Source organism: Leucopleurus acutus, assembly GCF_964270905.1.
Source record: "Leucopleurus acutus genome assembly, chromosome: 3".
Classification (NCBI taxonomy): domain Eukaryota; kingdom Metazoa; phylum Chordata; class Mammalia; order Artiodactyla; family Delphinidae; genus Leucopleurus; species Leucopleurus acutus.
Window position 1 is genome coordinate 113,308,136 of NC_139145.1, and position 249,406 is coordinate 113,557,541.

Below are 249,406 nucleotides of genomic sequence, written 5' to 3' on the forward strand. Positions count from 1 at the left end.
ATATTTCAAATCATAATCATGATACATAACTTATATACTACTTTTAATCTTAGAGGTGAATTTAAATGTAGAATTCAAATGGTAATTTAGAAATATTTTCCCTATACATTTCCTTCTTTAAAACAGGCTCTAAACTAAGCCTTTTATCATACCATATTTCTCTACCATAATTTGCTTGCCATGTGAAAATCTGTCATTGTCACTCAATAATTAAAGTATAAAATAAGATACAATCTATAAAAGAGGGATGTTTCAGAAAAGACTAGAACAACAGATATGGGGCTTAATCTAAAACAGATCTGATAATGTATGATAATCTTTTGAATATAAAACAGATTTCTGACTATATTGGTAAGATGCTTGCTTTTTTCCTTCAGTAATGATAATGAGCTGGTACTCATTTATTAATTCTCTTCTAGCCATTCTTTTTGTGACAAACAAAGTATTTTGAGACAATTGATTAAATTGGAAATGCAGACTTCAACAACATTACAAAGAAAAATTTAAGTCTAATATAGACAAAATTATGTGTCCGATACCACATGGCTGCATATATGCAAAGACTAGTCAAAGTAAGTGAAAAAATTGTATATTTTTATTCTATTACTAAGGGCTGGGAAGCAAATAATCAAACAAACAAACACTTTGTTAGGGATTTCAAATCTTGTAAACAGAGAAAAAGCTTGACTCTAATCCTGGAGTTTTGTTTTGACTGGCTCCTCTTCTGCCTGACCCTTTAAATGCTGGTGTCTATCAGGACTTTGTCTTTTTCAATCTTTTTCAAATGCTAGAGCACCCATCCGGGCTTCAGTACTCTGATGTTTCTTTCCCAAATCTTCTTCTCCAGCTACTAAGCCCCACGACAAAATGTACAAGTACCTATTGGAAACTGCCACCTAGATGTCATGTAGGCAACACTGTGCCCATTTTCAAGACTGAATTTAATATGTCCTGTCCATGGTCAATTATTAAAATCACTCCCTTGCATATCTCTCAACTCTCTTACCTGCTCTTGCTGCACTGAACTTACTTGGCTGATACAACTATAATTAAATCTTTGTTTACTCCAATCCTTTCCCAAGCAGCTAAACAGCGCTGGAGAAAAAATGCAACCATATTGACCTTTCCATTTATGATCACTTTAAATTCATGATGACTTAGCTCAAAATGATCCTAAATGCCACTACCCACCAATCATACTATATTTTCATAGTTAATTCACTCCTTTACTCTTCTACGTGACAATTCATACCTTCTCCTCACTTCTCAAATCTACTCCCTCACAATCCTTCCTGGCTGATGTCCATGCTTCATTTCACTAAAAAAACTAAAACAATCAAAAGATAGTTTCCTCTAGCTCCCACCACATCAACCTGCATTTGTCTGTATCTATATATTCTTTTTTTCCTCATTATTATTAATGAATTGTCAGCGCTTCTATTCCACTGGTGCTCTAGATTCCAATCCTTCTCTACTCAAACAAGTAGACTGTTCAACAATTTACTATAATTTTTCTGATATCATCAATTTTGCCATAAAGATGGTAAAATTTCTTTCTAAAAACAAAATCTCAACCCTGCTTAATCCTCCAATTTCTACCCCACTTTTTCTGCTCCCTTTACAAGTATGTAAATTTCCCTAAAGAGTTAGCTACACTGCCTAAATCCTCCCCTCCTTTTCTCTCTTTAGCTCACACCAATGACACTTTTTTTTTTTTTTAATAGGGAAAAAGTGGATTTATTTAGAAAGAAACACACTGCACAGAGTGTGGGCCATCTCAGAAAGCGAGACCGGCCTTGGGAGAAACACACTCCACAGAGTATGGGCCATCTCAGAAGGTGAGAAAGGCCCCAATGACGCTTTTTATCCACTGCTCCTGTCAAGGGTCCAGTAGCCTCCACATGGACAGATGCTTCAATGGTCAGCTTTTAGTTCTCATCTTGTACTTGATCTATCAAAAAATGTGACGCACATAATCACTCCCTCCTCCTCAAAATGTTTTTCCCCGTTGGATTCCGAGACACCACATTCTATTGGCTTTCCTCCTTTCTCAATGATTCTTCCTTTTTTGATTACTATATATTAGTTCCTTCTCATACCTAATCTATTTTTATTTCATCTCTGTATTGACATTTTTCAAAGGGAAAAATGAAAAGCATAAAACTTAAAAGCAGTGCAACAGTGGTTAATATTGTGCCACATTTGCTTGTGTATATGTGTATGTTTTGAACTGACCCTTTTGTTAAGCTGCAGACAGAGTGAAACTTCATTTCTTTATCCTTTGGCATATATCTAAGAATAAGGCTATTCTCCTTTGTAATACCAACAGCATCAAGAAATTAATGTAACTCAAATGCCTTTTATAATTTTTCCACCCTCTCTACAATCAGATTGTAATCCAGGTTCATCCACTGTATTTGATTGTTCCATCTCTTTAATCTGGAAATGTCCCCTCCACTTTTTTTTTTTTAAGATATTGACTTTTTGAGAGACTAGGCCAATTGTTTCACAGAATATCTACATTCTGAATTTGTCTTTCTCTCTTCACTGTCATTTAAAACACTCTTGCATCTTCTGTATTTCCTGTACACCTCTTAACACTGGAGTATCTAAGGGTTTAGTCTTTGGACTAAACCTTTTCTATCTATATTCCCTTGGTTTTCTCAAAAAGTTTCCTAGCATTAAATACCATCTACCTGCTGACAACTCCCAAATATAAAGCTCTAACTGTGACCTCACTCCTGAACTCTAGAGTTGTATATCCAACTCTACTCAGTATCTCTACTTGAATATTTTGTGGGTATCTCAACCTTAAAATGTTCAAAATCAGTAATGTTCCTCCCTTGTCTTCCGCATCACACCTAATGGCAACTCCACCTTTGCAGTTGCTCAGGCCAAAATCTTAGAAGCCATTCTTGGCTCCTCGTTTTCTCTTAGGTCACATCTAATCTATGGCAAATCAAAATGTAAGTGGAATCTGACCACTTCTCATCCACTTCCACTGCAACCACCTTTATCCAAGCTACATGACTTCTCTTAGATTACTACAACACCTTTCTAAACAGTCTCCTTGCTTCTGCCTTTGGCTCCCCCTTCAGTCTATTCTTATCCACCAACCAGGATGAGCATGTTATAAACTAAATCAGACCATGCAATTTCTCTACTGAAATCCCTCCAGTGGTTTCCCATTTTACCCAGAGGAAAAGAGAAAGTCATCAAAATTAACCACAAGACCCTACATGACATGGACTTCCTTAACTTTCTGACATCATTGACTTCTACACTCTCTTCCAGTCACACTGGCCTCTTTGCTGTTCCTTGAACATGTTAGGCAAACCTCCACCTCAGGGTCTTTGCAGTTGTTTTTCCTTCTGTTTGGAAAGCTCTTCTCCCATATAGACACATAACTCACACCTTCCTCTCCGTTGGGTCTTTATTTCAAAGGTCACCTTTTCGGTGAGACTGTCTTACCACGCTAGGTATTAAACGGCAATACAGGTATTAAAATTGCAACAACTACACACACCAGAATATCCTTTCTTGCTTTTGCTTTATTTTTCCCTACTTACCACCATCTAACATACTGTACATTTGTTTACTGTCTATCTCTCCATACTACAAGATAAGCTCCATAAAGACACTTTTGTTAACTGCTATATCCCCAGTGCATAGAAACTAGCTTGGTATAGAGTAGGCACTCAATGATTTACTGATGAAATAAAATGAGGAAAAAATAGTAAGAAAGGAGATAGAAAAATTGTCCTTTGTATTTCCTTTTTCAAAAAATGTATGTATTTAAGTATACAGGTATGTATTTTTAATTTTAATTTTAACAGATAAACTAGCAGTAATGACATGTGATTGGGCATCCAGAAAATAAAGAGAATTATAAAACAGATACCTTTTAAGGTTCCTAGAATCTCCAGTAGCTATGAGTCTGTAAGATATTTAGAATTTAAAATTTTCTTTTCTTTTTTGTTGTTTTGCTAAGTTACAAAGTGATTAAATTCTGACTGTATGTTTTTCTAGACTCCTGAACCACCTGATCCTTTTTTTTCCTATTGTGTCAGTTCCTCATTCCTAGGTACATTTCTAGAAAGCTGGCTTCATTTTAAGAATTTTCAGCAGCAAGGTTTAAGGAGAAAGCTGCGAGTGAAGTAGGTTCTTTTTAATGGTAATTTTAAATGGCCATATAAAATTTCTGCACCATTCATACCAGGTACTCAAGCATCCTTTCACAGGCACTTAATTCTTTGTCTTCAAGTAAAGGGAATTTTTTAATAGTATCTCAAAGTTCAGAAAACATCCTTACAAATGCTTCTAATGGCTGCCAGAATTCTTCTGCACAGAACCTAGTTCATTACCATGACTACACTCTTGGCTATGCTCCCTACAGTCAAATTTCTGAAAATATCTGGTATGAAACAACAATGCACTATATGATGAAACAGTAGGTGAAGATGTCACCTAACTCATGTAGCATCATAACAAGTGCGTCCAAAAGTTCAAAACCTCTTAGCCAGATTCATTTGGTACAGCAAGCTAGTTTCTGTTAATACTAAACTAACATACAAACCTGCACATCTACCATTTTGTTTCAGTCCAACAAAGCAGATGATTTTCAAAGTATTTCTCTAGATGCTCTAATCCTAAACTCTACATGGCAGAAAAATATCTTTCTTCTATGAACTTCCCCCAATATCTAATTTACATGACACAACAGATGATGCCAATACAGTCTAACAACTAAGAATGTGGTTTTAGTCACCTGAATTTGAATCCCAGTTCTCTGGCTATCTAACTGTATCGTTACGGGCAAGTTTCAAGTTCACAAATTCCCGAAGTTTGAAAGGGGTTATTGTGAGGATTAAATGAGATAATACATGGGATTCACTCGGCATACTGCAGGACACTAGGTAAACATTCACGAAACATTAGCTATTATCATTGCAACATCTTAAAAAATCTTAACTCTAGAATAACCTTTATATTCTCTTATGTCCCATGTCTCATACAGTCTTAAATCTTTCCTCATCTTTATACAGATGAAAGCTCCTTCCTTTTTATCTTTGTTGCCTAGACTTACATTCAGGTCCTGGTCATTTTTAACCTGGATTATTATAACTTCATTCTTCTTGAACTACTTTTCTTCAGCACTTTTCTTACTCCTTTTGTTAACCTAATTCAGTAATTTCTAAGTCACCTTGACGATCTCTGACTCATATCCATAATCTTACTTTCTGCTTCAAAATTATTTACCTATAGCAAGTATTTTTCAAGTACCACTACCTGGCATTGGGCTACGTAATGGAGACACAACCATAAACAAAATAGGCAGTCTGATAGAAACTTTACTTGGAGAAATGTAAAGAACACTTCTTCCTTCAGGTCCTATGTTTCAAATCATCTTATATGAGTCAAGTTTCTTTAAAACTCCTGTATGATAGCAGATAATATCAACATTTCAGTAAAGTATCATAGTTAAGAGAGTGAATTTTGCAGTCAAAACTATCTGAAGTATTCCCCTTACTACCTGTGTGATCTTTGGGCCAGTTTCCTCACCTCTCTATATGCCTCACTGGTAAAATGGGCATAAAATAATACCAACTCATTTGGCTATTATGTAAACTAATGAGATAATACATATAATCTGCTTAGAACAGTTCTTCCCACCAAGTAATAGCAATTTATTAGGCTTACTATTATTGTTCCCCTCTCCAAACCTCTTCAAACTGGCACCCTATGGTCACTGTACCCTCCTCCTCTAACTGTACAACTTTTAAGTTCTCTCATTCATTCTCTCCTTCAAGCTTTTCCAAATTGATCAGAAGAGCTGCAAACAACCCCTAATCCCACTCTATCTGGACTAAAAACTCCTGTAAGAACTTTCAGTTATGGCCAGCCTGACTACACACTTTACTGTTTCATGTTTATGTATCACCCTCACCAAAAAAAAAAAAAAAAAAAAAGGAAAAGGAGTAGTCCTTGATTTGTATATCATACAAACACAACTATTTATTCAGATATCAAGTATTAAGTAGAACTTTTTCCAAGTTGTTTTAGCTGTGTTTTTTATTACAAATTTTAAGTTCCGGGAAAACAGATGTTCCATACTATACAGCACCTACACAGGACCAACACAAACATTTATTCAGGCCCTACAGTGGAAAGAGGTGGCTAAATATAAAATGGGATCACTACTGAAATCAACTAAAACTGGGCTTATTGAACTATAATTTTTTTTATTAGCTAGAAACAGGAAAGCTAGTTAGTTTCTAATTAATTATTAGATATTAAAGTTTATAAACTACACATTTTTGGAGTAGTTTACAACACTGAAATTGATAAATACAGTTTATGACCCAATTTGTAGCATTCACTTATTTACAAACGAATAAACACAATTTGAAATTTCACTTACTCAAATTCTGTAGCATAATATTTAAGAAAGCCCAGTAAGAGGTCCCCAAGATTTGATTCATTCTTTGAGAGGTAAGGAGGAACATTACACGGAGCTTGATGTACAAGGTGCAGCTGTATAGCAGGACTAAAAGATTCCTATCAAAAAGAAAAAGGGAAAAATGTGAGGCCATTTAAAAACACACCAAAAAACTTTATAAATCCTAACATAAGGCTGTCTGAAGAAGAGAGAATTTTCTTTATGTTGGCAATTTGGAAATCTGAAGATTTTCTTCCAGTAAAGGTTTCACCAATGTTTGGAGTAGGCCAGAAAGGACCTGAAAAACTAAGATATTCTAACCCTGACTGAGGTATATCACTCAGTTAACCAAATGAATTCCTATGGTAGCAAAAGATTTTCTAATTCATAAATAAAACCTTACTGTACATACCAAGATTCCATCCAATAATATTTAGATTTCTTTATAAATGTATATCCTTCTTAATTATTTCTATAAAGAGCAGTTGTACTTTCTGAAGTGTATCAAGGACAAGATGAGAGCTTTCTCCAACTGTCACTTAAAATTTCTCTCAAAGGTCATATAAGTAATTTTAATACATAAACAGTACTTATGCTGATTTTAAGATTTTTTGAAATTTTATTTCATTTTGTGTTTTGTATCTTAGAGGGAACAGAAATAATAATGTTCAACATGAATTGAACTTGCAAAGACAAAGAAGGCAGGGAAAAGAAGAAAGATAGGAAACATACCAGCAAGCAATATTCAGCAATTTACTTTTAGCACAATATGCATAAAGGAGGATATCATCTGCTTGCAATCCAGGCCCAAACAAGATACTTATTAGAAAGAATACTAATGAGTACTTATTATTTTTGCCTATGGTATGCCATTCATTTTCATATCTGATCTTTCCTCTATTATTTCCTCTATTATTGCAAGTTATGGCTCTAAAATAAACTAAATGAACTATAGAAATTCTCAAATAATACATATCCATTACATTAGAAAATACTTTCTCATGTAATTTTCACAGTGCCCTCAAGAAAGGTTTTCTATATTCCCCTTTGCCATCAGAAAAGAAAGATTTAAAAAACAAACAAAAAAACCCAATTGGTTAAGACAGCAGAATGACAACTACACTTAAGGTTCTCAACTACCCAACAGATCAACTTTGGGTTTATAGATATTAATTCAATTAGTAATATCTGAATAACTCCAATATTTAAAAAAATAGAGGGTCCCCAAATAACTAAGTGGTAATACCGAGAAATAGGGTAGTGCATCTATTTAATGATAGTCCTCAAAAACATCAGTAAAAACAAAGAGCAAGAAAATAAAAATATATTCTCTCCCTGCCCCATTACCTATAATTCTATCAACAATTTTTAACTACCAAGAAGTGATTATCTTTCTGTCAGAAGAAAAATTCTACTCCAACCACAACTCACAAAGTTGGCATTCCTAAATGTGGGGCTTCCCTTACACTTCTAACAGATTTATTATTACGTTATATGTCTCTAGGACTAGGGGGACTAGGAGAGAAGCACTAATTTGTAATAAAGAGTAAAAGCAGAAGGAAGAGCAGGTTTCTTACTTGTCTTGCTCTTACTTGTTAAGTGTAAAATTGGACTTAGGATAACATTATTTAAAACTGTAAAACTGGCTCCAGCTCTGACATCGCCTGTGATCCTTGAGGAGTGACGATACCATGGAACCGGAGCCATGACTGAGGCTGATGTAAATCTGAAAGCCTACCCTCTTGCAGATGCCGACCTCACCAAGAAACTATTGGACCTCGTTCAGCAGTCATGTAACTACAAGCAGCTTCACAAAGGAGCCAATGAGGCCACCAAAACCCTCAAGAGAGGCATCTCTGAGTTCATCGTGATGGCTGCAGACACTGAGCCCCTGGAGATCATCCTGCACCTCCCACTGCTGTGTGAGGACAAGAATGTGCCCTACGTGTTTGTGCGCTCCAAGCAGGCCCTGGGGCAAGCCTGTGGGGTCTCCAGGCTGTCATCGCCTGTTCTGTCACCATCAAAGAAGGCTCACAACTGAAGCAGCAGATCCAGTCCATCCAGCAGTCCACTGAAAGGTTCTTAGTCTAAACAGGTGGCCTCTGCCACACTCCCTGCTGACTCCTACTGCAGGGGTTATGTATCATTTGTCTGTTAGCATATAGTATTTTGAGCTACCTTCTATTGTTATAAAATATTATAGTGCTCAAAAAAAAAACTATAAAATTTAATATTCTCTAGGGAATTAAACAAAAAAGGTATAAGTTCAAATGACAGGGAAAAGAAAAGTGGGTCACTGTTTAATAGTTTCTGCTCTGAAAGCTTCTTATTTTGATTTCTAGCACCCAGCACAATAAGCATTCAAGTTATGAAATGATGCTGAGACAGAGCAGCCATTTTCTTACCTGAAGTTTAAAACTGTTTGAACCCCCTTTAAAATTTTTATTTTGTTCAATAATTTAAAGAAACATATCAGTAATTGTGAGATTAAAACTATAGAGTTGTGAGACCTACTATATTAAAATGCTGAAGGACCCTGAACCAACAGTTTGGCCAGTGTTCTCTTAGCTTCACTGTTCTTTTTCAAGGTCATATATAAAAAGGGCCATGTCATACCTATTGAGGGAGAACTGAAGGAGAAATCCAAGCAAACAAACAAACAAAAATAGGATCCAACTAAAAGAAGCTACAAGTAAATAGGGATTCTATTTAACCTTAAGTAATCCCCATTTTTGGTAATCATTCATATTACAGAAAGATTTTCTGCTTTAAGAAAAATTTCATTGAAGAATTTTTTTAAAAGGAGCTCCCCAACTGCATTTATGTATTGAAGAACAATATATGTTACTTCAGATAGGATGAGGGCACGTAAGCAGCAATCCAAAAGCCAAAGAAATAAAAGCAGCCTTTAAAATTACAATCTAAATCCAGAGAAAAACAATTTAACCAATACAATATAACATCTATTTCTTAAAGCATTTTTTCCTTTGGATTACTGATATTTACTGTTTTTTTTTTAACTTAGGGAAGATATATCTATTATTTTTTAAGGTTATATCTTATTTTGGGCTTCTGATATCCAGATATGTAATAACTAAATCCTGAAAACATTTTCCAAATGATATTTAAATGCTGAAGACACATATCTTCCATTTTCTCTTCACAATGCCAAGTTAAGAAAAATTTAAATAAGTAATCTCTTGAAAAACATTTGAAAAGTCTCACTGTTTTTGCCCATATAATTGCCTAGCAAAACACCTTTTGCCAGATTCCATGATCTTTGGAGGCTGTATCATCATGTCTTACTTTACCTTCAAAGTTTGAAAATTTGGATAATTAAACACTTTCTGGACTAAATTAGACTGGCTGAACTTTTACTTGGTAACTGTTATTTAAAATGATGTATAGCTTAAATGAAAGATGACTGTTTTCCATTTCTAGGCAAAGAAATTTAAGTTGCACAATTTTCTAACAATATGAATTTTTAAAGCCTAGAAACGTTGAGGAAGATCTCAAAGAAAAGGATAACTGATATGGAGCATTTAAGTGGAGTTTTACCTATATAGAGAAAGAACTAAATGATACATTGAAGTTCTACCAAGACTTCTTAATTTTATGCAAATCACCACTAATCTAGTGATGTACATTAAAGACTGATCATTAAATTGCCTTTAAACTATATCTGATATGAATGAGATCTTTAAAGTTTTGAAAGGAATATAAGTATTTAACACAAAGTAGAAGTACTATTATGAAGTGGTTAAGAGCATGAGCTCTGGAGTCAGACCTAGGTTTGCAACCTTGTTCTTCTACAGCTATGAGAACTTAACCAAGTTATCTAGCTTTCCAAAGGTTAAGCTCCTTCATCCATAATATAAAGAAAGTAACAGTATTCATAGGGTTGTTATACAAATTAAATGATACACTGTATGGAAAGCATAGTAGCAATATTATCTATTTATTAATTATTCAGTATATGCGAGGCATGATGATTATTTTAACTATACATTTACAACACAGTATGTGGTTACCTCCTGCAACTTTCAATGCATTATTGTGGAATTATCTTTGGCTTCTGAGAATAGGAAGATACCACTAGGGAAGGAAACAAATATAAGTTGTCTTGATAAATCTACCTAGCATAAATCTAGGTGAATCTCATAATATGCTTGCATTAAAATAAAGATCCCTTCATACGCCTAATCTGAGTTTATATATTTAAACCTTCTCAACTTCATTTCTTTAACTCAACAGTAAACACTCTGTCCTCTATCATTTATGTTGCTTTTTCAGTCAATAGTTAAGTAATAATAATCAATAATGCTATATATCATGATATAGTTGATAAAGATGTTTATAATCTTTCATCTTTTCCTTTCATAATTTAATAACAACTGAATTGCAAGACCATACCAATTTTTTAATTGAAAGTTTGTTACTGTAAAGTTTTAAATCATTCTCAAACTTTTTTATCAAGCTGAAATTTTGTCATATCAGCTTTTCTTAAAGGTATATAAATATATCTGTATAGGAACAATCAGATATATACAAATAAAGTGTAGTAAGCAATGCAAATTAGATGAAATGGTATCTTAGTGACTACTACTATCATTTTGCCTTTCCATAGGCAGCACAGTCTAATGGAAAAAATACCAGTTGCTGCATCCATAAGTTGTGACTAAACAGCCTGGATCAATCATGTAATCTTTCTAACATTCAACTGTGAAACAAGGGGAGTACTTTAGAAGTTTATTTGCTTAGGATTGAAGATACTGTATACAAAATTTATATGTGCTGATATAAAATAGATACTAAATAAATGATAGTTACTGTTAGTAATAAGAAACAAGCTAATTTGCTTGTTCCATCAGATGGCCCACTGAAAAAAGCGCTCCACTGATCAGTTTACAGGTTTCATACAAAACAAAAAAACCTGCTAAGAAGGGGTATTAAGTCCTTATCCATGTAAGTATCCATCTTATAGTAAAGATAATGTGGTTTAAATATTTATGACAATGTAAGCACACATGAAAGCAAATTAAGATATTCTTAAGTCTAGTGGGGCCTGCTATTAGTACTTTTTAAAGCCTTGGGGCTGGGCAGGTATTAAATCTATTTCCTGGTTACAGGTGTAGAAATAAGATTATTAGCAAAACAGGGTGGAGAATATAGGCTTAGAGGTAGTACATGTGAACAGAAATCAGGACCCTGTCATGGGAGAAAGGTAGGTGATTAGAAAAATGAAACACAGAAGTAAAAATGAGGTTCTTCAAACTAGAATATACTAGTAAAAATCTATCTTATAAAAGTAATACCTCTGTCTCCCAGCATAGTGCTATTAAACTGAAATTTCATCAGTATTTTACATTAGTAAAGAGAGTTCCAAGTAGTACATGGTTTTAAGTGAGATCTCTGTAGAAGCATCTTTTCAATACACAATAATAGATTCTTTAAAGGGTAAGTTTAACTTAGATCCTTTGTATGTTGAAATATATATGCAGCTCTTTCTACACTGAAACCTAGGTCTTAAAGAAAAATAAAGTTGAGACAATGCAATGAAATAGTAAACACTCAGTCATTATCTTTGACCATTCAGTATGAGCTAAAGAATAAAAACTGTAGAGGGAGGAAAACATTCAAGAATAGGCCCAAAAGTTCATGTTATTTTCATTTCTATACCTTCTGATGCTTTCATTACCATAATCCTTAAAAAAGCATAAATACTTATACATAGCTATACTGTAAACTCATTATAATAGTTCTTCACAGCAGCAATTTGTTTTTAAAAGGAGGAAGATAAGATAGCCAGATTCCAAAAGGTTCTTGTGTTAAACAGTCTCTTCTAGTAGATGACACCACAAACTGGGAGGCCCCCACTACAGCAAGACTCTATTTACAGTGAACCCTTTATTATCCAGTACCTCATATGTGTGCATTATAAGAATAACTGATGTTCAAAAACAAGAACATCAGTTCTCAATCATCAAAGATTAAATTACATTTAATTTAGGTTCCAGGTCAATATATTTATTATATTTTGTCTGATACATATAAAATAAATAAGTTCTTTGAAAACTGATCACTCAAGATGGATGTTATGTTTTCCTTTGTAATATGATTATTTAGTAAGTTTAGAAAACACCTCTTCTTATAAGTTTATGAACTAACAGGTAAAAAATTATGTGGTTTCAGAAGGTTGGTCAAACATTCTAAACAAGCTGCCTAAATATTATTTCCAAAAAAAACCAGGAACAAGAATGACTATGGAAGAAAACAGAAATGGTAAGACTATAAACAAAGAAACAGCAAATCCTGGAGAAAAGAACACAAAAACTAGAAAAGAAACAAAAATACTCATATAGATTATGAATAAGTACATTACCTAGGTTTCTCTAAACTCAAACTGAGTACATACTAAACTTTTTCTAGTAGGCACACTTCATTTCTTGAGTGTTTCCAATTAACTTCACCAGGATTCTTAATAGTGTACACACAAGGACAGTGTACTAATGTTACCTCTTAGAATATTACTTGGTAAGATCAAATGAAAGATAAAAAGATTACCCAATTGTTCATCATCTTAATTTTTTTCCCTGATTTCAAATTATACATATGTTAGGCTATAAAACTTCTGAGTTACTAACTAAAGATATGTTCTAAACATGAAAAAAAGTAGCAAGAAAAAACTGGTAGCATGAAAAAAACTGGTATGAGTCCAAATGGGCCTTCACCAACTAAGTATATTTAATTCCCATTAGTGATAATCATGAGCATCACACAAAAAGTTCCACCATTAACATGAATGACAAGATTGTCTGCCAATAACCAAATAAAATAGCAGAGTCTTCTGAAAAATTATATGAAACATTTTTGCATTCTAGTGGCCAATGCCTCAGTCTATGTAGAAAATGTTATCATATATTTAGAAGGTAATTAATACTACTTTTATATTCACGTTAATACTGCACATAATAGTTCCACATATACTTGTCATAACATGTATTGTAATAATTTATAAGGAACACTTACTGGGTAAATTTTTTGGATGGATGGAAGGATGGGTTCAGGTAGGGCTATAAAAAGAAAAAGTTTAAAGCTTCCGTGATTCACGTAATTCATTTTACAAAGCAATAATTTGTCAGCTACACCCCAGGTATGAGACTATATGGGTTTATGCTAAAATTCAACAGCTTTCATATACTTTGTGAAATTAATTCTGATCCCTAAAAATTTAAATTCAAAATACATCTAAGTAGACAATTTAAGGTCTGTTAATAAATTACATATATTTCTATGTAAACCAATGTTCCTTACATGGTTTTAGAATAATAGGTCATCAATAAATGGACACACATCATTTGGTCCAACATCAGACACACACACAAAATAAGCAAGACAATTGTTGTGCTACAGATATTAAAGACATTGTTAAGATGGATGTAGCTATCAAAACAAAAAAATTTTAAGTACAATCCAATGGCACTACATCATAAGAATAACAGCTCTATCATAATTGTCCCTTTATTATTTAATTTCTTCTAACAATAATACCAAAATTGAGATAGTTTTGGGAAATTGATCTATTGGGAAAAAAACTGAAAAGATCTTCAACTTCATTAATACATTTTTAAAAAGAAAACCTCAGCAAAGGTTAGAAATCTAAATCAGGAGATTTGTACCAATCTGCTATATAATAAATAAAATTTCATACAAAAGAATCATTATCGTCATATGTCTCTGCATTTTTTAACTGCCATTCTGCACCCTTCAACAGCTTTACCCAAATCCAACCTCATTAAATGTGCTGACTGTAATCTCACATCATTAGAATGTAGATGGAATAACATGAAAGGCAGAGTGTTTAATATTCACAATATAAGAAGTAACTGTAAAATATAGTATCTTGAATATGGTAAGATACAAATAATACATTTTCAAGATTTCTTTAAGATTAAAGACCAAATATAGTACTGCATGATAAACTATGTATTTAAGAATTAGAAATAATTACATATACAGTTGACGCTTGAACAATACAGGGGTTAAGGGTGCCAACCCCTGTGCAGTCCAAAATCTGCATATAACTTTATAGTTGGCCCTCCATATCTGAGGTTTCAAATCTACAGATTCAACCAGCTGCAGATCATGTAGTAAGTACTGCAATACATATATACCGAAAAAAATCTGTAAATAAGTAGACCCACACAGTTCAAACCTGGGTTGTTCAAGGGTCAACTGTAATTAAATAAATTCAGTAACAAAGAATCATTACTTGACTTTTAATTTGCTATTTAGCAAAAAAATTTTTTAATGACTCCTGGAATACATTAATGAACACATAATCAACCATTACGACCAATTTACATGGTTTCCAACTATGATTATAAATGTATAAATTTCTACCACATAGTACAAAGTAGGATGCTTTATTTAAATATCTCTTCATCATGCTTTATTCCCAAGTTGAAAACTGGAAACTGTAATAAAATAAAATTCCATGATAGTATGGAACGTTCACAGTGTATGACTAAGAATATTAGGGGAAAAAACTCACTCATTACTTACCAGAATCACTCTCAGGAAGTAAGGATACATATTTTTTTCCCCAAAGACATTCAAATGCTAAAATTCTAGAAGACCCTACAAATAAACTCAAGCCCCAGTCACTTAATTCTAAAAGTCTCTATATTTGTATAACATTTTTAATGGCTTTTTAATAATTTTCATTATAATATAGAAGTCAAATTGGAAACTCTTATTAGAAATTAGTTTAAGTTTTAAATCTAAAAACCTGAGTTCTATTCCCATGTAACACTGCTAGTAAAATAAAATTATAACTTAAAAAAGGATGAAGAAAAGACTGTAGAAAATTAGGAAAAAAATAGTATCTCGTTCTAGTTATCTCATAACTAGAATGCTAGGAGAGAAAAATAAACACAAACCACTGGAATAGGGTCTTTCAGTAGATAAAGAGCTTTTAGAACTAAGCAATTTGGAAGCTTCTGGGGGCAAAGTTATCATTCAAAAAATCCCCTGCCTTACAACCTTAAAGATTTAAAAACACTCGTCATTAGAGAAGCAGTTAGTGTACCCTGGCAATTATTTATCAATGTTATCCTGATAGTAACCTCAAAACATTTAGTAGTTTTTCAAATGTTTACTTTATTCCAAACCAACATACACTCTGAAAGAATCTCTCTGTAACAACATCTATTTTAATTTCAAAATTCTGGACTTCAACCTTTTACTTTTCTCTCTCAAAAGCAAAATAAGACAAAAGTTTATTATTGCAGGATATGATCAATAGATAATGCCTTGAATATATTTAATCTATAAGATTTTACTTTGCCTGTAGTTTGGATGAGAGCTTTCTGGTCAGGCCTTCACAAATTTATACACATAAAAGTTACATACTAATTTATCAAAAGTTAAACTAAAAAAAAAAAAGCAGGCCTTCAACAACACTAAACAACCACTAATTTTGAAAACACAAGAACAATTTTAAAATGCCTAAGAGATATTTCTATACCTGGTAATACGGTAAACATTCCATGAATATTCATTCATATTGTTGTTTCTAACCAACTGACACTTTTGCCTTTATTATTAACTCATAATCTTATATTGCTATTAAATTCTCTTCTCAATAGGTTTTTCCCTTCATGCTTTCATCAGTCACTTTTTCAAGCATATGTAGTTTGTAACTGTTGAAATTCATTCTAGGAAATGCTTTAATCTTTTCAACCTTTCTACATAGAAAGGACCTGTCTCCCTTCTCTCTTCATGGCAGAAAAGATATTAAAGCATTTAAACAAAACTTAAAGGTCATCTAATCCAACCATTAGTGTTACAGATGAATATTAAAGCCAGAGAGGTAGAATAACTTGGCCAAAATCACACAAACTAGTTCACTGTGGCAGAGCTGGAACTGCTCAATACACCTTGCAGACTCTTGTATGACAAGAAAAGCAATTATTAATACTTATTTCAATCTCTGTAATTTCTTCTGTGGAGGAGTAGGTTAAATCTGCCAAAGTACAGAACTACACAGTAGGTCTGGTTAGCTGATGTCTTTTAACAAACACCTAGAAATGGTTGATGAGAGTGCCATTAATTACTAACCATCTTAGTAAACAGGACCACTTTATCAAGAATAAAATGTTTAACAAAATCTAAACCAAATTTTAACATGATTTCATTACACTGGTAAAATACTAACATTTGAATTTTTAACTTGCTTACAAAACCACCAAGGGGCATCTGTGATTAAAGTACATTTTTCTAAAAAAGCAATCAAATTAAAATTTCTAATGTAACCCAAAAGAATGGAGGGATAGGGCACATATTATGAATGTTCACGCATGTTATATGCTTTAGTCAAATCTAATGTTTAAATCTCAACTAAAACTAAAAAATGAATAGACACTAGGTGGTAGTACATGAATGTTATTCTTCTTCATATATTCTATATGTATTTTACAAGAACTATTTCTAATCTATTCAATTTTTAATAAAAGTGAACTGCAATCCATAAGATTGGACAGAGTTCACTAAAAAAGCATCAAAAGTAATATATGTTTCAGATTGAACTATAAAATTGGACAAAAATGATCAGTGATATATAAAGAAGTATCTAAAGCAGCCAACATCATGTTTCAAACCCTTTTGGAAGGGCAAATCAATCATCAAATTAGTATATATCCAAGACTGTTCAGCAACAAAAATACATGTATTATAATTAGCCTGAAATTCTTTAACAACAAAGAGGAAGATTAAACCTTTCTGATGATTACTGATTCACAAAATTTTGGTCCATTTAAACTATTTTAAGTCTCTCTCATTACCTAAAAAAAATTCACCTGATTCCACTGTTCAAATAAAAATATACTCTCTTATGTAATATATTATAAAATATCTACAAATACAGTAATATATAAAGAAAATGAATCCTACTGTCCATAAGTAATAACACCTGATAAATTTTTGGCACATACCTTTTCTGTATTTGTATACATATGAATATATATACACTCAAGTATAGCTACTGTCTTTTAAATAAAATTGGTATTATGTTGTATATGACATTGTTATCATAAATATTTTCTTATATCAATAAATATCTTTAAAACATGGTTTTTAGTATCTGTATAAATTTCATATTAGGATATATCATAATTAATTTGACCATTCCTCCTACTCTGAAAAACTTAGATTATTTTTAATCTTTCATTATTTCAACAAACACCATGAAAAACAGCCTTATATAAATTCATATGTACATCGCTGATTATTTACCTTAGGATAAGTTCCTAGAAATGGAATCACTGAGTCAAAGAGTATAAACAAATATTACAACAATTGTTTTCTCAACTGTGCAATATTAACCCACAACTTCCTGGTAAATGGTCTTACATTAATATCAAGTCTTTCACCCAATCTCCATGCCAGTTCACAGGAAATAAAAGCTTCTTTAAACCAACAAGAAAATCATTTAATTCCTGTCTCAAGTGAAAAATAAAAAACATGATGAATGGTGCCTGAGCAAGATAATGGGTCCACAATACAGTGGTGAAAGTTCTTTGAATACAAGAGCGAATACAGGAAACTGTCAAAAAATAAAAACACAGTGAAACTTCTTTATAATGTTTTCCAGGGATAACATTACTAAAACATCTCTTCAAAGCAACAAAATAGGAAATGTGGTTGTATGTGCCTTAGAAAAAACTTTTTAAAACAATGATATTTGAATATAAGGTCAACAGGGAAGACACCATAATGAAGTTTAACTGCATTTCCGTTTTAAAAATTGGGAAAAACTCCACAATACTTACTTTGTAAATAGTGCAAAACCATCAATACAAGACTATAGCTGCTTAAAGTACCACGACTGGCATCATTTATCTCATGGTGACTCGCCCACTTCTTAATCACCAGTACTAACGGACGAACTCGATTTTCAACTGAAAGTAAAATTAAAACTTAAAAATGGTAAGAAGATTTTACAGTTTCTTTGAAAGTTTACATTATTTCCGAACTCCATGCCAATAGAAAGAGCAATGCCTCCAGTTATTAAACACTGTTCACCATAAATGTGTCTTACTTCTAAAATGTACTTGTTACCTTTTTTTTTTTTGTTACCTTTTAAAAATGACCAATTATTAAAATTCATTTTATTGACCTATTACTCTGGTAGTATGTGATTTTAGTGTAGCAACATATTATGTATATGAGAAAATGAGACACACTGTACATAAACACAAAGAGGTATCAGTATTTACTACACACATCTTTATGAAGGAATAAAGAATGAAGGATAAATACAGAAAGTATTAATTGTTTGGAAATAAACACAAAACTTACGGTATGCATACGTTCTGAGAAGGAATGTGTTTCTTATTCCAACAATATTGTTTACATTCAAGTCGAACTCCACACAACTATTTTAAAAAATGAAAAAAACTTCAGCTCAAATACAAAATAAACTAACTCCCTAGTAACTAAATTCATATCCATCCATCCATCCAATGATACAAAATAGCATGGGCCCAAAGACCTTAAAATGAGACACTACAGAAATAAGAATGAAAACATACTTTTAGTATGATCGGGGGTCTATTAAAGATATAAAATAAGATTACTGTTGAAAGATCCATAATGTACCACTAAGGCTTCAATTATTCTTAACAAAAAAAAAAAAAAACTTTTAATTTTGTAATCTTTTCCAGATAAACAAAATTATATGGCCAAACACATTTCTGGGCAAGTTATCCCACTAAGTTATTTATTCTCAATCAATTTTGAATGACAGCATCATCTGCTTTAAAATAGGAATGAAAAGCAAAATAAAGTACATGTGAAAAAATAAAAGTTCTGTCTACACTTTATATTCCCTCCAAAAGGGTTGCTAAATTATAGTATCATGACAAACTTGGCTACTGACATCTAGGAAGAACTATAACAACCAAACACATAACAGAAGGGACACTTCTTTGAAATCAAAGATATCATGCAGTTCACAATTTAGAAAATATGGCAATAATGGTGGGATACATAAAGAATGTCTAAACTCAAAATAACAAGGACTAACTAATGCATAAGTAACAGGACCATATACTATCAGGTCCAACTGCTGAACAATGAGTCTTTCTGTGAAAAGTGTCTAAAATAAAAACGAAAGTCCTTTCTATAGCTTTTAACTGTAAAATTTGAAATTTACCTTTTCAGATTTTCTAGTTACGGGAAAAGAAATCCTATAATCTTTCAATTATCCATACACATTAATAAAAATTGATGGTGAAATTAACACCTCAGATATATTTGGCTTTGGGAAGCTTATGGTAACAGTAAAGTTACATTCTTTGTGTTTGTACAAATCTAACACTGAAACCAGTTTGCACTCCCTGTATATAACTCAATAAAGAGGAAAAAAACACTTAGATGGAAACTAGTGTGCAAATAAAAACTTCCAAAAATATGAATTCAGAGCTTTAAAAATATCCACAGTACTTGCTTCAAATTCTACTTCTGGAAATACTGAAGTAACCCTTAATAAGGAAAGAATTTTATGCACAAAATGCTTATTTAAACAGGGAGTGGTTAAGTTAAAGTCAATAAATTCACACAATGAAATACTGTAAAGCAACTGAAAATGAAGCCAGAAGATATTCAATGATAAAAGCAAGTATTCATGATATACTGTTAAGTAACAAAGTATGATTTCAATTTTAATTTTAAAAGCTTTTATGCAGGGCTTCCCTGGTGGCGCAGTAGTTAAGAGTCCGCCTGCCGATGCAGGGCACACAGGTTCCTGCCCCGGTCCGGGAAGATCCCACATGTCGCGGGGCGGCTGGGCCCGTGAGCCATGGCCACTGAGCCTGCGCGTCCGGAGCCTGTGCTCCGCAACGGGAGGCCACAACAGTGAGAGGCCCGCGTACCACAAAAAAAAAAAAAAACCTTTTATGCACTCATACGCATAGAAGAGGGTCTGAAAGGCTTATACCAAAACGTTAACATCAGTTATCTTTGGATGTTAGAAGTGCAGTTGTTTTTTTCCTTAATGGTGTGTATAGAGAAGAATTATAAAATGGTGCTTATATAGAACACTTAACAATGAAAAAACCTTGTATAATAATCTTAAATAGAAAAAGAATTGTTTATATAACTACATTTTTCAAAACAATTATAATTAGCTAATAGTTTTACTTACATTTACTTTATGTTTTATCTCTCTATATCTTCGTGCTTTAAAAAAAAAAACTTCACCATTAAAAATAGAAAACTCCATCGTTACTTGATAGAAATTCAGTAAATATTTATAGATTAGATGGATGTTTGGATGAATGAGGGGGAAAGTTTGAGCCAGCACTTATCTAAAGATTTGTTTAAAATATATATATTCAGTCAATTCTGATTATTCACAGTAGTTATGTTCTATATAGTCGCTGCAAACACTAAATTAGCGAACAGTGAACCATTGCTCCTAGAGGAAACAAAGGATTAGGTTTCTAGGAGCCTCCAGTCACATTTTCATCAGCGGATCAATATGTCTCCAGTCACATTTCATTGGGTTGGCCAAAAAGTTTGTTCGGGCTTTTCTATCACATCGTATGGAAAAACCCGGACGAATATTTTTGGCAACATTATATTTTATTTTATTTTTTCGTGGCCGCACTGTATGGGATGTGAGATCTTACTTCCCTGACCAGGGATCAAACCTGTGCCCCCTGCAGTGGAAGCGCACAGTCTTAACCACTGGACTGCCAGGGAAGTCCCTCCAGTCACATTTTCCTCAACTGATCAATATATAACTTTGTTTTATGTATGTTTCAACTTAAAGACACCTCATTTAATATACTGTTCATTCAATAACAGTGAAGTCATTGCAAAGAGCACTGTACTCTACTGGTGCTTGAATGAAGCACATCTAACACACATATTTCCTCCATATGGCACATCACAGCTTTGTGCAAAAGGACCCTAGACAGTACCTCAGCATTATGTTCGGGACTCACTTTAAGCAGCAAAATCAAGCACAAAAGCACAAAAATGTGAAAAACAGCACTAACTAGACTGTGAAAAGGACATGTGTTTATAGTATGAGAGCTGAAACAAGAAAACAGAGTGTCACATTGTTAAACTCAGTTGGGAACACCTACATCAGGTGACTCAAAATTTTCCCCACTCTGTGCATGTCTATGAATAATCATAAAAGTGTTGCAAATGTTAATTTGGGGGGTTACAAAATATATTTTATCAAGTATGCAAATTCATAAATATGGAATCCATGAATAATGATCAACTGTGTATATACTTATATAATTTCAGTATTACTTTTATAAACTGGGCTATAAAATGTGATTTATCACAATCCTATATATTTTTTAGAAAATAAATTTTTTAACCAATAAAACAAACACCTATTTACATTTTATAAAATGTAAATAGATAGATATTATATAAAAGATTCTAATTCCAATGCCTATAAGAAATCCAGAACCCAAACTAGAATACATAGATAGATATAATTATATTAGTAACAACCCCCTTTGATATAAATATACATCAAATTTCATCAATTAAGATATGTTCTCAAGAGCACATTACATTTCCAAAAGGCAAGAGGATCATTTAAAACTCTAAAATATAAATACGTATATATTCTTTCAATTGGATAGTCCCAAATACTCAAAACGTCAACCAGAATAACTAAGTACAGTTAAGTATGAACAACTGCTCAGACTATTTTAAAAAATCATTTCAAAAACCAAATCATCTCTAAATGGAGATAAGCTATTACGTGATAGCATACACTTCTTAATTATCTACCTCAGAAGAATACCTAAAAATTATCTAAGGCAACTTAAAAAAAAGAACTCAATAATCACTGACCTGACTTTATCCCTGAACTTCACAATTGGCACTTTTGCTCGAATCAGCTGAGGTCTCTCAATGTAACCAGCTGAAGGATAAAAGATAATATGGATATCTGTAAATGTTTCTCAAATTCATAGTGTTCCAATGCACATTTTTTAAAAGTAATATTTTACTTAGCTAAAACAATTTGAGAAAATATAGTCTTTGAGACAGAAAGCAAAGACAAAAGGACGTTATCAAATTCTTCTAAGTTTGGAACTTCCAGTACCATGTACAGGACTTTATATATTAATACGTTATTTTCAGAAATGTGGTCTAATATGTAATAACATCTATAAAGAATTTCATCAGAGCATTATAAGAGAAGTATCTATGCCAGCAGCAGGGGGACAGCTAAATTCTGGTACAGCACACGGCAAGATATTATGGCAGCCATAGAAATCACATTTACAAAGAATCTTAAATGTGGAAATGTTGGCAACATGATACAGGGGGCAGTGATACATTCAAATAAGTATGATCTGTAAGAGGAAAAACACATATATACATATTTTTTTATTCCACCAAACTTAAAAAAATGTTTTTTTGTGAGTTGAAATACATGTTCATTGTAGAAAATTAGGAAAACACAGAAATGTATATAAAAAAGAAACTGCGAACTTTTCCCAAAAGAGCAATTTCCTAATGTTTCAACTAAAGAAAAACGTAATAACATATTGTAACACTAAAAATTTTCTGTTATAATGCTTCTAACACAAAAATCATAAAATACATCAAGCTTGAAATAGAATTATGTGCAGGAATTCAGTGAAGTTTAATAAAAAATAAGATTAAGAGTTAAAGGTTTTGAGTTCCAAGTACAGGTTCAGACACCAACAAACTATACTCCTCGGGCAAGTTACTAAGCCCACTGATGACCAGTTTCCTTAATTATTAAAAACACTAATTAAAAAGAAAATTTTCATTTGAATTATATGATCTCTTAGCTCCCTTTCACTTTTAATATTTTATGATTTTAATAATAGTTATTAAAAATTCATTTATGGTACAAATTACTCCTTTATTTTACAGATGTGAAATTCAAGTCCACTGAAATAAATCTCTTGATTTGTTTCTTTCCTACGACTGATATGTTATTCAAGGGCAATAACTCGTTAAGTGACTTTGTATTTTCCAGCTCAAAGCCTGACACATAAGGAGTATTTGTTAAATAAACAGACAAACTATCTTTCCAACATCACAGTTAGTGTGACTTCAAATGTCCACAATATTCTGTGTAAGTTTAAATAAATTATTTGAGATGGCTTAACATGAGGATTAAAATCTGCTTCGTCAGCTTATTCAAAGAATAAAATCTTACAATAAAATGGCCTAAGTCAATAATTTTGTTTTCTGTTGGAGTAATATATCTGGGCTTCATGTTCAGTGATAATGTTTTTAAAACAAGTAAAGATATACGTCATTGCAAAACAGATGAAATTCTCTCTTCCTCACATGAATACCTATAAGACTTCACCTGTATACTTCTTTTGGCTTGTCAGATACTCTGCATTACAGCTATTTACATTCATGCTTTAGCTTCCCTAATGGTCTACGACCTTTTGAGAAAGAGCTGAAGCTTACATATCTTTGAATTCCCCACTACCTTCAGTGGGACAGCTTACAAGTAAACTCAATAAAGATTTGCTGAATTATACATTTCTGTGTTGAATGGTTTACTCTTCTTTTTAATCAAAAGTTAAAAGGAATTTATTTGGGAAAAAGGATCTACATTATACCTAACCTAACCAGAAAATAAAAAATCCTTACCAGAAAATATAGTGCGAGACATTTTAAATACATAGTTGTCAAATGACATATGAACGTGAAGCATGTCAGACTTACAAAGTCTAGTACAGAAGTGTTTATGGACTAAGGTGAGGATATGCCGTGCTTCAGTCTTCTGATTTACCTGAAAAAAACACTGAAAAGTTAAAAATAAAGTGTTTTTTCATTATCTTTCTAAACTTAGTGTTTTATTTTCTTAATGTACCTCAACAAAAAGAAAACATAAAGTATACTTTTCATTGGAGTTGTTTTTCAATACACAGTAAATTACATTGTTTAAAAGTCAACCTTTATGCTATCTTTTACATCAATATTTCTAAATCAATTTCTGACTTTAAACTTAAAAGCACAATTTTAAAAGAAATACTGAAACAGCCATATGTCATTTTTTCACTTTAGTATATAAATGTAAAAAAACAATCTTCTCCAAGAAAAATAAACAGAATTTTAACTTTCTATAACATGTTTTATTTCCCTATCTAGACTGTGAGTTGCTTAAAAATAAGATTCAAATCTATGGTGTTTCAGTATGAGTTGTAACAACATGATTCAGACATGTGAATAAGACTAGAGGATTAGTGTGATGTACCTAAGTATAACCTAATTGTATGGGAGAAAGTTTTAATTAAAACTCTAGTATTCTCCACTATGTTTATTATTTCTGAGGGGTTTTTTTTTTTTTTCTTTTTCAGTTTTCCTTTATATGATTTCAAAGCCTAGAAAAATATCAAGAGTTTCTTTCCTGGAATAAATCTCTTTCTGATTTGCAGTAACTAGAAGTCAATTCTGTTAGTGGACTAACAGGAATAGTAAAAATATATATTACCATTCAACAGAGGTTTTTGTATTTTTTAAGAGGTGGAATATAAGGCATATTAAAATTATACTGAAATTAACTTAATCTTTGGTGATCCAGAAGAGACTTCAGGGCTTCCCTGGTGGTACAGTGGTTAAGAATCTGCCTGCCAATGCAGGGGACACGGGTTCGAGCCCTGGTCCGGGAAGATCCCACATGCCGCAGAGCAACTAAGCCCGTGCACCACAACTACTGAGCCTGCGCTCTAGAGCCTGCGAGGCACAACTACTGAGCCCATGTGCCACCAACTACTGAAGCCTGCGTGCCTAGAGCCCGTGCTCCACAACAAGAGAAGCCACCACAATGAGAAGCCCGCTCACTGCAACAAAGAGTAGCCGCTGTTCGTGGCAACAAAGACCCAATGCAGCCAAAAATAAATAAATAAATTTATTAAAAAAAAAAAAAGAAGAGACTTCATTCAGCATATTAAAGAGGCTGCTCAGGTCAGCTTAATGAACAACAATTATTGTGGAATTAAGGATACACAAGAGTATCAGTTAACAGGGAATTCAAATAAACATAATACTAAATAGCAAAATTTGGTTGCTAAATAAGAAGAAACAAAGTCAAAATATCAGAGACAATTACGTTAAATCACAGTAGTCTTACTTTAAATTTCAGTGAAATCTCTCTTTTTGAATTCCCAAAATAAGTACTCCAAATCCCATAGTACTTTCAAAGGGAAAACAATAAAGATTAAAAATAGAATCACTGAGAATAGAAATGGAAGGAAATATATCAAGATAAAGAAAAACTCTTCCTCTTTGCTGCATCCTGGTAACATACCCAACCTAATAACATTTCAAAATAGAGGCAGAGCTCTTTAAAAACACATAGTGCAACCACCTCACTTTAATAGTTTAGACATAAATTAATGCTAGAATTTCTGTTACGTTTATTGTGTACATGCCTGGAAAAAAAAAAAAGCAGCAGCATTTCCTGGCTTTCCTTGAATTCTTATAAACAGAGAATTCAAAGAAGCAATTAAACAAAACAGGTTTTTTTCCTCAATGACTCTTACATGAAATTTCTTAAATGACTTAACATGAGAAACACACTTGGAATAAATGTTTCATTACTTACTGGTTCCTCTTTAACAACTAGACATAAATCACCATCACTGCTCCGAGTACCAAATCCATTTAAAGAGGACCCAACTAAAAAAAGTCTGCTTTCTAGAGAAACAGAAGAGAATTATAAGGTATTATTTAAAATTTAAAATTGGGATGCATGTACTCAAAGGGCATGCAAAACAAGGAAACATACGTGGAAATATCAGCTGAATTTCTCTCTGCAGCTCTGTTCGACAGAGTTCTTTCTTCTTTAAATCACTTACTTGCTGCTGACATGCTTCAAATAACTCCAGTATCTGCTGACTCAACTTGGATGCACCACAAAAAAAGAAGTAAAAATTTTGTTCAGAAATGTAAAAGTTATTACTGTATTGAGAAATATAAAATTACTGATAGTATTTTTTAAATATATATTATCTCCTTAACACTTTCTAATACAAAACTACCTTTATTCAAGTAACAATAATTACTTAGTAACTGAAATAGTTACCAACTTTTACATAGTAAAGTATCACTGACAAGTCACAGAGAATTCATAATGAGTGTAATTCACAGGTCATCAAACTACAACCTTCAGTTACTGCCTGTTTTTGTATGGGACATGAGCTAAGAATGGTTTTTACATTTTAAAAGGGTTATAAAAACAAACAAAAATATGCAATAGAAACCATATGTGAGTGGCAAAGTCTAAAATATTTACTATCTGGCCTTTTAAAGAAGAAGTTTACGCAACCCCTGGTATTCATACCACAAATACCAAATACAACAGACTTTAGAAGAAAAGTCCCTGGTTGTCTATGCTCATGCAAACCACCCTCTTCCCTATTCTTACAACACCGCCCTGAACCCTGCCTTCTTGTGGCCATCCATGGACAGATCTCCCTGTTTATCTACCTATCTGGTTCACACTTTCCCCTCCAACTGATCTCTTGCCATCACCACAGGTGACACCCTTACCTAAAATGGGCTAAGTATCATAACATACTCCCAGCATCTCTGAACTTCTTTTACTTTAATATTTTTTATCAGTGTTACACTCCCAGAGCCATATCATGGTCTTTACAGTAAAACAGAACTTCTTTACCTCTGAAATTTTAAATTCCAATATACTATCTTGGCTTCAATCTCCTGTCCAATTTTCACTTTCTTACCCTCCTCATACCTTCTCTAGAACCACACAGACCTGGATTCTCTTGAATCCTCCCTTTTCTCCCAACCCAACAGCTCCTGAAATAGCATGATTTCCTTCTCTACGCAATCTATACCCCACAATGCATCCCTTGAACCACTCGTTTTTATCATGCCTTAACAACATTACACCCTTGTCATGCTCTAACAAAATCCTAATTTTAGGTTCACTACAAACAACTACCTTCTCTGCTCTTATATCTGAGTTGCTAACTTAAAAAAAAATCACAAAATTGGCATCTTTCAAATTTATAGTTTAAGAACAAACCTAAGATTGACCCTTAGCATCTCTCAGCAATTACTTCCATGTCTCTGGTTAGATATTGCTTCCTTTTTTCACCATCAGCATTCCAAAATGTTTACACCTTTCCTCAAGTTCCCTACACTTATCTCACTTTCTTTAGCAGATAACTTCACATTAAAGTTTACTAAGAAAACTGAGGATACCGAATGTGACATTCCTCAGCTTCCTAACTACAAACTTGCAAACTACTATCTGTATGAAATCTCATCTCCTTACCTCTCCTGTCAAACTGTCCTCTTCCTCGGTTCAAAGTTAATCCCTCTATCAATACTTCTGTATCCATCCCTTCTGGTAGCCTCTAGGGCACAAATATTCCATCAGTTTTTTGGTCTGTCTTTTGCATTTTCAACCTCTCCCTCTCTAGGCCATTCCCCAAGTCCATGACCAGGCACAAGTCTCACCCATCATTTAAAACAGTTTCTTTTATGATGTTTAGAATACTCATTTTAAGAAGGCAGAGGCAGTCTGGGCAACTTGGCAGTGAAAGAGACAATTATTTAATATCCCTGAGTAGCCATCACCCCCCAAAAAGACAAAGCAACTAGGAAAATAAAACAAACAGATCAAACCAAACCAGAACAAAATAAAAATGGCCAACGAATACAGCACAATTGACTATAAATTACTCATGAACCCTAAAATACTGGCAGTTAGGACCCAACACCAATAGCAGCAAGACCCACATGGTATCAGAACATAACAGAAAGAAGACGAAAGGGATCTGGGACAGCCCCAAAGCCAGAACATCCAGAAATCAAACTGCCTAGAGGTACTACTTCCCACCCCCTTCCTTAAATTGGCAGGTCCAACTTGGTGTGGAATAGCAACCGAAACTGGGAAGGAGCTTCACAAGCTACAACTCATAAGTAAATGCAAGAGGATCACACAAAGATCAGAAATCTCAAAACTAAGTGAAACTCCCTTCTAAAACACAGCAACACACCAAGGAGAAATTGCCAGTAAGAGAAATCTAAACTAAGTAGCACAGAGCCATTAGGTGTAAAGGAAAGAATGTCTAAAACTAGAATGATTCTGACTTCCAGAGGACATCTGACAATGTCTGGAAACAGTTTTGGTTATCATATTTGCGGGAATGGGTACGACAGGGTGGTCACTGGCAAGCAGCAGGTAGAGGCCAGGATGCCACTAAACATCCTACAATGCACAGGACAATTCCCCACAGCAAAGATTATCTAACCAAAAACGTTAATATTGTAGAAAGTGAAAAACCCAATCTAGATAAAAGCAGGGAAGGAGAAGAGAAAAGGTCTCAGAAAGTATATTTTTGAATACTACATAGCAACAGAAGAGGATTCCTACAGCCACAAACCTAGCAAAGCTAGCTTATCCAACTCTCCTCATCTAAAAGTAGTATAGGAAAAGTCGCCTCACTTAAACAGAAAGGAACTGGAATCTCAAAAAGAGAGGTGAGAATGGGAGGACAGAAAAATAATATTTGAAGAAATAATGTCTAAAAAGGATTCTAGTCAATTCACATACAAAGTTTTTATTTAAAAAATGAGAAGAGTAACATTCCTACAGATAACGAAGCATACCAGAAAGATATGCCCACAAAACTAATGAACATTTTAATATAATATGTAGAACCAAGGCTTTTTCTCTCATGTTTTAATTTCCTAAAAAGATAACTGACTATAAAGTATACATACCAGCAAAAAATAATTGGGAATTTACATTTTTTAAATTATCAAAAGCAGTTAAAAATATGAAATACTTGGAAATATATTAAACAAAAGATATACAAAACCTGTACACTGAAAATTATAAATATTGATGAGAGAAATTAAACACCTAAATAAATGGAGAGATAGAAGGAAAAAGTTGAAGGATTTACCATACCTAACTTCTAGACTTAACCATACAACTACAGTAATCAAAACAGTATAGCCCTGGGAAAAGGAGACACAAAAAAAATAACAAAACAGAATACTGAAATATTTATGAATGAAATGATGACACCTGGAATTTGCTTCAAACTAATAAGGGAGGGAGGTATAGACAAAATAAGATTGGTCAAATGTCAGTAATTGTTAAAGCTTGGTGTTACGAGGATTTATAATGCTATATTCTATTTCTGTATATATTTGATACTTTCCATAATAAAAAGCTTTACTTTTAAGAAGCTTTTTTAAAAAGGCATCCATCTTTACAAAAAGACTTGAAAAAGGCTTCCAGTTAGAGTGGTTAATATAAAATTTTAAATGGCGCTTGAATAATTAAGTTTTATCCACTCAGAGCAAGGTATTAGTGTTAATTAGTATTAATCCACTTAGTATTTGGCCCTGTAGGCCAAATACTGCCTCTGGCCTGTTCTGTAGGGCCAGCAAACTAAAAATGATCCATACATTTTTAAAGCATTGTTTAAAAAAGAAAGAAAAGAAAAGAAAATGTGACAGGGGGCCATGTAGCTCATATACCTAAAATATTTACTAACTGGCCCTTCATAGAAAAAGTTTTGCCAACCCCATGATCTAGAGAATCCGTTAGGCAGATCAAAACTACTACAAGTCAGAGTAGGTACTCAACATTTGTTGAATAACAAAAAGAAATAAATTTCTTGGGAATTCCCTGGTGGTGCAGTGATTAAGACTTGGCGCTTTCACTGCGGTTGCCCAGGTTCAATCCCTGGTCTGGGAACTAAGATACTGCAAGCCACACAGTGTGGCCAAAAAAAAAAAAAAAAAAAAGCAAGAAAGAAATTTCTTTACAACAATGCCCAAATGAAATGTTATTATACTTAAAAAATTTTTTTGTCTGAATGATCATGTTCATGTAGAAACATTCACATATGAAAAAATGTATGACTAGGTAGAAAATACGAAATTCCATATATTTGCTCCTCTTCTTTTTTCTACATTTCTTCTCTCTCAAGTACTACTATAATGGAGACCTAGTAGATTGTTATACAAATGAATTTTCCTCCCTATCCAGCCGCCTTATTATCCTACACCAGACATATAGAGTCCAAATAAGACAAAAAAGAAATGCACATATATGCTGAAACAAGACTTCTCTTGCTTAAATTTAGAGAAATATTTCAGAAGATGGCTCAATGGTCTTATAATTCTGGAAAAATAGAGGAATGTATGATATGAAATCTCCTTGGCCGAATATCAAGCATCAAATATTTAGATCATATATGTAATAAGCTGACTATGCATAACGGCATTTCAAGACTTTGTTTTTGTTTCATTCGAAAGTAAAGTCTTCCTAATCATTAGTTTAATTAAAAAAACTATTGCAACAAGTATCTGTAAAATACATTATTCTTAAAGTTGTTTAAATCTCTACACTACTACCAGTTTAGGCTGCCTGCCAAGATCTATTACTTTAATTTAAAATTAATTATAAAAGATATCTATTTCTCACTGTATATAAAAATTATATCTTCTCAAAATTGTATAAAAAATAAGATTTACATAATAGTTTAAAATATTTAATATTTGTTCCAAATATCAATGTTCCTTTTTCCTAAAAAATATTATAACCTGTCCTCAAACTCAGGCTCAAACCAAATTACCAATAAAGTTATCATTGTCTGAGATCAACACAAGATCAACAACAACTTAAAGACAAGTTAAGTATGGATTTAGATTCAGAAAAGTTTTTAAATGTGTCAGTAAAGAAAGTTTAAGGTATAACTTTTGCATGGTATTCTCAGTAGATTCTCCATTTGTCCCTGTTAGCTGGGTCCCCATGTAAAAGAAAGTGAAAAAAACCTTTCAGCTGGGAGTATCAAGACCTGATCACTTACTATAATACGTGAAAATTGGTAACAGGGTTTGGGCTAAATATAAGTGCTATCTACAAACAACAAACACAAATTAGCAATGAGCTTTCAAGACAGGAGAAATAAAATTAAATATCGTACAGAAAATAGGTCATTAGTTCACAAACACTTCAACAAAAACTAGCAATTCCTCAGGGTCTCTCATTGCCACAATCTTTGTTACACATGTTAACTGTAGAAAAAGCTAGTACCAATTACTGAGTAAAATAAAGCTAGTTATGAAATAAAAGTTTAAATTCATTCTTGATACTGAATTCCCTTTCTCTTCAAATTAAATAAAATAGAATCAGGAAAATGTCATGCTGAAAACAACCCACTCTTTATTAATGTGTTAAATTACTATGGTTTTTTTTGTGTGTGGCCACAATGTAGAGCCTTCATTGGCTTACAAGATAATAAGCCAATTAAGATAAGCTTTCATTGGCTTATCTTAATCAAGATATATTAATCTCTTGATTAATTTATCAACTGGTACACTGATTAGGCAGTTTGAATTACTGATTTTTTTCCCTGAGCCCTGACTGCTTTTAGGCACATACTATTATCTGAACTTAGCCAAGAAAGAACTGCCTAATAAAAGGAGGATGAAAAACAAACAAACAAAACAAGCTTTCATTTGAGGATCTCTTGTGCTGAGTCCTGGTCTAGATTTTCTACAGAATTTACATCTCAGTGGCTTTAAAACATTTTTGACAGACACATACATTATAAAGATAGAGCCCCAAGAATAAATTTAACCAAGGAGGTAAAAGATCTGTACACTGAAAACTATAAAACACTGGTGAGAGAAATTAAAGACTACAAATAAATGAAAAGATATCCCATTCATGGATCCAAAGAATCAAAATTGTTAAAATGTTCACAGTACCCAAAGCTATCTACAGATTCAATGCAATGCCTATCAAAATTCCAGTGGCATTTCACACAGAAATAGAAAAAGCAATCCTAAAATTCACATGGAACCACCAATGACCCAGAATAGCTACAGCAGTTTTAAGCAAGAAGAACAAAGCTGGACGCATGACACTTTCTGATTTCAAATTCTATTACAAAGCTATAGTAATCAAAACAGTATAGTACTGGCATAAAAATGGACACACAAACCAATGAACATAATAGAGAGCCCAGGAAAAAACCCATGCACATATGGTTAACTAAAAGGTGTCAAGACTATACAATAGAAAAAGCACAGTCTTCAACAGTGTTGGGAAACCTGGATATCCCCATGCAAAAGAATGAAAATGGGCCCTTACCTTACACCATACACAAAAATCAACTCAAAACGGATTAATGATTTAATTGTAAGACCTGAAACTGTAAAACTCATATAAGAAAACATAAGGGGAAAGCTCCATGACCTTGGTCTTGACAATGATTTTTCAGATTTGACACCAAAAGCATAGGCAACAAAAGCGAAAATCAACAAGCAGAGCTACGTCAAATAAAAGTTTCTGTACAGCAAAAAAAATCAACAATATGAAAAAGCAGCATAAAGAATGGGAGAAAATATTTGCAAACCATATATCTGAGAAGGGGTTAATATCCAAAATATATAAGAAACTCATACAACTCAGTAGCAAAAATACAAATGACCCAATTTAAAAATGGACAAAGGACCTAAAGAGACATTTTTCCAAAGAAGACATACAAATGGCCAACAGGTACATGAAAAGATGTTCAGTATTACTTAGCATCAGGAAAATGATAATCAAAACCACAATGAGGCGCTTCCCTGGTGGCGCTGTAGTTGAGAATCTGCCTGCCAATGCAGGGGACACAGGTTCGAGCCCTGGTCTCGGAAGATCCCACATGCCGTGGCGCAACTAGGCCTGTGAGCCACAACTACTGAGCCTGCACGTCTGGAGCCCGTGCTCCGCAACAACAGAGGCCACGATAGTGAGAGGCCCACGCACCGCGATGAAGAGCGGCCCCCACTTGCCACAACTAGAGAAAGCCCTCGCACAGAAACGAAGACCCAACAAGCCAAAAATAAATTAATTAATTAATAAATTTTAAAAAAAACCACAATGAGATATCGCCTCACACTTGTTAAGATGGCTATTACCAAAAAGTCAAAAGATAAGTGTTGGTGAGGATGTGGAGAAAAGGGAACCCTTACACAGTATTCATAGGAAGTACAACCATATTGGAAAACAGCAAGGAGATTCCTCAAAAAATTAAAAATAGAACTACCATATGTTCTAGCTATCCCACTTCTGGGTATATATCTAAAGGAAAAAAGTCTCTATCTCAACAAGGAATCTGCACTCCCATGTTCATTGCAGCATTATTCACAGTAGCCAAGATATGGAGAAAACCTAAGTGTGTCCACTGATGGATGAATGGATAAAGAAAATTGTTTGTGTGTGTGTGTGTGTGCGCGCGCGTGTATACATACACAATGGAATATTATTCGGCCTTAAAAAGGAAGGAAATTCTGCTATTTGCAACATGGATGAACCTGGAAGACATTATGCTAAATGAAATAAGCTAGACACAGAAAGACAAATACTGCATGACCTCACTTACATGTGGACTCTAAAAAAGTCAAATTCACAGTAGCAGAGAGTGGAATGGCAGTTATTAGGGGCTGAGGAGTAGGATGAGGAAAATGGGGAAATACTGCTCAAAGGACACAAACTTACAGTTATAAGATGAATAACTTCTGGAGACATAATGTACAATTAAAGTGAATACGTTCAGTTAATAATAATGTACTGTACACTTGAAATTTGCTGAGAGTAGATTTCAAGTGTTCTCATCACAAAAAAATATAACTGTGAGGTGATGAATATCACCTTAATTATCTTGATTATGGTAATCATTTCACAACATATACATACATCAAAACATCATGTATACTTTATATACAATTTTTATTTGTTACTCGTATCTCAGTAAAGCTGGAAAAAAACTGATAGGAGATATGGGCATATACACTTGTTCTGTTTCTAAATAAGGTGGAATATTGAAAATTTTAAAGATAGACCCTCTGAAAAATCTGCAAGATAACTGTCCCCAAATTGTTCCTCCTAGGGTGTCAAGAGGTTCCATAAAATTTGCTCCTTTCCAAAACTGAACATTACACAAGAAATCTTGAACAATTCATTCATAATCATCTTTTTACTTTATACTCAGTACCAAGAAAACCTCAACCTATCCTCATCTCAACTCAAAATTCAAAATCAATTACTTCAATTCACTTAATACCTTCAAACTACCCAGAATTTTCAAAAATCAGTTATTATAGATGGAATTCAGGAGTTCAGATAATTGATTCCTCTACAAGCCTCTTTTTTGTTCAGGCAACCATATCTTCACCTAAAAACTAGAATGAAATAAAAGTTAAAATCCAGAAAAGTACCTCAGATTTTTTTTACTGAGAAGAGTTCTGTTTGCTAATACAGCAACTTGAAAAACAGAGAAAAGACTTTAAAATGGAGGAAAAATTTAAACTCAGAACGTACTCATTTTCAAAAATTTAATTTTTTAGGTTTAATTCTCTAACTAATTAAAACTTCTACTAACAAAATATTTCCCTGGAACTTACTAAAGCAGCTGACTGATTTATTATTATTAATAGTAAATTCATTATTACCAATGTTAAGTGAGCTCTTTACACTACCCAGCAAATACTGTTTCAAACCTTCTCCACTATTCTTAAACCTCAGACATCCCATTTCATCTTCTCTACTCTCAACAGATAACCTTGCATAGTAATTCAGAGAGAAAACATGAAGAAGCCACTCAACTATGGAAACTCCGTTAACTTCTCCATACCATATGTACAAATCTACCTATCTTCCTTTTACCTACACCTATCCTCTCCTCTCCTCCTATATCCTCCACTTCCAAAAAGCTTTTCTCTTACCTAAAGCCAATCACTCCACCTATAGGCAGGACCCATGCCCTTTCCACCTTCTAAGGAATCTTTCCCATAAACATTTATATGTGCTTAAAGTTTCTTCCACCTCAAAAACAAAACAAAAAAACTCCTTTGTTCCAACTTCCCATCTTTGGCTCCTCCTCTTCACAGCCAAACTTCCCAAAACAATTGTAAATAAGCTTAGTTTCCGTATCTGTTTTCCTACCCTTTCCTCAACCTATTTCAATCAGTCTTGGATCCAGGCTCACCACTCTCCCTAGAAAATCATACCCATCCTCTTGGCTTCAATTATCATCTACATGCCAATGATCACCAAATGTACACTTCTGGTCAATACCTTTCCTCTTAATTCCAGATCTATATGTATTAAACTATCAACTCTAAATATCTAATTTGATGTTTCAAATGCACATTTAAGACAACATGTCCACAGAACTCATGACATCCCTGCTCACCCTTCAATTCCTATTAAATACACATACTCCTAAAGCTTGCTCCTCTTGCATTTTGTTCTGTCTCAGTGAATGGTACCACCATGCATCCAGTTATAGAAGCCAGAAATCTGGGAGTAATCTTCAATATTTTCTTCTCTACCTAAACCAGCGGTTCTCAACTAGAGGCAATTCTGCCCCCCAGGGGACATCTGGCAATATCTATAGATATTTTTAGTTGTCATAACTGGCGATAAGTGGCATCTAGTGAATTGAAGCCAGGAATGTGGCTAAACATCCCATGATGCAGATGCTTAGATGACCTAATCTCTAATCCATCATCAAATCCTATCAATTTCACTTCCCCCAACAAAGCTTAAATCCAGTTTTTCTTCATCTTAACTACCAGCACTTCCTAATTCAAGGCACCATTACCTTTCACAACCATAAATTCCCTACATACACACTTGTTCAACTGCTTAAAATGAAGTCAGAATAATTTCAACTCATCTCTTTCCTGCTTAAAAAACTCCTAAACCAATCAAACTCTAGCCACCTTGGCCTCCTTTCAGTTCTTTGCATACTCCATGCTCCCTTCTACAATTTTTCGGACCCTCAAATACACTGTTCCCTCTCTCTAAAGCATTCTCTCCACCCCCACTACTCTTTCACTAGTTAACTCCTACTCACCCGTCAGATCTCAGCTCAAACATTACCTCCTCTAGACCATCACTGAAATTTCAAATAAACTCTCTTACCACTCTGCAATTTTCCTTTATAGCACTTATATATAAATAAAACTGTGATTTGCATGATTATTTTTTAATGGCTCTCCCTCTCACTATACTGTATGTACATGTTAAAGAGACCACGTAAGTTTACCAAAATGTTTTGGCACAATGTTGTAGCATATAGCTGTCACTCACAAATATTTGCTGGATACTAAAAAAATACAGAATCTAATCTACTTCAGGAGTTTCAATTGTCACTTCTATTTCAGGTGACTTCAGGATTCATATCTCTGGCCCCAGCCTTGCTTCTGAAATATATATGGCCAGTTCAGCTACAACATGTTTTTCTACAATACTGATTAGCTTACAGATGATTGGTAAATAAGGGAACAGTATCAATTTAATGTATTAATTGGGTTGACTTGTATGTGGAGCTGAAATTGTGGAATTATAACCTTACAAGAAAAAAAAAAAAAGCCCTCAGCTTGGCTGCTCACAGGCAGGAGTCCTTATAGATCTAAGACAACTAAAAATAAGCATCCATATCCAGGGTTCCCACTTGACAGGCAAACCCCCAGACTCACAGCTCTCTGCTGGTGTATTTCCTTCTGAGTCTATCTTAACAGCAGACTCACTGACACAGAGCGCCACTTTTAACTGCCTTGTCTCAGTGCCCTCCACAAGCCAGCACATCTCAACTCTGTAATGTGTATTTTTAATATCCCATGCAGCAGCATCCAACCATGCTAAGCCACCTACCTGGTCTGTCCAAGTCATTTCCTAAGATATCAATTATTATTCTTGATAGCGTTCTGGTTACAAAACTGTTTAGGTTTTGAGTAGTGTCCTCCAGCCCTATTTTCCCATAGCCCTATATTCTTAGTGTGCAATCTGCAGAACATGAGGTCTTTCAAGAGCACAAACGTTACAGCAGATTTCCCCATAGTTCAAAAAAACTCTTGACTACTTCCTCAGTCAGCTTATACACCCAAAATCTGAGTTCCTTATCTTTGTTAACAGTCCAGAATCAAATCATTAAAGTTATTGATATCTCTCTCTCTCCCTCTCTCCCCTATATTCAATCATTCCACACATCTATCAATTTTCCGTATGCATGGTCTCTCACATCTTTTCCACAATCATCCACTGTAACTGAAAGCTTCAGCACCTCTCATCTGAAAGAATTTGATAATTAATAGCCTTCAAGGTAATCATCCAACTTCCAGGCTCTCCTATTCCAAACCAAACTCCACTATACTCTAAGAACTATCTTCCCAAAAATGCAAATCTAATTGGGATAGTCCTCTATTCAAAAACCTTCAATGGCATTCTACTGTGCATTCAAAGCCTCAAACTACTGCTCCACTTTTATTTCTCACTGAACCTCCCACTCATTTTACAATCCAGCAGAGATAAACAGAGGTAAACCATACAAACTACTGAGCTCACTGCTGGCAAAGAAAGACACTCAGTAAGCATTAGCTATTACTGCCACAGATTACCAGCTATTATAGTCAGTTCTAAGAATGTCATCTCCCTACTCTTGATTTTAAGCATCTTAAGTTCCTTCTGTTTATATTATTAGAGATGAGGGTCAAATCTTGGTTCTGTCACTTACTAGCTGTGACCTTGAGCAAGTTATTTAGCTTTCTGAGTCTCAGTAAAATTAGGATAATATCCATGTCATGGGGTTGTTGAAAAGACTAAATAATATAGCATATGTAGAATGCCTAGAAGAGAAGAGACATCAATAAATGTTAGTTTTCTTAAAAAGTGTTCACTTAAAGAATGGACACAGAACTAACTACTTGCCTTCTTTCTCCCACAACTAGGCAAGTACAGAGTAGCACTCAAAGAAATTGGTTTAACAACAGAATATTATCTTTATCCCTTGAGATAAGTGCTTATGCCAAAAACATAAGATTTAGGACAATCTTTTTTTGTGCTACCAAGCAAAGAAAAAGTTACTGATATGGAACCATACTTTACTAGATGATTTATACTGACTAATGTGAATCATGTTATTACATTTACTGAGACTCAGTATATCCCTGATCCATATGCAGAACTAGTAGTTATTTAGTTAGTTCTAAGAATTAACTATTACAAACATACAAATAAATAAATGCAAAAATAGAGAACTTCAATACTCATGCATAATATATTCCATAAAAAATGGGCCTACCTGCATGTATATATCAAAAACCCACACGTAGTAAAAGGTGGTTATATCGTCATTCAAAGAATTGGTCTCATGTGATTTATACCACAGGCTTTCACAATATAGTATTACATGAGTTTCTTTAAAATGAGAAAGCAAAGAAAGGACAAACAGTTGAGGGGGGTTGGGGGGGTACCAAAACATCCCAAGTTAATCACTCTGCTTTTTCCTTCCTCCCACTGGTATCGACTAAATGCTTTTCCTACTTCACAGTAAGAAAAGAATGACAGCCTTTTTCTTAAACAGTGCTGGGACAATTGGACCAAGAGCAAAAAATTAAGTTAGATCCCCTACTTCACATCATATATAAAGATGAACTCAAAATGGATCGAAGACCTAAATCTAAGAACACTATAAAACTCTTAGAATAACATGGAGGCATTAATTTTTGTGACCCTGGATTAGGCAATGGTTTCTTAGATATGCCACCAGAAGCTCAAGCAACCAAAGAAAAACAAATTGGACTTCGTCAAAATGAAAAAAGCTTTTGCGCTTCAAAGGAGACCATCAAGAAAGTAAAAAGAGACACCACAGAATGGAAGAATATATTTGCAAATCATCTATCTGATAAAAGTCTAGTATTCAGAACATATAAACAACTCTTACAACTCAACAAGAATAACAAAAACAATTTAAAAATGGACAAAGGATCTGAATAGACAATTCTCCAAAGAAGATACACATTCCAACACACAAATGAAAAGATGATCAACATCATTAGTCATTAGGGAAATGCAAACCAAAATCAAAATGAGATACCATTTCGCACCCACTAGGTTATAACCCACCTGGTTATAATCAAGAAGACAAACAATAAAAAGTGTTGGCAAAGATGTGAAGAAACTGGAACACTCACACACTGCTGGTAGAAATGTAAAATGGTGCAGCCACTTTAGAAAATATGTTGGCAATTCCTCAAAAAGTTATACACAGAGCTACTGCATAACTCTGCAATTTCACCCCTAGGTATAGACCCAAGAGAAATGAAAACATGTCCACACAAAAACTTGTACACAGATATAGCAGAATAGTCAAAAAGTGGAAACAGCCCAAAAATCCATCAACTGAGGCATGCACAAATAAAATATGGTTTATCTATACAATGGAATATTACTCAGCTATAAAAAGGAATAAAGAACTGAGAAATGCTACGACATGGATGAATCTTGAAAACATGTTAAGTGAAAGAATCAAGACCACATATTGTATGACTCCATTTATATGAAATGTTCAAAACAGACAAATCCATACTGATAAAAAATCGATTAGTGGTTGCCAGAGGCTGGGGGAGAGGGGCAGAGATGGGAAAGGAACTGCTACTGGGTACAAGGTGTCTTTTGGGGGTGATAAAAGGTACTGGAATTAGACAGTGGTAATGGTTGCACAACCTTGTGAATATAATAAAAACCACTGAATCATGCACTTTAAAAGAGTGAATTTTACGTGGACTTACTTCCCTGGTGGCACAGTGGTTAAGAATCCTCCTGCCAATGCAGGGGACATGGGTTCAAGCCCTGGTCTGGGAAGATCCCACATGCCACGGAGCAACTAAGCCCATGTGCCACAACTACTGAAGCCTGCGCGCCTAGAGCCCATGCTCCACAACAAGAGAAGGCACTGCAATGAGAAGTCCGCACACCACAATGAAGAGTAGCCCCACTTGCCCAACTAGAGAAAGCCCGTGTGCAGCAACGAAGACCCAACGCAGCCAAAAAAAACAAAAAAGAATTTTATGATACAATTACATCTCAATTAAAGAAAAAAAGGAATGATAGGAGAATAAAAAGCAGCACAACTAAGGAATGCAGCAAGTGTTCCTTTTTAACCCAACATTTTCTGTACACTTACTATGTTCCAGACCTACGCTGGTTGCTAGGAACCCAAAATAAAGTCACTACACTCTTTTCAGGCTCCTTCTCCTTAGCCTACAAATGTCATATTTCTCCAGAGTAGTGCAGCTTTGAAAATGCAAAAACAACAAATATAAGCCACCGACAATTCAAGAGAATGCAGATATTTACATTATAAACTCTTCTAAATTACCCAGAATTTTTTTTTTAGGTTTCACTAAATATGGGGAGAGAGAAGAGATATGCTTGTAATACTGGTATTAAATAACTCATTGTTCCCCAATGCTGATAATGTCATTTCCCAAGAATTATTATTTTAAGAGCTTCATTTCATTTATTCGAAATTTTTTTTACAAATAATGTTTTTGATAAATCTTTCCTGATCATATCCCTTTGGAAGTATTACTTTCTCACTGACTCCTGGGTTCTCTATTTTTGACATTAAAAACCTCATGATAAAAACAAATATCCCAAAAGATGCTTTTTAATACTTTACTACAATATCCATATGAAAGCTTGTTTTTCTGTAATAAGAATAGGTAACAACAGAATTCTCTAAACTAAGAAATCAAACGTTTTAGGCTCTAATCCCAGATTTTTATGAATCACAGAAAATCTGATATACTTATATGAAAGCTGCATTTCCATGGAAGAACAGCTCACAAAAATCAAAGAATCAAATTTAGACAGAAAGCTCTGAATAGTACTTTAAATAGTACAAAAAAGGGCATGTTCTACTTAATCCAAGACATTAGATATTTTTGATACTTTCAATACACTATTTATATTAACTTCCCAAAAGATAAAACTAAAATCTACATTAAAATTACCTTATCTTTGGCCTCAGGCAGTGTGATTTCTCTAGGTTCTAAAAATGGTATTTCTCGAAAAGGCGGAACACCTCTGACTATATCTGGTACATAGTGTGTATGAAACAATGGCGGCATTGAGTATCTTCTTTCACCTGATAAAGGCACTATGTGGTTAACTATAGTTGGCTCTTGGTGAGGTGAATGGAAACGTTGTCGTTTACCATCAAGAGGAAGATTCTTTTCATCGTTTAATCTCCTGAAAACAAACAATATACCTTAGTGATTAAAGATATAATTTTCTGATTACAAATAGAAAACACTAAAAATATATAAATAGATGACAATACTGACTTTTTCAGCGAGGCCACATTAGCTCTAAATGAATCTTAAAATATTCATTTTCGGCATAAGAGATGCCTTAGAGAACGCTTTAGGAAAAATGTGTAATAATGATGCATATTTTTTAAAAAAACAAACCACATATATACATTAGGGTTGGTCTCCTGCATTTGAACTACCACAATACTTCTTATCAGCAGCAAAAACTTGGCAGAAGAATTTCTATTTATAGAATCATTAACAATAAAAGATCCAAACTCTAACATAGGGAGGAAGAGATTAACTGAACTGAGTGCTATATATAAAAAAGGGCTCTTTAAGACCACCTATGTTCTGGTTTATCAGTAGGAAAGACCAAATTAAGAGACAGTTACTTTTTAAAAAAGCTTTATATAAAGACGTTGGACAACTAAAGAAATCTGAAAATGAACTGCATTTCGGATAACAGTATTGTACTAATGTTAAATTTCTTGGGCATGATCAATATATTTTTGGTTATACAAGAGAATATCCTTGTTCTTAGGAGGAATGCACTGATGTGTTGCGGGGTAAAGTGCAACGATGTCAACAACCTTCTTTCATATCACTCAGAAAAAAGTAGGGATAGGGAAGGAAAAAGGCAGAATAAAACAAATCTCGCAGAACCAATCAATCTAGGAAAACCACATACAGGTGTTCATTGAACTATTCAAATTTTTCTGGAGGCTTAAAAATATTCAAAACAAAAAGGGGGGCTTCCCTGGTGGCGCAGTGGTTGAGAGTCCGCCTGTCGATGCAGGGGACACGGGTTCGTGCCCCGGTCCGGGAAGATCCCACATGCCATGGAGCGCCTGGGCCCGTGAACCATGGCCGCTGAGCCTGCGCGTCCGGAGCCTGTGCTCCGCAACGGGAGAGGCCACAACAGTGAGAGGCCCACGTACCACAAAAAAAAACAAACAAAAAAAAAAAAAAAAAAAAACAGAAAGGGAAAAATAATTTAAAAGTAATTATTTGTGGGAAAAGAAAGGTATTTACTTTCTTAAGTTGTTTACACCATAGGAAATTATCCAATTCCTTTTGCACTCTAAAATTTTATGAGTCATAGCCACCTGAAGGTTTTTATTTTAATACTCTTGGGATTATGTCAATTACTCTCTCCTTGACAGACCCACAAAATAACTGGTACTCCTACCTACAGGTAAAGATGCTAAAAACATAAGTGTATATTTAATTTTTTTTTATTTTTTAATAATTTATTTATTCATTTAATTTTGGCTGTGTTGAGTCTTTGTTGCTGCGTGCGGGCTTTCTCTAATTGCGGTGAGTGGGTTCTTCATTGTGGTGCACAGGCTTCTCATTGTGGTAGCTTCTCTTGTTGCACAGCACGGGCTCTAGGCACGTGGGTTTCAGTAGTTGTGGCACGTGAGCTCAGTAGTTGTGGCTCACGGGCTCTAGAGCGCAGGCTCAGTAGTTGTGGTGCACAGGTTTAGTTGCTCCACAGCATGTGGGATCTTCCCCGACCAGGGCTCGAACCCATGTCCCCTACACTGGCAGGCGAATTCTTAACCACTGAGCCACGAGAGAAGCCCCTTTAACATTTTTTAAACATAAAATTTAGAGCTTTATATGCTGAATACCTTCTATTGAGAATGTCAATTTTAGTTTTAAAATTACATATGTATAATTATGAACTAGTGGAATTTATTTTCATTCATGATTCACAAATGGGCTATCAAGGCAATTTCTAAAAAATGAAAATTTGAATAAAGTCAATAATTTAAGCATCATTATATAGTTTTCCACAATGGCAGCTTTGAAGAACAATTCACAGTGCTTCTAAGTATGGGATGTAGAGCCAAACCACCTGGTTTCAAATCCCAGTTATGCTACTCCTACCTGAATAACCAGATCATTACTGCTGTGTGCTTCAGCTTTCTCCTCAAAAGAAGAGGCGTAACGGTACTTACCTCATAAAGTGTTGTGAAACTTAGTCAAACCATTATCTGCAAAGTCCTTAGAGCAATGCCTACTACACATAGTGAGTGATCAATAATTCTTAGCTACTGTTATTTCTAGTTGGACATAAAAGTTATGGAATGTTTATAGACTATAAATATTAATATCTTGCAAATATTGCCAAATATTATTTTAATAATCACCCCTAAAGTTCTATCATAATTACCCCATGATACATCAATTTCTTTTAATCAAATTGGTTAAAATGAATTGATTCCTGACTTCTCTATAGAAAGCTTTATGTCATGTAGAAATTTTCACTATAATAACGTTTATCGTGGAAACTTACCTGTGTAAGACAAATCAAATAGTAAACTTTACTAGAAAGAAGGTGTTACAGGCTGAATTATGTCCTCTCAAAATTCATATGTTTAAGTCTTAACCCCTAGTACTTCAAAATGTGACTGTATTTGGACACAGGTCCTTTAAAGAAATAACTGAGTTAAAATGGGGTCATTAGAGTGAGCCCTAATCCAATATAACTAGTGTCCTCAGAAGAACAGATTAGGACACCGAAAACACAGATAGAGGGATGACCATCTGAGGACAGAGAAAGAAGGCAGCCATCTATAAGCTAAAGAGGGAGGCCTCAGAGGAAACCAAACCTGCCAAAACCTTGATCTTGGACTTCTAGCCCCCAGAATTTTGAGAAAATTAATTTCTGTTGTTTAAGCCACCAAGTCTATTGTACTTTGTTATGGCGGCCCTAACAAACAGATACAGAAACCCATCTTATTTAGTTAAAAATCTCAATTAAAAGTAGTTATCTGAAGACAGTTATCCCTAAAATTTTTTAAATACTTTGAAGTTTTAAAATTCTGTTACAGGACTGATCACACAGGTCCCAGAAAACAAAATGTAGGGCATAGTGTCCATTCAACTTAATACAAGATATAGTGTTAAACAGTTCCCCAAAATGCAATTTTTTCTTTTAAAATAAGTAAGAAATACTTACTTCCTTCCTCGAAATAATGGGGAAGTTGAGGTCTGTACTGGACTGACATTTCCATATGTCAACTGCTGTAATGATACAGCTCTAGACAAGCTACCAAAGACAAAGAAAGAACAGTAGTAGTATACATTTTTTCCTTAAAAACAAAAAACTAATTTCAGAAAAACTAAACAGTTCACTGATCACAAGAAAACAAGACATGATGACATTTTCGCTAGCTCCAAATGTTTCATATAAAAAGGATTTGTGTCAAGTAGAAAATGAAACTTACAAATGACATGGGCCAAAATAACACCGTACTTACTCTGTATTCTGAAAGTTGAACTGTGCATCTATAAGCTGCTGGTGTGAATAAAGACTTGGTGACAGGGTGAAGAAGTTATTATGTTGTTGATGGTTTGGAGTGAAAGGCGGGCGACCCAAAATTGAGTTTGGGAACATGCTCTTGTTCACTAAGAGTAAACATGTATTCTTCTACCTACAATAGTTTTAAAGATAATTTATTATAGCTTAAAGACATTGAACTCTTTGATAACTAGCATCTGCTAATTAATAAACAATTAGTTACCAAGTTACGAATTTCATTTGCAAAGTTATTTTTTTAAAGTTCAAACAGATCTCTTAAGTCACACCATAAGTAACAAAAAAACTTACTAATAATAAATTTTAAATTTAGATTAACCACATTATTCAAATGATAGTAAAATCTGTGCATTTCTAATTTTGTGATGAATTTTCCCTAATAAATTTATCCTAATATCAACAAATCTTTTAGAATCAAGTTAACACCACTATACTCTGATAATAAAAAGAAACCACCCAAGTAAGACATTTAATGAAATCCTACAATTTCTTACATTTATTCCCAATCTAATTTATTCAAAGGTATAAGCTGTCATATGACAACCTGATTCCCAGGATTTAGATCGTACAGATCTGATCAAACAAGGGATGGAATTTGTATCACCTAATAACTATTTATAAAATGCTGAGATTCCCCTCAAAGTCTAAACAACTTATAAAAAGAACTTCCAATAAAAGACAGTTTGCTCCACACGAATGGGGAAAACCTAGGTACAAAGCAATCAGAATCGTTCACTACCCCAAGCAGAAGACTAGATATTTATTATTCGCAATGACTGACCCCAAGAGGCTATAGACTTACAAAGAGTAGGGTAAGAAAACAAACTGAAAACAAGTATTAAGTCTACAAAGTAAAAATAGGATCCCCAGCCTGCATTCCCAATTCAGGCAATTAGAAAACTTATCTATGGAATAATGGAACAAGAAACCATATAATACAGTAACCAAAGAACCTGTAACATAGGAACAGTCGCTCACCAAGAAAAAGTTAAGCTCACTCGCAACCTACAATGAAGCCTACTATTGAACTGCCTACTCATGCACATAAGCTTCCAATTTAGATTTCTAGTTAGAAAACAGACATCCATGGATCATCAAAAGTTAAAAAAAAAGGCCAAGGAATAAACAGAAACAATACCTGCAACAAATGAAAAATGAGGAAAAAAAACCCTCCATAATTAATGAAATAACATTGAATATGTAAATAAGAATGTGTTTTTTAAAAAGCAGAAAGGGCTCTTGGAAAATTAAAAGCAGAAATATCCAGCAGAAAGCTAAAAATAACATTGAGGAATGAACAAAAAGGAAAAATTGGTGAGGGCAGACAGGAGGCAGGACAGTAAGAGAAAAAAATATAATAAAACCAAACTATGTGGTCCAACATCCAATACAACAGAAGTTCCAGGAAGAACAGAGAAAACACAGAAAAGGAAATTACCAAGTAAATAAAACAAGAAAATGTCCAAGACTGAAGAACACCAAGCCTTAGATTGAAAGGACCCAATGAGTATAAAGCACAACTGAATATATATATATACATATATATATATACACATACACACACACACACATATAAAGGTATATTACAGTGACATTTCAGAATATCAGGTAAAAGAAGCTTATAAACATTACAGAGAAAGAAAATGTTATAAACAAAGGGATGGTATGGATAAACAACAAGGTCCTACCATATAGCACAGAGAACTATATTCAATATCCTGAGATAAACCATAATGGAAAAGAATATAAAAAAGAATGTATAATTGTATCACTTTGCTATACAGCAGAAATTAACACAACACTGTAAATCAACTACACTTCAATTAAAAAAAAAAAACACCAAGGGATGGTAATCAAAATGGCTTTGGCCCTCTCAGTAGCAACAGTGGAAACAAAACAAGGAAGTGAATGCCTTCAAGGCTCCGAAGGAAATGCTTTCAAGCTATAATTTTATACCCAGCTATACTATCAGTGCAAAAGGAAAATAAAAACATTTTTAGACATGTAAAGTATCAAAAAAAGAAAAATGAAAAGAAAATCTGGGATCTAGGAAAAGGGAGCTCTGACACAGGGCAGAGACAAATTCCCCAGGATGATGGTGAAGGGAAGCTGAACAGCTTAAGTTAGAACACACAGAGGTCTTCAAGAAGATATCCAAGGAGGAAAAAGATTAACTGGTAGATTACCGTTATATATTTGACCACAGAGAGGAGTTCGGCTAACAGAGCAGAAATTATAGGAACAGAAATGCAGCAAGTTAATAATAAATTACTAAACTACGGACAAAACACACTCAAAAGGTCATATAAAAAAGGAAATATAATCAGTCACCTACTTGGTTCTTACAATAACAAGAACATTGAACATACTGATTTAAACAGAAATTGTAATATATTTATTATATATTTACTACACTGTATTTATTTACAGATTACATATGCTACATAAAATATACTATATGCTACATATATTTACATGTTTATACACACATAAATCTCACAATTTATGATGAGAGAGGGTACATAAAAGTGGTAAATCCTCATTTTCAGTAGATCAGTAGATGTCAATCCAAAAACCAAGCTGTATAAAAATTTCTACTTTTTTTTTTTTTTAGAACAACAGAGGAAAATAACATATAAGCTGCTAAAAGAAATGGTAATTGCCTCTGGGACTAAGACAAGATGGCTGGAAAAATTAGAATAGGAGACAACAAGAGAGAAAAGAGAAAGATCTGGGAAGAGACAAATAAGTCACTCACAGAAACTTTATTCCTTTTCAATTCTGTAAGATTAAAATTTCCTAGACTGGCCAAAGAGTGAGATTCACCAGTCCAAGGTTCATAACAGATTATGGACAATAGTCTTGGGCCACCATCAGATCCCATCCCAAGTGCCTGACTCTAATTTGGACCAGAGACAAGGTGTTACCTCCAGAAAACAAGAGTTTGTCAGCTTTCTTCAGCAGGCCTTTATCCCTTGTTATAGGAAATTGATTAAAACAAAAAATCAATCCTATCAAATCTGCTAAACTGTACTCTCTGATGTTCACTGATCAGAGGAAATATCTTGAACCAAGCAGGATTCCAGAGAATTCTTTATTAAAAGTACACTCAATAATTGTAGAATGCCAGATCTAAGGCTGTCAACTAATGCCTTCTTCTCCCTTTGCCTGGGCTTACACTCCTTCTTGGCTTCCTTGACTCTGCTACTCTGACTCAACTCCCCATAAAACAATTACTATTTCAAAGAATTCATGAGAAAATGACATTAAATACAATTCATTATAATGAATTTTGCTTGATATTTAATTTTGTTGTAACACAGATACTATAGATCTGATCAAACAAGAGAAGAAATTTGTATTCAGAAAAACTAGAATTAAAACACTCTATATTCAGATTTATTTAAATCAATTCGTAGTTAAAATTCTAGACATTTTGTTTATACCTATAAATAATATACTTGTGTTTTTCTTCAGGCTTGAGACCCAAAATGACATAATAGCCCAGACCTCACCTAATTTCTATTGCATTACACGGTCAGATTCAAACTTAAGAATAAGTCAAAAGATGTCTTGTAGCCCAGAAGTACTCCTCAAACGACCATGACCACGGCTTAAAAGCTGAGAATGATTCCATACTCAAAAGTGTACTTTAGGGCAGTTATCTAAATCAGCCTATCCCTAATTACCAGATAAGCATCAAAGGTTTTCCAGCGCCTCCAAAACAAAGTTATCTGTCGGGTTCTCCTCAGGATGAATTTTTGGCCCTCAAGTCTGGCTCTTAACCAGGCCAGCCTTCAAAGTGGGGAGGATCATTCCTAGGGAATGTAATCAATGACATTCAATGCTCTCCAACACAAGTATTCTGCATGACCATCTAGAGATAAGGAAGTAAACCAAAAGCCCATGAATTTCAATTCCTCTTTCTAATATTTCTCCTAATACATTCCAACACTAATTTTGATGAAGATAAAAATGACACCAAAATAATAACCTATTATAATAAAACAATATAAGGGATCATTTTTTAAACAGAATAGAGTTTCTGAGAATAAAATCCAGCAAAACTATTACCATACCAGATTTAAGGGGACCTCTACAAAATTTTAAATCTTTTTCTTTATATTCTGAATGAAAGCCTTCTTCACCAAGTAGACAATGATCCATAAAAAAAAATTACTCCACATTAACTATGGTAGCAGGTGTAAGAAATTTTATGATAAATAAAATCCAGATATTGGTGGTATCCTATTTTTCTTAGTTTGAAAATTATCAATTTCTCAATCTGTGCTTGACTATAAAAAAGAATAATCTAGGTAAATTTTGAACTGCTTTAAAACTGTTGCATTGGTTCTTGCCTTAAGGAGAGAATCTTAAGGATTACTTCTTGACTAAGGTTGCCCATTTGGAAGTTACACAGATTTATTTGTAAATAGTCATATATGAGACAAGGTAGTAAAGGAGTAGTTCACAAAGTAATTCCTAGTGATATAGCATTTGGTCCTATAACTTACAACCCGGAATTTCTGTCCTAAACTTGACCTCTCCTCCAAGGAATTAGAGAACACTCAAGGTTACATAATTCCTTCATCAAGATTCTCTGGAAAGTGGAATCTACCTAGTATAAAAACCAGAAATGTAGTAGCAAATCTAGTTATCTGTCCACTTTGTCCAAATGCCTTTGATCCCCTAAACTCACTTTTTTTCTCCATAATGCAACAAGTCCAACTCCTAAATCCTGCTCACCCTCTGTCAAACCACCCACAGGTTTTGATAACGACAGTCCTTTTTTTAAATTAATTTTTATTGGAGTATAGTTGCTTTTACAATGTTGTGTTAGTTTCTACTGTACAGCAAAGTCAACCAGCTATACATATATCCCCTCTGATCAAGAATTAGATCCCATCCAAGTATTAAAAAATAATCTAGCCACATGATTCCAAATGGACATTTCTTAAATACCTATTTCACACACAGCTTGTTACACTTCCTGATCAGACAGAATTGAGACTATTCACACCAACAGAGTACTGCTACTATTATTTGGCTATTCATCAGTACATATTAAGAGCCTTCTAGCTGTTAATGCCATGTTTAAAGCCTTGTGGTAATAAAGCATACAATATGAGGGTATTTACAAAAGTAGTATGTCGCCTGTAATTCAAATACGCAGACTTAGTGTTCGGTTCTGATCTTTCCCCACAAAACCATACACCACACGTTTGTTAGGTTGCCAATGTAGCTTGAGTTTTAGTTTCATTTTCTTTTTTGTTCACCCTATTGGTATACCAATACAAATAAACGACTGCTATTTTAAACAAAGAGCTGAGAGAGGATCAAACAAGGCAGGGAACTTGGATAGTAGAGGATTTATGAGACACATAAGCCCCCCGTGTTCTGACCTAGAAAGAGAGATGGAGAACCTATCTACAAAGGCTGAACGGTGCAAAAACAAAAGGGATAGACAACAATCTGACAGTCCTAACCTGTGCCGTTTCCTGTAAAGTTAAAAACTGAGACAATTTCACAACCATTTAGTGAAAAGTCTTAAATTTTAAATTATTAATCCTGATATTTACCTTAGTTCTTCACCACCCTTTGAAACCCCATGCAGTGTCCCAAGACAGTCTTCCTTGTTTGGTCCTAGACTGAGGACGGGGCGCGAGAAAGACAAACGAATGGGAAACGTTTAAGAGTTCCTAAGATTCTTCAGAAAGTACCGCAGCCTGGGGGCCGCCCATACGTCTGGGATATCAGAGAGATTATGCCGGAACCTCCCACGCAAAACACTACAGTTTCCGAAAAAGTTCCCGGCGCCCCGCCCCCCACCCGGGCCTACACCGTTGCTTTCCTCTCCGAAACCCCCTAACTCACAAGTGTCCTCGGGGAAGGCTAAGCAGGAGAATCTACCGGCACCGCCAGCCCAGGAGCTCCAGAGCCGGAGCAGGGACGGCCCGGCGCGCTCGGTCCTAGCTTTCTCCAGAGCCAAAGGTGGTAGTGCCCGCGCGGAATGGGTAGGCCCGGCTCCGGATTGCGATCTAATTCCCGGGCTCGGCGGCCGGGGAGGTACGACACAAGAAAAGGCAGGGGCAGCAAGGGTGAGGGAACTCGAGGGAGGTGGCAAGAGACGGAAGACCAAAATGTAGCCGGAAAAAAGCGGCGTAGAAAGCCCTGTCGGAAACACCCGGAAGACCGACGTGACCCCGGATGGAAACGGCGAGTAGGGGGACGGAGCTCATACTTCCGGCATCCGCCTCACTCTCTCCTGCGAGGTCTTCGCTCGACTGCGCAAGCGCACGGCTCCTGGGGGCCCGGCTGGGAGGGCGTGGGACGTTCGGCAGCTGCGAGAGCAAGCGCGAGCGCGTAGGGGAAGGGCTGGGACTGCCTAGAGAAAGGCGGAGCGGCAGACGGAGGAGGGTGGTTGGCGGAGAGCTGCCCTGGACCCGCTCCTCAAGCTCAAATTCTGATAAACATTTTTTTTTACTGATCCTTCCTGTCTCTCAGCCGGGTGACTCCTCCCCAGAGAAGATTTTCGTGGCCAACTTTTCCCTCACTCTTCTACACTGATCAGTATTAAGCTTTGTTTTTTCCCGTTAATGAACTGAGAGCTGCTTGGGGACCCTTATTTATCTATAAAGCCCAGACTCAACTCCCTGCCTTAGTAGCTAACATTCACTAATAAAACAAATATTTAATATTTCTTCTTGAGTGAGCTTTAATAGTTGTGAAAATATAAGTTGTTGAAATTTATTCGTGTAAATCTGTTAACAATATTCCTTTATTGTCCTTTTTACTCCTGAAATTGGTAACTTGTGTCTTTTTTCTTTTTTCCTGATCGACCCGGCAAGAGGCAATATTAATCTCACTGATTTCAAATCTCAAAGTCAACTTTTGGTTTCATAGATTTTCTTTATTTTTCTTTTCTCTTTCATTGGTTTCTACTGTTATGTTTATTTCCTTTATTCTTTTTTTTTGAAGTTTTTAAAATTAATTTTCCAGTTTCTTGGAAACTGAGGTCTTTGATTTGAGATGTTTCTTCCTTTGTAATATAGGCATTTAGTAGTATGAGTTTCCTTCAAAGTACCGTGTTAGCTGTATCCCACACATTTTAATATATTGTGTTTTCATTTTACTTCATTTCAAAATACTTTCTAATTTCCCTATATGGGTTTTTTTCTTTGATCCTCGGATTATTTATGTTATTTAGTCTCCAAGTATCAGACTTTCCGGATACCTTTCTGTTTTTGATTTCTAATTCAATCCCATTATCATCAAAGAACATACTTCATATAATTCGAATCATTTTAAATTTATTGAGATTTGTTCTGTGGCCCAGAATATGGTTGGTCTGTCTTGGTAAGTGTTCAGTGTACATTTAAAATAAATGTGTATTCTGTAGCTGTTGGGTGAAATGCTCCACAAATGTGAATCAGGTCAAGTTGCCTGATATTACTGTTCAAATCTAAATCCTGGGGGGGATTTAGAACATACTTACTGATTTTCTGTCTACTTATTTTATTAATTATTAAGGGAAGAGCACTGAAATCCCTCACTATAATTATGGATTTTTCTAGTTTTCCTTGCTGTTCTATCAGTTTTTGCTTTATGTGTTGTGAAGCTCTGCTGTTAGTTGCATAAACATTTAGAATTGTTCTATTATTTAGGTGAATTTATCTTTAATGAAATGAATATGAAAATTATTATGTCATTATGAAATGATTCACTTTATAAATGACCCTCTTTTTTTCCTGGTAATATTCTTTGCTCTAACTGTACTCTGTCTGATGGTAATACAATCACTACAGCTTTCTTTTTTATAGCGTTAACATGTTTTTTTGTTTTGTTTTGTTTTTGTTTTGTTTTTGCTGTACGCAGGCCTCTCACCGCTGTGGCCTCTCCCGTTGGGGAGCACAGGCTCCGGACGCACAGGCCCAGCGGCCATGGCTCACGGGCCCAGCCGCTCCGCGGCATGTGGGATCTTCCCGGACCAGGGCACGAACCCGCGTCCCCTGCATTGTCAAGCGGACTCTCAACCACTGCGCCACCAGGGAAGCCCAACATGGTTTATTTTTAAGGGAAAAAGTTATTCCAGTTCTACAAAAATCTTCCAGGAATTTGAAGGGTAAATACTTCCCAGATCATTCTATAAAGACAGCATTACTCTGGTACCCAAACTCAAGATGTTCCAAGAAAAGAAAACAATGGGCCAATAGCCTCATAAACATAGATGCAAAAATTCTTAATAAAATTCTACCTATTTTTGTTCCACAATATATAAAAAAAATTATACATTATGACAAATGAGGGCTTATCCCAGGAATGCTAGGCTGAATTAACATTGGAAAATCAAACAACATAATTCACCATTAGCTAAGACTAAGAAAGAAAAATTGTATGATCATTTCAATAGGTGCAACAAAAGCATTGGAAAAATTCAATACCCATTCCTAGGAATATAAGAGAAAACATACAACTTGATAGAAAACGTCAATAAAAAGCAGCACACTTAATGGGAAAGAACTGAATATTTTCTTCCTAAGATCAGGAATAAGGCAAGAATTTCTGCACTCACCACCTCTTCAACATTGTACTGGGGGAGTTCTAGCCTGCACAATAAGGCAAGAAAAAGAAATAAAAGGCATTCAAATTGGAAAGGAAGAAGTAAAACTGGCTTTATTTACAGGTGACATGATATATGGTCAAAATTCTATAGAACCTAAAAAAAGCCACTGGAACTCAAATGAGATCATCAAGACTACATTATACAAAAATCAATATACAAAAGTGAATTGATTTGTATTATACTAGCAACAAACAATCTGAAATTGAAATTAAAAATACCAAATGCTTAGAGATGAGTTGATAAATAAATATACATTTATTTATTTATACATATTGTACACTGAAAACTACAAAATACACTGAGAGAAATTTAAGAAGACACAGATAAACAGAAAGATATATATCATGGATTAGAAGACTCAATACAGTAAAAGTGTCAATTTCCAAATCAAAATCCCAGCAGGCTTTCTTAAGTAATTGACAAAGTGATTCTAAAATTTATATGGAAATACAAAGGACATAGAATAACAGAAACAACTTTAAAAGAGAAGAACAAAGTTGGAAATTTTACACTACACTACCTGATTTCAATGTTTATTATAAAGCTACATTAACCCAGATAGTATAGAACTGATATAAAGAGAGACAAACAGATCAATGAAACTGAATAGTGAGGTTTTTAGAAGTCACATATATCTCTATGGCCAAATGATCTTCAACAAAGACCAAGGGCAATTCAATGGGGAAAAGAAAGATTTTTCAGCTAATAATGCTGGAATATTTGGATATCCATATGTAAAAATCAATCAATCAATCTATCTATCTCATACTGTATGTGAAAACACAAAACGGATCATATATCTAGCTGTAAAACTTTAAACTTCTGGAAGAAAACAAGAAAAAATTATTTGCAACCCTAGGCTAGGCAAAGATTTCTTAGGTATGGTATTAAAGCACTATCCTTAAAAGAAAAAAAGTGATAAACTGGACTTTATCAAAATTAAGTACTTCTTTTCAAGACACTGTTAAGAAAATGAAAAGACTAGGCAGAAACAGAAGATGCATCCAACCCCCAGCTTTGGGGCAGAGTCAGGGAAGAAGGGACTTGGGGTGTTTTGATGATGTGGTTTTTGCGATTGTTAATTTTATATTTGGTATGTGATTGGCAACATGAGCTCTTCTGTGATGTGGAGTCATCTACAACTTCTAGGCTTGGATGTAGCAATGTGGAATAGAATGGGTACAAATAAGGACTACTATTGTATTTTGTACCTATTATATGCCATCTCATCTGGGGCATCTTGGGGATGGAGTAGTAAACAAAATTAACCCAGTCTGTTCTCTCCTGTAGTTTACAGTTCAGAGAGAATAAACTTTACAAATTTAGAAAACAAAAATCTAATTTTATTTTTTTTTAAACTGGTGCTTCTGAAAGGAATGCCCTTTATACATATATATATATATATATATATATATATATATATATTTATTTATTTATTTATTTATTTATTTGGTTGTGCCAGGTCTTAGTTGCAGCAGGCAGGTTCCTCAGTTGTGGGAGGCAGTCTCCTAGTTGCGACTCGTGGGCTTCTTAGTTGTGGCATGCGAACTCTTAGTTGCAGCAGGCATGTGGGATCTAGTTCCCTAAGCAGGGATTGAACCCGGGCCCCGTGCATTGATAGCACAGAGGCTTAACCACTGCACCACCAGGGAAGTCCCCAAAGATCTAATTTTAATGGTAGTAACCAAGAAAAGGAAAAGCAAATAACCGGGGTATCTAACCGACCATGAAGAGCACGATGGCTAAGTATGTGCGCTACTCAGATCTCCTGTGTGCAGAGCATAGTTGACTGACAACCCCAGCTGCTGCCTCGCTGGATCTACCATCACATTTGGAACCGAGGTCATGTCCGTGCTGAACTGCGGCCAGCCAGTGACTGACCACTGCAGAGATGCTAGAGCCAACCTTCCTGCAGGACAAAGGACCCTTCTAATAGACACTTCTGACTTGGGAACTCCCCATTTGCCTAGCCAAAACGTTCTTAGAAGAGTGCTGCAGTCTTTTTCTACCCAATTCTCCTTCCTTCTCCTTCTTCAATAGATGTCAGACGTGCATTGGAACCTGAGGCTTTCCCTGCTTACCCTTGCTTGCACATTTTTATCTTCCACAGGGATATCTTTTGATAAATCTCTTGCATGTCTAATCCTGTCTTGGCATCTGCTTCTTGGAGGACTCGAACTAACACAGAAGCTTTCCCTGTGAAAGTGCCATTTAAGCCAAGACCTAAGGGAGTAGAAGTTAGATGAAAATTTGAAGGAAGAAAGAGAACAGCCCTGAGTTAGACAGGAGCTTGGCACAGTGCCTGTCACATGGTTAGTACTCAGTAAACATCACTTGACTAAATGGAATACAAGTGCTTTATGTAGGGCAAGTAATTATTCCTCATAAACAGTTTTACAAACGGAGTTCTATTATTATCCCTATTATGACAAATGACAAAACTGAGGATAAGAACTGTAAAGTACCTTGCACAAGGTCAGGCAGCCGTTGAAAAGGACAAACTAGGATACAAACTTAGGTTTGTTTGTTTCCAAGCCTGTTATTTTTAACTGGTTAAATATCAAGTTATACTGGCTCACCTCAGAGGATTTGAAAGTGGACTTTGAAAAGAAAATATGTATAATATAATCTTTTTAAATTCGTAATCCATCTAAAGACCACTGCCTCTTCTAAAAACAGGGCAAGAGACATCCTGAATGGAAAAAGATATTCCATGCAAATGGAAATCAAAAGAAAGCTGGAGTAACAATTCTCATATCGGACAAAATAGACTTTAAAATAAAGACTATTACAAGAGACAAAGAAGGACACTACATAATGATCAAGGGATCAATCAAAGAAAAAGATATAACAATTGTAAATATTTATGCACCCAACTTAGGAGCACCTCAATACAAAAGGTGCTGTATATGCTAACAGACATAAAAGGGGAAATCAACAGTAACCCAGTAATAGTAGGGAACTTCAACACCCCACTTTCACCAATGGACAGATCACCCAAAATGAAAATAAATAAAGAAACACAAGCTTTAAATGATACATTAAACAACATAGACTTAATTGATATTTTTATGATATTCCACCCAAAAACAAGAGAATACACATTCTTCTCAAGTGCTCATGGAACATTCTCCAGGATAGATCATATCTTGGGTCACAAATCAAGCCGTGGTGAATTTAAGAAAATTGAAATCATATCAACTAACTTTTCCAACCACAACGCTATGAGACTAGATATCAATTACAGGAAAATATCTGTAAGAAATACAAACACATGGAGGCTAAACAACACACTACTTAATAACCAAGAGATCACTGAAGAAATCACAGAGGAAATCAAAAACTACCTAGAAACAAATGACAATGAAAACATGATGACCCAAAACCTATGGGATGCAGCAAATGCAGTTCTAAGAGGGAAGTTTATAGCAATACTAACCTACCTTAAGAAACAAGAAACATCTCAAATAAACAACCTAACCTTACACCTAAAGCAATTAGAGAAAGAAGAACAAAAACCCCCAAAGTTAGCAGAAAGAAAGAAATCATAAAGATAAGATCAGAAATAAATGAAAAAGAAATGAAGGAAATGATAGCAAAGATCAATAAACTAAAAGCTGGTTCTTTCAAAAGATAAACAAAATTATTAAACCATTAGCCTGACTTATCAAGAAAAAAAGGGAGAAGACTCAAATCAATAGAATTAGAAATGAAAGAAGAGGGGCTTCCCTGGTGGCGCAGTAGTTGAGAGTCCACCTGCCGATGCAGGGGACACGGGTTGGTGCCCCCGTCCGGGAAGATCCCACATGTCGCGGAGCGGCTAGGCCCATGAGCCATGGCCGCTGAGCCTGCACATCCGGAGCCTGTACTCCTCAATGGGAGAGGCCACAACAGTGAGAGGCCCGCGTACCGCAAAAAAAAAAAAAAAAAAGAAATGAAAGAGGAGAAGTAACAACTGACACTGCAGAAATACAAAGGATCATGAGAGATTACTAAAAGCAACTCTATGCCAATAAAATGGACAACCTGGAAGAAGTGGACAAATTCTTAGAAATGCACAACCTTCGGAGACTGAACCAGGAAGAAATAGAAAATATAAACAGACCAATCACAAGCACTGAAATGGAAACTGTCATTAAAAATCTTCCAACAAACAAAAGCCCAGGACCAGATGGCTTCACAGCCATCGAATTCTATCAGCGAATATCAGCGAATTCTATCAAACATTTAGAGAAGAGCTAACACCTATCCTTCTCAAACTCTTCCAAAATATAGCAGAGGGAGGAACACTCCCAAATTCATTCTACGAGGCCACCATCACCCTGATACCAAAACCAGACAAAGATGTCACAAAGAAAGAAAACCACAGGCCAATATCACTGATGAACATACATACAAAAATCCTCAACAAAATACTAGCAAACAGAATCCAACAGCACATTAAAAGGATCATGCACCATGATCAAGTGGGTTTGTCCCAGGAATGCAAGTATTCTTCAATATACACAAATCAATCAATGTGATACACCATATTAACAAATTGAAGGAGAGAAACCATATGATCATCTCAATAGATGCAGAGAAAGCTTTCGACAAAATTCAACACCCATTTATGACAAAAATCCCCAAGAAAGTAGGCATAGAGGGAACTTTCTTCAACATAATAAAGGCCATATATGACAAACCCACAGCAAACATCATCCTCAATGGTGAAAAACTGAAAACATTTCCTCTAAGATCAGGTACAAGACAAGGTTGCCCACTCTCACCACTCTTATTCAACATAGCTTTGGAAGTTTTAGCCACAGCAATCAGAGAAGAAAAAGAAATAAAAGGAATCCAAATTGGAAAAGAAGAAGTAAAGCTGTCACTGTTTGCATATGACATGATACTATACATAGAGAATCCTAAAAATGCTACCAGAAAACTACTAGAGCTAATCAATGAATTTGATAAAGTAGCAGGATACAAAATTAATGCACAGAAATCTCTTGCATTCCTATACACTAATGATGAAAAATCTGAAAGTGAAATCAAGAAAACACTCCCATTTACCGCTGCAACAAAATGAATAAAATATCTAGGAATAAACCTACCTAAGGATACAAAAGACCTGTATGCAGAAAATTGTAAGACACTAATGAAAGAAATTAAAGATGATACAAATAGATGGAGAGATATAGCATGTTCTTGAATTGGAAGAATCAATATTGTGAAAATGACTCTACTACCCAAAGCAATCTACAGATTCAATGCAATCCCTATCAAACTACCACCAGCATTTTTCACAGAACTAGAACAAAAAATGTCACAATTTGTATGGAAACACAAAAGACCCCGAATAGCCAAAGGAATCTTGAGAAAGAAAAATGGAGCTGGAGGAATCAGGCTCCTGGACTTCAGACTATACTAAAAAGCTACAGTAATCAAGACAGTATGGTACTGGCACAGAAACAGAAATATAGATCAATTGAACAGGATAGAAAGCTCAGAGATAAACCCATGCACATATGGTCACCTTACCTTTGATAAAGGAGGCAAGAATATACAGTGGAGAAAAGATAGCCTCTTCAGTAAGTGGTGTTGGGAAAACTGGACAGGTACATATAAAAGAATGAAATTAGAACACTCCTTAACAGCATACACAAAAATAAACTCAAAATGGATTAAAGACCTAAATGTAAGGCCAGACACCATCAAACTCTTAGAGGAAAACATAGGCAGAAGACTCTGTGACATAAATCACAGCAAGATGCTTTTTGACCCACCTCCTAGAGAAACAGAAATAAAAACAAAAATAAACAAATGGGACCTAATGAAACTTAAAAGCTTTTACCCAGCAAAGGAAACCATAAACAAGACCAAAAGACAACCCTCAGAATGGGAGAAAATATTTGCAAATGAAGCAACTGACAAAGGGTTAATCTCCAAAATTTACTAGCAGCTCATGCAGCTCAATATGAAAAAAACAAACAACCCAATCCAAAAATGGGCAGAAGACCTAAATATACATTTCTCCAAAGAAGATATACAGATTGCCAACAAACACATGAAAGAATGCTCAACATCATTGATCATTAGAGAAATGCAAATCAAAACTACAATGAGATATCATCTCACACCGGTCAGAATGGCCATTATCAAAAAATCTACAAACAATAAATGCTGGAGAGGGTGTGGAGAAAAGGGAACCCTCTTGCACTGTTGGTGGGAACGTAAATTGATACAGCCACTATGGAGAACAGTATGGAGGTTCCTTAAAAAACTAAAAATAGAACTATCATACGACCCAGCAATCCCACTACTGGGCATATACCCTGAGAAAACCATAATTCAAAAAGAGTCATGTACCAAAATGTTCATTGCAGCTCTATTTACAATAGCCAGGACATGGAAGCAACCGAAGTGTCCATCAACAGATGAATGGATAAAGAAGATGTGGCACATATCTACAATGGAATATTACTCAGCCATAAAAAGGAGCGAAACTGAGTTATTGTGTGAGATGGATGGACCTAGAAACTGTCCTACAGACTGAAGTAAGTCAGAAAGAGAAAAACAAATACCGTATGCTAACACATATATATATGAAATCTAAAAAAAAAAAAAAGGTCATGAAGAACCTAGGGGGCAGATGGGAATAAAGATGCAGACCTGCTAGAGAATGGACTTGAGGATACAAGGAGGGGGAAGGTAAGCTGGGACAAAGTGAGAGAGTGGCATGGACATGTATACACTACCAAACATAAAATAGATAGCTAGTGGCAAGCAGCCTCATAGCACAGGGAGATCAGCTAGGTGCTTTGTGACCACCTAGAGGGGTGGGATAGGGAGGTGGGAGGGAGGGAGTTGCAAGAGGGAAGAAAGAGATATGGGGACATATGTATACGTATAACTGATTCACTTTGTTATAAAGCAGAAACTAACACACCATTGTAAAGCAATTATACTCCAATAAAGATGTTAAAAAAAAAGTAAAGAGAGACATCCTGAATTACCCTGGTGATGTGTATGAAAGTCATGAGGTAACTGGTTTGGATTTCACTAATGGAGTCCATGTTGCAAGCAGGGTTCAATAGTCAGAGATACAGAAGTTTGAAAGAAATCCTAGGCATTCCTCTTAAAGTAATGCTACTTGGAGATACACAGATGTCTTTCTAATTAGGAAGGAGTGACTGAAACGAGAGGTACAGGATAGAGTTAGATGATTGTCATAGTTTTAAAACTCTTCAAACTTATCAACTTCTCACTATCCAGTGTGATCCTCTACATGTCATGGGGACACTTTCAAAGTGCATTATTTTGGGTGCAACCTGAGAACAAATACTGACTGTTGAATTTAACAGTATTCTTGGGAATTCAGAATACACTATTCCATCATTCTATCTCTAATGAATTTATTGTAGAACAATCTCAGCAAATGATTATAGGGTATTAGAACTAAAATGAAGTTTAGCAATTATCCCTGCTCCTCATTTTATATGTAAGAAAACAATGGATGTATTAAAGATAGAAAAGGAAATAAATTAATATGTACTAAATCATTTAAAGTATATCAGCATATAATTTCAACTTAGATATTGTCCGAGAATAGACAGAACAATCAAAGAAGGCAGTTGCAAATTCTACATGAATACACTGTGAATGTAGTTCGCTACTCGTTCACCTGGATCGAGCCCTTGGAAATTTCAAGTTGAAATTACTGCCATGGGTTCTCATGCCTTCAGAAATTACTATAGTAAAATATAAATTTGAGTAGCAATTTGCTCAGAGTGTTAAAAGCCTGATTTAGTGGGGAGAGGAGTTAATGAAATTTATTGCTTTCTATGATTATAAAAGTAATAAAGCCTTATTGGGAAATTTTTAGAAAATACAGAAATGTATCAAGAAGGAAGTAAAAAATTAAAATTGGTGGGATACAATATAACTAAAATCTGTAATCTGAAAGCTGGCTTTTAAAAGGTTAATTTTATGAAGACAAAAATAAGAATTAAATGCCAATCAAAATCTCAATTTTCATTATCGTGAATGTTTGTTTAACAGATGTGATTCAATATGGCCCAGATTAATGTCACAGTCTTTAACTTTTATTACTTTGGAAACTCAAGAACTGAACAAACTAAAATAATATTCTAAGAGATTCAAAGTAAAAGAAATTCTGTGAATGGAAGAATAATTTACTAGGCAATGAGGATCTAAAAAATCGATCTTAGTGGTAAGTTCCAAACAACTTGTTAGAATAACTGCAATTAAATGAGCTAATTAGAACCCCCAAACCCTTATTTTTTTCATTGATTCAACAGTAATTTTTAAATGCCATCTGATTTTTCTAACCCCGAGTCCTGAAATTATATGGATATATATAGATTTTTCAACGTTACGTAAAGGTTAACAAATTCTAGGGACATGTAAAGGAATAAAATCAGTATCACAAACACTTCTTTACATAGTTCATCACTAAGGATTTGTTTCACGTTTACTCTCTTGATCTTGTTTCTTTCCTTCCTGGGAAGGTTTCACTCACTAACTCATTTGTTCATTCATTTAATCAGTCATTCAGTCAATCAACAAATATTTATTGAGCACCCATTATCTTCTGGATAAATAGTTACAATAAGAATGTCACTATTTGGGAGGTGGAGGGTAGTAGTAATGAAAAGCTGAATAGAACAAACAGCTAATTAGAGAAGGAGCCAAACTTCAAGACCAAACATGCAGTATGTGAACAAGATTAAACCACAACAAGAGCTAGAGAAGTGTTATTGAGAAACAGGGTTTAATTCAAACGAATCTTTCCTCAAAAGGAAAAGTAAAGACAAGGGCTGGAAGAAAAGTGAGCTTACTGTCCAAAAAGGTAATTCTCATAAGTATCAGAATGTAATACTTCAGTTTCTAAATTTTTCTATTTGCATTCCACCTAGCTTTATACCACACTCTCTTCTCTTGCAATTTCTTCTTAAGGAGCTCCAGTCAGAGAAGAATTTTTCAGGGAAATGTTAACCAGATGGCTTTTTCTAATCTTCCTTGGGAAAAAAAATCAAAGTAGGGTTTGCAAGTAACACCGCCACCTACAAGTACTTTGAAAAGAAAAATGACTGAAATCCCAGTCATCTGGGTAGATGTCCAAGCTGCCAGAAGTCTAAGAATAAAGCTTTGGAGTGGGGCTTCTGGTTTACAGAAAATAGAATTGTGATTAAAATAAAATAAGAAAAGAAAAATAACTTAAAAGTCTTGGCATCTTTCAAAAACAAAAAGTCTGTTTGCCTATGTTTTTTGCCTCCATATTAGCTACATCTTTCAAGTCACATGAGATCTTTGGCCAAGTAACTTTAAACATCTCCACATCTCAGTTTCCTTATCTGCCTGGGGATATTATAAGAGCAACTGCGTCTTGGTTGTGAGGATTAGATTCTTAGTGATTATTAAGAATTGTTAAATTTCAACTCAGATACTTGTCCATTTCATCTTTTCCTGAGTATCATCATGGTAGGCTTAACTACTACTAATGGCCGGGACTCCTTCCCTCCCACCACCACCTGCCCCAAAACAAAGTTACCAGACCCTTTGTTTTTAGGTGAAACTGAGAATATGCATAGGATTGCTGAGTAAGAAGTACTTTCTGAGTCACCCTGCAACTTGAACACCTGGTTGCTACCGTAAGGAAAGAACCCTAAGCTGAACTTCAGCATTAATAAAATAAAGTAGGTCTATAAAAAATATCTAATAAATTGAAATTTTACATTTTAGTTTTAGCAGTCACTGAATTCAGCAGGTAGCTCCAAATTCCAAACACATAACAGGTATGTGTCTTGACATTAAAATTATACTTACGAACTTTAGAAGACAGCTTCTTTCAGGTATTGCAGTATCAAAATCAGGGGAGCTTGATTCCCGCAGACCACGACTTGATGTTTTTGAGGGATGCGTAGGTGGAAGTGAGGGAAAGGGGATAAAAAGGATGCTGAATACACCAAATTGTACCAACACACTACCCAGATGGTACCACTCTGATAAATAATCGATATTATTCATTAAATCAATCTGAATATCATCCAGCTCTTTACGTAGCATCTAGAAAGTAGATGTATTTAAAAAGATAGATAAGAAATATAAGTGATGAAAGGAAGGAAAAGATACCTTCCAACTGAGGTTAAATTTAACTCAAAAATGAAAAATATGAAGATAAAAATACAAAGATATGTTCAGCCATCTGTAGAATGACTTCCCTGGCAAAATTTTTGAAATATGCCAATACCAAGTGTTGATAAGGATGTCAAACAATGAGAAATCTTAAATACTTCTGGTATTTAAAACCACTTTGTTTAAAACCACTTTGGAAAACACTGGCATTTCAAATAACTTTGAATAAGTATATATTTTGAAATCCAGCAATTCCTCCCCTAAGTATATACTCTAAAGAAATTCTTACCCAGGTGACATGTACAATTATGTTAATACCAGCATTGTTTCAAATAGAAAAAACAAAAAAAAGCCTGGTAACTCAAATATCTGTTGACAAGAAACTGAGTGAATAAGTTGTAGTTTATTCATAAAGTGAATACAGCAGTGAAAATAAATTGCAGCTACATATGTCAACATGGATGAACTTCACAAATCTGAATGCTGAAGAAAAATAAAAAAAGCAAGTTGCAAGGGAAAAGAACTATATGATTCCATTTATACAAAGTTCAAAAACGCGCAAAACTAAACAATTTGTTATTTAGTGATACATTCATATGTGGTAAAACTATAAAGAAAAGCAAGGGAATGATAAATACAAAATTGAGGGTACCAGATATCCATGGGGAAAGGGAGGAAAGAAGAGGGATGAAATAGTTGAAGGACAGTGCACAGGACATAGAGTGGTAATATTCTATTTCTTAAACTAGGTGGCGGGTACCTGGGTGTTCACTTATTGTTATTAATAATAATACTTTATGTATTTGTTATATGTAATGACAAAATAAAATTCTTAAGTCAGAAATTATACAGCGTAAGAGATATTCGATTAATGTGAGATTTAAGTTTTACAAACATCCAAAATCCAGCCAAAGTAATCCGAACATAACTTCAGGGAGGTCTGATTGGATTGAAATATTACGAATATAACCAATTGTTCAGTAGACCTTTGGTCTTGTAATGGTTTGTAATTCTTCTGTGGTAAGAACTTGAATTCTATATACATAAATTCTAGTTTCACAGAATTTCTGGTTACTGAATGAGTCTACCTAGGATGCCTTGGAATACACCTAAAAAATTAACTTTATTGTTCTCTTCTTACCTTTATATTCATGGGGACATGTGAACTAATTTTTTTAAATTATTTTTTCTTTGTGGAAATGACCTCCACAAAAAAAGCCAACTTTTAGTGCTGGTTTGGAACTGTAGAAAAAGAGAAACAGCTTAATTAAAAAGTGGTTCCTGGGACTTCCCTGGCAGTTCAGTGGTTAGTACTCTGCACTTCCACTGCAGCGGACACGGGTTCGATTTCTGGTCAGGGAACTAAGATCCCGCATGCCGCGACATGGCCAAAAACTAAGAAGTTGTTCCTAACTAGAAGGTTTATCTTAAAAAAAAGGATATGCTATTGAGAAATTTGTAATTTGAAGATTTCTGAAGGTGCCAAGATACGTACCCCAAGAATGAAGAGGGAAGAAATTATAGAAAGGAGATTATTGCATGACTCTATTTACACAGCAGTAATGCTCTTGACATATCAACTCAAACTCCCAGCAAGATCACTAATCTCAAGAATGTATTTATTAGGCCATCAGACAATGATATTAGCCAACTAATTTTCCTTGCTGTGATTTCGTACTCTTTGTGTTTATAATTCGACTTCCTGTATTGCTTCCCTACAAAGAGAGGATGGACATATCTACCAGCACTGTGCTGGATATTTTCCATTTGGCCTGCATATCTAGCCCACCCATCCCATCCTACTTTCTGCCTGAAAGACTGACCTATATGGACTCTACCACCGGGTTTCCTTGCCCACCAAGCTTCCTGTTGAGTTGGATCAACCCAGAGCCTCAGGAGATCAGAGGGAGGGAGAAAAGACAGGTTGGGTTTTTATTCCGCAGGCTTCTTCCTGTCGTGTCATTGTAGGCTGGCCATGTTCATAACTGAAGGTTTCCAGTAGCTTTTTTCACACAGCCATCTCTGTCTTCGGGTTCCAATCATTCCTTCTTTCCCTCACTTCTTCAGGCTGTCAAAAAAGTCTGACCCCGTGACCCTGCTTTTGCTCTCAGAATGCCTGGAAGAGTAATCATATATAGTCTACCCCCAGAAACAACAATCCTCCAACTAACCAGTCATGAGCACAGTGTCATGGTGTGAGGATGGAGTGAAACATTTTTTATTTTTTCCATTAAATTATCTCCATGCAGAGACAGCATCAGATGTGTGCCAGGGTCCCTTTTTGCTCTCATCTCATCTTGTCTTCCCTTTTTTCCCCTCTGCCCTATCCCCAGGATCCTCTCCATCATTCAATGCTCTGTGGTCAAGTCCATGGAAATTCCTGTCTCTAGTACAGTTCTAGAAGGGCAATTGTGAGACCCCTCAAACCTTCATTTTAATTGACTAAGGCCTTTTAGGGTCTTTAGAGTATAGCACCTACAAAATAAACCACAAACACATTTTAAAAACAAGACTTTTTTTTCCTGCAAATATTGCTCTCCTCTTATAGTACAACGTGGGTATATTATTTCACTAAAGACCTTCTGCTCACCTGTATGAGAAAGCGAAAGATTCGGGGGAGAGGGCAGGGAAGATGAAGAAAGAATGGAGTGGTAGCTGGAGATGCAAGTCATGTCCAGAGAACATTTCAGGAAATGAAAATAGCATGTTGAAGGCCACAAAGCTGGGAAGTTGGAACATTTGTGGAACTAAAATAAGGCCACTGTAACTGAAGCTTTGTTAGCAAGAGAGAGAACGGTTTGTGAGATAGAGCTGCGAATCAGAGAAAGCAGAGCATCATGGGTCACATTAAGGAGCTTGACCTTTATCCTAAGTAAAGAAAGGGTGGATGGGGCTTCCCTGGTGGCGCAGTGGTTGAGAGTCCGCCTGCCGCTGCAGGGAACACGGGTTCGTGCCCTGGTCCAGGAAGATCCCACATGCCGCGGAGCGGCTGGGCCCGTGAGCCATGGCCGCTGTGCCTGCGCCTCCGGAGCCTGTGCTCCGCAACGGGAGAGGCCACAACAGTGAGAGGCCCGCGTACCGCAAAAAAAAAAAAAAAAGAAAGAAAAAGAAAGGGTGGGTGGTTTGGGGGAAACCTGAGGGAAGGCAAGTGAAGTAAATATTGTAAAAGTTTGGTTAAGAAAGATTGAGAAGCTGACCCATGTGATCTATTGTATATCACTCTATTTCTTGGCTTTCTTGCACTTAAAATTATTTTTAATTGAAGTATAGTTGATTTACAATGTTGTGTTAGTTTCAGGTGTACAGCAAAGTGATTCAGTGGTGTATATATACTTATATATGTATATATACATATATATGTATATACACACATATACAAACATATATATATTTTCCAGATTCTTCTCCCTTATAGGTTATTACAAAATACCGAGTATAGTTTGCTGTGCTATACAGTAGGTTCTTTTCTTCTTTTTTTTTTTTTTTGACTGCATTGGGTCTTCATTGCTGTGCACGGGCTTTCTCTAGTTGTGGGGAGCGGGGGCTACTCTTTGTTGTGGTGCGCGGGCTTCTCATTGCAGTGGCTTCTCTTGTTCCAGATCACAGGCTCTAGGCACACGGGCTTCAGTAGTTGTGGCATGCGGACTCAGTAGTTGTGGCACACGGGCTTAGTTGCTCCGTGGTATGTGGGATCTTCCCGGACCAGGGCTCGAACCCCTGTCCCCTGCATTAGCAGGTGGATTCTTAACCACTGCGCCACCAGGGAAGCCCAGTAGTTTCTTGTTGTGTATCTATTTTATATGTAGTAGTGTGTATATGTTAATCCCAAACTCCTAATTTATCCCTCCCCCACTTTCACCTTAGGTAACCATAAGTTTGTTTTCTCTGTCTGTAGATCTATTTCTTTTTTGTATTTAAGTTCATTTGTATCATTTTTTCTTTTTTAGATTCCACATATAAGCGATATCGTATGATTTTTTCCTTCTCTGTCTGGTTTACTTCATTTAATATGATAATGTCTAGGTCCATCCATGTTGCTGCAAATGGCATGATTTCATTCTTTTTTATGGCTGAGTAGTATTCCATTGTGTGTATGTACCACGTCTTCTTTATCCATCCCTCTGTCAATGGACATTTAGGTTGATTCTAAGTCTTAGTTATTGTAAATAGACTTGCACTTAAATTTCTAAAAATTTAAATTATCCAAATAATACATAAATATGTTCTTTTTAAAATAAATTTACTTATTTTGTTTGTTTATTTTTGGCTGCATTTGGTCTTTGTTGCTGCACACAGGCTTTCTCTAGTTGCAGCGAGCAGGGGCTACTCTTCATTGTGGTGTGCAGTCTTCTCATTGCATTGACTTCTCTTGTTGCAGAGTAGGGGCTCTAGGCACACGGGCTTCAGTAGTTGTGGCATGTGGGCTCAGTAGTTGTGGCTCGCAGGCTCTAGAGAGCAGGCTCAGTAGTTGTGGCACATAGGCTTATTTGTTCCACAGTATGTGAGATCTTCCCAGACCGAGACTCGAACCCCTGTCCCTTGCATTGGCAGTCAGATTCTTAACCACTGCGCCACCAGGGAAGCCCCATAAATATGTTCTTAAAGTAAAAATTTTCAACAATAGAAACTGAAAAGTTCCCCTGACTTATCATCCTTAATAACTCTTGAAACTTCCTCTCAGTTAACTATTATGTACTAGGAATGTTTACATCTACAACTAACAAGAAAACCTGGCTATCAACGACCTAAGCTAATTGGAGTTTGTTTGATAGGCAGCTGGTAGCATTGGTTCAGTGATGTCAAGATGGCTGCCATAGATCCAAGCATGGTATCTATCATTCACGAATCAGTGTGTGGCTATAGATAATTAATTTTCACCATTGTGTGGAATTTCATTGTACAAATATACTACACTGTATCCATTCTCCTGTTAACGAACACTTGGGTTATTTCCAGTTTAGGGGGTTTTGTTTCATTTGTATTTTCTGGTTTTGCTATTAAAAACATGTGCTATTAATTGTCTTATACAAGTCTTCTGGTGTACAAATTTCTGTAGGCTATACCTAGGAGTAGAACTTCTGAGTAACAGAGTTTTCACATTTCAATTTTATTTTATTATGCCCTTTATATAAATGGTATCATGTAGTACATATTGTTCTGTATCTTTAATTTATTGCATAAGCTCAAAGATTTTGTCTATTTTTCTCACTACTCTATCCCCAGCACCATTCATTCATTTAATAAATATTTATTAAATACCTACTCTGTACCAGGCTCAAGTTGGAAACATTTACTTGAGTTTTCCTCTGAAGTCCCTTCCCTCCCTATCTTCCATAAAGGCCCCCAATTCTGATCCTTCAGTTTACAAGTTTACAAGCCGGTATTATCACAAGAATAGGGCCACTGCTAGTCCACAGGGTGCTTTTATGCTAGTTGAAAAAAGGCATATCCCTCCCACGGCACCCAATCACATGCCAGGTTTACCCACAGCCAGCACAGCGTGATGTTTGGTGAGCAGAGCTCAGCCTGAATTTCAGCCCCCTCACTCCCTCAGCAGATGCTCTTATGCAGGTACAACCTGTTCAACTGTACAGAGCAGCCCTGCCCCAGAAAGCTAGCTAATAGATGCAAACTTCTCTCTAACTGCCTCTCAACCTGGCTATACTCAAAGATGTTCTTCCTTTACCTCTGTTATTCTCTCCTTTACCTATTGTACTAAACAGACTGGAGGAAGAGTCCATAATATTTGCCATGAAGAAAATATTTGCCATGAAGAAAAGCAGCACCAATCAGTTCTTTTAAATATAAGTTCTGTGGCTCCAAAAGCATTCTTTGTCAGTAAAACCAACCCAGATACCCAAGCCATATGATTTGGCTTGGCTTGGATGAAGAACTGGTATATGAGCCAGAAATTATCTCTGTGGGCTAGGAATTAAATATACCAGGTTCCTCTGAAGTGGCTTCACCCAATTTCTGTCTAGTGGCCCCATTTCTGTGGATACAAAGTGACAGCAGACAAGCCAATCAAATCCTGTCTTTGAGAACTACACATGATAGATGAATAAAGAAAGGACAGATTATTCCAGTTTAATGAGCCCAAGCAATAATGAGAAATTTATGAATTTTAGTGATACTCAGAGTTGCAGTAGGATGAAGGGAAATTTGGAGCCTGAGGCAACTTCCCTTGTATAAAACTTTCGACAGAGAATGAAATCTGTGTGACTCTTCCTAACACTAATTGGTCATTTCCCCCACAGTTAAGTATAAAATGTCTTATATCATTTTCTAAGTTCTGCTTTTCTCTCCAACCAGATGCTAACTTCCCCAAGACGACTTCCTTGTGAGTTCTTTAACCCCTGGCAGAGTGTGGAACATGCACATAAGAAGAATTCAATAAATATTTGAGAGGCTGAATTACTTTTTAAAAAATTGTTAATAATTCAACCTAAAAACATTTAAGTATCAAATAACATATAACCATTATAAAAAATGTAAACAGTGTAAGTTGGAGTTCATGTACTTTTTTTCTCCTGCATTCTCAACTATCTCTGCTTATCACTGTTAAGTTTTTTATGTGTGTTCCCAGACCTTTTTACATGCACAGACATATTAATTTGTAAGGTTTTTCCTTACATAAAAATGGAATCATATATTGTTCTGCAACTTGCTTTTTTAAATTAAACAGTTTTTTGGTCTGTTCTTCATGTCACTGTGTAGTGTGTACCTCATTGTTTTGGATGACTGCTTCCATGGTGTCCCTTTCATAGGATGGATATGTTAATTTTTTTAATAACCATCTATAACTGAATATTTAGGTAGTCTCCAAGCCCTCACTACTATGAATAATGCTACAATGAACACCCTTGTACATATATTCTTGCACACTTTGGTGGTATTTTTGTAGGCTATAGACCCAGATGTGGAATTACAGGGGAAACTTATAGTGATGTTTTGAAAAGGACATTTAGGTAAGAGAGTCTAAATTCTAGGCTTGACTCTGCCACTTCTAATCTGTGTTACTCTGAGCAAGTCATTTCAACTCCCTGAGATTCTTTTATTTGATCTTTAAGAGAAGGAAAAACCTCAGTATGTTTCATAGGATTGTTGTGAAAATCAAATGACCAAACTAAAGCATCATGGTTGACTAATATTAGATTAGGAGTATTTCTTCAGCGTTTTTGTAATCTGCTGAATCTCATTAGATGACTTGCCAATTTCTAGTAGTCGGCTGAAATGTTCCTCTTTTGAATACAGTATAGGGAACCAAGTAGAAGAGTATTATTGAAATCAAGTAGACAAATCATTGCATCCTGTGGAAATAGGTCTTGTTCTTTGAAAAGATGAATTCAGATCTCAGTTTTGATCATCCTTAGAAAAGCATGAAAGTGACCCAAAGTAAACTCCAAAAACAGAAATACAAAGAAAATGTCTTCTCTAGAATCCTATAAGGCAGCGGTCGCCAGCCTTTTTGGCACGAGGGACCGGTTTCATGGAAGACAGTTTTTCCACGGGGTGGGGAGGGAATGGTTCAGGCAGGAATGTGAGTGATGGGAAGCCATGGGGAGCAGTAAATGAAGCTTTGCTTGCTGGCCTGCCACTCACCTTCTGCTGTGCGCTCTGGTTCCTAACAGGGGGTTGGGGACCGCTGCTACAAGGTCATAGGCAGAGAAGTCTTTGTAATCAAAAAATTCCATTATAAAATACCTTTACTGGCTAAAAAGTACTTGTGCCACTCATTTTGTTATCAAAAACCTGAGCTTCAGTTCTGGTTTTACCATTAAGTTGTCTGTGAGTAAGAACCTACATTTTCCTCACTTGCAAAATGAAGGAGTTGAATTAGATCATCTTTAAGTTCCCTTTTACTGAAACAATAGTAAAAATTATAATAGTTACATGTATAAAGTGTTTACTGTATTAGAACCAGCACTGTTCTAATTGCTTTATATATGTTGATTCATTTAATCTTCACAGCAAACCTATGAGGCAGGTACTACTATTATCATTTCCATTTTACAGATGTGGAAACTGAGGGACAGAGAGGTTAGGTGACTTGCCTAAGGTTACACAGCTAGTGAGGGACAGAGGCAGGGCTTTGGGTCTAGGTTGTCAGACTCCAGAGTTCATGCCCTGACCCTTTCATCCTGTGATTCTCTGATCTCCTCAAACTCTTGAATTCTTTGCTTTGTGTTGATATTTGAAAGAAACTTCTAGGAGTTTCTTTCCACTTTGTTTTGTTTCAAAGCTTTATTGACATAAATTTATTTGGAGGTCCTTTTTCCTTTTTTGAGAAAAAATTAAAAATGAATAACTTATATTAGTTTTCTACTGCTACATAACAAATTACCCCAAGATTTTGCAGCTTAAACAATAAACATTTATTATCTCACCTAATTTCTGCTTAGCTGTGTGATTCTGGGTCAGGGTCTCCCATGAGCTCATAGTCATGTCATTGGCAAGGGCTGCAGTCACGTGAAGGGGCTGACAATCTGCTTCCAAGTATACTCATGGCTGTTGGTAGGAGATTTCAGTTTCTCTCCACGTGGGCCTCTTCATCAGGCTGTTCATACAACTTGGTAGCTGGTTCCTTAGAGTGAGAAATCTGAGAGAGACAGAGACAGAGACAGACAGAGACAGAGAACCCAAGGCAGAAGCTGAAGTCTTCTGTCCCGGCCACTCTCCTAATCTTGGAGGTGACATTCCATCACTTCTGCCATATCTATTTGCTGGAAGCAAGTCACCAAGTCCAACCCAAACTCAAGGGGAGGGAAAGTAAGCTTCATCTCTTAAGGGGAAGAATATCAAAATATGTATAAATATATCTTTAAAACCACACTGAGTACAACAAAAACATACGAACAGTGGTATACTCACTGTCCCAAACTGGGAATTATTACCTTATCATATTTTCCTCAAAACATTTTCAAAAAGAAAAAAAAACATTAGAAATAAAATCTTCTTTGTTCCCATACCCAGACCCAATCCTTTTCCTGTTCTCCAGATTCTAATCTCCAACAATTCTAAGATTATATGGTGTATCGTTCCAGTCTTTTTATTCTTTTATATACATATAGGTCATGCTCCAAGAGGTCAGGGACCTTGTCCCACTAGCACCTGACATAGAATAGGCACTCAGGGCATATTTGTTGACTAAATCAATGATTTCTAGCCTACAGCCTCAGTCTTCTACTCTCCACTCCTATACCTTATGGATATTTCGAAATGAAAAGCCTGTCACACTCCTCCCCAGCTTGAAAAATGCCATTGGCTCCTCCATCTGTGGAATAAAGTCCGCTCTTCTTAACATGCATTAAAAGTTTCTGTGAAAACAACTCTCCCCTCCCCACCAAAGCAAAACAAACACCACTTCTTCTAATAGAGGAAGCAGAAGAAGAAAAACACAAATCAGCTAATTCTATTATAAGCTGACAGCCCTGGTAAAAGAAGTCCTGGAGGAAGAGTTCAGAATCCATAGAGAAAGGAGGCTATGTAGTTATTGATAGATTTCATCTTCATTGTTGTATTTTTTTTCCTCATGCTCTTTCTCTTTCATGAGAAGTTTTACCTACTGTTAAAAGGGAAGGGAATCTAACATTTCATCGAGCACTTAATGATATGCCAGGCATTTGGCTAAATGCTATATTTACTTTATCCCATCTAATATAATTTTCTTCAAAAACCTAGAGTAGGTGTCACCTCTTCTTTCAAAAATAAAATGACTGAGTTCAAAAATGTCAAATACACCAAGGAAAATAAAATGTGCTGGTGATTTCTACATTACAAGAAAGTACAAAAGATTTGTACAATACATATGCTTCTTATTAGCTAATATTAGGTCGTGGGCCATCTGTGGTCACACATCTCATGTGTGATACTCTTGATGTGCCAGTCTTCCTCATAAACTCCTCTCCCATCTCTCTCCCTCTTCCTTCCCTCTTTCTTCTCTTCCTCTGGGCTTGCCTCTCTTTCCCTTGCTCTCTCTTAATCCCATTACTTTCTGGTTTTTTTGTTTTTCGTTTTTCTCTCTGCCTACCTCTTAAGCCCATCAACAGCTTCATTGTTGCCTTCTAGGCCAAAAAGTTTCCTGAAGGCTTGTCTAAGCTGAAGTGAAAGTAAACAGAAAGAAAGGCTTCCTTTAATTCCTGAGCTAGAATTGCAACAAAGTATAATGATGTTTCAGTACAATATGTGACCCAAACAGATAAAGTTATATACTCTAGCCAGGCTTTCAGCTTCCTATATGCAAGGGACAGTTGCCCACTGAGCTCTCGATGAGGTTCTCAATCATTACTGGTAATACAAAGGTTCTCATGTTTCCATTTTGAAAAAAAAGAACCTGTAACCAGGAGATGTTAGCATTTTATCAATATGTAGAAGTTGTAGAGGGAAGTTTCCCTGAGGCTTGAAAAGTAAGAATGGAAGCAGAAGAAAAATTTTCTATAAAGGACAGACAGGATGTGGAAAACTGAAAATAGCATCATGTGGAAAATTCAAGATGAGTCTGGTGGTCCTCAAATTCCACCCATTCATCAGGTCCTGAGAGTGCGGAGGCTGCTTTGGAAAACCAAAACTAGATTATTAATAATGCAGGAGGTTTTATACTCCGTTCTAGTGTTTAAGTCGAGGTTGCCCTCCATTTTGATGCTTTCTGATTCTCCACTTTTAGGCAAACGAGAAGAAACCAAGAGGATCATTCCTTTGGCTCGATTTCAAGAAAAAGGTATTCATTTACTTGCAAAACTTTTCAAGTGCTCTCTAAATATCAGACTCCATATTTAAACAAACCAAATTTTAGTGAGCAAGCAGATGCTATAAATCATCAAAACAGCTCCCTCTTCCCCCACCTCCCGGGCAAACAAACAGTCATTAAAAGAAAATTAGCGTTGAAGAACGGAGCTAGTGGGTAGGTGGTTTATAGCTTGTGGGTTGATGATCTGACAATATTTTAGCAGAGAACTTCGCTGACTGGCAAAAAGCAGTGAGTTGCTAAACACTGAGAGATTGTTATGAAGACTTAAGGGCGAAGATATTGTTTCCTGGAAAAGAGGGCAGTGTTTGAAGACTATTGCCCTGCCCCTTTCATGATTTGCATCTCATGTGGAGGTGTCTTTCCTTAATAAAAAGCAATTAGATTCCGACCAGGTACCACCCCCTCCTCTTCAACAGACTCTTACCACCCTGAATTAATAACATACCTTGTTGACTCGTTAAGTTTTGGTGTCATTTTGATACATATATTATTACAGCAATACATAAAAGCCACAATATTCAATCTGCTTAAACGATGTTAAGGCTATACTTTGGAGATGAGAAACTTTGAATTATCCAGTTGATTCAGGAAATGAGTTTACTGGCCTACTGTACATTCATTTGAAGAATGAAAGAGAGAGAGAATCCCCTGAGGCTTAAATCTGAAGGGAACTCAGCTTTTCACTGTACTTTTGGAAGTAAAATAGTAATGGTGCTCATAAGGGAGTTTTATAAATTGGCATGCCCCAAATTTCTTTTTTAGCTATGTGAACGTAACTGCGTAAGTGAACGAGCTGGACTGCATCAGGGACTAAAGAAAGCCACTTTGCTCTTTTTCTCCACTGCTCTTTCAAACCTTCTCTGTCAAATTATTCTTCTCCAACCTTGGATGAAATCTGAGGCAGAGATCCTAGTTTTTCTGGTCATGGTCGTGTATTAAAAACTCAGTATCATCTAATATTAAAATGTTATGGCCTCATTTGGTTCAAAGTTTCTATTTATGCCCCCTATCCCCCATTCCCTCCATCCTTAGGCCTGAATCAAGCTTGCAAGCCCCAAATGGGAAAGGTCAGGGTGGGTTTGTGTGGAACGGGGGCAGGGTGGAGGGGGGAGGGGTGTTCTTTCTTCCTAGACCCACTGACTTCTACACTTTCTAGGCTGCTCTTTGTGGCTTTTCTATGGTCTGATCAATGGAGGAGGTGGATTCATGGACAAAGGCAATGTTCTCTGCCTGGTGCAGTGGACTTTCTGAGTTCTCACTACTGAGGACCTCCAACCTCCAGTTTCCTTTCACAGAAAATGATTTCAGACTGACGATTGCTTTCTCCACCACTTCTCACTCCAATCACCACATCTCAGCTTGAAGCCTTAGATGGCTCACAACCACCCTTTAGAAAGACTGTTTTTATGGAGTCTCTCTTTTTTTTTTGAACTTTATTTTATTCATTTTTTTATACAGCAGGTTCTTATTAGTTATCTATTTTATACATATTAGTATATGTATGTCAATCCCAGTCTCCCAGTTCATCCCACCCCCCCACCCCCCACTTTCCCTCCTTGGTGTCCATACTTTTGTTCTCTGGCGGAGTTTCTTTTAAGATGACCCAAATCCAGTTCTTTTTAATGTAATCCATGTGCAGCCCACAGGAAACCTGTAGATTAGCCTCCTCAGATCCTTATTTCTAATTGCATTAATCAGGGTTCTCCAGAGAAACAGAAATAGTATGCGATAGAGATAGAGATAGATGCAGATAAAGAAAATTTTTTACATTTTATAAAAACTTTATTATAGATGTTTAAAAACATACATGAAAGAAGAGGGAATAATAAAAATGAACTGATGTATACATCTCCCAGTTTCCACAATCACCAACAAACTGTTAGTTCTGTCTTATCTATGCCCACAGCCACCAGCATCCCTGGCCTTTTACTCCAGAACTATTTTGAAGCAAATCCCAGGTATTATATCATTTATCTGTAAATATTTGATTATATATCTCAAGAAGATACAGATTTTTTATAAAAAACACAATCACAATTATTACACTTAAAAATTAACAAAAAAGTTCTTGGGCTTCCCTGGTGATACAGTGGCCGAGAATCTGCCTGCCAATGCAGGGGACATGGGTTCGAGCTCTGGTCTGGGAAGATCCCACACGCCAAGGAGCAACTAAGCCCGTGCACCACAACTACTGAGCCTGTGCTCTAGAGCCCGCGAGCCACAGCTACTGAGCCCTAATACTGCAACTACTGAAGCCCGTGCACCTAGAGCCCGTGCTCCACAACAAGAGAAGCCACCGCAATGAGAGGCCCACGCACCACAACGAAGAGTAGCCCCCGCTCTCCGCAACTATAGAAAGCCCATGCGCAGCAACAAAGACCCAACGCAGCCAAAAATAAATGAATAAAATAAACAAATTTTTTTAAAAAGTTCTTAATACCACCAAATGCTGAGTCAGTATTCACATTTTCTCAATTTTCATGTAAATTTTAAAATATCGTATTTGTTTATCTATTTATTTATTTGGCTGCATTGGGTCTTAGTTGCTGCGCATGGGCTTTCTATAGTTGCGGAGAGCGGGGGCTACTCTTTGTTGCGGTGCGCGGGCCTCTCATTGCGGTGGCTTCTCTTGTTGTGGAGCACGGGCTCTAGGTGCACGGGCTTCAGTAGTTGCAGCATGTGGGCTTCAGTAGTTGCACAATTTGGGAGGCTACTTTAAGAAAATGAATATAAAAAATTAGGCCTTTAAGTTTTACAAAATCATGGGACCGTGTAAGCACATTGCCAGGGCCCTTTCTGGGAGTGAAGGGCTTCACATAAATCTGACTCAAGACTCAGTCTATTTATGAAAGTGTTAAATCTTTAAGGACTATTCTAGATTGTACAATGGTGAATTGGGTTCTACAATCAGATCGGCAGACCTATATTAGATCAATTCAGCTATCTACCAGATACTTCCTGTGTCTTTTGGGAAAAGTTATTTAAATTCTCTAAGCCTCGATTTCCTATATTAGTAAACCCACTTCATACGATAGCTGCAAAGATGAAAATATGTAAGTGTGTAAAACATTTTAGCATAGCTCATAATTAGTGCTTAATAAGTGTTAGCTATTATTAGCTATTAGTATTAAAATCTGAAGTATCTGAACTCTGCCCTGTATTTGCCTTTTCAAAACTCACAGATCCTTAGTTCCTCACAACAAAATTCAAGGGATCATCTGTAAGGAAATAAAATCCAGAATATCCAAGTCTGAAGTTTCCTGGTGAAAAAGAGCAGCTGGACCCCTACTCTCCCCCGTAAAGTTCCCCTCCCGGTGGATCATCTTGCCACATTCCTACCTGGATGATAAGGAGCTGCTCCTCTTTGAACACACCGAGACCAGGCTGGGTTGTGAAAAAAGAATCGACTAAAATCTAGGGGATAGTTTAAAAAAAGAATAAATAAAAATAAAGTATATCCAAGGTGGACTCTGCTTTCTCACAGCTATCTCCCCATTCCACATGAGGCCTTAGAAAAAGAAATTTTGCTTGAATTCCTCCTAGCTTCCAATCTTCCTCATCATGGTAAATACCATACACGAGTACCCACCACATAGGTGTACAATCCCAGAAACAGAACTAACATACAGTTAGGCAGGTTGGGCACTGCACAAAGATATCACATCTTAGAAGGCACCATTCGCATTGTAGACATCACAGATTCTATGTTTACCAAAATAATTTTCTGGTGAATGGCAGCTAAGTATCTTGTTACATAGTCAGTACATTGTGATACTTTTTATAATCATTGAAACTAGAATGCCTTGAGGAAGACTTGGGGAGGGGGTGCCTTTTCCACTTTGTACACATGTATGATGTGGGTGTGGAGGCCTTGACTGGGCATCTAGAATATTTAAAGTCTAGAAAGAGGAAGAGAGATCCAGCTCCCTGGCTGTTACCCCAAACCTAGAGCCTGCTCTCTCACTTCCCATTTCCTGTCTAGGGTCTTACCTCTTCCTCTAGCAATTGACATAGAGAATTGCTCCACCCTTCAGCCAAGAGGTCTTTACTTTTGCAGAGCTTAATGATATAACTAGATTCATATAACACAATAATCTACAACAATAAATACACACATGGTAATAGAAAGTGATTTCCTTATAAAGTTTCTAAGATACACACATGCAGAGTTGTTTATTTTAAGGCCATGTTAATTTGAGGAAGAACAAATTTCTGTTACCCAAATGGCTGAGGATGTATTAAATTGAATAATAGATTATATCTGCTGTTTGCTTTGACAACTTAAGCTTTTATAATATCACATCTAAAACATGAGGAAAATATTACTAGGTTGATTTGGTTTTCAATGTAACACTCACTAGATATGATGTCATTATTCCTGAAACATCAATGAAAAGAGAACGTTTGGTTTTTCAAATGTGTTGGCCCAGTATAAATACAGCTATTTCCAACAACATCAGACCTAGCCATTTTTAGCCTTCCCACCCTTAGTATAAGTGTATTTCTTAAAACATGGTCCTTATTGCAATATTTTGTACTATGTTTAATTCTCAATATGTTCTGAGATTTAAACTAAAACCAAGCTTTAATTCTAAATAAAAAAGAAAACAGTTTTTAAGGTGTATCTTTGTAACTGCAATATAGAATTTCCAAGTTAATTAAAAAATTTTAGCTTGTTACTGTTTAAACTTTCTTAGTGTAAAATATATCATACCTTCACAATAGTGTATATGTGTATATGTGCTGTTTAAAGAAGAATAATAAAAGAAGAGCTATGTACCTACTACCCGTCTTAAGAAATAGAACATAACCAGTACCTTAGAAGTTTCCTTTCTACCTCTCCCTGGTGATGCTCCTTTCCCTGTCCACCATAATTAACCATATGTTGAAACTTTGTTAATCACTCCATGCTTCTATTAGTTGTTTTATCATATACGTATATCCTTAAGCAATATATTGTCTAATTTTGCCTTCTTTTACAGTTGATGTAAATGAAATCATACATATATAGGCTTGTATGATTTGCTTTTCTGTTCAAAATATTTTTGAGTTTTATCATCTATTGATACACAAAGCTGTATTTCATTCAGTTTTGCTACTCTGGTATTCCTTTGTTATGAGTGGACCACAATTTAGTTATCAGTTCTACTACTGATGGGTGTTTGGGCTGTTTCCCTTTTTTTTTTCTTTTTTTTTTTTGTCTTTTTATGAACAATGCTGCTGTGAGTTTTTTAAATTCACATCTCCCATGTACATGTGCACACGTTTCTTTAGAATATAAACCTAGAAGTGGAGAGTTTTAGTATTCATCAAAATAGATTAAGAAATAAATGTCAAACCACAGTATTCACAGAACATATGTTTGATGACAGTGATGATGATGATGATGATAATCTCCTTGCTGAAGAGTGACAAAATCGGAGAGCTCATGCTTTGCTTACTAGCTCTGGCTTCAGAACATTACTAAATATCACCAATCTCACAGAAAGAAATTCCAAGAAACTTAACTCAAGTCCCCAGGTTTTTCCTGATAGGAGACAAGAGCTAAGAGTATGGAAGTCTTAATGAAGGGGGTTATCAATTGATGGTAAAGGTTTGCCAAGTGATTCAGAACGAAGAACTGACTGCTATGGGGAGAAATATGGGCTGGATAGCAACAAGAAAGCTTGACTTCTAAGCCGCTTCTATCTATAGATGGCTGTGTGGTTTTTGAGCAAATCAGGTAATATCACTGATTCTCCGTTTTCATGTCCATAAAATATGAAGTTTAGATTCAATGACCTTTGGGTCACTTCCTGCTCTAATTCTGATTCAGTGATTTTAAGTTCTTTTGGAAACGACAGCTTTGCTCGCCCCCTAGTGGTGTCCTCTTGCCTTGCAACTGGAGAAACCGGTTTAAAATGGTGGTTATTGTCTCTCAAAAACTTCCTTGTACAGTGTATTTTAGGCATTATAATTAAAAGGCATGAAAATGAAAGGAAGCTTTTTGTGAAGTTATTAAATTTTTTGAAAACACACATTTAAATAAAAGGTTTTTTCATTGACAAGAATTAATATTTGGTTTTAACAATAATGTCCTTGAGCTGCACACTTATAATTTTTGTATTTATTTTAATAACTTTAAATACAAAATGAGAAAAAAAAGTTCTGCCTTCTTCGCCCAAGATGTAAAAAGAAATTAATTAATACATTTCCCTTCTACTAAATTAATGCCATTAATCATTATTTAAGTACTGTAGGTAAAAGATTGGAGAGTTCCTGAGGATTAAAGAAAATAAATTACATAGTACCCTGCCCATAGTAGGCATTCAATACAGGTTGAATGAGTGTGAATCTTCATCTGAAAAAAACCAACAACACTATTTTTTCAGCTGGAGCCTGAGTTGTCTAGTGGATTGAAAGTAAAAGAGAATGGCATTGATCTACTTTGTAAAGCTCTTGGGAACAGACTTGCTTAACCACTTTAAGAATGAGTTTCTCTATGTGCAAGGAGGGAATAAAATTCCTGATGCTTGTTGAAATGACAGGGACATCATAAAGATTAGTGAGTCGAATGTTGGTAAAGAATATCATATTCCTTATAGAGCAGTGTTATGTAAAGACTCAGGTCGGTATCATCAGAAACTGGCTACAAGGGCACTATGTACCTGTCATTTTTGAAATAGAGTATAAAATCCCAACATGAGAAATAGCCCTGCTCACAAAACTATAAAATGTCATTTTTCTTCAAAGAGAGGAAAATTAGAAAAACAAAGACTCTTACCTTTGAATTTAAACACCAAATCGATACATAAAAGAAAAGAATCAGGTTCTGAGTCCTGAATGTTTTTTGTTCTTTCAGCATTTTAATGAATAAATGAAAAATAAGTTTAATTATATAAAAATACTTTGACAGAAGTTTAGCTTTGTCTTTCTGTTGTTGTCTTTTCAACAGTGGCGCTGCCTTGGGAAATCTTTTCCTATGCTCTCTTATCTGTTCACCTGACTCATAGAGACAGCCCAATTGAGGGGGGAAAAATGAGCTTCAAATCAGGGAAACTAAGTTGTAGCTCTGGCTCTGCCTCTTAAAGTATAAGTGACCTTGGGCAAGCCCCTTGAGCTCTCTGAGATTTACTCTGTTCTATAAAATGGAGGTTTTGATAATAGCAGTAGCTCTGTCCCAGTGCCGTTCTGATGATTAATTAAGAGTGTGTAAATTCTCTTTAGCAACTGCAAAATTATTTCCAAATGTTAATGACTGTTTTTCATATCTTTATTTATTATTATTATTTTTGTCTATACAAACTTACCCATCTTGTCTTTATCAAGTCTTGATGATTTTACCCTCAAAACTCCAGCTTTTCCTCTATATTCCCACCTCTTCCGCCCTGGATTCCACTAGGACCTTTCTATTCACGGGCCCACCTCTCCCTAAACCCTGCCCCGGACTCTCCCCCAGCTCCAGTCAAACCAATCCACCACCAGGGTGAAATTTCTCACCTGAAAATATGGGCATACCGGGCTTCCCTGGTGGCGCAGCGGTTGAAGTCCGCCTGCCGATGCAGGGGACACGGGTTCGTGTCCCGGTCCGGGAAGATCTCACATGCCGCAGAGCGGCTGGGCCCGTGAGCCATGGCTGCTGAGCCTGCGCGTCCGGAGCCTATAGGCACACCCTTCCAGTGATCGGTATTCTTTCTAGCTCCTAATGCCCTGCAGAACAAAATCTCAGTTCCTTCACCATCTAGCCCTGCCTACCTGTTCCCTGCATCTTCTGCTCGTCCTTTCTTGTACTTCACAGACTCATAATTCCATAATTGGCTCTTTTTCCTGTCTGCATGCATTTGCACATTTATTTCTCCTGCCTAAAACGTCCTCCTCCTCCCACTCAGCAACTCTAGTACAATTTTTCTGTGGTATCTTCTCACTAATTGCTGGCAAAATTCTACTTACTCTTCACACCTTAGTTCAAACTCTCTCCCTTTCACATGCTCCCTTTGCACTATGTTGAGATCTTCAGAGTTTTTTTTTTTTTTTTTTTTGCGGTACGCAGGCCTCTCACTGCTGTGGCCTCTCCCGTTGCAGAACACAAGCTCCAGACGCGCAGGCTCAGCGGCCATGGTTCACGGGCCCAGCCGCTCCGCGGCATGTGGGATCTTCCCGGACTGGGGCACGAACCCTTGTCCCCTGCATCAGCAGGTGGACTCTCAACCACTGTGCCACCAGGGACGCCCTCTTCAGAGTTTTAACTGGATTGCTGTCCCTCTTTCAGAATGTGGATTCTTAACAAGGGTGGATCATGTCTTTTCATGTTGCACAAGGCCTGCACCTAGCAAACATTTAACTTTTTCTGTTGCATGAATGTCTATTTTCTAGTATGCTTAGCCCTGCACTGATTTCATTTTATACATCTTATTTTTCTATTTTTACAAGTTTAAATCATTTCTGTATACCAGTTTGGCCTCCTACCTTCACTCTCATGTAAGTATCAAAAGTTGTAACAACCTTATCTTGGGACAGCATTGCTGTATCAAATACAACATTCTTGCTTAAGTTAGGGTATTTATAATTAGAAGGAACAGAGAATTACTCAAGCTAACTCAAGGGAATGGGTGAGGGTGGGGTTGTTTTTAAGACTCTGCAGGGATATTGTGGGGATCCTAGGGGAGGCCTCAAGGGAAATGTGGTGAGTACAGAGCAGTTTCTCCCTCTCTTGTCACATCTTCACATCATTCTATGTATGTTCTCTAGGCCTTCTTTCCCAGCTCCATCTGTTTTCAATTTCCTAATAGCTTGCCCCTGAATTTTGGCTACAGTTCAAGTCCCCTACATCCTTTCACCCTTTGCCCCACACTTCCTCTGTTTTCTCAAATTTCACATCCACAAGAGAGAACTCGAATCCACACAGCTCATCTTCTTCGGCCAAGCCACATTCATTCATTCATTCATTCATTAAATATTTATGGAACACCTGATATATGCAAGGCACTCTTTTAGGTGCTGGGGTAAAGGTAGTGGAAGAGACAAATAAAAATGTCTGCTGCCACAGAGTTTACATTCTACCGGCCACAGACAAGACCCTAAACTAGCTATCCCTAGACCAGATGCCACTTTTCAGCACCATCATGTGTGGTTGGCAGTGGAGAGAGGCAGGGTCATGTGGTAGAAAATGTGGTCACCTGGTCACCCAAAATTGAGCAGGACAGAGTTCCTAAAATGAGGTGTGTGCAGGCACAGAGACTTTGGTGCAATTTTAGTTTGAATCTTCTCTTTATTACTCATATTCCCTTACTTTATTTTCCTTCACATCTTAAATATCTCATATATGGTTTTAAAAGCATTCTTTTGATCTTCTTTGATCCATTCAAGGCCACCATGATATCTGAATACATTCTTACATATCCTAAGTATGTGTAATACTGGAAGGGTTTGTAATGTTTTTTAACGCCTGAAGAGTATAGCCCGAGAGAGGATGGGTAACTTTTTACTCTTGATTTAACTGTATCAGCTCACTTTGCAATTACTAGATGTTGTTATTCCCATTTATATCTATAGTTGGGGAAAAAAGAAACGACTTTAGAAGCCTTTAGGACCAAGCCCTGAACTCCATTAAAGTGCATCTTTCTTTGTGAGTCTACCTGTCTCTCTGGGATCACTATGTGCATGTGCACAGGTGTGTTTGCACAAAAGTTTATGTGGCATAATATTCTCGCTGCCTCTTGATAGCACCATCTCTATCTCTTTGCTGTTCATCTCTTTCTCTCTCTCTCTCACCTCTTTATCTTGTTCTCCTCCCTCTTCCCACGGACCCCAAGTCTGTTGTTTCTCTCAACTTATGTAAAACAGAACTAAAAGCAATGTTTTCTGCCTGTGCCATCACTTCATTGGGCTGGGAATGGAGATGAGTACCTCAGGACTGGATTACCACTTGGTAGCAGCCATCAACAGGTGAGAAGTAATGACCCAGCCAAGGGCCTAAATTGGAAGACTTTTTACAGGAGTGAATAACTGCCACTAAGAGACGCCTTTTCACTCAAAACTTAGTTACTGAAATGCATGATGCATTATGTAAAATTCATAATGACGATAGACAAGAATTTGTGTAAAAATGTCAAGGAAACCTAACATCCTTCTACAGGCAAGAACCTTTCTTATTAACCTTTAACATAATTATAGCTAAGTACCCTGCTCTACAGTCCACTGCTTAAACTAACCGAGGTTCACTTAGGCCCATGCAGATTAAATTTGCCATAAATCTTCTAGAATCAGAAGTCTGCAGGGATGTCCTGGTTCCAGAACTATACACTGCAGAGCTACTTTTCATAAACAAATTATCATAGGCAGTTTCCACCTTGCTTTTAAACCCTAAGTGGATCCGTAACTATTTGCTTACAATGTATAGAAAGAAAACATTCATTTAATTTCTCTTATTCTCCCTGTTTCTGTCTTTTTTTTTTTTTTGCGGTACGCGGGCCTCTCACTGCTGTGGCCTCTCCCGCTGCGGAGCACAGGCTCCGGACGCGCAGGCTCAGCGGCCATGGCTCACGGGCCCAGCCGCTCCGCGGCATGTGCGATCTTCGCGGACCGGGGCACGAACCCGTGTCCCCTGCATCGGCAGGCAGGCGGACTCTCAACCACTGCGCTATCAGGGAAGCGCCCCTGTTTCTGTCTTTAACCTCATCTTTTGAGCCTCATAGCAAGGGAGAGAGAGGGAGGGAGGGAAGGAGAGGGAGAGAGAGAGAGAGAAACAATGTTTAGCATAATCCAGACCTGAACGAAAATCCTAGGATTCCCTTTGTCAACAGCCAATTCTACAACTATTGACTAACTTCATCCGATTTCTCTCAGCCTCGTAATTGATTTTTTTACCTTCACTTGCCATCTATGTATTATTAACTTGTTTCAAACAGCTTTAGTACAATTCCAAATTCTCTTTTAAAACTAGCTTCTTATAGAAACTCACTCTTAAAGTGGTATCAGACCTTCCCTCTCTTATTCTAAAACAGTTTTCAATATGTTAAAATAACCAGAGTTTTTAAACAATTAATTTGATTTTTCAACAAACATTTAGTGAGCCCCTACTGGGCTGGGTACTGGGAATACAGCTGAATAAAACAGACAACAATCCTTTCCCTCTTGGAGTTTACCTCCTACTGATGATAGGGGAGAAAAACAAAGTAGCTAACAATTATGTACTATCTTAAAACGTGAAGCGCGGTAGAAAAAATAAAGGAAGGTAGGGGGGTAGGGAGTGGGAGTTGCAATAGTAAATAAAATGGCCAGGTAGGCTGAGTCTTTTGAAACAGTTTCATGTTTTCTCTTCTTAACTTTAAAAGCAAAGATATATCCATTTATAATCCTCCCACTATAAAAAGGTGAAATACTATTTTTAATTGCTTCTGAACTTATACACCCTTAAGTATTTTTATGTGGCTCTATCATCTGCCAGGAAAAAAAAAAAATCCTAAACCAGAGTTCATGGTTTGCTGGTTGTGTGCAGCTGCTTTAATTGATCGCTTTATAGCAGCATTCCACTTTCTGAAGTGAGTAGAAATCTTGGACATCAGAAGACCTGTCTCTAAGAGTTGAAGATCCTGTGAATAGAGAGTGCAGTACTCTAGAATATCTGGAACCAAAAGCCTCTGGCGAAGCCACCTGATTTTAGTTATTTCAGACTAACGCAGAAGAAGCTTATATGCATACACTTCAAATAACAGTACTAACCAACTATAAATATTTGGGGATTAGTATGGCATGCAATTGTCATTGTTTTCCCACCAGTGAAAATGGGTTTAGATTCTCTGTCTTGCTTTGCCTGGACTCTCTTGAGCATCATTCTCACTGGCCAAATAGTCACACAGCATCAGTGCAGCTTCCAGTCAGCCAAACCGGTGGGTCTTAACCTTGGCTGCGACTGGAATCGTCTTTTAAAATTACTGATGCATGGGCCCCTGATTCCAATTAAATCAGGATCTCTGGTGGGTAAATATATGTATTTAACTCCAATTATACAAGAGATTCTAATGCATAGTCTGGGCCAAGAACCTGTGTACCTAGCCTATCAGTCCCTAGCAGCCTCCTACCCAGCACCTCTGAGGGTCTCCTAAGGTCATTAGCGATTTATTACCTCCATAGAGACCTCAGCTCTCACCCTCACTTGCTTTTTCTTTCCACTACTTTCCTCCCTTTCCTTTACTTCTTGTCCCCATTATTTCTGCTTCTGCCTCAGGCCTGCCAACAGTACCTGGTAAGGTTGTTTGGCCCTACTGGTGGCCAAAGGTGAGCTAGGTTTTCAGCTCTCTGATGCAAAACACACTGATCTAATTACCTGTAGATTGCCCACTCATCACTTCTGCAGCTGCTTCTGTGGTTCTCCAGGGCCTCTCCACCCCCTGCCAGCCTGGCTGCCCTCCATGTCTGGTGCTCCGCTCAGGGCTGGCCCCCAAGGTGGAAAACTTTGGCGCTCAGGGTTCCCGTTGAATATGTACTATCACAGTGTCTTAGTATGCTCTCAGTGTGACATAGAAGGCAGTTCATCACCTGGGCCGTGGCCTTTTTCCCACCTCACTCCCCTCCACCACCACCAGCACCTCTCCCACCCCTGCCCCACACACTTCCCCTTATATTATCACGTTTCCCTAGATATACCTGTTTGTTTGTTTGCTTGTTTAAGCTACAAACTCCCTTCCTCATTCTTCAGGCTCCTAACTCAATTGTTGCTTCCCTGAGAAGCCTTGTCTAACCACCTTGATTATAGTGTTGTTCACACTGTATCATGACGGCTTATGTGTTTATGCTCCTGGCTGCCCCTCTAGACTTGAGGCAGAGGCTGGATCTTTATCTTCCATATTTTAAAATACCGACTAGCTTCTTGGGAAATGTTGAGTGGAAGAAAGACTGAATAGACTTATAGACTGTGGAGGGCAAACTATAGCGAGCCTGTGGACCACATCTGGCCCATCGCCTGTTTTTGTAATTGTAGTTTTATTGAAAAACAGCCACATCTTTTGGTGTATGTATTGTATAAATATACCCATTTGTATGTACGTATAAAGTTTTATTGAAACATAACCAAGCTCATACGTATTGTCTGTGGTTGCTTTAGTGCTGCAAGGGTGGACTTGAGCAGTTGCAAAAGAGACCATATGGTCCCCAGAGCCTAAAATATTTACTATCGGGACTTCCACCAAAAAAAAAAGTTTGCTGACTCCTGATCTAAAAAACACCTGAGAGATCTCCTATTGCAGTGTGCCAAGTAAAAAGATAATGCAAACCATATAGGTAATTTAAAATTTCCAAGTAGCTACATTTAAAAAAGGAAAAGAAACAGATAAAAATAATTTTAGTAATATGTTTTATTTAACCCCAAATACCAAAAATGTTATCATTTCAACATGTAATTAATATCAAAATGATATAATGAGATATTTTACATTTTTATAGTACTAAGTCTTTGAAATCATAAAGATATTTTATACTTACAGACCATCTTAATTTGAACTTACGCTCAATAGCCACATCTATAGCTAATGACCAAATTATTGGACAATTCTAGGCCAAATCATCAGTTTATAATTGAAGAAATTGGTCCAGAGAGGTTAAGAGTTTAAAGTCACATAGTGGAAGAATCAGGCACTAAACCTAGCTCTCGTTATTCCTAGGCAAGTGGTCCTTCCACAGCATACTGCCTTTGGTCTTATTGTTTGTTTACTAGAAGAGCTATGATAAGGAGACTTGGTTTCTAATTCTGTACAAGCATCAATAAGTTGTGTGACTTTGGGATAGTTCTTAGCTTCCAGGATTTTCATTTCCTCATCTCTAAAAGCATTAGGACTGAGTGATCTTTAAGTTCTCATGTTATGTGACAATCAGACATGTTGGTTTGAAAACCAGAATACACCACAGTCATTTTGCCCAAGAATTCTGTTCCTAAGAAGCTGTGTGTAGATATGAATTCAAGACCATGTAGGTTGTCACCATAACTTAAAGCTTTTAGGGGCCAGAATTTTAGATAATTCATCCATTCAAATTTACATGTCAGTAATCAGGAACAAGCCTAAAGCCTGATACCTTTGTCACAGAAGCTCTCACAGCATCAGTGTTATGTTCTCAAGAGATTTTGGAGATGATCCAAGAAGGCCACTGCCGAGCAGTGAAAAAGCAAAGAAGGGACTGGTGTTAGGGCCCATTCAGGGCAGCAGAAGGGTTTCCTTTCTCTGCTAACCAGCATCAGGGTCTGTTACAAAGGACAGGAGGGTAGGACAGTGAGGAAATTGATCTGGCATAATACCTATGGGAAATTAGGGGATAGAGAACCGTGACCATGATTAGATAATGAAATTTGAGTTTGCAATACCAAATTTTATAACAGAATCAGTAGTATTAAATTTGTAATCCAAATCACAGAAGAAACATAACAGTGTAGGAGAAAGGTTCAGAAATGGAAGTGGACAGGCACCAAAGAGAGCTGCATCTTATTTAGAAGTTTGCCTAAGACCAATTGTGTTTGCTTTTAAATTTATTCATATCTTGCCCCTCCTCCACGACAGAAAAACCTTTCTTTCCTTCCAGAGTCTGGAGAAGATTGCAGTAGAGGGCAAAAGCTATGTGCTTTGGAGTTGGTATGAACCCCAGATCCTCCTTTTAAAAATGATATGGCCTTGGCACAAGTTTGTGGCTTAGTTTCCTTCTCTGTAAAATAGGCATGATAATAGTACTTACCACATTGGACTGAATATTAAATGAAGCAATATGGAAAAAGTTTTTAGCACAATAAATATCACGTATTAAGTACTCAATTAATCTTAGCTAGTATTCTCATTCTGAAAACAGGATTCAAGAAGCAGGAGAGGAGCTACTAGTGTGCTTATACCTGCAAGTGACTGTCGGTGATTCACAGATGCTCTACCACGTTTATGGGAATATTGGTGGTATATATTAAATTGTGTGCATGGAAAGCAGTGGAATCTGACTGTGTCACTGAATCCTCCATTATTAATGCTTCAAGATCAGCGACTGGGCAGCTGGACGTGATGGTGTGGAGTTCCCCAGTGAATCTCACTGGGCATTTTGCTTTTATTATTTGCTAGGTAAGTTCTTCAGAATTCTAAAGCTGAGTTTTGCTTCTTTATAACAGTGTTTCATTTTCATAAGCTTGTGCACTGCTAGCTGACTTTAGTTTGCTTTGGTTAATCTGCCTTCTTTCTGGGAAAAACAACATGAGAGTAGCTTCAAGTTTGCATCCTGTGTTGGGAAACTTGCCCTCCAGGACCAAGAGACTTTATAAAACAGTCCTTCAGCAGTTGTTCAGCCAGTGAAGAAGAGGTGGGTTCCCTTCCCTGCTGACTCATTGATCACGTTTCCTGCAGAATGGATTCAACTCAGCATATTTGGAATTACTGGCCAGAGACAAAGGTGACAGCCCTGGGTGTTCTTTCCTGGGACATTTATCAAGGAAAACTCAGCCCCTTAGATAGAATAGCAGGTTGGTTGTGAACCAATCATCAGCTACAGTAATTATCAACCCTATTTTACGAAACTGAAGGACAGTGAGGTTGAGTAATTTGCCCAAGATCACACAGCAAGTAAGAAGCAGAGCCTGAGATCAACCCTAGGCAGTCTGGCACCAGAGTCTGTGCCTTTATTTCCCTCTTCCCCCATCTACAAGTTAGGAGGTGCCTTTTTATTTTCGACCAGTTTTTTCAATGGAACTGCAAAAATGTAGATTTTTAAAATTTTTTATTTATTTTACGTATTGTTTTTTTGGTTGCGTTGGGTCTTCGTTGCTACACACAGGCTTTCTCTAGTTGTGGTGAGTGCGGGCTACTCTTCGTTGTGGTGTGTGGGCTTCTCATCGTGGTGGCTTCTCTTGTTGTGTCACATGGGTTTCATAGTTGTGGCTCACGGGCTCTAGAGCACAGGCTCAGTTGTTGTGGTGCACGGGCTAGGTTGCTCCTCGGCATGGGGGATCTTCTGGGATCTTCCCGGACCAGGGCTTGAACCCGTGTCCCCTGCATTGGCAGGCGGATTCTTAACCACTGCGCCACCAGGGAAGTCCACATATGTAGATTTAAAAGTCTATTTTTTTAATCGAAATGATTTACAATAATTGATTTTGATACTAAGGCAATTTGCACTCTTTTAAGAACTTTTAATTTATTATTAGTTCCTTGCAAAAATTATTATAGAATTATAATATGTTTTATTTTGCGGCTAAACAATGAGACCGATGATAGGAAGTATACTCCTTCCACCCTTTATCTTCATGTTGTCTTCCTATACATCCCTCAAAACCCAGGAGTTCATTACTTCCTCCTCTGCTACTCCTACAACTATACACATATCTATAATTGCACTCATCACATTGCATTGTAATTATTTGTGTATCTCATTTATGGCCCCTGCTCAACTGTACAGGATCTATATTTTTCTTCATGTCTGAATTTGTGTAATAAAGTCAACAAAGAACAAATGTTCATTGAACTGTATCTGAGGAAAATGTTTTTATTCAAATAGATTTCTTTTATGTGAAATGTCTTTTTCAGCTGATCAGGCAGATTTAATATAAGAGAAAGTTCTGGAGTTACATGATCACTGATACTCTTTTTTTCAATTTTTAAAATAAATTTATTGATTTATTTTATTTATTTTTGTCTGTGTTGGGTCGTCATTGCTGCACACGGGCTTTCTCTAGTTGCAGTGAGCAGGAGCTACTCTTCGTTGCAGTGCGCTGTCTTCTCATTGCGGTGCTTCTTTTGTTGCGGAGCTTGGGCTCTAGGCGTGTGGGCTTCAGTAGTTGCAGCACATGGGCTCAGTAGTTGTGGCACGTGGGCTTAGTTGCTCTGTGGGATGTGGGATCCTCCCGGACCAGGGATCGAACCCGTGTACCCTGCACTGGCAGACAGACTCCTAACCACTGTGCCACCAGGGAAGTCCATCACTGATACTCTTATAAAAAATTCTCTTATTTGAAATACTGAGTGTGAAAAAATATGGAATAACTTATCTGCATTCATTCTAGAGAACTGTAGTCTTCCCATCATGGAATATTTGTAATCCATTCTTCCAACATTAATAACTGTGTAGCTATTCATGTTTATCTACCATTTATTCTAAAATCTTTTGGACTCAAAGTTTTTAAGAGTTACATGAAATCATTGTGATCTGATTTTTTTCTTACTATTTCCCTATTGTGTCTTATGTATTATAATTAGAAAATGTATCCTTGCTTTTTAATTTTGTTTTCTACACGCTGTCACTTCTCGTTATTATTCTATGAAGGAAATGTCATTGTACACAGGATAAAATGTTTAGCAAATATACAAACACCAGATTTTAGCTGAAGAAACAAAGAGCACAGAGCTCAATTATACATGTAGAAGCAAATACATTTATGTTACAGCTTAAATTTTCACTGTTTTTTTACAAGAATAAAAGCAAAGTAATTATGTTGCATAATCTTTGATTAAAGTTAGTTGAAAACCAATATAGCTCTAACATGTTATGTGGTAACTCACCTAGCAGTGAATCTTTTCAGCTTTTCAAACCCCTCCAATTTATGTAATTCCTGCTGTTAAACATATTAGTTTAGCTTGAATTAAAGCAAAATTTAAGCTTATGCTATCTACTGACTGGTTTCTTAAGTTTATTATATTTTAAATTAAAATTTGGAATTTATTTATGCCATTTTAAGATAATTAACTGTGATTTCATATGTTTAAATTATAAACATACTGGTGTTTATAATATTTTTATTACAAGCCGTACGGATCTTGGACCTCAGATTTCCTAAGGGGCTTTTAGGAACTTGTGGTAAATATTTATTAGAGGATATGAGCTTTCTTTTCTTATTTTAATCTTCCTTTTTAATTTCATTTAATTTTATTCTTTTGGCCATGCCATGTGGCTTGTGGGATTTTAGTTCCCAACCAGAGATTGAACCCGGGCTCTTGGCAGTGAGAGTGCTGAGTCCTAACCACTGGACCACCAGGGAATTCCCAATCTTTATTTTTTTTAGAAAGAAAATAGATATTAGTTAATTCATCTATATTTATTCTATATTTTCATACGATAATGCAGAGGGGACAGTGTGAATTTATGGAACTTAACTTCCAAATTCCAAAAGGCTTTTTATATTGTGAATGTTTGCCTATAATGAAAGTCTGTTGAACAAGCTGAAGCAATTAGAGAATCGCAGGATACCAAAAGAACAATTTCCTCTCTTATACTACACTTACAACTGGTCTTGAAGATTTCTAAGAGTCAATCTAGAACCAAACTCTTTTTGCAAACATAGTACTGAATGACTTTTTCCTTCATGTGCACCGTTTGATTTGTAAAAGGAAGACGTAATTTTTGTGAAATCATCTTGCTTTTAAAAAATATGTTTGGGGCTTCCCTGGTGGCGCAGTAGTTGAGAGTCCGCCTGCTGATGCAGGGGACACGGGTTCGTGCCCCGGTCTGGGAAGATCCCACATGCTGCGGAGCGGCTGGGCCCGTGAGCCATGGCCGCTGAGCCTGCGCGTCCGGAGCCTGTGCTCCGCAACAGGAGAGGCCACAACAGTGAGAGGCCCACGTACTGCAAATAAATAAATAAAATAAAAAAACAATAAAAAATATGTTTGTTTTTAAGTTTGTGGCTTGCCCAATTTTAAAACCATGATGGGAAAAAATTTTAATGGCCTACAACCTCACCAGCTTCACGTATTGAGATTTTATTATTTTGTGTGTCTGCATAAGATTTGTTTTGCATATTGCTAACTAGCCTGTAACATGTGAATTTTAATAACATCATAGTTTTCTCTATATTCAGCCAGTAACTAGGCATTTTAACTAGTATGGGGATGGACAAATGAAGGAAAAGTAATCATTAATCTCTGAAATGGCTGAATCTTTTAAATATCTCCCTTCACGAACAGTTTACACTCTTGCTGCTTTGCTCCTGATGGCAAAAAGCAATGCTAACTTTGGTCATTACTAGTATTTCCTTTTGTGTAAGTCCAAGTTGACTTTGTTCAACTTATATTCAAGCCATTTTTGTTGATTTCTCTCTGGGGCTTAGAGTGCATTCAACAGACATGTGGACCTTTGATTTATTGGTCACAAATAAAAACTAAAAATCTTCCAAGAGGATAAAACTCATCTTTGTTTCAGCTTATGTTAGCAGGAAAAGTTGTTTTAGCCCCACAGAGACTCTGAACCTTATTTTGAACTTATTGCCTGGTGCCTTTGAGCAGTGGGATCAATATTTTGAGGCATTTGTTCCAAGCCCCACAGTTCCAAATCAGTCTCAGCAAGTTGAACTAAACTTTATTTGACTTTAGCAATTCAAACCTCCAATATTTCTTTCAATACATGATTGAAAGTCAATCATATCTGCTCATAAATGTGTTTAGGTTTTGTTTAAGCACAGGTGTTTTATTCATTTTTAAAAGCCTTGAATTTTTAGGCTTATGAAAAGAGGATAAGCTCATTATTAAAAAAAAGTCCAAAAAAAAAAAAAAAGTCCAAACATTACAAAATTATTGTAGAAAGTCAAGCTCTTGTGATATGGTGAGCCATTATTAACAGAGGAGTAGCAGTATTCCACAAGAATGTTTTCCTGTTTACTAGCATGTATTACTGTCCTGAGAGACCTTTTTTCAATAATTCCTTGACAATTATATAGCTCTTGAAACATACTAATCATACAATACATACTATTTTGCACATCGTATTTCTCGTTAATATCTCTTGGATATCTTTACATGTTAGTACTTACAAAGTCTACTTCATTCTTTTCTTTGGCTAAATGTCATCCCATTATACAAATGTACCATAGTTCATTTTCATAATTATGGGCACATGGGTTGTTTCCAGGTTGGTTTTATTCATTTGTTTGTTTGTTTGGTTGGTTTGGTTTGGTTTGCCATACCAATGTTGCAGTGAATATCCTTTTAAACATATCTGTGTACAGTTGGAACACTATTTTAAAGCATTAAAAAAAGGTAATGGCATAATACTGTTTTCATGTATGTATTTAATTCTTGTTAGCACTCCAGATTATTGTTACCAGCATACCAAACTTGTAATAAATAACATTTCAAAAATTTAACTCGGTGGCTCAGTTTACAAAGCACCTTCATATAATTATCTCATTAATAATATATTAATATAATTATCTGACTTCACATCAGTGTGATGTGTGCAGTGCAGGTTTATAGGAAAAGATGGTGCTGACTTGGAATTTTTCACGGCCTAAAATAGTTATATAGAGTGTAAGTCGTCTGTTCTGCTAACTCAAGGAGTCAAGGCCACTGTCATGATAAGAGCTTTATATCATACTGGTACCTTAATGTGAAAAAACACTTATGTGACACTTCAATAACTGGTGTTGCTAATTTACTATCCAGTTTTCAGGCAATTTTTTTTAATTGTCATATCCAGAGATCAGACTCACCAGGCATTTATTAGCTAAATGCTCCAATAATTGCTACTCCAGAACCAGGTATTTAAAAGACATTTATGCAGCAGTAGTTAATGATGGAGGAATCTCAGTGCCACTTTACCTCATTTGGAATTGGGAGACCTGAGAGTAATGGGAGAAAACAAAAGTCTGTAGAATGTAGCACGAAGAGGACAGTGCTTGCTAAAACCTTAGAAATTACTCTCTCCATCGATTATCATTTCTGTATTTTTATGACCCTTCCTTTACCCAGTGCCTATCATGGTAGGCTAGTAATAAATGGTGAACCTTCTCTGATTTCCCACACTCCTGGTAGGAAGCAGGCTCCTGTGCAGGGAAAGGAAATCTTTGTTATGTTGCCTCCAGTTTTGGGAAAGGAAGCAGTCTTGAATGACTATTGTTGCAGTAGCTGCAAATTTATGTTGCCTCATTAGTGGATCTATCCCCACCCTGAGTTTAGCTGAGAATGCACTTCTGAACTTCCTCTCTTCCTACATCTATTGTAACATGCACAGGACCACAAAATCAGCTTCCAGATCTGGAATCTTATGAGATGGTATCCACTTCAAGCCCTGCTTGTTGAATATGATAACATTTCGAACCAACCATGATTCTACAGAGTGGCTACTGGGATTAATATATACATACTACTATATATAAAATAGATCATCAACAAGGACCTACTATATAGCACAGGGAACTCTACTCAATATTCTGTAATAACCTATATGGGAAAAGAATCTGAAAGAGAATGGATATATGTATAGCTGAATCACTTGGCTGTACACCTGAAACTAACACAACATTGTAAATCAACTATATTCAATAAAAATTTTTTAAAAATCACATTGCTGATAATACTTAGAAATTCTGGTGCTCTCTTCTCATCAGCACCATTACAGGAAGTTGATCTGTCCCTATTTCATCTGTCCAATATTACTTTATACTTTTCAAAGTATACTTGACTGTCAAGTCAAGCTGGTTTTTTCATTGTCCCATGTGTAATACCTAGTTCATTTCCATCTTTCTGTCCAACCTTATATTTTTTCTCTCTCCTACAAGTCCTTTTTCTCTCTTGCCTAATTGAATTCTAATTGAATTTGAAAACAAATCCCCATGTCCTGATAAAGCCTTTCCTGTTATGACAGCCTTTCCTGATGTTTATACACAGGCAGAGAAACTCAACACCTTTCTGCACATTCTGTCTTTCCCTTCCCAACCTGTGGCTGAAATATCAAGTTTGTACTCTTGACATTCAAACTCTTAAAATAGTAACCTGTTTACTGGATTGCAATAATCGTATTAGGCACCAGAGTACAGTGTATGCCTTTCCCATTCTCCCACCTCTGGGCCTTCTCTCTGAACCTAGTAGGGAGATATACTGATGAGCAAGGTTGGGTTTTAGTGCATACCTCTGGACCTATCAGAGGACTCCCATTGAAGTTCAGAGTCAGCTGCAGTTGATCAGTTTCTTACTCACATAGTGTATGGGAATGGTGGAGAGTTTCAAACTGATCAATGGCAAATGCCCTACCATTCTTCTTACTTGACTAACAATTTCCTCTTATGTACACAAGAATGACCTTTTGGCCCTCATGGTGTTTTTACAGCAGGTACCTTTGGACACATTTCACTTACTCAGGATATTTCAGGCATGAGTATTCCATAGCTGGTTAAAATTTCACTAATACTTTCTCATTCAGAATAATATATTTTATGTGTAATAAATAAAAAATGTTTCCAATTCAGAAAATTTAAAAATACAAGAAGTATGGCATATCTGGAGGGTGAGCATTTCCTATGATAATTTTATCTCCTGTCTCCTGACTAGTCTTATGAACTACTTAATTTAAGATTTAAAATCCTGGACTTCCCTGGTGGCGCAGTGATTAAGAATCTGCCTGCCAATGCAGGGGACATGGGTTTGAGCCCTGGTCTGGGAGGATCCCACATGCCATAGAGCAACTAAGCCTGTGCACCACAACTACTGAGCCTGCGCTCTAGAACCTGCAAACCACAACTACTGAAGCCCATGCGCCTAGAGCCCATGCTCTGCAACAAGAGAAGCCACCACAATGAGAAGCCCGCATAGCACAATGAAGAGTAGCCCCTGCTCACCGTAACTAGAGAAAGCCTGCGTGCGGCAACGAAGACCCAATGCAGCCATAAATAAATTTATTTATTTATTTTAAAAAAGATTTAAAGTCCTGGGAATTCCCTGGCGGTCCAGCGTTTAGGTCATAACACTTTCACTGCCATGGGCCCAGGTTCAATTCCTGGTCAGGGAACTAAGATCCCGCAAGCTGCATGGCATGGCCAAAAAATAAAATAAAATTTAAAGTGCTGTGTTACATGTTCATTTTTTAATATATTGACCATGGACTTTCTAATTAGATTATAAACTTCTCAAGGACAAGAATCATGTCACCAATGACTTTGGTACCTCTCACAGCATTTAGTATAATCCTGAGCATTTCAAGATGTTCAATATGTATTCATTGACTGAAGTCAATGTCATCTTTAGATTGAAGTGCTTAAGTTCCAATTCAATGGCTTTTAGGTAAGAGATGGTGAATCAGTTGGGGTCCTAAGGAAGAAACAAAATTCACCCTAGGTGGTTCAAATGAAGAGACTTTAATGAAAAGACTACTCAAAGATATACAGACAAGGATAAGATAAAGTATGGTGAGGCACCCAGCAGCCAGCTACAGAGAGAGAACCAATTCCCCCCTGGGGATGAAGAAACGAAGAAAGGAAATAGAGTTAGCAGAACCCAGTGAGAGCTGGAGCTGGAAAAAAAGAGTGATCTGACAGAAAATGTGGTTGAAGATTGATGACCAAGAGCTGGGATGCCAAAGCAGGGGGGAACAAAAAATACCCCACTTTCCACCCTCAGATCTCCTATGTGTTCCAGCTCACAAAGAGTCATGGAGATATAGTCAGCAAATTTCAGTCTTCTGAGGCACGGAGCAGGGCAGAGAAGGGTGGAGGAAGATTGGTGTGGCTAGGACTTGGGCAGGACTGGGGATGGGGTAGGAGGGAAGGCATGCAAAGTAACCCCCATAGAAGGTTTCTATTATAAACGGAAACAAGAAAAAGGCTGAATTTTTTTTTGCTGCATTGGGTCTTTGTTGCAGTGCACGGGCTTCTCATTGCAGTGGCTTCTCATTGCAGTGGCTTCTCTCGTTGTGGAGCACCGGCCCTAGAGCTCACGGGCTTCAGTGGTTGTGGCTTGCAGGCTCTAGAGCGCAGGCTCAGTATTGTGCCGCATGGGCTTAGTTCCTCTGCAGCATGTGGGATATTCCCGGACCAGGGCTCGAACCCGTGTACCCTGCACTGGCAGGCGGATTCTTAACCACTGCACCACGAGGGAAGTCCCAAGGCTGAATTATTATGTAAAGAATAAGAGAAGCCTAGAAATCTAAAAATTATCTGGGGAAAAACTAAGTCTGACTTAGCCAAATCTAAGCCCTGACTGTTAATTTTCTTCACTAGATCACTCCGAATACAATCTGAATAAGGGAATAAGCACTCTGTTACATTCAAACTTTCAATTATTGCAGTTTCAAGTCAAGCAATGAACATGTATATCCATGACTCATAGTAATGAATAAAATTCATTTGCAGATATACGTGCCATCACATTCAAAGTGGGGGCTGTACTGCTCAATGGGCGCCTCAGTGGGGGTTTGGGGGCAGGCAGGGCTGTGAAGTAAAATAATAGAACACACATGTTCCTCCTGTGTGGAGGAATTGTTATGAATAATATCAGACTGTTCTCTTTCCACTTAAAAGAGAACGTTTTCACATTTTTTCCTTTTATTTGGTGCCTATCTATTGACCACATAGGGTTAGTGAATATTTACATAAATAGAAGGACAGAACGTTAAAGGTCTTGTAATCTGCTAACACTTTTAACACATAAAGAAACAGGTTCCCACAAGTCACCTGCCCTGCCCTGTGGCAGAACCAGCCCAGAATGCAGATTGTCAACATCCTAATCTGGCCACTCACAGTTCTAGAAATGCTTGATTTAGCTCCAATTAAATGGCAAAAGAGTATAGGCGTTGAGGGCAAAGGTTTGGAATTAGGCAGATTTGTGTTCAACTCCAGCTGGACTTCAGGCAAGCAACAAATAAATTCCTGCTGCGCTTCTGGTTCCTCTTCCATAAAGCGGGGTGAATACCCACTCCATTAAAGTTATTGTGGGCCTAAAAAAATATAAAATGTTCAGCACAGTGCTTGGCAGGTAGTAGATGTCCAATAAATAAAAACTATCGTATAGTAGTTTTCTTTGAAAATCAACTGATAATTTAGTAATAGATGATGGTCAATAAGAATTTGAGAAGCATTTTGTAGGAAACCCTAAACCAAGAAAAGAACCTTTAAGTCAATCAGAAGAGGTAAAGCAGAGAATGAGGGGAATTACTTAACTGGAATGGAAAGGAATACAACAGACAGTCCTAACAGTAAATGAATTGGTTTTCTTTTTTCTCCTCCGTCTTTACTAAGGAAACACGACCCTGAGTCCCACTTTTAAATTATGTTTTTTTGATTAATAGGCTTTATTTTTTTTAACGTAGTTTATCTTTTGATTCACAGAGATTAATACTATTGGACCCATGGAAAAGCGGAAAATAATTGAAAAGCATAAAGCACTATACAGATACAAGGTCATATTATTCTTAAGAATAAATACTGAGAAGTGCCTGGTTACTAGTTAACACACCAGAAAGAGATGAATCAACAGAACTTGATCTACATAGGTTTTTAAAGAACATCAAGTGTTAAATGGTGCAACGGCTGGCAAACTTTCCCGGGGACTGATGGATTGCTTATCTGAATTCTATCTAAATGAAGAATTGCAGGCATAGCTGTGGAAACTTACAGACAGTGAGTATTGCACCATACTGGATAAACAAGCTGAATCTGTAATTAACTGGTAGGACCATTGAAAAATGTATAAAACAACCTACTGGGGAAAAGGCATCATAGCTTATAAGGGAAATTCACACAGAAATATTATGAGGTCTTTAGCGAAATAAAGACTGTTGTGCCAAAGGGAAAACTAGTGGGCAAAACTTATAAGACTTTCCCCAAATCCTTAAATGCAAAGACATTTCCTACTATTTAATAAGAAATTTTGATGAGGTCATCAGTGGATTGGCAGTACTTTAAAAATAAAATAAGGATAGGGACCTGGCTTAAAATGAGGAAACAGAGTATATGAACATGTCTTAATGTAGAGAAGCATACACAGCAGGATTTCAGAGATACCTCTGTGTTGAGGCCAACCTATTTAAAATTTGTGTAGGTAATCTGGAAGACAATATCAGATTCATAGATGATAATAAGCTCCTCCAAGTAGAAAGTACCTATGAGAGCAATGGGAGAAATGATAGGAAAAAATCTGAGAGTTTGGGTAAGTAGGCAGAAAGGTAGCGGCTCTCATTCCTGGACACTTCATGCTCAGGAGTGTTGACCCCCTTTTTAGATGAGAGGGTCCCAGAGAGATGCTGTTAGTTAAGGGAATGCCATGGACTGGAGGAATGCTCCATGTAGCTGAAGCCTCAGTGGTCACTCCAGAGTAGGTGCTGGGTGAAGGATAGAGGTAGACCACTTTCTTTCTGGCTCCAAATTGGGGGATGTTCTGTCATTCCAGAGAAGTCTTCTTGTAGGAGTGGGAAGGGCAGAAGAACAATGAAGAAAGATTTTCCCCTTAAGGAAAAATGTTTTCTGGACATTTAGCTAAAAACTGTAATAGGTACCCTAATGTACTCTTTTTATTTTTATGTTTTTGGCCGCACTGCTTGGCATGTGAGATCTTAGTTCCCCAACCAGGGATCGAACCCATCCCCCTCCTGCAGCGGAAGCACAGTCTCAACCACTGGACCGCCAGGGAAGTCCCTACACTAATGTACTCTTAAGGGCTCAGTTAACTCATGCGGTAAGCTTTGAGGTCAACTTTGACTGAGATGTCCAAAGGCCTTTGAAGTTTGACATGAGCCTTTGTGCAAGGAAAGGCATTCTCCTTTTTTTTCTTTTGCGGTGCGCGGGCCTCTCCCTGCTGTGGCCTCTCCCGTTGCAGAGCACAGGCTCCGGACGCGCAGACTCAGCGGCCATGGCTCACGGGCCCAGCCGCTCCGCGGCATGCGGGATCTTCCCGGACCGGGGCACGAACCCGCGTCCCCTGCATCGGCAGGCGGACTCCCAACTACTGCACCACCAGGGAAGCCCAGGAAAGGCATTCTTTAAAGGCTGGGAGTTTACTCTGTTACCTATGTGGTAAATCCAGGGTCAATGATAATCTGCGGACCAGTTCATGGATGGAAGAGACTACAATGTAGTAGTTCAGAAGGATTCAGAGATCACTGGGCAAAGTAGAAAAGATTTTGTATTTTTATGCTAGATTTTCTGTATTTGGTTTCCTTTTACACTTGATAAGATCACAGAGTTGGTATGGTCTGCCTCTGTGTAAAACTCTCAAAGGTTTTGTATGCTTTAAAGGAAAGGAATGCATTTTAGAAACAACTTTGAAGTCAGCTTCTCCAATTCTTACATAGTCTAATGTTGCTTTTCCATGTATATAGTTCCTCTTATACAGCTGATTACAGGAGTAGGAAGAATGCCATTAATTTTCATGCCAGTAAAAGAAATAAAAAACTGACAGCTTCCTTTCATACATAAAAGTTGCATTTACTAAGCATTTGCAATGCACCAGTGTTTTATTTTTCATTTAATTATTATAGCAAACCCTTCAGGTATTTTTTTTTTTTTTTTGCGGTTCGCGGGCCTCTCATTGTTGTGGCCTCTCCCGTTGCGGAGCACAGGCTCCGGACGCGCGGGCTCAGCGGCCATGGCTCACGGGCCCAGCCGCTCCGCGGCATGTGGGATCTTCCCGGACCGGGGCACGAACCTGTGTCCCCTGCATCGGCAGGAGGACTCTCAACCACTGTGCCACCAGGGAAGTCCATGGTATTATTATTATACACATTTTAGGGACTGGAAAGTTGAGGCTCAGAGATATTCAATAATTTATCCAGGCTACCTGGCAAGGCCAAGAAGACTCAAAGTTAAAGTCTGTCTGATTCCAAACTCCATATTCTTAATATCCATATGTATAAACTTGCTGATGTTCTTTAAGTCCATGTTTGATTATAATTTGTATTAACACAACAAAAGGAAGTTTAATTAAAATACTTTATCATCTTTAATCTATAATATTTTAATCTCTACTTTTAAAATCTTTTCATTTTATTCTACATGCAGCTTACCCTGTTAGTAAAGAATCCACCATTACAGATTATAAAAAATATTTTTCAACAAGGGATATGCCACTGAATGTCATGACTATTCATGTGCTGGCTCTAGTGCTTTCAGACAAATTTGTTTTGTCGTGACCACTCTATTGCATTGAGTAGATTGTAAATCTTGTTAAAACCAATAAAAATGTAATTTCAGAATGTTTTAAAAGCAATCTCTCATGTCACTGGATTCTCAAATGCTTTCTGTTTCTACTTTCTTTTACATATAGTGCAAAAAAGATTCTGATAAAAATAATTTTATAGTTAAGTATAATATTTTTCTAATTATAAAAAATAATACATGATGACTTGACAGAATTTAGAATATGTATAAAGGTATAAAGAAAAAAGTATCCAGAATTCCATTACCCACAGATAAAACATTATACACATCTAATGTTCTTCCTTTAAATGTATATGAGAACAAAATGTTAACTGTGGATTATTTTGGAAGGTGGTTGAAGAATTTCAAGTAATTTAAAATTATGTATATGTACATTTTAAAAATACTTCTATTTTATATATGTATATATTCATCTAAGTTATTCATTGAAGTTTTCAAATATTCTATAAAGTTAATTCCATTTCTCTATATGGTGACTATGAGATGTTATGACTATAAGCAAAAATTTGGTCAATTTGTCTAGATGAGAATTGAAAAAAATTAATGTGATTTATACATAATAGGAAATTTTAATTTTTGCACCTTTTAATTTTCCTGTTTACAAAGATAATATGTGGTCCTTGTACACAAATCAAATAACACATAGAAGTATTAAAAATAATTAACATTTGTTGAGTGCTTTCTATGTGCCAGGCACTGTTCTAAGGGTTTTCTTTATATTAACTCATTTAATCCTCACAATAATTCTATGAAGTAGGGACTATTATTCATTGTTTTTATTTTACAAATGAGAAAACTTAGGCATTGAGAAGCTAAGTAAATTGCGTGAAGTCTTGGTTTAGTAGGAAAACAATCATGCCAAACAGCCTGGTTTTTATTCATTCACTGAGTTGTTTTAATGAGAAACAAAGATGATGAATTAGAAGCTTGTCATGGACATATTATAGTTTCATTCTGGGAAATAAAATGATCAAGTTCCACGTGATGTTCTTATAGATGAAGAAGGTAAAGGGAGGGTGGATGCACACCTAGGAGAATCCGGAGCTGGCTGAGCCCTGGGTCTCAGGACAGGTAGTGGGTCACTGTCAAGAACATGTAGATGCTAAATGACAGAGTTGAGATTCAAACCCAGGCAGGATGTCCCCAAAGCCCACACTGAAACGCTCCCTAAATTGCCTCTATAATGTATAAAAAAGAAAGGCATTAAGAAGAAATCCAAAAACTCTGATTCCATGACTCAGGGACAACAACTGCCATCATTTTGGTAAACGTATTTCCAGACCCTTTTCGATGCAAAGCTTACCTGCAGCTGATCTAAGTTTGGCAGACTGTTCTGTGATCCTCTTGGAACATGAGACTGTGGGAAGCTTGTGAGGAACTGCTGCTGCAAAGCCATTTCTCACTTGTCTCCACATCTTTCTGGGAGGGTATCATGAGACCATTTCTCATCATCTCTTAGGTTCTGAACAGGTATGAGGTTTTCTGCCTTCCCCTCTGCAATGCAATTATGATGCTAACCACCCAGAATCAGGTCAGACTTCACAGGTTAAGAGCACAGTTCCTGGGCTTCCCTGGTGGGGCAGTGGTTGAGAGTCCGCCTGCCGATGCAGGGGACACGGGTTCGTGCCCCGGTCCGGGAAGATCCCACATGCCGCGGAGCGGCTGGGCCCGTGAGCCGTGGCCGCTGAGCCTGCGTGTCTGGAGCCTGTGCTCCGCAACGGGAGAGGCCACAACAGTGAGAGGCCCGCATACTGCAAAAAAAAAAAAAAAAAAAAAAAGCACAGTTCCTTGCTATACACCTGAAACGAACACAACATTTTAAATCAACTATACTTCAATATAAACAAACAAATAAATAAAAAACCCAGTCCCCACAAGGCTGTGCTCACTTAAGACACTAGCCATTAGCTCAGGGATTCTCAGGCCGCCCACGCTTCTGACCAACTAGCTACAAATTCAGGTGCTTCCACTATCCCCTCAAGTTTGATAATTCACTAGAACAACTCATGGAACTCAGGAAAGCACTAGACTTATGATTATGGTTTTATTATAAAGGATAAATCAGGACCAGAAAACTGAAGAGACACATAGGGCAAGTTCTGGAGGGTCCCAAATATGAAGCTTCCATATCTTTAGGCTGTGTAACCCTCCCACACATCCTGTGTGGTTACCAATCAGGGAAGCTTACCTGAGCCTCTGTGTCTAGAGTTTTTATTGGGGTTTCTTTATGTAGGCAGGATTAATTGACTCATTGACAAAATGATTGAATTGATCTCTAGTCCCTCTCTCCTTCCCAGAGATTGGGGCTGATATCACCTGGCTCAAAGCCCCAGCTCTCTAATTATATGGTTGTTTTTTCTGGCATGTCCAGTTCCTGTCCCAAGTCATTGCATTAGCAAAAAATTCAGGTATGGCCCAAGGTACCCACCATAAATACTGAAGACACTCTTATGCCTTGGGAAATTCCAAGGATTTAGAGGTTATCTCCTAGAAACCAGAAATAAAAATGTCAGCCAAATCCTTTATTATATAACACCCCCCACCCCACTTAGCACACCACTGCAGGCTATAAAACTACTTAGCTGCAGTGTGGAATCAGTTCCTCAGCAACAGTGTGTCTCACTGCAACTCATGTTGCATTGTCACCCAGGTCCTTTTGTTTCTGTGTTGTCTTGTGGGACAAGGGACATGAGGAGCTGGCACTTCTGCTGTCTTTGCTTTTGCTATTTATGTAAGTAATAAACTATCTGAATTTTAAAAGGGCTTGTTGTTTCTTTACAAGTCACATGTGTTAGCCTTGCTTGACCTATCACGTACAGAAATAAGAAAATCCCAAGAGGACAAGTATGGGGTATTAAGGTGTTTAATTTGTTTTAGCCATTTTGATTTTTAAGAACACTCAGTGGGGCTGTTCAGTAGGCTAGATGTGAGATCAGAGCATGGAGGGTAGCAAAGAAGGTAAGTTGTGCAGTGGCAATGACTGACATCAGAGGAGAGGGTAAGTTTTCTGAAGGAGACAGTGTAGAGAAGCTAATGGTGAAGGATGACTTTGATGTGAGCTCAGACTTGAAGAGTCATAAAATCTTTGAATAAAAAATGACTTTAAAGGTCTTATATCCAACCTCTTACCTGGTAAGAGTAACATCATCCCAACAATTCGTCATAAAGCCAGTTTATGCTGTAATAGACATAGTGAGGAAACAATAAGCCAATTATTCTCAGGGTAATCAATTCTATTGATAGAGATCTGATCATTTTTGCATTCTTTCTCATACTGAGCTAACAGTTACCTTTTAATAAATTTTACCATTGACCCTTTACTACCTCATGTAGCACATATTCACACAGCTATTAACTGTTGTTTGGGACAGACATGCTATGAAGTCAATCATCATGTCTCCCCTTGGTTTTGTCTTCAGCAAATTAAACATCTGCCTTCACCCACACCTCACATGGCCTTGTCTTGGTTCTCACCACCTTTGTTATCTTGCTATCTCATTAGCATCTTTCCTAAAATAAAATATCCAGATATTGTTGCATCAGTGAAGAGTATAATGAAATCACTATTTCCAATAAAGTATCTTATTTCAATTTCTTCTCTTTCTATAAATATATTTTTGCACTTACACAGTCTTCTTCAAAAAAGGATATGAGGGAGACAGGAACATAAAATGTATATTAATGTGTTATTCTGTCCTCCTACTGTTAAGTTTTAACATATTTGTGTGTTTTAAATAATATTTTTAAATAATTTGGTTTGGTTTTATATTATGAAGATAATGTGTTAATGATAAAAAAAAAATTCAAACAATACAAATAGTAATAGGGAAAAGTTTTAAAAAATCCCCCTAACTCTCAAACTTATAATCCCACTCCTTAAAGCACAATTTAGTTTACTGTATTCATCCAGAATTTTTTTATATTGGGCATCTTTCCTTATCAGCACTATGGGTCTATCTCATTCTTTTTAATAGCTGCATAGTATTTTATTATATGGTTATACCATTTTTATTTATCAGTCCCCTTTGACGGACATAGGTGTTGTTTGCTCTCCTTTTTTTATTTTATAGCAATACAATAAATTTTTGCATGTGTTTCTTTGAATGCATGAGAAAGTATATCTGTAGGATAATTTCTTTAAAGTATTTAGAACCGCTATGTCAAAATTTATGTATGCCTTCAAGGGTACACCAATTTACACTCCTGCTAACAGTCTGTGGTAGTACAGTGGACCCCTGAACAACATGGGTTTAAACTGCACCGTCCACTTACATGTGGATTTTGTAATAGTACGTGATTGGTAGCTGGTTAAATGGGAGAGGTGGGGATGGTGACTGTAAAGTTATACTCAGATTTTCGGATTTTCCACTGGGTGGAGGGACGGTGCCCTAATCCCCGTGTTGCTCAGGGCTTAACTGTACTTGTTTTTCCATGTGCCAAACTCTAAATAATTGTTAATCTAACAGCTGACAAGTAGAATATGATTTGGGCTGGATTCCTTCTGTTCGCCCCACCAGATACACCCTGCACTCTTCTCCCTGCTCTTTGCCCCAGGAAGACAACGTGTATAGACTACATCACTGGACTCCTGTGCCCTCTAGCTTCCTATATGTGAAGTTTAGGAAGGGGGCCACCAGTAGGAGGTGGGGAGGGGGTAAGGGGAGAGGTATTTATTGGTGAAGTTGAGATGTTTATTTCCTGGGCTCCCTCCTTGTGGGGTCTCTGTGGGCTGGCTGTGACCCTTAGCCAAGGACTCAGGTCCTGTCCACACAATCTTCTCTGTTTCATTTCTAGCCACTGCTTTCTATTCTTGTCCTTTCAGGTGTAGAAGGGTGGTCTGCCCTGCTAAGCCAGATATTGCCCCCTCTCTTATGGTTTTCCTACACCCTGTCCCACCTTTGTAAGTAGTATCTTTAATAAGCATGTCTTGAAGTACCCAATTTGAATATTCTGTTTCCTGCCAGTTCTCATTCCTGAAAGCTCCACTTAGAGAGATTCCCCAGGATGTTCAGGAGGTATCTCTCAAGAGATGCAATGTGAACATAGACCTGAATGATAAGGAGGAGTGTGACTATCTTAGGCATATGTGTTCCAGGTGGCAACGGCCCTGAGTCTGGAGCAAGCTTGTCATAGTTGAAGAGCAGCAGGAATAGCAGAGCGGCTTTGGGCCAAGTGGCAAATATATGGTTTGCTTGTCCAAGAGCCATTGCCTCTTCTTCCTTGCTGAGAGAGCTCTAATTTTGTTCAGACACAATAGGAAGATTCAAAGGATGAACCGTCATTTGTCTAAGAGAATCATGAAAATTCTGTTCCAAAGCGTCAGTGATTGATTTAGGGATGGGCATGTAACCCAGTTCTGGCCAATGAGACATGAGAGGGAATTTTCTGGGGTCCTCTTGAGAATTTTTCTCTCTGGTACAAACAGGCATAAAGGAGAAAATTCCTGCCTCTTTCTCTCCTTTTCTGCTTTGGATGCTTTTTGTGAGAATATGATGCCTGGAAACGCAATAGTCTTTTAACAACCATGAGACAAAGGACCAGGTTTAAAAACCAACATATGAAGATAGAAGAGCGAAAGGTTGGAAAGAACCTGGACCCTAAGATACACTGGACCTTCCAAACCAACTTTAGGACCACCTAACTGCAGACTTCTTGTTAAGTAAATAAGCAAATAAAAGCCAGTCTTAGCTTACGTCACCATTAGGTGGGGTTTCTGATTCTTTGCAGTTGACACACCAGCTCACACAGTAGCAGCGGAGGTGGTGAGGAACTGTAACCAAGGTAAGAGAGGTGGGCAGCGGTCTGTCATGCAGTGTCTCTTAGGCCAAGGCGTGGAATTTGGATTTTATTCCAAGGGTAAGAGATTTTTGCAGATGACCCAGTCAATACAGGCATATTATACAGATCTATCTAGCTATCTGTCTATATCAATATACATATTTATCATGTATATGATAAGAATATTATTTATTATTAAAATAATAGATACTGACTAAAGATATATTTACCATTTCCATTTTAAATTTTAGAGAAATTACTATTTACAACCAGGTAAAAAGAAATAAAAAGTCTCACGAGTAACATAAGCTAACTTGGCTGAAACTCCCAAATGTTGAGAATCTTTATTCATGTCTGACCTCTTATGCTCGGGAGACCCTTCAACACAGTTTCTAGGTATTGCTTCTGCCTGCTTTAGCCATGTCAGTCTTTACCAATTATGTTCTGCTTCAGAGAGCTTGCAATTGTCACCTCAACCCCTTATCTCTCTTTGAAAGAGCCCCCAGTTTTTGCCTCAGCCTTGTGTCTTTGAAAAGAAGGCAGCTTCCTTTAAGCATGGCTGTCCTAAATACCTTGGATGGTGTTTTTCTCCTAGCTGGCAGCAAAAACATCACAAAATAAGGTAGATCATTTAAAACATTTTCCTCATGGTTGTCCTGTTCCCCCATTCAGCAGAAAGATTATTGGTTACCATGGCAATCAGCTTCCACAGCCTTCCATTCTAAGGAACTGCACAGGTAGAGCGCAAGCTTTACTTTGCGTTCTTTACCCTAGGTCTCTGCAGATTTGCATATTTTTCCAGCCTGTACTCTGAATTTTTTGTACTCTGTAACCGCTGTTTAGAACAATCAATCAACTAACCAAACAAACAACTTGGAGTTAAGCCAGATAATTTTTTCAAAGGCACCATATCCCCTTCTCTTCTGAATCTTTTAAAAATTTACATAAACCGTTGTACAATGATTTTCTCACAGCACCAATTGAAAACTTTCTGGTATGTTCTTTCACAAGTCTGGGATTCTAGTTGTATCTCTTTAACCATGTTTAGAAAACAAATAATGAATTTACAGTAAAAATCAGAGCAGGAGATAGTTCTATGAGATCACTGCCCATGGGCTTTATATCATATCTTTCCTAAGGATAATTCTCTGACTTCCCTTCCTCTACCACTCCCAAGCCCTCTGATAAAACAGGGCAGATACTCAGAAGGGTAAAAGTTGTCCTCAAGCCATTGCCTTGGAGGTGCCAAATGCTTAGACTTTCACCCCTGAGACTGTTAACTACCCTGTTTCGATTCAGTACCTTACTGATAATAGTAAAAGATGGTTTTAAACAGGCCAAACAAATTACTGGCACCCAGTACCTGCTACATTTATGGAGGAGATGGAATAACTTTGGAGCATCAACTGGATAAATTCTATTTCCCTACAACTTTTCAAAAAGCCTTTTCTTATTACCTTTAATCTTTGCTGATTATTTAGTTTCTTCATAACTATGTCACAGAAGTGAGGAATCTAGAGATTTCTGTGATATGGAGAGATATCTTTTAATCTATTGTTTCTACCTATGACTTTATTTGAAGCAATAGTGGTATTTTGGTAATGAAAAAGAGAGAACGTGGAAGGGGAGTTGCTATTATCTAATGTTAAGCAATTAAAAATAAAATCTGGCTTTAACCCTCTTTCATGGAAGGTTTTTCTATCAGCTAGATATCTTTTCATTGAAAAAGACATATCTCATGACCTATCTATGAACATCCCATTGAACAGCACCATCCCCTATTGAGGGCATGGAAGTAAACTCTGTAACTAAAACAGATGCCTCCACCCACAGATTCTAAAATCAGTGGGTATTCATAAACGTTGCCACAAATTTTCAGAGCATAGTGGGAAAAAGGAACTGTTAAAAATTTGAAACTCTACTAAAGTACTTTCTGCCTCTTCCGGTAAAAGAAAATATATTGCTTTCTAGGAAGCTCACTACTTTAAAAAACAAAACAATCAGGATGGGAAATTCATGACTAGCATTTGGGTTACATCAGCTCAGTTTTAGGAGAGAAAATATTTACTTTTAGATGGAAAGCCATATAGAATGGTTCTCTGACTCCTCTCAAAATGGTACTGGAATTGTTTCAAGGGAGGAGAAAGACAATTTATTATTATATTTTCTGAGCAGACATACCATGATACATAAAATGTTACAAAGTTTTACTTATTCCTTTGGGTACATGAACGCATGTATTACCTTATATGCTAATCCCACATAAGTTAGAAAGAAAAATTGACCAATTATTGGTAGAATTTTCTAGATTAAGTGCAGAGGTTAAAATAAAAAATAATCACACAAACTTCGAGTAATTATATCACAGTGCACCCTGAGATTTATATAGAAAAAAAAAAGTTGTTCTCAATTTTCAGTTGACCAAAAGAGCAGTTGAGGAGGGACCATGTAGGTTTGAAAAGCAGAAACGCTAATGACGGGTCAACATTGTAAAAGCAGGGAGGCAGATAACATACTCTTTTGACAGCTGAGTAAAGATGAGGGGAAAAAAGATTGTAAACCAGAGGAAGTCATGATAAAAGGGTAGAATGAAGTGTTTGAAAATGGTAAATTGAGACCTTTAATTAACATCAATGGCAAGAGCACAAAAGAGAGAAAAGTGATTTAGTTTAGATAGGAAATGGCTTGTAGAGAAATTTGAGTAGAGTAATAATTTGTATTTTAATTTGCAAGGGCCAGGAGTTGACTTTATTTGAAGAATGATAGCTCTATTGCTTTAATATTTTATACACACTTAAGAAGCTCCATTTGTTTGATATATAAATTAGTACAATTTCTATTAATATGATATATATATATATTAGACAAATTGGCAAGCAGGGGTTTGCTTTTGATCAACTTTTGTTATAACCTTAATAAAAACTAGTTTCGATATTTCAAACTATAAGCAAGATCATGATTTTATAATGTGAACGTAACAGAAAGCCTGATTTAGTTGCAACTTGGTCCTAATTCTTTTGGCTGTTGTTCTTTAGTCCTGGGCTCCTAACTTGATCAAGAAAGCGTAAATGCAGAAAGAAGTAAAAACCAATGTTCCTTAATTAGGAATCATGTGAGTAGTTTAATATTCAAAACATTAAAAATACATATGATATAAATTCCGTAGAGTTTTAGCTCCTTGTATTTAAACTGCACTGATATCCATTTACAGCTCTCCTAACAATCACTGAAGAGGTTGGCAATCCTATGTCCTGAATTTCCCAGGTCACTTCAGATTCCAAATATTTTGTCTATTGTTAAATGATGTGTTTGGATTTTGGTTTGGAAAACATGGTCACTGAGCTTATAGACTAACTCTGAAATAGCAATAGCCTTTGGCATTTTGTAGTAGCTCTGTTTTGGGGCCATGGTTATCATGTTAAATCAGATCAAATCAAAGTTCATTATTTGAGTTGACCTAATAATAAACTATGAAATAACGGAGACATTTAAAAAACTTTGTAGTAATTTGGAATTTGAAGAGCATTCATAGCATAATTTATTATAGACACAAACACACACATAGCTAGTAAACCTAAAGATAGATGGCTCCTCATCGTTGCCATATAGGAAATGAAAAACAGCATACTTAAGAGATATTGTGTTATACGGTCAAAACTAAGGAAGACAAAATTAGTCTAACTGTGCTTGTATTAATACTTAAATAAAAAGGATTTGGTAGTCTTTCTTATTTTCAATTTCCATAGACTGAAACTCATATTCTTGATAAACCAGAACTGAAAGGGTACACTGGGATTTGCTATGTGTTGTACATGACGATAATTATAAGGGAACAAAGTCAAGATTGACTCATTATCCTATGCCAAAACATTGCTGTTTTGCAAATGAAAACGTTTAGATCATTTGACGCCTCCCACCCCATTATTATACTTCATATCATTAAGATAGTGTTCATGGCTCTGCTCTTTATTCTTTAGTGATTTAGGTAGCCACTAAGAAAGAAAAAAAGTTTTAAAGCCTACTAAGTCCAGAATGGCATTTAATAACTCTTTCGAAAATTAAGGTGCTTTTCCCCAAGTCTTGCTGGAAACATATCTACCACTGTGCTCAGTCTCTCCTCCCACATTTCCGTGCTAGTGGGGACTTGAGAAACCCGGGAAAGCTGCTGCAACAGGGGTGGGAGTGGGAGATAGGCTATCACCCGCTTGACACTTCGGCACTGTTGCTATGAATGATTCACTTGTGTTTGGCACATTTGTTGCAAGGAAATCTCCTCCTCCCGCCGCTCCTCTCGGCTGTCTCCTGCGCTTTGGCCTTTAAGGAGAAGCGAGAGCAGGTGGGCACAGAAGAGCTCGCCGAGTCCTCCTCCCCCTGCTCCTTCCCTAATTTAGCAGTACTTCCGGCCGCGTGACATCATCCCCCGCACCCCGGTGACGTGAACGGCGGGTGACGTGTGTGCGGAGAGGAGCGCGCTGACGTTGCTATTTAAAGGTCCTCCTGCGGGGAGGATGGAGACTCAGCGAGAGCACCCAGTGTGGGGCGCGGAGGAGGCTGTGGCGGCAGGGAGCGGGGCCAGGAGCCAGCAGAGGAGCAGAGCGCACGGCACGCGCGCCGCCGACCACTAGGGGAGGGGGGAAAGGAAGGACGGACCGCCGGACCTGCCGCCCGGCCTAGCTCCCCACGAGGGCCGGCTCGGCCCGTGACCACCAGCGTCCCCGCCGCCCTCGCAGCTGCCGCCTCCTCCCGCTACCCTCAGGGCCCCGCCGGGCTCTCGGGACGGGTCAGCACCCCAGTCCCTGGTGCCCGGCCGCGTCTCCGCGGCCGCGGCCGCCCCCTCCCGCGAGCAGGGGGAGGGACCGCACTGCTCCCGATTCTCCCCGCCCCCTCCCCCGCCCCTCGCAGCCAGCTCCGCTGCCGCGCTCGCCTCTTGCGGACGGCGCAGACCTGGGAAGCGGCGCCCTCCGCTCTGTGAGCGGCTGGTGGAGGCGGAGGCAGCGGCGGGCTTCGGGCCGCCCGGCCAGCGCTGCTCCGCCGAGCAGGAGCTGGAGGCCGGCGAAGGCGGGCGGTGATGGAAGTGTGAGAAGGAGGCGGCGGGGCCCGGGAACTGTGAGGCGGCGTGTGGCGGCGGCGTGTGGCGGCGGCGCGTGGCGGCGGCGCGGAGCGGGAGAGGCGAGGAGCAGGGGTGGGGGCGCTGGAGCAGCGGCTATTCTGCGGCTTCGAGCCCCTTTCCCCTGGTCCCGACGCGGGATTAGCCGCCCGCCTCGGCTCGGGCGGGCTCCCGTCGACCCTTCAGCCCCGTCCTTCGCCGCTGCTCGGCCCGTCCCGGAGCTGGGGGCAGGGTGCCGGGGGGCAGCGTGGGGCTTGGCTCTCTGATTCATTCATTCTCCGCCGCCGGAGCCTCGAACTTGCGGTGCTCCGAAGAGCGGAGGGAAGAGCGGCAGCAGCGAATGAAGGGCCGGGCGCGAGCCGGGCTCCATTGTGCTCGGCGGCGGGGGGCGGGCAGGGGCTGAGGGAGGTGGGATCCGGCCCCCTCCCCCTGCTCCCCGGCGTGCGCTGCGCCCCCAGCCTGCTGCCAGCCTGGAAATGGCTCCGTGTGTTCTCCTCGGGAGAATGAATCGATCCTGCCCAGCCTTCTCTTCCTCCTCCCCGCCTCCTCTCTGCTCCCAGTCTTAGGAAGGGGGAAAAAAATTAAAAGACAGATTCCAATGTGGAGTGCCATGCACGTCGCGAGCCGCTGGGTTTGCACTTGGAAGAGATTTTTCTACATAGCTTTTTCTAATGTGAGCGCAGGGAAGCAGTGGCATTACTGCGCTTAGGATTTTTATTTTCTCGTAGGGATCTCTCAAGTGCTCGTCGCATTGGGTTGCACGCTCCACCCCCAGGGACCTGGTGTGGTGGAGAAATTTGAACCCGCAGCCTTAGTAGCACCGAAAAGGCCGAGTTACCTGGGCTCTCCCTGAGTGTGGAGGAGGACAGGAGAGAAATGACCACTGAACTCATTTTTTATAGGACTCCGTGAAGCTGGATTCTGCATTTCCCGATTCATAGACTCATTTTGTGGAATAGAGTTGACCGCCGTCTCCTCCGCGCAGCATTTTAACTCTAATAAGCAAATGCCACCTCTGTTTGAACATTTTGGTATTTCCCAGAGAGAAATCATTTTACCTAAGGGAACTAACTGAATTTTCAGCATCACTGAAATACCTCCACAAAAGGATCTCGGGGGGTGGAAAAGCAACTGCGAAATAACGGACGGAGAAATTCCTTTGGAGTTGTTCCGTAGCATAAGAGCAGAAACTTCCGAGCAAGTTTTCACTGGGCAAAATGGGGTAAGGATTTTGTGCTTAACCCCGCTTCGAGTCTGTTTATGTATGTGTGTTACTGAGCGGTGGTGGTGAATTGTCTGTGTTTTATGTTTTCAAACAAATTTGCCACCTTGCCAAGCTGGTCGTGCTTTAAAAATATAGGTGTATTAACCTTTTAAGAAGTTATTTTTGTGGAGTAACACCGGAGGCCGTAATTAAGGAACATACGTCTATTATTGTAACCAGAATGTAGCTTTATTAGTGGTATTTAAGAAGACCACACGTACTGCCCTTTCCTGGTCGAAGTGCCGCAGCAGTTTATAATCAAAGTCGTGTTCTCTTAGGTTTTGTTGCCGGTATCTTTCAAAAAGAAGTCCTGCATTCTCTCAGTACTTTGAGAATAATCAGGTGCACAAAGGACAATTGTTAAGTAATGAGTGGTTAGACTACAGTCCTTGAAAATGATCCAGTGTAAATTGTCCTCACTGTGCCCTCCTTTTTGCCCTTGAATAGCCGAAGCTAAAATCTATAGAATTGCTCTATTGGGGCATTTAAAACGAAAATCTGAAAGTCTTAGGAGGAGTCCACAGTGCCCTACATTTAAAGATCAGAGACTGAATAGGAAACAGCTTTTTGTTAAAGGAACTTGTTCACTTTCTCTGTTTTTTTTTTTTTTTTTTTTGCTTTTATGATCAAGTCTTCAGTTTGTGTTAACAATGTCAGATGTATACCTTCTTTCAGATCCAAAGTCAACCAAGAGTGCCGTTTTCCTACCTTTTGTTAACTTTTCACACAGTAACTCGATAAAATGCTAGTGACTGTTACTAATTTAAGCCAGACTTCCATAATATATTAATGGAGTAATGATCTAGTTTCATTGACAGATTTTCAATGATTTTTTGTCAAAGAGGAACTTCTAGAATTTTCTCTCTCTCTCTTTTTCGTAGTTGAATAAACACATCTAAAGTGTAGTTAAGGGACAGAGATTGAAAGGACAGACACTGAAATTCGTTGTGACAGTTTAGGGGTGTGCACACCTAAACTTTCATTCTTAAAACGTTCAGAGGAAAGTTCTTACTAGTACTACCCTTTTTTGTTGGAATTAGAACTTGAAGTTCATAAACTTAAGTTTGAAGATGTAGAACGTACGTTGTAGGAGTCCATCAGGAATTGATGAGAAAGAGTGATACTTGTTTTTAAAACTTAAATGACAAAGTGATGAGAATATATATAACTTGCATGATTTGGGATACTGCTAACAGCAATTAAAATACCTCATTCTATTTCTAGTGCTGCTATTAGTAGCTTGGTGATCTGAGGCAAATTGCTTGACCTTTGTGGACTCTTGTTTTTTTAATCTGTAAAATGAAGGTCTTAGGTGAGTTTTAAAATTTTTTCCAGCCTGTAAAAGTGAATTATTTCTTTTTCTCCTGCAGTTTTCATAATTGCTGTTGGTTTCTTGAAGTAAATCTCTCAGATGGAGAGATTTTCTCTAAGCAGTTTTTAAGCATGTAAGCTTGGAAAATAATGGCATTTGAAAAATGTTTTGGATGAATTGTACCAATTTTAATGAGAGAAAATACTGACAAATACTACTATTCAAAATCTTTGAAATATGGCTTCCCTTGAGAGTCCGCAGCTCTTCTGTTTAAAATGTGTCAGAGAAGAAAAATCAAGTGGCAGTTTTTCATGTTGAAGGCTGTATTCTCTCTAAGCTGTGGAGTGGTAGCATCATGAAAGAAAATTCATGGTTTTCCACAACATTTAAGCTGCATGAATGTCCATGGTTTTACCAAGGGAAGCTTGAGATGAACTTAATTTAAAGCGAAGGGGATTGGTCTTTAAAACATGAAAATAAGCCCCTGCACATAGCCCAGATTTTAGATACTTAAGTGTAATTAAATGTGTTTATAAACTAATTTATTAGTCCTTAATAAAGTCTTAAAGGTGGACTGGAGAGGCAAAGGAGTGAATGTTTATGGCATAATTTTTCTGCAAGTCTGCATTTGGGGCTGTGACTCTCAGTAATAGTGACTTGTTTCATCTAAGTTGTCAAGAGAAGGCATTTGTGGAAGTTTCCACACTTAGTAGGTGTTTGTACCTAATAAGTGTTTGTGGAATAAGCACAGCCTCCTGCACCTACTTAAAACAAAAGGGAACAGAGCTTTAAATGGCCTTTAAAGTTTTACCTAGGCAATCCTAAATTACCTTACTCTGACAGGTATCTGTATCTAAAATTTAATATTGTGGGTGGAGAGTTTCATGTTTTATGAATATATTTTTGACTAATGTTAGGTTATAATAAAAATTTATCTCTGCCTTAGTTTTGGATATAATTGCAAGTCTAGGGGCAAAATCAAAACAAAAGGAATGATTTTGAAAGAAAATGAGTGATTAGTTCAGGCCAAAAACAAATCTAAGGCTCCTGTGATAGTAGTTTATGAACTATGGTGGAAATGAAAAAGAACAGCTGAAACTGACAGTTGGCAGAATCTGTCAAAGTATCCTGGATGCTGCCTGAGCTGTTTTTAATTACAGTGAAGGTGGTTGAAGTATTGGTTTGTGAAATAGGTGTATCAGAACCCCTAAAAATGAGAGCAGGTATGTGAGGTAAAGTCTAGGAAAACTTCCGGGCCCCAGCGAGGAGCCCTTGTTAGGTATGACCCCCCCAGCCCTCCAAGTAGTATCTCCTAAGGAGAGCAGTGAGTCAGGAGCTATTTTGGAATAATTAGAGTAGGCAACAGAAATCACATAACTTCAGTGAGGTATTTCATGCTACCTTTTTTTTTTTTCATGCTTCCTTTTGTTTTACTTAGCTCATATTGGCAACTTAGTGATCTCAACAAGGGAATATTCCCTCCCCCCTCTTATTAAGAGTGAGTTATTTTTAAAATGTGACTTTCCCTGCAAATGAGGTTGATAACGCTCTTTGTGATTTATCTCACCTGCCTGTGGGCGCCTCTGGAAACCCTCTTCTCCGCCTTTCCTCAGATAACTTCCTGAAGCGTGGAAGTGAGTGCTGCCTCATTGCAACCTGAACCAAGTCGCTTCTTTGCTGGGAGAGGAAGCTGACACCTCTTTCTGCCCCATGCTACTGGGTGCTGCTCTCCGGGGACTTTAGCTAAAATGCAGAAATCTTGATCCAGCATGCACTGCAATCTGAATGGGCTTTGTTGCAAAGGCAACCACTTAATCACTTCTAACATCAGGAAAGTTAGATGGAAGTCTGTTCCTTTTACCAGGTTTGAACCCCTATCATGTGGCATGTACAGCAGCTCAGTACTGCTGATACAGAGACCAGTAACATGTGCTTCTTCCCTTAGGGAGTTTATAGCTTAGAAGTTGATCTAGGATAATTACCTGAATGGAATTCATGTCAGTTAAGGGACTGACAAAAGTGTCTTTATACTTAGTTGTAAACTCAGTTTAGTTTTAAGTGATTAAATGTCTCAGATGAAAAGGTGGTTAAAATCTCAGAAGGTCCAACATCACTACTGCAGTGTGTTTGTTTGTTTTTCCAGACCTGTGGTGTTTAGTTGAAATATTTATTTTTAGTTACTCCATTGCTTTGTTTTGTTATTTTAAGATTAATCCAACTCACTGGATAGAAGAGTAGGGAAAATGAGTTCCAAATATTTAAGTGTTTCCTGATATAATTTTTAAATGACTGAATATAAGGCATTTTAAGTAGCTTTATTTCTCAGTTAGGATCTGTTTAGTTGAGTGAAATGTGCAGTTTCTTGTTTGTGTTGCATATTTGTAATGACCCATGGCTTATAAAGTGACCCTATAGTTTACGAGATTCATTATGTTTGTGGAATGATTGAGATCTTCCTAGAAATCAAAAAGACTTCTCTGTTAAGGTTTGAAAAGTTGAGTGCTTTTTGAGACAATATAATGTTTCATCCTCATTCAGTATCTTCATTTCGAAAGAATCTCCATGTGATAAGCAGCATTTATATACATTACAGGAATTGAGATAAAATTTTCTAATCTTATTGAATGGGCATTGCAAGAGTAAGTAAAACTTTTTAAAGGCTAATCATTCAGTGGTCTTTAACATGTGTAATCATATAGAACTGAATCTTTTAGGTTAAAAAGTCTTAATTTTCACAACATATCTCTGTATACTATAAAACTAGGACATCCATTATCACACTGTTAAAAGAGACAGATTTATCAGTGAACTTGTGCTCTTAATTGCAGTTTGATTTTCCTTTCTTCATCCATCATAAGTCTAACACATTGGTTATTTCTGTGCTCCCTAATAAAATATCTGATTTGAAAAAAAGATGAAATTGATGAGAATCAGTGCTGCTTGTTTTAAGCAACATTTTTTAGGGAAGCAGTTGAAATTAATCACATGTATATGTTACCTTTTTTTGTGCTTTGTCATTACCCTCCACTTGTATTTTATTTATTTCTCATCTTGTTTTTAAAAGTTTTTAAAAATCTCACTTCTCTGGTAGGTATAATTTAGAATTACTTTTACAGGTACAAAACTAAATTACTTGGTTTTTTTTGGCTGCGTTGGGTCTTTGTTGCTGCTTGCCGGCTCTCTCGGCGAGCAGGGGCTACTCTTCACTGCAGTGTGTGGGCTTCTCATCGCGGTGGCTTCTCTTGTCACACAGCACGGGCTCTAGGCATGTGAGCCTCAGCAGTTGCGTCTCACGGGCTCAGTAGTTGTGGTGCACGGGCTTAGTTGCTCCGTGGCACGTGTGATCTTCCTGGACCAGGGATCGACCCCGTGTCCTGGCAGGCAGATTCCCAACCACTGAGCCACCAGGGAAGTCCCTAAATTACTTTTTAGTGACCTTGCAAAAGAAAAGATACAAACTATTCTTTCTCATGAGGTTTCTCCCCCCCACACACAATGATTAATTGTGAACCCAGTATGGCTCTTGTGTAGCTAAAAGAATTTTAAATATGTAAAACAAACATTTGACTTAGTTAAGATCTGAATTTCATTTACACATAATTATCTTTTTTAAGATAGGCTACTGGAAGAAGGCAAAGCATCATTGTTTTCTTTTTTGTTTCAGAAAATAAAATTATAAATCCGAAAAATTAGCAGTCTAGCCAATACTTTCTCTTCATAGTACAGTTTACCTTTGCACTTTCTCTAGCTTTTGAAAAATCACTTTAATCTTTTTTTTTCACTTTAATCTTTTAACACCTAATATTAGCTTTTTAAAAATTGCTTTGCTTTATGGACATTTTCTTTTAATGTTCTTCCCTAAAACATGAAGCATTTCCGTGTTATCTTTGAAAAGAGTCGGCACCAGTTCCTTAAGGCAGAGCAGTTTTAAGAATTGTGGACTTTTTGTGAAATTACCAAACAAGAGTTAGACAGAAATTAAACACAAACAAAAAAGTGTACTGAGGGATCACAGATACCAAACAGCTTTTATTCCTTTATTAGGTTGTTTTAAGTCATGTTTATGATGTCATGGGCACATCTGGATCCATGTGTCCACATGCCTCAGAGTCCAGAAGGCTGTGGAAGAGAGTGTTCTTGACCCCCGCCCCACCTATAGAAGGGCTTGCTCCTCATTTGTCCCTGTCTTTAGTAGGAGGGCGGAGATAGATAACCACAGCTCTGGTATCTCTCTGAGTACCGTACAGTGTGTTTCCTAACCACCTAGGTCGTAGCAGAGCACACACGTGCAGTGTAAGTTGAAAGAATCTGGGGAATTAGACCCCACTCTTAGTGTACAGAAAATGCCGATTCCTAGCAGTTGGGTATAAGTTGGATGTACCAATTATTTTTCTGATAAACTTTCTTGGTAAATTGTTGGATCCTTTAACCTTTACATTTAAGCATGCCTCAATCTTAACTTAAGTAGTGTTGCCTTCCTTCTGTTTCATTTAAGAAGTTTAAGACGGTTATTTTGAATAAGGCTTTTCTGTGAGTTGGAATTTTCTGCCCTACTTACTTTCAGTTTCCCCCATTAGGCTCTTAGTAATGGTCGCTACGAAATTATCTTAAGTGGATTTGACTATCAAAGAGCTCAAAGTACTCATACTAGAAAATTTCTGTCCGTGTTCCTTTGTGGAAGGTAAGTCTGTACATGACTAAACTTAGGTAGGACAATTATTTTGAACCAACTGTAATACTTGAGTGTGCTTAGCTTATCCTTTTACGTTTCTGTGCTTTCTTTTTGCTTATCTTGTAAAACTGCTGTTTTCTGTCCTCTGTAGTTATGAATCTCTGTCATATGACTTTTAACATTAAAATTCATGTGCTTTGCTTAATCACCCTGCCAGCTCCCAAGATGTTTACAGAATGAGGATTCCACCTACTCTTGTGTACTCAGTTTTGCCAGGGATCTGTATACATTCAGCTGAATGGAAAGACTCACAAATCACCCTTCAACTCATCTTCCTTGAGGTTCTGTTGATTAAAAAAAAAAGTTCTGGATCTTGCAGGCTGCCTTTTTTCCCTACTCAACTGAAAATATATAGGATTTTAGTTGTCTATTTTTATGGTTGCTTTCATTTACTATTTTTTTAATGCTAAATTGATATTTATTGCTATGCCTATGTTAATGTGAGGGTAATAAGACATTAATGGAAATATTGCTACTTAGTTTTACTTGGTAGCATATTAGTATATTTGGAGTAATTAGTATATGATCTGTGGTAAACTGTAGGTTAGTCATACGGTACAAAGCTAGCCTGAAAAATATTTTCAAAGATGGTGCAGTGGTCGATTAGAAACCAGGATGCAAAGCTGTATATTCTCAACTATATAAAATACATCTGTACATGCATAAAAAGATTTGAAGGAAATTCATTAAAGTGCTACCATGTTTATTTCTGGGACATACAATTGTGAAATTTTGTTGAGTCTTTCTGAATCTTTAAGTTTCTCTGTGATTAATATATTAAGTTTTAGAACTTCTCTTGGGTTTAAAGAGTGAAGGTCTTAAAAAATACTAATATCTACAGTACAGAGTTATCAGGATCAGTCACTGTTCCTACATATACATAGATACTTATGTGTTTATCAATTTTAGCTTGTTTATCTCAAATTTTATTTTTCTTTTCAAAATTGGCTAAAGTAATTACACCAATGATAGCAAAAATGGTTTCTTGTTTAAGTGTAAGGAGTAGTTCAGAATGTTAGTACTAATCCCCACTTTTTTTGGAGCCAGAGCTCAAAAGGAAAATGTGACTAGGGGAGGTCATGCAGGGGCAGAACATGTGCTAGATCTCCAGCTCCTTGGGGTTCCTACCATTAGCTCAGGGGATCCTAAATGGATGCTCACATGTACAGAGACTGATTTATAGGGGGTTTCTAACCCCTCATAGTTAAAAAAAAAATTCTAATTTAATGTAAGCTTAGTGTCTTGATAGTGAGTTTTAACTAAATGGATGTTGTCTTCCTTTTAGATGGTACTGAAAGAAAGTGCATTCTAATTTTAGCGTAATCAGTGTCTGCTCAGTGCATTATATTTTAAATACATTGAAGTCTTTCTCATAAATGAATTGAAATGTTATTACATATGTTTTGTATAGTTTCCAAAGTTGATTCTACAGTGTAAATTCCATCAGTCAAAGCCCTGTTAACTGCTCTTGTAGTTAATGGACACATGAGCCTCAAGAATGTGTGAGGAAGCAGGGTCTACTTCTCTGAAGACTTCAGACCAGAAAAAGAATGCTTAAGATGTTATCTTGAAACACTTTTCCTAGAGCTTAATGTTGGACCATGAGACCCACAAGTGGAAGGATCACTTGTGGCCTACAGTACAATTTCTGAATCATCATGCAACAGCTGTAAGTTGTTTGATTCCCTAGAATTCGTAAGAGACAGCTGGGCCTTATTGTATCCAGATTTAAAATTGTTATTCTTTCTGAATCTTTTCCCCCAGAGGTCCCAAACTCTAATGCTATCATTGGCTGGGCAGAAAAATGTGTGAATATATAAGGCAGAAGGCAGTAAGGATTGGTGGGGACCGTGGGAAAGTGAAGAGAGCATGTCCTGCCTGAAGGCATTTGTAGCCAGTGTTCTAAAAACCCTCTGGTGAAAGAAATACACCTGAAGCCTAGTCTCTTATTTATTTGGCACTTTTTGAGCTCCTACCATGTGTTAGTGACTGTGATACTTTGATCTAGGTTGGATACAGTAGGTTTGGAAATGCTTTAACTCTTGACTCAAGAAGGAAGACCAGAGCATAGCAGGGTAGCGGCAGAAATTCACACTAGATTAGTGGTTCTCAAATTTGAATTTGCATCAGAATCACCTAGAGGGCTTGTTAAAAACACAGATTGCTGGACTTCAACCCACGTTTTTGATTCAGTAGGTCTGGGAGTGAGGCCCACAAATTTGCTGTTCCAATGACTTCTCAGGTGATGTTGATGTTGGTCCAAGGACCTTACTTAGAGTCACGGCGTTTGAAAAACGAAGCTTACGTATGAGAAACTTCTGTCCATTCAGAAGCCTCGATGATTCTTGAAGCTTTCTTTTCTCTGCTTGCAAATTGAAAAACGTTATAAATTTGAACTAAAGGGGGAAACCTTGATTGAACCTTTTATCTACTGTTTATAAGCTAAAAGATCCAGGACAACTTGAAACTGATCTCTATCTCTTTAAACCTGATTACCTCCAGCAGTACTTACCAGTTAATGCCACTTGCTTCAGTGACTTCTGCTTTCTGGCATTTCGGAATGTATTATTTCTAAACTACCTGACACTGCTTTGACTTCTGAAGGTTTTTTTGTGATTTTTTTAAAATTTATTTTTATTTTTGGCTGCGTTGGGTCTTCGTTGCTGCATGCGGGCTTTCTCTAGTTGCGGCAAGCGGGAGCTACTCTTCACTGCAGTGCGCAGGCTTCTTCTGTCGCGGAGCACGGGCTCTAGGCGCGCGGGCTCAGCAGTTGTGGCTCACAGGTTCTGGAGCGCGGGCTCAGTAGTTGTGGCGCACAGGCTTGGTTGCTCCGCGGCATGTGGGATCTTCCTGGACCAGGGCTCGAACCCGTGTCCCCTGCACTAGCAGGCGGATTCTTAACCACTCTGCCACCAGGGAAGTCTGACTCCTGAAGTTTTTATGCTTTTGGAGGACGTATGATTTCCTTCTAAGTTGTTTATCCTGTTTAGCTATCCTTAAGTTTGTCCACATTGCTATCGTATTAGTTTTCTGTTGCTGTGTGACAAATCACCATAATTTTAGTGGCTTTAAAACAACACCCATTTATCTCAGTTTCTGTGAGTCAGGAATCCAGACACCTTAACGGGGTCTTCTGCTCAGGGTCTCACAAGGCAGCAGCAGTCAAGGTGGCAGCTCGAACTAGAGTCTTATCTGTGGATCAGCATCTCCTTCAAAGCTCATGTGGTTGTTGGCTGAATTCATTTCCTTGCAGCTATAGAACTCAAAATGGCTGTGACTTCAAGGCAGCCAGGAGGAGCCCCTCTCTGGTGCTTCATCTTGTTCTAAAGGACTCGCCTAAATAAGTCAGGGCCACCCAGGGTACCCTCCCTTTTGATTAGTTGAAAGTCAACTGATTAGTGACCTAATTACCTGTGTGACATCCCATCATATTCAAGCCTTCTACCCATACTGAAGGTGAGAGTTTTATGCAGAAAATGCCCACCAGAGGGCAGTAATCTAGGGGCCATCTTAGAATTCTGCCTGCTGCACCACATCAAATACCTATGGATATTTTCCAAATGCTCAAGTATCAGTATGTCCATTCCATTTATTTTTGGGTTTTTTTTAACTTTTAAAAATCTGTAGTCCTCTGCATTCCTGCTCCACTATGGACTGGTTACTCTTTAGTTGGATTATGTAGTCTCATACTAGACTTTCCCTTAATTTTTTTGGGGGGTGGGTGGTGAGGCATCATATCTCCTGTTTCCTGGACACTGTTTTCTTCATTTATCCTTTTGTTTTAGTGAATCTCCTTTTCCTGTAGTTACCTGAAAATGACTAGGTAGGAGATAACTTTTTTGAGACATATGTGAAAGTGCCCTCCCCCTCAACTGAGGCTAGATCTCTAGACAGGAAGTAATTTTCTCTTATTACTGTGAAGGCACTGATCTGTCGTCTTCTAGTTTCCAGTGTTCCTGTTGAAGCCTGCTTGTTTCTGATGCCTGTTCCTTCATGTGTTACTCTTACCCCACTTTGGAATGTTTTAGGATTTATTTTTTTTCTCTGCTGTTCAAAAATTTCACAATGATGTGGTGTGGCACTTTTTGTTTGTATGTTTTTTTTGTTTTTTTTTAATTGTTCTTTTGGTCACTGCTGGACCATATCAGCCGTCAACTTCCCTAAGTTTGGGAGATTTTCTTCTATTTTTAAAAAATATCATTTCATACATTTTTTTCTCTTTCTGACCTATTAGTTGGATGGTAACCTTTTTGTCTTATCTACCAGTTTTTTTCTTTTTATTCTGCCTTCTAAGGAAATTTCCTTGACTTCATCTTCTAATACTTTTATTGGATTTTTAATTTTCACATAATTTTAAATTTCCAGGTCTTCTTTCTCAATATGTCATCGATTTGAGGACACTTACAGTGTTTTGAAGTTTTGTTTTCTGTTCCCTAAATTTTCTTTTGTGTTCCTTTTTTGTTTAGTTTCTTCTTTCATGATGGAAACTTTCCTGGAATATCTGGTAATCCTGAGCTGTGTGTAAGAGTAAGATACTAAAAAGCCGGTTAGAAGCTCTCTGTGACCCAGTGAGTCCTGTCACCAGTGGGCTTCGTGTTAGGCATTTAGGTGGTGAACAGGCCATTTTCTTGGGTGATTTCCAGGTATCAGTAAGTAGAGCTCTGTTCTCTGAGATTGTAGGTCTTTTCTTTGAGACTGTTCACTCTAGAGAACAATCTTCCAATGTATATACCTCTTGGCATTCTGAGAGCAAGGTATATACCATTATATACCCAGGAGGCATATTACCTGCTATAAACTGAAAAACATGAAGGGGAGGGTTTGCAGCCTTTCTCTTAATGCTTCATCCTTGTTTTCTGCTATTGGTAAAAGTAGTTGCTTGACTATGGAGGGTGGGAAGGGGGGAAGGGAGCTCTCATTGTTCTGTTACTTAAACTTTGGATCAACTCCCCAGTATCAGCCCCATACCTCACACCCTCTCCTGCAATTCCTTTGCCTCTGAATTCTGGCCAGCAAGTTGTTCACTTTTTAGTTCCCTTTTTTGCAGGCACTATACAGTTTCCTTGGCTCTGCCAAGTCACGTACTATTCCTTCTTCCAAATTACTTCTTTCAAAATTGTATTAAAATTACACAGTGGAGTCACTTCTGTTCTTTGGTTTTATGGGTTTATACCTTCTTTTTCCCTTCACTTTCATTTTAGTGTAGTTTCAGAAACGGAAGATATATGTGTGCAATTAATTTGCCATGTTTGACCCGAATCACTGAGCCTTAGCTTTTGAATTTATATAAGGCATCTTTCAGAATGTGTTGACACTGTTGATGGTTAATTGATTAGCATTTGGTGGATGATGAAGTGTTGACTTTCTAAAAATCTCTCTGACTTGACCGGAAAACTCAGTGCATGATGTAACCACATCTTAAAATTTAAAAGTTAAAGTTGATAATCAGCCCAAACCTCAGCAAAGCAGAGCACTTACTCTCTCAACTGTGTCAGGCAGCTAAGGTGTTACTACAGTTTGTTCCTTAGCACTGTGCCTCTTGAGCATTTGTATAACAAACATTAAGCACTTTATTTGTGTTATGAGTCACGCTAGGCGCTGGCAATACAAAGATGAGTAGACAGTCATGTAAACAAGAAATTACATTACTGTGACTTAAGTGCTGTAACAGAGATGTATGTTGTATTTGCCAGCACAGAGAAGGAAGTGCCCTCCTCTACCTGGGAAGGTCAGAGAAAGCTTCACATAGCCAGTTATGTTTGTTTGGAGCATTAAAGAACAAACAAGAGTTGATGAGGGCCGGGGGGTGGGGGCAGTGAGGAGAGGGAAAATGTGTGAGGAGGTTGTTAGGGTATTTTGGGCAGGGGAGTGGCAAAGGTACAGCTTCAAAGGTGGCATATGCTAGTTAGAAAGTTTAAGGTAGTTTGGCATAACTCAGATATAATATAAAAGTAGATTTGGCTAGAAAGTTAGTCCAGGGACAGATGATGGCTGTGTCATGTCAGAGGATTGTACTTTCTGTAGATAAGTGGTCTCCACATGTTTTTGTGGCACCCATATCAATGAAAGATGTTGGGCATATTCCTTCATATGTGTATATTTATAAGTTGCATGTCCTACTGTGTGTGTGTAAACACACATACATATATATTATAAAACATAAAAATAGAAATGAAAGAAGAGAAAATAATTTATTCCTGTACCCCACTTTAGAGGCCATTGCTTTACATAGTGGTGAGCAAAGGAACAATTTTAAGCTGGTAGAGTTAATACCATGCTTGTGTTTTAGATTAACTACTCAGGTTACAATATGGGATGAAGTTTTAGACTTGGAGGAGGGGTGTGTGTATATGAGAGAGAAATGAGTGGGGGTCTTGGAGATCCTCAAGTTTAATTGTGTAATAGGTTAATGGCAGCAGCTTAGTCAAGAATAATGGCTTGAATTAAGGTAGAGTAGAACATGGGCTGAAGTCAAAAACAGATTTAAGTAGTACTATCTATAGGCGTTGACAATGAACCCTGTTGATATAGAGGGGTAAGGAGATTGGCTTGGTCAGCCATTAGCTGAGATAGGGAACAAGGAGAAAAGCAAGTTTGCAGTGAGGTGAGATGACAAATTGAGTAAAAATTGATGTATTTATGGCCAACTACGTGGGAATGTCTTATAGTTGGGTATCCAGGTCTGGTATTCAGGAAAAGAGAACTAGGCTGATGATAGAGTTTGGGGAATCATTAGAATATATAAGTAGTGGTTGAAACTTTGAATGTGGATGAGCTCATTCAGGATATTTATAGAAAAGGGCAGATCAGGCCTCTCTGGGGGAATAGTCATTTAAGGGGCAGCAAAGAAGCTGAGAGAGCTCTCAGGCTAGCACAGTGAGAGAACAGTGTCAAAAAGCCAAGAAAGGGAGTTTCCAGAATTGAGTAGCCAGGATCAAATGTAGCAAAAACATCAAATGAGGCAAAAAGTATCTGTTAGGTTGGGTAAGTAATGGTCCTTTAACGACCTTACCTTGAGAAGTTTGAGCAGCCTGGGATGAATCCAAATTGCCACCAGGTGAAGGATGAGGAAGCAGGGACCATAAGTGTAGGCTTCTCCTTTAAGACTGAGCTTCTCTGAAATAGAGTGTAGCTTCAGCAAGCTCTAGAGTTCAAGAAATTGTTGTGGTTTTGTTTTCAAAATGGGACTAAGCATTCATTTTAGGCCCTGAGAAAGGAGTCCATAGCTAGGGATATTTAAAAATTAGAGTACAGAGGGATAATTACTGAGAAAGGAGATGGGAGAGAGTGCAATCTGGAGCACAGGAGAAATAGTTAACCTTAAATAAGAGGCATATCTTCCTTGTAGACTGGAGCGATGTATGTATGGAAGGATATGATTGGGTTAAGTTTGTAGGTTAAAGGGCAGGAGACTGGGAGGGAGTTCCTTAGCTGGGGGACTCCATTTCCTCAATTCATTCCCTGATTCATGTAATAAACAAATATTCTAAATGCCTGCTATGTGTCAGGCACTATTCTAAGTATATGACCTACATCTGTGAACAAAGAGCTTTGCCTTCATGGGCATGTATTCTAGAAAATGATGAAAGACAAGGCCATCTTCTGAGAGTGTAGAGCAGCGGTCCCCAACCTTTGTGGCACGGGGGACCGGTTTTGTGGAAGACAGTTTTTCCATGGGGTTGGGGGAGCAATATGGTTCGGGGGCTTCCCTGGTGGCGCAGTGGTTGAGAGTCCGCCTGCCGATACAGGGGACACGGGTTCGTGCCCCGGTCCAGGAAGATCCCACATGCAGCGGAGCGGCTGGGCCCGTGAGCCATGGCCGCTGAGCCTGCGCGTCCGGAGCCTGTGCTCCGCAACGCGAGAGGCCACAACAGTGAGAGGCCCGCGTACCGCAAAAAAAAAAAAATATGGTTCGGGCAGTAATGAGAGCGCTGGGGAACGATGGGGCGCAACAGATGAAGCTTCGCTCACTCATCCACCACTCACCTCCTGCTGTGCGGCCCGGTTCCTAACAGGCCGCGGACCGGTACCATTCCGCGGCCCGGGGGTTGCGGACCCCTGGTGTAGAGGATGAAGGTTGGTCAGAGCCTTGGGAAGAGAGGTGAAGAATGGGAGAGATTACTGACCATGAACAGTGAGGAGCTTGGAGGGCCCACCTGAGGTTAAAGCACAGGTTTTGGTGCTCCTGTTGTGGAAACAGTCTAAATCCAGGTTGCTTCTGTACCTGAGGAGAAGAGAACTGTGTCTTAGAAGGGCTTTCCTGGCCTCCATTCTGCTAAAAATGAAGCACGAAAGAGGTATGTCCAATTTTGGTAGTGTTCTATTTAGAGTTATTTACATATGCCACTTTTCCCCACCCCAGTGCCCTTTTCCTTCTGTAGAGAACATTCTTATCTTAGGAAACCAACCTAGTAAGTATTAAGTTTGCCAGAATGGCACCAGTTTCTTAACATTTAAAGCCTTTTCTGCGGGAAGCATCCTGGAACCTAGTCCTGTGGCATGTCCTGGAGCTCTCCTGAGTTTTGGGGCTCCATTTAATATTTATCTCCCCATCCCTCACTTGTGCCCTGTACACATGCCAAACACAACACACATGCACTCATGGGGAACCAGAGTGTAGAGGGGTCCTTTACTGAATTTTTTCTTCTGTCATACTGGGGAAAGTCACAGAGGTTAATTGATTGGCGTAAGCACTCGAACATTGCTCTGATGCCTATCGAGAACTCAGTATAGTATTACTATTTTGGAAGCAGTTTTGCAACTTTAACTTACCCTGTCTTTCTTACTCTTGATAAATGTAAATATTCTTAGTCTTCTTGGATGGGTGGGCTTTGTTTTCTTTCTAGTCATTCAAAATACCTGTACTCCTTGGCTAATTCTAGTTTCACTATCATGACAGCTTGGATAGCATTTTATTTTTTATGGGAACTTTCATGCTGGGGGAATATGTCTTAACTAGCAAATTGAACAGCATTTTTCTTTTTTGTAGTAGTTAGAATCAGTTAAGAAACAGAGACTTTGAAGTGAAATAAATTTTACTTCAGCTTTTGTTTTATAAAGTTTAATTTCACCATCAAGCTCTAAATTGATGGGACTGGCACCATTTTTTAAAGTTTTTTTTTTTTTTAATTTAACCTCGAGTGATGGATTTAGGCTGCAGAAGCTCTAGCTGTGATATAGAACAGCATAGCATAATACAGGCAGAGCAGTTTAGAAATCAAATGAGGTCTTTTGAACCAGCCAGTGGCTGCATTTAAATTATTGATCCTCTTAGCTCTGTGATCTTGGGCAGGTTACTTAAGTTTTGTATGTCTCAGTTGCCTCATCTGTAAAATGGGGATAGAATTATGAAGGTTAAAGGATCAGATATAAACAAGTTGTTAAAACATTGTGGCAATAGGAACTACTTAATAAATCACAGTTATTATAACTATAGTTTTTATACAGTTAAATTTCTGGTATTAAAACTAAGTTTTGTGTTTTTTTGACTTCTAAATAAAGAACATGAAAAAAATTTTTTAACTTCTAGTATTACTGAAAGCCAAAGATAAGATTTTAGACTTTATCGCCTTCTAATAAAATACCCATTAATAAACCCCTTCCTCCTGTATTTTATATCCAAAGAACTTAAGCTGTTTAATGTTCTAATTTCATTGATTATCTTGGAATATCCTGATTTGGGGGGCCTTGATAGAACCATGAAAATATTAATTCTCAGTAAGGAAGTTGAGGTTTAAATATTATATGTGATAGGAATAATCACCTATTCTACTGTAATTAATTTTATAAGATGCACATACAACTGTTTTTATGAAAACTCTTTTGTATAGTTAAGCCATCTTGTTGGTCATCTTAATAGGTCTACAGAAGATTATTTAAATATCTGATTAGGTCTTTCTTATTAGACATGTTCACCAATTACAAGAATCTTTAAAGTCAGATATTATTAAATTACTCAGATTAGAGTTTAATATAGGAAAAGGTAAGTAAAAAAACAAAAGAATAAAATATACTCATACTTATTACCTAAAAATATGTTTCTAAATTCTTATGATAGCATTAGTTTAGACCATAAGTGTCATGAGGGCAGAAACTGCCTTGTCTATTAATTCAAGTAACAGATGTTTATTGAGCGTCCACCGTGCACCCAGCACTTTTTCAGGTGCTGGGAATATTGCAGGGAACATAATAGACAAAAATTCCAGTCCTCATGAGATCACATTTTAATGTAAATTGTATCTGCACTGCTTGGCACATGACAGGTGTTCAAGAATATGTTCCTCTACACCCTTTAGCTGCCCCAGAGGCTGAGTTTAAAGGTGCAAATAAGTCTCCTTCCCTAGCCAGTTACTGTTAGGGGCTACAAGTCAAGTTATGCTAGGGGGCTTCGTATGTCCCCTCCATGGGTCTGTCTGCAGAGGTCATGGGACCCTGGAGGATTTTAAGCAGCAGAGTGAAATTTCAGTTCACGTCAAAGTGTTGCATTTATGCAGTTGAAATACTTGTTTGACCCCAGAGGGCCTGTTTTTCCTCTTTTAGTAACTGAATGTTGGGTCTAACTTGAATATAAGTTAAAAATTAAAGTAGTATATTAACTTTTTCAAGTAGAGTTTTCATGTAGATGGAGGAAAGAACCTTAGAGATATTCTGCCTGTTTTTTTTTTTTAAATTAATGTTTTGTTTCCCTTTGTTTTCAGATGCAGAAATAACCTTGTAAGTCGGTACCTGTGTTGTTTTTAAGTGAAGCAGGTGAGGGCTTTGCCCAGAGTCCCAATGTTAGATGGTGGTAGAGCCTAGCCTTCTATTGCTTGGCCTTGTGTTCTTTCTGAGTGGTGTACATACACCACTCAGTACACCATCCATTAGTACAAGCCAACCTAAAAATCGGTTGTTTAACAAGTTTATACATTTCTTGTATTTTGAAATCTTGAAATCTCTCCCTTTTCTGAATCCTCTTAGCACTTTATATTACCTCTCCTGTGGCATTTATCACTTTGTACTCTTACATAATTATCTTCTATTAGAAAAAATTTTTTTCTAGTTGAAACCTCTCTGAGAATAGGATGTATATGTGGTTCCTCTTTGTATATTCCCCATAGCTCTTAACCGAATGCCTGGCATTCACTAGGTACTCAAATTATTAAACATGTACTCACAGAGATTATATTTTGGGTCTGGTAACCATGAAAACCCACAAGAATCTATTTAGCCTACAACAATTTAAGAAGTTCTTTGGTTTAGCCTCAAATCTAGGTTTGAATTCTGGCTTCATCCTCAGCTTGACTTTGTGATCTTCAATAGCTCACTTACATCCTTTTGTTCATCTGTAAAATGGAAATAGTATGTGCTCCATCCAGATTGAAGATTTAGGTAGTAAAATGTATCCAAAGGATGTAGTGCTTGATGTACTTAATAGCCACTCAATAAATGGTAACTATTCCATTTTGAAATTTATTTTCTATTTATTATAAATGTGCAGATTTTAGTAGTAGCTCTATTACTATGTGCAGGATTTATAATAACATAGAGGAAGTTCTGTGGTGAAAAGTTGACAATATTTTGGTGTGGTTATCAGATTGTAAAGTCTGGGGTGTTTGGCTTACTAGTTATTTATTTAGGATGTCTGATTTGGGGCTCTATGGACTGATTTACACTGCGAAAACTTAAAAGCGACTGATAAATAAACTAGAATGGCAATTTATTAATAAGTTATTAGAAATACATCCTCTCCCATGGAAAAAAATGCCACAGTGGAACCCTTGCAATCAGGAGGTTGCTTGACGAGTAAAGGTAATTGATTGGATGTTTAGTGCTACAGTAGTCTCATGAATCAATCTTCACCTGCCACTGGGATTGTTGGGACCCCCTCACCCCCAGAGAGTGCTAGGGGCACTGCCTAATCACCTCTCATGAATCGCCTGTTCTTACAAGTTATCTGCTTTTGTGTTGCATATTCTTGAAGGAAAAAGCAAAACACTTGGAGGTTTTATACTTAGTCATTAGCCTGTCATTTCTGCCTGAGTTTACAGCCTCACTTTGGTTGGATTAGGGGAGCTTAGATAGACTCCTAAATTTTTAAAATTTAAATTTTGTATTAAGGAAAGTTTTAAGCATACGAAAACCTAAAGAGATTTGTATAATTAACCCCTATGCATCCATCATCCAGCTTCAACAGTTATTAACATATGGCACATATTGTTTCATCTATACTGCCTGTCCCTCTCCACATTATTTTAAAGCAAATTCTAGACATGATATAATTTTACCTGTAAATATTAAGTATGTATCACTAAGAAATAGGACTATTTAAAAAAATATGTACAATACTATCATCATACCAAAAAATCCCACTAATAATTTCTTAACATCTGATCAGTGATCAGAGCTCCCCAATTACCTCATCAGTCTTTTTAAATCATTGAATTGTTCAAATCAGCTTCCAGACATGTTTCACACATTGCACTTGGTTGATACATTTCTTGGGTTCCTTTTAATCTATAACAGCATCCTCCCTTTCTTGCTGTTTATTTTTCAAATTTGTCATCTAGAATTTTACATATTCTGGATTTGGCAGGCAGTATCCTCACGGTGTTGTTTAACTTGTTCCTCTGTTCTCCTGTCTTTGGTAAACTTGTGGCTAGGTCTAGGCTTGATTGGATTCAGGTTTGAAATTTTTCCCCTAAGAATATGTCATAGATGGTTGTGGTTTACTTCCTGTCTGTTGCATTATACCAGAAGGCACACAGCAGTGTCTTGGCAGTTCTCTTTTTGTATGTTAACGTTGATCATGGGGCTCGGTATTATCAACTTGATCCATCAATTATATTCTTTCAGTGAAACCATTATATTTTAGTTATTTCTAATTTTATTCTCAAGGAGTACCTTGCTGTCAAACATTATTGCCTTTCTTCTAATTTGTTCTTCACATGCAGCCAGAATGATCTTTTAAATATTAGTTAGATCATGTACTACCCTGCTTAAAACTGTTCAGTAGTATCCTATTACTCATAAACTAACACCTGAACTTCCACCCATTCTGTGAAGATCTGCATAACCTGGGCTTGATCTGCCTTTCTACACCTCATGTTATGCCATTCTGTCCTTTGAGCGGAAGTATGCCTTTATTCATAGCATAGGCTCTTGTAGTAGACTGCCTGAGTGTGTGATCTTGGGCAAGTCATTTTAACTGCTCTGTGCCTCGGTTTCCCCATATTTTAAAGTCAGCGTTTTAAGAGTATATGCAATAGGATTCTCATGATAAAGTAATACATATAAATCACTTAAAACAATGCCATACAAAATAATAAATACCAAATATTAACTGTTGGTTGTTGCTGATGCTGGTGTTATCTCTCTCTCTGTGTTGCAGCCACACTGTATTTTTCAGTTTCTGGAACTGCCAAGCTCTTGCCAGCCTCAAGATCTATCCACATTGTTCTGATTATCTCTTTCTACATGACAAACCACTCAGAATTGAGTGGCCTAAAACAACAGTATCATTTATCTAACTCACCAATATGCAAGTTGGGTAGAGCTTGGTGAGGACAGCTCATATCTGCTCTGTGTGGCACTGTCTGGGGTGGTTCAACCGGGGGCTGCGAGATCTACTTTTAAATGGGTCATTCATATGGTTGGCAAGATAGCGTTGGCTCTTGACTGTGAACTCAGCCAGGGACCTTGGTTCTTCTCCGCAGTCTGTTTAGCTTTCCTTGCTGCATCGTGGTCAAGTTTGAAGAGTGAGTGCCCTACAAGAACCAGGCTGAAAGCTGGATGGCCTATTGCCACCTGGTCTCAGAAGTCATACTGCATCACTCTGGCCTCATTGTTTTGGTCTAGCAATCACAAAGGTCCATTCAGATTTAAGGGAAGAGGACATAAACTCCACCTCCTGATAGGCAGATGACATGGTTCTAGAAGAGGGACAGGAGTTATTGTTGCAGCCATCTTTGGAAAATGCATTTTGTCACACACATGCTATTGTCTGAGCCTATGAAACACTATTATCACTCCGATTCCCACTCTTTAGCTAACTATCCAATCTAAATCTCTTCCTCCATTCCTGATGTGCACACTCTTTCCCACAGCTCTCTATTTTCTTTGGCAATACTGATCACAGTTGGTAATTATCTCTTTAAGTCCATGAAGATTAAGGCCTGTTATATATCCAGTACCTTGCCTAGAATCCTTTGAAATGTTAAAATGTATTCTTTGTAACTTACAAATACAAGCATCATATATCATATTTTCATTAGCAATAGCATATTCCAAACTTTGTTGGAAGAAAGGAACAGAGATACAGAAACACCAGGAGTCAGTCCTTTAACTCCTCAGAGTTCATCTCCTACTGTTAGCTTAGGGTGAGGATGGGGTAGAGGAGAAACACATATATAAATTTTGTGAGGGAGAGGAGGTAGGAGGAGGAAGCAGTTTGAACGGCTGAATTCCTACTATTCTCCCTGTACTTTTAAACCTAAACCCACAAGTCTATTTTCTATTCCCCTATTCCTCTAGGATCCAGTTCATGGCAAAAGGCTTCTAGCTGGTCTGACAAAGAAATACTCACGACTCTCAGGGAGCAGCCAAATAGATGTACTTTATTTAAGAAAAGCTAACCGAACCCTCATTCAGAAACAGTGTTCTTTTACTTTTGGCACAGATCTAACAAGATTAGGTTCCAGGTTTCTCAGCCCCTGGGAGACTGGGTAGGAAAGAGAGAATAGAGTTTTTGAAGTGAGATATAGATAACAGCAAGAAAAACAGCTGTTGGTGCCTCAGATATTGTGGCCTGGGAATAGTTAGGTGGTGTAGAAGTTTTCACAAATTCTAAAGGCTTTTATTAGTTAATAAACATAGCATGCCAGTTGCTGAGTGTTAGAGACAGAAGGGTGAACAAACTCTTAGAGCTTGCAATCTGGGGATGGGAGTAGACTTTATGATTACTTTGACTTTTAACCTACATGTGTCTTTATATTTTAAATGATTTTTAAAATGATTTTCTTATAAACATCATATGGTTAGGTGTTCCTTTATATCCAGTATGACAGTCTCTGCCTTTTAATTGGGGTCTTTAGACCATATACATTTAATATGATTATTGGTATTATTTGGGTTTAAGTCTACCATCTTACTTGTTTGCAGTTTGTCGCATCTATTCTTTGTTGCCCTCTCTTCTTGCTCTTTTGCCTTGTTTTGGCATACTTACTTGAGTATATTTTATAATTCCTTTTATTTACTATGTTGGCTTACTAACTATACCTCTAAATATGTTTTGTTGTTGTTTAGTGATTCTTTAGTGTTTATAGTATGCACTCATCAGACTACCTTCAGGTGGTATTATATCTCTTCACATATAATAAGAACCTTACAATAATATAGTGTTTGTGCTATTATTATACATTTTACTTCTATTAATAACATAACCCTCAAAATAAATTGTTATTATTTTTACTTAATTATGTTTTTTAAATTTATTTTATTAATCTATTTTTGGCTGTATTGGGTCTTCGTTGCTGTGCATGGGCTTTCTCTAGTTATGGCAAGCAGGGCCTGCTCTTCGTTGCAGTGCGCGGGCTTCTCATTGCGGTGACTTCTCTTGTTGCGGAGCATGGGCTTTAGGTGCGCGGGCTTCAGTAGTTGTGGCATGCAGGTTCAGTAGTTGTGGCTCGCGGGCTCTAGAGGGCAGGCTCAGTAGTTGTGGCACACGGGCTTAGTTGCTCTGCAGCATGTGGGATCCTCCTGGACCAGGGATTGAACCCATGTCCCCTGCATTGGCAGGTGGATTCTTAACCACTGTGCCACTAGGGAAGTCCCTTAATTATTTTTAAAATAAGGCAAAAAACATTATATTTACTCACATATTTACCATTTTTGGTGCTCTTCATTCCTTTGAGTAGCTCTAGATATCGATATCCATATGGTATCATTTTCTTCTACCTAAAGCTTCCCTTTAACATTGTCTCACAGTACAGGTCTACCAATGGTGAATTCTTTCAGGTTTTGTGTGTCTTGAGAAAATAATTTCACCCTCATTTTTTTAAAGGTTTTTTTTTTTTGAGGTAAAATTCATGTAACGTGAAAGTAACCATTAACTATTTTAAAGCATATAGCATTTAGCACATTGAAGAGGTTATGTAAACATCGCCTCTGTCTAGTTCTAAGATATTTTCATCACCCTAAATTCACTTTCTTTTTTTTTTTTTTCTTTTTTTTTTTTTTTGCGGTACGCGGGCCTCTCACTGTTGTGGCCTCTCCCATTGCAGAGCACAGGCTCTGGACACGCAGCCTCAGCAGCCATGGCTCACGGGCCCAGCCGCTCTGCGGCACGTGGGATCTTCCCGGACTGGGGCATGAATGCGTGTCCCCTGTATCGGCAGGTGGACTCTCAACCACTGCGCCACCAGGGAAGCTCTCACTTTCATTTTTGAAATATGGTTTTACTGGGTAGAGAATTCTTGATGAGTTTTTCTTTTCATACTTTTAAGATGTTGTTTCACTGTCTTCTGGCTTGTGTTGTTTCCAGTGAGAAGCCTGCTATCATTTTTCCTTTGTTCCTCTGTATGTAATGTGCCCCGCAATCCTGAGATTGTGTTTAAGGTTTTCTCTTTATCATTGGTTTTAAGCAATTTAATTATGATGTCCCTTGGTGTAGTTTTTTTCATGTTTCTTTGTGCTTCAAGTTTGTCAAGCTTTTTGGATTTGTGGCTTTGGGATATTCAGTTTGTAAATTTTCCAACCGTAATTTCTTCAGATATTTTTTTCCATTCTTCCCATCTTTGAGGATTTCAATTGCATGTATATTAGGCTACTTGAAGTTGTTCTATAATAATTACATTGATACTCTATTTTTGTGTTTTTTTTCCTCAGTGCTTTATTTTGAGTAGTTTCTATTTCTGTATCTTCAAATTAGTTTTCTTTCCTTTGGCAGTGTTTAATTTGCTGTTAATTTCATCCAGTATGTTTTTCATCTCCAGAAAACTGATTTGGGGCTTTTATATATCTTCAGGTCTCTCCCTAAAATGCTTATGCTTTCCTCTGCCTTCTTGAACATGTGGACTATCATTATAATAACTATCTTAATGTCCTTGTCTCCTAGTCCTATCATCTGTGTCATTTCTGGGTCTGTTTCTGTTGACTGAGTGTTAGATATTTAGAATTTTAGTTTATTGAGTGCTGAATATTTTTGTATTTTAAATATTCTTGTAGAAGGGCCTAATGAAAGAAGCAGGATATTTTCTAATATTTATATGGAGATAATAACTTGTATAGTTATAACACTCATCTCAGAGGGAATGAGGAAGTAAAACATATTTGTTAGCATGACAATAACAAAGATTTATAACTTATGAGATTTTGAATCAGTCAGTGAGTAATTCAAAAATGAAGAAGAAAGAAACTTAAGTCTAGTTTTCATTGCCAGACAACATTCTCTTCTTTGGGAGTAGTGAAAAGTCCTGGGCTTTGCAGTTGGTCTTGGATTTGAATCCTAGAGATACCAGTACTGGCTGTGACCTTTGGCCAATTATTTAAACTATCCCCTCCTCCAAGTCCTTTTTTGTTTGTTTGTTTGTTTTTAATCTAACTTCTTTTATATCTTAGAGTTGTTTTGAGATGGAAATGAGAATTTATATAAGGCATTTACATGTAATAGAAATTCAACAAAATGTTACTTTCTTCCTCTACCTTTTCTCCTTTTAGCTGTTTCATTTTGCAACAGTGCTGCTTTTGAATCACATGTTGGTTTGAAATGGGAGGAAAATAGTCACTACTCAACTACTCTTGTTACTCTTGAACGATTATTGTAACTCTTCCCATGGCAAGAGTTATTCTTGAGCTTTAATTTTCATCAAATTACCTGCAGTTGAAAATACCCAGTTGGCAAACAACTTGCCTAAAATTGCTTTAATACATTCAAATTTGCTTCTATTAAGATTTTATGCTATTTTTTTCAGTTATTCTATCCCTATTAAGTAAACATATTATTTGAGATATATGATGAGAAACTTATTTTTAACATAGTTTAGAATGAATTAATTCTGTAAATGGCAGAGGGTTAATAGATTTTAACTGAAGATTTGTACCGTCTGTTAGTGTATTAGTTTCCTATGTCTGCTGTAACAAATTACCACAAAGTTGGTATTAAGATAACACACATTTATTCTCTTACGGTTCTAGATGTCAGAAGTCCAAAATCAGTTTCACGGGGTGAAACCAAGGTGTCAGCAGGGCTGCAGTCCCTCAGGAAGCTCTAGGGGAGAATGGTCTCCTTGCCTTTTCCACTTTCTGGAGCTGCATTCCTTGTATTCATCGTTCATGGCCTCTTCTTCCATTTCAAAGCCATCAGTGTAACATCTTCCAATCTCCCTGACTCTTCTCCTTTTGTCACATAAGCTTCTTCTTTAGTTAAATCTCCCTCTGCCACCTTCTTATAAGGACACTTGTGGTTACATTTCGGGTCCACCAGCATAATCCAGAAGAATCTCTCCATCTAAGGAGACTTAATCACAGCTGCAAAATCCTGTTTACCAACAAGGTAACAGTCACAGGTTCTGGTATTAGGAGCTGGATATCTTTGGGGGCAATTATTCAACCTTCCACAATTATTTAAAGAGGATATCAATAAATCCTATTTTTCAAATGGTATAATTTTTTTTTTTGCAGCCCTACATTTAAAAGATCTGTCAATTTACTGAAGTCTTCTGTTGCTGTCCCATTTTACATTGATTATTTACAATTTCACCTAGTGAAGTATGTTTTTTTCTATGTCCACGTCACAAATATTTAGTTGTGATGATTGATAAGAAAAAGACTTTAAAAGTATTTCCTAAAGTAGTTCATATAGCCCACTTTATAAAACTTGTTTGTATGTAATCTAACCTTTCTGACTGTGTGTGTGTGTGCGTGCATGTGTGTGTAGGAATCCTGTAATGGTTCAGACAGCTTTTACAGAAAGTATAAAGTACAACTAGTTAGGGAATTACATTTTTAAAACTGAAGGGAAACACTTTGCTGGAAAAACTTCTTTATCAGAGGAGAAGTGTTCAATAAAATGCTGGAAGAATTAAATTCTTAAGATGTTTTCTGCCAGAAAGAAACCAAATCAAGACAGGAAAAACAACAAGGAGAAAGTAGAAAGTATCTTCACAAGTGTATAGCTCCTCTTTCATCAAAATATGCGTATTATTCCTGTCATGTAATCCTTTTCAGAAATGCCGCATGTGATGAAACCTAGTTAATGTCTGAAGCAGATATAAGATACATTGGAATTAGTAACTTTAGTCTCAAAGACCAATGTTTTCACCTCAGACAGGCTAACACTATTATTGTTATTGTTGTTATTATTGTATTTTGTTACAGAGGTGAAATCATTGTATCAAAATACAGATCAGAGAGTTATCTTCCTTTGCAGAAGGAAAGCTCAAGAACTATGATAATTGGCATGACTAAAAGTAAGTTTTTGGATTCTTCCAAACCACACTATCATTCCAATAAAGTGTTATAATACGAATTGTTTTCAAAATACAAGCAAAAGGTCAGTGGTGCTAGTGCACATATATCCCATGAAAACACTTAAGTACTCTTTTTTTTTTTTTTTTTTCTTTTTTGCGGTACGCGGGCCTGTCACTGTTGTGGCCTCTCCCGTTGCGGAGTACAGGCTCCGGACGCGCAGGCTCAGCGGGCATGGCTCACGGGGCCAGCCGCTCTGTGGCATGTGGGATCTTCCAGACCGGGGCACGAACCCACGTCCCCTGCATCGGCAGGCGGACTCTCAACCACTGCGGCACCAGGGAAGCCCTTTAAGTACTCTTAACAGTGCTTAACATGCATAGTAAGCAGAGTTGTCTAGCTATACTATCCCACTTCTGTCAACAAAATTTCAGCTCAAAGGTCAGGCAAGAATTTGGTTACATCAGTGAACTCGGGTTTACCTGGCAAAAGTATTCTTTTCCCATCCAAGGAGTCAGTATAGGATAAAGATGTGGGCTCTGGAGCCAGGCCGTGTTTGTGTGCTGGCTCTACCATGTGTCATCTTGAGCAAGTTACATACCCTCTCTATGCCCCAGGTTCCTCATCTGCAAAAGAGGTGAATAGCAACTCTCAACCTCACACAGGTTGAGAGGATTAAATAACACAGGCGTAGTGCTTATAACAGTGGCCATATGGTAAGCTCTCAAAAATGTTAATTATAACCAAAGAATTTACCACGTATCCATTTTGTAAGTTTAGGCTTTTGTTTTCAGGCTTAAAAGTGGCATATTTGAATTTCTTAGTTTGAGTTATCCAGTCTACGGATCTCTTCCTTTGGCACAAATGATGGAAGTTGTATGCTTATTGATTTATAAAAGGGAAACGGTTAAGGTGTTATATCATTCCAACTGCAAAAGGTTAAAAACTCAACTTTTTTGTCACTATTACTTTTTAAAATTCAATAACTAGTGTTTAAGCTATTCAGTTTTTATTATATTAGTTCTGTAATCTTTCAGTTACTACAGAGAATTTCCAGTAATTTGTAAAATCAGGAACAAGGTAAAACAGGATGGTTAAAGATACAGTGTTGAAAAGAAATATGAGTAGATACAGCAGACACCTGAGATAAGATCAGTATTAGTGGAAAACAGAACATGGCTGAGCTTCTTGACAAATGAGTGAGAAGTGTGTTGAGTTGTAGTCTTGGCATAACAGCAAGCAGACAAGTTTTTTCCTAGCACTGTCATATGAAATACTGAATAATATGGGGATCCAAAGGGAGTTTGTTGTTAGTCTGTTAAGAGATTCAAGGGAGAACTTTAAATCTTAATTCAGTGAAGGCTTTCTTCTAAGAAATTGCGATAAGCAGAAATTTGCCTTCTGGCTCTATTAATAATATAGGGGGAGGGAAAGTTTAGTCTTGGAGAATTTATAATAGTTAGCAGGCTTTTTTTAAATCTTTATTCGATTATAATTGCTTTACAATGTTGTGTTAGTTTCTGCTGTACAACAAAGTGAATCAGCTATATGTATACATATATCCCTTCCCTCTTGCATCTCCCTCCCACCCTCCTCACCCCACCCCTCTAGGCCGTCACAAAGCACCGAGCTGATCTCCCTGTGCTATGCAGCTGCTTCTCACTAGCTACCTATTTTACACATGGTAGTGTATATATGTCAATGCTACTCTCTCAGTTCATCCCACCCGCCCCTTCCCCTCCCATGTCCACAAGTTTGTTCTCTACGTCTGTGTCTCTATTCCTGCCCGACCACTAGGTTTATCGGTACCATTTTTCTAGATGCCATATATATGTGTTAATATACAGTATTTGTTTTTTTCTTTCTGACTTCACTCTGTGTGACAGACTCTAGGTACATCCACATCACTACAAATGACTCAACAAATACTTTTGATATTTCTGCCAAAGTAGAAAATAGTAGAAAAGAATGAATGCATTTAGGATACTGGGGATAGGAAGGTGTTGATTTTTTTTTAAAGTGTTATGGCCTAGCTTATAAATTCATATAAACTTTGCATTTTTCTCTAGCCATATTTATTTTTGATATGATTTTTTTATTACCATGATGTAAAATTGTTGTAGGATGACATGCCGTGCTCCTGTGCTGTTTGTAGTACCCTTGCTGTTAAGACCACTGCTCTCTTCTTGAGAAATAAGGCTAACTTGTTTTTTCTCAAATGTCTCAAAAAGAGCATTCAATTGAGGCTCTAGAGCACTTTTTCACATGATGAGAGGCTATGTTTGAGTAGGAAAGATTCAAGAGTAGATTTTACCACTTTGTCCAGAATCCAGGTTTTAGGCTTTTATAGAAGAACTGAAGAGAACTGGTTCCTAAATGGTCACTGAATAGTTGGATGAGGCAACCTTAATCCGAGTTCTGTTATTATCCACTTAGGTAGTGTGGAATGTCTGCCAAACACAAAGGCTTTAGCAGAATTGATACTCTTCTTTTTATCAGTTGGTTCAGCTAATATTTGTACTTAATGTTTAGTTAATCCATCATCATCTTCTATGCTTTGTTAGCTGGAGAACCAGTTAGGGAACTTTCTCCAGGTTTAGATGATTGGCTTTCTTAGAGTTGATATTTTACAGGATTTCTTAGGACAAGCTTGCTGGTTCATAATTAAAGGCACACAAGTAGTTTTAGATTATTGTTGTATAGGATAACTCTAGGTACTGTTACACACCATAAAGAGAATTCTGAGGAGACCTAGTTGATGAAAAAACTTGCGTCAGTGGAGATTTGTGGATGATTTGTAGGAAGTATTCCACAGGCAAGAGTGTCTCCAAATCTCTGTTTGCCAGATGAATCCATTATCACTCAGGTTGTAATATTTTTAACTGTCTTTCACTTTTTTAAAAATTTAAGGCATATATTCAGTAAAATGCACAAATCTAAAGCTCACTGGATGTTTACATAGCTATTTATTTGTGTAATCACCGAGGTAACATTCCACTAACTGTGTTTTTTTAAAGCAAGGAAATACATTGCATTAATATTGTTTGCTCAGATTTTTTTCTTATAAATATAGTACATGTTCACATATTGAAAAGTTGAGATAAGAAAAAATAAGTCATTTGTAATCCCACCAACAACAACTCTAAATGTCTTGGTATATAGTCATTTATTCACTCATTTGTTAAGTATTTTCTGGGTGCTTAATATGTGCCAGGTGTTTGAGTTGCTGGGAACACAGCCCTGATTAAAAATGGCAAAATCCTTGCCCTTAAGGAGATAACACTTTAGCTGGGGCAGAGGGATAATAAATAAGAAAATATGTTGTATGTCAGATGGTGATAAGTGCAGTGGGGAACAGTAAAAGAAGGGGGATAGGAAGTCCTGGGAGAGGAGAGGAAGGGGCTACAGTTTTTATATAGGGCAACCAGGAAGGCCTCACTGCGAAAGTAACATTTGAGCAAACACCTGAAGGAGGCAAAGGAAGATTCTAGACAGATCTGAGGGGAAAGAGTGCTTCAGGCAAAGGCCCTGAGGTAGGATGTGCTTGGCATTGTTTGAGAAACAAGGAGGGCCATTGTGGCTGGGCAAAAAACAGTAAGCAAATGGCATTTTGTTCTTTTTTATGGCTGAGTAATATTCCATTGTATGTATGTGCCACATCTTCTTTATCCATTCCTCTGTTGATGGACACTTAGGTTGCTTCCATGTCCTGGCTATTGTAAACAGTGCTGCAGTGAACACTGGGGTGCATGTATCTTTTCGAATATTACTCAGCCATAAAAAAGAACAAAATAATGCCATTTGCAGCAAAATGAATGGACCTAGAGATTGTCATACGGAGTGAAGTAAGTCAGACAGAGAAAGACAAATATCATATGATATCACTTACATGTGAAATCTAAAAAAAGGGGTATGAATGAACTTACGTACAAAACAGAAGTAGAGTCACAGATGTAGAAAACAAACTCATGGTTACCAGCGGGTAAGGGGGAGGAGGGATACATTGGGAGATTGGAATTGACATATACATACTACTATGTATAAAATAGATAACTAATAAGAACCTGCTGTATAGCACAGGGAACTCTACTCAATACTTTGTAATGGCCTATATGGGAAAAGAATCTAAAAAAAAAGAAAGAGTGAATATATGTATAGGTATAGCTGATTTACTTTGCTCTACACTTGAAACTAACACAACATTGTAAATCAACTATACTCCAATAAAAATTAAAACAAAACAAAACAGTAAGCTACAGAAAGGTTGGAGAGGGAGCAGGGGTCCTATCCTGTAGTGTTTTTTCCTCCTGAGAGGTGATTCCACATGAGAATCACCTTGGAAGCGGGGCTGCCCACCAGACCAGTGATTCTAGGGCTTGGGGCCAGGTGTTTGTAATGCAGCCAGAGTTGAGAAACACTGATGGCAGGTCTTTAGACCATTTTAAGGACTTTGGCTTTTACTATGAGTGAGATGGGAAGCCATTAGAGGGTTTTGAGCAATGTTCCACCTGATTTAGGTTTTATTACTTTAAAACTCTATATTATGAAATTTTTTAGACATACAAAAAAGTAGAAAATACAGTCTCCTATACCACCATTTTCCCACCCACTTCAGTAGCAACCTCATTTTGCCTTACTTGGTTTATCCTAACCTCTCGCCCCTTTTTTATCTTTTTCCTGGAGTATTTAAATACTAGCTTCAGTTTTTAGAAGGATCACTCTGGTTTCTGTGTTGGGAAAAGGCAAGGCAGGGCAAGGGCAGAATATAAGTATATCTTCCATGGATTTTTTTTCTCTGAATATACAGTTGACCCTTGAACAACAAGGGTTTGCGCTGCGAGGGTCCACTTAGGCTTGGATTTTTTTTGCTAGGTACATATCACGATACTGCACGATCTAAGGTTGGTTGAATCCAAGGATACAGAGAGCTGACTGTAAAGTTGTACTTGGGTTTTTGACTGCTCAGAGTATTGGTGCCCTTAACCCTCACGTTGTTCAGGATTCAACTGTAGATAAATTTTTAAACAAAAATTGAATTGTGCTGTGTTAACAGTTTTACATAAACTCTTTTCACTTACTATATTGGACACCTTATGTCACTGAATATTCTGGAACTTTGTTTTTTAATGGCTACATAGGATTCTGTTATGTGGATCTACCATGATTTATTTGATCTTATGTCATTAGATGTTTTAATTTACGATCTTTGCTTATCATAAACAGTGTGGTGATACATCCCTATAGCTAAATATCTGCATATATATATATATATATATAATTTCCTTAAGGTAAGTTCCTAGAATGGAATTGCTATGTCAAAGGATATACACAGAAATTTAAAGCTTTTGATATGCATTGTCAAAGTGTTTTTGGAAAGCCTTTACTAATTTATACCCCCACTAGGTGTTTCTGAAAGTGTCAGATTTCCTTAAACTCAAAAATTGAATTTTTTCATTAAAAAAATAAAAGGTTTCCTGTTTTGACAGGTGAAAAAATGATAACTCATGGTTTTAATTTGCAGTTCTTTGATTCCTAGTGAGGTTGAATTTCATTTCCATTTGCATTTTTTAAAAAAATAACGCGTATTATATCATTTTCTAGCTGTGTGACTTTGGATAAGTCACTTAGGACCTATGCTTTTGTACTATGAAATGGGTGTTGTATACCTGCTTCACAGAGTTTTCATAAACATTAAGTAAAAGCATTTTTTATCTCTAGGTTTTTAAACTTTTTGATCCACAGTAGGAAAAAAAAAAAAAGACATCCTGCTTTGTGACAAGCATATATAAATATGTAGCCAAAAGTTTCATGAAATGATACATATACCCTTACCAAGTGTGATACAGTCTGATGTTTTACATTCTCATTCATTTCTTAAAATGCCCATTAAATTAATTATAACCCTCTGGGTTGTGACCCAGTGTTTGAAAAACACTCTCATAAGCTGTGGAGTACTATATCTTGTCAGGTGCTCTTTTATCTTTAGTGATTATCTCTTCCAGGTAGCTCAGAAGTCAGCCTCCCTTTACCTCTACTAAATTCATTTTCAGAAAAGATAAAGAGGAAACAAACAACCAAATCTAGCTTACTGTACTGTTGAATCAAATTTTTGGTCAGTGAAAAATGTTAAATAACTTCACAGTCAGAAAATGTGTTTGTTTGGGCTTTTGTGATACCATAATGACTGAATTGTTAACACAGTTGTTGTGTAATAGATCTAATGCATTTGAGCAAAACACCACATAATTACAGGGATTGATTGTATTTGCAAAACCCCAAATTGGGACACAGCATCTGATACTTTTGCCTATAATTTTTGTTACCTGAAAAGCCGACAAAAATGGAAAACATAGGTCACATTTAGTTATATTTAGTACAGCCCTTTTCAATGGAAAAATAAAACAGTATGAAAGCTAGGTAATCCTGAGATACTGGGAATGTGTGGCGACCATGCATAAAATACCAGATGCTGTTCATTGGTCAGACTTGTAGCTAAACTACTTGAGGACCACTCGGAAAAGAGATAAATCTAATTATTAGCTGTGACTAGAGGAAACTTGATCAGATGAAAGTGAGAATCACTTCCAAGCTTGAGGGCTGTTGGAATGAAAATTGCAGAGAGAAACAGAGTGGGAATGGACTGGTGGCGTTTACTATTTGGAAAGCATCCGGGAGTTTAATGTATTTGAGAAGAGAATTGTGTTGTTACTTTTGACCTCTAGTTTAACATTAAATATGTTTTATCTGTTAAAATTTTTTTTTGATGCTAAGACAGAAAAATTTTTTGATGACTCTAAGTTAAAAATTTGACTAATACACATTTACCATTCTACTCGCCCCTCCACAAAGGAGAAAATTTTAAGGCATGTCAGAAACAATTTGGTACAAAAATATGAAAACTAAATTTTATACCAAAGAACTGTAATTTACCTTTGAAAAATGGTAGAATATATATGCTATATCTATACTATATTGATTTTTAAACATTAAATGTCATCAGATTTAGAAAAATAAGCAACTCTGCCTTTCTCTATGTTAGTGGGTGTTCACCTTAATTAAGTTCACCTAAATTCTAACATGTGGTTAGAATTGTATATATGAGATGTTTCCATGCATATAGTTTGAGTGATGACTTTGGATTCTGGTCTTTTCACTCTCTGCAGCTAAGATAGGGTTTTAAACAAGCTTAGGAATAAGGGTAGAAATCTTCTGGGCTCAAATGGCCCAGAAATATATGAAGACCTCCTTACCCTCACTAGTAATCAGGGATGTGCAAATTCAGCAATGGTGAAATACCATTTCATGCCCATCAAGTTGGCACAAATTACTTGGACCTTACCAAGTGTTGGGAGGAAATAATATTAGACTATTAAAGTATAAACTGGTACATGTGTTGTGAGAAGCAATATGGAAATGTGCTATGGTGCATACCCCGTGACCAGGAATTCAGCTTCTAGTATCTCTCTTGCATGTGTACACAAGTGAACATACAGGGTCATTGTTTGTAATAGTGCAGAAATTGGAACAACCTATATGTTTATCAGTAAGGAAGTGGCTACAAAAATTGTCCAGTATTTTCCACTTGAAATACAGTATGAGTAATACATGTAGTTTTAAATTTACAGTTTCTAAAAGGTAAGATAAATTTTAATATATGTTGACAATACAGTTGACCCTTGAACAGTGCTGGGGTTAGGGGGACCAACCTCCCACTCAGTCAAAAATCTGCTTATAACTTCTGATGCCCCCAAAACCTAACTACTGATATCCTATTATTGACAAGTACTGTTACCAGTAACATTAATAGTTGGTTAACACATATTTTATATGCTATATGTATTATATAGTGTATTCTTATAATACAATAAGCTAGACAAAAATGAAACGTCATTAAGAAAATCATAAGGAAGTGAAAATACATTTACAGTATTGTATTTATCAATATCATTAAGTATATATCATCTGTTTACAAGATGAATCACCTGTCAGTACCTACATCGATATTATCTTATATGATACAAAACAGTGTAGATGTTATATATATTGCTAACACTAGACATCAAAAGTGATAAGATAATGTGAAAAAGAAATTCATTTTTATTTACAGGTGTAACAATTCATGCATTGATAACGAAGAGGCAGCAATGTGATGGCTTTATGGTAGCCTAGTGTTAATAATCAATACAATTGCTTCACAGTAGCCTAGCCTATACACTAATGAATGAATGATTATAAAATTTTTATGGCATACAGTATTACAGTCATATTCATAATATAGTATTAGAAACATTGTTACTTTTTTTTTTTTTTTTTTGGCCACGCCAAGTGGCATGCGGGATCTTAATTCCCCCACCAGGGATCGAACCCGCGCCCCCTGCATTGGAAGCATGGAGTTTTAACCACCAGACCGCCGTTACTTTTTTTTTAAACTGCTTACCTGTGATGATAGGCTGATACACAATTTCTCCAATTATCAGAGAGAGGGGCATACTGTACGGTAATGTAATTCTTTGAAAGCAAAGTTAAAAAACAGTAAGAAAACTAACTTATTATTAATTTTTTTTTAGAAGATGTTGGGGGTAGGAGTTTATTAATTAATTAATTTATTTTTGCTGTGTTGCGTCGTCGTTTCTATGCGAGGGCTTTCTCCAGTGTGGCAAGCAGGGGCCACTCTTCATCGTGGTGCGCGGGCCTCTCACTATCGCGGACTCTCTTGTTGCGAAGCACAGGCTCCAGACGCGCAGGCTCAGTAGTTGTGGCACACGGGCCTAGTTGCTCCACGGCATGTGGGATCCTCCCAGACCAGGGCTCGAACCCGTGTCCCCTGCATTAGCAGGCAGATAGATTCTCAACCACTGCACCACCAGGGAAGCCCTCATTATTAATTTTATATTAAATCTTACTTACCTTATAACTATGTGAGGATAGACCAGTATCTACGTATATTTTATGCATTCATGACATACCTAACTTTTTCTTATTTTTTCAATTTTCCTAGGCTATGTGGTTTGTCTGTGAGTTTTTTCAAACTGTTGTGTAATCTGCAAAAAATTTTCTAATATATTTATTGGAAAAAATCCGAGTGTAAGTAGACCTGTACAGTTCAAATCCATGTTCAAGGGTCAACTGTATATCCATAATATTTTTAACATATGTAAAGAGATTCAGATATTACATTCTTTTTTCATACTATCCACTGTGTATTTTGCACTTAGAGCACCTCTCAGTTTGGATGCTAAAATTTTTATCAAAAATACTTAATCTGAATTTAAATTTCATAAAATTTACACTTGAAGCAGTAGATTCACATATCCAAGTTGTTCCATACATGCTTAGAAGTATTTCAGTAACTGACTTACTTGAGTATCAAATAAACTAATTCACTTTCTCAATTTCCCTAGCCACATTTCAGATGCTCAGTAGTCACCGTATTGGATAGTGCAGTTCTGATCATAGTGCCAACTTTTGCACAGCAGTTTAAAAAAAAAAGATCTACATATGCATAAAATAAAATGTGGCTGATTTAGTCAGATTTCTCAGTGTTAATAAGAATTCTAGAGAAATGGTGTGCGGTTTTATTGTTTGTTTTGAGCAATTAAAAATATTCAGAGTAATACAGGGAATAATGTAACATCTATGCAACCACTATTCAAATGTAGCAAATGTTAATATTTTGCCAAAATACCTTTGGATCTTTCTGTTCAATATTTTGCCAAAATACCTTTGGAGCTTTCTCTTCAATCATAGGTTTATTTTTTAGAGTATTTGCTTGTTCAGATAGAAAATGGATTGCATATTCACCTGGTTAGTTTGTAGTAAGTGTAAAGGAAAAGAGTACCTAAGAGTATTATTGTTCCTTGAAGTATTGTTGGTATTATAACTTAAATAATCTTTTAACATTTAATTCACTTAAAAAGTTTCTAGGAATTGGATGTCTACTAGAAAATTACTTATTTTGGATTTTTAGGAATATGCCATATATATTAACAAGAATTAAATTCTCATTAACAAGACACTATTTTCCTTAGATTTCCCTAGTGTATACTGTGAGTTCTCAGAATATAGCTTTATTTAGTGGAAATCAACTGGGAAAAGAAGAATGTTTAAAGTCTAGTGAAATTGAAAGTACAGTACTAATTTTAAATGTAACTGAGTTACCAGGAATACCTCCTCATATATTTTAAAACACCAAGTATTTTATCTGAAATAGAGTTTTAAAAGGGGGAGTGGGGCAGAGATGATGTCACTTGGAAGTCAATACTCAGAGGACCTAGCAAGCCAGGTCCTTTGAGTACTGAAGATGTTGCTTAAATATATACATTGAGTGGGTTTACTTGCTCTTTCCAATGAATTTGAACATATTCCTTTGATCTTTTAAATGTAGCTACTGATTAAGGTGCCCAAAGTAAATAAGCACTGTAATCCCTTTTAATAACTAGTGCTGTGCCTTAATGAAAGGACTGAGACTGAGAAAAAAAAAAGAAAACTTAAAATGAAGGCTGTATATAAGGAGTATAAACAATGTTGTTACTGTTTGAAGTACAGTTTTATAATTTAGTAATCTTAAACTCCAGATTGAAATTTTTAATTTATTTGATTATATTTTCTTCAGATATGCTAATTAAGTGAAATACCTGATGTCATGAAGATATTTCTGATGCACAATTGTTATGATACAATGATTTTCTTAAAAAATCTTTCGTTTGAATGTGTAATTAACCAGTTCAAAGACCAAGGAATTCAGATCATACAGTTTTTAAGAATTCTTCCAGAAAAGACGTTTTGTAGTTGTTGGTGTCACATTTTAATTCTGTATACCTATGTTATAGCAATCTCCTTTACGATTTTGTTTTTGCTGTATAGTAACTTCGAAGTTTAAACAAACACCTGCTATGTTTTTGGTTCATCACTAGATGGCGCTCTTGTGGTACAACTATGTGTGCGGTAGCCATTAGTCGGATAAGCTTTGCTTGCCTCAGAGGAAGCATGTGTTATTTGTTTGTTTTAAAGAAAATTCAAAATGGATAAGTAATCACCTGTTAAACACATAACATGGTAATAGAAATACATAGCTGATAATATGCAGTCATAATCTTTGAGCCGCGTCAAAACAGCTGTTTCAGTCAGTAAGATTTTTCTTACAGGCCTGTGCTGGGAGAGTAGAGGTGGGTGGTGGGATAGCGGAAGTAAACCAATTACCTGATAATCCAGTGGAATTACACTTTATATTATTAACTAGTACAGGACAGTTCTTTTGAGGACATTCCAGTGCTTGAGCTCCAGCTTGTCTGAAGACATGCTGTGCCAGCTCATAATGGCACTGAGACTAAATTCTTCAGGCATTGCATTTGAGGTTAAATGGTCATTTGTGTCCATCCACTCCTTGTCTTATCCTTGCCCATGTCATTTTGGCCTTAACACCTATTGTTCCGCTTCTCTTCCCACTTCAAACTCCAAAAACCAAGCTAGAGGTAGAATGTTTTTTGTCTTACTTCCTGTGTATTTACTTCTAATGAAGGAAGGAAGTGGACATAACTTCAGCACTTCCAGAGCCATAGTTGGACACATTTGGAATTTCTGCTCCTGTCTTACTTTCCCTTTATTCCTCTTTATGAATAATAAGAATGCTTTCAGATGATGTCCTGTTAAGTTAGTTGAGTTCCAAGCTATTAAAAATTGTCACTTATTCTATGGTTCTTTGACAGTCTTCAAAAGTGGCCCCTAAAGCATTCTTTTCTCAGCATTAACTGTGATGTAAGTGTAGCTTCCTACACTGTGCCACTTAAGAAAATCTTTTAGTACTAGAACAAGTTTTAAAAGTTAAATTGTACTTAAAGGTTTGTAAAGACAAGTACTAGTTTCCTATCTCATCTTGTCCTTCATCTAGCCCCGTCCCTCCAGGCAACTGCTTTTACAAATTCCCATTTTTATTTCTCTTGGTAGTTGTCTGCATATCTCTAATATGCTGTTATACTGCTGTTTCTTGATTAAAAGACTTGAATATTAAATCCTTATAGCAGAAAGTCAATTGATAATGAACTTTTATGATTTCCATGTTTCTTCCACCCATCTCAATCAGTTAGCCTTATAAATTTTTCCATTGATTACCTCTACAGTATTAAATGGGGCCCTAAAAATCTAATTGTATCTGGATCTGTGTTACAAAGTTAATGAATGACCAGTGTGTGCTAGCTAGCCAGGAGAACTGGAAGACCACCAATCACATTTTATTGGGCAGCACGTTATTGCAGAATTTATTATATGTAAGGCTCTTTCCTCAATTATTATTTGCGTAATTTTTTAAATGACAACTGCTTGGAACAACTAGGAAACTTGTTTTATCACATAAAAAGCTTAGAGGCTGAGTCATCGATTCAATGACATAATCAAGTAAACAGATTCCTGGTTCTTCCATCTGCTCTTGTTCACAATCTTGGCTTTGTTCTCAGGTTAGCTGCCCTCAAGGTCCTAAGATGACTCTTCAGGTCCGAGTGTCACTGCAAACACAACGTTATTTAAGAGAACGTCCCTTCTTATGTGTGTGTTTTTTGTTTTTGTTTTTTTTGTGGTACGCGGGCCTCTCACTGTTGTGGCCCCTCCCGTTGCGGAGCACAGGCTCCGGACGCGCAGGCTCAGCGGCCAAGGCTCACGGGCCCAGCCGCTCCGCAGCATGTGGGATCTTCCCGGACTAGGTTACAAACCCGTGTCCCTTGCATTGGCAGGAGGACTCTCAACCACTGCCCCACCAGGGAAGCCCTTATGTGTGTATCTTTTTGTGAGTGTACCCAGGAGCTTCCAGCAAACCTTCCCTGATTATCTCATTAGCCAGAACTGCTTCAGAGGTCCATTCCTAAACGGACTTCTGGCAAGGAGAATGGGATTGCATTGATGATCTTAGTGAAGCTCACAGTCATGTGGAGGAGGATAGAGAACAACATCTGAGGTGTGTTAGGAAGGAGCCAGGAGGAATAGTTGGTGGATGGTCAACCAGCAGTGTCTGTAGCAATGTCAAACTCTTAGTGGAAGGTATCATTTACCTTATACCTTTAACCTCTGCCAGGCTACTTTCTTTTGGAAAATTAAGTGAAAAGTCTGGCAATTGTTTGAAACCATAACTTTCTTCATATCCGCTTTGCTATGTATGTAGTATCAATACTTTTACAGAGTTTTAGCCCACAGTTAAGACCTTCAGAATTCTTCTTATACCAACTTCCTAGAATTATTTTACGAACCTTCTGGAAAACACTTCAGTAACCTCTTCTAACAGTAAGGTCATTTGAACTACTCATTGCCTCGACTTTTTTTTTTTTAATTTTTCTTTCTTTCTTTTGGTTGCATTGGGTCTTCGTTGTTGCATGCGGGCTTTCTCTAGTTGCAGTGAGTGGGGGCTACTCTTCATTGTGGCGCACGGGCTTCTCATTGCAGTGGCTTCTCTTGTTGAGGAACACAGGCTCTAGGCGGGCGGGCTTCAGTAGTTGTGGCACATGGGCTCAGTAGTTGTGGCTCACGGACTCTAGAGCACAGGCTCAGGTGTTGTGGCGCATGGGCTTAGTTGCTCCATGGCATGTGGGATCTTCCTGGAGCAGGGCTCGAACCCGTGTTCCCTGGGTTGGCAGGCGGATTCTTAACCACTGCGCCACCAGGGAAGTTCTGTCTTGACTATTGATGTAAGAAGTTACAAAGTAGATGATTCTCTAGGATTGAAGTGTGTGTGTGTGTCTCTCTCTGTGTGTTCTATGTTTAGTTTTGTTTCTCTAAGCTAGTTTAAAGCATTTCATGCAAAAATCTATTTGCTTTCAAAATTGATTTTTAGATTAATGTTTAATTTCTTAGGAGAATTACTTTGTGTCATTATATCTGTTTAAGAAATAATACTGTAGTCATGACTAATGCCTCAATTTTGTATTATGCCATATATATATATATTCTAGTAACAGTAATGTCAATAAAGATGGTAGAATATACAGATTGGCTTTCAGTGAGATGTGTTTACCTCAAAATTTATCTTTTGATTCTCATATTGTGGCTATAAATGTAAGTCCTATGAGATGTTACTGTGTTACGTGAAAAAGAATTCTAGGATCAGATCACTTTGCTGCATGCTGGGTTATTCAGGGTTAAATGGGTTTCTTTACTGCAGGACTTCTCAGAACCTTTAATATATTAACGTGCATTATAAATGTTTCAGAGTGGAACACGTAGGTGTTTGCAGAACTTATGTAAGTATGGAACACTCAATTCTAGGACTTTCGTTCCATAGAACATACTTTGGAAAATGCTGGTATTTGACGCAGTGAGTTTTGTGTGAATTGTTATAAAGGAAGTAGTGTGTCTAACCTTTATTTATGAGTGCCATCCAGTTTATTTGAAAACGTATTAGCACTTGAACACTTGGGATAATCAGTGTCAGATGCTTTTCAGATCCTTTAAGAGATAAGTGCTTTAAGATTTCGGGTATAGCTTCTCTACTGCTGCTTCTACAACTTTTCTCTAAAATGAAATATTTCCATTTTAATGTTGAAATGTACCTTAAACAGACGAGATAAGCTCTCTTGATGATTCCCAAAACTTTTCACTCCAGCCTGGTTTTCTCTACTGAGCTCCAAACTAACATTTTAAGTTCCCTTCCTGACAGTTTTACATGCAAACCCTATAGGCATCAGAACTTGGTCAAAACTGAGCTCATCCTTTCCCTCACCATCCCCCCTGTTCCAGACTTTATTTTCTGTTTACCACACTGCCTAGTGGCACTGTCTTCTTTTCAGTCACCCAGACCAGAAGCCCAGGAGACTCAGATTCCTCCTTCATCTCCTACATCATGATTTCTTAACCTTGACACTGTTGACATTTTTGGCTGGATAGTTTTTTGTTGTAGGAGGCTGTCCTGTGCATTGTAGATGTTCAGCAACACCCTTCTTCCTACTAGAAGCCAGTAGCAATCTCCCTCCATTGTGACCACCAAAAACGTCTCCAGACATTGTAAAATGTCCCCTGGGAGACAACTCACCCCTGTTTGATAAACCACTGCCCTACATCCAAACTGTTACTTTATCTTATTGATTCTACTTTCTAAATTTACCTTTAACGCCTCCTCATGTCTTTATTCCACTCCCTAACCTCCTATTCTTTTTATTTTTTTAATACTTGGGATCCTTTGTAAGGTTCTGACTAGTGTCCCTATGTCCAATGTTGTTTCCCTTCAACCCACCCTTTTCAGGGCTACTAAATTTATCTTTCTAAAATGCAAAGCTGTTCCTATTTACATCTCTCAGTAGATTCCAGTGGGTACCCTCATGAACTGGCTTCTCTATCTCTAGCCTCATTCTTCAAAGGCACGCATACTCACTGAGGTTCTTGCTACACATGCCTAAGTACTATGCCCTCTAACCACTGTGCCATGGTTTCAGACTCTCCTTAGGCATCAGTTTCTCCACAGTAGCCTTTACCCACTTATTTTCAGAGACTCTGTCATGGTGAAGGGCATATTATTTGTTTAACATAATCTGTCTTCCCTCACCAGACTGAACTTTTCAAGGGCAAAGACCATCTCTCTCTGTTTTTACCATGTAGTAGATATTCCATAAAAGGGTGAGTCATCTGCTTGTATGCCCTGACAGATGTAGTAACATCCTCGTTACTTCTAGGAATTCTCTTCTCTGGGTATCAGCTGTAAAATTATTTCCCTAGTCTTTATCATCCAGATGTTGATGGCTAGGCCTTTAACGACAGAGATCTTGAACTACTTTTTTTTTCTTTGAATGAACTATAACTTTCTTTAAGAAATCAGCTATTCAGAAAAGAATTGAAGAAAACAGCGTATTTAGTTGATGTCAGACGTCATTTGCTTGTAAAATAGCTAGTTTACCCTAAAGGTTTTTATTCAGAATGGAATTAAATTGTGTGGAATAATTGTGCAGATTAATTACACTGTGTGAATTAATATGGTGTGGAAAGTATTTATTGGACTCAAAACATCACACTTCCATTGAATAAGGATTTGATGATTTGTCATATAAGGCTTGCAAAAGCAATATCATTGTCTTAACAATTTTACTTTTTTGGAAAATACATTTATTAGAACACATTCTTATAATTATCAGCCTACGCTATCTAGAAATTTATCCCCTGTCAAATGAAAAAAATATTACCAAGTCAATAGAGCCAAGAATGGCTCACTTCCCTTCCTTATGTGTCTTAAAAAATAGAATTTTGTGTGAATGAATTTCCCTGTGAATTGGAACTAGCTGCAGTCACTGAACTTTAATTAAAAGGTGAAAAAAAAGAAAAGCAGAGGTTGCAGGGCTTTTGGACGATAACCCAAATGTAGCACCAGCCTTACTGTGAAAGTCAAGGATTGAGGATGGGGAAAGGGAATGAATAGGGCCTACTCCTAATTTGGAAGAATTCTGCATCCTGGCATAGCGCCTTGCCAGATTATTAATAATTATTTGCTGAATGAACCCATGTATAATAGCAGTTAAGCCAAAAGTGATGACTTTCTGCTTCATTTTTTAGGGAGGGGCATAAAATGTATCGCTCACTTCCTTTCAAAAGTGATTCTTTAATAAGAACAGTTGTTATGGTGGTTTCCAGAAATGAAACTGGGAAGAGCCCAGTTACATACAGGGAAGGTACCTCCCTTTCCTAATAGCTCTCTAAGGGCTAAAGTAAATCATAGGAGACATATGTGACACCCAGCCCATTATTATTAATCTGAAGAAAAATTTTGCCAAAGACCAAAATTTGCCTTGCCTGTTTTCTAATTTCACTCTTTTCCATACTCTCTTTTCCCTTCTTTAAATTTAAAATTGGAAAGCATTTTTAATTCTTTAAAATTAAAAAATTTAAACTTACTTAATTTTAACATTATATATATAATACCAGTTAAAAGTCTCTTTAGGACCTTAAGCTGCTTTAGGAAAGAAAAGTGTTATTATGTAAATGAAAGAAACATTTGGACTCCAAAAAAATTTTTGGTAAATGCTCTTTACAAGAGAATTCTAACTGAGAACTTGGAAAATTTTGCCTTATAATGCTTCTATCACATACAGATCATCTCATGCTTGTTTTTTCAGACTGTAAAAGAAATCTGTAATGATCATATTTTGAATATATATTTTTGATAAGTTGATTCTTGAAATTGTAATTCTTAAAACCTCTATTTATCTTTAAGGCCTTACTTGATCTAAGTAAAAGATACTGTGATGATGGGCTACTTTGTTTTCCTTATATTTTTCAGTATAGTAGAGATTATATTGAAAGTAAACTTTCCCAGTAAATTCTTTACCTGTTACCAGAATAATGTAGTTTTTAAATGGGTAAAAACTTTTAACTTAGTGAGAGTCACATATAAGATACTTGTATTTAAACAGCATATCATCAGTTCTAATTATTTACAGTGGTTTTGTTCTATAAAGGCACCACAAACACTGAATTAATGAGTGTTGAACCATTGTCCGGAGGGAAACACAGTGTTAGATTCCTGTGAGCCTCTGGTCACAACATTTTCATCGGCCAATCAATAATAACCTTGTTTGATGTATGTTTCTATCTAAAGACACCCTATTTAATATATATTGTTGATTCATTACCATTGAACTCATGGCCAAAAGCACTCTAACTCATGCCTGAACAAAACTTATGTAACAGTTTTTCTCCATGAGGCACATCACAGTCTGCTTACATCTAGGAACAGACAGCACTCAGCACTGTGCTTGGGGGCCATTTGAAACAGTGAAAGCACCAACAAAAAGCACAAAAATGCAGACTTCATGGTGCTAAACAGATTGCAAAAAGAACACTTGTTTATAGTATGAGAGCTGAAACAAGAAGGCAGAGTGCTACCTTGATCAACCTCAGGTGGAAAGGTACATGTCAGGTAACTGGAAGAGACCAAGGAAGTACCTCAAGTATGGATTTTGGGGTTACACATGCATTTTAGTGAGTAGGCAAAATCACAGATACAGAATCTTCAAATAATAAGGATTGACTGTAATTGTTTTAAAGAAGGTTATAATACTGAGTATTCAAATTTAAAAGAAAGTTTCTCTTATTTTCAAGGATGAGGGAATTTTTGGGTAAGTGGAATCATACAGTTTTCATGTTCTATTGTCCAGTGGAATAAAAGTGGCTGCTTTCATCCTGTCATTTTGTTTTCTCCCCTGCAGGGAACAACCCATCTTCAGCACTCGAGCTCATGTCTTCCAGATCGACCCAAACACAAAGAAGAACTGGGTACCCACCAGCAAGCACGCAGTTACTGTGTCTTATTTCTATGACAGCACAAGAAACGTGTATAGGATAATCAGTTTAGATGGCTCAAAGGTAAGTTACATTTACATTAAATAACCTTGCTGTTTTGCTTTATATAGTATACACTTCAGTTTTATTCAGAAGATTTTTATCTTCATTAAAATAAAATATTTTCTTTTGAGCTTTAAAAACTTCCTTTTAAAAAACAAAATTGATCATTTTTAGGGTAGCAACTTTTTCATCCTCTAAATTACTTGGATTAACCACCTTATATATATGTTGAGTTACATGCCAAAATATTCTACAAATTTGAAGTCAGTTTATTTGATAAATATTCATTGCATATCTGTTGTGTCAGGCACTGTGTTAGGTGCTAGGAATATAGTTTTCAACAGAACGGACACAGTTTCTACTCTTGGAGCATGTAATCTAGTGAGGAACTAGACTTCTTTTCAGATATACTTCTATAGTCTAGTAGGCAGTTCAGAATCCCTAAATCATAGGAAGTCTTTCAATATTAAGTTCAGTATTCAATAATAAAGCTGACATCCATTATTCAGAAGAGAAGCGTATGGACAAGACCTATTTTTATTTGTTAAGAGAGGCAGATAGTAAAATGTTTATGAGCATGGACTGCCTGGGTTTCTATCTCAATTCTACCATCTATGAAGTTTTTGATTTGGGACAAATTATGTGTTTACTTCTCTGAGTTTCATTGTTTACTTCTCTGAGTTTCATTGTTCTCACCTCAGTAGTAGTTGTAAGGATTGAGTTGGTATCTACAAAGCACTTGGTTACCTCAGTGCCCGATGGAGTATACCCTTCAATAGGGGGGAAGTTCCATTTTTTTCCTCAATGAGTTTTGAATAATACATGTAGATAATTCCTAGGAAATTTTCACAGTTCAGTGTAGAGTTAAGACCACAAACTCTGAAGCTGGACCATCTGGTTTGAATTTTTACTTTAATACTTACTAGCCATGTGACCTAGAGCAAGATATTTAATGTCTTTATGTCTCAGTTTTCTCATCTGTAAAAAAGAACTAATGTAAATAACTGCATCATTACACCGTGGGATTATTGTGAAGATTAAATAAATTAATTTAGGCAAAAGCACTTAAAGTGTATAGTAATCACTATGCAAACACTTACTGCTATTGTTATTAATATTATTCAGCCTTTTTTTTGTTTTTAAGATGTTGGGGGTAGGAGTTTATTAATTTATTTATTTTTGCTGCGTTGGGTCTTCGTGCGAGTGCTTTCTCTAGTTGTGGCAAGCGGGGGCCACTCTTCATTGCAGTGCGCGGGCCTCTCACTATTGCGGCCTCTCTCGTTGCGGAGCACAGGCTCCAGACGCACAGGCTCAGTAGTTGTGGCTCACGGGCCTAGTTGCTCCGCGGCATGTGGGATCCTCCCAGACCAGGGCTCGAACCTGTGTCCCCTGCATTAGCAGGCAGATTCTCAACCACTGCACCACCAGGGAAGCCCCCAGCTTTTAATTATGTATTGCCTAGTGGTTTGGGGGAATCAAAGATAATTTAATTTAATGCTGAACTTTCAGTCTGTTTTTTCTATGTGCTCATTCCTTATCTCCTTAACTGGATTATAGGACCCCAGGGGCTATGTGCACTTTGTCTTGTACATAAGTGACTAACATGTATTTATTTGAATAATTGATCCTCTTTTCATTTTTACTTAGGATTTATAGGACTTGGGAAATAGCAATAGTTAATTTATCTGAAGCTTTATTTAATGAAGAATAATTTTGCCACATTTTGTAACTGTTTAGTGAAATTATCAGATATTAATTATTATAATCTCAGACCCTAGAGTGTTAATTTATTTCTTTTCCCTGACTTGATCCTTCAATTCTCTGTAATTTGTATTTCTCTCTTGGCCCAAACCATGGATAAGATGTGGTTTTATTAGAGAGGGCAGTTAAATGATATATAAAAGTAAAGTAGGCCCAAGTCCATTGTGATTAAATAATCCTCATGTGTTTTTCTCCTGAAGCAGTATGAACTATTGCTTCTGTCATTTCCATTTTTGAATATACTTTGTAGCTTGTAATTATTAGGCTCTTATATAACTCTTGTGAAAAAGTTTTTTTGTTTCTTTTAATAAAATCTACTCTCTGTACTGGAGTTATATTTTCTATCACATTTTCCATTTTCTAGTTACTTTTCTGAACTGATGCTATTAACTATTGCAGTTTCCTGCAGGAGTAGTTTTTTGGTAAGCAGTAGTGGTTTATTTGATGCAGCTAAATGGGTGGGTTTCTTTTCCCCACCCTCACTTCTGTTTCTGCACAACATGATGAGTTGGGAAAACCTTAGGTGCCCCTGATTAGAAAACATCCATTTGTTCTTACTTAAGGCCTTTTCTGTGCATGTCGAGTTTGCTTGAAGGTTTTCTAATCCTGCTGCAGAGACGTCAGTATGGCCAAGGGCCAGGATCAGGGCACTATATGGTTGGTAATGACACAGCATTTCTACTTCTTTTCCTTGAAAAGACAAGAACTATGGGATTGAGAGACATATTTATTTTAAAGAACTAAAAATCTAAAAAAATGGATTTATAGTAGCATTCTATTTTAAGAATTCTAATAAATAATTTTAAGTGCAGAATCATCTATTATTTTAAAGTTTTATTCACTGATTAAAGAATCCCAAAACAAGTCATATGGAGGCAAGGAAAGTTTCAGAATGGGGATTAAAATGGAACTCTTAAACATAAAAGCAGAAAGAAGTTAGTCTGAAATAGCCAAACCAGAAGGTCAGTGACCGGCAACTCATGAGTCACACGTTTTCCATCCCTTATAAAGCCCGTGGTCGCCTCACTATGTGAGAGTTGTTAGGGTCACCTGTAAGATGCCCATCTCTCCTTGGAAACACTCAGATCCCAGCTCACATGTACATGTACCCTCCTCAGGGAACACTCAAGGACCACCAAATCTAAAGTAGTTCTGGCCAGCCCTTGCCTTTCTGCCTCTCAGTCTTGATCCCATCCTGGTCTGTGGTCTTCACAGCACTTACCACTCTCTGAAATTTCATTGGTCAGATACTTGTTTACTTGTTCAGTGACTGACTCTTCTTGCTCTAGAATGTAATCCACAGTTACGTTGCTTCTCACTGTTGTATCTCAAGTTCCTAGAGTTGTGCTTGGCATTTAGTAGGTATTTGCACACGTGAAAAGTTGCATATCCAAACGAGTCCTTACCATTCGTTAGTATATTCTTTCCCACTCAGTCTTTCATTTGATGACAACCCTGCATGTTAGAGCAGTTGTTAGCTACATTTTACAGGATCTAAAATGACATGCCAGGAAAAACAGCTTTTGAACCAAAGGGTAAGGCAGTATATTAGTGTATAAATTTTGTCGGAGGTGAAAATGCTTATAGAGAGTAAGGGCTCTCATGTAACAACAGATAACGTGTCTACTGTCAGATAACATGTCTCCTGTCTTGTGAGAGAAGGCAAGCCACCACTCTCTTACTGTCTACTTTAGTAGGACAAATGTCATACATTCATTATAACTTCATCAGTACCTGCATAGCTCATAAATATTTACGTTTTTACTGTTGTTCATGTGGTGTACAGATTTTGCTTTGTTCTGGAATGCTTGTTTCTTACTCCACATTTAATAGTTCACCAAATAACTGCTTATGGATTTGATAATGTATCTGTTTATTATTATGGGATCACTTTGTAATCTCAATCTCAGTTACAGAGTCATTAGACTACTTAACTAAAACTGATTCTATACCTTAATAGTACTGGCAGAGGGGATGAACGAACTGAAATTAATGTGTTAAAGAGTAGTTGAAGTTTATTAAAGTGATCAGCAAAGTTAATATTTAATAAAGTACTAAAAGACTAGTTTTCTAAGAAACTATGTTATAAACAGAAGTGATAGTGATTCTCATTACCATGATTTTATACGACTTTATATGTAAAGAAGCAAAGTGTATATTTAAGGGTTTGTTTTTCTCTTGAGTAAAGGAAAACTTACTAAAGGATCGAAAGTTTTTTCTGTATCACAGTATATTTCAGGTAAGTTGGCTTTAAGAAAATTCTTGTTGATGGATTTTAGAAAATAGTGATCAAATAGAAAATTTGTTCTATTGCTGCCTTTATTTTTGAAAGATTCTTTGGAGAGAGGTCCTTACTTTTTTAAATAAACAACTATTAAAACCTACTTGCTTCTGGTGAATATCATCCAAAATTCATAGATATTGATCCTAAATGTTCAAAGAGAAGACACTGACCACATTAAAAACTCTTTAAAAGTTTTTGCATCACAGGAAGACTTATTTTGCTTGTAAAGTATTGAAATTTATAGTAGAGTGCCATTATACTTATAGTTTTCTTATTACCATATTGCCACAGTCACTTATAATGTTAAAAACTGTTTCTCTAACTCTCTTTATATATTTAACATTGTGGCTCAATAGGAGTCCTGAGTTTTTATGTATCTGAATAGTCCTGTGCTTAAATGCCTATTTGCGAATTTTTGGCTGGTTACTCATACTTGTTTTATTTTTCAGGCAATAATTAACAGCACCATCACCCCAAACATGACATTTACTAAAACATCTCAGAAGTTTGGCCAGTGGGCTGATAGCAGGGCAAACACTGTTTATGGACTGGGGTTCTCCTCTGAGCATCATCTTTCGAAAGTAAGTTAAATCATAAGATCTGAGTGGAAATCTACATCTTCAAATCAGACGTCTTAAATATATAATAGAAAATGGAGAGTATAAAATGTAGGAGAAATTTCTTTGGTATTTTCAGAACAACTGTAGTGACAGCAGAGCAAGAAGTGAGAGATCAGTGGATCCCACTGTCAGTTGGAAACATTGTATACATTAAAAACAGTCACCATTGATTGAGGAGGGTTTTTGTGGTTAACTAGGTATGATAGGAAATAAAGTGTGGGAATTATCACTTCAGAATGGACTTTGCTCGGGAGTTAGCACCCTTGGTTGATGTTCTGTAAGATAGGTAGACACCAAACGCTTCTGAATTGTGAAAACTCAAGCTGATAGTGATATTTCAGACATAATAGCAGGCACATATAAGTTACTGTTTAGGAAAGTGGTGCTTTGTCTGGGTGAGAATTACTCTGAGGCCTCTGATGCAACACAGAGTAAGATCTAAGAGGCACCGTGAGGAGTTCTCAGAACTGACCAAGTAAATTACTGTGGCCAGAATGGCTGATAAAATACAGAGCATCACCAGGCTAAATACTGGAAATAAAACAGTTTTCCTGCATATAAACAAAAGCCATGCAGTGTTCATACCAGCAGCATCCTGCGTTCTTGTGGATGTCACAAAGAAAGAGTTTATAAGGAAAAGGAAACAGTCTCAGGATAACGAGATGATCAAGGAGATGAGGGTTACTCACTTTTACCCTTCACATTTGATGCTCACCAGACCCAAAGAGTTATGCTTAAAACTTCTGTTTGAAGCATTCAGTTAAAAGAATAGCCCTACATTTGAACCATATTTTATGTATGATTTGGTATACATAGGATCTGATGGCTTGAGAGTTGAAATAGCTCAAGTGCAGGGTAATCTGGCTCTTGTTAGATATACACCGTTAATACTTAAGTGAAACCTAAGCTGTTCGTTATAGAAATCATTGAGATTCTTAAAAATTATTTCTTTTAAAAAATCTTACACTTTTGTGAATATTTATTGACTTGAAGTTATAATTAGATAGTTCAGTAGTTAAAATAATCTTTCTTTCCTTTTGTTTTAGTTGTAAACTTTCCTTAACACTGTTGTTTTCAAGTGCTTTTGTTATCTTTTTGATATAAATTAGAGTTGAAATCTCAATTTTACAACTATTTTAACTTTTGTCTTGATGATTATAAGTCATTCTCTGTAAGGTGATTAAAACAAACAAGTGTTAACTGATTTCATTTCTCTTACACCCATTATATTCTCTAAATATATTTCTTGAGCTATGGTAAAGTTATAAGTTTTAGACTTAAAGTATTTCAACATAGCAGGGACACAGGCATCGAGTTAAGCATTGTCCCTCCATAAACAATCCCCTTAGGAAATTACACATTTATTCTAATATTTTTGCCGTTACTCAGAACCTTTTTGGAAATTTTCTTTTGAAATTGTCTATTAAAGCCTATAGCAAAAACATTAAAACTATGATTATATTACACTTGCTGAATTTCTTGACAACAAAGGAACTAAATTGTGGATTAATTTCTCAAACCTGCATGAAATGATTTTTGAGCCTAAGTAATTTTGACTATATTAAGTTGTTGTTGTTTTTTTACTACATCTTTCAAGTTACTGGGCAGATAGCTAATGTGGCAAAGAAATAGTTTATTAAATTCTGTCACTCATATTGTCTCCTCTTATCTGATCTTTTTTCTAAGAATAGCTTTTATAGTTAAAGAATTTTATTTTTCCTCTTTAAAGTTAGCATATGCTTTTGACCAAACTGGTAGCGAATTCTAGTATTGTATTGTGAGGGTGGATTAACCATTAGGAAACAACTCAGTAGCCCCTGGAGCCAACTCTAGTTTGTTTATTCACTAGACTTGGCTCTAAGAGCTTATGATCAGTCTCTTCAGAATGTTTTGGTCCAAAGATCACAAAATCATGACTTATTTTCCAAGCTACCTTGCAGATTAATGTCAGTGCTTTGTAAACTATAAGGGACCCAAAGGAATACATAATCTTTTACATAAGTGAAGCAAGCCTGTAAATATTCTGGCTTGTTTTGTCACTAAAATCATACATGAAATGAAACATTGTAAGAGTTTGGAGAAGGCTCTGAAGGCAATTCTAGGCAAGGTACTCTCAAAATATGAGAGAGCAGCAGCATTGAAAGAAATTTCTGGTCTCCTAAGGTTGATGTATGAGGAAAATTCCAACTATGCTTGGATTGTTAGAGTGCTTACCAAGTTGTATTTTGTTATCATGGAAACCTAAACCTATAAAAATTAGCAACAGCATGGGTCTTTATGAAGTTGAGAAGAATTTTAAACATTAACTACTTTGGAATGCCAAATTAGTGTAAGAAAAACTTTGTGTATTATTTCAAATTACATAAAGAGAAATTAATTATGGTTTTGCTTTTATTTCAATTCCAACAATGTGAATGAGACCTTTTTAGCTCTATATTCAGACTTTTTTTTTTAACAGTAATGAGATATTCTCTTTAATTAGATAAGTATAATAATACAGATTCAGTTTCCTGATCTACAAGTTGTAGGTGGGGGTAACAGTGTTTAAGAAGGAAAGTTGTAATAATGACAACTTTAATTTTGACCCTCCTCCGTCTCCCTGTTGGCAGGTCAGAGTATCATGAGCCTTTCCTTACAAAGCTTTCCTTCCCAAGATGGCAATGAAATCAGGGTTGGCTTATGGGGTTCGAAGAGGGACCTATAATTTCATATTTTTATTGCTAGCTATAACAGATGTTTTGAGTTGCACAAAGATTTTAGATTTTTTTAAATTTGGTTATTTTGTAGCCTTGCCTTATTCTCTCTGAGAACAGTGGCAGACTGGTTTCCACTTCCAGTTCATAAATAGATACTGTTTGTGGCCATGACATTTATTTGATTACCATGGGTTCCAAAGAGTTAGCATTTCATATAAAGTAATTTTTTAAAATTGTTACCAATCTTAAAGACCTTTGTGGGGTCCTGCTTTTCCTTTCTGCTGCTGTGCATTAGCTGTTTAGGAATCTTTGGAAATGAAGTTTTAGTAATGTCAGTTAGTGACAGTGGTAAACGTTGCTGTTTGTACTGCTGCAAATAAAATGCCTTACATAATACAAGAGTTTATATTCTAGTAAAAGTTAAAAGCATGCTTCAGATACAGAGATGATTAGGAGTGGACACTTAAGCGATTTAGTTTTCTCCATGAGAAACAAACATAGTATGCCCATCTTTACTGATTCCACTCCCAACCTGTACCCCACACCTTTGTCTTAGTGAAGTATATCTGAACAACCAAGGAGAGACAAAACTAAGCTAGCTGAAACCAAATTCTAACTTAGTTTTATCATGATTTTTTTTTTTTTTTTTTGCGGTACGCAGGCCTCTCACTGTTGTGGCCTCTCCCGTTGCGGAGCACAGGCTCCGGATGCGCAGGCTCAGCGGCCATGGCTCACCGGCCTAGCCGCTCCGTGGCATGTGGGATCTTCCCGGGCCGGGGCACGAACCCACATCCCCTGCATCGGCAGGCAGACTCTCAACCACTGCGCCACCAGGGAAGCCCCATCATGATTTTTTTTAATGAGATCTGTCAGAGTACTTTATAGTGCACAAATGTTTGATATTAGGTTTATTTTCCTGTCATTTTCATATTATGCCTGTAATTGATTTGAGGGCTAAGTTGCTGTGTAAGAGTCTGTTATTCCATAAAATGGAAGAAAACTAAGATGAAAGTGGGCATTAAGACCTATTTTTATTTGATTAATGTATATAGTCTTTCTACATTCAGTTTGCAGAAAAGTTTCAGGAATTTAAAGAAGCTGCTCGACTAGCCAAGGAGAAATCTCAAGAAAAGATGGAACTTACCAGTACACCTTCACAGGTGGGTATCTAATTTCTATTCTTACTTATAAGCCTTGTTCATTTTAGATGGTATCCTTTATGCCAGAGATAAATTTAGGAAAATAATGGCAAAATTAAGGTGATTGGATTCCAAAGTAGACATAGAAATGCACCCTTCAGTTAATCCATACTAGTGGAGAAAGGGTTTTTTTCCTATATACCAATGTGTACAAGAATCTCAGGGGGAAAAAAATCTGTTTCGTAATTAAAACTCAGTTTTTTAATGTGCATACAACTTAAAAACAATTGTATATAAAAAACATAGATTGCCCTACTGTTTGTATTCTGTGTTCTGTGATGGTCGGTCGGGTGCAGCCCTGCAAGAGAAGACATAGGAGAGGCTTGGGAAAACAGAAGTTTATTGTCCTCACAGGTCCTAGAAACAGGAGGCACGCCACACCTCTGGGTGGGGCACCAGGGATGCCTCAGGGTGGTCAGAGGGCAGAAAGCAAGAGTACAGGGGAACACCAAGGCTAGAGCCTGTATTGGGGTTTCTGTTGGGAATGGCAGGGCAGGGTGAACAGTTTAGGACTGGCTAGTCTGAATGATTTCAGTGGGCCGTAAACTATAGAGAGTTAGTTCCTAGTTGCCTAGTATCAAGCTCCTTGGATGATTAAGGCAGAGGAATATTGTCTCCTGGGATGGAGGGGCCAGATAGAGGAGGTATGGCCTGGTGTGGTTAATTTGCATATCAAAGCCATGCTCCCACCTTAGCCCCCTGCTATCTCTAAGAATTGGCTAGCCAGAAAGGTTTTTTAAGATGTCAAAACATCACAATATACAGAAAATAAAAATAATATAAACAATATAGTTTGTTCTACCTGATTTTAAGGTGTGTTTAAATCTGACAGTTGGGACAGTCTACATCTCAGCACTGAGACCCAAAGGTTGTAGTTTTTAAAAAAGTATCCCTTTTTGAGATTGGGATTGATACCATGTATAAAATATATAACTAATGAGAACCTACTGTATAGCACAGGAAACTCTACTCAATGCTCTTTGGTGACCTAAATGAGAAGGAAATCCAAAAAAAGGGGGTATATGTATACGTTATAGCTGATTCACTTTGCTGTACAGTAGAAACTAACACAATATTGTAAAGCAACTATACTCCAATAAAAAATAGAGAAAAAGCATCCCTTTTTCCTTTAACAAAATGAGTTAATACTTATTACTTGTCCATTGTAATCTTTCTTCAGTTGGAAATTAATTACATCTCTAAATAAAATTCATTAAATAGTTACATTTGAGTACTTTCACAAAGGTTTTAATGTAATAATATCACTCATAGAAAGCCAATAATTTTCAGCTTTTTAATAATAGACTTTTCTCAAGTTAATCTTTATTTCAGTTGTCATCTTAAGAGTAAGGTTCAGCTTTGTGCTGGGTTCTTCTCTAGAGTAATTGTTTGTTTTTAAAGTGTACTTAGGAGATTTTATAAAAGGAAGGATTGGATATTACAAATGTTTCTGTGGAATATGTCAGTAGTAGCTGATTTACATAAAACTTTCTTAAGTGAGTAAATAGTAATTGCCTTGAAATTTTGTGACTAGCCAAATGATTGGAACATTTTAGAAAATATTTTGCTCTTCACCTTCCTCCCCACCCCTGGCACCCAACTCTGTTTGGTAAACCCTACTGGTATAAATAATTTTGAGTGTTTTCAGAGGAAAGAAGAGTTCTGTTGAGTATGCTTAAAGTTCATATTTCCTCATAGACTAAAGGTGTAATCTGGATTGAAGCCAAAGCTCCATGATACCTTCTCTGTACTTGCAGTGACCTGGAATAACAAGAATGATCATTTTGAAACTTCCCTTGAATCTGTCTCCCTAAGTGCTGTGATAATGTAGTGATGCTTTTAAGCATAAAAGCCTATTTAAAATTTAGTACCAGTACACGTTGGGAGCTCCAGTTCCTCAGGTGAATGATTCCAGTGTCACAGGAGGATGCTATAACACATTCAATAAGAGAATACTGAAAAAACTCCAGTAAAATTGTAATGGTTTACACTTTGCTCTTGTACTTAGTTCCTGCTTCTCTAATTATAACTTGTGTTTGTTTAATTGGTCATAAAGTGTTACAAGTTGCTGCTAAGATACCTGCTTCTCTTTGGTGGAAGGAATGTCTTTAAGCCTTTCATCAAAGGAATATATCAAAGATGTTTGTATTTGGAAAGTGCTGTGAAATATAAAGAATAAAGAAATGTCTTAAGTTCATTAGTATTTGAGAGCCAAAATATACTGACCTTAATTTAAAATATTTGAAGTCTGATTGTTAATTTACAGAGCCAGAGAAATAGGGGGAAAATGGTATTTTCATTTTAAAATATTTTTTAAATATTTTAAATATTTTTAATATATGTTAAATATATTTAAATATTTTAAATATATTTAAATATTTTTAAAATATTTGAAGTCTGATTGTTAATTTACAGAGCCAGAGAAATAGGGGGAAAATGGTATTTTCATTTCTCTTTCCTCTCCTTTCTTTTTTTTTTTTAATGACAGTCCCTTACAGAGGTCATTACTATTTCTGTTTTGACTCGAATTGTATGACCTTTGGCCACTCTGATTCCATTCAGCTAGAAAGCACAGCTTGATTCTCACTGGTTTAACCCAATCTACTAAATTAACACTCTGCCTGAAGACTAGAATGTTACTCAGGAATTCAGCAAAGTGGGTAGAGAGATTAAATGGGATAATTGATAATAGTAGACACTGAGTTGGTCATAGCTTTCACTTTTATTCGAGGTGGTATAGCAGACCAGTTAGGTGTATGTATTTTCAAGTCAAACAAACTTAGACGTAAATTCTTTTTCTGCCTCTATGTGATCTTGGAAAAACTGCTTAACCCAAGTCTGTTTATACATCTGCAGCATGAGTATTACATTACTTACCTTACAGGATTGTTGGGTGGAATAAGTATGATAATGGCAATGTCATGTTGACACTGTCATACAATAATGGCAATAATGTACACTCTAGAGCTTGGCTTTGATCTGGGCTCTAACCCTTTTTAGTTTTCTGAACTTAGGCATGTTAGTATTTTCTTTAGTCCATAAAATGGGAATAAGGATGATATTTTCTTACAAAGTTATTGTGAGAATTAAATAAGGATTACAAAGTGCTTAGCATATAGTAAAGGCTTAATAAATGTTAACAGCTGAGTTTCCAATGTGGCTGTAATGGTGAAGATGATGATGTAAAGCCTTGACATAGTTATTTAGAAAAATACAGATGCCTTAATTGAATAAAGCCTATATCAGAAGCCCCTGGAAGACATGTTAAAACACAAATTGCTGAGTCCCAACCTTAGCATTTCTGATTTAGAAGGGCTGAGGTGGGACCTGAGAATTTGCATTTCTAACAGGTTTCCAAGAGATGCTGATGGCTGTTGATCTGGGGAATCAGACTTTGAGAAATAGTGCTGTAGACAAACCATTCCATCTCCCTAAAGGCTTGTGATGAAAGGAGTCTGGCATTTAGAACAAAGCTGGCCAATTCCCTCTTAGACTCTTGAGCTAAGGTTGTATACTTGATATAAATATGTGGTCATATCAGATAATCTTCATGTTGTCTTCATCAAGGTAACATCTCTAGGAATGCTTTGAATCACATATTAGTTGTCAGTTTCTTTCGCATCTCTCTTTAAATAACAGACATTAATTTAGAACTTTTCCTCTGTTGGAGATCTTATGTTCTCATGTTTCCATGGGAATATTTTAAATAGTCAATTTGATATAAAATCAAGAGAGATGATTGACTTTAAACTTGAAATTTCTTACATAGTTCACAGTTTTAAAAATACTGTATTTCAGTTAACTTGTTAGGCACTTTCCTCAGAATATGCATTGAAGAAAAAGGGGCTATATGATCATTTAATCCACATTTTTCTTCATTGGAGTTTAGAAAAAAAATAATTTTTAGCTTCAGTTGACTAAGACTTTTAAATTGAGTAAAATCTATTTACTCCATCACTTGTTTGAAGCCAAAGAATATTCATGGGCTTTTTTTTTCCATTTAAGATATCAGGTTGTATAGCATTAAATATATTGTGGTAGCTACCTTGATTTATATTTAATATGTCTAAACCTCTTCCTCAAGATTTTTTAGAATTCACTTTATAGAAAAAATGGATTATATGTGTGTGTGAGTGTGTGTATTCAGAGAAAAATAAAGTTTATTTAGCTTTGTTATAAATACCATAATTGTTAAAATGTTCATTTTAACGATAAATTATATTTACCCAATGGCACTGGTTTATTGTAAGTGATTATTAGGCTCTCTGTGACTAGCTGTTTGATCCTATGAAAGTCAGTTGATCTCTTTGGCCATGGTTCTTGAATCTGTAAGGTCAGAGGTTTGAACTATATCATTTCTAAGGACATTCCAAGTGCAGTAAATCTCGAATGTTTTAGATTTTCCTGCTATAAATGGATTTTTTGAAAAGTGGTCTGCAGTAGCCAACTGTTACTATTGTAAACTATATTATTTATATATCTAGCCCACAAATATACCATTAGAATTAGTGAATACCTATACATTAATATGATGCCTTCTTAGTATTCATATGACAAGTGTGGTTTTACTGAACCAAATACCACGAGAACAAGTTTTACAACTTCAGGAAAGGTTGACTAGAGTTCTCTGGATATTTTTTTTGCTCTCCAAAGTAAGGGCAGTGGAGATATGTGTCTTTAATCCTGTTACTTGTCCCAATGGAGTATTTATCTGTTTCTCTATTGGGTTTACCTACTAGTTATTGGCAGTGAAAATAGAGAGGGAGGGAATAGACATAATGGTGAACTTGACTGAACTTGGAGGAAATGTAAGAATTGAGGAAATAGTGAAGGCAAGGGAGAATGGTAAAGTAAGATATTAAGTTAGATGTTTCTGAAACTTCTATTCTTGGTTTGTAGCATGAACTTCAAAGGAGGATATCTACTTCAGAGAATGAATTTCAATCCTATTGGACATACAGGTGAATAGTGTGTAGTTAGAAATTTGGAATTGGAACTAAGTCTTAAGAATCATCAACAAATGAGTAATAGTTAAAGCTGTAGGTGAGAATGATATCATCCAGAAAAAAATAGGATGGAAAGACAGGAGAGACAAGGGTCAAAAGTTGTCACTTAAAGATTGTCACTTAAAGGGACTTCCCTGGTGGCACAGTGGTTAAGAATCCGCTTGCCAATGCAGGGGACACGGTTTCAAGCCCTGGTCCGGGAGGATTCCACATGCCGCGGAGCAACTAAGCCCGTGCGCCACAACTACTGAGCCTGCGCTCGAGAGCCCACGAGCCCCAACTACTGAAGCCCATGCACCTAGAGCCTGTGCTCCGCAACAAGAGAAGCCACTTCAATGAGAAGCCTGTGCACCACAATGAAGAATAGCACCCGCTCCCCGCAACTAGAGAAAGCCCACGTGCACCCCCCCAACAAAGACCCAACACAACCAAAAATAAAAATAAATTAATTAATTTTTAAAAAAAAAGATGGTCACTTAAGGAATTTGAGGGAGATATAGGGAAAAACACAGAAGTAGGAAATGAACCAGCAGAGAATGTTAGCACAGAAGTCAAGAGAAGAGCATTTTAAGTTGGAGACAATGACTTGGCAGTGCAGGGAGCAGAGTTCCACTAGGTTGAGACTTTAAGAGGACTTTCAACCTAACAAAGTGGAGTCCACTTGTAAATACAGGGACTGTTGGGAAGGAAGGGCAATGTGAAGCACTTTGTAGAATGAAAGGAGATAGTTAGTGACTTTAGGTTATTCTTGAAGCCAAAATGCTTAGTAATAAGAATAAGGTAACAAATATTTGGTTCTCTTGTATGAGGAGAAAAAGGGTTAGCGTGATAATCTCAGGAGGATATGGAGCTAAGAATTTTTTTTTGGAATGTATGTGTGGGGGTGACTGGAATGTGTTCTTAAATGGAAGGAAGGAGTTAGAGAAGGAAAAAGAGACGAGAAGGAAGGGATCATTGATGGAGCATTGTGCAGAAGAGGGTAATGTGAGAGGGAAGGGTGGAAACAAATTAGCTACTTTATTTGAGATAGGAGGGAAGGATAAAAACAGATTTAGATGCAGATAGGTGTGAGATCGAGGAAGTCTATGCCAATTTATTTCCATTTTTTCTGTGAAGGAAGAGTTAGATCATTCTCTGAGAGGAAGGACAACCGAACAAGAGAAAGCTTGAACAGAGGTTTGAGATTGCTGTTAGGTAAAGAAAAAGAAGAGTCAAGTGGGAATAAGTAAAATTAAAGAATACTCGTCACTTCAAGAGCATAATTGAAGTCAGAGCTCAAAATTATTTTCATGACACTAACCAGCATATTTAACGTATTTTCTCCCATAGCATTTGGTAGCTTGGGCACATGAGAATAGGGAATGATGATATGAATTAGAAATTGGCAAGATGGGTGTTGTGGAAGGTAAGGAAGCCCAGAAGTTGGGATGATGCTACTGAGAATATAATTGAGATGATTGACTTTCTATTGCAGGCTGGGTATGGAGAGAAATAAAGCCAGGTTGAGCCTGACAACTAGCATAATAGCAGAGGGCCAAGAGGATGTAAGTCCTGATGAGGTTGAAGAGCAGGTGGAAAGGGAGCGGGACAGGTTGGGAGGATAGGAGGTTGTACAGCATAAGCCCTCTTATCTGTTGGAATCAAAGCCAGTAGTTGATGAGTTAATCTAAAAAGTCAGTTGAGAGGCCCGCGCACCGCGATGAAGAGTGGCCCCTGCTTGCCACAACTAGAGAAAGCCCTTGCACAGAAACACAGCAAAAAAAATTAAAACAAAAAGATCTTTAAAAAAAAAAAAAGTCAGTTAATGTAAAGACTTTTTAAAAAAAGATTCTTTTACATTTATAAATTAAAATTCAATAATATTATGTTTCATTTGTTCACTAGTATTTTGATTTAAAGCTGAAGGCTTTTCTTTGATTGTTAATCTTTCTTACGTAAATCATACCAGTAATTGATCGTCTGCAATTTCCTGAGTTTTTTTTCTTTAAGTAGAGCTAACCCTTGACACCCCATCCTCCTTCTATGGCACATACACCTGAGAGTAGGCTGGTGACACCACCCTGAAGGCCTGGCCTGGAGTGAGGGCCAACCTAATTTCTTTTCCATGTGATTCAAGATATTTCTGGAGCTTTTTGCTTTTTGCAGGAGGACTTTCTTGCCACTTCATAAATGAGTAGAGAGAATTCTTTAGCACTTTCTGAATCTTACATCATTGCTCAGGTTCCTTTTTTATAGTGTGGTCACATGTGTTAGTTTTGGCTTCCTTGATACTCTCTCATATTTTAATATGCAAACTTTTTTTTCAATCTGTTATTTTTCTTTTTCAGATTATTTGTTTTGGTGTGGGGTGTGAGGGAAATTTCCCAGAAACAGTGAGATGTGAGTTTTATTTTCTCAAAATAAGGATGGAGAGGTGATAGAAGTTGATTAAATCTGTTTTTATTTATATTTTACACTTTTAATTTTTTTATCAACTGTGATCAAAGAATATATTATTTGATAATTTTTTCCTTAAACATTTACCATAGAAGTGGCTAGCCATATTAGTTTAGGAATCTCTTTCCAAAGAGGAATTATCCTACTTTCTCAAAAGTTTGTAGTCTAACAGATATACCTCCGTGCTTTTTATTTTAATGTTTGATTTAAAGATATAAAATGCAGGTTTTATGAAAGTTAGGGTCTTTAAGGAATAACTAAAGTGGAATGTTTAGGAAATTACACAAAATTTTAACTAAAAAGCAACTAGATGTTTGGAATATGTTAAATAAAACTAGTTTCGCAGTGCTATTTTTAGCCTATGTAAAATTTCTAGAAGGTTTCACACAACACTTTTGGCTACCTGTGCGGCTACCTAGTTGGAATAGTTAGAAGGCAAAGGAGTTTCATTTCCCTTATGTACTGTTGGCACTATTTCTTGTTCTCTTGAGCAAATGTTAATTTTTTTTAAACATCCTTAAAAATGAAATATGCTTTGGGCTTTTGTTTTCATTTTAGGTATAGTGTCTAGGGTAATTTCAATATGCCTTTTGTTAAATATAGCTAATAATCGAGCTTTCAGAAGAAAAGCTTGCTCTGTTGAGATGCTGGAATTGTTGCAACCTCTATCCCTTTCTTCCTTCTCTCCTTCTTAGCTTGTCTCTAAGAAGAGTCTACTTCAGTATTATCAACAGTTATAGCCTCCCCAACACCCATGCCTCATAATCTTTCTTATTTCACCCCAGAAGGTAATAAGAACCAGAAATCACACTACTCCTCCTCTGACTCTTTCTTTTAATCCTAATCTACTTTTGGCCCTCACACTCTTATCAACCAAATCTAACAAATCCTTAGTTGCTAATACTGGTTATGCCCTTTCAGGTTGACAAGGTAATTTTTTCTGTTATCATTTCCACTGAATTAGGTCTTGGCCAACTTACTGTTTAGTTGATTGGACAGTCAACCTTGATTATTTTAGTTTGGCCTTTCTTGGAGAAAAATTTTCCCAATTTATTGAAACCAAATATGAATACCTCATGGTCTCTTACTGGCTGCTTAAACTTTTTCAGGCTAATTGACATGGTCCATAATTGATCTAGAGATAGTCATTTTGGATACTGTTTCCTCAGTAGGATTTGACTTTGTTGTAAAACAAAATTTCATGTTTTCACAGTATACTACAAACTATTCATACACTGACTCTCAGTTAATAGAAACAGTAGATTCAGAGGAAAGTGTTTTTTTTTTTTTTTTTTTTTTTTTGGCAATATGTGGGCCTCTCACTGTTGTGGCCTCTCCTGTTGCGGAGCACAGGCTCCGGACGCGCAGGCCCAGCGGCCATGGCTCACGGGCCCAGCCGCTCCGCGGCATGTGGGATCTTCCCGGGCCGGGGCGCGAACCCGTGTCCCCTGCATCGGCAGGCGGACTCTCAACCACTGCGCCACCAGGGAAGCCCCAGAGGAAAGATTTTAAAAGAATGAAATTAAAGGTCAAACTAGAGATTCCATTAATAGTTGAAAAATAGTTAAGTGAGGATGTGGAATCAAGAAACTAGTCTTTTGATCTTTGATAGCTTATATAATTTATAGCACTATGGTACTATTAGTTAAAATATTTAAATGTAAAATAAAACACATACAGCAATATAAAACCAGAAGCCCCAAAAAAGGAAGTTGGTCTCACCACATTAATATCAATATTTTCCATATTTCTTTCTAGTGCTTCTTCACGTGCAATAATTTTTATGTAAAGTATATAAATTACCATAATCTAGATATCTCCTTATATTCTCTTTTTTCTAGTTATAAGCATTTTCCTATATTATACATATTCTTATTTTTATTTGAGAGGAAATCTTATATTCTTTCAAGTTGACAAATTATGACTATCCCCAACTACTCCCCTATTGGACACTGATGTTTTATTGTGAAGTTTTATTGGTCAGAGATTGCAAGGGGTCTGTCAAGCTGCTCTTTAACAATCTGGTGCTAGGACCACCCCTGGTTACCAGGGTTATCAAATGACCCCTCATTCTGACTTCTAATATCAAATTTAGAAAATCTGATGATGGCAGTCATAAGAGTAGGTGTCAGGGTGACCTTTGTTTTAAATCCCATCTATTTTCCAGTGGGATAAACTAAATTTACCTTGATAGAAATAAAACAGGAAATATTGCAAAGAGAAATAATTTCATTATGAGTAGCAGGCAAGAAAAGCTGAAATACATTATATATAATGTGCTATGGAAATATTTCCAGTTACTTTTCTAAATGTCTCTTGGAATTGAAAGCTATGGCAGATCAAAAAAATTGACTTGTTGAAGATTTCGTTCCGTTTCTCTTCCTACCCTCCCAAATAAAAAATAAAATCTTCTTGCATTTTTGTCCCATCTTCTTTTTCTTCTTAAGTGATTAGTTGAATATCTTATTTTAACCAATTAATTGCTTATATAACCTAAAAGTTTTTCAGTTCTTTGAAACTACATTTCTAAATTGTGTTATGTTTACATTTTTAAATTGTATTGTTTCAGTTAGTTTTCTTGTGCGTTGCTTTGGTTTAAAATTTTTTCGCCTTCAAATTTCATTTTTACGTCTTTGACTCCAATTTCAATTGAAATAACTATATTTCATAAGTAAGCATACATCAGAGTCAGTTTTAACTTTTAGATGATCTTGTAAATTTTAACAAAAGTGTAACACTTTTTTATCCCCACTCCCTTTTTTTTAAAGGAATCAGCAGGAGGGGATCTTCAGTCTCCTTTAACACCAGAAAGTATCAATGGGACAGATGATGAAAGAACACCTGACGTGACCCAGAACTCAGAGCCAAGGCCTGAACCGACTCAGAATGCATTGCCATTTTCACATAGGTACAGATTCAATTCAACCATCATGATTAAGTAAAATGTGTAGAAGCTTACTTGGTTTCAGATAAATCTTGCAAAGTTACAACCCTGAGTGAAAATTCCAGGTCAGACTTTTTTTTTTAACTGTTAACCTCAGAAAAGTTTTAATAATTTATAGTTGCTTAGATGGACTGGAGTGGACATTTCCATTACCTTTGTAGAAAAAGGGCTACTGAGCTAATTATAGTACAAATTGTTTTTCAGTGAAACAACATATTATTGCAAATCTCTTTTACTTATTTCTTAACCCAGCTCCTAAAAAGCCCTCGTTGTTAACCTGGTTTCCATTTTCATGTATGTTCTTGAGGGTTATAAAAATTTTTTTTAAAAAATAGGTTTCCTATTCTGAAATTAAGCTTTGCCAGTCTTAGAGGTAATCTCACTGTATTATTTCAAAGAAGAAGACAAGTTATTGGTGTAACTTCCAGCATGGACCTGTTAATGTTAATGTCAGGTTCATTTTTGCACACCAACTAACGGGAGATAAATCTTCACATGCTTCTGAATTTTAAAGAATTTGATACTTTAAAAAGATGCACTTTATCCTAAATATGTTCAAAACCAGTTACATTAATTATTGGCCATATTGTGGTATTTTTAGGATGTAAGGAGGTCTGTGAAACTGTAAATGTAAACAAATACCTCTCAGTCATTGTCTTAAAGTTAATTTTTATCCTTCTTTGGAAACTTTTGACCTAGATAATTTTAATTAAAATTCAGAAAAAAGTTTTCCTTTGTTGTGCATCTCTTTGGACCAGTTCAAAAAGATCAAATTCTTTAGCATATTCAGAAGAATTGTGAAGTGAGATATTCCAAACTCTCTTTTTCATGAGAATTTTAATTTTGATTTTATTGGTTGAATATTAGGGGCATAGGACTAAACTTATTAGAGACTCACATTGAGGGACCTCATAGTCAAGCTGAGGAAGAAGAAGGAATTTGTTAAAGAGTTTTTTAGGAATGAATGGGGAAAAACTCTGACTATGAGGCTATTCTAATATGTTCCTAAAAATGGTAATAATTTTGCATAAAAGGGTTAGGCATATTTTAGAATTTTCATAGAGGTAATGCTTTAACTATTGCAGTATAAGTGTATTCTCTTTTCTATAGCTAAAAAATGACTGAACACATGAACATTTTTGGTTCTTCCAGTCTGAAGACTATATGTTTACATTGATTTGTAAACCATACTGGTTTTTAAAATACGCAATTACTACTAAAGAGCAATGTGATTCATATGCAGTTTTAAAAATATTTGTGTTGATGGAAGCAAAAATTTCTTTCCTATTATATTTAACACGTCCAATTAATAAATAGATGTAACTACACTGAACATAATTATAAACTTGATTTCTTTGGCTAACACTTAAACAAGACGTGCATTGGATACTGTAGCATTATGAAATAAGAACTTTTGTATTTATCATTTGTAAAAGCTATTTCTAGTTTACTTTATGTACCTAAAATTTTCTGAGTGTTTATTATTTTGCTAATCCTTAGTGTTTGGAGTTATTAACTGTGATTGGTCATCTATTGATTTTCTCTGTTTTGGGGAGTCAAATAGGAGTTTACTTTCTTTGATGTGAGGTACAGCTTCTTTGACTACTGGAATATGTAGATTAGCCAGGGAGATATTTGAGTTCTGAAAATGAAATTTAACAGGTCAATTTAAGCTTTTAATTATGTTAAAGGCATTATATAATCTTACAGTTTTCTTATTATTTAAAAAACACTTCAGCATAGGAGTTTAGAAGACTTATTCTCTGAACTTGTTTTTACATCAATCAGTATCAATGAATATTCTCCTTGTTACTTGATTGAAATTAAGATTTCTACCTGAGATAGAAAATTGAGTATTTTACAGCTAATGTTAGAACCTCAAAATAACAGAGGGGACCTCAGAGATGGTGTAATCTAGGATTTTTCAAACTGCAGTGGTTTGAAATCAACTTAGGTTATTCATGGCATTCTGAAAAAATGAAAAATAAAATGAAATAAGTAACACCAGGATAAAACCCACATTAAGAGATGAAATTGTGTTTCAGTAACATACATATTTAAGTGTGGGCTGGATTATAGGGTAAAACGTCAAAGTTTGAAAGCATGGGCCTTTGACACATCCCAGAAGTTAGGTGATTTGTCCTAGGTCATACAGTTCATTAGTAACAGCTTTAGAACTACAGCTCAGCTCTTTTGACCCTACTATGTACTGCCAGTTAGTTAATAGTGCATTTTAGTCTAATCCCCAAAACAAGCACATTGTTGTGTCAGGAAGTTAATCACTGTTTCTATTTTGGGAGAACTATATAGAAATAAGATCAGTGTTTCATTAATGAGAGACACAAAGAATATTAAAATAATTTCTATTCAAATCTGAAACTCACAAATGTTTAAACTTGATACACTATCCTTTTTTCCCATGGCAGAGAACATTTAAAATCTATGTTTTTAAGGCTTACTTATGCTATTTATTTTTGTCTTTCTTCCTTAGTACTTATTTCAACAGAAAAGAATGAATAGGAAAAAAGATACTTTGCCAACATTCCTCTGTTCTGGTTGATACCATTTTATTGCTAAATTAGGAGCAAAATCACTAGAATATCTGTGTTTTTTGTTTTTTCTTTTAAAGGTGGAAGGATATAGGGAACAATGATCTAGTCAGTCAAGTTGATTGAGTTGATTGTAGTAATAGCTACTTAGCAAGCCAGCTTGTGCTCTTCTTAAAATTTAAATTGTATACCTAAATCTTATTAATTCATTAATTAACATAACAAAAGGAAACCCTGATTTTCATTTGGTCCTGAAAATTTAGTAATGTGTTTATAGTTTATTTACTCTCTGTAAACTTTATTTATTTTTTAAAAAGTATTACTTAACTTTAAAGAGAAAAGCAAGATTTGTTTGTTAGTCTTTAAACTAACACAAATTTTCGAGTATATTTGAAAGAGATAACACTATAGTGAACTCCCATAAGCACGTCTCCCAGCTTCAACATTTAGGAAAAAATGGCCAGGCTTGTTTCTTTTCTAATCCTACCCACTCTTCCACTTTTGTATTATTTTTAGAGCAAATTCCAGACATATAATTTCATCCACAAATACTTTTTTAAAATTACTTTTGAACTTTTAAAAAACTTGTTTACTAAGCTAGTACAACTTTTTATATTCCATCTAACTCACTGGCATTATAGAGTTACCTTTATTTACTCTTTTCTTTGTTTTTTTAAAAATTACACTGCTGAACTAAATTGTAAAATGTATGGACTGCTCAATGCTTAAGTCAAGTGCTATATAGTACTGTGTTGTGTCCTTGTTATAAACTATGCAAAAACATTCTCATTGAATAAGTTTAGATAAATTAACACTTTTTTAGTATATTTATTTAAATGCTTTTAAAAGTCTAGAGATGTGTAAAATAGGAAGATTATGAGGATGAAAATGTTTACTAATTTCTTTGGGGAAATGGTAATAAATTTTATCTAAATTGCTATTTTTTCTTAAAAAATATTTTTTTAACCTAAATGATAATATCCTTTTGGGACTGAACAGGTGTACACTCTGACCTACTGAAGTATTCAGGGCATCCTTTGAGACTGTAGCCTTAGATTAGCTATATGGTTGACCCTTGAACAACACAGGTTTGAACTGCGAGGGTCCACTCATGAGTGGATTTCTTTCGATAGTAAATATTACGGTATTACAGAATCTGCAGTTGGTTGAATCTGTGGATGTGGAACCACGGATGCAGAGGACTACCTGTAAAGTTATGCATGGCTTTTTGTCTGCACGGAGGGTTGGCACCCCTAACTCCCTGCATTGTTCAAGGGTCATCTGTATACTAAATAAAATAACTACTATATACTATACTATATATATAAATATAGTATTTATATATATATGGAGGAAAGTTTTGTACTCTGATTCCAGGAGGGACTTGCTTCATAGCATCAGCTGTCTGGAATTTACTTGTTATTTCTTAATGAATTCTAGGATTTTTAAAAAAGATTTAAAACTATCTAAAATTCTCTTGGAAATAGTTAATTTTATAGTTTCCCAGCGCTGTTAGAATGTAATACTGAAATATAATACTGAAAACTGAAACTTTTTATTTTGTTCATTGTGAATATATGATCCTCAGATATATAGTGATATATTGATAAATAACTGCTGGTATCCTATTTTTGAGAGTTGAAAGCAGATATGTGTATACAGCAGTAGTTCGTGAAGCTATTTTTGTACTGATAAATTTTCAAAAGTTTGATTATCTTAATGGAAAATAGGCTGTTTTGAGCACTAATTATATTTAAATTCTTCTAATGTTTAGATAATGTATTCTCATGGTGCTGCTAGAATTTATGCATTTTGGGGTTTCTGCATGTATCTTCTATTCTGTTAAAGAGATTTTTTTTTCTGTCACTTTGTGTGTTTCCAACAGATATTCATTAAAGGATATGTGTAGAATCATCACTCCTTAGTAGGTTGATTTTGCTTTAAAGCAGTATAAGTACAATTTTACCGTAATCTGGGTGGGTTTATTCCATTTGTATTTAATAGATTAATTTCTTCATTTATTATCAGAGCTTCCAAAAGCTACTACTTTAAAACTGTGTCTAGGGATTTTTGTAATCTCAAAAACTAAGTTTCATTGGAAAATATACGCACCATTTTAGTTATATGTTAAAAAAACAAGCAGTGTTTTATCTTGAATCAGATATATTTTGTACGTGCTTTGAAGATGATACAAACAGGAAAAAACTGAATGACTATTAAGAGCTCTGGGGTACTATATTCTGCAGCTGTGCCATTTGTCTCTCTTTTTTATGGATAGTAAGCAAAACTTATAAGATTATAGTTATGAAGTAAAATATAAATAATTTCTGTGGATAACTCTTGTTTGAATAAAACTGTGTATAAAGCTGGGGGTTGATTTCACAAGAAGTGCCTTATCATTAATAAAATTGCAGATGAAAAATTTAACTTGTAGGATTCCCCTTATTATTAGTTACAATTGACTTGAATATTGTTATTCCTCTACCATTGAACCTCAAAATTAGAATTAGTTTTAAAAAATTAATTTGAAGGCCAAGACAATTTGTGAGAGATCGCAACTAAACAATTTGGAGATGTCAGAATTTCCTGTACCATAATTGTGAACAGATAGCATTTTGTAAGAGGTGCTGTGGTAATTTGGCAGTATATATAGGTCTGCATTTTCTGGGAACTAAGAAGCAATTCATGTATTTTTGAATAAGGCACAGGAAAAAATACAGTTTAGTGACCAAGACTGTTTATTAGGTTTTTAGGTATGTATACTTAAATTTCCTATCTTAAGTTTTTAAGAACTAATTTTTATTCTATTTTAATATCTTCTAAAAGATGTTGAAGAAAATATAAAAATTTGCTAATGCATTTTGTTGGGAATTATCACTTAATATGGATTGTTTGCAAGAAGAAAAATACTATTCGTATGAGATAAGGACATTACTAACCCACCTTCAATAGGGATCGTTCCCTTGCCTTTCTTCTTCTCTGCCTTACCGTTGTAATTAATGGGAAGAATTTTCACCAGTCCATCCCTAGTGATTGTTAGTTTCTATTTTCAGGATGATTGGCTTGAAGTTAGAGGTGTGATCATTCACAGTGGAACAGATTGATCTTAGGTAAATTATGACCTTTTTCCCATGGAGGGCTTCTAAGAATTCTTTTTTCCTTCCATTTCTGTTCTTAGAAGACCATAGTGGGGCTTCCATTGGAAGGGAGGTGTGTGATAACAGTTCTGCTCTAGGACTTAGGGAAAAATACTCTTCCTTTGGATTTGGCTTTCTATCTTTCATCTTACTAGAATAGTAAGGGACAAGATGAAATAGTGAATGTAGGCAGAGGCCAAGCAAGTCACATAAATGTGTGAAGTTTGTGATGTGTATGACGGTATGGAATTGTGAGGTCTGTGGTAAGGTGGAATGTACACGGTTCATCTGGAGATACTAAAGTTTTTAAAAAATAAGGCCAAACAGAGAGATGAGGATTAGATGACCCATCTGGTTTCTAGCTTAGACTTTCAAAAGAAATCTTTGTGATTTACATATGGTTTAGCCCAAGATAAGGATTTTAAGCAAATTCCCAGCTAGTAATATCCATTGGCATGATTATTAAATTCTTGGTGGTGGTATTTGGGAGGATATGATTTGCAAATTTGGAATCCTGGATATTTGCTCTTTGTTGACATATTACTCTGATAGGTGTTATTACTACTCTCAAACACAAAAATCTGACCATGTCACTTTTCTCCTTAAAATATTTCAGTGGCATGATGTATGTAGACTAATCCATGATCATCAGATGAGGCTTCCCCAGACTCATCACTTTGTGATTCTGTAGTAGTTACTTGCATTTGCTTGTAACTACTTACAACCAAGCAACCATGCTATTGCTCATCTGCAAGTCTTTGCTCCCTCGTTTTTGCAACATTCTCCCTTCTCTTTAGAGTCGCTACATACACACACACACACACACACACACACACACACACACACCATACTTCCGTGCACCCCACCTCTGCCCCTCTAACTTGATCACCAACTGGTGAACCCTGGTATATCCTCATAAGGTCCAGCATCATCTCCTCCAGTAAGCTCTCTTTCATGTCCTCAGACTGAATTATGTCTCCTCTATTAAATCCCTTTTGCCTCTAAACCAACATATACAGGTTAACATTAGCTTTTCAGTGTCTCCTGGAACAAGGATTGTGCTTTATTCATTTGTATCACCGGTGCTTAGTACAGTAGACATTCATTAAACATACGAAGGAAACAATTTCCCTCACAGAAATTGAGTATATACTCTGAATGCCCTTGGTATGGTGCTTCAGTCAGCTAAAGTTACACCTACAGTTTCATAAGACCTTGAAGGTAAAATGTAAAACTAGTTATATTCTTTGAAAAGCAGTCACTCTTGTCAAACTTAAGACTTGAGTTTAACTGACTTCGTCTAATTTTCTTCAAAATTTTGTAGTTTGTGTAAAGAAATGTTAAAGATAGTGTTATAAATAATAACAGTGTTATTAAGTACCTAATAATGTGAAAGATACTAAAATGTGCGTTTTCAGTGTAATGGAATCATTTTTCATCCCTTTCTTGAGAATAATTTTTATTTCAGAAACAGTACAGAGTAATTCAATGATGTAGTTTCTGTGAAATTAGGCAGTATTTATATTCTGTGTTTTTAAAACCAGTTAGAAGCAAACTGTGTTTTTAAAAATATCATCTCTTATAAAGTTCAGCACAAGTACTTACTATTTGACTCAAATAAGTGAATTTAGGGACTACAGATTTCTTGACATTGAGAATTGTACTATGTACATTTGGCAAAAGTAAAGATGGAGACCAACTCTTGCTTTGTGGGATAATACATTTCACAAGGAAATAAGCTGACAAGTAATTCAGTGAAACGTATTGAAAGTAGTCCTGTTCCAGGGACTGTCTTCCTCGTAGAGTATGTAAAATGTGAATACAACTAAACCATTGAAATACGTGTAAATTTTACTTTTGTTTATCAGTTTGCCATTTTCCTTTAACAGTTTAGATTAGCTGTATATTCATTGTAGACAAAATAGTTAATCTTTTTGACGCTGGCCTAAATTGAAGTCTAATTGTTGATATTAGAACTTTGGATATAGAAGGAACCTCCACTATTAATAGTCCAGCTACTTCATTTTACAGAAATGGAAGCAAGTCCAGGGAAGGAGGTATTCAGCATCACTGTTTGCTGATGGCTAGGTAAGACCAGAAAGGACTCCAGAGTCAGTGGTCATTAGGGTCCATCCTGGTTGTGGCAGCTCTCCTTCTACTAAACTCTAAGAGGGTTTGTTTTCTGTATGACCTTTCCGATACTCGACGTCTCAGTTTTTAATCATTGTTGAACGCATATTTAGCACCACTTGCCAAATTCCCCTGCTAGAGTCTTAGCTTTCGGCTAAGCCGTGTTGAGTTGTATTGGTACAATATTAGAATTATATTGGTACCAGTATTTCTTGGTAGCCCATATTGTTTCTAGTCATTTAGGCATGTAAGAGATAAGGAATAAATGTGTTGCATAAAAAAATGTGTATGGTCTTACTGTTACTGAGATGACAGAAAGGGGTAAATAAATTGGTGCAACTTGATCATTAGCATCAAAAACATACCATATACTAGGCAGGACTAAAAAAGATACTGATATAAAGAATAATTAGTTTACCTTTTAAATTCTAACGGGGTCTGCTTAGCTATTAATATTCCCATTAGTATTGTTAATAACAGTTTTATTGAGATACGATTCACATACTAGACAATTCACCTGTTTAAAGTGTATAATTCAGTGATATCTGGTACAACCAAAATTGTACAAGAGATTCTGCAACCATCACCACAGTCAATTTTAGAACACTTTCATTACCTCCCCCCAAAGCCTGTACCAGTTAGCAGTCACTTCCCTATTTCCCTTCACACACTTCCTGCCTCCCCCAATCCTAGGCAACCACTAGTCTACTTTCTGTCTCTGCAGATTTGTCTGTTTTGGATGTTGTGTATAAATGGAATCACATAATATGTGGTCTTTTACGACTAGTTTCTTTTACTTAGGATGTGTTTTCAAGTTTTATCTATGTTGTAGAATGTGTCAATACTTCATTTCCTTTTATTGCTGAATAATATTCTATTAACCCACTCATCAGTTGATAAACATTTGGATTGTTTCCACTTTCTGGAAGTTCCACTATTGTTATGAATAATGCTGCTGTGAGCATTTGTATACGAGTTTTTGTGTGGACATAGTTTTCAGTTCTCCACGTATATACCTAGTAGTGGAACTGCTAGGTCATATGGTAATTCTATGGTTAACCTTTGGGAGGAACTGCCAGACTGTTTTGCAAAGCAGCTGCACCATTTAAAATTCCCACCAGTGGTATATAAGTGTTCCAGTTTCTCCACATCATCATCAACACGTTATTATCTCTTTTTTATTATAGCCATCTTCATAGGTGTGATGTGGTATCTCATTGTGGTTTTGATTTGTATTTCCTTGATGGCTAATGTTGACCATCTTTTCATTTAGTTATTGTCCACTTGCATATCTTCTTTAGAGAAGTGGCTACTTAGATCCTTTGCCCATTTTTAATCGGGTTGTTTGTCTCTTTGTTGTTGAGTTGTAATTACTTATATATTCTAGATGTTAACTCCTTATCGGATAAATGATTTGCAGATATTTTCTCCAATTCTGTGGGTTGTCTTTTTCACTTTCTTGATGGTGTTCTTTGCAACACAAAAGCTGTTAATTTTAATTAAGTCCCATTTATCTTTTTTTTATTCTTTTGTTGCTTGTACTTTTGTTGTCATATCTAAGAAACCATTGCCTAATCCATGGGCACAAAGATTTACACCTGTTTTCCTTGAGAGTTCTGTGATTTTAGCTCTTATGTTTAGATCTGGCCAATTTTGAGTATTTTTGTATATGATGTAGGATAGAGACCCAACTTTATTCTTTTGCATGTGGATATCCAGTTATCCCAGCATCATTTGTTGAAAAGACTGTTCTTTTCCCATTGAGTTCTCTTGGCATCCTTGTCAAAAATCAGTTGACCATAAATGTTTATATCTGAACTCTCAGTTCTATCCCATTGATCTATCCTCATGCCATTCTTCATTATTGTAGCTTTGTATTAAGTTTTGAAATTGGGGATGTGAGTTTTCCAATTTTATCCTTCCTTTTTTAAGATTTAAGATTATTCTGACAGTCTTGAGTCCCTAGGATTTCCATGTGATTTTTGGATCAGCTTGTGAATTTCTGTAAAGAAATCAGTTGGGATTCTGATAGGAACTCCATTGAATCTGTAGAAAAAATTGGATGGCCATCTTAATAATGTTAAGTCTGTCAATTCATGAACATGTGATGTTTTCCCACTTAGCTCTTCAATTCTTTCAACAGTGTTTAGTTTTCAGAGTATAAGTTTTGCATTTCTTTTGTTAAATTTATTCCTAAGCATTCTTTTTGATGCTGTTATTAGTGGAATTGTTTCTTAATCTTATTTTCTAATTGTCGTGATGTATCTAGAAATACAGTTGATTTTGTAGAGTGATATTGTGGCCTATAAACTTGTAAAACTCATTAGTCTTAATAGTTTTTTCGTAGCTTCCTTAAGATTTTCTGTATACAAAATTATGTCATCCGCAAATAGAGATAATTTTACTTCTTCCTTTCTATTCTTGATGTCTTTTATTTCATTTTCTTGACTAATTGCCCTGTCTAAAACCTTCAGTACAATACTGAATAGAAGTGACAAGAGTGGACATCTCCTTCTTGTTCCAGATCTTAGGGGGAAAGCTTTCAGTCTTTCATTGTTAGGTTTGCTATTAGTTGTGGCTTTTCATAGATGCTCCTTATGATGTTGAGGAAGTTCCCATATATTCCTAGCTTTTTAGTGTTTTTTCCATTAATATTTATTCTGATTGGTTAATGATTACCTCCCCTCAATTGGTAGCTTTAGGAAACTATGCTTTGACAAATGTAACCATATGCTTTCCTTACATGGAATTGTTCTTAAAAGGTAATTTTTTTTAATTAATGTTTTTATTGGAGTATAGTTGATTTACAGTGTTGTGTTAGTTTCTGCTGTACAGCAAAGTGAGTCAGTTATACATGTACATATATCCAATCTTTTTTAGATTCCATTCCCATATAGGTCATTACAGAGTAATGAATAGAGTTCCCTGTGCTATACAGTAGGTTGTTATTAGTTATCTATTTTATATACAGTAGTGTGTATATGTCCATCCCAATCTCCCAATTTATCCCTCCCCTGCTTCCCCCCTTGGCAACCATAAGTTTGTTTTCTACATCTGTGACTCAGTTTCTGTTTTGTATATAGGTTCATTTGTACCATTTTTGATAGTTTAAAGGAAAAAAAAGAACTCGATTTGAGGGGAAGAATTTTCCTTATAAAACTGTCATTAATTTTTCAAAGTTTATCACTAGGCTTCAGATTTTCTATCTAAAAGTATGAAACCTTCCAGTTTTCTAGCTTTTTATCTCCAGAATATGTGAAGCAGCTTTTATAGACAGTGGGAATGGTGGTACATTTACTTCTTATCTGATTTTGTAAGTGATATAGTTGACTTTTTTCTTCATATTTTTTAATTAAGAGAAAACAACTGATTAAAATGCCCTTTTTTTTAAGAAGAGAAAGAATGTAAATAGTCTTTTTTAAATGATACTGGATAAATCATGGCATTATTTCAATGAATATAAACCATGTCCTTATTAAATATGAATAGAAATACACACATTAAGTTATTCATTGCAAATAACTCCGATTTCTAGTGTAAATATTACTCTTGAAAAGACTAATCCTGCATTTTTTCCTTATTGCATTATAGAAATGTTAGCTGATGATTATTTTAAATGATCAGTTACGTGATCAGTACTTGTTTTACGCCAATAGTGTTCTACCTAGTTTACCATGAAGGAGTTGTGTTTCTGGATGCATGTAGTCTAAAAGAGTTTTCAGCATAGTTGTACATTAACCTTTAAGCAACATAAGCATGTTATAATCATGCCGCAGGACATTTTAAAGCCTGCCTTTGCATACAAAGTAGAAAATTAAGTCACTAGGTAAATTTAGTCAGATTTTTTTAGTGTCATTTACCAGGGGAACCAAAGTTTTTTTTTATTAATTTAAAAATCTTAACAATAAAATTTCTCCATGATACTTAATATGAAACCTTAGACACAGTTATATAGAGAGATTTCCTTCATAGCTGCTTTGGCGTCTATAACATGAGGTTTATGGAAAAGCATGTTAGCAAAAGTGACTTTAGAAAGTATATATGATCCTTTGGGTTAATAATTTTTTGTAATTGGATCATTTTAGGGTATGCTTTACTCACAAGCTAACTTATTATTAAAGAGACGACCTGAAGCCTTTCTGGCTCTATGAAATAATAGATTTTTTTTTCTCTAGAGATATAGAGAATGAATATTAGTAATTTGTTAAATTACAGGAAGAAACACATCATTGGTTATTATCTGAGTGCACAAACACTGCTATTGTATAGTAGCCATACCTTTTCAACTTCTTTTAAAAGGTGTAGCTAAGCCATTCTGTCATTATTACATATTGTCAGAAAGTCTTAGTTTCCATAGCAAAGGAGATGTACTTTATCTTACAGGTCTCACAATCCATGGGACCTACTAGGTGTCAAGCCCTTAACTAGTACTAGACATATATTACATTTTGGTTTTTTGGAGAGAAATAGGTATCTTGGGCAGAAACAATAAAGAAGAAAAATCATATACCTAAATGAACTCATTTCCCTTTCCCCCGCTTCCCACTTTAAGAAAAATTTCTGTTTGAACATTTTTTATTTTTATGGAAAAGCTGGACCCCTTACTTCCTTACATCCTTATACCTGCTGGATAGGGTACTTTTACTTTTTTTGAAAGTCAGAAAAGATCAGTCCTCCAGTTTGGATTTTTTTCTTACTGCGGAAACAATCAGTTTTCCTTGGTAGATGACTTCTGTGACCACCTCTAGTTTTGGAACGTAGTGGAGTCACCATTTCCATGGAAGAAGAGGATCTGCAGTTTATCCTAATTGAAAAGATGCAAATAGACCCTGACCCAGAGAGAGTAACTGACATGGAAGAAACATGACACTTTAAAAAGACCCAGTCTTCACAGATTTAACTTTGAAGAGCCAAAAGAATTAGTACCTATAAGGAAGATACTGAAATGTATCAGTTCCTCACTATGCCTAGATAGCATCTAAAATGTCTCTGAGTAGCAGAAAAAAAAATGACTTGGCATGGCATCTTGTGTTTCATTCCTTTGGCAAAATGTTATTATACTTGCTCCACTTAATTTTCAGAAGTCTTAAAAGCCCTTGATGGAGAAAATTTTCTGTTTCTTAAAAATCAAAATATCTATTATTCCTGATAAAGATAGTGAAAAAAATAAGCAACCTAATTTTCCTGGACTTCAAAGTAGAAGTGGTTCATAGATGCTGTTTCTATTAAGACTTTAATGTAGTTATTTTCCTACATGTAATCTGATACTCATTTCTTGGTCCATTTCTTTTGTTGTCATATGACAACACTTAACTCCCCACCTCACAGGGATGTTGTGAGGCAAGTTTTAAATGTTTCTAAGAAAAGTGTAGAATTTATAACTCTTGACTGTCTCTTTGTTGGTAGTTTCTACAACCATAAGATTTTATTTTAAAATTTACAAGTGCTTTCCTATAGTTATAAATGGATATTAGATGTATTAAAATGGAAGTAAGATAATGAAGTTGTATTTGATTTATCACTGAGCATCCTTGTAAATAATTTAACTGAATGGAATGTTGCATTGATTTTTTTTTCAACGAAGAGCTTTTATACAATTATAATTAAAGAAAAGCTAAAGTAAAAGTGTCTGTTTTCCCCTTTTATTTAGTTGAGATTTAATTACTCATATGTCTTAGAGAGATGAAAGGTAACCCAATTCATCAATTTCTAATGAATAGGAAATGAAAAATACAATGAAATAGATAAAATTTAAGGGAAAAAGTTATAGAGAGGTGCCCAGAATTTGGGTTTTGAGTAAAACTCTGTGTTATTAATTAGATAGAGGTGAAATTTTAGTAACATTTTCATTAAAAATAGGATTAATATAGGAATAGAGATTTGATAAGCACTTGCTTCACATCACAGCAAAAAGGGTTATAAAGGAAATTTGCCTCATTAAAGGAAAAATGTTTAAATATTAGCTAAAATTCATGCCTAGAGAAAAATTATTAGCCTGCAGAATTTGATTTCATTTATACAATTTCATTTTCATAACATATTTTAGAAAGTAATTGTATAACATACTCTCTTCCACATAAATCAACCAGCCCAATTTTGCAAATCAAACTTAGATATAGTTTGTGAATTATCAGATTCACACACTATATCTCACTCCCAGAGTGAGGTTTTTAAATTGCTATCAAATGTCTACTTTATGCTGCTTTGTTTTCACTGTGTATAGTGTCAAAAGACAAATCAATTCAAAGTGAATCTTTGGAGTCAGCCTTATAATCTGGCATTTGTAAACAAATAATTTAGAAAATATTTTCTAAATTACCATATTATTTAAATGTGTGTTTTATAACTTACTCTGTATGCTTTAAAAATGGGAATGGACATAGTCCTGGGTTAAGTGTGTTAGTATCAAGAAAGCATTTGAAACCAGAATACCATATTTTTTGAATGCCTCACTTTAAAAAAATTTAACGACTTTAGTTGAACTTTGTATGCTTCATTTTACCAGAGATCCTACTGCTCCCTACGGTCACATATACCACAAAATTCACTCACTCATGTTGTTTAAATTATTAGTTTCTTTAACTTGTATAGGGAGGTGACTATTGAGGGGCCTTTCTTTGGCTAACTTGGTTTATCCCTCTTTTCAACATTTTATAATTTGCCCTCATTTAAGCATTTTATGCGTATGTTCATATCAACTACCGATATGAATCATATACATTGGTTCATAGTGTTTTCCTCTTTATCCAGTTTAATGCTGATATGTTTGAATACTGCAGGGAGAATAATATCTTGGAAATTCTAACCTCATAATAATGAGAAAAACACTGTGTAAACAGCTAGTTTGAGGATAATTATGAAATTATTTGTAAATTTTATGTGTAAGCATTAATAAAAATAAACTCCTTTAAGAATAATTCTGAACCTGGTTTCTCTTGCCCATACTGATTTTTTTTTAACATCAGAAACACTGAGAAGTTATCTTTTGATTAAAAAAAGTAGACAGTGCTTTCTTTTCCCCTCAAATATGATAGCATCTAATATAGTATGTGTGTTCTAACCAGTCTATATCATAGAAAGCAAATATTAAAGTTGGTGAACATGTGCTTCAGAAATAATGAAGAAATATAACCACATTAGTCATTACCTTAACAGTATTCTTTTTCTGATGTTTAAAACTTAGAAGGGCTATCTTGTATCAGTGTCCAATTTATTATGGGAACAGTTTAAAAAATACATCCTGAGCCTGACATAATTCTAGAGAGAATAATTTCCTGGGAGGAAATGTGAATAATATAATGGTTTTGTGATTATTTTGTTGGTCTCTAAAAATAAAAGATGTTCTTACCATCATATACCTCTCAAAAATAAAAAGGTGAACTTGGGTTCTTCTGGCTATGCCACCAGTAGTATTCTTTCAGGCAAATTACTTAATCACTCTGAGCTGGTTTCCTCATCTATTAAGTAAAAGCGGAGGGATGGGGGTGAGTAATGATTTATAAGGTCCTGTCTTTTGATTATCTTGAAGTGATCCTGCCTTTAATCCAGGAAATAAGATATCCTCTTACAGTGTTCTGTTGCTGGGCATGAGATTTAGTACTGAGTTTATAATCATTAAGAACTTTGATATGTTACTGTGCTACATAAAAAATTATACTACATAAGTCAAATTAGCCATCTCTGTCTTTAAATAGAACATTAGGAAAAAGAAGTGTCTTATGCTTTTGCATTATGTGCACACATAATTAAAATTATTTAAATTCCTTCCAGATGACACTGTGGATTCAAAATGTGTGATCCATCAGTTATTACTTTTCAATGATAATTATTTTCATTTAAAATTAGAGTGCTAGCACAGGAGATAGCATAGTATTGTAATGTCCTGGATTGGATTATTATAATGGGATGAATTTCTGAACTATAATACTACCTAATAACTAGACTTATAGATTGAAACCCATAATGACAAGTAAATCTTCTATACTTGGGAATGGATTTTAGCAGTATCAAATCATAAACAGCAAACTGAAAGAAACTTGCTTTATGTAGTGGCTCACTTTGAAACATGGTATTAACCAATGGAAAATGGTGAGGTCGGATATGCTGTCCTTTGAGAAAGAAAGATGTAAAAATTTAATAAGTAATATATTGCTACAGCTGGAAATAATAGTGTAGGCATTTAACACTTCAAATAGTGTTGTTTGATGTCTCATCTGTGAATCATACCTCACAGTTTAATACAACTTCTAAACTAATTTGTAGAAAGCATTATGCCCAAAAAGGCGAGGGGAGAATAGTCCTTGCTTTTAATTCACTGAAGTTCAGTGATACCAATTGAGGGAAAAATCATCTTTATGTTTCTTCTTCCTTTATTTTCTTCCTTAAGAGATCATCTTGTGTTTGTTTGGCTTTTTTAAAATTTTATTGGAGTATAGTCAATTTACAATGTTGTGTTAGTTTCTGCTGTACAGCAAAGTGAATCAGTTGTAAATATACATATATCCAGCCTCTTTTAGATTCTTTTCCCATATAGGTCATTACAGAGTATTGAGAAGAGTTCCCTTGTGCTATACAATAGGTTATTATTACTTATCCATTTTCACCTTATAATACTTTATTTCAGTTCAGAACTCTGAATGCTAGGCTATGTGCACTATCCTTAGTGCTTCTAAAGATTAGGTGGTATGGTGTGTATGGAAGTCTGTTTATTAAAGGGCCTTAGATGAGTATATACATATACTTTTTTTATAGTTTTATCTCTACTCATTTTATTTTATAATTGTCTCATGAGAAGAAGAACAGATACAATTTCTTCATTTTCCAGGAAAAAAAAAATCTGAGGTGTAAGGAGCTTAGGGAATTTTTCTAAAATCTATAGATTTCAGAATTAGAATTTGACTCTAACCCTCTACTTCTCTGCCCCAGTCTTTTTCCAGTTTATCCTGAATAAATATTAAGCCCACGTGGAGACCAAAGTTGAAAAAGATGATAATTAACAAAATTCATTTGTTGTTTGGCACAATAGTTTTTAAATATGTGGTTGAAATTCACCAGTAAGTGGTAGGTCTGTAGGCATTTAATTCATTTGAGAATGTATAATATATTTTGGTTAAGTCAGCATGGTCATATTGATTTTAGAGTTATTTACACTGACAAATATTTTAATAGTTTATCGTGTGTGCTTGTATATGTGTATAGTCATAGTATTCTTGATTATATAGCTGCAAGCAAAGGAAAATCATTAGGGAATCTTAGATTTAGGTAATTTATATTAGTGTCATAGTAAACTTACACATTATACACTTTATTTGCTCTTTAGTCTATTGATCTAGTAATATAGTTAAGAATACAATCTGGGTGTTTACTAAGTAGCTGGCTAATGGTTTTAATACTGCTTAGAGCTCACCTTTATGTTTCCAAAACCATCATGGCATGAACAAACATTTGGAACACTTGTCCTAAGAGTTCTCAGATTTGCGTGCAAGGATATGGCAACTTAATAGCATCTAGAGAGGGTCTCATAGCAAACGTCATTTCTTAGGAGCAGCAAGTTGAAACTTGCAAATAGCTTCAGAGGTATTCTACAAAATATGGTCATAGGCCCTGAATAGTTCAAAATTAGATTCTAAATTTTATTTGAAGGTAAAGAGGTTAAAAGTAGCTCTACTATAAACCAGTGATTCTAAAGATGTGTCCAGAGGTGAGGAGCACCTGGAAAGCACAATTATCTTTGTGGAGTGTTTTTATATGTGTATATATATATATACACACACATATATAATCACATGGATTAGAAATCATTTAGCTAACCCATTATATATGTAAAAATTACCATGAGCCACATGCAAAAGCATGGTCAAAATAAACATGACCAGCTGTTTCTGGAAGTTATCCATGTATAGGTCCTTTTTTTTTTTATTTTTTTTTTATTTTTTTTATAGGTCCTTTTTAATACTCATTCGTTCAGAATCATTTATTGAGCATGTCTGTGTGCCAGGACAAAGGGACTAAGATTGCCCTCAAGGAGCTTTGTGAGGCAGTGGAACATATATTTGGTGGTGATGATGATGATGCAGAGGTAGTGATTCATGGAGTGCTCTGCAAGCCCCAAAGAGCCCCACCTGTCTTCATAGCTACTTTAACACTCTCTGATCTCATGCTTCCCTTTATACTCTTTTTGACATATTTGAGTGCCAGGTACTGTGAATACATCAGTGCACAAGGCAAACATCTCTGTTCTCATGGTGTTTAAACTTAAGTAGGGGGTGCAAGAAAAAGAAATAAATGACTGTATAATTACTGTTATGAAAAGTATCATGTAAGAGGAGATTAAAGGGAGAGGGAGAGGGCGGGTAGTAGTCTGTCTAGATCAGAAGAGGAGGCCTCCTTGAGGGGTCACTTATCAGTCATCTTCCAGAGAATAGAAACCACCTAGAAGACTGGGGGAGGAGCAATCCAGGCAGAGGGAGGGGTGCCTGCCTTCGCCTTGAAGCCCTTGGGTGTTTAGTGCCCTTATCTGAGGTCTTGGTAGTGACAATGGAAGGAATCTGTAGAGAAAAACTGGGATGGGAAAAAAGAGAGGGTTTTTTCACTCTGCAGCTCTGAGAGCAAGGAAATACAAAAGATAAAGGTGTTTCTACTCCACGAGCTTGTAAACCATTTGAGAACAATAGCCATGATTATTTATGCTTAAATTCACATTGTCTGGTAGAGTGCTTGACACATAGTAGGTGTGCAAAAAACATTTGTTGACTCAAGTGACTGATTAATTGTTCCTTATGTATTAGAATTTTTTTCTACAATTAGGGTAGAAATTCCTTTGAGGAAGAGAAAAATATATACATCTATTTAGTGATAAGCGGTATCAGTAAATGGAATCTAAAATAGGCTTGTCTTCCTTCTTGAATTTCTCTGTTCAGTTTTACAAAAATGCATCTGAAAGAGTATTTATACCCTCAAAAGATTAACATTTTTAAGTTGCCTATGAAGTTAGCTGCCACAAGTCATGTCATTTTAATATAATTCTTGAAAAACTCAGCATGGAAGCTAGCTTTCCAGATCTATATTTGCATAGACTTTCTCCTAAGTATTTTTTTTCCAGCTTGAGATATAATTGCTGTATTGTATAAGTTTAAGGTGTACAATGTGTGTTGATTTGGTGCATTTATATGTTGCAGATGATTGTGTTAGCTAACACCTGTGTCAGGTTACATAATTACCATTTCTTTTTTTTGTGGTGAGAACATTTAAGATCTACCCTTAGCAACTTTCAAGTATATAATACAGTATTATTAACTGTAATCACTTTGCTGTATATTAGATCCCCAGAACTTATGCGTCTACTACCTGGAAGTTTGCACTCTTTGACCAACATCTCGATTCCTTTTCCCCAACCCCATCCCCTGGTAACTGCCATTGTGGTCTCTGTTTCTTGCGTTTGGCTTTTTTAGATTCCACGTATAAGTGATAGAATATAGCAGGGGTCCCCAACCCCCGGACCTTGGACCACTACTGGTCTTCCGCCTCTTAGGAGCCGGGCCGCACAGCAGGAGGTGCGCGGTGGGCGGGTGAGCGAGCAAAGCTTCATCTGCTGCTCCCCGTCGCTCCCCATCGCTTGCGTTTCCGCCTGAACCACCACCGCCCCCGCCCCCCACCCACCTTCCGTGGAAAAATTGTCTTCCACGAAACTGGTCCCTGGTGCCAAAAAGGTTGGGGACTGCTGTCATACAGTATTTGCCTTTCTCTGTTTGACTTATTTCGCTTAGCATGAACGCCCTTAAGGCCCATCCAATGTTGTTGCAACTGGCAGGATGTACTTCTTTCTGGTGGCTGAATAATATTTCATTGTGTGTATACCACATCTTTATTCCTCTATTGATGAACACTTAGGTTGTTTCCATATTTTGGCTATTGTGAATAATGCTGCAGTGACCCTGGGCTCATAAGCCTTTAACTTGTTTTTTATAAATCAGTGACAATCATAGAGATTTAACTAATTGAAAGGCAAAAAAAAAAAATCAGTCATTACAAGCTCATAAAATATTTACATAAGGACTTCACTAATATGGGCAAACTAATATATATGATAGAAGCTCCTCTGAAGCTTGGGATATATAGTTATTTGGGGTTATTTTCCAAAGGCTGTTAATAAACCAAGTAAACCTCAAAGCATATTTTAGTGCTAAGAGCCTAGATTTAGTAGACTCTGCACTCATTTGTAGAAAACAGCATAGCAAAAAGTAATAGAAGGCCCTTAAAGTAATTATGCAGATATTCACATTTATATGTTTTATAAAATTATTTACTTTTACATGTAAATGTAAATAAAACAAGTCATCCATCTCTATAATATAAAGTCTTTTTTTTTGATTTTGAGTTATTTAGTGATATGGATGTCTATTGTTTTCATATCCTCAAAAAGAAGTATAGAGATCCTGCTTTATTAGTCAATCCATACTTGTAACCATTCTCCATTTCAAAATATGTTTTGCAAATTTTGCTATGATGTCGAAGACCTTTGGAGCAATAACTTAAATCTGTTTAATCCAAACTTAATCTGTTTAAATTAGTATAATCTGATAATTATTTTTATTAATCCACATTCTAAGCTAGTTGAAAAGTAGTCACCTGCATGGCATTCTCAACACCCTTACATATGATTGCGTGTAGCCTATTGTGATAAATAATAGAGCAGAGGAGCACATGTGAAAAAATGCTTTATGGTTTAGTTGGAAAAACCGTAAGGCAGGAATCTTAATTCACGTTTTAGCTCTGTTGCTGCTATATAGAAGGCAGAAAGCCCCCATCCATTACAGCATTTGGATTCAATAGTTGAGTTAGTTAATTCAGTTGCTTAAGCTTGGTGTAAATGAAGCCCACATCACTGATCTTGACATCATATGTGATAGCTTCACACAAACAAAAACTCTTTCCAAGTCACAGATTACAGAAGAGGTGTTAGAGCAAAAGGGAAACTTAAATTTGTGGGATGGTTATGTTCAAATCTGTCACTGTTACTAGAAAAACAACACAAAGCAGTATCCTGCTGACAGTGATTTTAGTTGTACATCTTTCTATTGCTAAAGTGGTGACTCTTGCAGAACTAATCTGCAGTTGGAGTACAACCAGTCTTCATCAACTTGGCCAATAAAGTTGGTTCTTAGAGTTACTTTGGCTTCCATCCAGGCTGAGCGGGCAGGCTTTAGAGGGAAAACCAAAAAAGCCTGTCTTGTTAATAGCCAATCAATCAGTAGTAGACTAAGCTATTATTAATTCTGAGGTATATTCACCTATCATCTCCCCCTTTTTAAAGTTCGTTTGCATAATACTTCTGGTCAGGGCCTTTATCTTTGCATATTATTTACATAGCTCACATATACATTAAATAAAAGAAGTTAGTAATGATGATGTGCCTCAACTAAAAAACAATAATAGTTGCAAGTAAAATTTTGTTCATTCTACAACTCAAACTTTCAAGTAATTTGAAGTTATGTCTTTTGACTCTGGCCTTACCTTTAAAAACAAATTTAAACTGAAATGCAAAAGTTCTCTGATTCTGAGTGTTAAGTAATGGTCAATTAAATTATTTATTACAATTGGTTTCTAAAAAAATGAAAAGTTTTCATGACAAGAAATTGGAAAACAGATTTTACTCTAAAATTATCCATATATTTCTACTCAATTTTAGCTCTTGCAAAATCTCTGCTAATAGCATCTTTTCCATTCTGCTAGTACTGAGCGAGATTTCTGTTTTATTTATCTTGTTTTTCCCCAACAATACTAAATATTGTGCTGAACAGTTTTAGCATGGATTTTCTTTAAGTGACCTACTTTGCAAGGAAACAGAGACATCTTAGCCTCTAAAACTCAATCAAATTATGGATAGACAGATAAAAATATTCATTTCTGTCTTGAATAAAGTATGATGATTATAATGCTATTACCCTGTAAATAAAAGAACAGCCTCAATATTAATTGATCTCACTCTTTGTAAAAGATAGATGTATATTCATAAGAGATAAGAGGAACGTAATTCTTAGTATTTAAGGTTGTTTCCCTGAAGACATCTCCCCAATAGGATAATCTAACATCGTTCTCTGAATAAGTTTCCAAAGAAAGTTTTTAGTCACTGACCAGTTTTTATAAGAGGGAAATCAACACAATTATTGACTTGCCTAAAGGCAGTAGATGCACAATTCACAGTATGACCTTGAGTAAATTCTTTTCTTATCTCATTTATGAACTAGCAGTAGGCCCACTAAATAGCTTTTCCTCCCTTCCCTTACATCCAGCATCCAACCCTCTCAAATTCACTGATGGTAGGGGAAGTATGATTTACATTAAAATATTTTAAACACCTCTAAAGTAGTTTGAGCCTTTCACAAATAAATATCTTTGAGCAAGAAGTTGGTATCCATGCCTACTTTACTTTAAAGAGAATAGGCTGCTTTACGTTTTCAAAGGGAATCTCTTTAAAGGTTTTAGAGGTCAAAGAGGTAGGGAGTTGCAGTGAGAGTAAAAAGGGAAAATGAAATTGGGACCTCCGTGGTCCCTTCACCTTGTATCTCCATTCCTTGACCACAGGTACTTTAAGGCACATGGCAGAGACCACAGACATTATTGTGCCAGGCAGGCCGTGTGCAGATGTTAGCAGATACTATAGTATGAAGCCATCTCCAGTGAAAGCTACTCTAGCACATAGATATGCTTCCATTACTGCTAGGAGCACAGTTGTGGGTGGTAGGGGATTTCTAAGGGCCTCTTTTTAGTGGGTTTATGGGTCCCTCCATTTTAGTGAATAAAAACAGGCCTAGGGCTAGACTTTTTGTGTCCTCTAAAGTCAAATGGGAAACTCTGCATCAAAGTGCATTATGTTTTTATGAGGTAAACATAGCATAGTTCAAATTCAGATTTCACCTTCTCTTCTCACCCCTCACAATCAGAAAGCAACCTTACCACTTCATGAGAATCATATTTGTTAACTTATTTTCTCACTCCTTCATTAGCTTGATAAATTTATTCTGAGGTCTACACCGAAGGTTTAAACTTATAAATAATACATCTATTTTACCTAAGGGTGACAGCAGAAATCATGGAGTGCACACACCTGATGTGGTTTCACTTGAATTATCTCTGCTTAAGTTATTTACATCACTAGTCAAAAATATCTCCCTTAAAATATTTAATGTAAATCTCTTTAGCTTTATAGCTCACTGAAGATTCTTTCAGGATTTTTTATTGCCTGTACATGTACAAAAGGCACTAACATATGATGGTTAGGTGCTTTCTTCAAGGGTACTTTTATTTGGGCTGTTTATTCCTCAAAATTAATGAGGAGAGTTAGTATTAATCCTCATTTTACAGATGAGGAAGCTGAGACCCCGTGAGGTTAGATAACATCCCCGAAGTCCTATAACTAGCAAATGGCTAGAGCCATGATTTGAACCATATCAACACAGAGTCCTGAGCCTGTGCCTTTTTAAAATTGAGATACAATTGACATATAACATTGTATTAGTTTTCAGTGTATCTGAGCCTATACTTTTAATCACTGTTTCACAGTTGGTTCTTGCTTAATGTGTACTTTTAACAGAATTCTTCACAACTTAGAAATTTCTATTTATAGACTGATACAGACATGCATTATACATTTGGAAGTAATTTGCTTCAGATTAATTTTATAACTTCCTCAGAAAAGTCAGTGGTATTTCAGTTTCTTTACCAGAACTAAGGAAAATTCTGTAGTTTATCTGATTCCAGATGCCTTTGATAAGACACACTATTATTTATATACTACCAAGAAAAAACATTGTCAGTTAAACTGACTATAACAGCTCTTTCACGTATATTTAAACATATTAATATATCTATGTAACTCTTTTGTACATACGTAATATATGTAAAATAAATGGTTTAAGATGTTCCTATAATTTCATCATATGCAGAGTCCAACTCTTCAACTCACTTTCTGATTCTGTAACTTAAGTCCAGTTTTTTGTTTGTTTGTTTGTTTGTTTTTTGCGGTACGCGGGCCTCTCACTGTTGTGGCCTCTCCCGTTGCGGAGCGCAGGCTCAGCGGCCATGGCCCATGGGCCCAGCCGCTCCGCGGCATGTGGGAACTTCCCGGACCGGGGCACGAACCCGTGTCCCCTGCATCGGCAGGTGGATTCTCAACCACTGCGCCACCAGGGAAGCCCTATGTCCAGTTTTTCAACCCAGTAACATCTTTTGGGGCTGTCAATAACATTAGTGATACAGTGTTTCTTTAAAAACTACTTTACTCTTGTCTCTGAGATTTTCTTCCAAACCACTGTTTATTAAAAGCTTTAATACTTAAATTCCATTTCACTTCTAAAAACTGTGTTTCCCAATTATAACCATGTGATTTCCAGTTCACGACAGGGCTGTCTTTAAAACTTTATTGGCAAATGTATCTTCATCTGTTTACCATTAGCGATCACTTTCTATATTGTATGTTAATCCAGACACACCAGGCTCTGTGCAAAGATAATGGATTGTGAGGCAGGGAAGGAAAGTAAAATTTGGGACATTATCAAGGCAAACTTGAAAGCAATGGTCAGAGGAGGCAGCTTTTAGAAGCAGGTGCCAACAGGAGGGTAAGGAACAGAGCAAAGGGAACATCTGATAAGAAGGCCCCAAGGATAAGCATAAAGATAAGGAAGGAAGTTGCCAAAATTCCAGTCAGCTTTGAGAGGCACCTTGTTAAGGATTTAGGCAAATTGGGGCTTTCAGCCATATCTAGTAGAAAAATTCTTAGTATACTAGGTTCTTTAAATACCGTTTATACACAATGCAAAATTACTGTTTTCATTTAAGAGGTATTTATTTGCTCTAAAAGAATAGCTTACATTGTATTAAGAAAAACAAATTTCGATCCAAACTGTTGAAGAAGGCCTTAGTTTCTCAGTGGCACTAGCTTGGGACCAGTAGGTGGGCATGAGAGCACCTAGCCCAGAAGTGGCACACAAACAGGTTGAACGCCATGGTGGCTGCAGCTGCATCCACAGGTGTGGAGAGGGAGTGAGGAGAGAAACCAACAGGCAGGTCCTGAGACAAGGCAGTATTGTGGGGTGCTCACATCAGCCCTCTTACTTTCATAGTTAGAGAGTGACCTCACTACCAAGATTAATGTCAAGAAGTAAGCCTATTGCAACCTAATCTTAAATCCTCTTTTAAAAGCTTATCTGGATATTTTTCACAGTTCTACATAATTAACATGCTTATTAGGAAATATATATCAATACAAGGGGCTACCATTCCAGAGACTCTGATGGTGGATCCTGGGTCCTGGAGGCATGGGAGAGAGGCATCTTTCTTCAATGCTACAACTGACCATTCACATAGAGGATTCACTCCACAGGTTAAATAAGTGCATTGTTTTGTGCATAAGATTCTTATTTTGTTAGACAGTCTATTTGTTAGATAGTACTTTTGAAGTACTTTTTCTTCTAGATTTTATGTAACTAATTTAATGAAGTTTACTACTTTCTTGCAGAACTCTGACATTAGATGAAGGAAAACAGTAAAATTCCAGTTTAAGGAACCTTTCAAATGATGTTTTTGGAGTGTTTTGAACTCCTTCATCTGACTTCTAGATCTCAAGCCAACAGGAAATCAGCTGGTCCTTTTTGAAGGGAAACTCTACCAAACAGTCACAAGAATAAAGAATTATTTTGCCCTTTATTCCAGCATTCAGACATGAGATCATAGTTGTATTTCAGTATATCTTCTGACTCACCAGTGTCTCCAGCTAAGCAATTTCTTTGCAAACAGTTAATGTGAAACTATCAAAACTGTACCTGTAAAAAAGGACCAAGTTAGTAGCCAGAGAACCCCGATATTTTTTAAAAAAAACAAGTGTTCTGAAATGTAAAATGCTAACTTAAAATGTTGGTATCAGAAGTAATCCCAAGGTATTCGTTACCGCTAAAAATCAGGAACGTGATACCTTAGAGTTGTAGACTAAAGCAAGGAACATTGTTTTTGCAAACTTGCGAAAGTGTGCCAAGTATTTAACATTATATGTAAGGTCTGAACATGTCTGAGATAGCTCACATGTGGAACTTCCTTCAGGGCACTCTAGAATTCATTATAAACCGAAATTGTGGAAGGTATTCTAATATACTGGATGGTGAAAGGAATATATAAAGAAGCTGTAGAGAGAAAACAGGGCAGATTGACCAAAATCAAAAACATTTTATTTCCTAAGTTGTGCTGTAGAAAGACAGATTATTAGAGGAGCAGCTCATTAAGTACAGGTAGCAAGAATGTTCTGAAAGATTCAGATTTACCAACAAAGATGAAATTTTGGTTGATATGGCAAAATAGCCTTAACAACACATATTTATTTACCTTGGAACCAAGTATAAAAAAATGCAGAAACAAAAACTTAGCATTGAACTGCTCTGCTGTAGTATTCATTTCGGCACTATTAAGTCTCAAATTGTTATGGTTTACTGTACTCTTGTGCAATATGCGAAAAAGTATTTGATATGACAGTTTTTTCAACATTTGTTTTTTAGTGCAATCAGCAGTACTTTGGGCTCTGCAGAGGAAATAAGAAAAAGGTTAATGGGAATCCATTGATCAGCTTATCTGTGGCCAGACATCACTACTTAATACATTAGAGGTTCAAAACATGTTCAGGGATATGAAGTAAACAAGCTATAGTATATCAAAACTTTGTTCATCTTTTTCTTTCCTGTTCCAGAGGCATTGTTTTAATTTTTTCCTGCCCAAATCAATTTTAATTATACCTTGTCTATGTCCCATTCCTTTCCTTTGTGTATATCTCAGCCTCTCTAATCCTTTTTCTCCTATCTACTTCTTATCACCATCTCCAGTTGCCCTCATCTCCTTCCTTTTAATTTTCAACTCTCTTATTATGTGTCACAGCTGTTCTGTTTCCTGCCCACCCAGTCTCTTCCTATGCCAACAAATACATGAGTGGAGCAGCTTAGAGACCATTCTACCCATTTTGAGAAGACCTGACTTTCCAGAGCTCCTATTATTTGGAATCCTACAAGTCATAGAAAGAGTATCTAGGAGTGCTTCGATAGACTTTCTTTTCTTTTAGTTGTGTGATATTTTTATTTGAAGTATAATTTATGTATAGAAAATTCACCTTTTCTACTGTACAGGTTTATGAGGTTTGACAAATTTGTACAGTTGTGTACACATCAACACAATCAAGGTAAAGAAGGGTTCAATCACCCCCCAAAATTCTCTCCTGCTCTTTTGTAGTCAGCCTCTCCCCATTACCCCCAGCTCCTAGCAACCAGTGATCTGTTTTCTGTCGCTATAGTTTTGCCTTTTCCCTAATGTCATATAAATGGAATCATACATTAAAGAAAGAATGGAATCATACAGTATGTAGCCCTTTTTTTCCTTTTTAAAAAAACTGGGGTAAAATATATATAACATAAAATTTATCGTCTTAACCATTTTTAAGTGTACAGTTCAATATTGTTAAGTATATTCACGTTGTTGTGGAACCAATCTATAGAACTCTTCCATCTTGCAAAACTGACACATTATATACCCTTTAAACAAAAATTCTCCATTCTTCTCTTCCCCCTAACACCTGGAAACTACCCTGCTACTTTTTGTCTCTACGAATCTGACTACTCTAGCTAACTTACATAGGTGGAATCATATGGTGTTTGTCTTTTTGTGACTAATTTATTTCACTTAGCATAATGTCCTCTGGGTTTCTCCATGTCATAGTATGTATAAGAATTTCCTTCCTTTTTTTTTTTTTTTTTAAAGTTTTTGTTTGTTTGTTTGATTTGGCTGTGTTGGGTCTTCATTGCTGTGCACGGGCTTTCTCTAGTTGCGGCGAGCGAGAGCTACTCTTCATTGTAGTGTGCGGGCTTCTCATTGCAGTGGCTTCTCTTGTTGCAAAGTGCGGGCTCTAGGCACGTGGGCTTCAGTAGTTGCAGCACGCAGGCTAAGTAGCTGTGGTGCCCGGGCTTATTTGCTCTGCGACATGTGGGATCTTCCTGGACCAGGGCTCGAACCCGTGTCCTCTGCATTGGCAGGTGGATTTTTTTTTTAGCGGTACACGGGCCTCTCACTGTTGTGGCCTCTCCCGTTGCGGAGCACAGGCTCCGCGGCCATGGCTCACGGGCCCAGCCGCTCCGCAGCATGTGGGATCTTCCCGGACCGGGGCACGAACCCGTGTCCCCTGCATTGGCAGGCGGACTCTCAACCACTGCGCCACCAGGGAAGCCCCCTGGCAGGCGGATTCTTAACCACTGTGCCCCCAGGGAAGTCTCAGTTTCCTTCCATTTTAAGGCTCAGTAGTACTCCACTGTATGTATGATGTATTTACCACATTTTATTTATCCATGCATCAGTGGATTCTTGGGTTGCTTCTACCTTTTAACTATCTTGAATGATACTGCTATGAACATTGTTATGCAAACATATTTTAGATATTTACCAAGAAGTGGAATTACTGGATCATATGGTTATTCTATTCTCAATTTTTTGAGGGACGGCCATACCGTTTCCCACGTCAGCTGCCCCATTCCCACCAACAGTACACAAGGGTTCCAATTTCTTCATATTCTCACCAACACTTGTTATTTTCTGTTTTTTTGACAGTAGCCATCCAAATGGGTGTAAGGTAGCATTTCATTTTGAATTTGATTTGCATTTCCCTAATGATTAGCAATGTTGAGCATCTTTTCAAGTGCTTACTGGCCATTTGTGTATCTTCTTTGGAGAAATATTTATTCTAGTCCTTTGCCCATGTTTTGATCAGGCTGCTTGGTTTTTTTTTTTTGTGGTACGCGGGCCTCTCACTGTTGTGGCCTCTCCCGTTGCGGAGCACAGGCTCCGGACGCACAGGCCCAGCAGCCATGGCTCACGGGCCCAGCCGCTTCGCAGCATGTGGGATCTTCCCGGACTGGGGCACGAACCCGTATCCCCTGCATCGGCAGGTGGACTCTCAACCACTGCGCCACCAGGGAAGCCCAGGCTGCTTGTTTTTTGTTGTTGTTGAGTTGTAGGAATTCTTCATATATTCTGGATATATGATTTGCAAATATCTTTTCCAATTTGTGGGTTGCCTTTTAACTCTCTTGATTGTATCCTTTGATGCACAGAAGTTTTAAATTTTGCCATACTCCAGCTGTATCTATTTTTTTCTTTTATTACCTGTGCTTTCTGTGATATATCCAAGAAATCATCATAAGTCCAATGTCATGGAGCTTTTCACATATGTTTTCTTCTTAAGGGTTTTATAGTTTTTGCTTATGCTTGATCCATTTTTAGTTAATTTTTGCATATGGTGTGAGACACAGAACTAAGTTCATTCTTTTGCATGTGGATATCCAGTTTTCCCAGCACCATTTGTTGAAAAAAACTGTCATTTCCTCATTGAATGGCCATGGCAACCATGTATGTGAAAATCATTTGACCACATATGTGAGGGTTTATTTCTGGACTCTCTCTTCCTTTGGTCTATATGTCTGCCTTTATGCCAATACCGCATTATTTTGATTACCGTAGCTTTATAATATATTTGAAATCAGGAAATGTGAGACCTCTAACTTTGTTCTTCTTTCTCAAGATTGTTTTATCTGTTCAGAGTTTCTTGAGGTGCCATATGAATTTTAGGATGGATTTTTCTGTTTCTCCAAAAAGCACTGTTGGGATTTTGATAGGGATTACATTGAATTTGTAGATCACTTTGGGTTGTATTGACATCTTCACAATATTAAATCTTCCAGTCCATCTACATGGTATGTCTTTCTGTTTATTTGTGTCTTCTTTAATTTCATTCAGCAACATTTTATAGTTTTCATTGTACAGGTCTTTCACCTTCTTGGTTAAGTTTATTCCTAAGTAGTTTATTCTATTTAATACTATTGTGAACAGAATTGTTTTCTTAATTTCCTTTGCAGATTGTTCAGTGTATATAGAATCACAGCTAGTTTTTGTGTGCTGATTTTTGTATCCTGCAACTTTGCTGAATTCATTTCTTAGTTCTAACAGCTTTTTTGTGGAATCTTTAGGGTTATCCACATATAAGATCATGTCATCTGCAACAGAGATAATTTCACTTCTTCCTTTCCAATTTAAATGCCTTTTATTTATTGTTCTTGCCTAATTCCTCTGGCTGGGACTTCCTGTATCATATTGAATTTAAAATGATGAAATAGTCATCCTTCTCTTATTTCTGGTCTTAAAGGAAAAGGCTTCAGTCTTTCACCTTTGAATCTGATATTAGCTATGTGCTTTTCTTACATGGCCTTTATTATGTTAGGTAGTTTCTTTCTATTCCTAGTTTATTGAGTGTTTTGAAAAATCACAAAAGGATGTTGAAATTTGTCAAGTGCCTTTTTTACATCAATTGAGATGATCACATGGTTTTTTTCCCCTTCATTCTGTTAATGTGGTATGCTATATTGATTTTTGCTTTGTTGATCCACTCTTGCATTCCAGAATCTCTTTTCATTTTTAAATAGTGTCTTTCAAAGAGAATGTTTCAATTTTTATAAAATCCCTTTTCTCAGTTTTTTAAAATGGATCATCCTTTTGGTGTTGTATCTAAGAAACCTTTGCCTAACTGAGGGAGGCAAACATTTTTTCCTATGGTTTCTTCTAGAAGTTTATAGTTTTATATTTTGAGTTAATTTTTGTATTGAATATGAGATATGAGTCAAGATTCTTTGTTTTTCCTTTTGTATGTGGTTATCCAGTTGTTTCAGCACCATTTGTTTAAAAGACTATGGACTCCTTTGGATTGTCTTAGACCCTTTATAACTGTCTTCATTTTAATCATTTTCAGATATTTTCCTGTCTCCCTTGGAGATCCAGGTTTTGCTCTTGTATCATAGTCTTTCACCTGAAGAACTTTCTTTAATATTTCTTATAGTGTATGTCTGCTGTTAATGAATTCTCTCATCTATTGTTTGTCTGAAAAACTCTATTTCACTTTCATTTAGAGAGGTATTTTTGTTGCGTGTAGAATTCTGAGCTGAGAATTGTTTTCTTTCATGACTGTCACTCCATTGTCTTTTGATTTACTTAGTTTGTGATCAGAAACCTACTGTAATTGTTACTTTTGTTCCTCTACATGTAATATGTTTTTGAGTTTTTTGGATCTGAGGTTTAATGTCTTTTATTATTTTTTGAAAATTCTTAGCCAGATTCTCTTCAAAATAGTTCTTCTGCCTTTTTTTCCCTTCTCCTTTTGGGATTCCAGCTACACATTTGTTGAACAGTTTGACATTGCCCCACATCTTGAATACCTTCTTTCTTTTTTTCATTCTTTTTTCTATTTGTGTTTCAGTTTGGCTAATTTCTATTTGGTTTCAAGTTCACTGACTTTTATGCAGCCATGTCACGTTTACTGATTAGCCTGTCAGAAGAATTGTTCATCTCTATTATCATGTTCTTTACCTCTAGCATTTCCATTTGACTCTTATAGTTTCCATCTCTGTTGAAATTCAACATCTGACAATACAGGGTGTCCTCCTTTTCCATTAAAACCTTTAGCATAGCTATTTTACATTCCTTGTTTGATAAATACTACTTTGTGGTCATCTATGGGTGTGACTCTGTTGACTGCTTTCTCTCTTGGCAGTAGGTTTTTTCCCTTGATTTTTGGTATGTTTTATAATTTTTTATTGAATGCCAAAAGTAAGGCATTCAATAAAGATAAATAGTATTTACTCCTGGAGATGGGCCTGACTCTTCTGCTAGGTTGTTAGTGTGAAGGTTAAGCTGGTTTATTCAGGGGTTGACCTGGATTTGGAATTTGTTGTTGCTGTGGTTACCATGAGTACATCACAGGCTTTAAACATGTCTAGCATTACCATGTGCTTAGAGTTGGGTTTGGGTTTCTGGAAGGTTTTCTTACTGTTTCTGCTCCACCCTCAGCTTTTGGTCTTTTCTATGTACCTTTGCCTCAGAGGGGGTCTGTCTCTTGACCTCCCCCCAGTAGAAGGCTGCTGTCAGCTTGGTGGTAGGGGATAGGGTAGGTTTCTCTATTGTCCTTGTCCAGCCTCAATCTTGGGCAGGCCCTGTGTCCTGGGGTATCAGGGTGGGGTTCTCTCAGTGATCCTGTACCCCTCCAAGTAGCAGACAAATTCAACCTTGTAAATCTAACAGTCTTATGCAGGAGTTTCCTGCCCCATCCCCCAAGGTTGGAGACCTCTAATTGTCTAGGACCTCTAGTAGTCTAGGACTGTTTTTTGTTCTATTCACAGGGTTATAGAGTTTTATTCCCTACTTTTCCCCTAGCCATCACGGGTCTTCATCTGTGTCTGGGAGGGTGGGGGTAACAAGATTTTCTCCCCTTCTCCCAGTGAGTTAAGGCTTTGTTTCCAAAGAGGAAAAGAATCCTGACCATGCTTTGTGGCTTTTCCACAGTGGTGGCCTCTTCCCTCACCCAAGGATCCCTGGAACTTCTGTCACTGTGGGGTTTGGGGCCCAGCACAGTGGTATGTGAATGCATTCTGGTTCACTGACATGGAAGCTCTCCAAACCTCATCCTTTTGGTTTTTATGGAGGCTCCATTATGTAGACATAATTGAGTAACTCATTGGCCATTAGTCATTGATTCAGTCTGCAGCCCCTCTTCCCTCCCTGGAAATCAGGGACTGGGACTGAAAGTTCCAACTCTGTTCTCATGGTTGGTTTCCTTGGCAGCCAGTCCCCCCATCTTTAGGGGTTTCCCAAAGTCACCTCATTAACATAAACTTACTTGTGGCTGAACAGGGCTTATTATGAATAACAGGACACATTTCACCTTTATGGTTCTGGATCAGTTTCAGGAACTAAGGACAAAAGACCAAATATTATAAAAAAAGATGCTCCCATTGCTCTATTGCTTAGGAAAGTCTAAGGGTTTGGGGAACTATTGAACTAGGAACCATGGACAAAGACCAAAATGTATGTTTATTATAAATCGCAATATTACAGATATATAGTGGGGTTTTTTTAAGTTATATGTAGTATTAGTTTGCTAGGGCTGCCCTAACATATACCACAGTCTGGGTGGCTTAAACAATAGACTTTTATTTTCTGTAGGCTGGAAGTCTGAAGATCAAGGTGTTGACAGGATTGTTTCTCCTGAGACCTCTCCTTGGCTTGCAGATGCTTTCTTCCAGTGTCTTCACATGAGCTTCCTCAGTGCATGTCTGTGTTCTAATTCATCTTCTTATAAGGACACCAGTCATATTGGATCAGGGATCACCCTAATTACCCCATTTAACTTAATTACCTCTTTTAAGACCCTGTCTTCAAATATACTCATATCTTGAGGTACTGGGGGTTAGTATTTTAACACATTCATTCGTGAGCAGACACAATTCAGCCCATAATGCAAAGAATTGGGAAAAAAAACGGAAATGTAGAGATCATCTAGGGCAGTACTGTCTAGTAGAACTTTCTGTGATGATGAAAAGTTCTGTATCTTTGCTGTCCAGTATGGTAGCCACTAGTCATGTGTGGCTGTTGAGCATATGAAATGTGCCCAAAGGGACTGAGAAGCTGAATTTTTTACTTTAATTCTGAGCAATTTAAATGTAAATGGTCACATGCAGCTAGCGGCTAACATTTGGACAATACACAAATAATGACTGAAATAATTGTGATGTAGGCTGAGTTCTCAAATTCTTAATGGACTTTGCTACATACAGATTGTAAGATAAAACCTAGAGAAATAAAGCACTCTCATTTTTGTTCTTTTTCCTTTTATAAAGATGGTAATCTTACTTTATAATTGTGAAATTTTCAACAAATTTGTTTTAGAAATATTCAAAATCATTTTTTTCTGCTCTTTAATTTTTTTTTTTTTTTTTTTTTTTTTTGCGGTACGCGGGCCTCTCACTGCCGTGGCCTCTCCCGTCGCGGAGCACAGGCTCCGGACGCGCAGGCTCAGCGGCCATGGCTCACAGGCCCAGCCGCTCCGCAGCATGTGCGATCCTCCCGGACCGGGGTACGAACCCGCGTCCCCTACATCGGCAGGCGGACTCTCAACCACTGCGCCACCAGGGAAGCCCTGCTCTTTAATTTTTAAGAGGTTTGATATTTGCATGTATCAAGTGTTTAAATTAGTTCAGTAAGATTTTTGTTGTCAGATTGTAGAGTCCATTTAAATAAAACTAACATCTGTAGCAGAAAAATTGGTAGATGGTTTAAAAATCTATAACTCAGTTAGGGCAGGTGAATCGGTGCATGGTTTACTCAGAAAATCTGAACCTGGAAAAGCATTCCACAAAAGAAGAAATGGAAAGAGCTTTCTTTTTAAGGATAGAAATGGATTGTTAAATTAATAGCTTAACTGATTGTTTGATTTTGTCCTTTCATTGTGGTTGATGAAGTTTTTTCTGTAAACTTCAGAAAATTTTTTAACTTTTCATTTAAAACTGATTTTAGACTTACGGAAAAATTGCAAAAACTATACAGGGAATCCTCATACACCCTCATCCAGCTTGTCTTCATGTTAACATCTTACATAACCATAATATAATTATCAAAATCAGGAAATTAACATTGATATAATGCTACTAACTAAACTACAGATCTCAGTTTTCACCGGTGTCCCTTTTCTGTTCTAGGATCCCATCCAGGATCCCACATTGCATTTCATTATTTCTTCTTAGTCTCCTCCATTCTGTTTCTCAAACTTACCTTTTTTTGACACTTTTGAATCGTGCCAATCAGTTATTTTGTAGAATATATATGATGTTTTTACAAAATTGGAATGATGGCTATGCATTTTTGGGAAGAACGCCACAGAAATGATCTTGTTATGCTGATATGTCTTCTTCCTGGTGATGAGCTCTAGAAATCTTGATGATTGAAATGATACTTTCTTTTATACAATATATATTAAGATTACTATAAAATATCAATCCACCAAAACATTTGCTCTGTGATGCAAATGACTTTTTAAAACCCAAAATGCTGATTAAAAAAGCTATTATCATCACTAGTTAATGGGATGAAGTTAGTAGAATTTCACTAATAGGAATAAACGGTTCAATAATGAGAAAGAGAAACCATCTTTTTCTTTCAAATGAGGTAATTCTTTCTTCATTGGAAAGTTAAGAAGGAATTATCAAGAGAGGGGTCTTCTCACCTAATGGAATAGTCTTTGTAATAGAAAATTATCTTGGTTGAGATACTTAACTCTGGGTAACTTATCAAGTAGAACATTAAATGAGGAAAAAGGTGATTGCTTTAGTTTTGTTCTATAAGTGACACTGGAATTCTATCAGAAGTTAAGTGTTTAGAACCAGTTTCTAGGTCTAGCCTATCATATGACCTGAATTCAATTTATTACAGCAAATTTTGTATTTGGGGCATTTAAGAATTCTGAATAAGATGACGTAAATCAACAACTTCAAAAGAAATACTGTATTACATGTTCCAGACCTTATTAACATTGAAGCATCCTCATATGTTATATATGAAGGAATGAAATTGTACTTCAGGCTTTGACGCTCTTAAAAAATAAAGTACGTTGTTAGGTTTTGTTTATAAATATTTTTCAAGATATAATGTTTATTCCTCAAAAGAGAATGGGTAGAATCTCTTCTGTAGATACTTGTATCTGTCATAAAGAAGGGAACTCTTCCATATTAAGCCTCCTACTTTGGTAGCTTTTATATTTCTTTACTTGGTAGGTTTTATTCACTAGGAACATTTCAGTGAAATATTTGTGTTTTTATTCTTTTGGGGTTGTTTTTGAAACATTCATGGATTATAGACCAAATAATAGAAGTGAGTACTGTTGTCTCTTCAATGTAACAATATTCAGCATAATGGGTAGAATTTTCTTTTATTTTAGTTCAGCAATCAGCAAACATTGGGAGGCTGAACTGGCTACCCTCAAAGGAAATAATGCCAAACTCACTGCAGCCCTGTTGGAGTCCACTGCCAATGTGAAACAATGGAAACAGCAACTTGCTGCATATCAAGAGGAAGCAGAACGTCTGCACAAACGGGTAAGTTCAGGGCTGCTATGGGTAAGGATTTATGGCTAACAGATTTTCTTGATCAGAGGAAATTTACATGTAGATTCAGCACAGGAACATCTTATGGAGATTTTTGTTGGTTATCAAAACATATATATGGTTTGTATTATATGTTTATTGGTTAAGAAAAATATTTTCTGCAGTTTAATGGGAATGAAGAATATACAGCTTTTGGAGTCCAAACACCTGATTTCAAATTCCTGTTGTGCCACTTATTAGCTGTCTGACCTTTGGTAAGTTGTTCCCCACTTTCTACTCAGTATTCTCATCTATAAAATAGGAACAATAACATAGACTCTGTAATTCCTGTGAAAATTGAGATACTGAATTGACATGTAATTCCAGAGTTAATGATAATGCTTTTATTATTTTATTTTATTGTTATTTCTTAAAGAAACAACAGTAAATTTGAAAAATACAGGTAGAAAATTCTTTATAAAAGTTGGTAACAATACAAATATGGGGCAGTAAAAGAAAAATCAGACATCGCAATACCATTAATATCAGAAGACTAAGCAATTACTTAATAAAGAATTATTTTATTCAAAGCATATGCATTCACCCAGTAGGAAGCAGATGCCACTAGTTTCTGTTTTCCAGACAGCTGCCAAAGGAGTGAACCCCATAGACGAAAGGAAATGGACTTAGAGCACAGTTTGAGGAGTGTACTTAGTGGACCAGGATGACCGGGGAAGTAAGGTAGAAGTTGAGTAGAGACTGGAGGGAGAGTAAGAACCCTGAGTAAACACCGTTCTATCCTAAGTATAAAAGTCAACTCATGAGGGGGAAAAGAGGGAAGTTGTTATTTAATGAATATAATGTTTCCATTTTGCAAGATGAATATACTTTTGCAACAATGTGAATATACTTAATGCTACTGAACTATACATTTAAAAATGGTTAAGATGATAAACTTTTACTGTGTTTTTTATTGTTTTTTACCACAATAAGAAAAATTAACTTAGGACAACTGATTCATAATCCAAAAAACATTCATTGAGGAGCTATCCTTTTTACGTATTCCCTGCCCTTGAGGAATTTTTGCTTTAAGTAGTCAACTGAATTTTAAAGAAACAAAGTATTTTTATTTACTCACATAATTATAATTTCCAGTGCTCTTCTTTCCTTCCTGTAGGTCTGAATTTCCATCAGGTACCATTTCCCTTCAGCCTGGGTAACCTCCTTTAGCATTTTTTATATATATTTATAAATATATATACATACATATTTTGTCTTTACTACAGGTTGTGTTTTCCTATTTCTTCATGTCTAGTCATTTTTGGTTGTATATTGGAAATGGTAAATGAGGTGATGTTATAGAGCCCATAGATTCTGTTATCTTTCTCTGAATATTCAGTGTTGAATTTTGTTTCAGTGAGCAGCTAAATGACTTGTATAGTCATCCCTTGGTATCTGAGGGGGATTGGTTCCAGGACCCTCCCCACCAACCACCTCCTGGATACCAATATCCACGAGTGCTCAAGTCCCTTATATAAAATGGCATAGTACATTCGTCCCTTTGTATCCACAGGTGTCACATCCACCGTGGGTATGGAGGGCTGACTGTACTTTGAATTTTGGGAGGTATAGACTTATGCTTTACTAGTTGGTTTATTTCCGTTTTGTTCTTAATTCTAGGGTGAATCCTTGAGTCCTGGAAAATCTTTATTTCTAAGGCATAACCCTTCTGGGGTTTCAGTGGGAAGCTTAAGGTGCTTGCTAAGACCTAATTTGGTGGGACTCTAACCTCAAAGTGTCTTCTCTGTGGTGAGCACTACCACGGCTTAGCTCTTTCAGCCTTCTAGCTTCTCTCCCATACCGCTGAACTCCTTGGATTCCTACTTTTACATGTTCAGTTCAGAAGTCAGCCAAAGATTGAAGGGGTGTCTGTATGCTTTTTAGAGGTCATTTTTTCATACAGTTCCCTGAATTTCTAGTTGCTTAATCTGTTCTGAGGCATCCCCAACTCCTCAGACTCCTTGAGAAAATAAGATCTCAGGTTTTTGCTTGAGTTCTAGTCAAGCAACTCAACCAGACTGCACAGTGCCTTCAGGCAAAAAGATGTGTAAATGTGTATCTCACCCAGTATGATGCTTTCTTTCAGTCTTTTGCCCAATTTGGTCATTCACCAGGGCCTTCTAACAGTTGATGTTTACATTTTGCCCATGATTTGCAATTGTTATCTGAGGGAAAGGTAATCCAGTAAAAGCTACTCCATCAGTGTCAAAACTAGAACTCCTCGTGAGGAATATACTACCTAATTGAGCAAAGAAAACTAATATATATTAAACAATAGGGAAATAATTCCCAAGATTTTTGAACAGATGTTCAGTGTTGTGGACCAGAGGTCAGGAGAGCCTTGAGCACTTGAGTAGATAGGAATGGCTTTCTAGAGAAGTGCATTCTGAGCTGAGAGTTGAGGGTTTGGTTAGTTTTGAATGGTTTTCAAAGGTAAGAGAAGACATTCTAGTTAAGTCAACAAGATGGATATGAGCATGGTTTGTTCTTAGGACAGGGAGATTTGCCTGCTTTTAGCTGAAAGTGCATAACTAGGTGTCTTGGGCAATGAGATGTTTAAGTAGTTTGTGGCTAGCTTATGGAGGACCTGAGAGTTTAGATTTGATGCTGTGAAAAAGATGAGCCATTGAAAGGCTTTTAATGGGACAGTCACACAATGAAAGATGGATATTAGCAGTTTGCAGAAGAGATAAAAATAGACAAAGGATATAATTAGGTCCACTGGCAGGTCATTGTTTTTGTTTACACCTGGATGATAAGGGTCTGCACAAGGCTATTAGAGCATGAATAGAAAGCAAGAAAGGGATATGAGAGGTAGAGTGACAGAATATGGAGGTTAATTCAATACTTGGAAAATGTGAGGGAGAGAGATTTGCTGTTTCCTTAGTAGTCTATAATTTATTATATTCTAGTCAATCAAAATGTATGAGATCCTGACATGTGTAGAGAGCTTTGATAAGGTGTGTGTGTGTTTATGTTGACTTCTGTCTATTTTGACTGTTTTTGGATGGTATAACTTTTAGGGATAATGCCGTTCTCTGTTCTCTCAAAAAATAGCAAGTGCACATTAGAAGTTATGTTGCTCTCTGGACCCTCAGTAAATTTGTATTGAGTAGAGAACTGTTCCCTTTTGCTCTAAGAACAAATTGATGTGAAGATATTCTAGTATCAAATGATTTAAGTTGTATTTTAAGCATATCTTTTCTTCCAGATTCCTTTACATTTTAGAAATGTCTTTGAAAAATTTTTCACTTCTGCAAGGCCAGTTTTCAGAACCCATATTTAATTTGAAGGCTACAGATGGAGGGCAGATGGCTGATTTTGAACTTGTTTTCAGAAGAAATTTTTAAAGAAGACTTTTGTTACAGGGGTTCTCTACTGTCATTAATCACTTAATTTAAGTTTTCTTAACCTTTTCATGACCAAATCTAATTATTTCCTTTGTTCTTTATCCTTAGTCCTAAATTGATTTTATTTTTAATTTTTAAATTTTATTTATTTATTTTTGGCTGCGTTGGGTCTTCGTTGCTGCGTGCAGGCTTCCTCTAGTTGCAGCAAGTGGGGGCTACTCTTCGTTGTGGTGCGCGGGCCTCTCATCGTGGTGGCTTCTCTTGTTGCGGAGCATGGGCTCTAGGTGCACGGGCTTCAGTAGTTTCAGCACACAGGCTCAGTAGTTGTGGCTCTCGGGCTCTAGAGTGCAGGCTCAGTAGTTGTGGCACAGGGGTTAGTTGCTCCATGGCATGTGGGATCTTCCCGGACCAGAGGTGAAACCTGTGTCCCCTGCATTGACAGGCAGATTCTTAACCACTGTGCCACCAGGGAAGTCCCCTAAATTGATATTTTTAACAAATCAATTCTATTCATCCTACCCTGTCAATATTTCTCAAAATTAATTTTGATATATTGATTCAAAATTCATTAGTCACCTATCAGGGACTTATATGTCTTCAGCAAGAAATCCTTTGAAATTGTCGTGTAATTTAATCTGTGTTCTCATTTAATTTTAGGTTACTGAGCTTGAATGTGTTAGTAGTCAAGCAAATGCGGTGCATACCCATAAGACAGAATTAAATCAGACAATACAAGAATTGGAAGAGACGCTGAAAGTGAAGGAAGAGGTATTTGCTACTTCTCACTTGTCTGTAATCTCACTAAAATATGTGTACAAACATTACAGTCTATGTCAGATTTAAAGGTACTTTATGCAGTAAGGTCAGGTTGTGGGGTGTTTTTAGGATGAAATTTTTCTTGAGTGATATTAAGCTTGTTCATATTTTTCCCATCCCTGTGTCTGTTATGAACTACAGTGAGGCAGTCAGACTGAGATACTGCCTCTTGACTTCTGTAATGAGAGTTGCATTCATACGATCAACAGAAAACCATTAGAAGTTAAATGAATTTTACAAGCTGTTCCTTTGTCTAGTTTCCAGTCAAAAGATTTAATATCCCAGGAAAGAATTATATCCACAAAGCTTGAAGCAACCTTAAAATGTTCAGACTGCTGTTTCTAAGCAGTGCTGTACCAAAGCAACCAAGCTGATTTGTTGCTTAAGATTATGCTGTACTAGACAACATACCCATAAAGATGAATTTACCCCTTGAAATCAGTATAAAGGAGTGTTTTTTAAGTCATCTTTTTTCTAAGGACTGGGACAATAATTTCAGGGAAAAATAAGGCCTTCTCTCTCCTTGATATAGTTAAAATATTGTTAAAGACATTGCTCTACTTTTTCTAGGAAATAGAAAGATTAAAACAAGAAATTGATAATGCCAGAGAACTACAAGAACAGAGGGACTCTTTGACTCAGAAACTACAGGTGAGCTATAATAAAATTTTTTATTCATTTCTGCATAAGTGAGAGTCATCAATCATTCTTTCACTTAGTAATGACTTTTTTTCTGCAACTCCGTTTTATAGGTTATTGGTCACTTTTCTTTTCCAGGACTTCTGATTCATGCCTGATCATTGATTTTTCAAAAATTACTTGATAACTTCATCTACATAGCTTATCATCATAGACGGTCATTTTATAAATTGTCATTAGTAAATTATTTTAGAAATGTCTACTTTTTAACATAAAAAGTACTCTGAACTTAAAGAAAATTTCTCAAATGGATTATATTCAGTTTTGGAATTCTCGTTTTTTTTTTCACTCTGAACTAATGTATGAATTACAGCAATAGTTGTGCCCTAATGGAAATCAAGGTAGTGTTCTTTTTCTTTCCTTGCCCTAACTAATTTTACTCACTTTTCTCTGCATAAATATTATGCTTCCTGACTCTAATTCACATATACATATCCTTTTCAGTGGTAATCAGCCTTGGTTGGGGAAGATTTCTCAAAATTACAACCCAAATCTCCTGCTGCCAGCTCAGGCACTTTTCTTATAGCCCATGACCTCAAGAAGGGTCAGGACCACTTCAGGGTTTGGAGTAGTTATAAATGTGTGTATGAAGTGATGAATTTGGGACAAAGGGTGATAAATGGGACCTGGAAGCCTAGGATTGGAAAGAGTACCTAGATTATTATAAGAATGACCAACATTTATTGAGTGCTTATTATGTACCAGATACTGTGCTTTACTTATATTATGCATTTATGCTTATTATGCTTAGCGTCTTATTATGCTTAGCGTATTATTGGAAGAGACGAGAATTGGAAGAGATGCTGAAAGTGAACGTCTCTTCCAATAATATTATGCATATTATTATGCATAATATGCTTATTATGTACCAGATACTGTGCTTTACTTATATTATGCATTTAATCCATAGAATTCTATTAATTCTATTAATAGAATTCTATTAATCCATAGAACAGTCATATGAGGAAACTAAGGCTTGGATAAGTTAACTTGTCCAACCTACATTTAAATGAGCGCAAATTCTGTAACAGAGACCCTTCATAAAACAGTTTCTTTATATGAAATGAGATATTTCCTTCTTTCTCTCCCATCACTGACTTTCAGCAGTCTGGGAAAAATGAAGTTGCTTGTTTTGGTCTGCCCTATTAAACAGTGTTCCTATATTTAACCATTTGTGTAGATTAGTGGTTCTCAGCTAGGGGTAGTTTTGTGCCCCAGGGGACGTTCAGCAATGTATGGAGACATTTTTGATTTTCGCAGCTAGGGTAGTGGAATTGATATTTAGTAAATTGAAGCCAAGGTTGCTACTGAACGTTGAATTATCCAGCCCAAAATTTCAAGAGTGCCAAAGTTGAGAAAATCTTGGTGTAGAATTAAAATATGAAGCATGTAATCAGGGCTGGAAGAAATGGGGGAAATGCAGGCTAGTTTTGTCTTTTGTTTTGGTTTGGCTCCCATTGTTTAATTACTTGCTTTGATACAGGCAGTTGCTAAGCACTTACATATATTAGCTCTAACTCTCACAGTAACAGGTGTGGTATCCCCATTTTCAAAGAGAAGGCAGCAGTTTAGAGGTGTTAACAAGTTTAATTAAAGCACTTAGAAAGTAGTGAAACCTAGATTTGTTTTGATTCTAAAATCTCTGTTCTTTCTGCATTACCACACTGTTTCAGCAGCCAAGCATCCAAGCCATCCCTAACAATTCTTGGGAAATTTTTTTTCAGTTATGTATACATTTACATTGTCCCAGAGAAACCAAGAAGTGATTTATTCATATCAAACTTCTAAATGTATTTCATCATTGATTGAGCAGTAATTGAATCTTACAGCTGGCACCTAGAATTGTGACTGTCAATTCTTACCTGCTCTTTCACTGAATATCAAAAATACTTATCAAAACAGCCTACCTGGAATAGGACAGGGAAACTTTCAGAAAACCTAAGGGTGAATTCTAAAAGGCCAAGCCACAGAAATAACCTGTATTTTTTCCAACTTGAAGAAAGTTCCTCCTTTATAGCCTGGCCCCTCCTACCTAAAGATCTGCTTGTCAAAAGTTCCAACACTCTTGAACCTCCATTCATAAATTCAGTCCAAAAAATTGGGATCATTAAATATTTGGAATGGTAGAGGAACTTTGAAATTGCAGTGCATGGATTTGGATTGTAGGTATGGATATGGATAAAAAATTTGTAGTTATGGGTAAATTAAAAATAGTATGATATGATTTTTCTAATTTGCAAGTGTTTTTTTCCTCAAATGTCAATGTGACATATGCTCATTGTAAAAAATTTAGAAAAATGTAATTTAGCAGGGAAAGAAACCCCATAATCCCATCATCCTAAGGCAAAGTGTTTAGAATTTTCTTCCCCCAATGTTTCTTTGGATAACTTTTTCTTTATGTGAGACATATAGATACCAATTTGTTGTCTTACTTTCCTAACAACATTTTGTCATAAGCTGCATATGTTATATGGCTGTATAGTGTTCTCCTGTATAGATATACCATAATTTTCTTCCAGCATTCTTACAGGGATGGTTATTTGTTTTCAATGTTAGCTATAGTAAATAATGTCATAATGAATCTTTTTACATAATCCTTTCTCATTATTTCTTTAAGATGAGCTTTTTAAGAAGAATTACTAGTTGTAAACGTTTTTAAATTACTTATGCTGAGAAATTGATGTCAGGAACAGCAGGATACCCTCTGGATATTGGTCTCCTGCCATCTTTGCTGTCTGATAAGGAACAAAGGAGTAGTTTACTATTTTTTTAGTATTATCATTTTTTGATTACGAATTTTCCATATGCTTATTGTCATCTTTCTGTATCTTGAAGGCACCAAGTACATTTTCACCTTAGAGTACCTGGCGTATCCTTGCCTGGAGGTCTGAGCCCCAAGATCTTCAAATGCGCTGGTTTCTAATGTAATTTACATCTTGGCTCACATGTTAATTTCTCTGATTTCCCAATTTAAGCACTACTTTGCAGGCCGCCATGCCCGCTTCCCCAGTATTCTTTATAATATTACCATGTCTTATTTTCCTTGTAGCAGTCATCACCATATGAAATGATCTTGGTTTTTTTTAATTTTTAAAATATTTATTTATTTATGGCTGCCTCGGGTCGTATTTTTGGCATGCAGGATCTTTCATTGCAGCATGTGGGCTTCTATGTAGTTGTGGTGCGCGGGCTCCAGAGTGCGCAGGCTCAGTAGTTGCAGTGTATGGACTCCAGAGTGCGTGGGCTCTGTAGTTGTGGCACGTGGCTCTCTAGTTGTGGTGCACAGGCTCAGTAGTTGCAGCATGTGGGATCTTAGTTTCCTAACCAGGGATCGAACCTGCATCCCCTGCATTGGAAGGAGGATTCTCAACCACCAGGGAAGTCCCAATGATCTTGTTTTTTTAATTTATTTTTAAACTTTTTATTTTGAAGAAATTTCACACTTACAGAAAAGTTGCATGAATAAGACAAAGATTTTTCATGTACCTTTCACCCACATCCCCCAGATGTTAACATCTTTGCCATATTTGTTTCGTTTTATCATTATGGAACTCTCTCTGTATATATTCATATTTTTTTCTAAATGTTTGAGAATAACTTCCAAATATGCCATCCCTTTGCCTCTAAACACTTTAATGTATATTCTTTTTTTTCATATTTAATTTTTAAATTAATTTTATTGGAGTATAGTTGATTTACAATGTTGTGTTAGTTTCTGCTGTACAGCAGAGTGAGTCAGTTATAATATACATATCCACTCTTTTTGAGATTATTTTCCCAAATAGGTCATGACAGAGTACTGAGTAGAGTTCCATGTGTTATACAGTAGGCTCTTATTATCTGTTTTATAGAGAGTAGTGTGTATATGTCAATCCCAGCCTCCCAATTTATTGCCCCCCTTTCCCCTTTGGTAACCATAAGTTTGTTTTCCACATCTGTGACTCTATTTCTGTTTTGTAAATAAGTTCATTTGTACCATTTTTTTAGATTCCACATATAAGCGATATCATATGATATTTGTCTTTCTCTGTCTGACTTCACTCAGTATGACAATCTCTTCAATGTTTTTTCTAAGAGTAGGACAGTCTCTTAGATTACCATCAAAATCAAGAAATTATCTAAAGACTTTATTCAAATTCCCATAATTGTCCTAATAATCCTCTTTATAACAAAATTTTAAAAATTGTTTTTCTGGTCCAGGCTTCATTCCAGGATCACAAGTTGTATTTAGTTGTCATGTCTATTTATTTTGTTGTTTAAATTGTCCCAGATTTGGCAAGTGGGAACCTTTTTAATCCTGCTTCTGTGTCCTTTGGATGTGACCCTATCATTTAAAGAACTTCATGTTTTAGCTCAACTAGATATTCCTAGTTGTATTTATCAGCTTCAGCCTTGAAATTAGCTATTTCTTCAAAGAAAAATTTCTTTTAGCAAAGTTTGGCGTTTAGAAACCAAGTTCTGGGCACAAGATATACCTTTTGCTATTGAGATGTCATTGTTTCTAGGCCCTATTAATGATCAGAGCTAGAAGTACACACATAGCACATTATGTCCATTACAATAGCTATATCGAAAAAAAACAAACCTGAAATCATACTCATACCTCCTGCTGCAGTCCAGTACTATGGAGTTCATTTTAGCCTTCCCCATTTTCCTGTTAGTAACTCCTTTCCCCAATATTGTTATAAAGCAGAAACTAACACACCATTGTGAAGCAATTATACTCCAATAAAGATGTTAAATAAATAAAACACACAAAAAAGAAACCACAATATGTTTATTTGCTTGCTTAGCCCTTGAAAGCACAGAAAGTAGTTTCTAATTCATACCACTGCCAAAACAACAACAACAACAAAACCCTACTAACTAGAGATCAGTATTCTTTTTGTCCTTAGCCTGTGTTCAAAAGTTAGGTTAGTTCTTCCACTCCCCCTTTTCAATTGGTTAGTTATTCATTTGAAACACATTTATGTTCATTTGTATCTTATTATATTCCATTTTAGTTTTTTCTTCCCCATTCTTTATTTTGTATTTGTATGCATTTACAGAGCATATGAAACAATTAACATGGTTCTAAAAGTCAGAACTATTCAGGAAGATATCTTCAGGGACACGTCATCCTGTCCAATCCAGTCTACCCCCATTCTTGCCCCCCATTCCCGGCTGCCCCCGTGGTAACCAATCTCATTAGTTTCTGGGTTATCCTTTCTGTGTTTCTTTTTACACAAATGAACAGATATGTCTCTTTCTTAATTTCCTCCCCTTTTTTTCCTATACAAATGGTAACATACTCTAGATTACTGTTCCGCACTTTGCTTTTTTTTAATCTAAGGTATGTCCTGGAAATCACTCTATGTCCTGTCAGTTCATAGAGAGAGACCTTGTTCACTCTTTTTTTTTTTAGCTGTAGAGTACTTCATTTGCATGTGTGATAGTTTTTAAAACCACACTCCTTTATGTGGGTATTTAGGTTGTTTCCAGCATTTTGCAGCAGTACTACAATGAGTAACCTTATGCCTAGGTGTTTTGTTATTGTTGGAGGTGTATCTACAGGGTGAACTCTTTGGAGTGAGACTTCTAAGTGAGAACATCATGTAGTCAAATTCCTCTCCATGATGGGTTGTGCCAGTTTTCCCTTGTATCATCAGCGTGAGAGAATGCCTGTTTCTCCACAGCCTCACCAACAAAATGTGTTCTAGTACTTTTTTAACTTGTGGCAATGTATGATAGGTGGGAAATGATAGTTTTAATTTGTGTATCCCATATTATGAGTGAGATTAAACATCTTTCATAAGCTTAAAGGCCATTTCGGTATCTTTTTGTACCTATATAGATTGTGTATTCTTGTCTTTGCCCTTTTTTGATCCTTCTTCCACAAAATTTGAAGAGTTCTTTATATATCTGCAATTATATGTTACACGTATTTTCTCCCAGTTTGTAAAAGTTTTTGACTTTGAGTAAGATGGTGGTGGTGTTTTATGTAGTAGTCAAATATACACCATTCTTTTCTTTCATTGCTCTAGCTGTCAATCATAGTTAGATAGCTCTTTTCCAAACTCAAATCATATGGGAATCCATCCATATTTACCTTTAGTACTTCTGTGGTTTCATTTTTTACATTTAGATCTCTGAGTCATTTGGGGTTTGTCCTTCTGTGTGTGGTGTGAGATATGGATCTAACTTTATCTTTTTCCAAATGTCTATCTACTTATCAGTACCATTTATTTAAAACTTTATCCTTTTTTTCCAGAGATTTTAAATATTCAATTTCCATGTGTGTTCTGGTGTATATCTGGACTTCCTATGCTATTCTACTAGTCACTCTTATGTATTCCTAGTACCACACTTCTTTAATTGTAGAGGCTTTACAGTATGTTTTAATATCTGATAAGGCCAATCAGTCCTCATAGCCTTCCTTTTTCATTGTTTTTTAATATATTCTTACATGTTTATTTTTCCATACAAATTTTAGTATTAACGTTAGTACCAATTTTAGTGTCAATGAAAACTTTAGCTCTATAAAAAATTTCATTGGGATTGCTTAAAATTTATAATGCTAGTTTAGCAGAAGTGTGGTTTCCATCCTATCCAAGAACAAGGGATGTCTTCTTATTTGTCCATATCTACTTCTGTGTTTTTCAGGAGCATTTTAGGGTTTTCATGCTGTGAATTTGTCATGTTTCTTGTTTATTTGTAAATATTTAATCTTCTTTTCTTCTATTGACAATGGAGTTTTCTCTACCATCTTATCTTTTAATTGATTATTGTTTATATATTGGGTCGGCCAAAAAGTTCATTCGGGTTTTTCCGTAAGATGTTACGGAAAACTGGAATGAGCTTTTTGGCCATCCCAATATATGAAAGCTGTTGAATTCTGTTTGCTAATTTTATATCCCTCTACCTTACTAAATTATTTCATTGTTTGAACTAGTTTTGTCATTTATTCCATTTATTCTCTAAGATTTCCTAGGTATACTAACATATATTCTGCAAATAGAAATAATTTTACTTCTTTTCTTCTAGTTCTTATGCCTCTATTGATTTTTCCTGTTGAATTACACCTGTTAAAAATACAGGTACAGAGGTGGAGTCAAGATGGCCTACTAGAAGGACGCAGAATTTGCGTCTCCTCACAACTAGGTCACCTACCAGGCACCAGTGGGGGACCACGGACACCTAAGGGGACGGGAGGAACCCCCAGTGACCGGCTTGCAGGATCTCGGTTCCCAGGCCGTAGGTCGGGCCCAAACTCCTGTGGTGGGAACTCCAAGTCCAAACTGCTGGACTAACAGAGAACCTCAGACCCCAGGGAATATCAGTTGGAGTGAGGCCTCGAGCAGGTCCGCATCTCAGCACCAAGTTCCGGCTCTTTCCAACTGACTGCAAACTCCAATGCTGGACATCTCAGACCAAACAACCAGTAAGACAGGAATACAGCACCACCCATCAAAAAAAAAAAACAAAAATGAAACGACAAAAAAAAATGTTACAGATGAAGGAGCAAGGTAAAAAACTACAAGACCAAATAAATGAAGACAAAATAGGTGACCTCCCTGAAAAAGAATTCAGAGTAATGATAGTAAAGATGATCCAAAATCTTGGAAACAGTATGGAAAAAATACAAGAAACACTTAACAAGGATCTAGAAGAACTAAAGAGCAAACAGACAGTGATGAACAACACAATAGGGAAATTAAAAATACTCTGGAAGGAATCAATAACAGAATAACTAGGCAGAAGAACAGATAAGTGAGCTAGAAGATAAAATGGTGGAAATAACTGCCAGGGAGCAGAATAAAGAAAAAAGAATGAAAAGAATTGAGGACAGTCTCAGAGACCTCTGGGACAACGTTAAACACGCCAACATTCGAATTATAGAGGTCCCAGAAGAAGAAGAGAAAAAGAAAGGGTCTGGGAAAATATTTGAAGAGATTATAGTAGAAAACTTTCCTAACGTGGGAAAGGAAATAGTCAATCAAATCGAGGAAACACAGAGAGTACCATGCAGGATAAATGCAAAGAGAAACACACCGAGACACATATTAATCAAACTATCAAAAATTAAATACAAAGAAAAAATATTAAAAGCAGCAAGGGAAAAACAACAAATAACATACAAGGGAATCCCCATAAGGTTAACAGCTGATCTTTCAGCAGAAACTCTGCAAGCCAGAAGGGAGTGGCAGGACATATTTAAAGTGATGAAGGGGAAAAACTTACAGCCAAGATTACTCTACCCAGCAAGGATCTCATTCAGATTCGATGGAGAAATTAAAACCTTTACAGACAAGCAAAAGCTAAGAGAATTCAGCACCACCAAACCAGCCTTACAACGAATGCTAAAGGAACTTCTCTAGGCAGGAAACACAAGAGAAGGAAAAGACCAACAATAACAAAGCCCCAAAATTAAGAAAATGGTAATAGGAACATACATATCGATAACTGCATTAAATGTAAATGGATTAAATGCTCCAACCAAAAGACATAGACTGGCTGAATGGATACAAAAACAGGACCCATACTTATGCTGTCTACAAGAGACCCACTTCAGACCTAGGGATACATACAGACTGAAAGTGAGGGCATGGAAAAAGGTATTCCATGCATATGGAAATCAGAAGAAAGCTGGAGTAGCAATTCTCATATCAGAGAAAATAGACTTTAAAATAAAGACTATTACAGGAGACAAAGAAGGACACTACATAATGATCAAGGGATCAATCCAAGAAGAAGATATAACAACTGTAAATATTTATGCACCCAATATAGGAGCACCTCAATACATAAGGCAAATGCTAACAGCCATAAAAGGGGAAATCGACAGTAACACAATCATAGTAGGGGACTTTAACACCCCAGTTTCACCAATGGACAAATCATCCAAAATGAAAATAAATAATGAAACACAAGCTTTGAATGACACATGAAATGAGGTAGGCCATTCCATCCCAAAACAACAGAATACACTTTCTTCTCAAAGGCTTATGGAACATTCTCCAGGATAGATCATATCTTGGGTCACAAATCAAGCCTTGGTAAATTTAAGAAAATTGAAATCGTGTCAAGTATCTTTTCTGACCAAAACGCTATGAGACTAGATATCAATTACAGGAAAAAAATCTGTAAAAAATACAAACACATAGAGGCTAAACAATACACTGCTTAATAACCAAGCGATGACTGAGGAAATCAAAAAATTCCTAGAAAGAAATGACAATGAAAACACGACCACCCAAAACCTATGGGATGCAGCAAAAGCAGTTCTAAGAGGGAAGTTTATAGCAATACAATCCTACCTCACTAAACAAGAAACATCTCAAATAAACAACCTAACCTTACACCTAAAGCAATTAGAGAAAGAACAAAAAAATCCCAAAGTTAGGAGAAGGAAAGAAATCATAAAGATGAGATCAGAAATAAATGAAAAAGAAGGAAACGATAGCAAAGATCAATAAAACTAAAAGCTGGTTCTTTGAGAAGATAAACAAAATAGATAAACCATTAGCCAGACTCATCAAGAAAGAAAGGGAGAAGACTCATCAATAGAATTAGAAATGAAAAAGGAGAAGTAACAACTGACATTGCAGAAAAAGAAAGGATCATGAGAGATTATTACAAGCAACTGTATGCCAATAAAATGGACAACCTGGAAGAAATGGAAGAAATTCTTAGAAACGCACAACCTTCGGAGACTAAACCAGGAAGAAATAGAAAATATAAACAGACCAATCACAAGCACTGAAATTGAAACTGTCATTAAAAATCTTCCAACAAAAGCACAGGACCAGATGGCTTCACAGGCGAATTCTATCAAACATTTAGAGAAGAGCTAACACTTATCCTTCTCAAACTCTTCCAAAATATATCAGAGGAAGGAACACTCCCAAACTCATTCTCTACGAGGCCACTATCACCCTGATACCAAAACCAGACAAAGATGTCACAAAGAAAGAAAACTACAGGCCTATATCACTGACGAACATAGATGCAGAAATCCTCAACAAAATAGTAGCAAACAGAATCCAACAGTACATTAAAAGGATCATACACCACGATCAAGTGGGGTTTATCCCAGGAACACAAGGATTCTTCAATATACGCTAATCAATCAATGTGATACACCATATTAACAAATTGAAGGATAAAAACCATATGATCATCTCAATAGATGCAGAAAAAGCTTTTGACAAAATTCAACACCCATTTATGATAAAAACTCTCCAGAAAGTAGGCATAGAGGGAACCTACCTCAATATAATAAAGGCTATATATGACAAACCCATAGCCAGCATCATTCTCAGTGGTGAAAAACTGAAACCATTTCCACTAAGTTTAGGAACAGGACAAGGTTGTCCACACTCACCACTATTATTCAACACAGTTTTGGAAGTTTTAGCCACAGCAGTCAGCGAAGAAAAAGAAATAAAAGGAATCCAAATCAGAAAAGAAGAAGTAAAGCTGTCAGTGTTTGCAGATGACATGATACTATACATAGAGAATCCTAAAGATGCTACCAGAAAACTACTAGAGCTAATCAATGAATTTGGTAAGGTAGCAGGATACAAAATTAATGCACAGAAATCTCTTGCATTCCTATACACTAATGATGAAAAATCTGAAAGAGAAATTAAGGAAACACTCCCATTTACCTTTGCAACAAAGAGAATAAAATACCTAGGAATAAAGCTACCTAAGGAGACAAAAGACCTGTATGCAGAAAACTTATTATAAGACACTGATGAAAGAAATTAAAGATGATACAAACAGGTGGAGAGATATAGTATGTTCTTGGATTGGAAGAATCAACATTGTGAAAATGACTGTACTACCCAAAGCAATCTACAGATTCAATGCAATCCCTGTCAAGCTACCACTGGCACTTTTCCCAGAACTAGAACAAAAAATTTCACAATTTGTATGGAAACACAAAAAACCCCGAATAGCCAAAGCAATCTTGAGAACGAAAAATGGAGCTGGAGGAATCAGGCTCCCTGACTTCAGACTATACTACAAAGCTATAGTAACCAAGACAGTGTGGTACTGACACAGAAACAGAAATATAGATCAATGCAACAGGATAGAAAGCCCAGAGATAAACCCACACACATATGGTCACCTTATCTTTGATAAAGGAGGCAACAGTGTACAGTGGAGAAAAGGCAGCCTCTTCAATAAGTGGTGCTGGGAAAACTGGACAGCTACATGTAAAAGAATGAAATTAGAACACCCCCTAACACCATACACAAAAATAAACTCAAAATGGATTGAAGACCTAAATGTAAGGCCAGACAATATCAAACTCTTAGAGGAAAACATAGGCAGAGCATTCTATGAGATAAATCACAGCAAGATCCTTTTTGGCCCACCTCCTAGAGAAATGGAAATAAAAGCAAAAATAAACAAATGGGACCTAATGAAACTCAAAAGCTTTTGCACAGCAAAGGAAACCATAAACCATAACCATAAACCACAAACCATAAAGGTGAAAAAACAACCCTCAGAATGGGAGAAAATATTTGCAAATGAAGCAACTGACAAAGGATTAATCTCCAAAATTTACAAGCAGCTCATGCAGCTCAATATTAAAAAAACAAACAACCCAATCCAAAAATGGGCAGAACATCTAAATAGACATTTCTTCAAAAAAGATATACAGATTGCCAACAGACATGTGAAAGAATGCTAAAGATCATTAATCATTAGAGAAATGCAAATCCAAACTACAATGAGATATCATCTCACACTGGTCAGAATGGCCATCATCAAAATATCTAGAAACAATAAATGCTGGTGAGGGTGTGGAGAAAAGGGAACCCTCTTGCACTGTTGGTGGGAATGTAAATTGATACAGCCACTATGGAGAACAGTATGGATGTTCCTTAAAATACTAAAAATAGAACTACCATACAACCCAGCAGTTCCACTACTGGGCATATACCCTGAGAAAACCATAATTCAGAAAGAGTCATGTACCAAAAGGTTCATTGCAGCTCTATTTACAATAGCCAGGACATGGAAGCAACCGAAGTGTCCATCAACAGATGAATGGATAAAGAAGATGTGGCACATATCTACAATGGAATATTACTCAGCCATAAAAAGGAACAAAACTGAGTTATTTGTAGTGAGGTGGATGGACCTAGAGCCTGTCATACAGAGTGAAGTAAGTCAGAGAAAAACAAATACCGTATGCTAACACATATATATGGAATCTAAAATTTAAAAACTGGTCATGAAGAACCTAGGGGCAAGATGGGAATAAAGATGCAGACCTGCCAGAGAATGGACTTGAGGATATGGGGAGGGGGAAGGGTAAGCTGGGACAAAGTGAGAGAGTGGCATGGACATATATACACTACCAAACGTAAAATAGATAGCTAGTGGGAAGCAGCCGCATAGCACAGGGAGATCAGCTAGGTGCTTTGTGACCACCTAGAGGGGTGGGATAGGGAGGGTGGGAGGGAGGTAGATGCAAGAGGGAAGAGATATGGGGACATATGTATATGTATAACTGACTTACTTTGTTATAAAGCAGAAACTAACACACCATTGTAAAGCAGTTATACTCCAATAAAGATGTTAAAAAAAGAAAAAAAAACCTAAATGTAAGGCTAGGCACTTTAAAACTATTAGAGGAAAGCATAGGCAGAACACTGTATGACATAAATTACATCAAGATCCTTTTTGACCCACCTCCTAGACAAATGGAAATAAAAACAAAAATAAAAAATGGGACCTAATGAAAGAAAAGCTTTTACAGAGCAACAGAAACCATAAACAAGAGAAAAAGACAACTCTCAGAATGGGAGAAAATATTTGCAAGCGAAGCAATGATAAAGGATTAATCTCCAAAATATATAAGCAGCTCATGAAAACTGCTCATGAAAACAACCCAATCCAAAAATGGGCAGAAGACCTAACAGACATTTCTCCAAAGAAGATACACAGATTGCCAACAAACAGGTGAAAAGATGCTCAACATCAGTAATCATTAGAGAAAATCAAAACTACAATGAGGTATCATCTCACACCAGTTAGAACGGCCATCATCAAAAAATCTACAAACAATAAATGCTGAAGAGGGTGTGGAGAAAAGGGAACCCTCTTGCACTGTTGGTGGGAATGTAAATTGATACAGCCACTATGGAGAACAGTATGGAGGTTCCTTAAAAAACTAAAAATAGAACTACAGTACAATCCAGCAATCCCACTACTGGGCAGGTACCCTGAGGAAACCATAATTCAAAAAGAGTCATGTACCACAATGTTCAGTGTAGCACTATTTACAATAGCCAGTACATGGAAACAGCCTAAGTATCCACCGACAGATGAATGGATAAAGAAGATGTGGCACATATATACAATGGAATATTACTAAGCCATAAAAAGAAATCGAAATTGAGTTATTTGTAGTGAGGTGGTTGGACCTAGAGTCTGTCATACAGAGTGAAGTACATCAGAAAGAGAAAAACAAATACTGTATGCTAACATATATATATGGAATCTGAAAAGAAATGGTTCTGATGAACCTAGGGGCAGGACAGGAATAAAGACACAGACGTAGAGAATGGACTTGACACCGGGAAGGGGAAGGTTAAGCTGGGACGAACTGAGAGAGTGGCATGGACATATATACACTACCAAATATAAAATAGATAGCTAGTGGCAAGCAGCTGCATAGCACAGGGAAATCAGCTCTGTGCTTTGTGACCACCTAGAGGGGTGGGATAGGGAGGGTGGGAGGGAGGGAGACTCAAGTGGGAGGGGATATGGGGATATACGTATGCATATAGCTGATTCACTTTGTTTTACAGCAGAAACTAACACTACACTGTGAAGCAATTATACTCCAATAAAGATGTTAAAAAAAAAAAAAAAGATCTCATGCACTGAGAAGTAAACAAACCAAAAATACAGGTACAGTGTTAAACAATAGTGGAGGTGACAGACTTCTCTTGTTCCTGATCTTTGTGGAAATGCCTCTAATATTTTTCCATTAATTGAAATGCTGGCTTTACCACTAAAATATAGGTATCTTACCATATTATGAGAGTGGCTAATTCCTATTTTCTTGAGTGTTTTTACCACAAATGAGTGAACTTTGTTAATAGCTTTTTTAGTATCTATCTAGATAATCATAGTTTTTATCCACAGATCCATTGATATGGTTTATTAATGGATTTTCTAAAACTGAACCACATTTGCATTCCTAGAATAAATACCACTTAGCTGTGGTGTATCATTTTATTAATGTGGTACCAGATTTTTGTTCCCTATTATTGACAGTTTTTACATGATATTCATTTGTAATATTGGTCTGTAACTTCCTTCCATTTTCAGGTGGGGGCTGAATTTATAAGATTTAGGTAGCAAGGCTATACTAGCTTCATAAGATAATTTGGATGATTTTGTTTATTTTCTATGCTCTGGAATAACTTATGTCATATTGGAACTGTCTGGTCTTTGAAAGTTTAATAGAACTTCCCCTTGAAACCATCTGGGCCTGGTGCTTTTTATGGAGTAATTCCATGATTACTCTCTATTTCTTCTGCAGGTATTGGACTGTTTAAGCTTTACATCTGGGTTTTCAAATATTCAGTGGGAACTCTTATAATTTCTTATTTTATATAGGTTTTTTCTTTCTTAAGTAATGATATGTCTATTTTAAGCTTTTTGCGAAAGGAGATTTTGACTTATTAATTAGTGTTACTCTTTCTGTCCTCTACCTAATGAATTTTTACTTTTATCTTTATTTCTGCCTTTTGTTTTGGTTTACTTTTTTATTGTTTTTCTAGCATTTTGAGAAGGGAATTTAATTCCTTTATTTTCATTTTTATTTATTTGTGTTTAAGGCTATAGATTTTTCTCTGGTCATTGCTTTCATGTGTCCCATAGATTCTGACAGTGTTTCCATTATCATTATTTCTTGAAATTCTGTAGTTTTGGTTTTATTTCCCTTTCACGCTAGAAGTGTTTAAAAGAACGTGTTTTAATTTGCTTGTGGAAGGGCCTTTTAGTTTTATGATTTAGTTACTTATTTCTAGTTTTACTGCATTGTGATCACAAGGGTTTGTTTATGTAATGTCTGCTTTGCCTAATTTACCGATTTTTTGTGTAATCTAGCATATGATCAATTTTACGAATGCTCTTTATTTATTTTGTAGTTTAAGACTTCTATATCCTTACCTTTTTTGTTGTTGTTCCTCTTGATCTGTCCTATATTGAGAGTGGAATATTAAAAGCTCTTATCAGTGTACTTTTTTCTATGTCTCCTTAGACCTCCTGTAGTTTCTACTTTATAAAGGTGGCTACTGTGTTTCTTGGTACATAAACATAATTGTTAAATCTTCATTGTGTGTTGTCACTTTTAGCATTAAAGGTGTCTTTCTTTGCCACTTTTTCTACCACTATTACAACCCCTGCCTGGTATACCTTTGCCCATATCATAATTTTTGGTCTTTCTAAATGAATTTCCCAGTGGAAGGACCATTTATTTTATGATTAGCTATCCCCAAAGTCCCTTTCTCTTCTTTTTACTCTCAGAAGTATGCCTTTCCAAGGTTGCCTTCTCGAGTGTCCTATATACTGTGAATTCGCTTCTTGTAGGCTGCTCTGGTCTACCAGGACTTTTTGTTTTCCACCAGTATTTTGGCACTTTCAGTGGTCTTTCTCTTTCTTTGGATTATTAGAGTTCAGTCTTAGGCCTTTCATTCTCCTCTTCCTTCTTCTGTGCATTTCCCCACAACCCTGCCTTGCCCTCTGCGAAGAGAGTAAGAACTTGAGAAATATCTTTGCTAGAAACTGGTGCTTATATCTCCTAATTATAGGTAACTTGAAGTTTGTATTGTTCTCTTTCTTCTAGTTGAAGTTGTGGAATTCGTGTCATTTTTTTTGTTCTTATTATTGGTTTACACAGTTTGGAAAGATGGTTGAAAGATTTCAGTGCACACAGTGATTTCCTCAGTTACACAGACGTCTGTTCTGTTGACTTCTTTGTTACCAGTATCTTCCTTCTAGAATGCATGCTCCATCAAAACAGGGCTCGTCTTTATTTTCTACTTTATCTTCAGTGCTTAGTATGTAGAAGACACTCAGTAAATAATTGTTGAATAACTTCTTCTTTAACCCATTTTTCTGTTGAATTATTAATACTTGTTTTGATGATTTATGTCATGTTATATATGAAGGTTAATAATCTAATAGAACAATAATTTATCTTTTAAGAGTTTAAGGTGTGAATCAGATATCAATAAAGACAATTTTTTGTAGCTTTTATTTAGATTAAATGATGCAAGATTTAAATTTATAACCTGACCTGGTCCCATTGATGGTGGTAATAATTGTCTACATTTTTTTAATCACTGTAGTGTTGTAGACTCCATATCTAACAAATACAGAGCATTTGTATTTATATACTTTCAGTTACTGCCTTTTAAAGCACTCAAAAGGGATTTAGCAAATTCTGGCCTTAGTGCTTTATCTTGGTGCCCCTGGCATATGCTCACATATGGGTAAAGGGGAAGGGGAAATAGTAGCCCAAAAATGATAATAAGCAGAAGAATGAGTTGGGAGGGAGAATAAAAGTCAAGAAGAAGGGATGGAAAATATAGACAGAAGGTAGAAAACTGGGACATGCCACCAATCAGTTTGCTTCATACTGATCCTGGGTTGTCTGTTCTTCCTCTGGGATCTTATTCTCTGCCTCAGAATAGACCAGCACCAACATCATTGTATTGGATCCCTTTTGTTACGGGCCTAGTGAAATTCCTCCATCAGAGAAATGGCTTAGAGCACAAGACTCCTGGAGAGAACAGCTCAATTTTAATAGCTGAGGGAATTTGGTGTTTTGCTTGCTTCCACTGAAAATGGTTGGATGTTTCATTGATTGGCAAGGAGAACAAGGAAGCCTTTCATTTTTAAGGACGGCTTTAGAGGGCAAACTGGGTGGTGCCTGGTGAAGTGGGTGTTTTCTAGTGAATGACATTTGGTCTATTTTTACAGTTGGAAACATTCTACAGTACTCTTAAGCTTATTGTTTAAGCAGGCAAGAGAGCATGCTGTGCAATCATGAGTGGAATTTTTACATTTGATCCCAGGGTCTGTTTTCTCCCCCATAGTTTAGAGCCTCCATGAACTTGGCTTCTGAATTTATAAATATTTTATTGGTTTCAGAATCTGCTCTCAGTTTACTTATCTTCACCTTGTAGATTATTCAAAGGAAAAAGATTAGAAACATACCTGCTTAACATCTAACCGTAAATACTTTAAGATTAGATTGGAATTCCCTAAATTCTTTCTTTATAAATCATTATAACTGCTTTCTTCCTTTTTTTGTATTTGCCCAGGCTCTTCCGACTCATCTGTGGTGTCTTTTTGCTTGAGCTTTGCTCTTAGTTAAACATGTGAATATTTCTTTGTGTTGAGAATGCTAGCTAAATCAATGGTTACTTTCTTATATGTATTCAAGTCAGTTTTCCAATTATTTTTCTCAAAAGCTTAATTTTGCTGGTATTATAGGACAAATACATTTTGGAAAGAAGTGCTCATAATCCCAACAACCGGAACTGTTTCCCATTTTCTGTGTGTACTTTAATTCCTATTGTTTGTCCTCATGCATACTAATTTTTGCCTCGTTGCAGTGTGCTGCTTCATGTTCTGTTATTTTCATTTAACGTTTACCAGATTGCCTTTCAATAATTTTTTAAAAACAATCTACTGTCCTTCAGATATATAGTAACTTCTAAATAATTTTTAAGTATGCCAGATTTTATTCTGTTTAAAAAGTTAAAAATTTTTTTGTTGTCATGAACTTTTACTTCCCTTTTGTCATTTTTTTCTTTCCTTAATCTGTAGTATATTGGAATTGTTAGTTGTATAATTCTCTTGTATGTACAGTTATTATATATCTTCACTACAGTTTTTAGCAGGTGAGCTATATTCTCTACCGTATGCATTCATTTGATATTGAGGCGAAACAAAGAATAATTAACATATTCAGAGGATCCTAAAACCTTATTTGAGTCATTTTTCTTCTCTACATCTTTCTCCAAAATTTCCAATAAGGAGAAAAAATTAATTTGTCTCTTTTTCTATGCCTTCTTTCATCTGAGATTGCTAACAGTTGTGCCAGAGGAAAAGAACATGGGCAGAAATAGAAAAGAGACGCAGATAATCCACAAAATGGGTCTTCATCCGATCTCAGTATTTGAAGTGCCTAGACTAGTGTTGCCTGGCACAAAGCAAGCAGTCAGGAAATTTGTGTTGGGGGGACAGATGTATTCATGAACAAGCCAATCAATAAAACCACATGTATTTCTCAGATGGCAAAATCTAAAAACCTCCTTAAATTGTATTGAGACTCAGAAGGTCATCCTAATTATCAAACTGCATTAACTACCACAATATTAGTCATAACAAAAGTTATATTGTTTAAGTCTTAAACTGACACACATATATATATCACACTTTTGTTTCTAAAGGAAGTAGAAATTCGGAACAAAGACCTGGAGGGACAACTGTCTGACTTGGAGCAACGTCTGGAGAAAAGTCAGAATGAACAAGAAGCTTTTCGCAATAACCTGAAGACACTGTTAGAAATTCTTGATGGAAAAATCTTTGAACTAACAGAATTACGAGATAACTTGGCCAAGCTACTAGAACGCAGCTAAGGAAAGTTAAATTTCAGTGCCAATTGATTAAAAAATATACTGTCTCTCTTCATAGGACTGTTTGGGCTCTGCATCAAGATTGCACAAAAAATTTGAATATCCCTTGTCCAGGAGGAGGATCTTTTGAAAATTGGAATTGTATATTTCAGTGTAAATTTTAGAGTTCAGCTTGTAGCTAGTTGGGGAAAAAGAGATGAAAAACTTGAACTACAGATTACCTCCATGTATATTATTGGCCATAGTTAACTAGAAAGTTATAAACAGACACTTAATACAATCTTTTTTTCTGATATTAGCCAATGGGAGAATTAACAAATGTCTGGGTCACATCCCCTTTTTGTGTTCAACACAGTGAAGGTTATCTGCTTTTTAAATTAATTTATTTATGATATCTAAAGCTGTGTTTTGTGCAGAAACTTAGTGATGAAAGCCCTGTCTTTTGTTGTAATCTGAATAATTTCTCAGGATATTTTTGCACTGCTGGCAGCAGTGCCATTACCAATTAATTCTTGCCAGGAGTGAGAGTGAGCTGCATCTTTAATTGAAACATACTTACTATAACTGGGTGTATAGAGTTCTTCCCTTTTTTTATACTGGAAGATATTTCACTCTGGTGACCACTCTGGTACACTCTGGTGTTCTCTAATCTTGTCTGCTGTATAGTTTACTTTTCCATATTGATTCCATGTATTTATGAGAAGATATTGTCTCCCATTTTATTACACATTTTAAAGCCAACTAATGAAGGCAGCTGAGTCCCTCCAAAATTTTTCTTTTTAAATTTCTAATAAATTTGACACACAGTACTGAAATATAGCAGCCCGTCACTGGCGGTCTGGTCTAGCAATGTTAAGTATATTTACAGAATATGCAGTTACATTTATTTATATATTTTGCAAGAAATCTTTTCTGAATGATTAATGCATTTCAATTTACAAATAATAATGGTTGTTGGGAAACTGTTTATTATAGATCATTTTAAGGTGTATAGCTATTTTAAAGGCGATCCATTTCCATCGAGCAGCCAATCAGAGGACTATTGGGATTGGAGCCGTGTACTCTGTCTGGGTCTTCACATCAACCACGTCTCTAGTCAATCCTCACAAGGCAATATTCTAAACTGTTAACTAGGCATTTCAAAACAGGAATTCAATTCAGCGGGCTCTTCTCAGTGAACAGGATTTAATGTTGTTTTGAGGTAATTTTAAAGGACTTTCAGCAAACATGCATTTCTTTATATATTTCTTTTAAGAAACTGTTTTAAAAGTAAGTCAAGTGCTGTCTAGTCTGCTTATGGAGTAGGAACTGCATCAGAGTCCATATATTCTTGCTGTCCAATGCTTGTGACGTTGAGGAGGGTTCTTATTTAAAGTGTATGCTTGAGTATCTGACTCCATGGAGTTTACAAATGCACTGACTTTTTGTTTGTACCCCAAAACAGTTGAATTGTTAAGTACAGAATTAAGCTGGTTAATCAATTTGTAACCATTTTTTCACTCACAAACAGCTAATCAACACTAGACAGTTTTGTTTTATATATATGTATGTGTATGTATGTAAATACATACATATTAATTTATATTAGAGTGAAAAATAAATGGTTTGTTTCTAAAGTTAGTTTCTAAAGTGAGTTTTCAGGTGTCTCTGAAAAGTTTATATCAGACACTTAATCATCTTGTATTATATGTGCTATGATATCATGTAAGTTACCTCCATCTATTTTAGGGTATTTGCCTCACCTGTTTATAATAGGGAGGATAATTTAGGTACACAAGCTCAGAGCTATTTCTCTGATAAATCAGGTAATAAAATTTATTTGATTGATGGAATTTTGAAGTAGATGTGATTTTATCCATCAGTTTCTGAGTAACAGAGCACCAGATTTTAATTAAAATAGGGGATTTAGCACTAGGGATCAGGAAATTTGGTTATGAAGAGTTAAAAATTCAAAAAAAAATAGGACAAGCTGTTGAAATGGTAAGTGAATTATTTTAATGATGTAATAAGATATTTTTAAATTTTGACATAGTTGTCATTTAATGGGAAAATAACTCACCAAAATGTCTCCACTTGAATTGTATTGATATATGAGACATCTGTAATTCAATATATACATATACTCATATGTATATACAGAAAATTATTTTTAATATTTTCCTATGGACATGAAATCTAAAATTGGAAATTTTGTGAGTTTTTTCCTTTCCAATAGAGTCTAATTTTTTCTTTTTTTAGTGATTCAACAATTTCTTGAGGGCTGCACCTTTAAATTCCCAGCTTGTCATTAGACGTGTACAGTATATGGGATAAGGTGGACACAAGTGCACATATAAATAAAATTTTCTTATTAAGACTATTTTAAACATTCATTTACAGTAGGAGAGTATCTAGAAATCATCATCTACAAGTCATAATTAGTTTGTGTGCCTACTGTAGTTTTCTTCATTTCTGTATTATATAAATAAAAGTTTGCATATTAAAATTTGATTTTTCCCAGAGACAAGTATTATATAATGTATATTTAGATCAAACTGTGGTAATATATTTATCAGAAAATAATGTTGGGGACTATAGCCTGAACATGTGGACTTGAAGTGACACAGAAAAGGAGAGCAGAGATTGATCCCATTGTGTGTAAGTTATTATAACTATGAATTCTTGTACAAAAAAACAATTGAAAAAAAGAAAAACAAAAATACAGTTTTTATTTTGAAATACATTTGTTGTTCTCTGGAGAATGTATCTTTTTTTCCTTCAGTCTTTTACAGATACTTTTTGAAAAGCATTTAAGTGATGGCAGCATTTACTTAAATCTTACAGGTGCTACTGGATTTTGCATTAGTGTGTTATGTTGTGAAATCCTAACTTTGACATAAAAGGTTTTATAAGTATTTCCCTGCCTGGAAAATTAGTTTTTGTTTCTCCTCTCTCTCTCTCTCTCTCTCTCTTTCTTTCTTTCTGTCTTTTTTTTCCTCCCCCTTTCTTTCTGCAGATTAAAAAAAGTTCATGAAGTTGCATCCCTCCTGTCCCTAATAGAAGAACTCCAGCACCACCATAGATTTAAAGTTTTGCTGTCATTGAACTGTTGGGAAGCAGTTAGAGGAAAAACTTACACCTTTTTTTCAAGTGGAACTAAAAGAGACACTCAGTTAAACCACCACCACCTTTTAAAACTCATTTCTTTGCCTTGTTAAAATTAAATGTATTCTTTCACATGTGTGCTCCGGCCTCCCATGTTTTTACTTAACTCTGGAGTATGCAGCTCAGCTGCTGTCTCCTCGCAGACCTGATTTTCTGTCAGCTCTGGAATGCGAGGCAGGCCATTTGGGAAAATGTGTTTGGTGGCAGTGGTTTCTTGTTTTCTAAAGAAATCCTTTTGTTTATTTGATATCAAATAATTTTAACATCCTGATATTCAGTGCTTGAAGCCATGAAATAGTCTTCATTGAACTTTTTTCTTCTGGGTATTTAACATTGTTCCTTTATCATTCATGAAGTCAATTAATTTATATAAATCTTAAAGAGGAAAACTTTCAGGTAAGAAGTAGTTGAGAAAGACACATTTTTTAAAAATTTCTCAAGTAGGATACTATGCTATAGTAAGTATTTGTTGAGAAGATAATTTTCATGTGAGAAAATATTGTAAAAATTACTAGAAAAGGATCATTTTAGAATGGAAACAGATGTATCATTCACCTTATTCTAAATTGTGAAAGTGTATTTTTAACTAATATTCATGTTAAATTGGACCTTAAATTTTTATGGCAGTTTTTCTCTATGGGAAACCAATATATAGGTGTCACACAAATAAGCATAGTTAATGAATTAAAAGAAATGAATGTTTTTCTCTTTTTGTTTATATATTGATATTACCTAGTAAAGTAGCTACAAGTTGCTAACAATTTTATCCAAGGAAAAACTCAGTCAGCACTACACTGCCAAGTGATTTCTGCTTAGTATATTAGATAAAAAAGAATTGAGTTATTTTTACCAAAAACAGGTGACCCAGGGAGAGAAATTGCATCTAGAATAGGGGAAAGGCCATAAGCTCCCAACAGATTTCTAGTCAATTCGTTGATCTCTTTAAGTACGCTTTTTATCTTTTAGATTAAAGGACACATTCCAAAGGCTACCAGAAGTGTATGTGGGTAAGGAGAGGATATTTTTTTTGTGAAAACAAAGCCAGCAAAAAGAGTAGGAGCGTGATGACTTCAGTTTTTATCTAAGACACATCAGGGTAGCCAGAGTCACAGGAAGTTCTATTTCCTACCTTGCTGCTGCTTTTAACTAAACAAGTTGGGACTGCCCTAGTGAATTTCAAAGGCTTTCAGAAGATCCTGTCATTATTGTCTGTCAGGATTTATAACCTAATATAAGACACCTAGCATTCAGACCTCACCATTCCATGGGATTCTGACCTACTTTTGTCAATTATTTTCACGTCAGATCTGCCCAGGGACAGAAATGTTGCTCTGTTTTCTCCTAATAAAACCAAATTAAGATGACAATGGGTGCCCACCAAAATTAAGCCCATTTCTGTAATATAGAAAAATTTGTGGGTATTTTTTCTAACTACATTCATGATTTTATCTTGTTATCTGTGTTTTATAACTATGTTACTATATATGCATATATATATATATATAGTAAGTCATATCTATATGACTTGTGTATATGACTTATTTGATTGTTATACCTTAAGTGGAATGACTGTTTCAGAAAACAGGGCTAGAAAGCAGACGTACTTGAAGTAAATGCTTTCTCAACAACTTCAGTATAAAATGGAATAGAAATGGGTGTTTGTTGAATATCTGCTATGTGACAGGCACTGTACTAACTGTTTGACATTTCATTTCTACGTATAGGGTCCCTGCCAGGGGTTTTCCTTTGGAGGGGGGATGAGGGAAAAAGGCTCAAATGATTGCACCTGCTATGTTCCCACAGCAGTCAGTCTGGTCATCCAGTCCACTGTCAGAAGGTGGACATCTTACTCATGTTGCTGGTACCGTTTTTCCCTTGAGCTTGCCTGTCTAGAATATCTCTGTTAGGACACTTCTTAACTATATATTTTATATTTGCTCTTCTTGAACTTCTTCCTTCAGGCTCCTTTAGTGTTTACAATGCTTGTCATCATTCAGTTGCAAGTCATACTTTGTTTGCAGGTGTTATGTTTATGCAATATGTTTTACTCCCCAGTTTTTTTAAACTTACAGGCTTCAGATAATCCAAGGAAAGTACGTTTCATATGCAGAATTTCAGTCTATAAAATTTAAGTAGCAAACTGTTTATAAAGGCCTTGGGAAGACAATTTATCTCTTAAGTTCCCTGATGAAATAAGTTGTAAACCTGTAAAACTCATCCTCCAACACTAAATAATAGTTCAGCAGGATGTGGGTTTTGCAGTCAGTACTAGGTAACTTTGTGGTCAATTCTGTTTCCACAGAAGTTAAGGCCTCTGTGACTGATCAGGCCATTAGATCATTTACAGAAGTGACTCATGGCCCTAGGTTCTTTAGATGGGTGGTAGCCCTCAATTAAATGGAATCATATAATATTTGTCTTTTTGTATTTGGCATATTTCACTTAGCATAATGTTTTCAAGGTTTATCCATGTTGTGGCTTATGTCAGAATTTCATTCTCTTTCGATGTTGAATATTCCATTGTATGGATATACCACATTTTGTTTATCCATTTATCTATTGATGGACATTTGGGTCATTTCCACCTTTTGGCTATTGTGAATAATTCTGCAGTGAACATTCATATACAAAGATTTGAGTCCTACTTTCATTTCTTTGAATATATACCTAGGAGTGGAATTGCTGGATCATATGGTAATTCTATGTTTAACTTTTTAAGGAAGGGTTGGGTTTGAATTGAATTAATTAAAAAGACTCATAGAGCAAGTTGCCTTCTCATTGGGAAATCACAGTTGTGGGGTTAGTATTTTGTTAATAGGTCTGTAAGTGATCCATTGGTCTCTTAAGTCATGCCTTCTATTCTCTTACCTAAAATATTTGTTGAGCACCTGGTATATCCCAAGAATAGAGACACAAGAGAGAAGCTCATACTTCAGTGCAGGACACAGACAGTTTACAGTGCATAAGTACTCTGATCAAGAGGACTAGCATGAGGGAGCCCAGAGGGAAGAAGAGTCAAGAAATCTTTTCCAGAAGAGATGATACCTAGCTGAGTTTGGGTGAGGGAGTAAGAGCTAGCTAGTTGAAGGGGTGTGAGAGAATTGCAGAGAATGTGTCGTGTGTAAAGGCTTAGAGGGATGAAAGCATTGAGACATTTAGAAGATTAGAATGGGTTAGTACACTGACACACAGGGTGTTAGGGAAAAGTATATGGCAAAAGGTGGTGATGGAGGAGTAGGCGAAGGGTAGATCAGGAAAGACTTTGTAAGTCATATAAAAGATTTGGGTTTTATTCTGAAGAAAATCTAGAGATATTGAAGGATTTTTTTTTTTGTAAAGAAGTGATATAGTGTTAAAATATATGGTTTAAAAGTCTAGTTAGTTCTGCAAATCATAGTAGTCCCTGTTGAGAGGCTGCTTTATGGTGGTTGTACTGGGATGGAAAAGGTGAAATGGATTCAGAGAGTATTGGGGAGGTAGAATGAGTGGGGCTTCTTGGTGGAATCAGTAGATGGCAAAGAAAAGAGAAGAATGTAGGATGATTCCTAGATCTCTTGAGTTGGACAGCCAGGTGTTACCATCCCATTTACTCAGACAGTGAATTCAACATGGGGAAAGGGTTAGTTCTGGTGGCGGCAAGACAAAGCAAGATGAATGATGGGTTAGATCTGTTTTGAGTTTAAGATGCCTATGGAATATCCAAGTAGAAATGTAGTTCTAGTTGGAGCTTAGGAGAAAAACATGAGCTGGAGATAGATATTTGGGAATTGTCAGCATATGTATTGATAATTGTAATTGAGAGCATGAGAAATGGGGAGATTACAAGATGAAAATGTCACTTTGAGCCAGGTACAAGACAAGAGCTTGTGAAAGAGACAGAAGGAATGACCGAGAGCAGTGAGTAGACAGAGTGAGGGACTCGTGGAAGCGCAGAGTAGCCAGATTTCACACGCGAATAAATAAATCAACAAATCAACTCATGTCTTGAGGCCATGATATTCCAGCTGTGTTCTGTTGAGACTCTTCATTAATATTTGATAAATATATTTGAACATAAAAAATTAAAAGCCAACAAACTCAGATATGCAGTTTATAACATTTTAACATACTGCAATCCAGCAAACATCAGTACCAGGTTAACTCTTTTTGTGCAGATGCCAGACTAAAGCCATCTCTGATAAACTTCATGAAGAGCGCCTTGGTGTTTCAAGGTGAGCTGTTAAAGAACTGCTCCCATTTCTGAATGTGAATCAGGACTTTCTCAATACTGTGCAACTGAAACAAAATACAGAAGTAGGATCTACGTAAGATAATGTCTGTCTTCTGTAAACCCAGTCTCAAATGCTGTTTATGAAAATAACTTCACTTTTCTTATTGACGTATGAAATTAAATGTTACATACCATTCTTTCTGTTAATATATTGGTTTTCCAGGTGGCTGTCATTTCTAAAAGGTTACAGGGGTGAGGGTCACTGTTTCCTAGTAGAACTTGGCTTATTATCTTTCTGTGGCTCAGCTGCCTCCCCTCAAAGTCAAGTTCTAGAGGCTTAAGTGTATTACATGTACCTTTTTAAATGTGTTATTTTGATACTAAATTCACCACTAGGAGCAGATGGCGTTTGTGTTTGCATTGCTATAGAAAGTTTTGAGAGTTAACATTTCTGTTATCTTAAATGATCCTTACTCTTTTTTTCATACTGATTCATAAACAGATAACTGTATACAAATTATCTCTGGTAGAAATTATCTCAAACAAGGACAACAACCACAAAATACTCTCTGTATTTGGTTTTAGAATGCTGTATGGTATACTTGATTTTTATTTCTAGTTTAAATTAAAATTAGCTTGAATTCCTTGAGTAGACACGGCTTGCACTACTTGGGCAACAAATTAGAGCATGTTAGACTTCCAGGAAGAAAAGAGGAGCTACTGGTTTTCAAATTTGGCTCCAACTAATCCATAAAACTTGCAAATCACTTGTGAATTGTCAAATAAACTCTAACTTTTCAACCACCTTTGTTCATATTTTTCTTATGTAGTGATTAATCTTGGTCTCCTTTGGCAGAGCCTTTACTTTAGAATATATTCTGTGCATTAAAATCCCATGTTCTATATAATAGTATAAAACAGAATGTCTATGGCACATGGTCATCTCACAACAAGCTCACAACAAATTTTCACAGCAATGTCATGACCTAAGTGTTATTGTTATCCCCATTTTATAGATTTTGTAGAGTCTGAGATTCAGCAAGATTAAGTGATGGGCCAAGTAAGAGGCAGAAGGAAGAGTAGAACACAGGTGCTCTGCCCGCTAATCGTGTTCCCTTCCCACTCCATCGTGTCTGAACTATGAACGGCAGACCTTTTGTAAGGAGGCAGGTACAAAAATTTATCAACTCACGATATTTAACAATCTATCACTTAATGAGAAAAATGTTCGTTTTCCATTTCACAAAGGTATTATGTCTTTGAATGCTTATCTCCCTGCTTCTCTCCTTCTTTAGAAAAAAAAAACCCCTTTATTTTCATTTTAATTATGCAAGTGGTTCATATATGCTTTCCTTTTTCAAATGTCTTTAAAAGTACAGATAAAGCAAATGTCACCCTTGATCTTTCAGTTCCAGCCCTAGAAATTACTAGTGTAATCTATTCCATGTATGTCCCTCCAGCATTTTTATATGCATTTATATACAACATATATGTGCTTATAGAAATAACTACTTGTTTGGAGGGGAGGGAGTACATAAATTTCATCAAATGGTATGTCTTGTTATAAATTTGCTGTTTTTTACCTAATTTCTTGGGAAGATCTATGCAAGTTGGTACACATAGACCTACCTCATGCTTTTTAGCTTCTTCAGACTATTACATTTTGTGGATGGATGATAGTTTATTTAAGCATTTCCATATTTTTTTCTTACTTTTTGTTCTATCCCCTTCTTTCTGACCTTGATGCTACTTCTTCAAGTATTAGGGATATTCAAGATTGATTAATACTCAGTTAATCAAGTCAAATGTTCCATAGTCCCTCTCCTGTCCCCGGGGAGTCAGAATGAACTCTGGATAAATAACTTTTCCTAAAAACTAAAACTCCAAAAAATTTTTAACTGATCTTGATGAAAATCTTTCTAAATTACACTACACGCAGCAACCATCAACATGCTTTGGATGTAGTCATCACTCAGTAAATGTGCTGCATGACTGAACACGCTTACTGTCTTAGAAAAGAGAAGATGCTTAGTGTAAATGTTTACCTTTGCTTAGTGACTTGGTCCACCAACCACTGTACAGGGCCACCGTCTGGGGATGCCTGGAGGACCCCCAAGGGTGTGTAGGACAGTTTAAAACCCAAAATGCTGTGCTTTATAGCCTTCAAATTGGGGAAGAAGGACATAAGTTTAAAAAGGAAAGGAGATGCTTAAACTGTGGTGTATCCAGCTACTGTCTCCGTCTTATGCCAGGAGCCTTTTGTCACCTTAATGGTGGGGTGGCTTTGCTTCTGGTCCATCCCCTGCCATATTTGGCTGTTCATTCAGTGAAAGATTTTTTGAGCACCTGCAATGTCACAAGGGACTGTGCTGGGCCCTGGAAATACAAAGATGATAAGACAGAGTCCCTACCCTCAAGAAGCTTATACTGTAGTGAAGGAAGAAGCATGTATGTTAGCCAATAAGTACCATAAGACATTAACCTTATCATGAAAGGAGTCATACCTTCTGGGGAATATACAGAGAGGGGAGATAGTCAGTGTCATTGAGGAGGTGGCATTTGAATGTAAAAGATGAATAGCAGTCCACTTTGAAGATCAGGTGAACGGATGGAGAGCCGAGGAGAAAGGCTCATCACAAGAACAGAGACCTGCTCAAATTCAGTTTAATGCCCAGTGGCTTAGCTTGGAGCATCAGAGCAGACAATGGTGGACAGATTCCAGATGGGACCTTGTCTTGTGTTCTCGGCAGTTCTGACTCTTCCTAAAGGGAGTGGAAAGCCACTGAAACCTCAGGGGAGGGAAGTAGTAGGACTGGATTTACATTTTAGAAAAAGTAAGTCACTCTGGCCACAGTATCAAGAATGAATTCAAGACTATGTGAGGTGACGGAGGTGTTAACTAACCTATCCTGGTGATCATTTCACAACATATACATGTATCCAATCATCACGTTGTACACCTTAAACTCACGCCATGTTACATGTCAATGAAGCTGGGGAAAAGAATGGGTTAAAGAAAGGTTCTGCAAGACCAGATTCAGGGTCAGGGTGGCTTTTTTGTTTGTTTCCAATTGTAGCAATCCAGGTAAGAGACAAAAAAAAAAAAAAAGGAAGTGATGCGAAAACAGCTGAACTAAATATGAGATGTTCAAGAGATATGTGTTGGGGTGATATTTTGAAATTTTTAGTTTCTCTTTCTTTCCTGACATTTATTGTTCCTTTCCCTCCCCTGCACTCTCAGCAATTCAGGCAACAGCAAAAACATCCTCTTCCCTGGCCCTCAGGATTGGGTTGTTACTATAGTAATGAGAGAGGCAAGTCCCTACTTTTGAATTTCTCCCCTCAAATGAGGTTTTTTTAAAAAAGACCCTCCCTCCTCATGTCAAGGAAGAGGAATGGAAGGGAAACAAGACAATAAGAGGGCAGCAAGTATCACCAAGAAGGAGCCCCGAGCACTGCCCATCCTGCCAACACTGCCTGAGATGAGAGTTTGGGGGACAAATAAGTGAGTCCCCAGAGAGGATGGAGGATCAAAGTGCAGAAGACAGCTCTGCCCCAGTTTCCAAGTTTTGCCTGGAAGTTTCCTGGGGGTCCAGGGTGGCATAGGGAAGCAGCTGAGAAGTTCCCCTGCCTCACCCTCTCTAGCAGGCACAGAAGCCACTGGCAAAGGAGCCAGTGAATCGGGACAGAGGGTCACCTGTGTGGATCTGGCACCAATGACCAGATGGACATCTCAGTGGATGCTGGTACAGAAACATGCCAGTGACGAGGGCCAGAGGGAACCAGCCATGTAAGCAAATGCAGCATCAACAGAAGTGGATAAAGAGCAAGGACCCATACTCTCCAAGTCCCCCCAGGCGCTTGATACGAGGTGAAACTTAATTGTAACTGCAGGGAGGAGGTGGTAGAATGGAAACTCTGATGGGCTGAGTTTATGTTGAATTGACAAAAACAATTGCTGCTGCTCTGCAGAATGTATTTTAGAACAAAATTATATTCTTTGCACACTCTAGTTGTGGCCTGGGAAAATGTATCTACTAGCAGTAGACATTGCAGGACTTGGTAACTGTCGAGGACTTCTAGGTTTCCAGATTGGGTTTGAAGAAAGATAAATTCCGTTTGGATCTGGTGAGTTTGAGGTACTCTTCCAGAAGCCTCATGGATCTGAAGCTTGGGAGAGAAGTGTAGGCTGAAGAAATGAATTTGAAAGTTACCAGAAAACAGGCTATTGGTGAAGCCATGAGTAGATGAAATCAAACAGAGGGAGAGGATTACAGGACCGGAGCCCTGGAAAGCCCTGACATGTAAAAGGGTGTGCAGAGAAAATGGAATTAGAAAAGAGCCCATGAGGAAAGGTCCAGAGTAAACTAGAGAAGAACTAGCAGGTGACACCAGATAATCCAATTGATAGCTCTCATTTAATTTTATACTAAATCAATAGGATCCAGCTCCAGGAGAGTTCATGGATTCAAACAAATTCTTTGTGACATCTCTTCTCCTTATTATCCAGGAAATGACCTTCCTCATGTCCAAACTCAAGGCCACATTCTGGTTGCCTGAGGATGCCGGGATTCCGACTACGAGGGCCTAATTTGTGTTAAAATGGTGAAGCCTTACTTATTTCCATAGTGTTCCTGCAAGGTAGATCGTAGTTCATGTACACGGAGAGCATTTTTACCTGTTATGCCAAGGAGCTGTCAGGACTTTTTTTTTTCACTATCTTACCCAATTCCCCTTTTAAGAAAAGAGCGCTCACAAATTATTTTCAGAGATTAAGACTAAAAAAATTTGTTCTTTTGACCTGTGCTTCTTATTTCTAGGCATTGACCACTACATACATCCATTATTCCCTTATCACCCTGGCTGCTAGGAAGCTCAAGACCAGATTTTGGGCTTAATTGCTGTAGGGTTCCTCAGATAGGTGTTCTTAGAATTCTAGGTTTTTTTCTTCCTTTTGGCCCTTATTTATTTGTTCCTGTTCCTGTTTTTTTGCTCAGTAGTTTGATTTTGTTATACTGGCCTGATGGTACTCATATATATAGGTATATGTATATATTTTTTTTGGAGGGGGGAGGCTGCGTTGGGTCTTCATTGCTGCACAGGCTTTTCTCTAGTTTTGGCGAACAGGGGCTACTCTTCGTTGTGGTGCGCAGCCTTCTCATTGCGGTGGCTTCTCTTGTTGCAGAGCATGGACTCTAGGCATGCGGGCTTCAGTAGTTGCAGCGTGTAGACTCAGTAGTTGTGGCTCGTGGGCTCTAGATCGCAGGCTCAGTAGTTGTGGTGCATGGGGTTAGTTGCTCCGCGGTATGTGGGGTCTTCCCGGACCAGGGGTGGAACCTGTGTCCCCTGCATTGGCAGGCTGATTCTTAACCACTGCACCACCAGGGAAGTCCCGGTAATATTTTTATAGTAAGCTACTTCAAATGTTTTTTTGAGTTTGGCAAGAATTAGAATAGCTACAAAAAAATAAAGGATA

General features: G+C 36.5%; 2 protein-coding genes and 1 pseudogene across 9 annotated transcripts in view; 2 read left to right on the forward strand and 1 right to left on the reverse strand.

Moving 5' to 3' along the window:
* Positions 1-51,143, reverse strand: part of TENT2 (terminal nucleotidyltransferase 2) — a 57,250-nt gene extending 6,107 nt beyond the window's left edge. The window contains exons 1-13 of one of the 6 annotated variants that reach the window (XM_082835512.1): positions 50,826-51,143; positions 50,531-50,594; positions 44,893-45,066; positions 44,592-44,681; positions 41,321-41,558; positions 26,262-26,376; positions 26,079-26,170; positions 24,197-24,275; positions 22,328-22,397; positions 18,800-18,876; positions 18,271-18,399; positions 13,469-13,512; positions 6,422-6,558 (exon numbers count right to left, since the gene is read on the reverse strand). In XM_082835512.1, the coding sequence (XP_082691638.1) occupies positions 6,422-6,558; positions 13,469-13,512; positions 18,271-18,399; positions 18,800-18,876; positions 22,328-22,397; positions 24,197-24,275; positions 26,079-26,170; positions 26,262-26,376; positions 41,321-41,558; positions 44,592-44,681; positions 44,893-45,029 (1,208 nt within the window). In that variant the 5' untranslated portion in view covers positions 45,030-45,066; positions 50,531-50,594; positions 50,826-51,143. The other 5 variants (XM_082835513.1, XM_082835510.1, XM_082835515.1 and 2 more) reach the window with 5 other exon arrangements.
* Positions 7,936-11,043, forward strand: LOC309959070 (NHP2-like protein 1; annotated as a pseudogene). The gene has a single exon. The product of its transcript is annotated as an NHP2-like protein 1 (transcript).
* A 61,501-nt stretch (positions 51,144-112,644) lies between the features above and the next one.
* On the forward strand, positions 112,645-239,316 carry HOMER1 (homer scaffold protein 1). 2 transcript variants are annotated; one of them, XM_082836373.1, is made up of 10 exons: positions 112,645-114,415; positions 131,199-131,250; positions 158,112-158,268; positions 162,742-162,873; positions 166,676-166,768; positions 177,018-177,157; positions 212,842-212,998; positions 217,054-217,164; positions 217,783-217,863; positions 236,391-239,316. In XM_082836373.1, exons 4-10 carry the CDS (start codon positions 162,772-162,774, stop codon positions 236,577-236,579), a joined length of 873 nt encoding a protein of 290 aa, XP_082692499.1. In that variant the 5' UTR covers positions 112,645-114,415; positions 131,199-131,250; positions 158,112-158,268; positions 162,742-162,771; the 3' UTR covers positions 236,580-239,316. The 2 variants fall into 2 exon arrangements, with proteins under 2 accessions (XP_082692499.1, XP_082692498.1); XM_082836372.1 differs by lacking the exon at positions 131,199-131,250.
* The last annotated feature ends 10,090 nt before the right edge of the window (positions 239,317-249,406 follow it).

Bases quoted from the DNA above. Each gene is read 5' to 3' on its own strand.
- HOMER1 (XM_082836372.1), top strand. The intron at 158,269-162,741 runs GTAAGTTACATT...TTTATTTTTCAG, and splicing joins TCAGTTTAGATGGCTCAAAG to GCAATAATTAACAGCACCAT. The intron at 177,158-212,841 runs GTACAGATTCAA...CTTTTATTTTAG, and splicing joins GCATTGCCATTTTCACATAG to TTCAGCAATCAGCAAACATT.